The sequence below is a fragment of the Bos mutus genome, chromosome 11, assembly GCF_027580195.1.
Source record: "Bos mutus isolate GX-2022 chromosome 11, NWIPB_WYAK_1.1, whole genome shotgun sequence".
NCBI lineage: Eukaryota > Metazoa > Chordata > Mammalia > Artiodactyla > Bovidae > Bos > Bos mutus.
In genome coordinates, this window is record NC_091627.1 from 95,692,081 (window position 1) to 95,953,319 (window position 261,239).

At 44.7% G+C, this 261,239-nt stretch overlaps 4 protein-coding genes, 1 long non-coding RNA gene and 1 pseudogene across 9 annotated transcripts in view; 5 read left to right on the forward strand and 1 right to left on the reverse strand.

Annotated features, from left to right (window-relative positions):
• The window catches only part of STAMBP (STAM binding protein), a 24,121-nt gene extending 19,681 nt beyond the window's left edge, over window positions 1–4,440 (forward strand). For all 3 annotated transcript variants that reach the window (XM_005897637.3, XM_070379812.1, XM_070379813.1), the window contains exons 8-10: window positions 1,624–1,736; window positions 2,260–2,359; window positions 3,779–4,440. In XM_005897637.3, the coding sequence (XP_005897699.1) occupies window positions 1,624–1,736; window positions 2,260–2,359; window positions 3,779–3,835 (270 nt within the window). In that variant the 3' untranslated portion in view covers window positions 3,836–4,440. The remainder of the gene's footprint in view (window positions 1–1,623; window positions 1,737–2,259; window positions 2,360–3,778) is intronic.
• A 31,885-nt stretch (window positions 4,441–36,325) lies between these two features.
• On the forward strand, window positions 36,326–60,502 carry ACTG2 (actin gamma 2, smooth muscle). Its single transcript, XM_005897639.3, has 9 exons — window positions 36,326–36,481; window positions 45,810–45,979; window positions 46,377–46,505; window positions 52,863–52,973; window positions 53,228–53,312; window positions 54,980–55,141; window positions 55,905–56,096; window positions 57,741–57,922; window positions 60,274–60,502. The coding sequence occupies exons 2-9, from the start codon at window positions 45,854–45,856 to the stop codon at window positions 60,415–60,417; spliced, it is 1,131 nt and encodes a 376-aa protein (XP_005897701.1). The 5' UTR covers window positions 36,326–36,481; window positions 45,810–45,853; the 3' UTR covers window positions 60,418–60,502.
• Window positions 46,518–52,853, forward strand: LOC138989926 (complex I assembly factor TMEM126B, mitochondrial pseudogene; annotated as a pseudogene).
• Window positions 60,503–67,117: 6,615 nt separating the features above from the next.
• DGUOK (deoxyguanosine kinase) lies at window positions 67,118–101,346 on the forward strand. 3 transcript variants are annotated; one of them, XM_005897641.3, is made up of 7 exons: window positions 67,118–67,343; window positions 77,810–77,922; window positions 90,422–90,609; window positions 94,377–94,524; window positions 99,873–99,988; window positions 100,576–100,675; window positions 101,106–101,346. In XM_005897641.3, exons 1-7 carry the CDS (start codon window positions 67,202–67,204, stop codon window positions 101,130–101,132), a joined length of 834 nt encoding a protein of 277 aa, XP_005897703.1. In that variant the 5' UTR covers window positions 67,118–67,201; the 3' UTR covers window positions 101,133–101,346. The 3 variants fall into 3 exon arrangements, with proteins under 3 accessions (XP_005897703.1, XP_070235916.1, XP_070235917.1); XM_070379816.1 differs by lacking the exon at window positions 77,810–77,922 and adding an exon at window positions 72,369–72,404 and having other exon boundaries at window positions 67,220–67,343; XM_070379815.1 differs by lacking the exon at window positions 77,810–77,922 and having other exon boundaries at window positions 67,201–67,343.
• Window positions 101,347–112,756: 11,410 nt separating this feature from the next.
• On the reverse strand, window positions 112,757–118,787 carry LOC138990008 (uncharacterized). Its single transcript, XR_011466199.1, has 3 exons — window positions 118,690–118,787; window positions 116,767–116,873; window positions 112,757–115,430 (listed from the first exon to the last, which is right to left on the reverse strand). It is a non-coding gene; the product is annotated as an uncharacterized lncRNA (long non-coding RNA).
• Window positions 118,788–130,987: 12,200 nt separating this feature from the next.
• TET3 (tet methylcytosine dioxygenase 3) lies at window positions 130,988–241,590 on the forward strand. The gene is given in 13 exon segments (XM_070379817.1): window positions 130,988–131,192; window positions 131,988–132,714; window positions 148,111–148,167; window positions 183,621–185,742; window positions 209,617–209,707; window positions 216,863–216,956; window positions 223,910–223,961; window positions 223,964–224,117; window positions 225,274–225,424; window positions 227,902–227,991; window positions 228,500–228,637; window positions 232,956–233,292; window positions 233,838–241,590. Coding segments are annotated over 12 exon segments (5,376 nt in total). The 5' UTR covers window positions 130,988–131,192; window positions 131,988–132,411; the 3' UTR covers window positions 235,625–241,590.
• The last annotated feature ends 19,649 nt before the right edge of the window (window positions 241,591–261,239 follow it).

The window sequence follows — 261,239 nt, forward strand, 5'->3', positions numbered from 1 at the left end:
GCCCTGCTATATGTTTTTATGTCGTCTTTCTAGCTAACCCAACTTTAGATTGGAGACCTTCATCAACTTGTGTAGACCTTGTTTGTTCTCAGTTAAAATTGCAAGCTCTAACATGGGATGAAAGGTGTTGACACAGGCCACATGTTCCTAAAAGCCTATGGGATCGTATTCTTATTGGTAGAAACTGTTCCTCCCTTGTGGTCATCGAAGCCCTTTCCTGCCCCGTGCGGGCGTGTGTGTGGATTTGCTGTCAGCACTCAGCTAACTTGTTCCTGTGTTGTAGACTTCTTCCACAGTGAGCTGGTCACAGCGTTTTGTGCAGTCATGCTTCTCGGATGAGGCTACGCATAAGAATTATTTAATGAGCTTTAAAAAAATATTTTTTTCCTTCTCAGGATGGATATTTCCAGGGTGGGGTGCAGGAACTTGTGCTTTTGACAAGTTCCCTTGGGAGCTTCATTTTTGCACAACAGAGTTAAAAACACTGGTCAAGTGTGCATATTTATTTTCTGTGCTTTTAAGTCAGTAAAGATTGGTGTTCTTTTTGAGTCATATTTGGTCTTTCCTTTTTCCATCCTTATTATCTAACATCATACCCCCTCTGAGATAAGTCTTTATATAGTGTTCATTTGTATACAAAGACAGTGTTCAATAAAACATTAAATACCTGGGGAATTTCAGTGGTTAGGACTTGGCGCTTTCAGTGCCATGGCCCAGATTCCCTCCCTAGTTGAGGAACTAAAATCCCACAAGCCATGCAGCACAGCCAAAAAAACAAAATTAAAAAACTGAAAACAAGTGAGATAAACTGAATGAAATTTAAATGGTGCTTTAACTGATTGCTTTCAAATTTCGACATCGTGGTCTTTTTCTCAGATAAGACAGGGTCCTTGTGATTAACCACCCTCTGAAATCCCAGTCACCCTCTGCCTCTCATATCCTTGAATGATATGCTTTACCCACAGGACAGCTTTTGCCACTTTTGCCTATGGAGCCCCTGACTTGTGCCTGACTTTTAAACCCCTTTTTCAGGAAGAAGAATCATTCATCTGTGGCTTGTTAAGTCCTTGACGTCTACCAGGTTGAAGTATTGGGTAGCACATACCGTCTATTCCAGTATGGGTGACTTTCCATCGTGTCGAGAGAGCTTGTGAGGAGCCAGATAGATCTTGATGGTCAATTAGAAATTATGAGTCTGCACATACTCATGTTAAATTACATTTGTTTACAATGCAGGGAAGGAAGTTCATTCCTTATTAGGAACTTCAGGCATATTCCTCATGGCTGCTAATGACCTTAAACTTAAGGAGATCATGGCAAGTTATTGAGAATTATTTGGTTCTGCCTTCCTTCATGGGGGGGCTTCCCTGGTGGCTCAGATGGTAAGAATCTGCCTACAATGTGGGAGATCCACGTTCGATCCCTGGGTGAGGAAGATCCCTTGGATAAGGGCATGGCAACCCACTCCAGTATTCTTGCCTGGAGCATTCCATGGACAGAGGAGCCTGGCAGGCTGCAGTCCATGGGGTTGCAAAGAGTTGGACATGAGCAGCTAACATTTCACTTTCTTCATGGGCTGGGCTTGCCTGTGTATTCTCAGAGGCTTTTTTTCCCCCTTCTCAGACTCATCCCACGCAGACAGCCTTCCTCTCCAGTGTTGACCTACACACTCACTGCTCGTACCAGATGATGTTGCCAGAGTCGATAGCCATTGTTTGTTCCCCCAAATTCCAGGAGTAAGTACATAGGGTGTTCAGGGGAAAAGCCTCAGAGGAAATGTTCTACATTCTTAAGACCTTGTTCTCTATCTAACATATAGATTGTGATATTTGATTGGCTTTTCTAAAGGTCTTCCTTTTAAGTCCTTTAGCCTGATAAACCTACTCTGCTTGTTTATAAAAGTATCCAAGCAATAATGTAGGTGCTTTTATAAGAAAAGGATGTAAGAAATTTGAAGTGTTTGACTTGAAGCAGTAGGAATTTCAAGAGATTGATGTCAGATTAGAGAATTTCAGTACCCAACAGATTATCTCTGAAAATTAACTTTTTCATTTTAAACCCTGTTATTTACTATGAATTCTCCCAGTAAAACTGATGTGGTGGCAGTGATGAATCACTGTCTGATTCATTCACCAGAGAAGAGATCCGCGGGCCAGCAGACGTTTGAAGGTGTCTCAGAATGAGCTCTGCCCTGCCCAGTGTGTGTGTGATTGAGGGGACACCTTTGCTGGATTCTGGACCTGCTTTTTCTTATTTCAGAACTGGATTCTTTAGACTCACTGACCATGGCCTAGAGGAGATTTCTTCCTGTCGCCAGAAAGGATTTCATCCCCACAGCAAGGACCCACCCCTCTTCTGTGTATGTATCCCTGTGGAGGAAGCTGCAGCTATGCTTTAACCAGGGAGCACAGTCAGAGCTGATGCGACACAGTGTCCTTCACGGCCCACACAGAAGATCAGCCTTGTCACTACTTTTTCTAAATCTTCCTATAAAGACATGTGTGGGAAGCAGTGTGGAACAGGAAGGGGTTTGAGTCTTAGCTCCGCTACTTAAGGGTTGTGATCAAGTTATTTAACCTTCCTGGGCCTCAGCTTTCTCACCTATAAATGGAGATGATGATGATGATAATAATAATATATACTTTTACAGGTTGTTGACAGGATTAAATGAAAGTACCAAGTGCAGTAGCTTGCTTATTAAACATTAGGTTTTTTTCCTTCATCATCATCAGTTGCTAAGCATGCATTTCAATAAGAGATTTGAATTCAAAAGAAAAAAGCCATTTAAGATAGGTAAAGTATATTTAATTTTGGAATTTTGCTTTTAATTTGATTTTAGGTAATAGAGATTTTTATGACCTTCTTAGAAAGTTTTTCCCCCAAGTGGTAAATGTTGTGGGTTTTTGGTAAATTCACAGTGGTAAAAAGCTGTGGATAAAAAGCTATAGTTGCTGATAAGTATGTTGCAGTATTCTCCTCAAATCTAATGAGATAGTACTGCCTCACTCCATGCTGGCCATGGAGTATTATTATTTCTTTTGGGTTCACTGAAAAGAAACCAATGTGGAAAAGGGACTCCAGAGCCTTGTCACGTAAAAGAGACTAGGGATGTTTAGGAGAGAACTTCAGGGAGCATCTGAGAACTGACTGTGAGTGTTAGAAGAGCTGTTGTATAAAAAGGTCCCAGATATTTCATATGACTCCCAGAACCAAAACTTAAGACCCTGTGAAAGTGCCAGTTTTCAGCTGAGTACGAGAAAGGAATTTCTGACAGATTTGCTCACAAATAGGGAAGTCTGCCTTGGAATGTAATAAGTGGCTAGGTACCAGGATGTTGAAACAGAGACTGCACAATCCCCCAGAAAGGCCTAGGCTTTCAGTTAGGATGACCCCTTGCGCATGCGAAGAGGGAGTATTCCCCTTGTGAGAATAGGTGTACTTTATCATCTGGTTGACATAATGACCCAGCATACTGCAATTAATTCAGCAGTTATTTAAAATAAATGTATATTTTATAAATGACTCTAGAATACACATACATTTGAAGAATAAATGGAGATATATAGGTCCATATTGATTCAGACTACAGGCTATTGATTCTGGATTGGTAGAAATAATAATTCCCAGACCCCTTACCATAATTGCCACTTAAGTAACAGTCTGGCTGCCAGCCTGGGAACCACTAGCCAGAATGAGCATTTTAAGTATTTAAGCATTTAAAAGATGACTTTTCTGAATTTTCCAGGACTTCCCCTTTCTTTCTGTTTCGCTCTTGCAGAGCTGCAGCCACGTGACTGTTGTGGACAGAGCTGTGACCGTCACAGACCTTCGATGAGAGTTTGACTCAGACGCCTCCCAAGAATTGTAAAACCATATCAGTGTACTGTAGCCCCTTAATTTAAACTTTCCAGAAAGCTCTGGAAGCTTTTTAAAACAATAGGAAGTATCACCCAGGGGAGAACTGATTTTCTATTTCTGGTTTGAAAAGAAATAATCAAGTATGTTTTTTAGGCACATCTGGAAAATAGCATGGTCATGCTAAAGCAACTTTTCAGTGTGCCTGTAACTAAAAAATTAAGTTGAAAAACTGTGTAATGAAGACTCACATGTGCTTTGTTCAAGATTCACCAATTGTTAACATTTTTTCCCTGTCATGTATCTTTCTAATTTCTTTGCCAACTTGTTTATTGTTTACCTTTGGACTAATGAAGAGCATCTATGCAGAAGTTTGGAAGCCATTTAAAAAATCTTTGGGTTTTTCTGTGGTTTATGGCAAGATTAATGAAGCTTATTATAAGGCTGAAGGTCAGCTTGCTATGTCTGACCAGATGGTGAGGCTCAGTAACCCTAAAGAATGATTTTGTCAGAAATTATTGTTATTTAACAAATATTTCAGGATATTTTTTCTTCTACAATAAAATAACAATTAACTTATATATATATATGTTGTGTGTGTGTACGTGTGCTCTAGGACGATCTATTGGATCAAGCATTGTCTAGACAGACAATGCTTACTAAATGTTAACTAAAAGGTCTGGTTATTTGGGGAAAGGTGAGGGAAAAATAGAGCTTTGAGATGTGCCAACATTGCAGGTGTGCCCCAGTTCACGTTAAATTGTTCAGTCCTTTCATTCTGCCTCTTGCCATCTTCCAGAGGTGTGAAGTCATCTTTGTTCTTTTGGTGCTGTCTCAAGTAGGTCATCCATTCACTTCCTCCTTGTGCCCTGAAATCTTTCAGCTGAGGGTAATAGTGCCTTTATTTGGAGTACCAGGTTACACTCCAAATAAATGATTATATTCCCATGCTAACACACCCTACTGGCTTTATTGTGTTGGTTATTCCTTTCTGATTCAAGCAACATCTAGGGAGATGTTTGAAGCTGTAGCTGATTCTGTATTTTTCCTATGAGCTGAGCCTAATGTTCTAAGGTGTCCTAGAAATTAATGGTATTGTTTGTGTCCCCTCAGAGGGCAGAAGAATAAATACTTTGGATAGGAGAATGATTTCTTTTTGTATCAAAATTCTGTGTGGAAAAAAAAATTTACAACTGTATGAAGTTTTGTTTCATTTAAAAATTTTGTGTCCTGAATATATTCATTCTTTATTACTTAGGTTTGTGGCCCTTGAACTTTTCCCCTGAAAGAGACAAATGTCTATATTCATGTTCTCATAGGTTCTTAACTCCAAAGATACTGGAAGTTCCCTTTTCTGCAGTTTCAGGGTAGGTGGGAATGTGGGGCTAGGCGGGTCTGGGCAAGGGAGAGCATCTCTCTGGCCGGTGCCCTCCTTTCCCTGCTGCAGCCCCACAGGCAGCCTGGTCCGCCCTGTCCTTACAGCCCCACACTTGCCTGGCTCTGTATTTTCTAGGCAGTGCCCGCCTCCTTTGCATTCTCAAGGCTGCTGTTTAGTTTATGATCTTATTACCCCTTACTTGAACTATTTCAATAGACTTCTTACCAGATTGTTTTTACTGTTGCTTTTTTTATTTTTTGGTGCACTGTTTCTTTGTCACTGTGCACAGGCTTTCTCTAGTTGCTGCAGACGGGGGGCTGCTCTTCGCTGCGGTGTGCAGGCTTCTCACTGCGGTGGCTTCTCTTCCTGAGGAGCTCTAGGCACACGGGCTTCAGTGGTTCCAGCACGTGAACTCAGTAGTTGTGGCACACAGGCTAGTTGCTCCATGGCGTGTGGAATCTTCCTGGAGCAGGGATGGAACCTGTGTCCCCTGCACTGGCAAGGGGATTCTTGGCCCCTGTACCACCAGGAAGTCTTATTAGTGTTTCTTGACTCTAGTCTGTTCTGCCCAATACAGTCAGAAGAAGTTTCCCACATTACAGCCATCCTCATGTTTCCTCACTTACTCAAAAACCTACAGTAGCTTTCTGTTGCTTAACATCTAAATTTAGCCTTCATTCCAGACTTACCGTATGGTCACATAAAGCTCTTACCCTTGGCCACACACTAGTTACCTGGGAAGCTTTTTAAAAAGTACTGATACTCATGCTTCGCACCCGACCAATGAGATCCAGATCTCTGGAGTGAGACCTCAGACACTGTTTTTGTTTTTGTCTTTTAAGCTGATAGGATTCTCAAGTATAGCCAGGGTTGAAAACCACTGTACTAGTCATTTATACCTAAGAGTTTTGAGCTCTCATCAGTCTTTGTACATCATAGACATTCAATGAATATTCAGGGTTGATTTCCTTTAGGATTGACTGGTTTGATCTCCTTGCTGTCCAAGGTACTCTCAGGAGTCTTCTCCAACACCACAATTTGAAAGCATCAATTCTTTGGTGCTCAGACGACTTTATGGTCCAGTTCTCATATCTGTACGTGACTACTGGAAAAACCATAGCTTTGACTATACAGACCTTTGTTGGCAAAATGATGTCTCTTCTTTTTAATATTCTGTCTAGATTTGTCATAGGTTTTCTTCCAAGCAGCAAGCATACTTTCACATACTCCTAATTAAATACCAAACCAGAGAGGAAGAAAAAAGCCTCTTAATCCTTATAATGCTCTCTTGGGTACCAGGCACTTTATGTGGGAAGCATTCCCTAGTGTGGCTGGTGTCATGATGGATATGTGTTGCTTGAGAGGGGAGGGTTTCAACTTTCATTTGGCACCTCAGAATTTAAAATCATAATGCCTATCCCCTTTGATTGCTGTTCACTTCTGGGTTTCAGTTACCCCAGTGGAAGAAATGTTTTCATGTTGGGGAGAGTAGCTGCTCTGTGGCATATGGAATCCTCTTAGACTAGGGATCAAACCCATGTCCACTGTATTGGCAAGTGGATTCTCAACCACTGGACCACCAGGGTAGTCCCCAGGGCTCATTTCTTTTTGTGAGAAGCTTTGCTTGGGGCACTGAGAAAACCTGTTTGGAACACTGGAACATTATCCTTTTGGGAGGAAGTGCTAGACTAAACGTGATATTTTGATTCTAGGCCCAGATGTTCACTTACCAGCAAGTCACCTAACTTCCCGAACATCTTTAAAATCTCTAAAGTGGGATCAGTCTAATATACCTACCTCAAATGATAAAATGAACTCCATATGTAACTATGAGAGTTGTAAAGATGCTGTAAAGGCTTAACGTACTTACTATTTGTATCTCTGGAAGACTTAGAGTTGAGGTGCCCTTGCTTCTACCTGTGAGACCTCTACCTGCTTCAGCTTCCAGCTAGAGGACTCCTCAGACAGATTCACGTTGTTTGTCACTAACTGGGCTTCAGCTCCGATTATCTTTTCTGGTCTGCTCCGATGTTCTGAACTGAAAAAACTGAAAACCTCAAGAACCAGAAGAAATACTCCAAATTTCTACTCATTTTCCCTACGACTCAGAGCAGAGCCAGGACCTAAAAGATGGCACCATATCTTTTATCTCTTGTTTCCACCCCCACTCTTTTTTAAAGCTCATTTTTGACTGGAGGATAATTGCTTTGTTTTGTTGGTTTCTGCTGTACAACAAGATGCATCAGCTATAAGTATACATATGTCCCTCCCTCTTGAGCCGCCCTCCCACCTCCCCCACCACCCCATCCCTCTGGGTCGTCACAGAGCCCTGAGCTGAGCTCCCTGTCTTATACAGCAGCTTCCCGCTAACTCTGTTTCACACGTGGTATTGCATCTGTGTCAGTGTTACTGAGTGCATCTCCCCCTCTCCTTCCCCCACTATACCCACAAGTCCGTTGTCTGCATTTTTATTCCTGCTCTGTAAATAGATTCATCAGTACCATTTTTCTAGATTCCATACGTATGCATTAATATATGATACTTGTTTTTCTCTTTCTGACTTACTTGTGTAACAGGCTCTAGGTTCATCCACCTCCCTACAGCTGACTCAAATTCATTCCTTTTTATAGCTGAGTAATATTCCATGTGTGTGTATGTGTATATATACCACAACTCCTTTATCATTCCTCTGCTGATGGACCTTTAGGTTGCTTCCGTGTCCTGGCTATTGTAAACAGTGCTGCAGTGAACACTGGGGTACATGTGTCTTTGAATTATGGCCTCCTCAGGGTGTAAGCCCAGTAGTGGGATTGCTGGGTCATACGGCATTTTATTCCTAGTTTTTTAGGGACTCTCCGTACTGTTCTCCATAATGGCTCTATCAGTTTCTAGTCCCACCAACAGTGCAAGAGGGTTCCCTTTTCTCCACATCCTCTCCAGCATTTATCGTCAGTAGATTTTTTGATGATGGCCATTCTGACCAGTGTGAGTTACACTTCATTGTAGTTTTGATTTGCATTTATTTAATAATAAGCAGTGTTGAGTGTCTTTTCATGTGCTTGTTGGCCATCTGGATGTCTTCTTTGGAGAAATGTCTGTTTAGGTCTTCCACCCATTTTTTGATTTGGGTTGTTTGTTTTTCTGATATTGAGCTGCATGAGCTGCTTGTATATTTTGGAGATTAATCCTTTGTCATTGTTTCATTTGCAATTATTTTCTTCCATTCTGAGTGTTGTGTTTTCATCTTATAGTTTCCTTTGCTCTGCAAAAGCTTTTAAATTTAATCAGGTCCCATTTGTTTATTTTTGTTTTTATTTCCATTACTCTAGGATGTAGGTCAAAGAGGATCTTGTGATTTATTTCAAAGAGTGTTCTATGTTTTCTTCTAAGAGTTTTATAGTTTCTGGTCTTACAGTGTTACAAAGTGGTCTGATTTCATTCTTTTATATGTAGCTGTCTTGTTTTCCCAGAACCACTTATTGAAGAGATTGTCTTTTCTCCACTGCATATTCTTGCCTCCTTTGTCAAAGATAAGGTGCCCATAGGTGTGTGGGGTTTTCTCTGGGCTTTTTATCTTGTTCCACTGAGCTATATTTCTTTTTGTGCCGGTACCATACTGTCTTAATTACTGTGTGCTTTAGTTGCTCTGTTGTGTCCGACCCTTTGCTGCCCCATGGACTGTGGCCCACCAGGCTCCTCTGTCCATGGGATTTTCCAGGCAAGAATACTGGAGTGGGTAGCCATTTCCTTCTCCAGGGGATCTTCCTGACCCAGGAATTGAACCCAGGTCTCCTGCACTGCAGTTGGATTCTTTACCGATTGAGTCACCAGGGAAGCTCCCATCTTGATTACTATAGCTTTGTATTAATAGTGTAGCCTGAAGTCAGGAAGGTTGATTCCTCCAGCTCGGTTTTTCTTTTTCAAGATTACTTTGGCTATTTGGGGTCTTTTGTGTTTCCATACACATTGTAAAATTTTTTATTCTAGTTCTGTGAAAATACCATTGGTAATTTGATAGGATTTGCATTGAATCTGCTTTAGGTAGTGTTCACAATGTTGATTCTTCCAATCCAAGAACATAATGTATCTCTCCGCCTGTTTGTGTCATTATTTTCTTTCATCAGCGTCTTTTGGTTTTCTGCATATAGATCTTTGGTTTCTTTAGGTATGTTTATTCCTAGGTATTTTATTCTTTTTGTGGCAGTCATGAATGGGGTTATTTCCTTAATTTCCTTTTAAGATTTTTTTGTTGTTAGTGTATAGGAATGCAAGAGATTTCTGTGTATTAATTTTGTATCCTGCAATTTTACTGAATTCACTGATTAGATCTAGTGATTTTCTGGTGGCATCTTTAGGGTTTTCTGTTTATAAGATCATGTCATGTGCAGAGTTTTATTTTTCCTTCCACCCCACTTTTGTTTGAACCTCCTACTTTTGTTGTTCCAACTACTTCTTGAGGTGAAAGAATAGGAGGAGAACTTGGACCCTCTTCACAGATGTCTTTATTTCTTAGTCCAAGGTTGAGTTTTTGGTTAACCTTTGCCTACTTGGGGTCAGCAGTGGACCTTACGCTTCTAAGATACACGCAGTATCATTCATGGTGCCTGTCAGATCCAGCATCCAGCCCTGTCGCACTAAATAACCGTGGACTCTTGTCCTTGTTAATTAAACCTGCTTCCCTGAGGGTTTGATTCAAGTTCTGCCTTTTCCAGTGTCCACTCGAACTGGTAAATTCACTCTTAGGGCTTCCTTCTTTGAGCTCCAGTGGCACTTAAGCCTGTTATCCACAGTTTGGTACGTGATTTTTTTGCTATTTTGCAGTGTTTTTTCATTGTCTTTTGCGAGTCGAGTCGCTGAACTGTCATGTAAACTCATGTCGTGTTTGCTTTCTAACACTGTGTTGAGTCCTTGTAGCTCCTTCCTTTCTTTTGCTGAGCCCTTCCTTGAAATAGCAGCCTTGGTGTTGGACCACGTGCTAGAAAGCCAGCTGGACCTGTGCCCTGACTCCACCTGTGGGAAGCTGTGTTAAGGTCCTGACTCAGACGTGTATCCTGGGCCTGTCCTACCATCCCAGTGTCACCTCATGCCAAAGACCTGAACACAGGCACGAGCTGCCAGCAGCTGTGCTCTTCTTCCGGCTGCCAGGACGGCTGCTTGTGCTGCCCGAAAGCTGGACGGGGAAGATGTGCCCACACTGAAGGCTCAGAGGGGGATGTCAGAGAGGGAGGAGGAAACGAAGAGACTCTGGCGACAAGTAATTACTACCTTGTCTCAGAAACAAAGGAAAGCAACAGCTTAGAAAAGGGGGAGGTGAGTGGCACCAAAAGGCTCAGGGGAGGTTTTCAGGCTAATGACCAAGGGACCCAAGGTCCATGAGATCTGGCAGCTGGCAGAGGTCTTCCCTGACAACCCCATATAAATCACCTCCACTCCATTACACTATCTCCTTCTTTACTGTCTGCATAGCACTGTCATTAGCTAAAATCATCCTGTTTATTTTTAGCTTATGTATAGTATATGTTATATATAATAATAATGTATAATATATATAATTAATAATGTATAATATATATACTATACATATATAGTATACTCTGAAAACGGCAATTTTTGTTCACTCTTCTATTCTCAGCTCCCAGCACAGTGCTGGACACTTGATAAGATAGGAATACATGCACAGACTTACCCCAAATCACCCAACCAATAAATGGGAAAGCTTTGGTTTTTTCAGGGGCAGCACATTAAGTGTTCACACAGTTTGAATAATGACTTTAAAGATTATGCAATTTAAAAATTAACAGGTTAATCATAGAAGGTTACCTCTTAGAAGGTAAAAGAAGGAAAGCATATGAAAAAATAAAAACTGCATATATAGAGATCAAACCCAGGTCTCCCACAATGCAGGCGGATTCTTTACCAGCTGAGCCACAAGGGAAGCCCATGAGAAAGTCTTGTGTATAACTAAGCTTCTCACTGAATAATCTTTTCAGTGAAACAGATGGTTTTCTAGTAAAAAAAAATTATACATATGCATGAAACTAAAATTTATCTTAAGTGGAACTTAAAAGACCAATAGTCGATGAAGAAATGGGAAAACGTGTACAATATTATCTCCAGAGGCTTTTGTGGATGAGTTCTCTCAACCTTTCAAGTGAAGGATAATTCCCATGCCCTTTTTTAATTTGGTAAAATATCACAAAAGAGTAGCAATGTTTGTCCACTAAAAGATGTATATAATTCTCTCTTTTTAGTACAGGCAATAGCCAGTTGTGATTGGGGAAAAGATTCTTAATCACCTTAGAAACCAAAACATGAAATAACTTGGAACAAAATGAACAGGAGATGTTCAGTTTCTTTCTTTATTATAAAGAAAACTAAGCTGTACAGAGGGACATGAAGAAAATAAATGGAAAGACAAATATTCTATATTCTATGAGGGGAATATTTAATGCTTTAAGGATGTTAATTCTTTAATCCATAAAATTAAATGCAAGTCTACAAAAATTTTACTTTTCTAACTTGAAAGAATTACTCTAAAATTAATCTGGAATAAGGGAATAACCATTTTTTAATTGAAAGGTGAATGTTGGGGAAATTTTATTACTAGGCAATTCTTATTATAAACATAAGTTAAAATAATAGTGTACTGATGGAAGACTAGATTAAGAATAGCAAACTTTGTTGTTTAAAGAGAAAAGACAATGCTGTGCATGGCATGGACTGTGTCTTGATGGAATTGTGCTTTGGTATATGATGCTATTTGGCTTTTTCTGTGATGCTTTTTTTTTTTTTTTCCAAGGCAAAGTGAGGTGAAATGAGGTACAGAGGAGTAGGGAAGCTAACTACAGAGAATGACTGAGAAATATCTAAGAATAGTCTTACTTCCTTTAGTCTAGGTGATGTTTCCACTTCTTTCACCCACTAAAACCCATTACTTTTTTGTCCAACACAAGTAACATCCTATATTCTCACTCAGACCCAGGAAAAAACCAGAAATAACCCTTGGACCACTGTGGGAGTTCTTTTTTGGAGTTGCCAAAAGCCATAGAACTGCAAATGAGTGGTGTCAAACTTCCAAACCCACACTCAACCACAATGCAATACCACCTTCCTAAAATATACATAGATAAATGCATTCATTAAAACTATGAGAAAGAAATACACCAAAATATTAATAGTATTTTTCTGTAGGTGATAGAATTATGGCATAATCGCTCTCTTTTTTCCCCTCCATACTTTTTTGAATTCTCCAAATATTCTACAGAGAACATGCATTGTTTTTATAATTGGACAGAAAGAACAATGCCTACTATTTTCAGAAACCAAAGCTCCACTGCCCTTTCAATGTGGGAATCCAGCCAAGACCTTATTCTTGGACAGCACCAGTGAAAGGGCCTTAGGAATGCTCGTGGGCACAGCAGCAGAGGATGTCATATATGGAAACCTTCCATGAGGGTGACATCACCACTGGAACCTAGTCAAAATAAACCTTGCTGCAAGGGCTGGCAGACATCTGTGGATAAAACCTGGAGAGTGGAAAGCCCAAGAAAGAACAGACCTAAAGAAGACAACCTCTGGCTTTGGCCTGAAGAGCTCCTATGTATCTGTTTGGGCTTATTAGCAGATTTTCCTCTGCTCAGTTTCTAGGGAAGGATTACTTTTCCCCAACTCACCGTCCTCCAAAACAGAATTCCCACAGTGGCTCAAGGGTTATTTCTGTTTTTCTTCCTGGGCCTGAGTGAGAATATAGGATGTTACTTGTGTTGGACGAATAGTAATGGATTATTGATAGGTGAAAGAAGTGGAAATGTCACCTAAGGGAAGTAAGATTTTTCTTGGCTATTCCTCAGTCATTCTCTGTAGTTAACTTATCTACCCCCCTGTCTCCTCTTTTCATCTCCCTTTGCCTTAAAAAAAAGAAATCACATCAAAATACAATTGCATCAAGATACGGTTCATGCCATCTACAGCACTGATCCCTTTGCCACCCTGAATAGCTCTTAATATCCCTGCACACCATGCTTAAACATCTGTGTCTCGGACTTCTCTTATCCAGCTTAGTGTTCTATACCTTCCAATGGCCCGGGAGTTTTACATTGTTTTAATTGAACCATGGCAGACTCAGGATAAGTTTACACAAATCTTTCAGTTCCCAGTCCCAGTGTCACTCTGTAAGCACGAGGCTTCTGATACAGCCCTTGGAGCTTCAACACGGCCTTGGAAGAGACCGTATAATGACAGAGAATCCTGGGTTGGTTTGAATTCTTTTCACTGCACTGACAGAAAACTCAATTCAAACTTGTGTTCAGGCACAGCTGAATCCAGTGCCCATTGTTATCAAAGACTCATTTTGCTTTCTTCTCTTAGCTCTTATATACTCAGTATTTGTTGATTTAATTAGATTTTTCCAGTATGGGAACTCCATCAGCTATAGGTTTGTTCGTATTGTCTTGGTAAATCCAGCAAGAAAAAGAGAAGCTGTGGTCAACAATTCCAACAAGTCCTGGAATTGAGTCATAGGGTCATGACTTCATCCTTGAATCAATCACTGTGTCCAAGAGGATGGCATGCTCTGATTGGCCTGGCCTGGGTCATGTATCTATACCCCATCTGAACTAGGTGCATTGGGAATGGGGGAACATTCATTCTCCAAAGAAAAATCATGATGCCATTAAGGGAAGAGTGGATGCTGGCCAGGAAAAAGCTACAGCGTCTACACCGAGTGCCTAGAAGGAGAAGCTAGGGCACCATCACTATGATGACCCAAGGTGAGCAAGCTAATAGAATGCAAATGCAAACACCAAGCGTTCTTGGCTTCAGATAACAGCAGCTTGACTATGGGGTAGTAACCGTTTCACTCCCCAAAAGATGGGTCGTTTAATTTGTACTTACTGAGCATCTACTGTGTGCAGCGCCCTCTTAAAAATACGCAGAAAGTAAATGTTATACTCTGTCTTCAGGGAGAAAAATAATGGAGTACATTAAAGAAACCATGTTGCTGTGTCCATGGACACAGGACCCCAGGGTCCTCCGTCCACGGGATTTCCCAGGCAAGGATACTGGAGTGGGTTGCCATTTCCTGCTCCAGGAGATCTTCCCACTCAGGGACTGAAGCCACGTCTTCTCACTGGCAGGTGGGTTCTTTACTAATGAGCCACCTGGAAAGTTCTAAAGAAACTATACTCCCATGAAATAGATTTCTTCGTAATTGGTCAGTGTATACAGAAAGGGCACCAGTTCTTTGCCTGAGTATTGACAGACCCCAAATTAGGGAGAAATGAATGTTTTCGTCATTTATAGTCCACTTTTATAATTTAATTTATACTCTATGTAATTATTTTGTATTCTACTTTCCAGCAAATATTTACTACCAAGTGCCAAACCCCGTGCTAGACTCTGAACCTAGTAGAAAGGCTTTCCAGGATATGTAAAATACTACAAAGGGAAAGTAAATTGAAGGTAGAGGCAAAGGAATATAGAATACAAGCATACAAGAAAGTAGATACAGTAATACAGCAAAAAAGTAAAATGCTCACTTACATTCCCGTGGATAGGCCACGGGATGTGTGATGTCGTGAATAACAGAAACCTTTGTGTAATAAACCCAAACAGCACATAGAGGATCATTTTTATTCATATAAAAATGGCATCTCACTAAAGCACAATATGTTGTAAAAGTAATTCTACTGGAAAAATGGGGAATGGAGGCAAGGCAGTATATATAGTGCAGCTCAGATACCTAGTTGTCTTTTAATCTGGTTTAACCTAGGGATGTATTTTGTCATATTTGAAGGACATATTTTGTCATATTTGAAGATGGACTGCAGAGATTTTAAACAACTCCAAGTTTCTCTGGTGACATTTTAATAAATATTTAGTGACAGTGAACTTGGAATTGCAATACTTGGCAAGTATCTGGAATTTAGCTGCCATTCTTTATTGGTGGCTAAGTAAGATCTGAGACTCTGACTTTCAAAGGACTTTTGTTTTAACACAGCTCACCACGGTGGGGTAAGAGAGCTCTTGGCCCACTAAGTACATAGATTCCCACTTTACAGTCGAAAAGGGACTTGCAGTAGCCACAAAGAGGTTTGGGACAGCGAATTTGGGGAATCAAATTTTGAACAACGTGGTTGTCTCCTCATTTATGAACTTGGGAATAACATGGAATACCTTCCTAGGTAATAACTTTACGGTTAGAGATTTTGATCTGTAGCCCTTCTGTGTCCTTAACTAATAAAGACTGTTGTATATATAGACCATTCTTTGTCCAGGAAAAAAGCCATCTCACCGCAATAAAAAAGAATACCTCCTTTTCTTTTTTTATCACAAGGGGCTGTGCAACTAACTCATCTAAAGATAGTATCAGGTTTTTGTTTTTGTTTTTGAATGAGTGGAAAAGTACTGGTGTCAGAACTCAGCCTGGATCAGCCCTCAGGAAAGTTGTTCCCCCCACTCTGGCCCATGAAGTGCAGTAGCAGTGCCAAATCAATTTGTCCATGGCCCAGACTGAGGAAAGGTCAATGAAAGCTGCAGACAATTTCGTATTATTCTTGCCACTGTAGGGCAAGTGCTGTAGCAGTGACCTGTGGTGGCATTGTTGTCTGAAGACCATCTGCTCTTTATGTCAAATGCTGATCTGAGAATCCTGGAATTGCACAAATTGTTAATAAGGGGGCATAGAATTTAGGTAAAATGACCAATTTAAAAAAATAGACTTAATTTGAGTTAGGGGAAGCACAAGTTATCCTTATTTAAGGAAAATAAGCTAGAACTAAATCCAAAGAGTAAAATAATAAACAATAAGCACAATTCACAAAGATGGGGATTAGACCCCATCATTCAGAAGGAACATTAAAAATTCAAGAGGCAAAAAGTCCCCATGGATGCTTTACTTAGCTCAAGTGTTAAAATTGAGCAGTGACAGACATAACTGGGCTCTAGTCAGAGACTGACCTCAGATTTATGACAACGGGGGCTGTTGGCCACATGGTCAGAGAGCTGGAGGAAGTGAACTTCCTAGGTGTTATTCTGCATTTGGTCCCACGTAAACACACTTTCCAAGATAACCACTCGAAAACCTTTTCTAGAGTCTACCCTTATTGCCAGATTCCATACTCACCACAAGATAATAGATTTCCCCAGTTTTATTGAGATAGAATTAATGTACAGCCCTGTATAAGTTTAAGGTGTATAACATAATGATTTGACATATGTGCATGAAATGGTGACCACAATAGATTAAGTGAACATCCATCATCTCACATAACTACAGCATTAAAGGAAAAGAAAAAGGCAGCCAAAATAACTCACTTGGGAGAGTGTAAAGACTGAAGAAATGGAAAAACATTTTTTTTCCTTGTGATAAGAAGTCTTAGGAGTTACTTGGGAGAGGTGTTACTCTTAACAACTTTTATTTGTAACATAGAACAGTGTTAATTATCTTTCTCATGTTGTGCATGACTTCTGTAGTATTCATTTGTCTCATAACTGAGAGTCTGTACCTTTTGATCACCCTCATTCAAATCCCACCCTCCCCCACCTCTGGTAACCCTACATCTGCACTCTTTTTCTATGAGCTTGTCCCGTTGTTTACTTTTGAAGAATAATTGATCTCCAACACTATGTTAGTTCCTGGTGTACATCATAGTGATTTGATATTTCTATACATTTCAAAATGACCACCATGATAAATCTAGTTGTCATCTATCATTATACAAAGGTATTACATAGTATTGACTATATTTCCCACACTGTACATTTCGTACCTGTGACATTTATTTTGTAACTGAAAGTTTGTATCTCTTACTCTTTCTCAACCCATTTTTCTCCTCCCCTCCAAAGTAAAATATTTTTAAGACAGTGAAAAATGTATCCTAAACCTTAATTTTTATGAGGTCCTTCACTTTCATTTTTCACTTGCATGCATTGGAGAAGGAAATGGCAACCCACTCCAGTGTTCTTGCCTGGAGAATCCCAGGGACGGGGGAGCCTGGTGGGCTGCCGTCTGTGGGGTCGCACAGAATCGGACATGACTGAAGCGACTTAGCAGCAGCAAGTAGCCTCTTACTATTTTGGTTTTTCACAGTTGCTTCATTTGACTTAATAAAAGTTACTTTGACTACTCAGGAACATTTTGAAAATTAAGGCTGACTCTAAATTATGTGCATTATGTTGTTATCGGAGACCTCCCTTTCAGAACACTACTAGTTCTCAGCTAATACCAAATTGTAAATATGTATTTTTTCCTCTCAACACTAGGGGAGAGCGAAATGCTGAGGTTAAGAGCAGGCTTCAAAGCTAGACTGACCTGGGGTGGATTCCTGGCTTCCTCACTTGCTTATTATGTCACTTCAATAAGTGCCTTACAGCTTCAAAGTTCTCACCTCTAGAAAATACCATGTTTAGATAAGGGAATGCATACACAGGGCCTAGTACAATTTGTAAACCACAATCAATAAATGGCAGCTATCAATAACAGCAATAATAACAATAATAGTGTGGTCCACGGCCAGTAGTTTGCTCCAAATCATCCTTTGGGGGCTCTGCTCTTTCAGGGGAACATCCTTGCCTTCTTAGAGAGATGGGCAGAGGATCCTATTAGCCCAGGCTCAGTGGTGTCCCTATATGCTGAGGCCTATCCCAGGGAAACCACTGCCCCGATCACAAAATGAAATGGCCTGGCAGGTGTCTGTCATTTCAAAGCCACCCTTCTGAGTGGGCTCGCCTGAAGTGTTAGGTAGAGCTTTACTTTTAAAGAACCATCCAGCAAGGAGGCTACCAACTCTACTTTCAAAGCCCTCTAATCATCCTTTCCCCAACCCTCCCCTCTAGTTTCTCTTGTCTCCTAGGCTCAAAATAGTGACCTGGGGCACCATACCGCTAGGGCTTGCCTGGAAGGAGTGGGAGAGGGAACTGCCTAATAATGTAAGGGAAGGGACAGGGATCCCGGGGCACCTTCCAGTCCAGCCCCAAGGCTCAGGACCCCTAGAAAGCGGAGAGAGGGTGAGGTCTGTTTCTAGCTCCTCCAGACTTGGGGTCGTCCCTGAGAGCGGGCAGGAAACAGGCATGTGTCTTTTGCCCGTTAGTTGGCTGGTCGGTTTCAGAGTTCTTTCTTTGGCTCTCATGTCTCCATTTAGCACTGTCTTTCTCATAGTGATCGCATGTCGGGTTTTCAGCATGCTGTGTGCAAACCGCCGCCACCCCCCCGCCCCCACCAGCACCTAAACAACACCCTTCACCCAGATCTGGGGAATCTGGTCTAGTTCAAATGCTTTCACTTGCCCTTAGCCCAACTCTAGGGATACATTCACCAGGGGACCACCCAGTCTTTCTCTTGCTTAAATATTGGCAAGAAGGCTTAAGACCAACCACCTTCCCTGTGCCCATTGGACCTGTAAGAACATCCCAGATGGGGGTGTCCAGTCTTCTCCATAGAGTTCCCCACTGTCTGACCTGTCTCATCGCCTTCCTGCAAACCCCACTCAGGTGGACTCGGAGAAGATCAGTACAGCCTCTGCACCAGCAGACCCCCACGAGGAGAATTATTGTGGGCACTGGACCTTCTGGGGCTTCCTGATAGCTCAGTTGGTAAAGAATCCACCTGCAATGCAGGAGACCCCAGTTCAATTCCTGGGTTGGGAAGATCTGCTGGAGAAGAGAGAGGCTACCCACTCCAGTATTCTTGGGCTTCCCTGGTGGCTCAGCTGGTAAAGAATCCACTTGAATGTGGGAGACCTGGGTTCGATCCCTGGGTTGGGAAGATCCCCTGGAGAAGGGAAAGGCTACCCACTCCAGTATTCTGGCCTGGAGAATTCCATGGACTGTGTAGTCCATGGGGTCTCAAAGAGTCAGACACGACTGAGTGACTTTCACACTCACTGGACCTTCCAAATCGTCCTCTTGGAAACCCCCTTAGTTGACAGGGAATTACAAGCAGCCCTCCCCTCCCCACAGAGAAAGGAGAGAACGCCCCCTCCCCTAGCACTGCTCTCTCTCCAAGGCTGAGGGCTCCAACTGCGAAGACTCAAGTCTCTCTCTAGCTTTCTCACATAGGTGTCTGGGGGCTCCGAGTGGGGGCAGGGGTGCTGCTCCCAGAAAGCAGGGTGGTTGAGCTGCCTCTCAGTAAGCCCTGGGAGAGGAGTTGGGCTCTGGTTTTTGGCCATCTCCTGTAGCTTGTTGTTTGCAGATGGGGCCATAGCAACGATTCAGGGAAACAAAAAACATTCACTCAACATTCTGTACACAGATAAGAGTTAATCATGTTCAAATCCTCTAAATCCTTCCTGATCTTTTTGTCGCCTTGTTCTAACAGTTACTGAGACTTTCCTGTGTTAAAAGTCTTCCAACGTGATTGCAAATTTGTGTCTTTCCCCTTTTTGTTTGATTAAGTTTTGCCCTGTGTGTGTGTGTGTGAGGTCCACATAACTGTGGGATTGTTATAATTCCATAGAACTGAGGAATTCTCTGGTGGACTGACCCATTTTCATTATAAAATGTTTCTTTATCTTTAGGACTGCTCCTTGCCTTAAAAACCTACTTTGATATTAGTATAACATTCTTTTGATTAGTGCTTCTTACTTTCAATTTTACTGAATCCTTACATTTAAGGCATATCTCTTATAAGAAGGATTGATTATTGTTGATTTAACATCATCAGATATGCAGTCAAACAATTTTTATCTTTAAATAGGAATATTTATTCAGTTTGAATTTAACATAATTACTGATATGTCTGGGCATAAAGTTAGCACCTTACAATTTGTTTTCTATTTTTCCCACCTGTTTATCTTCCTTCTGGCTTTTCTTGATTTCTTTTGAATTAATGGAGTATGTTCTATTATTCTAGTTACCTTCTCTTCTTTTAGCTTATTAGTTATACATTATTTTTCTTTTAGAGATTACCCTAGATATTATAACATTCATCCTTAACTTATTAACATTTCATGTAAAATAGAATTTTCTCTTTCCAAGACAATGCAAGAAACTTAGAATACTTCGACTCCATTTATCCCCTCTTGACTTCAGTATTACTGTTGTTGTATAATTCCACATATATTTTAAAGCTCACAAGAAATTTTTACCTTTGCTTTGTATAATTAATATTCATGCAGATTTATGTAATACTAACCCTTTTCATTGTTCTTCATTCCTTCCTGAATTTATGTGGCTCCTACTGGGATAATTTTCCTTCTGCCTGAAGAATTCTCCTTAAGGCAATTATCACAGTGTTAGCATCTCTGGAAATGTCTTTATTTTTTGCCTTCATTTTCCGGAATATTTCACAGATTATATAATTATAAACTGCATCTATTCAGCATTTTAAAGATGTCATGCCATTGTGAAAAGTCAGCTATAAGTCTTTTTGCTGTTCTTTTGAAGGTATCACATTTCAACCCATTGCTTTTAAATTGTTCTCTTAATCTTAGATTCTCCCACCCACCCCTCTCCTGGCATATCCTGGTTCTACTATGATGTACCAAAGGAATGATGTTCTTTGTATTTATCCTACTTGGGATATAGAGTACTTCTTGAATCTGAAGCTTAATGTATTTCACCTGCTTGGGAAATTTCTTGGCCATTATTTTTCAAATATTCTTTTTCATCTCCTTCTTTCTCTCTTCTCCTTCAAGGATTACATTTACACATGTTAAACCTTTTCACCATATCCAAATTTCTCTCTTTTGTATTTTTCCTGCTTTTCAAGATACAGATCATCGGTGACCTGTTTCTGTTGTTTGCTTTTTCTCTTTCAGTCCTATTTCCTGGTATTTCTGATAATTTTTAAGTTGAATGCCAGATACTGTAGACAAATATTTGTACAGGCTTTTAAAAGTATTATCTTAAAAAAATAAATAAATAAAAGTATTATCTTCCTCTAGAGAGAATTTACTCTAAATTTTTGCAGATAATTAGAGATCACCTTATTCTAATCTGGAATTGAACTCATTTTAAGCTGGGTTCAGTCTTTGTAAGGCCTGGTCTATTTCTGGCTTGCCCTTATTCTCTAGAGCATAGTTTTTCTTGGGACTAGTATTAGTTAGGGTTGTCCAAAGAAACAGAATCAAAATTGAGAGAGAGAAAGAAAGAAAGAGAATGTGTGTGTCTGTATACATACAGCCAGCAGATTGCAGACCCAAAAAAGAATTGCAGCTTAACTCCAAAGATGGTCTGCTGGCAGAATTTCTTCTTTCAGGAAGATCAGTCTTTTTCTATTTAGGCCATCTGATTGGATGAGAACCACCCACATTGTGGAAGATATTCTGCATTATTCAAAGTCTACTGATGTAAATGATAATCTCATCTTTAAAAAATACCTTCACAGAAATACCTCAGTTAGTACTTGACCAAATATCTGGATACTGTGGCCTAGCCAAATTAACACAAAAAGTTAACCATCACAGGTCCCAGTGGAAAGCCGGAAATATTTCACAGTGCCCCTCCTCCTGAACAGTGTTTTTCTCCCTGGCCTAAGTCTGTCAAAAGTACTGATAAGCTTCCCATTCTCTTAGTTACTGCTCCTTATTCAACTTCTTGACCTCTGCTTAAACACTGAAAGACATCTCAAGAGAAAAATGGCATAGAATATCAAGTTCACCCAAATGAGTTTTCTCTCTCCAGAAACCTGGCCTCTTAAGTCCTATTTTGGGTGTTCTCTGGTGCCTTTGAACAGATGTTTTCATGTTTTATCCTGAAGGGAGGATCATTGAGATGCTGAGAAGACATTTTATTAAATCCCAAACTCCCAATTAATAACTCTTAATAAACCTTTGGTGGAACAATAATTCCATAATATGAAAAATAATGCATACTATATTGAAATATTTAACGGGAAAGTGCTAGACTACCGTCCTAATGACATATTGGGAACATGCTTCAATATTATTTGTGTAATTAACAGGATGCAGTTGCCTGGGTGCCACCTCAGATTAATGAATTAGAACCCTTGAGTGTTGTAGAGATGTTAAGAAAAATGAACTAGAGGCATTCTCATTAAAGACAAGGATGCCACTTGTAACAGCAAAACATTAAACATTGTTCTGTAAGTTCTAAATAGTATAATAAAAATAAGAAACTAAATAAAATATAGAAATATTGGTTGAAATAAATACTATTTTCAAATGATATGCTACCCACTAAATAAAAACCTTTCAAACTAATGAGATAGTTTAGCAAAATGACAAGATATGTGTGTATAATAATATTTATATTTGTACATAATAAAATGTATGTGTTTCCTGTATGTCAGTAATCAGGAAATATTGCAAAGATGCTAATATAATAGCAACAAAAAACATAAAAATCCTAACTTGAAAAACAAGACTGTGCAAAGTCTATATGATGAAAACCTTGAGATGTTATTAAGGAACACAAAGTTTTGAATAAATACATAATGATGTAAAGGTATCAGTGTTTTCTAAATTAATACATAGGGAATTCCCTTGCAGTTTGGTGGTTAGGGTTCCGTGCTTCCACTGCAGGGAGTATGGGTTCAGTCCCTGGTTGGGTAACTAAGATCCTGCATACCGCTCAATGAGGCCAAAAAAATCAATAAAAAAAAAATTTAAAAATAAATTAATATGTAAACTCAATGTAACCAATTAAGATTTCAACTTTTTCAGGGGATGTGGGGAGAGAATGTCAAAAAATGATTTTAAAGGTTTTCTGGAGAATAAATGATAAATAATAACCAAGAAAGGTTTGAAAGAAAATAACAAAGAAATATTTAATTAAGGAGATATTAGAACCTGGAGTTATATTTAAAATGCTGAGATACTGGTGCAGAAATTGGCAAATAAAGCAAGAGAGTAGACTCTATAAAAGTGTTTTAACTCATGGAGATGGTGTTGACTAGTTTATAAATGATGTTAACTTGTTAACAAATAATGCTGGGTAATAGCCTTGAAGGAACAGATAGGGGAGTTTGATTCTTCTCTCTTGTTTACATTAGAGTAGATTTTATCTGGATTAAATAAAGATTTCAATATAAATGACATAATTAAAGTGCCAGAATAAAACATAGGTGAATATTTATACAATTATGAGTAGAGGAATGAGCTTCCCAGGTGGTGCTGTGCTTATCTGCTCAGTCCTGTCAGATTCTTCATGACCCCATGGACTGTAGCCTGCCAGGCTCCTCTGTGCATGGGGATTCTCCAAGCAAAAATACAGGAGTGGGTAGCCATTCCCTTCTCCAGGGTGTTTTCATGACCCAGAGATTGAACACAGGTCTCCCGCATTGCAGGCAGATTCTTTACCGTCTAAGCCACCGGGAAGCCCAAGAACACTGGAGTGGGTAGCCTATCCCTTCTCCAGGGGATCTTCCCAATCTGGGAATCGAACTGGGTTCTCCTGCGCTGCAGGCAGATTCTTTACCAGCTGAGCTACCAGGGAAGCCCTAGTGGTAAAGAACCTGCCTGCCAATGCAGGAAACATAAGAGATGCAGATTCAGTCCCTGGGTCGGGAAGATCCCCTGGAGGAGGGCATGGCAACCCACTCCAGTGTTCTTGCCTGGAGATTCCCATGGACAGAGGAGCCTGGTGGTTTACGGCCCATGGGGTCACAAAGAGTCGGACACGATTGAAATGACTGAGGATGCACACAGGAGTAATTATTTCAAAACATGACCCAAGGGTACAAACTATGAAAGCTAAAGTTTTACTACATCAAAAGTTAAGGCTTTATCAGAGTAGTGTTGACCTTGGGAGGATTATCAACTGGGAGAGGTCACATGGAAACTTGATACAGGCAGTGATGATGTGGGTGTAAAAACTCATTAATGTGCATGCTCAGTTGTGTCCGACTCTTTGCCACCCCATGGACCGTAGCCCACCAGGCTTCTCTGTCCATGGGATTCTCCAGGCAAGAACACTGGAGTGGATTGCCATTTCCTTCTCCAGGGGATCTCCCCACTCCAGGAATTGAACTTGCCTCTCCTGTGTCTCCTGCACTGGCAGGTGGGTTCTTTATCACTAAGAACACCTGTAAGTAAAATTTCTTACAAAAAATTTTTTAAAAAGATACCATGAAAGCAATAAAAGAAGTGACAAGCTAGGAACGAATACTTGCAGTATTCATGACATACAAAATGGTAGTATCTTAAGTATATGAAGAATTATTATAAATCAGTAAGGAAAGTTTCGGCATCTAACAAAAATGCATCCAACAGGAAATTTACAGAAGAAGAAATACAAGTTGATAATAGACAAGAAGATATGTGTAACTCACTAGTAACCAAATAGATGCAAATTTAAACCCTGTACAGCACATTTCTCCCCTGTTAGATTGTGAAAACTAAAAGGTTTGATGCTCCACACTGAAGAAAGAGGTGACAGGCATCCATACTAAAAACAGCACTCACAGCAAAAATATTAAACCCACACAGGCTACACAGGGACACTCCCACATAAAGATAGCCCTTCGAGACCACAAGAGATAATCGTTTCTCCCAAACTCATGGAATAAGAGAAATATAAGCAAAATGAAGAAGCAGAGGAACCACTCCCATTTAAAAGAACAAGAGAATTCCCCCAAAAGAACAGACAATGAAGCAGACCTCTTCAGTTTAAAAGACACAGAATTCAAAAAGGAGATAATAAAAATACTGAAGGAATTAAGAAAAGCCGTTGATAAAAATGCAGATTACTGTAAAAAGAACTAAAAACTTTAAAGAGGAGCCAAGAAAAATTCATTTGCCAAGACAAAAGCTGAGCTAAAAAGCAATAAATAGCAGATTCAATAATGCAGGAGAATGAATAAGCGATCTGGAAGAACAGAAAAAAAGACAAATGAAAGTGGTATAAAAGTCCTATGGGATAATATAAAGCATGACAATCTATGCATAATAAGGATCCTAGAAGGAGAAAAGGGATCAAAATGTATGTGAAGAAATTATGACTGAAAACTTCCCAAACCTAAAGAAGGAAACAGATATCCAGGTATAAGAAGCACTGCTGCTGCTGCTGCTGCTAAGTCGTTTCAGTCGTGTCTGACTCTGTGCGACTCCATAGACGGCAGCCCACCAGGCTCCCCCATCCCTGGGATTCTCCAGGCAGGAACACTGGAGTGGGTTGTCATTTCCTTCTCCAATGCATGAAAGTGAAAAGTGAAGTCGCTCAGTCGTGTCTGACTCGTAGTGACCCCATGGACTGCAGCCCACCAGGCTCCTCCATCCATGGGATTTTCTAGGCAAGAGTACTGGACTGGCTTGTCATTGCCTTCTCCGATAAGAAGCACAAAGGATCTCAAACAAGATGAACCCATGCAGATCTACATCAAGACGTATTGTAGTTAAAATGGCGAAAGTTAAAGAGAGGATTCTAAAGGCAGCAAGAGAAAAACAAACAGTTAATTACGGGAACCCCCATAAGGCTCTCAGATGATTTCTCTTCAGAAATGTTGCAGACCAGAAGGGAAGCTAGATTTAAAGTCCTGAAAGGAATCTAGGATACTCTACCCAGCAAGATTGTCATTTATAATAGAAGAAGAGATAAAGAATTTCTAAGATAATCAAAAACTAAAAGAATACCACAATACTGCTGCTGCTGCTGCTAAGTCACTTCAGTCATGTCTGACTCTGTGTGACCCCTGAGATGGCAGCCCATCAAGCTCCCGTGTCCCTGGGATTCTCCAGGCAAGAACACTGGAGTGGGTTGCCATTTCCTTCTCCAATGCATGAAAGTGAAAAGTGAAAGTGAAGTCGCTCAGTCGTGCCCGACTCTTAGCGACCCCATGGACTGCAGCCTACCAGGCTCCTCCATCCATGGGATTTTCCAGGCAAGAGTACTGGAGTGGGGTGCCATTGCCTTCTCTGACCACAATACTAAACCTATCATAAAAGAAATATTGAAAGGTCTTCTCCAAATAGAAAAGAAACAAGAATCTAAAGAAAAGAGAAAATCACAGTTGGAAAGTAAATCACTTAAATAAGCCAGTGTACAGATTAAGAAAAATTTTTTTTAATTTGTGGAAGTGATGATAACCAAAATGAATAGCAGAAGGACAAACACGAAAATGTACAAGAGGACATCAAAATCATAGAATGTGGTGGACAAGAGTAAGAAAATGTAAATTTTGTATGTTTATGTATATATTTTAGAATGTGCTTGAGCCTACATGACTATCAGTCTAAAGGAAGTAGGTATAGTAATGGGTTAACATACTTGAAAAACAGGATAACCACAAATCAAAAACACACAATACATTCATAAAAACGAAAAAGAAGAAAACACAAGCATAATGCAAAAGAAAATCATCAAATCACAAAAGGAAAAAGAAAGGAACAAGAAGAAATATAAAATCAGCTAGTAAACTAGGTTTAAAATGGCAAAAGTACATATCTATCAATAATTACCTCTGGGACTTCTCTGATGGTCCAGTGGCTAAGAGTCTGTTCCCAATTCAGGGGACCCAGTTTCGATCCCTGGCCAGGGAAACAGATCCTACCTGCTGCAACTAAAGATACAATGTGCCATAACTAAAGTCTGGTGCAGCCAAATAAATAAAAATAAATTTTTAAAAATTACCTTAAATATCAAAGGACTAAATGCTCTAATTAAAAGACACAGAGTGGCAGATTTGATAAAAAAAAAAAAACAAAACCAAGAGCCTGCAATATGCTATCTACAAGAGACCCACTTTAGGGCAAAGGACACACATAGATTGAAAGTGAAAGGATGAAGAAAGATAATTCATGCAAGTGAAAATGACAAGGAAGCAGGGGTCACAATACTTAGACAAAATAGACTTTGAAACAAAGACCATAAAGAAAGCTTTTTAAAAAGAGAGCTCCAAACCAAGACCTAACAGGACTCAAGAATTCTAGTGAATTCAAGTATAATTCTAGAATGGTGAAGGAGGTTTCAGGCATAGTTCGATTATACCATCTCTTAAACTCATCCAGCTCTCCTTGCTGTAAAACCATGATTATCTGGCAACTTCTAATAGTCTGGATCAAGGGTTGGTGAACTGTGTCTTAAAGGGCCAGACGGTAAACATTCTAGGCTTGCAGGCCACTCGGTCTCTGTGGAAGCCAATCAGCATCTGTGGCACCACAGAACAGCCAGAGAAGCTGCATAAACACGGGAATGGCCACATTCCAAGAAGATGATATTTGCCAAAACAGGTGGCCAGCCTGAAGGCTGCCTTTTGTCAGCCTCTAATCTAGATGCAGAAGCATATTATCTTGGTTTTAAAGAAAATTTGAATTTACTAGCATTATTCTAGGCTTCTTAGTAGGTTTTACTTACTGCCAAGTATTAATAACATATGGAACAGAATATCAATCACTCAACTGCTAATATGGCCAGGGAACCAGTCAGTTTAGTGTGAGTCGACATAAATCAGTGTTCTGGATTTTGATCCTCACAGCACCTACAAGAGGCCCAAAGTGGGCAGCTGGTATACCTCCCTATCTATGAGATCCTATGGCTACAACTGAAGAATGAGCTCTAAGAACCCAAAAGTCACCATAATTGGGATCACTAAAAAAAAATAATAATAATAACAGAGTTTGGAATAAAAATTTAGGGAATGTCAGTCAGTGCAAAAACATCCTGACAATCAGGAAAATATGTGTGCTGACAAAAATTCAATAACATGTTTGGAGAAGAAAGATACCAAGTATTAGAAGTGGTAAACCAAATTCTGGTCCTAAAGAGGCCTTAATACTAGATCTAGAAACTAATGATTAAACTAAAAAAGGGCAAAACAAAATACGAGGGCATTACTATAACTGGCCACTTGGCTTACTGAAAGGTAAGTAAAGACTCCACCTGCCAATACAGGAAATGCAGGCTCGATACCTGGGTCAGGAAGATCCCCTGGAGAAAAAATGGCAACACGCTCCAATATTCTTGCCTGAGAAATCCCATGGACAGAAGAGCCTGGAGGGCTACAGTCCACAGGGTCCCAAAAGATTTGGACACGATTTAGTAACTAAAGAATGACAACAAACATGTAAGTTATGGATATCACAAGAGGATAACTGCAAGCTACCTCCAAAAATGCAATTAAGAATTAACACATTAAGTAGACCAGTCATCTGCAGAAATGATACAAACAGAAAAATGTTTGGTATCTGCTGCTGCTGCTGCTGCTGCTAAGTTGCTTCAGTCGTGTCCAACTCTGTGTGACCCCATAGACGGCAGCTTACCAGGCTTCCCCGTCCCTGGGATTCTCCAGGCAAGAGTACTGGAGTGGGTTGCCATTGCCTTCTCCGTTGGTATCAGTTTTAGGAATATCCCAAATCTATTCCAGGTGATCTAGATGATGAGTGGGACATAGTTCTTGATGAAACCAATGATAGAGCTTGATAAATAACCTGATGAGGTGAGAGCCCTGAAATGGTAAGAGCGCAGCTTTCATTTACTGATAGTTGCCACAGAACCCTTACTATACACCAGAAGCTTTACACACATGATTTCATTTAATCCTCACAATAGTCATATGAAGAAACTTTGTTTATGGATGAGAAAATTAGAGCTTGCCTAAAGTTAATAGTAGGGGACAGAGCTGTTATTCAAACCCAGACCAGGACTCCACAACTAATTGTATTTTTCAAGTGGATCATCTGTAGAACTCTATCCAAAACCAATACAATATTGTAAAGTAAAAAAATAAATAAAAAGAAATGTTCTAAGAGTAAATCAGTTGGGAAATTCTGAATGTTTACTGTACCTAGGACTTCTCTGAGCCTTTACTATAAATTTAAAAGCCAAGGAAGATAGCAACTTGATTGACTGGTCTTTCTAAACCATAACTTCACTTGTCCTTTCTCTTTCTAACTGTACGGAGTGAATAATTAACAGAAAATAATACTTCCAGGATGTGGACTAGATATTGTAGGGGTATGTAATTAGGGTGCTCAAAAATGCCTGGATTTGAGACTTTGCATTTAAAAATAAATGTTTACATGTAAAAACAAAATTAAAATAGAGCTTTTCAAAACGATTAAACTTAAAGAAATACGTTGGATAATAGCTACAGTATAGAATATGCTCTAAGAATAGGAGTAAAAGCTGTTTGGCTCCCCTTGGTTGTTTGACTCATAGAAGATCTGAGTTGTAAACAAGCAGAGGATGATGCAATTTCTGATATAATTAAAACTGGGTAAGCCACTGGAAAAAAAAAAGGTCTGATGCTCTCCAGTTAGGTTCTAAGAAAATATGCACTCTCATACCTAAGTGGGAGAATAAATTGCAGTTACTTTCAGGAGGTCTGACTTAGCAAAATGACTTTTAATTACAATGTGTATTCTATTTAACCAAGAAACTTCTCCTTTTGGAATAATCTAAGGAGATAATCCCATATGTATACAAACATAAGTAAAAGCATATGCATCACAGTATTATATATAATAGTGACAAAGTAGAAGCTAGTTGTTACAGGCAATCAGTAAAGGATTGATTTGATAAATACATTGAAATATATGCAGCCAATAAAACAGATGATGATGAAAGTCTATATTTATGGACACAGGAAAAAAAAAAAAGAAATTCCAAGACATTTTGTTAAGCAATTAAAAGTGGAACTTGTTTATTTCTTTCTTCATTTAGCAGATGTTTCTTGAGTGCCCACATGTGTCAGGCCCTCCTGTAGTCATGGGCGTTACAGAGGTGAGCAAAAAAGAAATAAAACTATTGCCTTCCTAGAGCTGACAGCCTAATGACAAATGAAAGATAATAAAAAGTGAAATAAATTATGTAGTATATAAAGCAGTGTGTACAGTACGATAAATGTGTATTTGTATTGAAAAATGTCTGTAAAGAGTTTGGTTCATAATGGTTATCTGTATGGTGGGGATTTTTATTTTTCATTTCATATATCTTTTTCTTGAAGTGTTTTTAATTCTTTTTAAATCAGAAGAAAACTAACAAATTTCTATTTTGACAAAAATAAAATGACAAAATTTTATTTTAAAGAGTGTATGAAATAATGATATTTGTTTCCTTCCTTCAAAGAAATTAAGAGATCAACAACTGTGAAACAGGAGACATTTTTGACATTAAAAAGAAGTGCTCACATGTAATCAGAACCACGGTAATGTGAGCAACAGGCTCTCTCTCATTCATTACTAGTGAGAATGCAAAATGGTACAGCCACTTTGGAAGGCCGTTTGAAATTTCTTACAAAACTAAACACACTCTCAACATGTGATCCAGCCGTCACACTCCTGGTATTTACTCAAATGAGCTGAAAACATATCCACACAAAAACCTGCTCAACGATGTTTATAAAGCAGCTTTATTCATAATTGACGAAACTTGGAAGCATCAAGATGTCTTTCAATAGGTGAATCGATAAACTGTGGTACATTCAGATAATGCAATATTATTCACTACTGAAAAATCAGCTATCAAACCATAAAAGGACATGAGGGAACCTTAAACGCATGTGACTAAGTGAACAAAGCCACTTAAAAGTGGCTTAAAATCTTAAAAGGTTACCTGCTGTACGACACAAACGAAATGACGTTTTGGAAAAGGCAAACTATGGAGACAATAAAAGGATTGGTGATTGCCAGGGGTTGGAGGGTGGGGAGGGATGAACAGGTGTAGCACAGAGGATTTTTAGGACAGTGATTCTGTCTTGTATGATACTGTGATGATGCATACACGATATTATATCTTTGTCAAAACTTAGAGAACACACAACACCTAAAGTGAACTCTAATATACACTATGGACTTCAGGTGTCAATGACATGTCATTGCAGGCTCACCAGTTCTAACACATGTACTAGTCTGATTGGGAATGTTGCTAGTGGGAAAAGCTATGCATGAGTAGGGATAGGGGATATATGGAAAATGTCTGTACTCTCTACTCAATTTTTCTATAAGCCTAAACTACTCTAAGAAATAGTCTATTTAATTTTAAAAAAACATACACACAGTGATATACCATTTTACATCCATCAGGATGACCACTATCAAAAAGTGTTGGTGATGAAGTGGAAAAATTAGAACTCTTGTGTACAGCTGGTGGGAATATAAAATGATGTAATTGCTGTGAAAAATAGTGTATTAGTTCCTGAAAAAATTAAAAATAGGAATATTATGTGGTCCAACAATTTCACTTCTGAGTATGCACCCAAAAGAATCAAAAGCAGGGTCTCAGAGAGGTGTTTGTACACTCATGTTTATAGCAGCAGTATTCACAGTAACCAAGAAGTGGAAAAAACTTATCTCCCAATGAAACAAAATGAAGTACACACACGCAATGGAACATTCAGTTCAGTTCAGTTCAGTCGCTCAGTCGTGTCCGACTCTTTGCGACCCCATGAATCGCAGCACGCCAGGCCTCCATGTCCATCACCATCTCCTGGAGTTCACTGAGACTCATGTCCAGTGATGCCATCCAGCCATCTCATCCTCTGTCGTCCCCTTCTCCTCCTGCCCCCAATCCCTCCCAGCATCAGAGTCTTTTCCAATGAGTCAACTCTTCGCATGAGGTGGCCAAAGTACTGGAGTTTCAGCTTCAGCATCATTCCTTCCAAAGAAATCCCAGGGCTGATCTCCTTCAGAATGGACTGGTTGGATCTCCTTGCAGTCCAAGGGACTCTCAAGAGTCTTCTCAACACCACAGTTCAAAAGCATCAATTCTTTGGCGCTCAGCCTTCTTCACAGTCCAACTCTCACATCCATACATGACCACAGGAAAAACCATAGCCTTGACTAGACAGACCTTTATTGGCAAAGTAATGTCTCTGCTTTTGAATATGCTATCTAGGTTGGTCATAACTTTCCTTCCAAGGAGTAAGCGTCTTTTAATTTCATGGCTGCAGTCACCATCTGCAGTGATTTTGGAGCCCAAAAAATAAAGTCTGACACTGTTTCCGCTGTTTACCCATCTATTTCCCATGAAGTGATGGGACTGGATGCCATGATCTTCGTTTTCTGAATGTTGAGCTTTAAGCCAACTTTTTCACTCTCCACTTTCACTTTCATCAAGAGGCTTTGTAGTTCCTCTTCACTTTCTGCCATAAGGGTGGTGTCTTCTGCATATTGAGGTTATTGATATTTCTCCCGGCAATCTTGATTCCAGCTTGTGTTTCTTCTAGTCCAGCGTTTCTCATGATGTACTCTGCATAGAAGTTAAATAAGCAGTGTGGATTACTCAGCCTTAAAAAGAAAGAACATTCTGATACATGCCACAACATGGACAAACCCTGAGGACATTGTGCTAAGTGAAATAAACTAGTCACAAAAAGACATATACTGTGTGATTCCACTCATCATATGAGGTACCCAGGGTTGTCAAATCTGGATAGAAAGTAGACTGGTGACTATCAGGGGAAGTCGGGAGTTGTTACTTAATGGATACAGAGTTTCAGTTCTGCAAGATGAAATTGTTCTGGAGATTGCACAACAAAGTGAACATAATAATAATGAAGTGAACACTTAAAATGGCTAATTTTATGTTATGTGTATTTTACCACAATTAAAATAAAAAATAAAAGATCTAAAAATATAATGAAACACAGATAGCAAAAAGGAAAGACTTTAGATTAAATTCCAATAAGGCAAATGCTACCAGATAAAGCCAAAAGATAAATAAATAAAAGTTAAACTGGTGGGAAAATAATTGCAGCTCTTGTAATAAACAAAAGGCTAATGGTATCACTATTGAAATATACCAAGGACTCTTAAAACTCAAGAAGATAAAGACAAACCATACAATAAAAAAATAGACAAAGATATGATCTTTCTCAGAGGAAGATTCCCCCCAAAAGATTAATAAACGGGTCTATTCTCATTGTTCACCAAGTAATTTAAAATTTTAATTTCAAAACAAGAAGATGCTAAGTCTGTCCTTTTGGATTAGGAAAAGTTTAAAAGATGGTTCATTGCCACATGGTTCTTTGGGGCACAAAGAGAGCAAGAGGAGCAGAGATGCTCAGTTGGCCAACTGTCCACCAAAAGAAACATCTTAAGATGAAGACACCTGTTTCCCTATTTTCCTTTTTAAAAAAAATTGAATGCATTACTTTTATAATTAGGGGGAAAACTTAGCCAATTCTAAGGTGGTGAGCCACATGAAAATTTGTATGTTTCCAAAGGTAATAAACAGATGTAATGGACAAAAAACCACTGATACTCAGTGTCTGAAACAGTGTGAAGGAAGTGGTCTCATATCTTATTGGCAAGAGTGTAAACTAGTACAACGTTTTTGGAAGACAATTTGGCCATATCTATCAATATTTTAAATGTTCCTTGCTTGATCAGACAATTCCACTGTAGGAAATGAACCTATATATAGATATACTTACACATGTATACAAAGGCACAATATATAAAGTTTTATAAACTGCAGCAATGTTTGCATAAGTGAAAAATTGAAAATGACTCAAGAACCTATGAATCAGAATATTGGTTAAAAATTTTACAGTATATCCCTACTATGGAAAACTATGTTAGGGTTTAAAAAAATCTATAAGCTGATTTGGACAGCCATCCAAGAGTATTATTAAGAAAACAGGGCAAGTTTCAGAACAGTTGCAAAAATGTATGTTATAACATAATCCCATTTTTATAAAGTCACATAAAAATAGAAGAAAAAATCTGGAAGAAGACTGAAAGAATGTACATCATACTGAAAGCATGTTAGAACCATCTCTGACTCAGGTCTGTACGAGATTGTTGGAGGCAATTGCCTTCTAAAACACACATTTTTGTGTTCTTTGAATTTTTTGCATTATTTTTGAAACCAAGGGAAAAAAAAGAAAGAAGTAGCTGTTTCAGGGTGAGAATCTTCATAATATAAAAAAAAAAAAAAACGACAACAACAACTGAGCACCTCTGACAGATGGCTTGGCCTCCTGCCTCCTCCACCCTTTCTCTCTGTCAAAGTCAAGGCAGACTCCAGCCTCTCTAAGTATTTCCGACAGGCTTCAATTTATTCAGATAGCCTTCTCTGAACTCTGGACTGTTTGGACCCGGACTCACAACCAATTCCCTTTGATTATAGATTCTTCATTGCTTATAAAATGATTGTGGCAACCAAGGTATGAACTTTCACCCAAGTCATAGTTCAGAATGATTAGAAGAGAATGAAGCCAACCCTGATACTGTGAAGAGAAAAAAACACCCCCATTATACCCCTGATCCACTCAGACGAGACTCACGCTCTGTTGCTGCCCAGGGAGGGAGACTAGTGGGGAGCGCTTGGCCTGGCACTGGCGCTGAGCTGTCCCGCCCAGTCGGAACTGGCAGCACTGTGTCTTTGCTGGACAGCTCCCACCCCATCTGCCGCCCTCGTGCCCCACCATCCACAACGAGGGCTTTTCCAGGGACTTGAAAGGGTCAGGGAATCTTCCTGGGGGCCTGGAATTTAGACCTGGCATTAAGCACTCAGGCCAGTGGTCAAAGATAAGTAAGTATACCTCATGATGGCTACAGTGTCCCTTCTATACAGGGGACAATCCGAGGTCTCCATGCAAAGCCTTCCCCAGTCTTTCCTCTGGGTCCTCTCAGCAGTGGCCACTCCTTACCCACACCTCTGCCTGCCTCAGTCCTTAATTAATGAGCGATACAGACCTATACTAGCCATTGTGCCAGGACCCCCAAAACCACTGGGACCTCCACGCAGTGTCTCCAAAATGGATGCAGTTGTGCATGGTCTGCTGCAAGCCCATGTTAGCTAAAAGCCAAAGGGCAATGGCGTCCACACCTGGGAAAACAATCCCCCAAAGGGCAATGGCGTCCACAGCCGGGAAAACAATCCCGTGTGCCCTCCTCCCCTGCTGCCCCTCACACAAGCCCCTAACTTTGGGGCTGAGTCCCCTGGGGGCCCAGGACAATGTAAGCAGGCATGCAACACACATTTCTTCTGGTGATGGGTAGGAACCCTGGACGTCTGGGTGGGAGGAAGAGGTTTGTGAAACACAGAGCCATAGCCCCAGTGTTTCTGATTTAGTCCTGTTGGGTGAAACCCGAGGGTCTGCATTTCTAACACGGCCCAGGTCATGCAGTTGCTGCCTTCCAGTCAGCCTGGGGACCACACTCGGGGAACTGCTGGGTTTTAAGGTGGGGCGGAGTCAGGAAGGCCAGTCAGGAGGCTGTGCCGGGCAGGACCAGAGCCTGAAGCAGGGTGGGGGCCCACGAGGGTGGCAGGGAAGAGGCAGAGCATTTCCGAGGGGAAGGGGCACCAGAAAGATGCCTGGGTGGATATGGGCATCAGGGAGGGCGAGGCAGTTACTAGCTTAAAGGACTGAGAGGAAGGACTCTGAAGTAGGGAGCCCATTGTCACAGCAACATCGACAGGAGGGGACAAGGATTCCGTTTTGGAGGGTCATCTGGGCAGGAACGTCCAACAGGCAGTCGGTTCTTTTAGTCTGGGTCAGGCATGAGGCGTTGGGACTGGGGAATATGGTGGGGAGAGTAATTGCCACAGAGCTCTAGCTGCTAGCTTGGAAATGAAGCGGCTACTCAGGAAGAGGACGTGAGAAGAGCAGGAAGCCCAGGACTGTGGACAGGTCTACGAGCTTGCGGGCCTTGTTAGGTGGAGCGGGTCTTGTTGGGTGTCCCTCCACAACAAGGCAGCTACCTTAGGCTGTGTTCCCAAGGTCCAGGGACTGGCAGAGGGAATCAGGAAAGGAGACAGAGGTTTCAGAAGAGGCTCATGCTGTTCTGGGCCCGCAGGTGACCCAGCCCAGGGGTTAGGAGAGTGTGTGAGAGGCCACAGGTCAGGAGAGTACACGGGATTGCTTTCCCAGTGTGGATGGCATTTCCCTCTGGTTTTTAGCTGACCTGGGCTTGCCCCAGACCAGGCACAATTGCATCCATTTTGGGGACACTGCCCTGGGGTGGCAGGCAGCAGGGCCTAAGTAGGGAGGTGCAGAGGGAGGCGGCCCACTGCCATTCTTGGTATGGTTCTCTCTCCAGGAGCAGAACTCCATCTGGCCTCACTCTGGGCAGCTTATAAGGCCTGGTGTGAGTTTTGTTTATGCAAGTGCAGCATAAAAGGAACAAATCCGCCAGCACCGAGGCTGCTGCCTCTGGAGTCCTTTTGCATACATTTTTTCAAATGATAATTCACTCTACCCAACCCCCTTCTCCACCCTCCCCACCCCCAAGGCCGATTTATTGAAAAAACCACCTTATATGGTAATATTGCTAACACACCGTCAGCTGGCCTTTTTAGGGACTCTGTTTAAAGAAGATCCGCCTCTGGGGTTTTATATTGCTCTGGTATTTATGCCAAAGACACACCAGCCCTCAGTCACTGGGAGAAGAACCTCTCCTACACTCGGTGAGTACTATACAGCTTCTGCTGTCTCTGTCTTTTTGGGGCCGCCTGGCCCCCTGGGTACAGGAGGCGCCTTCAGATTGGCCTGGCTTTGGTGACGCTGGCCTAGGTCACACGTCAAGGCCCTTGGTGTGCAGTGGCGCCTGCAAGCACACTGCTGCCTGCCAGGAGAAGGCATTTCTGGCCATGGGGCATCCTCGGGCAAGGGCAGCACAGCTCCCTGCCCTCTTAACCAGGTGCCGGGTGGGATATGTTACCTGCGCGCTCTCTCTTCTCACTGCTCACCAGGGCCAGTGCAGATCTATTCCGTGTCCTTTGTCATGGCTCAGGATGTCTGGGAGGCTGTTTAGGGGAGCAGATGCTTTTCAGAGAAATGACTTCCCAGGGCATTTAAATCCAAACCAGTCATAGCCCTTGTATCTGTGAGATGTCTTGTTGGGGATGGGTGAGTATTTTCTTCAGACCACCTCTTGTCTCTCTGACTTCTGCTTCATGCTTGGCTAAGAGTTTTCTCGGTCTTGAAGGCTCCAGGATGCAACAAATCAGGAGTAGGGTGGAGTAAGTGTCCCGGGGCATCATGTGACTTTAGGGCTGGAAGGAAGTGGAACCATCTATTAACAATTCATTCTGCGATGAAGACACTGAGACCTGGGGAAGTTAAGACCCTCACCCAGCTGTGAGACCACCACCAATGTCGTTGTCCTCCCCCAGTGACACACACACACAGACACGTGAGCATAAATAATTAAGAGGGAAATAGACCAAGGGGCTGTGTCCACTTTTGCGATCAAACTCTGCTAACATCTCTTTACAGCTGAGGCTGGCCGGTGTAGTGGTGCAGGCCTTGAAGATAGACCACCCAGCAATGGAAGTAATACTATATCTCCCTGGCAGTGCTGTTGTGAGGATTAAATGAAATAATATTTGTAGAAAGTTCCCAGCTCAACACTGTCAGGGCCTGGCCCTGAGTGCTCAGACCTTAAATATCACCTGGACAGTTTGCTGAAACAGACTGCCTTACCCCAGATTCTGACTCAGTAGACTGGGGTGGGAGCTGATAATTTCCACCCCTAATAAGCTCCCAGGTGAGGCTGAGGTGGCTGGTCTGGAACCGCCCTTTGCACAGGGAGGCTTTAAGCTCTTGCTTTTACCATTTGAATGGGTTTAGAGTTTGAGGTTAGCCCTTGGGCTGCATAGAGAGATTCCTATGACACAGATGGAGGGGAACTAGAAGAAATCTAATGAGCAGATATTATACGTCACACCTGGGAAACCAGGATGGGCAATATGACATCATGACCTTGAAGCTACATTTCTTTCCTCCTTCCCTTTGTTCATTCTGGCAACACTTCTTGCGCACTTGTTATGTAAGCAGGCATTGTCCCTGCTCCTTAGGACAGAGTAGGGGTTCTGCAATCACTAGGAGAGACAAATGAAAACCATGGAAAAGATAAATATATGAAAGAGGTAAAGCCCAGGAGTCTCTCACCCAGCCCAGAAGTTATCAGGGAAGGCTTCCTGGAAGAATGGGTACCTAACCTGGGTCCTAAAGTCGGGATAGTCCCAGGACAGAGGACAAGTGGTCTTTGGGACTGTTTAAGTGGCTCAGCTCCACTGAATATAGATTTCAAGGCAGGAAGCAGGGAGTTCTAAGGTCAGAGGAGAAGGCGGGGCCAGATTACTAGGGCTTTCTGCTGGTGCTGCTGCTGCTAAATCACTTCAGTCGTGTCCGACTCTGCGACCCCATAGACAAAAGCCCACCAGGCTCCCCTGTTCCTGGGATTCTCCAGGCAAGAACACTGGACTGGGTTGCCATTTCCTTCTCCAATGCGTGAAAGTGAAAAGTGAAAGTGAAGTTGCTCAGTGTGTCCGACTCTTAGAGATCCCATGGACTGCAGCCCACCAGGCTCCTCCATCCATGGGATTTCCCAGGCAAGAGTACTGGAGTGGGGTGCCATTGCCTTCTCCACTAAACTAAAGGACTGGGCAATGGGGCATCGCAGAATGGTAACAGCAAGAGGTCTGCCCCCTGAAAGGACTGCTCAGGCAGCTGTGAGGGGAGTGCGCTGGAACAGGGCAAGACTGCTACAGCAGTGCACTGCTCCCAGTTGGCGGTGGATCCAGACATAAAAGGCCTGAGGATTGGAGGGGAAGGAGCAGGGAGGACTGGGGAACTGGGCTCCATCCTGGGTGGGGGTACAAGTCTCTGAGGGGCCAATCCAACCAGAGGACATCGATGAGGATGGCAGTCTCAGAGATGGAGTTGCGGTGCCAGGGCCGTGGGGCTCAGGAGAGGGGTCAGGTCTAGATCTGAGCAGGGGAAGAGAGTGGCCAGGATAAAACAGAACAGCAAGTCCAAATGGCAGATTCCTGAGGACCAGTAGGGTTACGAGCAAGAAGCCATTTTTAATTTAATTAGAATTAACCAAGTCAAGGTACCCTGAAGTTAATAAGAGGTGCCGCTAGAATTTTCCACCGTAGGAGTGTTCCTCATGCAGTCATTGTATGGATGTATGCACTTGCAGATTATAATAGGCGGCTGCTTAGCTGTCAATTGAAGCCCTCACTCCAATCTATTTCCCCAACTATTACTTGAAATCTCACTATATTTGAGAGGCTTTCCTTTTAGGACTCAAACTTTTCACTGAAATGAAAATGCCTTTGGAAACTGGCATAAATTCAACCTTCCTTTCAATAATCATTGATTGGTGAAGCAGATCCTTCATCTCCTTCCAGTGTGGCAGACTTCATCCTGAGAGCAAGTTGTAATGGAGAAGATAAGAGAGATAACAAGAATTATTATTTTTTCAGTCCTTTACAATAGGGATTGGGAAACTTTTTCTGTAGAGAACAAAATAGTAAATATTTTAGGCTTTGTGAGTCTAAAGGTCTCTCTCACAATTACTCAACTCTGCCATTGTACTGGAGCAGCCACGGACAGTATGTAAATAAATGGATGTAGTTGTGTTCCAATAGAACTTTATTTATTATTTGATTTCATATAATTTTCTTGGGTATTAGAATCTTATTCTTTGACTTTTTTTCAACCATTAAAAAATATCAAAACCATTCTTAATTCAAGGGTGTCACAAAAACAGGTGTTGTAGTTTGTAGACTACAGGGTCAGGAGTTTACTGACTCTGATTTGCACTTTATAAAGCACTTCATTTCCATTATTTCATTTGATCCATTATCCCGGGAGATAGATGTCACCATTTCCATTTTACAGTTGAGGAAACTGAAGGCCAGAGAGGGAGCCGTGGAACTGAGCCATGAGAAGGGGCACCTGAAGGGAGGAGAGAAAAGAAAAGAGGGCGGGAGAGAACTCTGAAACCAAATCTTCAGAGTGAGGGTGGGGAGCGCTCACCCTGTTCTCGGATTTGCTTGGGGGTGGCCAGGGGTATGTGTGGGTGAGCAAATCCTTTGCACTCATTATGTCTTTGGGTTTTGGCCACTTTTTGGGGAGGAGCGGGGATTTGTGCTTCTAACTCTGTGAAATCCTCAATGAAGCCCAGATGTAGTATGTGCTGAAAGGGCCAGAACAGTGCACTTGGGTTTTCTGCGAGTGTAAAGGGATTGTGACCCAGGAAACCACAGTGACGTTGGCTCTGGTTCAGCTGACACGCTCAAGTCTAGCCACAAATTACCAGCAAGCGGCTGAGTGAGGTTTAGAATTTCCCCCAGCAGAGACCTTCCAGGAGAGGCTGGCTCCAGGGTCCAAGCCTTCCCCCAGAGGGCCCCCGCCGCCAGCTGCCCTCCCTCTGCCTTCACCTCCCTCGCTTCTCATTTGGTTCCAACTTCAAGAAAAAGCAGATCTGAATCCACCTCAAGTGCTGCAGAATGGCACGGCTGACAGCTTGAAGTCACTCTGTGGCTTGTCTCAGCTGCTGGGAAATCAAGTCCAACACGCTTTCTTCCTGTAAGTGCAGAACTTCAGGGGGAGACAATAGGGTTCACCAAAAAGCCAGACCGGCTTGAACTACAGGTCACACGAGAGAGGGGACCCCAGAGGGAGATAGTCACAGAGGGGCAGCTTTGCTTCTTGGCCACGTTTGGAGGTTGTTTTCTCCTCTAGGTGGACCACCTGCTAGAACAAGGAAACCCAGCGCTCTGTGCCCAGCTTGTGAAGAAGACTATCCCTTCGTGGTTCTTTTTTTTTTTTTTTTTAAACTTTACAATATTGTGTTAGTTTTGCCAAATATCAAAATGAATCTGCCACAGGTATACATGTGTTCCCCATCCTGAACCCTCCTCCCTCCTCCCTCCCCATACCATCCCTCTGGGTCGTCCCAGTGCACCAGCCCCAAGCATCCAGTATGGTACATCGAACCTGGACTGGCGACTCGTTTCATACATGATATTATACATGCTTCAATGCCATTCTCCCAAATCTTCCCACCCTCTCTCTCTGCAGATGAATGGATAAGAAAGCTGTGGTACATATACACAATGGAGTATTACTCAGCCATTAAAAAGAATACATTTGAATCAGTTCTAATGAGGTGGATGAAATTGGAGCCTATTATACAGAGTGAAGTAAGCCAGAAAGAAAAACACCAATACAGTATACTAACGCATATATATGGAATTTAGAAAGATGGTAACAATAATCCTGTGTACGAGACAGCAAAAGAGACACTGATGTATAGAACAGTCTTTTGGACCCTTCGTGGTTCTAAATCGTATGAGCGAGCTGCCTGGGACTGTGGGAACTGGGAGTTCAGCTCTCAGGGGCAGAGCAGACTGTCACGGCGGAGCCCAGGCAGGTGGAGGGATTGTCATCTGACATTTACTGAGCATCTACTTCGTGCTGCCCACCAGCACGGGGGCTGTCAACATAAATCTAGATCTTGTCATGGCACGGGAGGGGCTCAAAGGCTCCGAGAGAGAAAAGAACACTGACCCTTTTGTTTTAGGGCTTTTGCTGCCAGCAGTGCTAGAGAGACAGAGAGGCAGAAACAAAAACACCAAACATGGAGAAGTTGTGTGGGTGTCACTGAGCTGCTGGGGAAGGGGCAAGCCCAGGCTTTGGAGCCTCATGGGCTGTGGCCAGCCCTACCTCCCCCGGTGAGCAGCCTGAGAGCTATGTCCTTTCACTTTTCTGAGATTTGGTTTGCTTATCTGTAAGTTGGAACTAAGAATATTTTTACTCAGGGCTTCTGTGAGGATTAAATAGATAGTATGTGTGAAAGGCATTCAATTTTTAAAAATTAAAGATGTGTTTTTACCAAAAATCTAAACACAGAATATACTGTGTTTCACCTAACAAAACAGCCTGCACCTTTTCCATGGCAGTAAATATTCTGCTCTATTATGGGAAGGTTTCTGGCAACTAGTTTACAAGCATTTTATTTATTATTCAATAAACTTTTTGGCATTAAAGTTGGCCAAATCTTTGCACTCACCCAAGGATAAATGGGCTTCCCTGGTGGCTCAGCTGGTAAAGAGTCTGCCCGCAATTCAGGAGACCTGGGTTCAATCCCTGAGTTGGGAAGATCCCGTGGAGAAGGGAAAGGCTATCTACTTCAGAATTCTGGCCTGGAGAATCCCATGGACTGTATAGTAAACGGGATTGCAAAGAGTCAGACACAACTGAGCAACGTCCACTTTCACTGTCAAGGATAAATTGCTAGAAGTATATTTGTGAAAAGACATGTGCATTTTTAAAGACTTTTGATAAATATTTGTGAATTCTCCTTCAGAAAGGTAGTCCTGTTCGCCTCGTCAGCTGTGAACAGGAGCTCACCTTCCCACACCTCTGCGGGCAAGTGTAGTCCTAAGGAGCAGACACAGCTTTCAGGCTGGAGATGGGGTCAGCTTTTATCCTGGCTCCAGAACACTGCTGACTGTCCACAAGACCCCAGGTCCTTCTCACAGAGGCTGAACAAGAACTTTCACAGTTTGTTATTCAGACTCACCTTTACAATTTCATATTTATGCTGTTAAATTTAATCCTAGTGAATTTAACTTGTTTTTCTCTGCTTTTTGAGATCATCTTAGATTTTGATCCTTCCAGCCAACAGATGTGTTTTATCTGGACATATGATCAGCATGTACTCTACATTTTTGTCCAGTTCATATATAAAACATGAGAAAGGACCAGGAGTGGAGTTCTGAGGTATATCGTTGCCTCCAGGTTGACAGTGATCTATCAATGAACACCTTTCAGTGACAATAACTCAGATAGCTGTGAATATGCCTAATTGTTTTATTCTTCGGCCTACATGGCTTTATCAATAGTGATGTCACAGGAGAACTTGTCAGATGCCAAGATCAAATTAAGCTCAATTTCTCCCACGTTCTCCTTCATTTCCAGCCAGAGAGTCTTGGGAAAAAAAGGAGGCTATTTGTTGTTAGTAAACCCTAGTCAGTTATAAGAAATCACTTCTTCTTTAATAATGCTTTCTTTAATAGTGCCTTCTGGAAACCCACCTAATTTGGATATCAAGATTACCTGAGGTTTTAGACCACTGCCTTGTTTCCCTTTTTGAACACTGGAACTTTTGCCATCTCCATCTCCTGACATCTCTCCATTTCTCCATGGTTCCAATATGGTAGGTTAGGGAACTTCTCTGCAATCCAGAAACTGTTCAAACCAAAGGCAGCATTGTTTTGAACAACTAGGTACTTTTTCTTTAAATTTTTTAAAACCTTTTTATTTTATATTGGAGTATTGGCAATTAACAATGTTGTGATAGTTTCAGGTGGACAGCAAAAGGACTCAGCCATACATATACATGTATTCATTCTTCCCTAAACTCCCCTCTGATCCAGGCTGCCACATAGCATTGAACAGAGTTCCCTGTGCTACGCAGTAGGATGTTGTTGGTTATCTATTTGCAGTCTAGCAGTGTACACATGTAGATCTCAAACTCCCTATCTCTTCCCCATTGGCAACCATGGGCTCTGAGCAACCAGGCACTTCCCTTCAATCTCCATCACATCTCAGACCGTCTTGTCTTCTCACCAGTGTTTGTTCTATGCCACTGAGACTGGTGGGCCAAAAAGACTGAAAATGCAATGTTGATACAGAAGCTTGACAGGTGATGGGAGTCAGAGTAGTAAACAGGTTGGGAGAAGGGGGTTCCAGACCCTGCATCTAAAGGTCCAGAAGGGACAGGAGATGACACAGTTCGGAGGATGGAAAGAACCTCCACATAGCCTCAGTGAGAAGGCCAAGGAGGGGGTCCAGACAGGAGATGAGTCTGGGGACACAGGCAGGGGCCAGACCTTGCTGGACCTTGTGGGCTGAATGAGAAAGTTGGGACTTGCTCTCCATGGCCAAGGGCATCATGAGGGTCAGCAAGGACAAGCAGGGTTGGATTCTAGACGTCCCGGTGGCCTCTCCCCGGGTGTACACCCTGCTTTGAACATAACAGGAAGGGCTTCCTTTTAGCCCGAAAATTGTGTGAACAAGCTTTTGCTCAGTCTCTAGGTAGTCTTTGGCATTCACAGGCCTAGGGCTCTCCCTCTTTCCTCTGGTCATGGTCTTTGCTGTCCTCCTCCCACGTAAGGTCGTACGGGAACCGGGGTCCCAGGTGTCTGCGGCAGCTGTCTTCTTCCCTCCTGCTGCATGTTCTGAGCGAAGCTCGGTGGGCTCCGCAGCCACCTTCTCTTTCCACGCCTTGTGCCTCTCTTCTCTGGACCCCCATCCCCCTCAGCTGAGACTCTCTCCACCTTCCACCCGGGGCTTGCTGGCCAGATAGTGATCTGCACACCAGCTCCTAGACTGCTATTACTTCTCCTTTGTCACTCAAAAGAAAGAAAACCTGCAACATGTTAGAAAAATTAATTTCCTAGTCAGTTTGCAGCCATCCCAATTCAGGTATCAGCACTGGAGGCAGGACTTCTCTGTTTTTTTTTCCATCTGAAGTGACAGGGTCAGTGAGTCCCATCATGAATTCTCTTGCTTTCCTTGTCCTCCAGGGGCTTCTATCCTTAGGATTGTACATTTCACCTAGAACTGCTGCATCTTTTTTTCCTTGATGATATGTTATGACTGATTTTAATTATAGACTGTACATGGATACAGTCTCCTTGTTAAAAATTAAAACATTACAACACTTCTCCTCCCAGTCCCCTTCCCACCTCCAGGTAACTGCTATGATCAGCCTTAGTTTTTTTTCCCCAGAACTTTTTGCTATGTGTTCACATCCACAAAAAGAAAATTATAGAAAATGTGCAATATTTTTTGTGCTTTAAAAAAAACTCACAAATTTTTTATGCTGGGCCATCTATCCTGCAACTTGCTTTGTTCACTCAGCAGAATGGTTTAGAAACTTGTCCACATTAGTCCATGTCGATCTGCCTGTCCCTTCCCTTAACCTCAGTACAATATCCCACAAGGGACGTTTAGGCAGTGCCAGATTGTACATTGATGTGTTTTTCGGATTAAAGAGTGCCAGTGTTCCCACAACTTAGCCAACAGCTATGATAAAACTTCGAATCTTAACAATGAGATGGGTGAAAATGGTCTTACTTCATTTGCATTTCCTGATAACTAATGAGGCTGATCACCTTTTCAGGTAATTGTTGGGTATGTGCATTTCCTTTTCTGTCAGTTATCTACTTCATAGTTGTTTTTTTTTTTTCCTTTTGAGCTATTTACTTTTTTCTTATTGATTTATAAGAGTTCTGGTATATAGTAAATGATAATCCTTAATTATGTTTATTGCAAGTTTTTTCTATTTCTTTTCTAAACTTCAAGTCTGTAGAGAGTTTTTCCATTGGATTAACACTTTGTATCATTTCAGGCCTTTGAGAGGCAGGTGGATTTGTTTGTGAGGGCTGCCATAATAAAGTATCACAGACTGGCTTAGCAAGGGAAATTTTATTTTTTCACAGTTCTGGAGGTTAGCAGTCTGAGGGCAAGGTGTCAGCAGGGCTGGTTTCTCCTGAGGCCTCTCTCCTTTGCTTGTAGATGATTGTCTTCTTGCTATGTCTTTACATGGTCTTCCTCTGTGTGTCTCTGTTTCAATTTTCTCTTGTAAAGATACCCATTCTATTGAATTAGGCACATTTGGTACCAGTCATAATAGATCAATGACCTCATTTTACTCTTACTTATCTCTTTAAAGGCTTTATCCTCCAATACTGGTACATTCTGAGGCACTAGGGTTAGACTTCAACACAGAAATTGGGGGGTACACAGTTGAGCTCAAAACAGCAGGGTAGAGAGAGGGAAGAGGCCCAAATGCCAGAGTGCAGGGCCGGGTCCTTGCCTGTCCGTCTGGAAGTAGGCCCTAGTTGCCGACGGGGTCAGACCCCAAAGCCGAGAAGATCGTCTCCAGCATGATTTTGAGAAGTGGCCAACTACCTCTCTTCTCCCCAGTTCCCTAGCTGCTCCAGCCCCTGGTTCACTCGGCCACACTCACCATGTGTGAAGAAGAGACCACCGCGCTCGTGTGTGACAATGGCTCTGGCCTGTGCAAAGCTGGCTTCGCAGGAGATGACGCCCCCCGCGCCGTCTTTCCTTCCATTGTGGGTCGCCCTCGTCACCAGGTACGCTCATGTGGACCCAAGGCTTTGAGTTCCTGGGAAGAAGCACTGCATTGTGGCATCCACGGGGAGCCGTGTGTGTGTGTGTGTGTGTGTGTGTGTGTGTTTCAAGTAAAGTAAGAGGGAGCAGTGTATGGATGAGCCCTGTTCTCTCAGAAAAATGACATTGTTTTAGGACAGAGAAGGGAGACACGCCCACGAGAAATCATCCGTCTTCTCTCCCATCATTTCCCCATTCATCAGCATCTGCCTCACCCCACTTCCTTCAGCCTGGTTTCCAGTGGGGAAAAAGGACATTCTTCTTGTCTTTATCCTTCTTCAGAGACTCTCCAATGCCTGAATCCCTCCAAGTGGAACCCTCAGCCAATTCTGTTCTCCTTCCTTCTCTTTTGCATTGCAGGGTGTGATGGTGGGAATGGGCCAGAAAGACAGCTATGTGGGGGATGAAGCTCAGAGCAAGCGCGGGATCCTTACTCTCAAATACCCCATTGAACACGGCATCATCACTAACTGGGATGACATGGAGAAGGTATTTGTGGACCCCTCCTGTAATGTGCTCATTTTAATATCATCAAGACCTTCTGCCCTGTCAACTCTTCCTCTACGATGTTTCTCACATCTTTCTTTCCTTCCTGTCCACCCCCCTGGGCATTCCCCAGCCTAAGTTGCCAACATCTCTCACTGGATGATTCCAGTGGCTTCCTGACTGATTTCTCTGTCTCCTGTCTCAATCGCCTAATTCATTCTCTGCACTGTTGCAAAGCTTGTCTTTCTAACAGACCAAACCATGTCACTTGCCTCCTGGGACTCTTCAGTAGCTCCTCACTGACCAGCAGTAGGTTCCTAACTCCGTGTCTGGCATCTGAGGACCTGGTCCAGCCTAAGTCCGAGTTTTATCCTTTCCTGCAGCTTTCATCCCAGCCCAGTGCTTGTCCTTCTTTAAAATGCATGGTCCCCTCCAAAAAGGTGAATAACTTCTCCTCTTTATGTTCCCTGTCCTGCCTCAGATAGGTACATTGATGCTATACTATTATGATGCTTCTCTAGTGAAAAATTTAAGTAAGAATTGCTACTGGTTTCTAGAAGCTTTTTTTCATGTCAGAAAATGGAAGAAGGACTTCCCTGGTGGTCCAGTGGTTAGGACTCCACGCTTCCACCACAGGGGACGGGGCTTCCGTCCCTGGTCTGGGAACTAAGATCCTGCCTGCCATGTGGTGTGGCCAAAACAAAAAAAATCAAACTTTCACTAGATACCTAGGAAATACTAATATCAGGAACAAAACCACCTGTGAATGATAAATGAAAATAAAATATCCAGAAAAGGAAGATATGGGGGTAGTTTTTAAATAGTAGTTTGTGTTCAACAAAATCATGTGCAAAATGCTAATAGAACCTTTCTAATATTCTTTTTTAATTGAAGTATAGTTGGTGTACAATATTTCTAATATTCTTTTGATAAATCCCACTGACAGTTGTCTGAGAATTCTTGTTTCTGCAATGACTGTCTCTTGAAATGTAACAGAGGGCTTATTGAGCAGCTGCAGTCTTGCAGCTGGGAATAAAGAAAGCTGATTTGAAATCTGTGCTTCACATACACTTTTCTCTAAACCTTAAATTCAGTCACTCTGAATGAGAGATAAACAGATAACAAATGCAATTGCTTTTTGCTCCACTCTGTGAGGCAGTTAAAAGCACAGACACTGGTACCAGAAGCAGGGAGATTTGGGAGCAAAAACTTCCTCTAAACCTCAGCTTCCTTACTTGTGGAAATAAAAATACTTTCTTCACTAGGTTGCGCTGAAGGTTGAATTAGGCAAATAGTATAATCCCAAAGCATGGAACATACTTAATGCTCAATACATGGCACATATTACTTGTATATGTCTAATGATATCTAATTTAAAAACAACAGACAAAATTTTTATTCACAATAGTAATATGGACTCTTTAAAGAAATTCCTAAAAGTACATTACATACTTTAAAAGAAAAATTCAATAGGATAAAGCTGTCAAATTTTTTCAAGTTGATTTATAGGCTCATTAAAAGTAAAGTGAAAGTCGCTCAGTTATGTCTGACTCTTTGTAACCCCATGGAGTGTACAGTCCATGGAATTCTCCAGGCCAGAATACTGGAGTGGGTAGCCTTTCCCTTCTCCAGGGGATCTTCCCAACCCAAGGATCGAACCCAGGTCTCCCGCATTGCAGGTGGATTCTTTACCAGCTGAGCCACCAGGGAAGCCCAAGAATACTGGAGTGGGTAGCCTATCCCTTCTCCAGTGGATCTTCCCGACCCAGAAATTGAACTGGGGTGTCCAGCATTGCAGGTGGATTCTTTACCAACTGAGCTATCAGGGAAGCCCTCATTGCCATTCTAATAAAAATCTCACAATTGTATATATTTAAGGTATACAACTTGATAATTCGATAATGTATATACATTATGTATCAGTCACCATATTCAAGCTAATAACATATCTACTACCTCACAGTTTGTTTTTTTTCCTTGTAGTGAGAACACTTAATATTTATCCTCTTAGCAAATTTTAAGGACAGTATTGTTACCTCTAGTCACCATGCTAATATATTCTGTTAGATCTCCAGGTTTACTCATTCCACATACCTGACACTCTGTGTGCCTTGACCAAGAGCACCTCCCTTTCCCCTCCCCCCAGCTCCTGGTAACTCCATTTTTACTCTCTACTTCCTTGAGTTTGACTAAAAATAACACAAGCTTTAATTATGCAAGATAATCATAAAGTTTGGAGAAATAAATAAAATAAAATTTATGAGACTATTATGAATAAGGAAAACTGACAGAAGACTTGCTATATCTGAATATTAAGATATACAGTTATACAAATTAAAACAATCTGATGCCAGTACAAAGGTAAAAAAGAAATAGTAAATGTAACTTCTAAGACCAGAGGGGAAAAAAGGATTACTCAGTGAATTATTCTGTGATACCTGATTCATTATTTGGGGGGGCAGGGAATCTGTTTATGGCCCTTACCTCATACAATTTCATTAAAACACATCAGTTGAACACAAAAGTTAAATGTAAAAAAATTAATGAGAAAAATACAATATAGTAAGTATGAGTATCAAATTTCTGGTGAAATAAGTCATAGAAAGAATAACAAATGTGATTTCTTAAAAATCATAATTTCTAGTATGTGAAAAATAAAACCAAATTTAGAAGGCAAACAACAGATTGCAAAGAAATTTCACAACTAGTGTAATAGAGGATTAATATAAACAACTAATATAAATTGATAATTAAAAACACAAAGTCTCCACCAGACAAATAATCAAGGGGCATGACCAGGGAGTTGGCCAAATAGAAATGATTAAAAGTTGAAAATCTGAAAATTATTTGAAAAATTATTTAAAGTTTTATTTAAAAATTTAGAGTAAAACAGCTAGGTGTTATTTTTATCTGTCAAATTATTTCATATTTTAAGAGTGAGAACATTGAATGCAGATAAGGGTGAAATAGGCAATTTCTTATTCTGAAGTAAAGACAAAATTAGCCTCTTTGTGAGTAATAGAAATCAAAGCATTTTCCAGCAGTCACCAAGATGGCAGCACCCAGGCGTGAGGCTGGAGCTGACCCGAGGGCTTCAGGTGTGGTGCTGGTGGGAGCTGGGGAAGCATGCAAGGACCTCAAGATACCAACACATACACATGATCAGTCCAGTCCTTCTTTAGGAGATGCAAAGCTCAGAACACCAATGGTCACTGAAATCACAGAAAAAAATTTGAATACTTTAGAAAAGAAAAGACTTTTCTATATATGGAACAGTGACCTTTGGAACAACAGTTGCTTTCCCTGGAATATTGGGAAACCTCATTTTCAGGCATTGCTTCAAGGTTAAACATGATGCTTTGAAGACATATGCATCATTGACTCTACTCCCATTTTTGTCCACTACAGTTTCCTACAGGCTTCTTATAACAGATGCTTTGTATTTAGGTAATACAAGCCAGGAAAACTGTGTTCTGAGAAGTTCACTGATTGGCATGGCATGTGGTGTTTTATACCCCACTGCTTTGGCTTTTTATAAAAATGGATGTCTGGCAGTCAAGTTCCACTGCCACCAAAAGGAAGGGTTTTATTTTACTGGCTGCTGCCTTGTCAAACAGAGATAAAAGCAATGGTGATTCCTCTCATTTTCCAGACAGTCTTTGGGATAGTTCATGGTTTTCAGCATTATGCAATATTTGAAAGTACATTTGAGAAAACTGTGTGTGAAGATTAACCAAAGAATGAATGGATACTGAATCAGCTGAATGAACTTTTTTTATGATAAAAACTCAGGCACTGCTGAAAGAGTTGAAAGTAATTCTAGATGGACAATTTGTTGTTGTTGCTGCAGAATGCTTGCTTTGCGGTGCTGTGCTGGTCTCTGCCATACAGTAGATGCATTAGTCACAGTTGTATGTGCAGCCCCTCTTAGAACTTTTCTTTTTTGGAAAACATCCTGAATAGAAAAAAGAAAATGTAATAGGTACAAAGATAGTTTTCACACAATTATACAAAAAAATCAAGCTACCCTGAATAGCAATGTGATTAAATATATGATGGTGATGAGATATGATCAACTGTCATATAAGCATTAAAACAGTTTTTAATTCAATTTATTAAAAATAAATATTTACTATGAAAAAGAAAATTATTTACTTATATTAACTGAAAAGTGATAGGAAACAAAATTGAACACAGAAATGTAATCGTAGTAAGTAAGAAATAAATGAAAGCATATGAAGTGAATAAATGATAATAGTAATAAATTTGAAAATACATAAAGATGAAAGATTAGGGAGAGAAAAAAGCCAAAGTGTTAACTGTTTATTAGTAAGTGATGGAAATATGGGAAATTTGTATTCCTCTTAAAGAAATTTTCCTAATTTAAAAATTGTCAACATCTTTAACTTTTAAAGTACTTCATAACTTAAACTTCAAAGTACTTTATAAAAGCTTTTGAAAATGAAATAAAATGAAGTGCAGATGGTTGGACCCAACATCCAAAAAGATTCTGATTTATGGGCCTGGGATACAGCCTGGGAAGCTGCACCTATAGCAATTATCCCCATAACTGAGGCCACATTTGGGGAAACACTGACATCACCTTATTAAGCCTAACTGCGGTCTCTTCTGTCTCCTGTGACACCCCCACAGCCTGCGGCCTCTGCCTGCGCCATTTGCTCTGCCTCGGGTGCCCTTCTCAGTCTTTGGAGACCGTCCTTTGCCTTCAGGGCTCTCTCAGATCTCCTAGAAAATGAACTTCTCCTGCCTCTTCCTTCACTTGAATATGAATGTGTCTTTGCATTTTGTCTTTTTGACTGCTTTTCTCCGCTCTAGACTTGGAAACTAAGGTTACATTTAGCACCATCCTAGCTGCCGTCTCTGGGGTCACACAGAGTTGGACAGGACTGAGCAACTTAGTAGCAGCAGCAGCGCAAAACCGGAGGCCCATAAACATACCGGTGCAATGGACACAAGGGCTCTGTGCCCCACCTCTGGGGAAATCAAAGCCCTGTGTCCCTACCACTCTTTGCTGAATCCCTTTGAAATAAAGGCTCTTGTTTGCTGTCTGGATTACTCAGAGGGAACCGGACACAGTGGGAAGAAGTAACTTCCTCTAAAACTACCATGCAATGTTTTCAGAATCTAATATTGTGCCCTGTAACTATTAAATATTCAATATGTAGAAGTAAACTACCAGGCTTCCCCGGTGGCTCAGACAGTAAAGAATCCGCCTGCGGTGCAGGAGACCTCGGCTCAATCCCTGGTTTGGGAAGATTCCCTGGAGAAGGGCATGGCAACCCACTCCAGTGTTCTTGCCTGAAGAATCCCATGGACAGAGGAGCCTGGTGGGCTACAGTCCATGGGGTCACAAAGAGTCAGACACGACTGAGTGACTAAGCACAGCACACATACAGAAGTAAAAAAAAGAACTAGCTTCATCTAAAGCAGTGATTCTCAGCCAGGATAATTTTGCCTCCCAGGGGCATCTGGCAACTTCTGGAGACATTTGTGCTCCTCACAACTGGAGAGGTGCTACTGGCCTCCAGAGCGTGGAAGCCAAGGATGCTGCTAAACACCCCGTAATGCACAGGTCAGCCCCCACGATGAAGAATTATTGACCTAAAATGTCAAAGCGCTGAGGCTGAGAAACCCTGCTCTGAAGAACAGCCTGGTCAGTAATAGACAGTGAGAGTCCATGCATATCTGTCAGGCTTAAACAGGAGACAGTATACACTCAGCTGGGGTTCTGAATTAATTTAAGGAAGGACTACTTACAGAGGTGTGAGCAGGTTAGGGAACCAGAAAGAGAGGCAGAGACACCCGAGTACCAGCAGCAGGGAAAGCTCTTAGAGCTGGAAGGCTGAAGGGCAAGGGTGGCGAGGCTAGAGGTCAGTGAGAGCTAGAGCCTGAAGAGGGGCCACACAGCAGGAGCCCTGCTCAGGGAGACCTCAGCTTGGCCAGGAGGGCACCCTGCCCTCCTCCCGCCTCACACTCTGCAACCCCTTGCTGGTATCTTCGATCAGCCAAACACAGCCAGAAGCCAGAGAGCTGCAGTGCACCTGGTCCCTTGGGGTGCAGGGAAGACGAGGGAGAGGAGTGAAAAGGAGCCGTGGTCAGATGGAAATAATCAACACACTGAGTATGTTGGCCCTAGGTCTGAGTCTTGTCTGGGGCCCTGATGAGAAGGAATATACCCTTGAAAGAGTGATCAGAAATTCCCAGTGCTGACGGGCCTCCTCTCCAGATCCAGTCTATTCTGAGACCATCAAGCCATCCTCCCCCAGTACGGACATGCCAGTTGGAATTTCCCCGCCCACTGAGAGTCTGCTGGACTCATCTGACTTTTCTCCCAACCAGATCTGGCACCACTCCTTCTACAATGAGCTGCGGGTAGCCCCTGAGGAACACCCCACCCTGCTCACAGAGGCCCCTCTGAATCCCAAGGCCAACAGGGAGAAGATGACCCAGGTAAGAGGCCAGGAAGACCTGCGTACCAGCGCAGGAACACACATGGATGCTTGGCCAGATTCTTTTTCCCAACCATGCATCAATGCAAAAGAGTAGTTTTGAGGACCTGCTATGCGTGCAGTCCAAGCCAGAACCCATGGAAGGTTGGAGCGGGGTTAACAGGCACAGGTCCCCCCCTTAATAAAATTACCAACCATTCTGTGGGCCAAGAGAGCTGTGATTTCTAAGTCTTCCATTCTGCGTTGTTCTTTCAGATCATGTTTGAAACCTTCAACGTCCCCGCCATGTACGTCGCCATTCAAGCTGTGCTCTCCCTCTATGCTTCTGGCCGCACAACGGGTAAGTAGCCCTGGAATCTGTTCCCTTTTTGACTTGAGGGGAAGAAAGGGAAAGCTGGGCTCCTGGAGAGATTCCTGTTCAGAAGAATCAAAGGGACAGCCAAAGCCCAACGAAAACCTGGGTGAGGGATAACAGAGGGAAGCCCAGGTAGAATGTAGGTGCAAGTCCCCCAGTATAGCTGAAGAGAATCTACATGAGCAAATCATGACCACAAGGGCCATTTCCATCACAGGAGTTAGTCCGGGAGCTTGTGCACACTTTCCAACAGTACTGGAATGTTTCTGCTCACGAAGCAGCAATGGCAGAATCTGTGATGGTGGCTGTATAAGTATGAGGTGGCCTTGGCATAGAAAACTCAGGGAAAACAGAGGGAACTTCAAAATGAAGTGATTTTTAATAAGGGCTTGACAGCTTCCAGAAACATCTTTCAAACATTCATTCATGTATTCATTGATTTGTCCATTTATTCATCCATTCAAATATTCTCCAATACTTCATACCCTGTGCCAAACGCTGCAGGCCATGGGCACACACTGGGAAACAAGACAGATGAGCCAGTTTGCAGCTAACACAGTCTAGTGGAGGAGAGAAGAAATTAAAGGATAATTTCACTGCACGTGATGAGGACAGTGACGGGGGAATGCAGGTACACATGGTTTTGAATCCTGCACCTTGCGCTTGGTTTTATGCCGTGGACGTCATGTTCACATGCCACATGGTAGTCATTGTGTGTGAGGCTTCCATGATTGGTTGACTGATTTTGCCATTTCTCTAATGCAGAACCTTTAGGTTTGCCTCCAATTTTTGCTTATTATAAGTTATGCTGTGACCAACATCCTTGTATAAGAGTAAGCTACTGATCTCTGGATATTTATTTTGGATCTGCCCTTTACTGAGACATCTTATTAACGCTAATGGTTTCTCACTTAGTCCTCTTAGGTCTTTTAAGTATGGGCTACAGTCCATGGGATCTCAAAGAGTCAGACACAACTGAGCGATTAACATACACACCACTTTATCTGCAAATAATGATGATCCTCTTTCCTTTTGATAATAATACCTCTTATTTCTATTTCTCGTCATATTGCATTGGCTAGAACATCAAGGACAATATTAAATAATAATAATATAGTAACAATATTGTAATGTTTCCCCATCCATTATATGGCTGTTGGATCAAGAGGGATTTCTTATCATGCTGAGAAAACTTATATCCTTTCATAGTTTACTAAAAGTTTCATCAGTAGAGAATGTTCATTTTTTTCAAGCTGGTTTTTATAGTCCTTTGAGTGCTAACATTCTAATTGCATGAGCGTATATGTTAGTTTGATGCCTGAAGGATATGCAAATTATTCACTCTAACTTAAGGAATGCGCACCCTAGATGCCAGTTGACAAGCATGCATTTTTGTGAAAGTGTTTCAAGGGATATAAGAAGAGGAGACGTTTCATTTGCCTTCCAGAAGCCTACAGTTTCATTTGGGAAAATACACTGACATACACAAAATTGACGTACACAAAAAATATGATTGATAATTCTCATAGTGGGTGAATTTTCCAGCTGCTAAAGAAACATATGGTCGTTGAAGATCATTTGGTGACAGGTCCCAGAAAGAAACAGATGAAAAAAATACAGGGTTTCATAGGCCTTATCTCCTCCTTCCTTAGGCATCGTCCTGGATTCAGGGGATGGTGTCACCCACAATGTTCCTATCTACGAGGGCTATGCACTGCCTCATGCCATCATGCGCCTTGACCTGGCTGGCCGCGACCTCACGGACTACCTCATGAAGATCCTCACAGAGAGAGGCTATTCCTTTGTGACCACAGGTACGCATCCTCTTTCTGGACTTGACTTGGGCTCAGAACCAAATCTGATCTAGGACCAGAAACTCTCATGAGTAATGAGAAGTCAGTGGCCCTGTGTGCTCAAACTCTCTTAGGGTAGATAGGGAGGCCATGAGCTGGGGTTGGGGCCCTGGACCAGACCAGATAGTCAGGGGAGCCTTTTTCAAGGGACAAGTTTCCCAACCAAGACACCCTGGGGAGGGGTACGAGGCTTAGACCTACTTATTCTAAGAAATGCTTGTCTTCACCCTCCGTTAACTGTGCTTTCACAGCACACCCTCCCTCCCCAGGGTCCTGCTACCTCTGTCCACGTCCACAGGATCAGAGCTAGTTTTTATGGGGCTGGATGGTGGCAAGACTGGTGGTGCATTTCATTACCTCAAAGTGTTTATGGTTTGAGGACAAATGGAATAACTAAGGTCTGAATTTCTAAGGGGAAGTGGTCCCCAAGGCAGGAAGAATTTATAGGTAGGGGCTTTCCTAGATTCTGTACAATCCCAGCATATAAGCCTCCATCTAGATGGGAGATGTGTGCTGCAAGGCCCTCAGGAAGGCCTGCAGCTTTGTCAAGACAGAGTGATAAGAGCTAGATGAAAAGTACATGCAAAGTTTTGCTTGAGAATCAAGCAAATCTTGAGACTGAATCCAAAGGAGAAGGAAGAAGGAAGTTTTCATGGAGACCAAAATGGGACAACCAAACTAGCAGAGCCGAGTATCTACTCTCTCTCATTTCTACTCTTTCTAGCCGAGCGAGAAATTGTGCGAGACATCAAGGAAAAGCTGTGCTACGTGGCCCTGGACTTCGAGAATGAGATGGCCACGGCAGCCTCCTCTTCCTCCCTGGAGAAGAGCTACGAGCTGCCAGATGGGCAGGTCATCACCATTGGCAATGAGCGCTTCCGCTGCCCAGAGACCCTCTTCCAGCCCTCGTTCATTGGTGAGGCTCTGCCTTAGTTCCGGCCAATCACACACACTGTTTATTGTTTATACTTACCCAAAATTTTCCAGAAAGGGCTGAAAATACATGAACAATACAACTAGATAAAATCTAATTTTAAATAAAAGGATAAGGAAACCAAAATAAAGGAAAAATGGGATGGGAATATAACATGAAACTAAGAATGAGGTTAAAACACAAAACTCTTCTTGAATTCTCACCATTTAGATCACGGGGTCTGAAATCTATAGGAGTAGACAGAGTGGGTTTGGGGGTCAGACCTGGTTTTAAGTCTTGATTCTGGTCCTTCAAGTGCTATACCTTGGGCATGTTACCTTCTTCAAATCTCAGTTTTTTTATCTACAAAGTAGAAACCGTGATAGTACCTACTAGATAGGGGTTAAATAAGATAATGTTTAATATAAGGATAACTATCATCTTGAGAAGTATATAAGAGGAAGGCCTGTTAGCAAATGTTGGCATACAATGTAGTGGTAAATAGCAAACCAGATAAAGTGCTATAGGCCTAAGAAATCAGGCAAGGCTTCTCATCAAGCTGAATCTTTGAACAGAACCTTGAAGAATGAGCATCACCTTACGGTATCTGGGGATGGAAGGAGTGCAAAGTGGGGAATGGCATGCAAGGCAGAGGGAAAGCTTGTGAAAATTATGGAATATGTGCACGTCATATTCTATTTGGGACATCACAGGTGAAGTGTGTGTGTGTTTGTGTGTGTGTGTGTGTGCACGTGTGCATGCATTCACACACGGGAAATTGAAGACAGCTGCTGGGTCACACAAAGAGCGTGGGTGTTAATCATATCAGCAATTTCAAATCCCCTGGAAGTCTTTAAGCAGCAGAGTACAGAAGTCCGAATTTCACTTGAGGAAGATTCCTCTGTCTACAGTGTGGAATAATACCACATGGAAAAAGACTGGAGGTGGGGAAACTCGGGTATGTGGGCATGAGCTGTTTTGGCAGGCAGGGCCTTTTACTGTGGAAGATCTCGGTTGCAGACAAAGGTGGCTAGATGTCAACTAGCAGGCAAACACGATGTGATTAGAGTGGGATATTTTTTGGCTATAACTGACTATAACATGGAAGAACCTTGAAAACATTATGCTAAGTGAAGTGAGCCAGACATGAAAGAATATTGTATGGTTTCATTTATATGAAATGTCCAGAATAGGCACATCTATAGAGATTGAAAATAGATTAGTGATTGCCTAAGGCTGGGAAAGGGGAGAAGGGGGAAATGGAGAGTGTCTGCCAATGGGTATAGAGTTTATTTGGGGGGTGCTAAACATGTTCCAAAATTAGACTGTGGTGGTGGTTGTACAACTCTTAAACTATACACTTTAAAGGGGTGAGTATCATGGTACATGAATTATATCTCAATAAAGTTGTAAAAAAAGTGATACAACGGAAGCGTCCCTCTAGAAATATTCATCAGGCAGCAGCGTGAACGATCACTCAGAATAGGGGAAACTCAAGGCAGGGCAGTGACCAGTTAGAGGGTCTGATCTTACAGTCCAGTAGGGAGGTGACAGGCAAATCAGGGTAGCTGTCCCGATAGAAGGGTCACCTGAGGAGCTGTAGGTGTGGGGTGGTGGGTCCTGACCAGATACTGTGGTCTCTCCTAGGCATGGAGTCAGCTGGAATTCATGAAACAACCTACAATTCCATCATGAAGTGTGACATTGACATCCGCAAGGATTTATACGCCAACAATGTCCTCTCCGGGGGTACCACCATGTACCCTGGCATTGCCGACAGAATGCAGAAGGAGATCACAGCCCTGGCCCCCAGTACCATGAAGATCAAGGTGGGTGCTACCCTGGCTCCCCTCATCCTATTCTTTGTACAAAGACCTGTGTACTTGGGTACACAGGTCCAAGTCAGGCTGCCAGGCCTACAGCTTGGTGGTCACCTTTATCCTGGCCTGAGGCAGATTTCATCTTGTGGGGGGAGTATGTTCCTGGGACCCTGAATGGGATACACATTTATTCTGGGCTCTTAAGCACAATCTCATGGACACTGTATGAGAAGGAGGTAAAATGAATTTGGAATGGAGAGAATGTTGAAGGGGTTGAGAAGGAAATGAGGAGTTTAAAGAGGGAAAGAAAAGGAAGAGGCAGCACCTCACCATCTTTAAACTTTAAAAAGGACCTGGGAAACCTTTTTAAGGTGAAAGTTCCAGAGAGAGAATGTTGGCTGTAGGACAGGCTACAGGGACATGTCTCGATTCCTGGATAACCTCTGACCTGTGTCCCATCTCGGCTGCAGCCCTCCCACACTGCTTCGCACCTCATAGGCCTCCTCAGCACAGGAGCCCACCTGTCTTACCACCCCTCCCCAGCCTCTGGTCCCCAAGCAACCAGACAGACCTTTTCAGGATTTCTAGGAACTGTTTTGCTAGAGGGGTTAGAAAAAGGTAGGCGCCAAATAGCAATAACAAATAGGTTGAAAGTTAGAGTCTCATGATAAAGTTGGCCTCTGAGCTGAGGAAGTGTGTTCTATATGTTAGTATTCTAAGAACCTTTTTCACAAAGGCCTCCCTGCCCAGGGAAGCAGAATGGGCCATCAGAAAACAGATGAGCACCTCCAAGCTCTTCTCACCTGGAACCACTGAAGCAGTCATGTTTATTGAGGCCTGCCGTATGGTGGGCACTGTGCCAGGCCTTGGGCAGTGGTTTTTTTTTACTAAGACCATGTGTCAGGATACCAGACCTAGCCTCACCCCCAGATTCCTGTTCAACAGGTATGGGGTACTGCCATCACCTACACTGACAAACGGACACCAGTGATTTGATGCATATCCCAATTTATGAGCCAATGCCCTGAGTTTAATAACATGGCCAGCTGTTCAGGAGTTTAAGATCTGCTCATTAGACATGCGCAATGGGAGAACACCTTAAATAAGACCAGAGGAAGGGAAAGGGCACTGCAGGCAGGGGGAAGAGAGTGAGTAAAGGTGCCCAAGGGTGTGTGCATGTACAAACTCCCCAGCCAAATTGGACAGCAAAATGTGTGGGGGAGATGAGGCCAGCTCCAGAATATGGAAGAATAGAGTAGGGTGGAAATGGGGCTGAGATTTAGGGCCTCCAGCCCAAGACAGCCCAGAGTTTTCTCACTAGAGCTGCCCAGCAATAAAATCCTTTACCTTCTTAGTGGCTGTGCCCGTCCTTGAGGTGTATGTCAAAGGAGCCCCGGTGTGACTTTTGTCTGCGTGAAAAAGATAACTTCTAAAGACCCTACTTATTCTGTAATTCCTTGATCTGCAATTTAGGAAATATGTAGGGATATCCTTAGGAGACCAAAAAAAAAAATCTGTTTCACATCTGGCTTGTTCTAGCATTGGATTCTTAGTCCTTTCAGAAACAGGAGTTAGTTGAAGAGTCATAGTCCTTTTGAGTCCACTTTTAGATGAAGTTCAAAGTTGTCTGACATGGCAACGAAGTTCTAAAGGCCAAGCTCAGGAATCCCAGTGGCATGTATGAATTTGAGAACTTCTCAGATACAAGAGACTATTGAGTAGACTGGCTTATACTCCAGAAAGGAGGAATCCCAGCCCAAGCTGCCCATGCATCCAGGCAAGAAAAGAACAGCACTGCCCTTATAGATGTTTGTATTGGCTAGCTATTGCTGGGTAACAGCAACTGTGAAATGTCAGGTCACATAACAATAAGCATTTATTGTTCATGCATCTGCAGGTCAGCTGGGAGTCAGTTGTTTTGGGTCAAGTTTGGCTTGGCAGTTCTGCAGGTCTAGCCAACTCAGGTCAGGGGCGCATCTCTTACTGTGGGGCTCAGGTTAAAGGGCCAGTAGCTCTTTAAGGGAAGTTCTTCTCATGAAGATGACAGAGACACAAGAGACTGTGCCACTTGCATGACTGAAGCACATTTCTAGCCACTATGTCAAGTCTGCTGATATCCTATTGGCCAAAGCAGACAGGGCCCAGCCCATTCTTCTCATGGAGGGGCAGGGGAATGAAGTGGGAGGCAGGGTGACAATCTGAGCAATAGTCTGATCCACCACAAGGTTTCTCCTAGTTCCTTTCTGACCACAGGAGCTGTCCTTTCCCAGGGCAGTCTGGCAGTATGATGAGATGATTCCTGGACCACCTTCCCTATACCTTGGCAACTGACCATGATTCCCCACATTTGCTCTTTGCAGATTATTGCTCCCCCAGAGCGGAAGTACTCAGTCTGGATCGGAGGCTCCATCCTGGCCTCTCTCTCCACCTTCCAGCAGATGTGGATCAGCAAGCCAGAGTATGATGAGGCGGGGCCCTCCATTGTCCACAGAAAGTGCTTCTAAAGTCAGAACAGATTCTCTGGGGACCTCCTTGAGCGTGCTCTGTTAACAATCATGAATCATGAAACATTAAAACCTACAAGCCTGCCTTCTCTGTGTGAAGGTCTTTTATCTTCCTGGGCCATGTCTCACACATAGTGCTAAGGGCTTTTCACACCTTATTTCTAGTCCACACAATGACTCTATGAGGTAGGTGCTGCTGTTACATATCACAGATGAGGAAATTGAGCTCTGAGAAGTTACAAACTTGCTGAAGATCACACAGAACCAGGGTTAAAAATTCATGTGTATCTGATGCTAAAGCCTAGAGCTTCTTCTACCAACTTGTTTTCTTTTTCTTTGAACTTTAGTAAGAATGAGGACTAGATGACTCTTGGGGACAGGAGGGTTAAGAAACAAGAGCTTTCAGAGATATAAGTCCTTTTACTCAAGCGTGATAACACTAGACAATGTGAACAAAAAGAGAAACACAGCACTTATAGGATGTAACGTATGAGTGGTTGAAACACAATGCTATTTAAACTCAGGTGAAGGATGGTCATAGTGGGCTTAAGTCTCTATGAGGTCCTTTGTCATTGAGGATTAAGTTGTATTTTGCCCCAGAAACTAATCAAGAAAGGAGCAGCACCACAGGAAGAATATTTTCTCTTCCTGCACTTCTCTTCTCCCTCCCTCTTCCCCTTTTCTCTCTGTCTCAGATTATTTGCTACCCACTCCCTGCCCTTGGTCAAGTCTCCTATTTCACAAGTATTTACTTGACTTTTTTATTTATTTGAATTTTTGGCATCTACAATTCCTGGTTAAGGTTGAATGGGATTTATGTACCCTACAAAGATGATTCCTGCCCATCAAGGTCACAATGCCTAAAGAAGGAGACAGACACATGCATATAAAACAATGATTTGAGCAGAAACAGAAGCCTTCACAAAATACTATGGGAGAATAATGGATACTAACAGCTACCATTGATTGAATGCTTACAATATGCCAGGCACTGGATTAAGAGTGTTACATGGATTTTCTCATTTCATCCTTACCACAGCCCTATGAAACAGGTGCTAGTATCATTCTCATTTCATAGCTAGTTTACTAGTTAGCTAGATTGCCCAGCTAGTTATTGGCAGAACTAAGTCCTTACTTTTGCCAACGTGCCTTTTGCTCTTGCCACCTGGCCAGGTCCCATCCTTGATGCTCCTGAACAGAGCCCACCTGGTCTTTGCGGACACACCTATATGGAAACAGTGGAGTCCAGTTAAAGCATTACAGAACTCAAGGTCAGACATGCCTCCTCCACTATCCCCTCACTTGCCCTCTGGGGTTGTGGTAGAGAGGCATATTTTCAAAAACAAAATCCCTAGAGGATTTTTGTCTTCTAAAGGGTTTCCCAGAAGCAGACCCTGGAAGGAGGACTCACGTACAAGTGATTTATTAGAGAAGTGCTCTCGCTGGAAACCAGCGAGTGAGGAGAGAGGCAGGACAGAAGAGGGTGACTTCAGCCCGGTCTCCAGGGAGCCCTGGAGTATAAACCTTACTGCAGGCAAGGAGCCACGGCCATATATCAGTGATTGGTGATGGCACTTCTTAGCAGACAGAAAGTCCCAGACTTTCCTCCAGTAGGTTAAGAGCTGTCTTGCAAAGAAGAGCCACAGGCATGGGCTATTGGGAGAGAAAGCACAGGGAAGATGGATTATGATGCCCAGGCACACAGACCCTTCCCACTGTGGAGGGGCACAGAGGAGTCTCCACATGGGGCAAGAAGGGAAGGCTGACCAGTCCTTCTTCCTTTTCCCTGACCTGATCTTACCCCACTTCAATAAATGCTGTCCTAGACTTCTGCAGGGGAAGTTGAGTTATGTGCTGGTAGAAGAGAGAGCATGGATCGGTTACAGTGGTTTGAGGAGTGTGTAAATCCAACAGGAAGTCAACTAAATAGAAATAACATCCTAGGACCTGAGGGCCAAGCTGAAGGCGGCCATTACTTATTATGTAATTCCTATTGGTTGGTAACCGTGTTGCAGGCATTGCATTAAACGCTGCACATGGATTATCTTTCTTAACCCTCACCCCCAGCTGTCTGAATACAAGAGCCCACACACTTAACCGTTTCCTATATGCCTCCTTTTATGACTAGGTCTATCAGTGTTCATTCAGGCAAGCAGAGCCACCATGCCCATTATGGGGATAAGGGAGTTATTATAGGAATAAGACTGCACCAACATGGGACAAGCTGGGGAAGTGGAGGTCTGGAGGGAAATGTGGGGCAATCAGGGAGGAGTTGCTAGGCCTCAAAGACTAGCTGGCATCTATCTCTGGGCACACCAATGACAAAGGTCTCCTCAGAGTTGCTGAGGCTCCCATCCTGCTTTCTAAATCTCAAACCTGGTCCTCTTTTGATCAACTCAAACTCAAAGCCCTGTTCAGATCAGATCAGATCAGATCAGTCGCTCAGTCGTGTCCGACTCTTTGCGACCCCATGAATCGCAGCATGCCAGGCCTCCCTAGCCATCACCAACTCCTGGAGTTCACTAAGACTCATGTCCATTGACTCAGTGATGCCATCCAGCCATCTCATCCTCTGTCGTCCCCTTCTCCTCCTGCCCCCAATCCCTCCCAGCATCAGTGTCTTTTCCAATGAGTCAACACTTCGCATGAGGTGGCCAAAGTACTGGAGTTTCAGCTTTAGCATCATTCCTTCCAAAGAAATCCCAGGGCTGATCTCCTTCAGGATGGACTGGTTGGATCTCCTTGTAGTCCAAGGGACTCTCAAGAGTCTTCTCCAACACCACAGTTCAAAAGCATCAGTTCTTTGGCGCTCAGCCTTCTTCACAGTCCAACTCTCACATCCATACATGACCACAGGAAAAACCATAGCCTTGACTAGATGGACCTTTGTTGGCAAAGTAATGTCTCTGCTTTTGAATATGCTATCTAGGTTGGTCATAACTTTCCTTCCAAGGAGTAAGCGCAAGGGGGTTTTGGAAGCATACTTCCCAGTTTAACCAGACTGAGTTAGCATAATCCAGTATGTTAGAATATCTTTGATGTAGATAAGAATATAACTGACCAGACATCAAGCCGCAGAAGAAGGTCAGGGTCACCTTTTGTATGCTTATCTCCCCATTTTTAGTGGCTGCATGGCACATTGGTAGTACAGATCAGTTTACTTGTCACAGCAGCATTTACAAATATTTGAAAGTGGTAATTCCTTCAGAGCTCTAAGGACTAAACAGAGTGTCTAGTACATGGTAGATGCTGAGCCAATACTGGATAAAGGAATGGATGCTGAATGACTGCAGTCCTCCTGGGGCAACATCAGCTTTTACTCATAAACTTCAGCAGATGTCTGACAACCCCCAGGAGCAGGAAGTGACTTCATTCTTTCAAGCAAATGGGACATAATTCTGCGCACCAACTGCTTTCTGGCCAAAACCTGTTTACCACTTCCAGGAAGAACTGATCACCGTTTTTTCTCCCTTGCTCCTGACAATCCCTTTAATCACCCTTCTTCCTCATGCACCCTGGGGTGGGCCTCCAACACACCCATTTGTTGCTTGAGCCCTTACCTTTTGACCATAGCCGGGCCAATCAGAGTCTCTCTTTTGGAAATTTGGAATTAAGATCAAGAAAAGTGTTGAATTTTTCTACATGGTATAACATAACAAACAAGCATGAAGAAATACAGAGGAATAGAAGGATCATCAGTAATTGAGGGATGACTAACAGGCAAAAGACATTTTAGCTTCTTACTTTACAGTATACATCCCCCCAATTTAAAAGCTTTTGGAAGCAAGGAACAGAGTGAGAGGAAATATTCATAATGGATTCATATCCAGAATATACAAAGAACAATAAGTAAAAGAGAGATAGCCAATAGAAAATGGGCACAGGACTTGAACAGGTCCTTCACAACAGAGGCTACTGAAATGGCTGATAAACATACAAAAAAAATGTTCCATTTCATTAATCATCAGGAAAAGGCAGATTAAAACTGCAAGACACCATTATACAGCAGAATGAATAAAATGAAAAAAGCTGACAATACCAATTGTTGGCAAGAATGTGGAACTATAAGAGCGCTGACTCACTGATGGTAGCACTCTTGATTGGTATGATCAAACACCGTGAAACTGTATACCCTTTCGGAATATCTACTAAAGCTCAGCACACATATAACCTCTCATGCAGCAGTTCTAATTGTAGGCATATGCCCAAGACAAATGAGTTCTTAGCTTTACCAAAGACATACTCAAGAATATTCATAGCAATGCTATCTATTATAGCTTTAATCTAGAAACTTTCAAATGCCCATCAAGAGTAGAATGGATAAATTAAATTCAAGGTGGTATAATAACATAATGGAGCACCACACAACAACAAGAATAAATGAACTACAGCTATCTATATAACATACATAAATCTCACAGACATTATGTTGAATGAAAGAATGACTTACTATATGATTTCATTTACATAAAGAATGGGCAAAACTAATGTCTGCGGTTAAAAGTCAGCCTATTGGTTAACTTTGGGGGTAGTAACTGGCAGGCGAAATGAATTCTGGGGGTGGTGGTAATGCTTTATTTCTTGCTCTGATTCTGGGTAACAGGGTGTGCTTAGTTTGTGAACATTTCATAAAACTGTATACTTATAACACATGCTCTTTTCTTCACTACATATTCTGCCTCACTAAAAAGTTGTTTTAAATGACTCTTGAGGGAATTCTCTGGTGATCCAGTAGTTAAAACTCTGCACTTCCACTGTTGAGGTATGGGGCGAAGTGGGTTCAATCCCTGGTTGGGGAACTAAGATCTTACATGTACAAGGTGCAGCCAGACACCTTATTTTAAAAAATAAGTAAATAAATTAGTTAAATTATTTTTAGGAGCTCTAACTTTTAGGAACAGGTTAATTGCCTATCTGTACCTAAACCTCCCAGAAACTTTTGTAGTTAACCTTCACAGCTACCCTGAGGGCAAAGAGACAAACAAGGCCATAGGATGGTGAGAGCTTCTCAAACTTTTTTGGAGGAATATTTTCCCAAGTCGGAGTTTACATAGATAAAGAAACAGAAGTAATTTTTCTACGGAGAAGTGACTGTGGCAGAGGAAGTGGGGGAATGGGACAGATTGTAGCTGCTCCAATATCCTTTAGCACTCTACCCAGGTTATCCTAAATAAATTTAGAATCTATTTTTTAATGTGTGTGTGTATGTGTGTGTGCTCAATTTTGTCCAAGTCTTTGCAACTCCATGGACTATAGCCCACCAGGCTTCCCTGTTCATGGGATTTCCCAGGAAAAAAATACTGGAGTGGGTTGCCATCTCCTTCTCCAGGGATTGAACCTATATCTAAATATACGAATGTCACTTCAGCCATCCCATATAAACATCAATATAGGAAAAGGATCTTGTGCCTGCTTTGCAAATAGTTGTCCTGAGACTGGCAGGAAGGCAGCAGGGCACAATCATTAAAAGAATGGCACAGTTAACAAGAAGAACAGGAGATCACAAAAACAGGTTAGAACCTCCTAGGCCCAAGATGGCAGAAAATTTGACTTCCAGTAGATGAACCTCATTATATGCTCATTGTAATACATTAGCATCTAAATGACACCCACAGGCACCATGACAGTTTTGAGGCTGACCATAAATGGGCAAAAAGTGGGTGGTGCTCCAATTTCTGGAAATCCTTGCCCCTTCTCCAAGATGTTAGAATATTCCACCCACTCCCCAGCCCATAAAAACTAACCACCTCCACACCTCTGCTGCTCTTGCCTTCTGAGACAGCCCATACACTGTGGAGCGTATATCTTCCTAAATACACCTGTTTTCACTTTACTATGGCTAGCTCTTGAATTCTTCCTGCAAGAAGCCGAGGACTCTCACTTTGCAGCCTGTCCCAGGGATTCAGTCATGTCTCTGCTGTTTTTGACCCCATGGACTGTAGCCCACAGGGTCCCCTAGTCCATGGAATTTTCCAGGCAAGAATACTGGAGTGGGTTGCCATTTTCTACTCCAGGGGATCTTCCCCACCCAGGGATCGAAACCAGCTTTGTTAGTCTCCTGCAATGGCAGGTTGATTCTTTACCACTGCACCACTTGGGAAGCCCTCCACCCTCTTCACCCTTATGGACTTTTTGCTTACTAGTCAAATCAACCGATTGAACTTTATATTTATTCAAGAAGCGAAACAAGAGGTGGCGTGTAACTAACACACTAACTTGCTAATTTATTCAATAAGATTTCAGCATTGCGGTGGAAGTTATACGGAATATGAAGTTAACTTGTGTAAATCATCAGACTGCATCATTTTCCTACTTAAAACTGTCCAATTTCTTCCCACGTTAGAACAAAAGCCAAAAAACAAACGCTTGGGGGAAAAACTCGTTTAAAATTACAATTATTTTTATTTGTCTTTAGTTACGAAATTTATTCTAAAGTGAGACAAATATGCAAAGGTGATGAATTGTTGAGTTATGGCAGTTTTTAAATGCTGCTTTTCCAGTGAACACAAACAGACAAGCGAATAAAGCAGCAGCAACTCCAACTTTCATTAAACTCTCCAGTACCCAACACTAGAAGTCCTTTTTGCAACACTTTCCTACAAATATCGCGAGAACAGAGAGATTTCCCCCACCGCCCGCCCCCCGCCTCGGCCCCTCCCTTCGAGCCAGCTCAACACCACCTACTTCCCGCGTGACGTCAAAGGTGCGCCGGAGTGTCTCAACAGCAGTATCGGGGGCGGAAGTGCTCTCGACGGAAGTGATCGCTGCGTGAATCGTGGGTAGGATGACCGCTGGCCGGCTCTATCTAAGGTTGCTGCGCGCACCCTCGAAGTTCATGGTTCAGCGCTTACTCGAGGGTGTGCCCCCTTCCAGGGGTCTACACGCGGGGCGTGGTCCCCGAAGGCTCTCCGTCGAAGGCAACATTGGTAAGGGCCAGAAAGTAGGTGCCAGGCTTCGGCCTCCGCAGAGCAGGTCCCTGAGAGGCTAGGAAAGGAGTTGGGCCCAGAAGCCCTTCCTTTTCGATCTGTTGCGGCCAGGCTCCTTGTTCTGAGCTGCCAGACCTTTCCCCACTCAAGGTGCGCTCTGTGCCTTTGCCTCTTGGATTTTTCAGACGTCAGGCCTTCGTACTCTCCCACAGGGATACGTTTATTGAGGCATAAAAACCACGCAATCTGTTAATGGGACAAGAGCTATCTTGTTTTGGTAGATCAAAATGGAAGCGACAAAGAGAAGGGTGAAATTTCTTTGTTCTCCTAAGATGAGGTTGCTAGATTGAGGGGAGGAAAAAAGGATGTCCATTTAAAATAGCATTTCAGATAACAATATTTTAGTGTGTGTCCCATGCGGTATTTGGAACATACCCCCTCCCCCATCTAAAATTCAAATTTAACTGAGTGTCCTTATTTTATCTGGCAGCCCTACCCTAAGTTCATAAACTCCAGTCATTCAGATATCACTTTCACTATTTTTGCCATGTCTCTGCTGGTCCCACTATAGTTTCTTAACATTTTTCTTAGAACAGCTCACTTTTTAAACCTAAAAACGTGTTAAATTAAAAATAACTGTTGTAAGAGTGAATAGAAGTCCAGTACCTTAATAAAAATATTTCAAAATAAAGCAAAATATTCAATTAGTTACTGTTAGTTACTAATGTTGCTAAAGTCTGACTTGAGGCTTTTACCTGTAGGGTGCTGAGCCCTAAAAAAGGATTAGGAAGTTTTAAGTATTGAAGACTTTTAGCAGCAAACTGACAATTTCTCAATTTGTTCATTCAACAAATAGCCCTTTGAGCAACTTCCATATTTCAGCACTGCTGTTGGCCCTGAGGATACAGTAGTGAAGAGAACAAATAAAATCTCTGCTCTCATGGGACTCTAGTAGAGAGAGATACACAATTAACAAATAAATAGTATGTTAGATATTAAAAAGTGTGATGGAGGAAATACAGGATTGAGAAATTGAAGGAAGTTGCAATTTTAAGTTGAGTTGTCAAGACAGGCCTCACTGAGAAGGTGATAATTTGAGCAAAAGCCTGAAGAAGGTGAGGAAGTGAACCATGTGGGTAATGTGGAGAAGAATCTTCCAGGCAGAGGAAAGATCAAGTGCAGAGGCCCTGAGCTGGGAAATGTGTTCAGGGAACAAAAGTAAAGCTGCTGTGGCTGGAGTGGAGTGAGGCAAGGGGGCAGGTGAGGGAGATGAGGTCAGAGGGTAAGGGTGGCTAGATTGTATAGGCCTTGTAGTCCATTATGGAATTTTACTCTGACTGAGATGAGAAACTGTTGGAAGATTTGAGCAGTCAAGTGACTTGATTTGACTAAGATTATAAAAAGATCACTCTGGCTGATCTGTTGAAAATAGAAGGTGTCAGGAAGTTGCTGCAGTGATGAGTTATGGTGTGTAGGACCAGGATGTTAACAGTGGAGGTGGTGAGAAGTGATTCGATTCTAATTTCATTTAGGGTAGGGCACACAGGAATTGGTAACAGGAAATTGTGGAGTATAACATAAAAGGGGTCAGTGATGACTCGAATCATTCTGGCCTGAGCAACTTGAAAGATGGAGTTCCAATTCTCTTAGAGAAAAGTGGGAATAACAGCCTGGGGACAGAAGGGTGATTTCAAGTTTTTGGTTTTAGGCATGTTAGATTTTTATAAGCTTGTTAGATATCTAAGTAGGGCTGGATAGTCAGTTGGATATATGAGTCTAGAGTTGAGTCTCCCTGGATTGTAGTTATACATGTAGATGGTATTTAAAGCCAGGAGCCTATGTATGTTGATAGAAAGGACCATGTCCCGGGCATGCAAATGTTAAGAGAGATTGAGATGATAAGAAGAAACCAGCAAAAGAGACAAAGGAGGAATGACCACTGAGATGAGAGGAAAGCCAGAAACATGATATACTGGAAACTAAGTGAAGAAGGTGTTTGGGAAAGAAATGATCGACTGTATAATGTTGTTTGAATAATGGAACTCTTTGGTGAACTTGAACAATTTATAGGAGTGGGGGCATGAAAGTCTGATTGTAGAGGTTCAAGGAGAATGGGAGGTGAGGAATTGGAAACAGTGGGTTAAGACCACTGTTTGGAGTTTTCCTTGAAAGGGGAGATGTGGAGTAATAGCTGAAATAGGACAAGGGTTTGAGAGAGTTAGATTTTGTATTTTTTTTTTCTTTTCTTTTAGTAAGAGGAATTAGATCATATTTATAAGCTGGTAGAAAGGGAGAAAATTGGTGAAACAGGAGAGAGGATAGACTTGCCAGAGTGATTTTAGTAAGCAGGAAGGAATGGAATCTCTTGCCCAAGTTAAGAATGAGAGATTGGCTTTAGCTAGGAGCAGTTTATCCCTAATAAACAGGGAGAATGGCAACATAAATGATTACTGACCTAAGTAGGTGCAGTGGGAACCTGGGGAACATCTTCTGGTTGTGTCAGTTTCTCAGTAGAAGGAAGAAAGATCAGCTCAGTGTGAGGAGAGAGGAAAGACATGAAATAGTCTGGTTAGTGAGCAGGAGAAATGTAGAACTGCTGGGCAGCATTAAGGACCCATTTGGACTCAGCGGTCTTGAAATTTAAGTGAGACCAGTCACCACAGATGTGTGTTTTTCTCCAGCTAAATCAGAAACATTGAAGGGAATGAGAGGGGCTACCTGCCTCATGGTGTTTTTTTTAAAAAAGATTTTCTGTCCTATATTTTGGGAAACATGCCGCTAAAGGAAACTTTGTCCTCAGAGCCCAGAGAGGAACAGAGTACTTCACAAAATAAGTGGTTTGGACAGATGATCAAGTGAAATTTGAAGTGCCTATCCCAGTTTTCCTGCCTTTTGCTTTTCTTCTTATCCTTTCCAGATTTCTGGGCCACCTCCTTGCTTTTTCCTGCAGCCAAAGCTCAGTGTGTGCCTGCTGTGGAGGTAGACTCAGATGTGGTCCAGGCCTTCTCTTGTAAGGAACTCACAGCTAAGTGGGAGGAGCGGACTTCTAAGCATAGTTTCTATACCAAGTGATGAGTGCTATGTTCGGACATGGAGACTTGGAATCTCTGGGGTAGGAATTCCTCCCCCAGAGGAAAGAGTGTTCCAGGCACAGGAAGTAATATTTGCCAACACAGAGCCTCAGGAGACATGCAGTTTTAATATCAGGCTTGTGCTGGGAGTTTGAAGGGCCTGTGAGAGGATAGCAGAACAAGAATTTGGAAGGGTAGGATTTGCCAGACGCTGAACAGCGAGGAGTTTCTCACGTAGGCTATGGGAGGCTACTGAAGACTTAAAGCTAGTGTGTGCCATGGCCAGATTAATGTTTAAAAGGAAATGGACTAGAATGAAGGAATAAAAATAAAGCTTCATAAAGTGGGCATTTTGTATGTCTTATTTGCTGCAGTACCCATCATGCCTTGCATGCAGTTTGTTGAATGAATGTTGGTGTAGACAGACTAGGCTTTGTGGCCATTGTAGTTGGAGGGAGGGAAGATGCAGGCCTGAACAGAGAGAATGGTGGACATTATCAGACATCATGATGGTTTGAGAAAGATTTTGGAAGTGGTATTGACAGGACCTGGTGACCACTTGGAGGTGAGAGATAAGGAGCCTTAATTTAGACACTGACTGAAAACTGAGGATGGAAATGAAGGAAGAAGCAGTCTTGGGACGTAAGAGTGATGTTTGGAGGAAGTGCCTGAGACAAGAGATAGATGTTCTGAGGTAGATTAGAGTAAGTGCCTGAAGTGCATAGACAGATTGGAGCTGCAGTCCCAGACATGGAGGTTGTTGACTTGTCAGGGTAGTTGTTGAAGTCTTGGAAGTGAGTGCAGTTGCCCAAAGGAAGTGACTAATGCGAAGTGGACTGGGGGATCTTAATCTGGCTCTTTCTAGTTTTATCTCCTATTATATTATTCTCCATCACCCCCACACGGTGATGACTCTCCCCAGACAGAATTGGGCACTGCCTCCTCTGTGTGCTCACATAACATTTTGTACCCACAACTTCTGCAGCACTTGAGTTCTGTTGAGATTGTTGACACCCTCAGTACTTTTCCTGGATTAGCCACAGAGTGTCTTGTTCATCGTTGTGTCACCAGCATCTAACCCATGTGTGGCCTATTGTACTCATTCAGTGTTTGCTAGATGCTTGAATCCTGGGCTGTGATAGCCGTGTGCAAGTTAGTCATTGGTATCCACAGAGGAAACACAATAAACTGCTTGTATAATCAAACAGTTATCTTGTTCTCTAACCACAGGTGACATTCCCCCCCACCCCCAAAAGTCAGAGTATCCATTCAGGAAACCTGAACAGGGGAAGGTGAACCCCTGTCCCAGCTGGAGTTAGATAAGTTTAGAGGGACCTGTCTTGTTTTCTGCTCTAAATGTTGCTAATCTGACCCCGCAGGTACACACAGTAGCACGTAAGGAAATGGATCAGTGAAGCAGCAAGTAATGGCATCTAGCATGAGTTGTGAGCCATATGTTATGATTAAAAGTCAAAGCTTGGGATCTAGAATCCCTTAAAATCTAAAAAATAAAATACCTACCCTATCTTTTTTATATAAGTGTATCCATCACTAAAGTGTATTATCACCTTCCAAAGTCAGTTATTTTGTGTTTACAAACCTAAATTGAATAAAGGATTGCTGTAGGAACTTTTGTTAGTGAGTCATCTCAGACTAGTCTCATTTTTTTTTTCCCCCGTCTTGGTTTTCAAAGACCCAGCAGAGAAGAAACCTCTCTTTTGCCAGTTAGAGGCTTGTATGTAAAGCAGTGGAGAGCGTTCCTAATAACATTCCAGCATTCAAAATTAGTGATTTAACATTGCTAATGTCATCTTTTATTTTCATTAAATGTAAACATTTGGGCAAGATTCCTAGGGAAAAAAGGAATCTTTGTATATTGGATACAATGTTAGGAATAAATTGGATTCTCTGTTTCTGTGATTTACATCATTCTATCCATCCATCTCGTTCTTAGCACCTGGCCAGATACTCAGGATGCAAAGGAAATAAGGTTGGTCCCTGTCTTCAAAACGTGAGTTCCCAGTCTAGCTGGAGAGACTGATGAGTCAACAAATAATTACACTGTGATGCCCTTTAAAGCAGAACAGGCAGTAATTAACTCTGCCCAGGGATAAAGTGGAGCTGGAGAGAGTTCAAGGAGACCTCACTGAGAAGGAGACACTGAAAGGATGAATCAGCTGGTGGGCAGAGCTGGGGAGGGCATTCCGGACCAGCAAAGGTCTGTGCTGAGTGCAGAAGCTTAACTACACTTTGGAAGTTGTGAGGACTGTTTTTTTTTTCTCTTTTTTTAACAATGATGTTTTTTTTTCTTCTCATGAAAAGAAGAGAAAGTAATCAGGGCTGAAATATATCAAGTTTCTTTTAAGTCAGCTGATGATTTTTTTCCCAGAATGCTTTTATGCTCAGAGTCTCAATATAAGTTCCTTGAGGGCAGCATCTCAGCTTGCTTCATTTTAGTTATAGTACCCGCCGTTAGTGGCTACTCTGTAAACATCTGTTGGTTGAATGAATGAATATAGCATCAGATATAGTTCCTGAAATAAAGGCTTTAAATTTTCTTTGGAAGAATTTTTTTGCTTAAAGATAGGCAGTTTTATATTTACTGCTTTTGCTTGCTTCTTGGTAAAGGATTTTACATCTTGTTCAGAAGAAAATGCCTAGAGATCATGGTATATTTAAGAGGCTCCCATGAACTACAGCTGTAAGCGTTACATCAAGATACTATCTTAACTACTAGGTTTTAGTATAATGTAAATCCCATGGACAGAGGAGCCTGGTAGGCTGCAGTCCATGGGGTCGCTAGGAGTCAGACACGACTGAGCGACTTCACTTTTACTTTTCACTTGCATGCATTGGAGAAGGAAATGGCAACCCAGTCCAGTGTTCTTGCCTGGAGAATCCCAGGGACGGGGGAGCCTGGTGGGCTGCCATCTGTGGGGTCGCACAGAGTCGGACATGACTGAAGTGACTTAGCAGCAGCTGCAGCAGCTGTAACAGGCATTGTATTGCTAGTTTATAGAAAAACTTGTGGGAGGAAAAAAAAACATGATTTAGGAAAAGATGAATGTTAACAACAGAACTGTTTGATCCATCCTGTGGAATGACAATACTGGTGCTAATAAAAGTCAACTTGTTGATGTAATGTGCTCTAATCACAAAGTACCTCCCGCCCTTTCTCAAGTCACGGCACACATAATACAGTACAGTGATAGCCAAGGCCCTAAGGGAGCATTTAATGCTGCTTATGAGGCCTGAAACCTCCCAAGTTTCATGATATTAGACGTATACTGAAAAAGAACAATTAATTGTTTTAAGTCTGAGATAATGATATCAGAAGACGCTGGTGCTCAGTATAGAGACCAGACAAGGGGGAGGCATTTTTCAGCTGGCCCAGTGTTACTCTGAAGAAGAGAACGTCTGGACACAGATGTTCTGGTCACTAGGAGGAAACCAGTGTAGCAGTGGAGAACCAGACAGCACCATTCTTATGAAACCCCTGGGAATATTTTAAAACTTAAGTCTTAAAAAAATAAAACTTTTTAAGTTTCATTTCCTTTTAGGAAAAAGAAAAAAACTATTATGGTCAAGTATCATAACCCCCCAAAAAGTTATGTATTATAAATACATAATTTTGAATTATTTTTTAAAATAATTATTCTGTATTGGTGGGTGGTGCTTGGCACAGCTGAGCTCCATTGGAGTGCAGTTCTGTGGTCATTCTATGGTAAATTACCCAGGCTCTCCGAGCCCTACAGTGACATGGATGGCAAAGTTCCTAGGACCTTCCATCAGCATTCACTGTTATTCTTTGCTGAAAGTCTAGCTTCTCATTTTTAAAGTGGCTTTCCAAAATTTTTGGAATGGGGAGTGGTGTGCAAGTTGGGGGTGTTGCACTGGTGTGATTGTTCCAGTAATTGGGACTGTGTATTTCCCATTACATCTCGTTTATTGGCATTCCGGGTTTTGTGTGTTTAAATAGCACCAGTCGGTTTCTCAGAGTACTGACTGCCCTTGGATGAACTAATAGTGTCTGATCTCAGATGTGAAGTTGGCACACCCTACCCCTCAGGGCCCTTCCTTTCCATCTGCAATTGTTCCTTGGGTAGTTGTTTTTAACTTTAAAAAAATTTAATTCAAACAACCATTTTACCCCACCCATGTAAGAAATCAGTTACCTTCATCTTTTCATGTGAATTAAAATAGTTTTTCAGCCCATAGCCAGGAACCATGTTTTAGCTTTCATCAAAAACCTGCAATCTAAATATTGACCATCTCTGCAATATTTTGAACTAGGGACGATTCAGGGCTGGCAGATGTCTGATAATAGAAAATTCAACCAGCTTGTAGTTCCTGCAGCCCTGTTGGGCACTCCATGACAAGCCCAGAAGGTCTTCTTTGGTAGTCTGGGATGTGGTTTTGGAACCTATATTTTTTAAAAACCACCTCTGTTGATTGTGATCAGATTGTTCTGGATACAATCTGAAATGTAAGTCTACATCACAGTCACTTAGGGCATACTTGAAAAATGTGGATTCCTGGGGGTCCAACCTCAGAGATTCAGATCCTGTTAGGAAACCAAAATTGAGACCCATGAAAAATCAAACCAATTAAATGCTAAATGTATCAGAGGCAGTTAATAAATATTTGTTTGAGTCAACTGCCCAACATGGTAGGAATTTGGTGTGAGCTAGAGATGTCCTGAACTTTGTGGAAGAGGTGGGCCTTGGGCATGATGGGGAAGGGATTTAGACACAGGCCGAACAGAGCAGGGAAAGGCATTTATTCATGGAAGTGTGGGAGGGGCAGAGGCGCGCAGGAGCTCGGTGGACGTGGGATTGAGAGATGAGCATGACTGTACAAAATGCACAGATTTCTGTTGTGTGTTTTTCACCCCCTGTGTTCAGAGAGGAGTTGGAGCAGTGTATGATAAATGTCACATATTGGATGTGTGGGCTCTCCTGCTGAGACATCTCTTTACTCCCAGTCATCAACCATGAATGGCTGATAGAATCGATGGAAGGATGCCTCCCCTTTCCTTCTCTTAGTTCCATTTGGGTTCCTTCTAAGGGTGGAATTCACTTGAGAAAGATCATCTCTGATAGGGGAGATTGAGCTCCAAGTGCTCAATTGTTTTGGATGTTTTGGTTTTTAATAGATGTGGGTTTCGTAGGGAACTGAAATTAATAATGTATGTTTGATTCACTCGGCTGGGTCATTAGTCTTGGCTTTGGTTCCTGCCTTGGAGGAACCCCGTCTTCTACTTAGAGAAACAGAATTACAGTGGCAGTGATGGAGTCTTATCCACATCGCCAGGCCAAGCACAAGCATTGCCGGGCCAATCCAGCTTATAGGTGTGAGGTCCTGAAAGGCTGCACACAGGATGCGTATCTAAGCAGAATCCTGAAGACTGAGTAGTAGCTGGTCAGAGGAGGAGAGGAGGTTCCCCAGGAAGTGGGAAAGCACATGCGAAGGCACATTTGCAGCAGACCACACGGCCTGATTAAAGTTGCAAGGCGTTTGGTCCAGCGGGAGCTCTGGGTGTCTGAAGAGAAGCTAAGGCAGAACCGTCTATGCAGGGGCCAGGTTTTTATATGTCTTACAGGCCATGCTGGCCTTCCCTGGTGGCTCAGACAGTAAAGAATCTGCCCGCAATACAGGAGACCTGGGTTCGATCCTTGGATCAGAAAGATCCCCTGGAAAAGAAAGTGGCAACCCACTCCAACCTATTGCCTGGAGAATTCCATGGATAGAGAAGCTTGGTGGCCTGCAGTCCATGGGGTCATAGAGAGTCAGGCATGACTGAGAGACTTTCATCGTCACCACCACCGTCATACGCCATGCTAAAGGGTTTGAATTTTGTCATGAAGGGAGTAGGGACCTGTCAGAGGATTTTAGGCAGGGTTATTTTGTGTGGTGTGGCTGCTGCAGTATGAATAATGGATTGAAGAGGGCAAGGCCAGAGTTTGAGAGGCAAGAAATGAGAGCCTGGTCTTGAGTGGGAAATGGGAATAGAAGGACAGATGGTGAAGGCATGTTCAACATGTTAGAAGGCATGTTCAACAGCACTTGGCGGCCACTTGAGGTTTGGCAGAGGAGGAAGTTGTGACTGAGTGGATAGTGCTGTTGTGCCCTGAGATTGGGATATGGGAGGAAGCTCAGTTTGGTGGGGAAGATGGTGAGTTCATTTAGCAAATGTCAGTACTTCGAGGTGCTTGTGGGACATTCAAGTGGAAATGTCTGGAGGGCTCTTAGTCTGGAATTTAGGAAGATGTGGGCTAGATGTTGGTGTAAATGGGAAGAGGGAACTTAAATGTTGTGGTACTGGGTTAATTTCATCTCCAGAATATTTCTCATAGCAGTCACTACTTTCCACCTCCTCTGCTGTTGCCTTGGTTGAAGCTCCTGTTGTGTTCCAACCTAGCTGGTGGAGTGTCTTTTAAAAATGAGGTGGTAACTTGTTATTTTCCTGCTTAAAACTCTTCCTCAGTGGTTTCCCATTGCCCTTCTTCGCATGGTACAAGGCCCTGTGTGGCCTGGCCCGCCCTGCCTGCTGCCCTCTCCACGCTCACTTTTTGCCGTCCTTCTCCCTCTTTTGACCACACTGTCTCTGCAGTGCCTTCTTCACGGCCACAGATTCTCTTCTTTCCCCTTGTGCACTGTTTTTCTCTTTTCCTGACCTTTCCCCCCATCCTTGGCCTGGCTGCTCTCTCTCCCCTTACCCCACCCTTGACCTGACCAGTCCTCGTCTTTCAGGTCTCACCTCAGGTCACATTTTTCAGAGGAACCTTCCTTGATCTTTCGAGCTACATTAGAGTCAGCATGCATTTTTCTTTCCTAGCACTAACACAGTTTGTTGTTAGTTACTCATGTGTTTGCTTGGTGTCTGTCTCTCACACAAGCTCTGTGAGGGCAGAATCCGTACAAAAAATCTGTGTTTTGTTTACCGTGGTACCACCAGTGCCAGACGGTTCTGAGCACGTAATAGCACTCCCTGAGTATTGGTTAGATTTGTTGAATGAATGAGGGTCATTGTCTTCATTTTCTATAGAAAAACTTGCAATTTTATACTGTCACAGAATAACTGACTGTGATTCAAGGTTTATAACATATGTAGTTGATTTCGTCTACTTTTGAGAGTATTCCATTTTTAACTGTTATTAAATACTCTATTCCTCTGGGAGGTTGGGGCAATAAAATTACAAATCCAATCTGAGGGGTATTTTTCCTCCCTGTTACCTGCATTCATCATGGTGACTCTGGTTGGCATGGCATGACCTGTCATCTGTCTGACAGTGATGTGGCTGCTGAGTTGGGTGTTTGTGGAAGAGTTGAGTAGCAGCCTTCTCCTGTAACCTGATTTGGGAAGTGTCCCAATACATGCTGTTTGCATTGCAGCTGTGGGAAAATCCACCTTTGTGAAGTTACTCACGAAAACTTACCCAGAGTGGCACGTAGCTACAGAACCTGTAGCAACATGGCAGAATGTCCTGGCTGCTGGCTCCCAAAAAGTAAGTTTTCAGTTGTGGTGGGTAGTTGGCAGGCTTGGGTTCATAAACTAGTTGCAGTAATCTAATTTGCTCCGAGTAGGTGAAGTAGTCCATTTTGTGTCTCCTTTTTAAAATACCTTCATTTCAGAAAGCAGACCGTGTACATCAGGGAGGGATGACTTGTTTGAATGTGTTAAGTTTTGATTTTTGTAGTTTTGACATTTCTGTTTAAGTGATTGCCTCTGTTCTTTCCAGTTTCCCAAAGCATGGCCAGCCATCCTGTCATTGAAGATTAATTTTGTCATTCCTACCCTTAAGTATTTTATTGAAATTGACCATCAGGAATAGTAGTTAATTACAGTGATTTTAGCTTAGTTTTGAAGTCTTAGAAATTGAAAGGAATCTTAGAGAAGATCTTGTCACATTTTAAGTCAATGCAGAAATCATAGCTAACGTTTATAAAGTGCATACTATGTGCCAGGCACTGTCCTGTCCCAAACACTGTACATTTCACAGATGCCTTGTGGCTGAAGCCCTCCCGTCAGTATGTTGCTCTGCGAGAGGCCATGGGCTTGGTTTCTCACTAGCCACATCAGTGTGAGTAGGGAACAACCAACTGGACGTGACCCTCAGAAGCAACTGAGGGAGTGGCAGCATCTCCGCAGACTCCTGTAGTTCCAGGAGCAGTCACGAGTACCTCATTCTTGGTTTTAACAGCCTATTGTTAGAAAGTTCTTGTATGAGCCACTTTGCATACCTGTGACTCTGATTCATTGGTTCAAGTTCTGACTCTTAAGACTTTTAACTTTTCCACATGGCAACTCTTCATTCATTTCTAAGGCAATGATTTCTTGATTTTTTGCCCCGTTGAGTCTTCTCTTTGAAATCAAATACCATTTTCCTCCAGACTGTTTCTCATGCAGAAGTAACTTTGTGTAGGAGATGCACTCCTGTCTGTTGGTTTTCCACCTAGATTTTAGTAAGAGTAGCACTCAGAGCTGAACAGGACATCTTAGATATCGTCTACATGGTACAGAATACCACAGAACTGGTTCTCCGTGCCCTTTGCTTGTGCTTCCAACTTAGGATCGTGTTACCTTTTTTGGCAGACACTTATACTTACTGAGGATATTTGTTTTTTTTAAACTGTCTCCATCTATGTATGTACATGTGTGTGTGTATTTGTGAGATTAACTTTTCTATTTAGTAAATAAATTATCTTTTTCTGAGTATGCCACAGGGCACCTGCTTTGGGGATTTAAAAATATAACCACAGATTTGGTACTGTTTCCTTCAAGAAGGAAATAGTATTAATTCTTTTATTCTTAATTCTCCCCTGGAGTGTGATCTGGACTTGGTGACTTGCTTCTAATGAGTACAGTGTAGCAGGATTAATAGTGTGTGACTTTCTGTGGTAGGTGGTAAAAGACACCGTATCTTCCGTTCTGCTCTCTCTCAATCACTTTTGGCTCTGGGGCTGCCAGCTGCCCTGTGATGCAGCGTACCTGTCTGTGAAGGGGTCCACGCAGCAAGGAACTGGTCCTGCCAGGAGCCGTGTGACTGAGTCTTCTTGGAAGCAAATCCTTGAATCCCCAGTCAAGTCTTCAGATGACTGTAGCCTCAGCCAATATCCTGACTGAAATCTCATGGAAAACCCTGAGGCAGAACCACCTGGCTAAGCTGTGTCCTGAATTCCTTTCCCGTAGAAGTGGATTTAATGAATGTCTTTTTTTGTTTAAGCCACTAAATTTTGGCACAACTTAGATAATTACTACTCTGATAATCCCATTGTCTAGAAATAAAACAGTTAACATTTTTGTCCTTTTAAATTTTTTTAAAAGGACAAAATGTATATATTAACACACATATAAATGTATGAAACATACACACATTTCATCTTTTAAAAAATGTATTTATGGCTGTGCTGGGTCTTCGTGGCTGCGCAGGCTTTTTCTCTAGTTGCGGCACGCAGGGACTGCTCTCATTGCGCTGCTCGGGCTTCTCACTGGTGCCGTCTCTGGTTGCGGAGCATGGGCTCTAGGTGACCAGGCTTCATTGGTTGCAGTGTGCGTGCTAAGTAGTAGCTGGCGCATGGGCTTACTGCTCCAAGGCATGTGAGATCTTGCCGGACCAGGGATCCAACCAGTGTCCCCTGCCCTGGCAAGTGGATTCTTTACACTGAGCCACCAGGGATGCCCACGTTTCCTCTTTTAAAGTAAAAATTGTGACTGTCACTTGCACGTCCCTTGATACCCAAGGCCTTCTTCCTTTCCGTTAATGTCGTTTTAACGGTTGCTGTATGATGTTACACTGTATAATGTGGTGTACTATCATTTAGTCATCCAGCCTTATTTTGAATGTTTACTTTTCTAATTTCTGCTTATTATAAACTGTCACAATGATGAATATTTTTGTAGCATATCTTTTTTTCTTTTTAATGGCTTAATTTTGAGGGTAATCTAGAAGTGGTATTTGGATGTCCCCAAATTACATGTTTTGTTGAGACTTTTGTTACATTTTGTAAAATCTTCCTTCAGAAAAGTTTTACTATTTTTCTCATATTTTCAGCAACACAGGGTATTATTTTTTTATCCTTTCTGACTTGAGAGTGAAGAAAATGAATGGTATGTTATTTTATTTTACATTTATTTGATTATTAATTTGTAAGGCCTCCTCAGACAGCCATTTTGCTTTTTTGCATTTCTTTTTCTTGGGGATGGTCTTGATTCCTGTCTCCTGTACAATGTCATGAACCTCCGTCTATAGTTCATCAGGCACTCTGTCTATCAGATCTAGTCCCTTAAATCTAATTCTCACTTCTATTGTATGTCATAAGGGATTTGATTTAGGTCATACCTGAATGGTCTAGTGCTTTTCTCCACTTTCTTCGATTTCAGTCTGAATTTGGCAATAAGGTGTTCATGATCTGAGCCACAGTCAGCTTCTGGTCTTGTTTATGCTGACTGTATAGAGCTTCTCCATCTTTGGCTGCAAAGAATATAATCAATCTGATTTCGGTGTTGACCATCTGGTGATGTCCATGTGTAGAATCTTCTCTTGTGTTGTTGGAAGAGGGTGTTTGCTATGACCAGTGCATTTTCTTGGCAAAACTCTATTAGCCTTTGCCCTGCTTCAATCTGTATTCCAAGGCCAAATTTGCCTGTTACTCCAGGTGTTTCTTGACTTCCTACTTTTGCATTCTAGCCCCCTATGATGAAATGACATCTTTTTTGGGTGTTAGTTCTAGAAGGTCTTGTAGGTCTTCATAGAACCATTCAATTTCAGCTTCTTCAGCATTACTGGTTGGGGCATAGACTTGGGTTACTGTAATATTAAATGGATTGCCTTGGAAATGAACAGAGATCATTCTGTCGTTTTTGAGATTGCATACAAGTACTGCATTTCGGACTCTTTTGTTGACTATGACGGCTACTCTATTTCTTCTAAGGGATTCCTGCCCGCAGTTATAGATATAATGGTCATCTGAGTTAAATCCACCCATTCCAGTCCATCTTAGTTCGCTGATTCCTAGAATGTTGATGTTCACTCTTGGCATCTCCTGTTTGACCACTTCCAATTTGCCTTGATTCATGGACCTGACAGTCCAGGTTCCTATGCAATTTTGCTCTTTACAGCATCGGACCTTGCTTCTATCACCAGTCCCATCTACAACTGGGTGGTGTTTTTGCTTTGGCTGCATCCCTTCATCAGAAAACTAAGATCATGGCATCCGGTCCCATCACTTCATGGCAGATAGATGGAGAAACAGTGGAAACAGTGCTGACTTTATTTTTCTGGGCTCCAAATTCACTGCAGATGGTGATTGCAGCAATGAAATTAAAAAATGCTTACTCCTTGGAAGGAAATTTATGACCAGCCTAGACAGCATATTCAAAAGCAGAGACATTACTTTGCCAACAAAGGTCTGTCTAGTCAAGGCTATGGTTTTTCCAGTGGTCATGTATGGATGTGAGAGTTGGACTATAAAGAAAGCTGAGTGCCAAAGAATTGATGCTTTTGAACTGTTGTGTTGGAGAAGACTGTTGAGAGTCCCTTGGACTGCAAGGAGGTCCAGCCTGTCCATCCTAAAGGAGATCAGTCATGGGTGTTCATTGGAAGGACTGATGCTGAAGCTGAAACTCCAATACTTTGGCCACCTGATGTGAAGAGCTAACTCATTGGAAAAGACCCTGATGCTGGGAAAGATGGAAGGCGGGAGAAGGGGATGACAGAGGATGAGATGGTTGGATGGCATCACTGACTTGATGGACATGGGTTTGGGTAGACTCCGGGAGTTGGTGATGGACAGGGAGGCCTGGTGTGCTGTGGTTCATGGGGTCGCAAAGAGTTGTACATGACTGAGTGACTGAACTGAACTGACTCCTTGAAAAGAAAGTTATGACCATCCTAGATAGCATATTAAAAAGCAGAGACATCACTTTGTCAACAAAGGTCCGTCTAGTCAAGGCTATGGTTTTTCCAGTGGTCATGTATGGATGTGAGAGTTGGACTGTGAAGAAAGCTGAGCACTGAAGAATTGATGCTTTCGAACTGTGGTGTTGGAGAAGACTCTTGAGAGTCCCTTGGACTGCAAGGAGATCCAACCAGTCTATCCTAAAGGAGATCAGTCCTTGGTGTTCATTGGAAGGACTGATGCTGAAGCTGAAACTCCAATACTTTGGCCACCTGATGCGAAGAGCTGACTCATTGGAAAAGACCCTGATGCTGGGAAAGATGGGAAGGCGGGAGAAGGGGATGACAGAGGATGAGATGGTTGGATGGCATCACTGACTTGATGGACATGGGTTTGGGTAGACTCCCGGAGTTGGTGATGGACAGGGAGGCCTGGCGTGCTGTGGTTCACGGGGTTGCAAAGAGTCGTACATGACTGAGCGACTGAACTGAACTGAACTGATTACCAATTAATTGAACAACTTTTTAATCTTTATTGGCTATGTTTTAGTATTCTTTATGAACTGCTTGTTCAAACCTCTTGCCACTTTTTCCTCCTATTGAGATCTTCAGGTTTTTGTACTGGCTTCATAAGAACTCATTGTATTGTTAAATATCTTAACTCTTTGTCATATACTGTCGATTCTTTCCCCAGTGTTGTCATTTTTTCTTTGCCTTTCTGTATGGGATATTTCGCAATGTAATACTTGAAAGTTTTTATGTGGTCAGAGCTACATTTTCTTCGTAGTTACTGCCTTTGATGTGAAAGTCTAAAAAAACCTGTTACAAGCCCAAGGTGATAAAAACATGCACTTGTTTTTCTTTCTTTTGCTTTTAAGGTTTTACCCTTTATGTGACTTTAAAAGTTACAGGAGTCTTAATTTTCCCCCAATTGTTATCTGCATTTCCAGTAATAGTCATGTTGAGTGGTTATATATTTTGTGGTTATTGTGACTGGGAACTGTTTTTCCATCATCTTTTTCAAACTGGTTATTGCTGTTTTAAAGAAAAGCAGTTGATTGTTGTATATGTCTTGTGTGACTTAATTCTCTCTCTTCTCTCTTTTTTTTTTTTTTTTGCTTTATTTGCTTGAGGTTTTAGAAAATAATAGTTTTCTCTAAATTCTAATCACTTGTAAGGGCTTTCCAATATCCAAACCTCATTTCTGGTTTCTTTTGTTAGATAGAAGTTCCAGAATAATATTAAATAGTAGCAGTGATGGTAGTCACCCTTATCTTTTCTGTCTTTAGTGAAACTACCTCTAATGCATCATCATTAAGTTCTGTGCTTGTCATTCATTTCAATAGACTGTGTGGAGGAGGTACCCTTCTATTACTAAGATATTAACTGTTTTTATCAGTATCAGATGTTAAGTTTTCATCAAAAGCCTTTTTTAGCATCTAGTGAGATAACCATGGGATTTTTCTTTCCTTTGCTTTTTTCTCTTAGTGTTAGTCATAGATTTGATAATGATGTCATCCTCACATTCCTAGAATGAACCCTTTTGATCATGGTGTACTGTTGCATTAATTTGCTAATACGTTGTTTGGACTTTTGCATGTGTATTTATAAATTTAATTGGTATTACTATTTGGGTATACAGTTTTTGACAGGTTTTACCATCAAGGTTATGAAAATGAATTGAGCTTTGTATCATTTTTAGCATAGAAATTGTCTATTCCTTGAAGGTATGATAGAAATTAGTTTCAAAATTACATGGACTTGGTGTTGTTTGAGGGGAATATTGGACAACTCTTTCTTCCTCAATTATTATTCAGGGTTTTTAGTCACTTTTGATAATTTTTTTCCAAAGAATTGCCTTTTATTAAGATTTTCAAATTTAATAATGTAAAATTAGTACATGTCTTTTATGCTTTAAATTCTGTATTGAGAGTTATTTTATTGTTTGTCTGATGTTGCTTATCTGTGTGAATATTTTGAAAGGAAAAGACTTGGTAGATGATTATTCTTTTTTAAAAGGTGCAATTAATAGATTGTAATTTTTAATTCTGTTGGGGCTTGCATTCTAGTTCATTACTTTTTGCTTTTAAATTTATTTCTCAGAATTTTTGTATTTTGAAAAGTCTTTAATAAAGTTAATGATTAATTTGTGTATTTTCCCCTTTTTTCTGCCTTAATAATACTGTTGGCCAAAAAGGTTCACTAGGTTTTCTCCCACCTGTTTTTGGCCAACCCGATAAAAGCATTTGCAATGGGAAAGTTTCTTCGTAGAATAACTTATGGCCCTATCTTCTAGATTTTGACATATGAGACTGTAACTGAAATTTCTAAAAAATATGTAATTGTAGTTTTAACTTATTTTTTGCCTAAGAATTATTTTTAGTGTTTTACATATTCTGAGTAGATTTTGTATGTTTATTATTTTGTTAATCTAGTTTTATTTTGTTAAGATCAGTGTGGCTGATACAGTTTCTCATTGGGGAAACTTACTGAGGTTTTCTTCATGGCCTGTGTATGGTCAGTTTTCATAAGTTTGCCATGGACTTTTAAGAAGAGTATGTATTTCCGTAAATTCTGTGTAGTTTGATGTCACATATTTTATCCATTCTAAGATGCCATTGATTATGAGACTATCAATTTAGTGACACTCCTAAGGAATAATTAAAATGTCTGTTCTGTTTAGTAAGCATTGTACTATGTATCCCAGTTTCCGATATGTGAAAAAAATGGTTTAGAGTCTAATCCTCCAAGTTCTCTACAGGTTTTTTTTTTAATTAAATGCTAAGAGAAGTGTACTAAAGTTTTGTGCTTTTATTATGTTTTGCCCATTTCTCCTTGTATTTTTAAAAATATTTATTTACTTATTTTTAATTTTTACATAAAATAAATGGGTCTTTGTGGCTGTACACTGGCCTCCTCTAGCTGCGGCGAGCAGCGGGGAGGCCCCTGTCTCGCTCCAGTGCGTGGTCTTCCTCTTGTGGGGGCTTCGCTTGTGTCAAGCACAGGCTCTGGCACGCGGGCCTCAGTAGTTTCAGTGCACAGGCTCAGCAGCTGTGGCTCTGCAGCTCTGTAGCACAGGCTTAGTTGCTCTGAGGCATGCAGGGTCATCCTGGACCAGGGATTGAATCCATGTTTCCTGCATTGACAGGCAGATTCTTCACCACTGGATCACCAGGGAAGTCCCTAATGCCTTTTTTCTTAATACAGCTTTGCCACATCTGCTTTCTTTTTATTTGCACCTACTTGATGGATTTTTCTGCCCCTTTGTTTTCAACTAATATCTGTCATCTTGGTTTGGTGTTTCACTTATGAACAGGAGTTTTAGCTTTTACACATTTTGAGGGTCTGCTTCCCATTCCTGGGAATTTTTCTCTTTGATCATGATTATATTTAACTTCTTCCTGCCACCTTATTTTTGTGCTTTCATCTCCTTTTTTTTTTCTTTTTTCTGTATTTAAATATTTCTTTCATCTTTCTCCGCTTCATTCCTGTGGAAATTTTTACTATTTTTACTCTGCTAGTGGAAACATTTAAACTAAAAATATACATGTTAAATATATATATATATGTTTAAGATTCACAGATACAGAAAACAAACTTGTGGTTACCAAAGAGGAGAGGGAAGGGGGAGGAACAAATCAGGAATGTAGGATTAACAGATACAAACTACTACATACTAAATAGACAAAGCAACAAGAATATACAGCACAGGGAATTATAGCCATTTATGTTGTAATAAGCTATAGTGGAGTATAATCTGCAAAAATACGGAATCACTGTGTTGTACACCTGAAACTAATATAATATTGTACATCAACTATACTTCAATAAAAAATATATATATATTCATGTTTAAGCCTATTTATCGATATTAATGGCATCTCCATGAAAGAAAAAAATAAATTTTACTACTGTTTTATTACTTTCTTCTCTAGGCTCTACCACCCAAGCATAGAAATCTGTAATTTTATAGTTCTGGAATGTTTGTACATAGTGAAATTTCTCTGTCTCTTTCTCTCTTTTTTTCTGGCCAGGCTGGACAGCTTGTGAGATCTTAGTTTCCTAATTAGGGATTGAACTTGGACCCCAGCAGTAAAATCACCAAGTCCTAATCACTGGATAGCCAGGGAATTCCTGGAAATTTCTCTTTTAACTATAGAAATTGGCAGTAAACTTCTTAACCACATTAATAATAATTTATACTTAACTCTCTTCTGCTGGTCATTCACTGAACACTGTTTTCTTATTGCCACTTCCCATTTCTTGATTCTTTGATTCATTTTTCAATTGGTTGAAGTTTATTTTAGAGGAATTTTTTTTTTAGAATGTAGGTGGTATTAATATAGTCTCTGAGCGATTGCTTGTCTTAAAATGTCTTTAATTTCTGTTGTGTTGTTGCTCAGTTGCTTAGTCGTGTCTGACTCTTTGTGACCCCACAGACTGCAGCACACCAGGCCTCCCTGTCCTTCACCATACCTTGGAGCCTGCTCAGACTCATGTCCATTGAGTTGGTGATGCCGTCCAACCATCTCATCCTCTGTCAGCTCCTTCTCCTCCTGCTTTCTGTCTTTCCCAGCATCAGGGTCTTTTTCCATGAGTTGGCTCTTTGCACCAGGTGGCCAAAGTATTGGAGCTTCAGCTTCAGCATCAGTCCTTCCAGTGAATATTCAGGACTGATTTCCTTTAGGATGGACTGGTTGGATCTTCTTACAGACCAAGGGACTCTCAAGAGTCTTCTCCAACACCACAGTTCAAAAGCATCAATTCTTTGGTGCTCAGCCTTCTTTATAGTCCAACTCTCACATCCACACATGAATACTGGAAAAACCATAGCTTTGACTATAGGGACCTTTGTTGGCAGAATAATGTCTCTGCCTTTTAATATACTATCTAGGTTTCTGCTATAGGGAAGTGTTATGTGGTTCTGGTCCTTTTTTAAATGTAAGAAATTAATATTTCCCCCCTCCTTAGGTTTTTGTTTTGTTTTTATGAATTGAGATCTTGCTAGGATAGGTCTGGGTGTGTGTGTATGTGAGATAGAGAGAGAGAAAGAGAGAATATGAAAGCCACATATGTAAATCTGTATTAAATCCTTTCTGGTACTCAGCAAATTTCTCTGGTGGAAAGTCTCACGTCTTCAGAGATATTCTTTAATTTTTTTCTTTGGTTTTGGCTTCTTTTTCACCTGAACTAAAACCATAGTAAAAGTACCATGGTTTTAAAAGTTTATTTTTGTTCTAAAATACCTAGAGATATGTCATGTTTCTATTAGACAGTGATTCTCAGTGACTGAAATTTGATGAGAGGGAGACACAGACCTTATGAGTAGTGGTCTTCCTCCATTCATCTCTTTTTTTGGGGGGGTAGTGGCATTTCACCTCTCTGTATTGGGCTCATCACTTGAGAAAGAAAATTGTTCACTTTGGGTAGGTAGTTTTATCTAAAATATGGGTACTGCAAAGTTGCACATTATTTTAGCTCTTGTTTGAAAAGTTATTTGATACAAAATTGTATTAACTGCTGTGGGGTTGGAGAAGGTGACATTACATCTTGATGTATCTTTCCAGAAGAAAGAAAAAACAAAAAATACCCTCCCACTGTGTAACAGTGTATATTGGATCTCCTAAACTGTTTCTGTTTGTTTCTTAACTTTCTGCTTTTTTCTGTTAGTTTAGGAAAAATTTCTTGAGTTGATACTCTGTATGTGCTGTGTGCTGTGCTTAGTCACTCAGTCCTGTCCTACTCTGCTCAGTCGTGTCTGACTCTTTGCGACCCCATGGACTGTAGCCTGCTAGGCTCCTCTGTCCATGAATTCTCCAGGCAAGAACACTGGAGTGGGTTGCCATGCTCTCCTCCATCGGATCTTCCCAACCCGGTAATCGAACCCAGGTCTCCCACTTTGGAGGCAGATTCTGTACTAGTCTGAGCCAGGAGGAAAGCAGTGTTCTGTTTGATACTCACTAATGAGGTTTAGTGCAGTTTACAGTCTGCTGGTTACTATCTTCATTGGGAGTTTTGTTTTGGCAATTGCATTTTTTCCCTCTAAGAATGTTCTTTTCATACTGTTTCATTTGGAGCCTGGGTTCATTTCTTTTATTGGGGGGCATGCCATGCAGTCTGTGGGACCTTAGTTCCCCAACCAGGGATCGGAGCCTTGCCCCTGTAGTGGAAGTGCGGGGTCTTACCTCCAGGGAAGTCTCTGGCTCCTTTTTTTGATAACCTGTTCTTATCAGTGTGGCAGTCTCTTGAATCTCATTGAGCTTTTTCCATTTTCTCCTTTCTCTGGCAATAGCTCTGTCTCCTGAGAGGCTGCTTGTCCTGAGCACATTGATGAGTTCACTCCTTTTGAATTGCTGAGTATTTTTATTTCCACTGCTTGTCCCCTTTTTTGTTTTTATGTCTAAAGGGATATGTGCTTCATGTTCTGTAGTTGAGATAGGTTCTTTAGAAATAGTGTAGGCCTCTGTACAGTCAACCTGGTGCCTCTGCCAGCGCGGTGCCCCACTCCAGTCAGCTGGCTTCCCTGCCATCTCAGAACTGTGCCACGCACCATGGGCTCCCTACAGTCTCCAGTGACCCTGCCAGAGACCCCAGTACATCCAAATTTGTCCTCCTGCTTCAGCCTCCAGCTCTCAGCCAGGGGCCGTTTGTGAGGCTGGTGTGTGTGTGTGGGTTGGGACTGGAAGGAGGGAAGTTGTTTTGTGACTTGCTGTGCTCTGCCTGCATTGCTCCTGATGAAACCTTCCAAAGGGTAAGACCCTTCTTTGGAATCCAGGGTTGATATTCTGTGAAACCGGACCACTTGTGGTTGTCTAACCTCCCCTTCCCCCCCCCCCCCCACCAAGACTTTTGTCTCTATGTGAAATTCTTTCTTCTTAATCTCTATTTCCATCTATGGAGATTCCATGTACCATTTACTTACTTCCCAGCTTAATGCCACTCTTTTCCAGAAACTTCCCAGATTCTCTCCACCATATGTGAGCACCCCTTTGTTGTATGTTCTGCTTTCTAGTCTAGTTTTCCATATTTTTGTCACCCCCTTTCTGTTTGCATTATGAGCTCCTTAAATTTAGGAACCACGTCTTGCTCGCTTTTATATGGAGAAGTATTAAAATGAAGAAGTTAGTGGAAGCCAGCTTTGAGTCCCCATTCAACACTTAACCATGAAACCTTAGGCAAGTTCCGTCACCTTTCTGAGTGGATGTTCTCCTCAAGGAAATGGGCATAACAGGGGTACCTACCTCATGGTGCTGTTGTGAAGATCAAATGAGACAGCATAGCACAGTGAACATTGAGATAAATCTTAATTTTGTTTTCTGTACCCCTTACAGCACCTAGCTCACGTAGCACCTCATCCACACAGGCCTTCAGTTAATGGTGACTAAATGAACACAGATAAGAGTGCTTTGCGCAAAACTCACTTTAGCACTGAGTCAGTGGCAGAGCCCAGGAAAGAATCTAGGGTTCCTGAGTATCTTACACACGTTCCCGCCTGCACATGCTGAGTAAGTGGGTCTTCACGTGCCTTTCGTAAAGTGTCTAGAATCCAGGAGGAGGGATTTGTGTGTTTTTGTTTGTCCGTGTGTGTGTTTGTTTAACAACGTGTAGCTCTGCCATAAGAGAGACAGAACTCTTTGTTTTGTGGGTTGGGTTTTATAGTCAGTTCCTTTCTTGTCTAGGTTAGTTGTAGAAAGAAAGAACCACAAATGGAAGCCCCAGAGAGAGGCAGCACGGTGTTGCGGTAGAGGTAGTATGATTGCAAGTAGACTTTTAGGTGGTTGTGATTGTTAACTCCTCCTCCGGCACGCTCTGCAAACACATCTATCGGTGCACGTGCTAACTGTACGGTGGTTCTGCCTCCGCTCTTCTAGGTGTGTTGAGGCATGTCATCTCCCTCTATCAGGGTCTCACCTAATAAAGTAGGAAAGTCTCTCCCTTGGCTGTGTAGCTTTGACTGCACCAACGGTGAGGGATGCAGTATCTTTTTAGTGGGAGGAAACCTCTGTAATTGCTTCTCCCAGTGATTACAAGGTATGAGGTAGAAGGGTGGTGAACACTGAAGTAAATGCGTCCTAGGAAATTCTCCTCTTTTGTAATTTGCCTCTAGGCCGGCGCTGCCACCAGCCTTGGAAACTTGCTGGATATGATGTACCAGGAGCCAGCACGATGGTCCTACACCTTCCAGACATTTTCTTTCCTGAGCCGCCTGAAAGTACAGTTGGAGCCCTTCCCTGAGAAACTCTTAGAGGTTGGGAGGGCAGTACAGATCTTTGAGAGGTCTGTGTACAGCGACAGGTAAGGTCCCGAGCCTCTGCCGGCCACAGGCGCTGTGCTCAGCACCACAGGTTTTCTTTTCTTGGTCAGACCCTGAACTGCTCTTGTCATTGAATGTTATCCTTGAAAAAATTGTCTTCTTTTTAACAACAACACTATAGAGATTTGTTCAGACTTGCAATTTCAGTTACCACACATGTCAAGAAAGGAAACTGTTTTTCATAAACTAATACATCTAATTTCTCACACTGGCACTGATTGCCTTGTCGTCGTCTTTTCTGTCACAGAAGCAGGCTGGTGGCTACCTAGTAAAACCGTTACATGCACAAAGGCTCGGAAGAGACACTTAAGTAGCAGCGTATGTTTCAGCAAACCAGATGAATCAGTGGCTGGCTATCACCTTGAAGAAAAAAGCAGATGGAATTAAAATCTGTGTTCCTAAAATGATAGGAGAAATACATTTATCCTTGTTTTATTCTTCAAGAAAGGATTTCTTAGTAGAAGCACATCTGAAAAATTGACTTCTGTCTTGGATTTAACCATTTTTGACTCTGTCGTGTGAGAGGACTTATTATTGGCCAGAGTCTATAAGAGATATTCAGTCTCTCATAGGTCCAGGGAAGGGCATTATCCTATCTACCGATGGAGTGAGATGAGTCACTTTTCACGAAGGCTAGCAGCTAGCTTGGGAATTCAGCCCCTTGATTCTAAAGGAGCTAGTCCGTCTATACTCTGGAATTCCTGGTTCTGCCACAAGACCAGGCTGAGTCTTGTGTTTCAGCCATTTGGAGATGAAGTGAGGGTGCCTCGATCTGGACATCACTGAGGGTTTTTTATCCGAAGGAACCTGTGTCAGTGTGAGATGGTGGCCCAAAGCATGTTGAGCTCTGAAGCCCCTTTGAATTATCAGAATGGAAAAATTCACTTTTATTGTCCATTCACGTCTATTTTAAAATTTTTATTTATGTATTTTTGGCTGTGCTGGGTCTTCATTCTGCCCAGGCTCTCTCTAGTTGCAGAGAGTGGGGGCTACTCTTCACTGTGGTGCTCAGGGAGCAATGGCTTCTTTGGCTGGGGAGCACGGGCTTTAGGGCATGCAGGCTTCAGTAGCTGCAGCTCCCCAGCTCCAGAGCACAGGCTCAAGAGTTGTGGCGTATGGGCTTAGTTCCTGTGGAGCACGTGGGGTCTTCCTGGATCAGGGATTGAACCCATGTCTCTTGCAGGCAGATTCTTTACTGCTGAGCCACCAGAGAAGCCCTGTCCATTCGCTTCTCAAGATGCTAGATTGGTTACCTGTTTACTTCCAAATTACAAAAACTAGCGCTACTTCTTAGTCTTCCCATAAAGCCGCCTGGAGGGGGAAAAATAAGGGTATATTTGTAAATGTATTGTGATTTTTTTTTTAAGCATTACTTAAAAATCATTCAAGAAATGTAATACAAACCCTATAGGCTAGGCACTCCTTCTCTGTGGACCCCAAGAGAGAGCCTGTTCTTTATAAAAGCTAAATATGTGAATTGTAAATGGTTGAGCTATAGACTTTTGTTGTTTTTTCAACTGTTGGATACACTACTATTTATTTTCCTCTGCCTTCTCTCAAGCCTAGCCTCTTGAATTAGGAAGATGAATTACATATTGCTACCTTCCTGGAAACAAACTGGCCATTGGTCTTTTGATTTTCAGCCCTTTAGTGAGGTAGACATGTGAGAGACCCCCTTAAAAATAGAAATACTTTGTTTAGAAAGTACACGGACTTGAGAAGATCTGTTTAGAAGATCTCCAGACTTCTCTGGCGGTCCAGTGGTTGAGACTCTGTGTTTCTACTGTAGGGGGCATGGGTTTGATTCTTGATCAGGGGACTAAGATCCCTCATGTGGCGTGCCATGGTATAAAGGGAGACAGCTGATTGCACTGTAGGCAGCTACAACATCCCAGATGTTTTCTTCAGAGGGGACATTTTTGAGACAGAAAGGGTAACTGATTACACACTCTAACCCTGATGGTAATTTAGAGCCTCTCCACTCCTTTAAACATTTATTCATTTGGCTCAGCAAATGAACAGATTTGTTGAATGCCACCTGTGTTCAGGCACTGGGTCAGACCTGGGGCTGCAGCAGTAAGCAGGGCGGACCCAGTTCCTGCCCTCATGGTGACCTTAGTCTGGCAGGGACTGCACACCTGCCCAGGTGTGTTATACGTATTCCAAAGGAGGAACATCGCTTGTTTGGGAGGGTAGATGACAAGGAGGGGGAAATCTAAATCTTTTCTGTTTGAGTTGAAAGAAAACAATAGCATGTGGTTTTAGAGCAGGGACCCTGATGCCTTGGTGCTTAAGCTGGCCCTTTCCTGCAGCCCCTTCATTCAGGCTGCAGTGGCTCCCCAACCCGCCTCAGCATTGAGCACCACCATGGCCTTTACGTCCTCTCGCCCCTTCACTACCAGCTTTGGAGAAATAAAGAAGTGCTCATCCTCAGAAAAAGGCCAGGGCCTTTTATAAGACTAATTAACAGGTATTTACTTGCTCTTTATAAGATCTTCATTTCCATGTTACTTATGAAGAAGCTGAAAACATTGTTCAGATACTGAATTAGAAATTCACCTCTTTTCTATGTTGCCTTCAGCTAGGCTATAGGTAAGCCATTTCAGAGCTCCCAAATTAGTGCCTTCATAGCCTAACAGTGAAGTAGTTACAGTGACAGCTAAGGTACTGTTGGAAGCACCTTGTAAGTATTACAGTTCTCACAACTCCACGAATTAGGTTCAACTGTTATCTATGTACAGAGGAAGAAGCAGCCTGAGAGTTTGATGACTTGCCCCTGGTGACACAGCTAGTGAATTTTGAAGCCAGGTCAGACTCAGGAGTGTGACGCTCCAACCCCTTCTCTTATGCAGCACTCGCAGCCTTGTGGTGTATACCTCCCTGAGCCATTCATAGACAAGGCTTCCGAATTTCATTTTTCCAGAAGTAGCCAGTTGCTGAGTATTGCCTTAGAAACTGGAATTCACTGCTTAAGATGTAAACTGTGTTTTGTATCAAGATGCCTGAGGTTGGAAAGCAGAATTGCCCCTCCTGAAACGATGGTTTCTAGTTAGCTCCGACTTCCTATTTATCCGATGCTCCTTTAGTTATGGAAGTAAGCAAGGGGCAAAATGAGATTGATTTTTAGATTTAGCCTTCTCATATCTGGATTAGAAGCTCAGAAGCAGAGGAGGCTTGCTTTGGAGGAGAGTTTGTTTTCTTGGTGATACTGCAGTTAGTAGGAAATGCGTTTCCTGCTCCACAGGGGACATGACTTAAGTACAGTTCCTGCTCTACTTCTCGGCTAGACCAAAGGATGGCTCTGCAGCCTCAGAACCCTTGAGTCCTTAAAGTAAGTCATGGGTGCTTTATACTAGGTTGTTTTTTGTTTGGGGGCTTACTTACAGTAATAGTAAGGAAATCTTAAAAGTCTGAGTCTACATGCACCATTTGCACATGTTTTGACTGGTTTCCAGGAGAGAAAATTGTTAGCGACCAATGGTACTGTCTTTCAGTGGCCTTTTTCTTCCAGTGGATTAATCCACTCAGAGATTTTGGCCTCTAAAGTCTAAATGCTATTCTCAGTATTGAGCAAAAAGTGTAGGTGAAGAATTCAGACTTCTTAAAAATCAGTAAGGAACCAAAAAGGTTAAGTGGTTTGGACAGACGTGGAAGAAGTTGTTATTAATGTTTTTTGCTTCTTTCTTTTGCCTTTCATTCCATTTCCCATTCTCTTCCCCTCACCCATCCCACCTACATTTCCAACCAGGTATATCTTTGCAAAGACTCTTTTTGAAAATGGTTCCCTCAGTGACATTGAATGGCATATCTATCAGGACTGGCATTATTTTCTCCTGCAGGAGTTTGCCAGCCGGCTCAGATTACATGGCTTCATCTACCTTCAGGCTGCTCCCCAGGTAAGACAGAATTTAAAGCCTTAAACATTAGGGCCATATGAAACTTAAGAGGTGATGTTCTCTGAGCCTCTGATTTTCCAGTTGGAGAAAGTTGGTTGTGGGTATTACCTGGAGCATGGAGAGCAGTGGGTGAGCACCCTCCCATTCTAGCACAAGGACCCAGTTCCCTTAGGCTTTCTGCAGCAGGGGGCTAAAGGGTCCCTCTTGATGTAGTGCCCACCTGGAGAAGATTGGGCTTTATCACTGGGATCCACAGTTTCAACCCTCTGACCAGCTAACCTGTAGCCAGTTGCCTCAGCTTTTCCTTCCCTCTAACTGGGTCATCAGAGTCCATTGTGGTCTCTATGGTTTCCTGACTATCATGTTAGGAGGACGAAGAGGCTTTCCTCACCTCATCCTGGTACTCTCCTAATTCATTGTCTGCTTTTTTGAACCTGAAGGATGCCACTGGTAAGGCACGATGGACTGTGGGAGTTGCCTCCCATGACCTCCGACCTGGACCATGGGGGCAGCCCAGCACACAGTAGGGTGGTGATGTGGAGTCTCTGGAGATGGCAGGGGTCCTTGGCTCTGCCAACCGCGGGCAGGCCCTGGAAACCTTTCCCCTGGAGGGGTCCTTGTCTGTCCAATCCAGTGTCGCAGACACGTGATCCCTAAGGGCTCCTCTGGAGTGGGAGTCAAGCTGGGGGGCATTTTTGAGGGATGTGTTGCTCTCACCTTTTTAGACAGATACCTGACATACGGTCAAATGCCAGGTATAACGCATAGTCTTAGGAGGGAAAGTTCTCTTGAGGCTAGAGGCCAGGCTTTTAGGTATATGACCCAGTCTTGTGGAAGGAAGAAGCCTGAGAGCAGACTGGCCAGGGTCAGAAAATGGGTGGGAGCGCCCCCATGACACAGACTCGAGGAACCAGAGGGGAGAGGACCGGATGGAAGGGCCTGACCTCAGCAAGGGTGGCAGCAGGCAAGGGCCTTGGGTGTGAAGGGGACCAGGGATCGGGGCTCTTTATGTCGGGAGCTTCTGAAGATTGTGAGGAAATAAAGAGAGTCCACGAAAGTAAATAGAGTCTCAGGTTTAAGTGAAACTCAACTGGAGATGCAGTGAAGCCAGAGGGCTGAGAACCTTCTGTGAAAAGCACAGCTGAAGGTGGCAGCCTCGCACATTTATGACTTCTTGCAGTAGTTGTCATTTCCTGGGAGCAGGAATAGAAGAGACCAGTTATGAAGGTGACTGTCCGGTAGGGGCAGGGATTGGTGTCAGTGTTTAGGGGAGAAGGAGACCCCTGCCAAAAGGATGGTTTGAGGTAGCCGAATGTAGGGTTCAGGGTGAGAGGAAAGTCCTGGCCCCCAGGAAGGCTCATGGCCAGAGCCAAGGATGGATTAAGAGCATTGTGGACTTGAATTGAGTGAAGATTGTGGTTGGGTTTGAAGAGGTGATGGTTTCCAGTAGGAGTTCATGGGATGGAGAGTTGAAGGCAGCAGCAGGTTGGGCTGAGCTTTAAGAGAATTGAAAGCACTGCCACCTAACCTTTGCCTGGTTCCTGACCTAGCCTGCTGGGCCACTGGGACCCAGCAGGAGAGGAAGGAAGTCTTCCTCACGTCTTTGTGTACTTGGAATGACTGTGAGATGGGACAATGATGGTAACAATGGTGGTGGTGGCTGTAATTGTTACGGTGTGGCTGATAACATCTTTTTGGAGAGACGAATTGAGGTATTTCAGCTGGGGTGGAATAGGGGTTGAAGGATTAAGGATTACTGCAACTTGATGGTAGAAAAAAATTACTTACTCATTTTGGAATTGAATGGGGATTTTGGTGCTGTTTTGATGGCACCAGAACCGAGAATGTTGATATCCTTCCCCTGAAGTCATTCCTAACCTCTGCTGTGAGACCCAGAGGGACTGTGAGAGAGCAGAACAGAAGTGAAACATCTTTATGTAGAAAGCGGTGCAGAGTCCCGGCAGATGTTGGCTTAGAGCTCATGTGATGGGCTTGAGTAGGGCATTTTGCTCCTTCCTACCTACTCTTCACTAACCTGTAAAAAGCAAGCGAGCCAACAGTAAAAAAAGAAATCAGAAGAGAAACGGCTGGGCCTCAGTGCCCCAAACAATCAGCAAGAGAGAGTGCAGCTGGCCAGTGTACCTCCAAGAGCCAGGCCGTGTCTGCAGCCCGGACAGCGTGTGCTGCGAAGACCTGGGACAAGGGGCACCTGGGTGTGGGGCTTAGGAAGTGCAGTGGTCAGACCCACTAGCAGTCCCTGTCCAGTTGCTGCCTCTGACTGCAGGCAGTCCAAACAGCAGCTCTTCCAGGAGGGTCGGGTGGAGTGAAGCAGGCAGCTGCCGTCCCAGCCACGCTCTTTCCTGTTCACGTTCAGTGCGTCCTCCCCATGAGGACTGAGGTAAAGAGGAACCAGACTAAAGCACTGTTTGCACAAGGTTGTTTTTTTTTTTTTTTTTTTAAAAGAACTTGTAACCATATCAGTACAGCAAGAAGTACACCAAATGTTCAAAATAGAAGTTTACCTAGGCTTCTGGGAGGGAAGAAAAGTTTGCTCTCTTAAGTAAATTAATAGTGCAAAGGGAAATGTTAGCCTATTTTAACAGGAGAGACTTTAGCATCAGTGTTTGCCTGCCAGCAATGAATGAATAATTATAGCTTTTATAAAAAGAATTGCTCTGCCCTAGTGTATAATTGAAAACATAACGTCACATTCGGAAAATACGCATTTTCATTAATTCTGATAATATTTTTCTCTCAGGAAAATTAGGTAGCTTTGCTATGTTTAGAAATCCTGAAGCTACCTTGCTGGCAGGAATGAGAATTGGTCAGCCTCTAAGGAGGCAGTCTGGCAGTGTATACTAGCAGGATACATAGTTTTGCCCTATTAATCATGCTTCTTGGAATTTACTACATAAATATGCTCCCACATAGGCAAAATGGCTCATGTGCAGGGCAGCATTGTTTATAATAGCAAATTATTATAAACAACGCAAGTAGTCATCAGTAGAGGCCAGTTAAGTATATTATGCTCCATTGATGCACTGAAAAACTCTGAAGCCATGAAAAAGAACTGGAAGGTACTACACTGACATATAACAATCTTCAAAACATATTCTTAAGAAAAATAAGAACCAAATGTGTAATAGGAGATCTTTTATATGTTTTTTTAAGTGGAGGTAAGACTATATGTGTAAAGTCTTTCTGCAAGTAGACAATAGCCACTAACATCTGTCATCAGTGGGGTAGAGCACTGGGTCGTGGTTAGTCAGGGCTGTAAAGCTGTGTGATGGGGAGGCAAGGGAACGGCGGAGAGGTCTTGAAGCAGTCAGCAGTGAGGAAAAGATGTAGGGACAGAATGACAGAAAGAAAAAGAGAAGGTTCAGAGGGAAGGAAAGTAGAGATGGAAAAAGATGAAAGTAGGAGCAGACGGTCAACAGGGATAGACGGGGTCAGAAATGAAAACATTCAGTGAGTATGTGCGATAAATATGTATTGACCACCTGCCCTGCCAGACCCTGTGCTCAGCCCTGGACCAGACAGATTCTGGCCTGCTTTCAGAGTGGTGTTGAGTAAGCTGGTGCCAGTGATGAAGGGGGAGCCCCTGCCGCTTCCAGGAAGCGCCTCTGACTGCCCCAGCCCAGTTGCTGCCTTCCTTATCTGACTTCTGTACTTAAGATCCAAACCTCACAGTAGAGCACCTGATTTGCTGTTTTGCATATGTTCTTTTACTTGTTATCTAATTAGATTATAGACTCCCTAGGACAAGGACTTCATCTAACTTTAGAACAGTTCTTGATTCAAGGGAAAGAGATGAGAAGGGATAAGTGCTAAAAGTATTAGCATGTTAGACTGTTAACCTGTGTTAATCAACTTGAAAAGTTGGGCAGAAGATCATAAATGAAATTTGTTTATATGATTTTCTTTCCATAGAGAAAAGATGATACAAGAGGGAAACAGCACAGATTGCATCTTTGGGAATATTATACATTTTTGGGGGAATAAAAGTTTACATTTGGGAATAAAACTAAACTATTTGAAAGAGAGAAGTCCTAAATCAGTGAGTTAATCTACGTGTTTTTCTCAGGACAGATGACACTGAATAATGAAGTGTTTGCCATGCATAGAGAGAAAGGAAGGCAATTCAGGCAAAGCAGACATTCAGAGCAAAAGTTTTGAGATGCGAAAGAGCTTGGTCTGTACTGCAGACAGGAGGTGACATCCGGCTTCAGGGGAGGAAGGAGCTAAGGATGTCAAGAGTGGAGAGTTAGGAGGGGTGGCCAGACTCTGGGAATGGCCCTGTGTGACCAGTAAAGGAGAAGGTGACATTCCTTGAGTCATTGTGCTTCAGATTTCTAATCAGATGAAGACAGACTGGAATTACGCACGCTCTGGAAGGACTGAGGGACAGAGTGAATCTCAAGCCTCACTTTTTTATTTTTTGAACTTTGACGTATGCAGAATTTGCATTCTGCCCCAGAGTGAATGTGTGATATGACATGACTTCAAGTTACGTACCGTTTTGTAAATATGATGTTACTCATACTTCCTTGCACCTGTGACTGAAGGCGATAAGCACCCTGCAAGGAGAGTCATACCGTTGGAGTCAGCCCTCCGAATCCAGACGCGGAACCCCTGATGTGGAGAGCCCACTGCCATTTCACACACATAAGGGGCTCCAGCAACCTTGGAATTTCGTACCCACAGAGGGTCCTGGAACCAAACGCCCCTGCAACCCCCTCTGCACGTGCTGAGGGACAGCTGTATATTGCAATAGTCTGGAAGGGTGGACTGAGCAGGAAAAGTAGGAGAAAAGACAGCATTTGCCAGGAACTGATGGGCTCCCTTCCCTGAGTCTTCACAGTGACCCACGGGGTTGATGAGAGGAAATGGAAGCCCACAAAGCTTACCCCCCTGGTGCCTGGCTAAGATGGGAATTTAACCCTGGACTTTCTAACCTTAAGGCCTGTGCTCTTTCCATACACTTCACTGCCTCCAGGAGGCAGAGAGTCAGAAGGCTCTTGCTCCATAGTCCAGGTGAGAAATGCTGGGGACCTGACCAGGGCAGGGGTGAGAGAGAGGCAAGGAGAGAACCAGCTGGAGAGAGATGAAAGAGAATTCAGTGACTTCCTGGATGTGGCAGGGAGGAGGAAAAAAATAATAATTCCAGGTTCCTAGGGTAGATGATGGTTGCCATTAACCTGTGATTCACTAAGAAGACAAGGCAGCAGAAGGAATGTCACAACACTAGCGCCCAGGATAGACACAGCAAGGAGGCCTGAGAGCCCCCCAGCTTCTGTAACAGCCGAGATAACCCAGGAGCTCAGCAGAGCCTGGGGATTGTCTTTCAGGTTTGTTTAAAGAGACTACAGCGGAGGGCCCGGCAAGAGGAGAAAGAAGTTGAGTTGGCCTATCTGGAGCAGCTTCATGGTCAACACGAAGCCTGGCTTGTCCACAAGACAACCCCGTAAGTGGAGAAGAGAGCGGCAGTGGACAGGGGCCTGCCTTCCTGCAGCCAGGCATTAAAATACAGGAAGCTGAACACGCAGCCCCTTAAGCAGGTTCAGAATGTCCTGGAAGTGGTTGGGATTGTTAAGCGTTATCCCCAGCAGAAATTTAATACCGGATATAATCTATATATTTCAAGAAACTTTTTTATTAGATTGTTTCCCAGCTTTTTTATTTTTCGATATGCCCTTAGACTGAACTTGGTGATTGATGATGATAAAGTCATTGGCTCAGGGTAAAGGGCTGAAACATTGTCAGTGTGTACTAAGTTAATATTCCTGGTTTCAGCCTTTCCTCCCTTCAGGCTTGGTGTGCTGTCCATTTAAATTGTTTGGGGCTCCGACCTTCAGTATCAGTCTTCAGACTAAAGAGAAATTTCAATCTCGTCTTTCCAGCCAACTTTATTGAGTTCCTTTTTTAAACTGTTTACATAAAATTTCCCTAAGAAGCCCTGTGACCTTAGAGCTATTATGAATTATTAAGACTGGTGAGTATGTGAAGCTTACCATCTTTTTTCTGTTCCCTAAATATTCGTGCTTCTTACAGGCTCCACTCTGAGGCTCTGCTGAACATTCCAGTGCTCGTGTTGGATGTCAATGATGATTTTTCGGAAGAAGTAACCATACAAGGAGAGCTCATGAGGAGGGTGGGGAAGACCTTAACTCCTGCTTTTCTTTTTACACTCTTATCACTTCAAAACTTCACTATGGGTCCTATGCATTGCGCCTCAAATTGCATTTCACACTCCGAAGCCTGTAGGGCCTTGAATAAGTTATTAAGATAATCTCTATTCTCTAAAGTATTTGGGGCTAATAATTGTTAAATATTTGCCTTGTAAGATGTGCTTTCCAGCTGACTTCCTCGTCTGAGGTATTCTAGAACTAGGGAAATGAGACTTCTGGATTCTCTCCAGCTCTGCTACTTGATACCCTGGGCAGGTCTCATTTCCTTTCCATACCTGTGTTCTCTTCCTCACAAAAAACTCGAAGGCTTGGCTACACATGCATTATGGATGGACTGTTGTATAGTCTCCTGAAAATGTGAAATTTAACTTTTTGTTTTTCTCTTTCCCACAGGTAAACACCTTTGTAAAGAATCTATAACCAGTACTGGGATGTTCTAGCTGGGATCTGGGCTCTCTGACTTTCTAAAGCCAGAAAATACCAAGCCACCCACCTTTCTGTCCTCTGCTCCCACCTGCTTTTACCCCTAGAGTGCTCTGACACTCAGGGGTTAAGCTTCTATTATCTGTAGACCTAGCCCTAGTCTTCTTTTGTATCTCAAGGACTTCTTAAATAAAGTCTGTGCTTTTGTGGATTTTGTTAATCCATTTGTTCATTTATTTCAGCTTGTATCTACTGCTCTGAGCTCCCTCTAGACTAGCCATTTTCACTTGAAAAAAGTCCTGGCTTGCTTTTAAATCCTTCACCTGTCAGACTTCCCTGTATGTTCATTGGCTCCTTGTGACATGATAGGGCAGGAATTGCTTCAGAACCCTGACCAAGCTCTGCCTTAGGAATGAAGAAGGGGAATAAAATGACTCAGGAGTGGGTGGATGTGAAGTGAGCCCTCAGAGCCAGGAAATGGAGCTCAAACTCCAGGAAGCTTCTCTGTCTCTCCCCATCCAGCACTCTTGGTGTGGGCGATGGGGTCGGTACTTAGACCTTTGTCCCAAAGCTGAAGAACCTGGATGAAAGAAAAGGAGGGAAGGAGGGAGAGAATAAATCACAAGCTTAAAAGTTCAGCATATGACATTTAGGGCTTGGTCATCATGGCACTCTGGCCTCCTCCAAACACCTACCAAGTAAGTTTCAGGTTAACTTCATGGAGTGAATTTGTCTATGCTAGAAAGAAAATTTTTTGTGTGTGCTGCAGTTCAAGCTTCAAGGATAGTTTATTGTAAAGAGAGAAAAATACATGACTCTATAGAATTGAAGTGCTTCATTGAAAGAAGCCTACAGATCCACGATTCATCAGGATTGGAATTCCTGCACTGAGCCCTTAACAGCTGCACAGGCCCACCAGAAAATGAATGAGCTTGGGACCCAGAGTGTCCCAGAAGACAGAAATCTGTGTTTCCCCTGATACTTGGCAAAACGAATGTGAGATTGGTTTCTAATAGACGTGTGATGTTTTGAAATAGCACAGCATTTCTTTATTCTACTTAAAAAATTTTTACAGTTTTATTGAGGTAATTCACATACCATACGATTTACCCATTTAAAGTGTTCGATTCTGTAGTTTTTAGTGTAGTCATAGAGTTGTACAGCCATCACCACAATCGATTCCAGAATGTTTTCATCACCTCAAAAAAAAAAGCCATACCAATTGCAGTCACTCTGTATCTCCTGCTTTCCCACAATCCCCACCCACCTGTACCCTGCTCTGGGCAGTCAGCAGTCTACTTTATATTTCTACTGATTGGCCTCTTCTGGACATTTCATGTAAACAGAGTCACATAATATGTGGCCTTTTGTGACAGGCTTCTTTCATTTTCAAGGTTTTCAAGATTCATTCAAGTTGTAAAACATATCAGTACTTCATTCTTTATTATGGCTAAGTATTTTGTAAATATACATTTTATTTAACCATTTATCCATTGATGGACATGAGGGTTCCACATTTTGACTATTAGGAATAACGCTGCTATGAAAATTCATCTACAGGTTTTTGTGTGGACATATGTTATAATTTCTCTTGGGTATATACTGAGGAATGGAATTACTAGGTCAGATGATAACTCCACGTTTAACTTTTTGAGGAACTGCTAAACTTGCGAAATTCCATGTTACATTCCCTCCAGCAGTGTATGAGTGTTCCACTTTCTCCACATCATCGCCATCTATCATTTTGATTATAACCATCACACTAGTAAAGTAATGCTCAAAATTCTCCAAGCCAGGCTTCAGCAATATGTGAACCGTGAACTTCCTGATGTTCAAGCTGGTTTTAGAAAAGGAAGAGGAACCAGAGATCAAATTGCCAACATCCGCTGGATCATGGAAAAAGCAAGAGAGTTCCAGAAAAACATCTATTTCTGCTTTATTGACTATGCCAAAGCCTTTGACTGTGTGGATCACAATAAACTGGAAAATTCTGAAAGAGATGGGAATACCAGACCACCCGATCTGCCTCTTGAGAAACCTGTATGCAGGTCAGGAAGCAACAGTTAGAACTGGACATGAAACAACAGACTGGTTCCAAATAGGAAAAGGAGTACATCAAGGCTGTATATTGTCACCCCGCTTATTTAACTTATATGCAGAGTACATCATGAGAAACGCTGGACTGGAAGAAACACAAGCTGGAATCAAGATTGCCGGGAGAAATACCAATAACCTCAGATATGCAGATGACACCACCCTTATGGCAGAAAGTGAAGAGGAACTAAAAAGCCTCTTGATGAAAGTGAAAGTGGAGAGTGAAAAAGTTGGCTTAAAGCTCAACATTCAGAAAACAAAGATCATGGCATCCGGTCCCATCACTTCATAGCAAATAGATGGGGAAACAGTGTCAGACTTTATTTTTTTGGGCTCCCAAATCACTGCAGATGGTGACTGCAGCCATGAAATTAAAAGACACTTACTCCTTGGAAGGAAAGTTATGACCAACCTAGATAGCATATTCAAAAGCAGAGACATTACTTTGCCAACAAAGGTCCATCTAGTCAAGGCTATGGTTTTTCCTGTGGTCATGTATGGATGTGAGAGCTGGACTGTGCAGAAGGCTGAGCGCCGAAGAATTGATGCTTTTGAACTGTGGTGTTGGAGAAGACTCTTGAGAGTCCCTTGGACTGCAAGGAGATCCAACCAGTCCATTCTGAAGGAGATCAGCCCTGGGATTTCTTTGGAAGGAATGATGCTAAAGCTGAAATTCCAGTACTTTGGCCACCTCATGTGAAGAGTTGACTCATTGGAAAAGAGTCTGATGCTGGGAGGGACTGGGGGCAGGAGGAGAAGGGGACGACAGAGGATGGGATGGCTGGATGGCATCACTGACTCCATAGACATGAGTCTGAGTAAACTCTGGGAGTTGGTGATGGATAGGGAGGCCTGGTGTGCTGTGATTCGTGGGGTCGCAGAGTCGGACACGACTGAGCGACTGAACTGAATAGGAGTGAAGCTGTATCTCATTGGGGTCTTGATTTACATTGCACTAACGGCTAATGATGTTGAACGTAACTTTCATGTACTTACTGGTCATTTGTATATCTTTGGGAAAAACTGTCTATTCAAATCCATTTTTTCAATTGTGTTTTGTGGCTTTTTATTGTTGAGTTGTAAGAGTATATATTCTGGATACAAATCCTTATTACATAGATAATTTATTCGTATTTTTCCCATTCTGTGGGTTATATTTTCATTTTGATAGTGTCCTTTGAAGCATGAATGTTTTTAATCTTGATGAAGTCAAATTTATTTTTATCAACTTATTTTGGCATCATGTCTAAGAAGTTTTGAATAACCCAGGGTCACAAATATCTGCTGTGTTTTCTTCTAAGAGTTGTATAGTTTTAGCTCTTACATTAGGTCTGTGATCCATTTTGAGTTAATTTTTGTGTAGAGTGTAAGGAAGGGATTCAACATGGTTCTTTTGCATGCATATATACAGTTATTCCAACACTATTTGTAGAAAACATGACTCTTTTCTCCCATTGAATTGTCATGGCCAAAAAAAATAATAGTCTTGGCACCATGTTAGAAATCTGTCCCACTTGTTCATGTGTTTATTTGCCGCTTCGGGCTTTGGACAAGACCAGGGATGAATACAGGATATTAGGCGTGTTTGGAAAGTCAATGGTTTTGGTACTTGAGCTCTGAGGGGCTCAAATGTTTCATTCCTACTTAAGTTTCCCAGAGCCACTAATGTAGAAATCATCTGTAAACCCGGAGTAAGAGCACTCGGTCCCCACCCTTCATTCATTTATGCAGTCATCAACAAATATTTGAGTATCTCCCACATGCTAGAGACCAGGAGGGTAACAGTGAGCACAGCACAGGGCAGGCCTCATCCTCAGCTCACAGAAACTGTCAGCTAGTGGAGAGGCTGATAGTCACAGACCACACGTTGCAGGTGTGGTGACCGTTTCCAAAGATATCAGGTGTACTGTGGGGGCCATAACAGAAGGAGCCAACGTAGTCCGGGAGTCCCCTGCAAAAGTGACAGCTGCTCTGAAGAATGAAGTGTCTAGGCAGAGAAGAGTGTCCTGTGCCGAGGCTTTCGTGTGAGAGTGAGGCGTTAGACCCAGATGGACCAAACTTGATGAGGTTAAAGAGCTTATTTAAGGATGCTCTCCTCTCTACACTCTTTTGGTCAGAACAGTGTTTCTTTCCATTTGTAAACAAATACAGTGTTTCTTTCCATTTGTAAGCATTGCCTTTAGAATGTAAATATTCTGTGAGATAATCAAAGCTGTCAACAGTCTCACCTGAAACAATTTGTCATTTTCCAAATTGGTAGCTGAGCTGGTCTGGTGAGAGTATATATTTTAATTAGGAGTAGTTTGGAACTTTAAGAATGTGGGTAGGGGTAGGTCTGGGTGAAGTGTTTAAATATGGAGATTAGGTCTTCACTGGCAGGCCAGAATGGGTGGGCTGTTCTCAGTCTTGGATTAGATGGTCCCCCAGAGTCAAGTGAAGGCAATGGCACCCTACTCCAGTACTCTTGCCTGGAAAATCCCATGGATGGAGGAGCCTGGTGGGCTGCAGTCCATGGGATCACTATGAGTTGGACACGACTGAACGACTTCACTTTCACTTTTCACTTTGATGCATTGGAGAAGGACATGGCAACCCACTCCAGTGTTCTTGCCTGGAGAATCCCAGGGACAGGGAGCCTGGTGGGCTGCCCTCTATGGGGTCGCACAGAATTGGACACGACTGAAGCGACTTAGTAGCAGCAGCAGCAGAGTCAAGTAACTGGGATTAACACATAAAACAGCTACATTTCTTTCCAGCTTCAGTTCAGTTCAGTCACTTAGTCGTGTGTGACTCTGCAACCCCAATGGACTGCAGCATGCCAGGCTTCTTTGTCTATCACCAACTCCCAGAACTTACTCAAACTCATGTCCATTGAGTCGGTGATGCAATCCAACCATCTCATCCTCTGTCATCCCCTTCTTCCTGCCTTCTGTCTTTTCCAGCATCAGGGTCTTTTCAAATGAGTTAGCTCTTTGCATCAGGTAGCCAAAGTATTGGAGCTTTAGCTTCAACATCAGTCCTTCCAATGAATATTCAGGACTGAGTTCCTTTAGGATGGGCCGGCTGGATCTCCTTGCAGTCCAAGGGACTCTCAAAGACTTCTCCAACACCACAGTTCAAAAGCATCAGTTCTTTGGCGCTCAGCTTTCTTTATAGTCCAACTCTCACATCTATATATGACTACTGGAAAAACCATAGCCTTGACTAGATGGACCTTTGTTAGCAAAGTAATGTCTCTGCTTTTTATTTTATTTATTTTTATTTTATTTTTTCTGCTTTTTAATATGCTGTCTAGGTTGGTCATAACTTTCCTTCCAAGGAATAAGTGTCTTAATTTCATGGCTGCAGTCACCATCTGCAGTGATTTTGGAGCCCAGAAAAATAAAGTCTGCCACTGTTTCCACTGTTTCTCCATCTATTTGCCATGAAGTCATGGGACCAGATGCCATGATCTTAGTTTTCTGAATGTTGAGCTTTAAGCCCACTTTTTCACTCTCCACTTTCACTTTCATCAAGAGGCTCTTTAGTTCTTCACTTTCTGCCATAAGGATGGTGTCATCTGCATATCTGAGGTTATTGATATTTCTCCCAGCAATCTTGATTCCAGCTTGTGCTTCATCCAGCCCAGCATTTCACATGATGTACTCTGCATAGAAGTTAAATAAGCATGGTGACAATATACAGCCTTGACACTCCTTTTCCTATTTGGAACCAGTCTGTTGTTTCATGTCCAGTTCTAACTGTTGCTTCCTGACCTGCATACAGATTTCTCAAGAGGCAGGTCAGGTGGTCTGGTATTCCCATCTCTTTCAGAATTTTCCACAGTTTATTGTGATCCACACAGTCAAAGGCTTTGGCATAGTCAATAAAGCAGAAATAGATGTTTTTCTGGAACTCTTGCTTTTTCCATGATCCAGCGGATGTTGGCAATTTGATCTCTGGTTCCTCTGCTTTTTCTAAAACCAGCTTGAACTTCTGGAAGTTCACGGTTCATGTATTGTTGAGGCCTGGCTTGGAGAATTTTGAGCATTACTAGCGTGTGAGATGAGTGCAATTGTATGATAGTTTGAGCATTCTTTGGCATTGCCTTTCTTTAGGGTTGGGATGAAAACTGACCTTTTCCAGTCCTGTGGCCACTGCTGACTTTTCCAAATTTGCTGGCATATTGAGTGCAGCACTTTCACAGCATTATCTTTCAGAATTTGAAATAGCTCAACTGGAATTCCATCACCTCCACTAGCTTTGTTCATAGTGACGCTTCCTAAGGCCCACTTGACTTCACATTCCAGGATGTCTGGCTCTAGGTGAGTGATCACACCATTGTGATTATCTTGGTCATGAAGATCTTTTTTGTACAGTTTTTCTGTGTATTCTTGCCACCTCTTCTTAATATCTTCTGCTGCTGTTAGGTCCATACCATTTCTGTCCTTTATCGAGCCCATCTTTGCATGAAATGTTCCCTTGGTATCTCTAATTTTCTTGAAGAGATCTCTAGTCTTTCCCATTCTGTTGTTTTCCTCTATTTCTTTGCACTGTATCATTCAGTTCAGTTCAGTTCAGTCGCTCAGTCATGTCCAACTCTTTGTGACCCCACGAATCACAGCACGCCAGGCCTCCCTGTCCATCACAAACGCCTGGAGTTCACCCAGACTCACGTCCATTGAGTCAGTGATGCCATCCAGCCATCTCATCCTCTGTCATCCCCTTCTCCTCCTGCCCCCAATCCCTCCCAGCATCAGAGTCTTTTCCAATGAGTCAACTCTTCACATGAGGTGGCCAAAGTACTGGAGTTTCAGCTTCAGCATCATTCCTTCCAAAGAAATCCCAGGGCTGATCTCCTTCAGAATGGACTGGTTGGATCTCCTTGCAGTCCAAGGGACTCTCAAGAGTCTTCTCCAAACCACAGTTCAAAAGCATCAATTCTTCGGCGCTCAGCCTTCTGCACAGTCCAGCTCTCACATCCATACATGGCCACAGGAAAAACCATAGCCTTGACTAGACGGACCTTTGTTGGCAAAGTAATGTCTCTGCTTTTGAATATGCTATCTAGGTTGGTCATAACTTTCCTTCCCAAGGAGTAAGCGTCTTTTAATTTCATGGCTGCAGTCACCGTCTGCAGTGATTTTGGAGCCCAAAAAAATAAAGTCTGAGACTGTTTCCACTGTTTCCCCATCTATTTCCCATGATGATGGGACCAGATGCCATGATCTTTGTTTTCTGAATGTTGAGCTTTAAGCCAACTTTTTCACTCTCCACTTTCACTTTCATCAAGAGGCTTTTTAGTTCCTCTTCACTTTCTGCCATAAGGGTGGTGTCATCTGCATATCTGAGGTTATTGGTATTTCTCCCGGCAATCTTGATTCCAGCTTGTGTTTCTTCCAGTCCAGCGTTTCTCATGATGTACTCTGCATATAAGTTAAATAAACAGGGTGACAATATACAACCTTGACGTACTCCTTTTCCTATTTGGAACCAGTCTGTTGTTCCATGTCCAGTTCTAACTGTTGCTTCCTGACCTGCATACAGGTTTCTCAAGAGGCAGATCGAGTGGTCTGGTACTCCCATCTCTTTCAGAATTTTCCACAGTTTATTGTGATCCACACAGTCAATGGCTTTGGCATAGTCAATAAAGCAGAAATAGATGTTTTTCTGGAACTCTCTTGCTTTTTCCATGATCCAGCGGATGTTGGCAATTTGATCTCTGGTTCCTCTTCCTTTTCTAAAACCAGCTTGAACATCAGGAAGTTCACGGTTCACGTATTGCTGAAGCCTGGCTTGGAGAATTTTGAGCATTACTTTACTAGCGTGTGAGATGAGTGCAATTGTGCGGTAGTTGGAGCATTCTTTGGCATTGCCTTTCTTTAGGATTGGAATGAAAACACCTTTTCCAGTCTTGTGGCCACTGCTGAGTTTTCCAAATTTGCTGGCATATTGAGTGCAGCACTTTCACAGCATCATCTTTCAGGATTTGGCATAGCTCAACTGGAATTCCATCACCTCCACTAGCTTTGTTTGTAGTGATGCTTTCTAAGGCCCACTGGACTTCACATTCCAGAATGTCTGGCTCTAGGTCAGTGATCACACCATTGTGATTATCTGGGTCATGAAGATCTTTTTTGTACAGTTCTTCTGTGTATTCTTGCCACCTCTTCTTAATATCTTCTGCTGCTGTTAGGTCCATACCATTTCTGTCCTTTATCGAGCCCATCTTTGCATGAAGTGTTCCCTTGGTATCTCTAATTTTCTTGAAGAGATCTCTAGTCTTTCCCATTCTGTTGTTTTCCTCTATTTCTTTGCATTGATCGCTGAAGAAGGCTTTCTTATCTCTTCTTGCTGTTCTTTGGAACTGCATTCAGATGCTTATATTTTTCCTTTTCTCCTTTGCTTTTCGCTTACCATGTGGTAAAACCTGCTCTTCTGGAACCAGAATAATTACCATAATGGGTTTATAATGCGGGTTGAGGTGAAAGTCCTCAAACTCTCAGGCTTTTAACAGGAGGGAGAAAGTGATAGTTTCAGGTGAAAGTTGTTATATACAAATACAAGCATCACTGGGAATATGAAGCAAGAAAATAACACATAGTTTGAAAGACTGCTACTTAATCTTCTTCAGCTGTCACTTTAAAGAGTAGGCAGTTTCAGTCTCTGGGCCACTTTCTCCTTCCTGAGACTCTCTCCTTTTTGGTCTCTTCTGGCTCTTCCAGTGCTTGGTATTTCCCTTTCTGTCTCTTTGCTTCACCTTTTTTTTTCTAGTCTGAAATGCTGGTGTTGCCCCAGGCACCCTTGGCTCATCGCTCTGTCTGCTCAGTCTTCTGGGTGATCTTGCATTGGTTTCTATTGCTGCCATACCAAATTACCAGCAAGGTGATTTAAAGCAGTACAGATGATCATCTCACAGTTCTGAAGGTCAGAACTCTCACATGGGTCTCACTGGGTTAAAATAAGATTATCTGCATGGCTGCATTCCTTTCTGGAGCTTCTAGAGGAAAACTTGTTCCCTTACCTTTTTTGGTCTTCTAGAGGCTGCCCACGTCCCTTGGCTTGTGGCCCCTTCCTCATCAAGGCCAGCAGTGTTGCATCTCTGACTCTTCCACCATCTCATCTCTTTCTGACCACAACCAGGAAAGGTTCTTTGCTTTTAAGGGCCCACTTGATTACACTGGGCTCATCTGGATAGTCTAGAATACTCTGCCATCTCAAGGTCTTTAGCCTTAAATACATCTGCAGAGTCCTTTTTGCTAGTGAGGTAAGATTCACAGGTGCCAGGAATTAGGGTCTGTACATTGAGGGGAGGGGCATCATTCTGCCTTAGACCTCAAACACTGTCATAGTGCACACTACTAACATGGGGTGAGGACTTTTTAAAAACTTGGAAATGTTACGGAAAACGTGGATCATTTACAACAGAATAGTATAGAGAATTCCTGTATCGCAGTTGCTCATGACATAATCAGCCTCAGATCACTGGGAACAGACGTGTATTTTGGCAAAATCAGATTTATTAGCTCACTCAAATGAAGGAACCCACATACCAGGGAAACTATGGGGTGTCTCACCAAACAGACAAAGAGTTAACAGGATTTAGGGTAAGGATAGAATTTAGGTAAAATTTAAAAGAAGCCATGTTTTGATAGACTCAAAGCAAAGCAGGAGTCAACATCTGGTCTGAACTGCTTGCTAGACCCAGGTTCATTTCCTTAGGAAGTGCAAAGTTAAGCTAAACATGAAATGTTGTGTTCAGAAGCCCCTTATCTGAGGCTCTGAACCCGGGTTGCAAATCAAGACTGCTTCCCTGTGTCAAAGTGACTTAGATCCTCCTGGCAACAGAAGGGTGTTTCATTTTTAGTGATAAAATTTCAAACAGCAAAGTTTCTGATCTATCATTTTAGAGAACAAGGTTTCCCAGTGAATCAGAAAGCAGTAGTCACACAAAGGAGGGGGTGGTTATGACACTTTAGCTGCAGCGTGCCCTTGGGGGGAATATTGTTTCATGGTAACTTTGTAGCTAGCCTTACAGATGTCTGTCCTCCCAGCCTGATGAATGGCAGGGCAGCTTTTTTTCCCCTAGTATGAGCTAATTTTTACTTTTTCACCCACTTCAGTTATCTACTCATAGCCAATTGTGTTTCACTTATAGCCTACCCACCTAATTTTGACACAGGTTTTGAAGCAAATTACAGAAAGGAAGAGGACTTCTAAAGCTACAGCTATATTGACCTCTGGATATCATGACCTGGACATCCATCATAGTGTGTACAAGACAGTGTCTCATCCCCACCCACACGCTACACCCACCCCCAGCCTGAGCTAACAAAACCCACTTCTCCTGCTCCTCCATTCACCTAGTTGACTCACCAGACTCTGTGGAGTCATCTTTGCCCCTTCCAACTATCATCATGCCCTCCTTTTTCACCAAAGTCTACCTGTTCATCTCCAAAATAGTGCAGATCTTCTCTGCACTTTGGTTTGTTTCTCTAGTCACAGGTGTAGTGGATATTGTGGTTGACTCATTCACTCTACCTGCTCTGTCATGGTGCTTACATGGCTCCTTCCCTGCATGGGCATGCCAGGAGTGGCTGGAATGCCCACTCCCTGCCCAGACCCTGCCCATCACTACTACCAGTAATCATCTCTTGCCCAAGATACCGCAACTAAAGTGTGTGCATGCGTGCTCAGTCGCTCAGTCGTATCTGACCTATTGCGATCCCCTGGACTGTAACCCACCAGGCTCCTCTGTCCATGGGATTTCCCAGGCTAGAATACTGGAGTGGCTTGCCATTTCCTCCTCCAGGGGATTTTCCCAACCCAGGGATCAAACCCAGGTCTCCTGTTTCTCTTGTATTGGCAGGCGGATTCTTCACCTGGGAAGCCCTCCCCTCAACTAAACCATGTGTTAAAAAAGCAGTGGTTACTTGGAGCTTCCAGTTGGGTCTCGGGCCCCACCCCCAAACAGCCCTTCCTGTGCAGAAGTATTCCAGCTGCTGTGTTTTGATAACCTCATTTTCCACCACTCATTCCATACAAGACTAACATAAGTTCCACAATATGACCTGTGTTTCCCATATAATGCAATTCTCTCTCTCTCCCCCTCTCACTTTTTCCTCACTCTTTTTTTTTACTGGAAGACCTACTTATTCTGCCAGTCCCAAGTCTCTTCCTCTTCTCTCAATGAGGCTCTTCCCTCAGCCCTCACACAAGTAGCCAGGCTTTGTACCTTGGGCCCTCTGCTTATTAAACTATGTCAGACTATGTATCAGTTCAGTTCAGTTCAGTTCAGTCGCTCAGTTGTGTCCGACTCTTTGCGACCCCATGAATCGCAGCACACCAGGCCTCCCTATCCATCACAAACTCCCAGAGTTCACTCAGACTCACGTCCATCGAGTCAGTGATGCCATCCAGCCATCTCATCCTCTTTCGTCCCCTTCACCTCCTGCCCCCAATCCCTCCCAGCATCAGAGTCTTTTCCAATGAGTCAACTCTTCGCATGAGGTGGCCAAAGTACTGGAGTTTCAGCTTCAGCATCATTCCCTCCAAAGAAATCCCAGGGCTGATCTCCTTCAGAATGAACTGGTTGGATCTCCTTGCAGTCCAAGGGACTCTCAAGAGTCTTCTCAACACCACAGTTCAAAAGCATCAATTCTTCAGCGCTCAGCCTTCTGCACAGTCCAACTCTCACATCCATAAATGACCAGAGGAAAAACCATAGCCTTGACTAGATGGACCTTTGTTGGCAAAGTAATGTCTCTGCTTTTGAATATGCTATCTAGGTTGGTCATAACTTTCCTTCCCAAGGAGTAAGTGTCTTAATTTCATGGCTGCAGTCACCATCTGCAGTGATTTTGGAGCCCGAAAAAGTAAAGTCTGAGACTGTTTCCACTGTTTCCACATCTATTTCCCATAAAGTGGGGGGACCAGATGCCATGATCTTAGTTTTCTGAATGTTGAGCTTTAAGCCCACTTTTTCACTCTCCACTTTCACTTTCATCAAGAGGCTTTTTAGTTCCTCTTCACTTTCTGCCATAAGGGTGGTGTCATCTGCATATCTGAGGTTATTGAGATTTCTCCCGGCAATCTTGATTCCAGCTTGTATTTCTTCCAGTCCAGCGTTTTTCATGATGTACTCTGCATATAAGTTAAATAAGCAGGGTGACAATATACAGCCTTGACGTACTCCTTTTCCTATTTGGAACCAGTCTGTTGTTCCATGTCCAGTTCTAACTGTTGCTTCCTGACCTGCATACAGATTTCTCAAGAGGCAGGTCAGGTGGTCTGGTGTTCCCATCTCTTTCAGAATTTTCCACAGTTTATTGTGATCCACACAGTCAAAGGCTTTGGCGTAGTCAATAAAGCAGAAATAGATGTTTTTCTGGAGCTCTCTTGCTTTTTCCATGATCCAGCGGATGTTGGCAATTTGATCTCTGGTTCCTCTTCCTTTTCTAAAACCAGCTTGAACATCAGGACTATGTATCAGACCTGAATAAACTTCTCTCTCCCTCCTGGGCTTTGCCATTCTTGACGCAAAGCATCTTAGTCACTTAGCACAGAGCCTGGCATTACCTATTTATTGATATTTAGTGAGTGACTAATAGAGACTTGCTCAATAAATGAATGCTGTAGTTGGAGTCATGATCTGCTCTTTCTGAAGTCATTGGGTTTGTGAGCTCCATATCACAATCATCAATGTATGAATTGCTTTGCACATGTTAAGCAGTTTGAGGATATGCAAGAAAATTATGGGCTCTGCCCTACCCTCCTGTTGTCAAGGGAGCCAATTGATTACTGAATACCTATTGTGTGCCAGGCCCCCTACTGAACACTTTGTAAATGTTAATCAATCCTCTCAGTAATCTTATAAAAGAAGTTTAATATAACAGTTATTATCAGTGAGGAAACTGAAGCTCAGAGAGGTTCAGTAACTCACACATGGTCCCACAATAAGTGGTGGAGTCAAGACTTAAATCCTGGGCCATCCTGATCCTAGAGCCTGTTCTCTTTCCACAACACCAAACTGAATTGTAAGGGAGACAAGTCTAGACTTTCAGAAAAGAAGGCAAACATGCATTTCTTTGGCTACCTGTCTGGGTTACCAGCCAACTTTGGGTGCGTAGGCAGGAAGACCTTCTAGCTTGCAGCACTGCTAGGCAGAGGCTCCCAGGTGTCTCTCTCTCTCTCTCTCTTTTTTTTTTTTTTTAGTTTTCCAACCAGGGATCAAACATGGGCCCTCAGCAGTGAAAGCATGGTGTCCTAACTACTGGACTGCCAGAGAATTCCCAAGGAAGGACTTTTCTTTTTCTTGGCTCCCAAGTGTACCCTAAATATATCTTTGGCCCCCTGAACCCTGAACAGGCACAGAGATGCTTCCAATGGCCCAGGTTTCCTCTTCCTGGCAACTGCACTTTCAAGATGGTGAGCTCCTTCAGATGCTGGGCAGTGGGATGTATTTGGAAGTTTGAAGGTTCTGAAATGCCTTCCTATCTCACTTGACCATTCCTGTCAGATGGTTCTCCTAAAATGCCTTTAATAATGTTAATATTCTCCTTTAAAAAGGTTGGTGTCTAAATGCAGAATGGTATCCTGGAGAGGATTGTGGAATAGAAAAGAAAATTTTAGTGGAAAAGCTAGTGAAATACGAATTAAGTCTGGAGTTTGAACAATAGTAATGCACCAATGTCAGCTTCTTAGTTTTAACAAATGTACCATACACTATAAGATGTTAGCACTAGGGAGAACTGGGTAAGGGATATATGGAAACTCTCTACGGCATTTCTGAAACTTCTCTGTAAATCCAAAATTATTCCCAAGGAAAAGTTCATTTTTCAAAAATGTTGGTGCTCCTTACAAGATGATGACCAGGTTCCTTAACTGGGATTTTGAGGTCCTCCAACCTCATCTTCTCCTGCCTCTATGAAAGAACTCTCTGTGCCAGCTCAATGGTTTTACTCACTGTCCTCGGAACAAAGCCATGCTCTCCTGGTCCCCATGTTTGCCATAGCCCAACCCTCTGCTGGACTGATGACGGCCGAAGACTCCATCATGGACCTAAACTGCACTGAGGAGCAAGTTGCTGTGAACCTGAGGAAGCCCTAGGGCCCTTCACCTGCAAGGTCTCAGAGCTGTCACAGAAAGTTGTCAGGGACCTGACTCCGGTAGGCATCGTCGACTCCTAGAATCTAGGCCACGGGCGCTTGATATGCCAAGTACCTGCAAGGGAGGGTGGGAAAAACAGTATCTGAGTCTTCATCTTCCCTGCGGCAGGTGGGTTCTACCTTCAACCAAGGTGGGTAAGTCCCCAAACACAGGATGTTCTCAGACAGCAGCCCTTCACAAGGTGGCAGGTGTTTACAGGTGGGTTTTCTAGAGCCAGAGCTTCTCCTGGGGACTATCAGACTCGGGTGACACTTGGGAAACACCAGCTGAGTCTGGCCTGGAGTTTGTACCGTGCTGACTGTGCTCCTATATTTGATATGCTAGGCCAGGGTCAGGGGGACTTCAGCTCCTGAGGGTACCTGGGTTAAGTCTCTGAGAGAATGAAGGGCCCAAATTCATGTCTTTGGGAGCAACAGCGGGAAAGCAACCACCTGCTCTGAGGCAAGAAAGCACTAGGCTTCTGTGAGAAGATCCATTGTTCAGCGTTCTCCCATCATTCCTGCAGCCAGCGGGGGTGGGGGCGGGTGGGGGGGGCGGCGCGGCCAACTTCTCTCACTCATCCCCAACATCCAGCCAGTCATCTGGAGCTAACAACATCCCTCCTAGTATTTCTCATCAGCAAGTACCCTCTTCAGGAAGCCTCAGCTGAACCCCTTGCCCCGCAGCTGGGTCAGGGTCTGGCATTTTACTCCTGTTGACTGCCTTTTGCATATACCTTATTGTTGCACTTGCCACATAGCATTAAAATGATCTGTTTCCTTGTCTCTTTATAATAAACTCAGAGTGGGTCTTATTCCTCTTTGTCTCTCCAGTGCTTGTCACATAGGTATAAGTAGCTTCATAAATGTTAAACGAATGGAAAGAAGTAGGCTGGGCTTGAGAAGGGCCCCTTGGACTAAGCAATGAAATGTCTCCCACACCCTCATCCCTTTATGCTCCCAGCTACATGCTACAAACTTGCCAGGTCCCAAGCCAGCTCCCAGCTAGGTTCGAGCAGTTTATCCACGTCTGGACTAGATTATGTGACTGGGAGATCCTTAGAGTAAATGGCAGAAACAGAAGATGGGCAGGGAGTCCTTGGATTCTTCTGGCAGCACCCTTGCTCTAGGCGACCCTGGAGCCACTGGAGACCACGAGTACCCCTTGAGGAGGGAACTGCAGGAGAAAGCAGAGGCCCAGGCCCTGACTCAGTAAAACTGCAGCAGCAGCAGCTTTGGATTGCCCTCCTCAGACAAGAAAGAAATGCTAAGTGACTGTCAGTTTGGGACGTTATCACTGCGTACAGCTGTGACTCTGAACTTGTTGCAACATCCTCTCCTGCCTATTTGGAGCCCTGCTGCCAGGCAGTTGTGTCAGATGGTTTGCAGCTGGGGAGCCCAGGGAATGTTACCTGGTATTAGGGACCACTGCAGCCGACAGATGGTTTCTGGGAGAGATGAGGAGAGCAGGTAGGAAGAAACTGTGTCACCTTGGGCAAGTCATGACACCTTAGGCTTCCTGCATTGAAAACAAAGATAATCTTCAAGGTCCTCACAGTCTTAGGCTTAAAATATTTGCCCTGTGAATGAAGAAGTTGCATGGAATGGAAGGAAGGCGTGGGTTCAGGTGTCACGCAAGCCTGGGTTCCAATCTTGGCTGGGCCACAAGGACACAGTGCAACTCAGACACTTTCTTAACCTCTCTGAGCTTCTTTTCTCACCTCTGAAAGTGAGACTCTGCACCTACTTTGCAGAGACGTTCCAAAGATTAGAAATACCCGAGATAAGCTTCTGGGCACTGAGTAGCCACTCAAAAAATGGAGCCAGCATGTCTGTGGGTGGAGAGATGGGGAGAGCTGGAAGGTCCTTCACAGTCTGTTTCTGAGCTGAGCCTCAAAGGGTGAGGTGAGGGGTGTGATGGTAGCAGAACCTCAAAGATGTGTAGGCAGGTGGGCAGCTCAGAGCTAGGAGGGAAGTCACCTGATGCCATGGTGAGGAGTGGATATGATGCGATTCCAAATCTGGGTGAGACAACATGGCCCACCTGTGATGCAGAACAGACGGTAACAAGTGCTACTTCCAGCTCTGGGGGCTTCATGGGTCACGTGGCTTTCCAGCTGGGCATTAAATGATAATAGGATTTTCAGAGCAAAAGTTGTGATGAGAATGACTTTGGGCTAAACACCAATGGCAAAGGCAGGGAGCTAAGAGAGAATCCTGTGTCTAGGGGAGGGGAGGCCGTGAGGCTGGAGGAGGACAGCGGTGGATGACGAACTCTCTAAGGCTTTCAGGAGAGCGCTGCAAGAGGCCAAGACCCGACCAGCCGGCACCGCCCGGGTGCTCGCACCTGCTTCTCCCACCCCTCAGCACGGGCTGCCTCCGCAAGGCCCAAGCCAGGTGGCCGGGGTCTGGAAGGGGGCCCTGGCAAAGGGGCTGGTGCGAGACTCGTGTTCAGAAGGCGAAGGTCTGGGAGAGCAGGCGGGCATTCACTGCAGCTTCCTTCCCGCCTGGCGGCTGGCTGTGTTCCCTGAACTTGACCTCAGATGACCTGTGTATTCCCTTCTTGGAAACAGTTGCATTGCCAGGAGCGATCGAGCTCTGTCTGGCTTTCTTTTTCCTTCAGAGCAGGGACTTCGTCTCAGCGGAGTCTTTCGCTCTTTCGGCAGCACCCAGCTTTCCCTCCACTGCCCTGCCGGCAGGGTGCCTGCTGTTAGCAACCTGCTCTCCTTGCTTCCTGTCCTCCTTCATTGTTCTTAGGATTGATGGCTTTTAGAGTGTGAGATCACTGACGGATAAAGACCAAGGGGGGAGGTGTGAAGTCCCCTCCACCCCCCAGGCCACACAGCTAGTTACCCGCTGAGCAAAACCAACTCAGGAGTTCTGACTCACAGGCGATGCTCTCAGTCCTGGCTCTGAGCTGCTTAATTCTGTACGTCTCAAATTCATTAGTGCGTGGAGGTGTGGACCTCGGCTAATCTGCAAGTCTTCATTTGGATTCATGTCAGTGTCGTGAAATTCTTTTGTGAAAAGAATTTTGGGTATTGTCCTTATTGACAATACCACGTTTGTGTGTTTTGTGGATTGGGTTGGCATGAAAAATAATTCCAAAACTGCCTGGATTTGCCCAGTGTTGCTGATTAGTGTTGTCTTAGGAGACTAAATCCAGTATTAGCCCCAATAAGGGGAAGGAACTGCACCATTTTCTCCTTAGTCAAATGCGTAAGGTATACCCACAGCATACTTATCAAAAGAAAGGGACAGATTTCTAATCAGCATACAAGCTAGAAATTAATCCCAAACAGGCGGCTTTGTTCAAAAACCTTTCTCAGACTTACCTATTGAGTCAGTTTCTGGGTCCCAGTAGAGAACCAGGCTCTATTCACCACTCATAAGACTGTTGACTGCGCCATAGAGGGTGCTGGGAAATAACACTGAAGAGCAAGACAGACACACATTTACAAGTGACGGCTTCACTTAAAAAATAAACTGTCTTCACTCAAACTATTGTTCCTCTTTCTTCAAAAGCTGAATCTCCTTGTTTCCACAGTTGAGTGATCTCCCGTCTCCCAGTCGCTCTCTCTCGTCCACTGAAGTCTAGGCACTACTTGTCTTTCTTTTCAACCCTACTCTTATCATTTTTGTCCAAACAGCTCCCTACCTAACACCTCGGTTTCTCTAATCCACCGACCCCAATACGTTTTAAAAAGTTCTCTATAATGTTTTTCTTACCTTCATTCTCCCCTTGTCTGCCTTTGATCCCTTGATCCATCATTATGAAAAGCAGCTCTGTGTGTGCTCAGTCACTCAGTTGTGTCTGGCTCTGTGATCGTGTGGTATTTTTCAGGCAAGAATACTGAAATGGGTTGCCATTTCCTCCTTCAGGGGATCTTCCTGATCCAGGGATTGAACCCACATCTCCCGAGTCTCTTGCATTGCAGGTGGATTCTTTATCACTGTACCACCTGGGAAACTTATGAAAAGCAACTCTAGTTCTTTTATATTTACTTACCCTGCTGGGTATAACTCCAGACCTTCTCTAGGCCTACAGCCAACTAGCTGAACATGGAAACAGTGCCTTAAATTTATGACAACAACATAATACTCCAGGATACAAGCAGCCAAATCCAGAATGTAACATACTATAAGGAAAATGAGTTGATTTCATTAACAAAAGCTGCTGCTGCTGCTGCTAAGTTGCTTCAGTTGTGTCCAGACTCTGTGCGACCTCATAGACGGCAGCCCACCAGGCTCCTCTGTCCCTGGGATTCTCCAGGCAAGAACACTGGAGTGGGTTGCCATTTCCTTCTCCAATGTGTGAAAGTGAAAAGTGAAAGTGAAGTTGCTCAGTCGTGTCCGACTCTTCATGACCCAATGGACTGCAGCCTACCAAGCTCTTCCGTCCATGGGATTTTCCAGGCAAGAGTACTGGAGTGGGTCACCAGTGAACCTGCAAATTAAAAGAAATTTAAGAGTCATAAAAATAGTCTCACCTAGGCTTGAATACCTTCTTACTTGTCAGGTTTGGTTCTGAACGATATTTCTGGCTGCTTTCTAAAGTTAAACTTTTCTTTAAAGGACGGCGAATGAATTCACTGATTGAAAAATACTCAGAAAATAATGTATCTTAGACAAAACCAGTCTCAAAAGAGGAATTACTAAGACATTTAAGCAATAGCCACATAATCTCCCAAGGAGATGGTTTAGATGTTTTTTTTTTTGAGGTGACAGTCTGAGGTATTTGTGTAAAAGGTCCAGGCACATCTTCATGAGAACAAAATTTTAGCTTCCAGAGGCCAGCCACCTTTCAAAGCAAGATGACCAAATGGTCTGAACCAACTCAGATCTATTGTCTACTGTCCACAGCCCATGAGCCCTCAGGCTAGGACTGCCCCAGGCATCCACATTTGACAACACCTGCCTGTAGGATCTCTGAATCAAATCAAATTACAAGACTGATACAGCTTAGAAGAAAACCTGTCTATTTGCATGAGCTCCCGAGTTGCCAAGGATATTTCATTGATCAAAGATAATTGCTATCATCTGAGTTTTCAGGTTCTCACAAAGAGCATATTCTATATGCTTCCTATTTCACATAGCACTTTCTCATTTATTCCTTCCTTGAAGCCAGACTCCAAATACTGCATTAAATATTCCCATTTTACAGATAGACTAAGATGCAGTTAAATGACTCAGCTAACGCACACAGCTAGAGAGGCTACATGGGTCCTCCTGAGGAGGACCGGCAGCTCCTCCTCCACCAGACCACAGTGGCCTAACTCTTGAGGAAACTTGTGATGACTTATGCCAGTGCATCCCAGCCTGGCTGCACATTATACGCCCACCCAAGAGTGACTAGATATTGCCAAGGGCATAAAGCCCAGGACCTGGCTCAGCCCATCCCACGGGAATCTCTGGGAGTAGGGCCCAGGCAACGGCTTCCTTAAGTTCTCTAGGGCAACTCCGGTGTGAAAGTCAAAACCATTCTGTTAATTGTCATTATTTGCATCCTGCTCTCTCAACAACCTGCTTTCAGGCAGGTTCACTTGTCCTTTTACAGAAATAGTTTTCTATCAATATCTCTCAATTATAGGATTAATATCCATTTGTTGTAGAAATTTTAGAAGTATGAAAAACAAAAATCATCCAGAGACCCATTGTTAATATTTTTATGTATTCCTTTCCAATCTTTATGCATATTTACTTACAAATTCTTAATAGTTCAATATATACTGATTATTTTGTTTTGACTTCATATGGTAAATATTTTCCAATGTTCCCAAATATTTTTCAAAACACTATTTTAATATTAAGATATAAAAATTTTTTAAAGATATAGTCCACAATGTTAGTGGTGATTAATATTGGACTAATGCAGGTTCTTCTTCGATTTTTCTTTTGCTCATTTGTCTATTCTTATTTTTCTATAATTAACTTGTATTTAATTTTAATTTTTAAGTTAATGAAATTATAATAGCTGTATCATGTTATACTGTGTTTATATCTTATGAATTAATCATTCTGTAATGTTGGACATGTAGGTTGTTCCTAATTTTGTTGTTATAACTAAGCCTTCCATGAAGACTCTTGTACCTTGATTTTTGTACCCTACTTTTCTAGAAGTGGGATTATTGAGAGGGTGTAAATATTTTGAAGATTATTGATAAGCATGCTAAATTGTTTCCCAAAGGGCATGTGAGTTTATGATCCCATCAGTGGCATATCTTGGGCATGAAAACTGTTAACAATATTTACAAAATTGAGTACAGTTGACCTTTGAACAACACGGGGTTGGGGGGAGGTTAGGGCACTGGCACTCTGGTAAGAAGTCCAAAATCACAATACAGTGTAGTCAACCCTCTGTATCCTTGGTTCTGCATCCTCGGACTCAACCTACCACAGATGGCGCTATACTATAGTACTGTGTGCGCGCGCGCGTGTGTGTGCGCGCTCAGCTGCTCAGTCGTGTCCAACTCTTTGTGACCCCGTGGACTGTAACCCGCCAGGTCCCTCTATCCATGGGATTTTCTTGGCAAGAATACTGGTGTGGGTTGCTATTTCCTCCTCCAGGGGGGCTTCCTGACCCAGGGATTGAACCTGGGTCTTCTGTATCTCCTGCATTGCAAACAGATTCTTTACTGCTGAACCACTGCTGCTGCTGCTGCTGCTGCTAAGTCGCTTCAGTGTGTCCGACTCTGTGCGACCCCATAGATGGCAGCCCACCAGGCTCCCCCATCCCTGGGATTCTCCAGGCAAGAGCACTGGAGTGGGTTGCCATTTCCTTCTCCAATGCATGAAAGTGAAAAGTGAAAGTGAAGTCGCTCAGTCGGGAAGCCCAAAACTATAGTACTTACTACTGAAAAAAATATAGGTTAAGTGGACCTGCTTCATTCAAACCTCCTGTATTTTCAAGGGTCAAATGTATTTTCATTTTGTGATCTGTCAGTTTGCTATAATTAATGATGCTGGACTTTTTATATCTTTACCGGTCATTTGCATTTCTTCTTTTGTGAGTGTTGCCTTCTCCCCCTCCTTGTGGGTGTCTTTTTTATTATATATCAACACTATAACACTTTTTCTTTTCATTTGTTTTGTAAGTATTTTCCCTGACTTTATAATTTAACTTGGGTTGTTGACATGCAGAAGGATTCACTGATTTTATGCTTAGAAATACTTTTTGATTGCTTGATCAGGTAGATGGTTCTATTTTTCTGCTACAGGTCTCAATGAATAAATGCCTGCTTAAGTAAGAGCAGTTTTTCTGGTTAAGCAGGATTTTATTGGTCTAGACTAAGAAGCAGCCCAGGATTCCTTGGTGGCTCAGACAGTAAAGAATCTGCCTCCAATTCGGGAGACCTGGGTTCGATCCCTGGGTGGGGAAGATCCCCTGGAGAAGAGAATGGCTACCTACTCAATATTCTTGCCTGGAGAATTCCATGGACAGAGGAGCCTGGTGGGCTACAGTTCATGGGGATGACTGGCAACTAAGACTTTCACACAAGAAACAGTCCGTCTCCTACAGGAACCAGACTTGGAAGTATCAAAACTACTTTAATGGTATGCATTCCTTGAACCACCTCACCAACACATGTAAAAAATACATGTTGGTAGTTCCTACTTCGTAGGAAAAAACTTTTAAAAAGCAAACTAAGACTGCCCCACCCCAAAACTAACAAAAGCCCATTTCCACTCTGTATTAAAAAACAGGGTGGGTCTTAGGATAGAAACTGGGCCTCAGGTAGAAGCTTTCTTTCAGGCCAACCCCTATACCTCTACCCTGCCCGCTCCCCTGGTCCCATGCCTTGAGTATAGACTCCAATCCTGGGTAGAGTTGTTCTGGCATGTAGTATGTGGGGTATACATACACTAATAACTTATTTGTTGTTTCTGACTTTTGAATTTAACTGGATGCTCTGTATTTTTATTTGCTAAATCTGGCAACCCTAATCCTGAGGTTGGGGTTGATATTGGAGCCCAACTCCCAGGAGAGCCCACAGAAAACAGTAGATAAACCTGGCATCTCTGGCATACACATGAAGGAATTTACCTGCCTGTGTCCAAAGAGGGCTCTCACAGCCAAGAGGCACCAGAGATGTTCTCCAGAAACCCTACTCATTGACTTTTCTACAGACATCAGCATCTGCTTGTAAATCTGCGCTCTAAGCCAGGCTTCTGGAGTGGGGATGGGGGGAGTGTCCACACTTCCTGTCCTGAATTGTTCTTCCTCCTTTTTCCAGCAGCTCTGAGGCTCCTCTTGGGCGTAGTTCTAGGCAGGCCCTGTTGAGTGCCCACCACTGCCTCGCTCAGGTGCCCTTCACCTGCTGCATATCCCTGTTTGAATGGCCAATCTGTTTGTTCCCTGTGGCTTCTTTTGCCTTAATGTTCACTTTCTCTCTTACAGGCTTTTGAGTCACTATACATAATTTGATTGCTTTCCAAAGGCTGGATATTCAAATTCAAGTTTTATTGTGGTTTGAGACGGCTGAATATCATCAGGTGGATGTAGGTGATGACCTAGTCATGCCACCAGTAGGACAGTCCTAGAGATTGGCAAGAAGACTGAGACATAAGCTGATAACCCCCTGCCTGGTTTAGAAGATACATAGTGCAATGTTGGGAACACAGAAGAGCTCCCCAGGAACGAGGCTAGAGTGACCTGGAATGACTGGATCCGTTAGTGCAGGTGTTTCTAAGAATGCCTCGCCCAGCTTGAGGGACACCTGGGTCCTTTTTCTCTCTAACCTTCTTATCCCTAGTCCTTGCAGACTTCTATTAATAAGGTAGAGCTTCTCAATCTTTAGAGCACCTATGCATCGCAATGGCTGAGTGGGAAGAATGTGGTCTCTGGTTTTTTCTGAGGATTTGTCCCCCTGCATGGCACAGTTTGAATAAATGGGGCTTGACCCTCACCCATAAGAGGATTTGGGGAAGGGGTGTCTCAAGGACAAAAGGAGTTGATATCAAGTTCAGGTCTCAAATGGGACAAGTAGGCCCCTACTCAGCAGGAAGTGGGATGGGAGGAACATACAGAAATAGAAATAGTTAATGAGTCAAACTGGTGGAAGTTGAGCCAATCTTTTAGGGAGGCTCAGCTCCTTCTGTGAAACCTTTGCTCTTCTCTAATTGGATTCTCAGGATCTGTAGTTCAGGAATTTCATGATTTTTATACAACACATATATTCTGTGGCTTCCTCCCCGGTTTGAGGATTCAATGTTGACGTTTAACCAAGAGGTAGATCTAGGAGCTGGGTGCAGCCACTCTCCACTCCTGAACCTCGGCCCCTGTGTGCACTACTTCCAGGTCTCTCTATGGATTAGTCCCACAGGGGCCCCAAAATGGAACATGTCCTAGCTGACCTTATGTAGCAACCTGCTCCTCCTCTGGGCCCCTTGATGCTACTGTCTACCCTGCTACTCTTCCAGAAACTTCCTTGCCACCTTTCCTCCAATCAGTCCCTTCCTGTTATTTGATTCTCTAAATCTCTCCTATACATACTTCTCTTTACCCCACTCCCACTACCCTAAGGGAGACCATTGTTTTTTTGTCACCTGGGATCCTGCAAAGGCCTTCCAGCTCATTTCTCTGCCTCCGTTCCAAGACCCCAGACTGCAGCTGGCACTGGGCAAGATATGGTCCCTGTCCACTGCACTGTGGATGGGACAGACTGACTCATGATGTGATCGGTGGGCTCAATCTTGAAAGATCAAAGGCTTCCTGGAGTGCCACCTGAGTTTAGCCAGGAAGGATGAGGGGGAGTGAATGGCAAGAAGCAGGAAATGCTTCTGCTAAAGCTATGCTGTCTTAGTAGTTTTCTTTATGAGGCAGGCCCTTAATGACACATATACCCTGAATCTCTTCCTTTCCTGGATTCTTTTTCTATTTACACACTAATTTCTACTGAGTCTGCTCCACTGTCACTTACCTCTCCCACCATGCTTCCCTCAACTCAGGTTTCTTTCACCCTAGCCTAAATCTCTGAACATGTGTAGTGGGAGGAATGGCAAACCATTAGAGTGGAAATCTCAAATATATGTCCCTAAGAGGCAGAAACACTCTAGAAATGGGCAGCACTCATTGCATTAACACATACCTCAAAGGCACACACATCTATCTCACACGTACGCACACATGCTTTTCCCCATGTATTAGCTATTAGTGTTATTAACCAAGTATTTCTGCTTCTCCTTCCAGGCACATGAGAGCATTGCACCTATGGCATTCCCCCGCCCCTTGTGACTTGCTTTGGCCAATGAAATCAGAGCAAAAGTGATCTATGTTACTTCCAGGTAAATGCTTTAAAAGTTCACGCTCAATTTGCCCCACCCTCATTTCCTGCCTTCTGAGTTGAGGAGGCAGCATGTCTACTTGCAGCAGCCAGAGTCCCTAAGTGGCTATGGAAAACAGAGCTCCTGTTGATCTCCAGAAGATATATTTCATGATGGAGACATAAAACTGTGTCAGACCAGTGAGACCTGGGGATTGCTTGTTACTCTACCACAACCTAACTGATCCTGATCCTGTTGGGTATTCAGCATCTTGAGTCTCTGAGTCAATCAAAGTTCCCATTCTCCTGCCCAGTTCCCTTAGGTTGGAATATTTTTAGGTTATTTAATCTCTTTTCCATTATGAAGGGGACGCTTGCATGTTCCTTGTAAGAGTAGAACAAGGAGTCTATTTGACTGAACCTAAATTCAAAATGAACTCACAGAAATAGCTGTAAAACACAAAAGCAGGGTTTCCCTGGTGGCACAGTGGATAAGAGTTCGCCTGCCAATGCAGGGGACACGGGTTCAATTCTTGGTCTAGGAAGATTCCACATGCCGTGTGGCAGCTAAGCCCATGCACCACTGAGCCCATGCTCTAGAGCCTGTACTCTGCAACCAGAGAAGCCATGCAAAGAGAAGCCCGTGCACTGAAACCAAGAGTAGGCCCACAACTACAGAAAGCACGCACAAAGCAATGAAGACCCAGTGCAGCCGTTAATTGATTAAAAAACACGAAAGCATTTGCTGAGTTATTCAAAAGCATAGTCTAGATAGTCTACATATGTCACACTGACTAGTGCACGTCCAAAAGCAATCCACTAACAAACCTCCCTTTCACCAAGAGCAAAATGCCAGTTTCTTCCTCCGGAATAGCCCTAGCACTAGTAGGCTAATTTCAAAGGTCCCCCCGACTGTAGGCCTAATTCTGCCATTTAGTAGTGGATGACCTTGGAAAAATTACCTCTTTGAGGCCTAGTTCCTTTATCTGAAAATGGTTATAGTAACAACAGGCTTCTCTGGTAGCTCAGATAGTAAAGTATCTGCCTGCAATTTAGGAGACTAGGGTTCGATCCCTGGGTCGGGAAGATCCTCTGGTGAAAGGAATGGCTACCCACTCCAGTATTTTTGCCTGGAGAATTCCATGGACAGAGGAGCCTGGCGGGCTACAGTCTATAGGGTCGCAAAGGGTCAGATACAACTGAGTGACTAAAACACACACACACACACATAATAGCTATGTCATAGAAAGAGAAGGAAAGTTACATTTACACATTTGGTATACTCTTCAAACAGACTGAGAAAGGGTATGGAAAGGAAAAAGGAAAGGTCTATGCAAATATAAGTTGATAATGTTTTTAACCAACACATGACCAAAGAAGAAACATAAAATGAACTTCCCAATGCCTTCAGTCTTTAAAACCAAGCTAAAGTGTGGACACTGGAGTGTATTTACATTTCTGCAAAAGGTCCCATAATACAAAGCTCATTCTTCAAATAGGACAAATTGCTTATTACCTAAAAGGGAAGGAGTGCCGTCAAATGCCTCAGAGGAGGTCAGTCACACTCAATCATTTGCTGGTTGGGCAACCACCCAGCAGTGGCGCTTCCACGCAGTGCCTTCCGGAAGAACCGCGCGCGCACATCCAATTATACCTCTTGTGCCCTTTGCTCAGTGCTGAATTCAGTTCAGTTCATCAATGGAAGCCCTACTTATTCCCCAGCCCCACCTCTATCCCCCTCCAGCGAAACGCCCCCTGCCAATTATGTAGTGCCAGCAGTCCTTTAAGCTTTTGCCTCTCCAGACGGTATTTCCCTTTCTAACCCTCGGGCCAGCGGCGCAACCAGGTCCTGACCATATCTGAGCGATTGCCTAAAAGGTTCAGCCCTCGGCCCCTAGGGGTGGGGCCCGCCAAGCCGGTTTATAAATGGAGCCTCCTTGGGTCCGCCTCCTCTAAGCGCCTCCGGCGTGATCTTGGTCGGCGCCTAGGTGCTGAAGTAGCTTCTCGTACGCTTCTCAAAGTTGAGGGTGCAACACCGGAAGGGCTTGTTAAAACAGAGCGCTGCGCCCCACCCCCAGAGTTTCTGCCTGAGTAGGTTTAGGGTGGGGTCCAAGAGCTTGCATTTCTAACAAGTGCCCAGGTGTCGGTGATGCTGCGCATCAAGGACCGCACTTAGCTTCTAGGCTGCCTGGAGACGGAGAGGCTCGCTGGCAACCTCCACGCCGGTCCCAGCTGCTCTACTGCCCTGAGCGCTGGTCTAGTAGGAATAACCCATCAGCACAGGAGGCTGCAGCCCTGGGAAGGCAGGGCCTGAGGAATTTGGATTTTATCTTAGGGGCCCCTGAAGGGTTCCTGCAGGTAGGAAGGCAAGCAGGAATAAACCTCGGAAGCCTGTGGGTGCTCGGTGTTACCAAGATATTTCATTCATCAGATTCTCCTGACCTCCTTTCTGCACTGAACATATATTGATTGTCTAGGTTTAGGGTTACAACGGTGAAAAGACAGGGTCCCAACCTTCCAAGGGCTTATAGTAACTAGGAGGGAAATGTGCAAACGATTACAATACAGGTAAGATAACTGTTTCTAGGGAGGCAGCGTCAAACTTCTGGAGAGAGTGGGTGGGACTCGGAGCCTGAGGAGCCGGAAGCCGTTTCATGTAAGAACTGGCATTTATGCAGAGACTTGCAGAATGAATGGGAATTTGGCAGGTAGAAGGAGAAACTGGGAAGGGGTTAAAGTGGGAAGGGTTAGGCAGACGGAATGAGCGACAAGACTGCTCAAATAGAAGTTTCCAGAGGGAGACTGGGAGCTTGTCTGGTGGGCAGCCGGTTTCCCTCCCGCTTCTCTGGTTGCTCCTCTGTCTCCTTTCTTTGCTGGCCTCTTGTCAGCTGCTGTCCCTCACGAGCTGGTGTTTGCCAGGGCTCTGGCCTGGCTGCCTTTCCCTCTCACTCTCCATGTCCATTCCTCCAAACGTGAGGCCTCCTGAGCTGCTCCCTGTTGGGGCCCACATGTGTTTCCAGCCCAAGCCTAGCCTCCTCCGTGCCACACAGATGTCCCCGGTGCCTCCTGTACTCTATCTTGGTGAGTGGGGCCCTCATCCACCTTGTTACCTAAGCCAGAGGATTTTGTGAAATGCCTCTTCCATATATAGCTGGTGAAGAGTGAACTGGCACAGTGAATTGCTGGTGCCATTCACCAAGACAGAAAACAAGAGGAAAGATGCCAGGCTCAAATTTTGTCTACAGTTCACTAGCTGAGTGACTTTGAGCAAATTAATCTATTCCCTTACCTGTACAGTGGGTTTCAAGATAGGCCCTACCTCAGAAAGTTGTTATATGGGTTTAACAATAATTGTTATTTATTAAGCACTGTGTTAAGTATTTTATGTGGATTCCTTCAGAGTTGATGAGTCTGAGGTCACTCTGCTATTACGTGCCAGAGCCAGGTCTGGAACCCACAGTTCGCCCCCTTCTTCATTGTCACACTATCTGGAGATTGTCTATCAAATAGGGAAATACTTTCAATATAATGTTAAGTAAAAAGTGGACAACAAATTGCGTAACCAGTGTGAGTGCAGCCATCTTTTAAAAAAAGGAAATACTCTAAAGACAGAAAATGCTAGAAGGAAATATAGCAAACGGTTAAATGTTGTATTGAGGTTATTTTTGTCTTCTAGTTCTCTATTTCCTGTGTTTTCTTTAATATATATAATTTTTACTAAAAAAAAATTTAAAACATTAAACATTCATTACATTAAAAACAATTACAAGCCCACAAACTGTTCTGTTTGACTGGAAATTACACTCCACTGGTATCTCTTCTCAGTTCCAGTCTTAACTTCCCTGAACAGAAATTCTTTCCTACTCTCAAAGGCCGGAGTAGGAAGTAGGTATTGGAGCCATGTTCACACCCTCCCCACAGCTGACAACCTGGCCCCTCAAGGAGGCTGTCAAAATTAGGTCTGTGGGGAGGGAAGTTCCAGACAGAACGCGGGCTTCTCCTACCGCCTAGGGCTTTCTGGACAGCGCTGCTTGAGATCAATTACTTTTTTCTTCTTCTAAATAAGCGGCCGAATGCTCTTTTTCCAGTTCTGGCTGAGTCGTTAGCTTCAGCCCAGTGGTGACGCCTGCCAGGTACCTGGCTCGGTGAACACCGCCCAAACTGGTCAGGCTAGTCCTCCGTGGATGTTTCTGCCAGGACTTGCCTGTGTGTGTGTGTGTGTGTGTGTGTGTGTTGTGTTAGAGACCCACCCTTCTCCCCAGCAACCCAGGTAGGTGGAAGGTAGCTTCGGGGACCAGCCTGGCAGTGTGGCCAGATGGGTGGAGCTGAATTAATCTAACCTGGAATTTCAACTTGGCCTGAACAACAGGTGAGATGAAAAAAGCAGCAGAGAGAACGGGATGTTCGGCAACTTAGAAATACTCTTATGCCTTGCCCCTTGCCCCCTGGCTGGAAAACAGCCCAGGGTGACTTTTCAAAGTCTGCGCTGGGTTATAGGGCTCGACCCCTCGGAGGCTGTCCGAGCCCCTCCTGAACGCTGTCCTCCTCGGTTACCCTCCGCGACGTGCCCGTTCCCCCTCCTCTGGGAGGCAGGGCGGGGGTATCGGATTAGTCTTTGTTTTCGACGCGAAAGAGCCGAGAGCGGCGCAGGGGAGGCTCGCGATGGCAGAGCCCCGGGGTCCGCCTGGGTAGGGCGCTGGGCTGCGATCCCGGCGAAGGTTCCTGCCGGTTGGCCCTTGGCCTCTGTTCGCGGGGTATCCCCTCCTTGCCCGCTAGGCTGACTCGGTACGCAAACGCGCGATGTCCCCCATTGTCCTGCCTCGGAATGAGCGAGCGGCGGCCAGGAGAGGGGGGTCAGTGGGGCCCGGAGTTCAGGACTCCCAGGGGCACTGGGGCCGTCCCAGGCCGCTCGGCCCGCAGGGAGTGGCAGGAAGTGGGGACACCGAGGCCGGCTCGGCCGAGGGCCTAGGCTGGGAGCTCCGCGTGCCCCACCCCGCGCCGCCCGCCGCGCCCGCTCGGCTGCAGAAGCGCCGGAGGGCGGGGGCGGCCAACCCGAGGAGGGCGGCCGGGTCCCGGGAGGACCGACCGCGGGGGAGGGGAGGTACTGCAGGTGCAAAGGCGCGGCGTCCGGGCCGGGCCCTGCCCCCATCCACTTCAGGACCGCCCGCACCGTCCCCTCCCCCTCCACGGAACTCGCCCCCTCGCGCAGCCCCGAGCCCGGCGGAGGGGGCGGCGGCGGGGCCGGCGGGGCTCGGCGGGGCCGCACGTGCGCGCCCTCCCGGGCGGGGGAGTCCCCGGGCGAGCACGTGCCGCGGCGCGCGGGGGGCGGGGAGTCCCGCGGACGCCTTCATTGCTGCTGCTGCTGCCGCCGCGGCCGCCGCTGCCTCTTCCTTCCTCCTGCGCCGTCCCCTCATCGGCCCGGGCGGGGGGCTCCGTGCGCCGAGCTCGGTCCGGGCCAGGCGCTCCAGGAGGCGGGCGCCCCAGGCGGCGGCGGCGGCGGCCGCGACGGTGGTGGCGGCGGCGCGGGCCGGGAAACTTTGCCCCTTTGTGCGCTCCGCCCCGGAGGCGGCGGGCAGGTCGGTGCAGTCGGTGCCTTTCCGGCTCCGGAGTGGGGGAGGGGAGGCCGGGGGGGCCCGCAGGGGAGGGGACGGTCCGGGGGGGCCCCGCTACTTTGTTGCGGGAGACGAGGCGGGGGTGCTGCGGGTCATAGTGTAGCCGAGCCGGGCGGGGGCGGCGGGGCGGGGCGGGGGCTGCGGAGCCGCCGAAGCCGAGCGGCCGAGGCCCCAGAACAAAGGAGCCCGAGCGGCTGCGCGCGCGCGGCCGGGCCTGAGCCGGAGCGCGCCCCCCTCCCCGCGCCCCCTCGTTGGAGCGGGCCGCCCTCCAGGGTCCGGCCCGCAGGCTGGGCGGCCGGCGCGGGCTACCCCGGGCGCGCCCCACTCCAGGCCGCCTCTGCCCGGGACGCCTGGGCAGCCCCGCCGAGTGAAGCTCTCGGCAAACTTTATTTTGAAAGCTGTGCTCCCTTGGGGAAGGCCCAGCGACCTCCAGTGAGGGGCGTGTGGGAATTTTGGCAAAAGTCTCCCAAGCCTGTGGGGGTGGGGAAAAGGACAACTTTCTTAGACATCTCACCTTGACCGTCCCCTTAAATTCGCTGTCCAGGTTTCCTTAACACCCCGTCAGGCCCTCATCCTGCTCCATCAGGGAGAGGGTTGGCCAGTGTGCCCTGCCAGAGATTCTGGACAGAATTTCATGAGAGCAAGCCCGTTGTCTTCCCCCAACTTCTCTTTTCCCAGAAGCAGGAAGAGGTAACAGAAAGAGTGAAAGTTGTCCCCCAGCCCCGAGTGATGCGCTTCCCCTTTCTGTCTCTTTTCCAGGCTGCGCGCTGCCTTCTCCATCATTCTGACCCGGGAGAGGAAAAGCCGGAGGAGAACCTCCTCACCCTACCCTGCCCCCGTCACACACCCACCTGCCCACCTCATGCCTGGGTCCAGGGTGGGTGAGGGTGAAGAGCCCACCCAGCCAAGATGATCCCTTCTCTGGGGACTGCCGCTGATGTCCTCCCCCAGATCCCGGGCCCCAGCAGGTGGGAGAGTGGCCCCCAACTGAGTCCTGTCAGACTGCTGCAGAGGAGGTGAAGAGGGGTTGAGAAGAGGTGCCCGTCCCGCAGCCTGGAGCTACTTGCCTTCGCTCTGTAGATTTTGACTGCTTTAGGAAGAAGGACTTGTTGGTGGCCTTTGCAGGCAGGAAGCTGGACTGTGGCTCTGCCCCAGCACCTATGCCCCCACCTCTGGCAACGTCATGAGTCAGTTTCAGGTGCCCCTGGCAGTCCAGCCGGACCTGCCAGGCCTTTATGACTTCCCTCAGGGCCAGGTGATGGTAGCGGGCTACCAGGGGCCTGGGCTTCCAGTGGCCGGGACTGAACCCCAACTCCGAGGGGGTGGAGATGGGCGGAAGAAGCGGAAGCGGTGTGGTACTTGTGAGCCCTGCCGGCGGCTGGAAAACTGTGGGGCTTGCACCAGCTGTACCAACCGCCGCACACACCAAATCTGCAAACTGCGCAAGTGTGAGGTGCTGAAGAAAAAAGTGGGGCTTCTCAAGGAGGTAAGTTGGGTCTTGCTTGACAGCCTTGTTTCTTCCTTGAGGGTGCTGCATTTACAAGAGTCTTGCTGAAGACCGTTAAGCCATTCTCCCGTTTTGATCCTCCAGGTCCAACTTTCAGTGAGGGCTGTGAATAGGAGCATAGCTGTCTTTAGAAGCTGGTTCGGGCTAGTTTGCCGCGCTAACAATTGGTGGGAGGGTAACCAGGTTGCACAGGGCTTTGAGCTAGCACTCTCATCCCGGATGTTTGCATTTGACTTGGGACAGTGGTTTCCAGCTTTATCTTTAGAAGTTTTTTGTCTGGTTGAAGCCTCAGATATATTTCAAGGTCATGCTAATGCTTGGGTGATATGGGAGTGATGGTGTCAGGTAAGGGATGGAGGCTGATGGGTTTGGAAGGAAAAATTTGGAGTGATAGGGTAGTCTTACGCTGCCCTGATGGAGTGGGATGTTTTTTTCCCTAAATCTTTTTTTGGGTGCCATCCTTTTGGGGATGGTACCTAAAAATGTTTGGGAATTCAATGAGAAACCCATGGTTTGTGTTCCCACGCTAGACAGTACTTCTTGAGGTCAAGGACTTTTTATGCCTTGTGTTCTTAGGACCTGGCTCAGTTCCTTGGTGCGTCGGAAGCCCTCAGATGCTAATTGAATGAATGAATGAATGATGTGTGTTTGAGATGCTGTCAACCCCAGGAAGGAGTACTCCCTTAATTGGGAGTTGGGAGGGCAAGGGAGGGGAGGAGGAGTTGGAATGAGAACAGAGAGGGGAGAGGAGAGGCAGTGGCACTGCACTGTCCGTCTTTCCTTTGCATGCCGGTGGTGGGTTGCTGGCCGTGAGGCTGGTGGCAGCCGCCACAGCGGAGAGTTGGCAGAAGTAGGGACGAGTGAAGTGAAGCAGCTTGGGAGGAGAGCTGTAGCGGCCGAGGTCGCTTCAGGCAGCGGGACTCGCGCTGGACAGAGACCGAGGCCTGCGCTGTCCGTGGGGCTTCCCCGCTTTTGCCCCTGATTTGTCCAAGGGATCGGACGACTCAGGTTCCCTCTCTGAGTCTGTCTTCTCCCTGGGGACGTGGAGGGGCTGTGCTTCTTGGCCTTTGAAGCCCTTTCCAGCTGGGCTGGAAACCGCTGTGCTTCTGGGAGCCGGGGCACCTGTGGCTTCGATGGGCTGGCGCCTTGCACTTGGGATTTCCCTGACCGCTGAGTGTCGGAGCTGTGCCGCCAGTTTGGTGGGGCCGTGGTCTTGTGGCTGGGAAGAAAGATCCAAGTGTTTGGGTCAGGAAAGTGGCCGTTGCTGGGATGTTTCTGCCCCTTCTCTCCTTCTCTTGTCTGCTCCCTGTGGAAGCTGCATATCACGGCCCAGGGATAGCGGATGGGTGCCCTGTTTCCCCAGTCTAAGGTTAAAGCAGACATCTGGATCACATCTGCAGCTCCCCACCCCAGCCTGGGAGACTGTGTGCAGCCCCTTTATGTTGCTGCTGTTTACGGGGGAGTTGGTATCCTGCTGGCCCAGTGCCCTGTGGGTCGTTTCTGAAAGAGGGGTGGGGTGGGACCAGGGGTAGGCTTCACTCCTGGGCATGAGAGCTCTTATTTCGGTATAAGGAGGACATGCCCCGTCTACTTTGTAAGGCTTGGTTCCTTTGCTTGCTTCCTTCTAGGGTTTATCTCCTTCTTTGCTGCCTTCCTCTCACTTCATTCCTCTCAAACCCTGGGGGATGAGCTTTCTGGGCTGGATGTTCCTAGAATGCGTGGCTCTTGTGAACCGTGTTTAAGTTCTTCTTTTGGCATCAAGGAGGTGCACCTGAATGGAAGGGGCTGGGAGTCTAGCCAGGGGCCTGTCATCCTTGTGTGTAAGCTGCTGCCCTGGATTGCCAGTGGTCGCGGTTAAGAGAGGAGGAATCTGGCTTGGCTGAGGCTTAGAGTCAAGCCCCTGGATGTTTACGTCTCTGCGGACCTTGCCACGGCCGGCTGGCTCTCAAGGCCCACAGGATTGGGGAAAACGCAGCTGGTGTCCTGTGGTTCCCCCCAGACAGAGGGTCCACATGCTTATCTGTGGACCAGTGCGGCCCCATGACAAGTTCTCTGGGTTTCTGCAGAAACCATGGGAAGGGGACAATGGAGTGAGCTTTGTCTTGAAGCTAACTTTGTTTGACTTAAAGACCAGAACTTTGTTTTAGGGATAGGTACTTTCTACTTTTTTGATGATTGAAAATATACTTTCTTTTATGGAATGGAAGTGTTGATAGAAAGTAGATCTTTTTTTTATTTTTATCTAAAAAACAGTCTTGGCAAAATACAGAATAGTAACTAGTGTCTCTCACCATAATTTTTTTTTTAATTGGTCTGTGAAGGCTAAGAGCGTGGGAACCACTGTCCAGGCAATACTGCATTTGACAAATGTATCGCTGGCAAAGCTGACAGGCCCTCTAGGCTGTTCCTGAGTGAGAGCCCAGGGAACCAGCCCGGCATTTACAGCCCCTAGGGGACTGCTGGGACCTTCACCACCAGGTCTGAGCGGCCATGTAAAGGAGGGGACATGTCCCAGGATTTGGGAGATTGGGAAAGGAGGAAACCTATCCCTTGGGAACAGAACTTTAGATCTTAGCCCCTGCTCTTCAGGTGGGACAAGACAGAGCGTCCCAGGAGCCTCCTGGGGGTCAGGCCCTCTCCCTGCATCCATGCTTCTCAGTGTCTCCCCTTTGGGCATCCTTTCTGCATGTCCATCCTGTCTCCACCTCCTCCAGCTTCCTTTGGGACTTACACAGAGCTGTCTGCTGACAGCTGCTTTGTGTCATCATGTAAGAGGGGGAACCTTATCTTGATTTTCTTGTCTCCTTCCCTGCTCCTCACTTTTTTACCCAGTGTGGGTAGGTGGTGCTACAGAGCCCCTCTAGTCAGAGACATTCCATATTTTAACTCTAGAGGCGACTCCCAGGCCTGTTCCTGTCCACCACAGAGGTAAGTGACTACTCGCGCCTCTGGGTAACACGCCTGCAGGAGTTCATTTCTGCAGCTGTGGTCTTCCTTCCTAGTCCCAGGAAGGCTTTAGATCCTAGGCTGATGTCAGAGGCTGTTTGACATCCTCATCCTTTTTTACCTGAGTGGTGGCTTGTAGAAAAGTAGGCTCTGGTGAGTGTGGAGATGCAGAGCCCAAAGTAAGTGCTATGCTGCTTATTCTCTTGAGCATTGTTTTCTTTTTTTTTTCCCCCTCACATGTCAGATGGGGTAACCCTTCTTTGTGAGGACTAATTGAGATAAAATATGCAGAATGTCTAGTACATGGTAGGTAATCAGTGCATGGTGACAAAACATTCCTAGAACATCTAGAAGAGAATTAATCTTTATGCATAAAAATTATATATGTTAGTCTCTGAGCTGTAATTGTTTATTAAATGTTTATTTCAAGACATTCCAGCTTACTCATAGAACTGTGGGGCCAGGCAAGAGGAGGGAGGAGTTTGCCAGCCTCTTTCCTCGGGGAGGAGACTGGACATCCAGGAGCGAGGAGCTGGTGTGGCCCAGGGCCTGACCGAAAAACTGCCCATGGGTGAGGGAAGTGAAAGTTTGATAAAGAGGGTAGGAGAAAAACTCCTTGTAAAAAAAAACTTCCTGGAAGTATGTATACATGAGGTTAGAAGCATGAGTGAGAAATAGAAATATATATGGTGTGTCTAGCCCTCAGCCAGGTGGATTTCGTGGCTGAAACAAAGCTCTAGGCCCGTGTTGAGAAAAGATACTTTGGAATTTGGGATCTCTCAACAGTATCGGAACACCTGACCAATTCTTGCCTCACCTGCTCCTGGCTCTGTCTTCCTGAAGATGGGCTGTGGGTGGGGTGAGGTGGGGGATGCTATCAGGAGGGTAGCGGTTCCCACCAGCGAAGGGAGAATTGATTGGTAAAGTAGAAGTGATGAGGCTCTTTAGAGACAGGGAGCCCATCTCAGCATTTGTGAATCCAGGGAGACACCTGGGCAGGGAGTGATGTTGGCCGTAGACTTCAGAAAATTGTTTTTCAGATGTAAACAGTTTTAAACCCCATGGCTACAGACTCTAAAAGGGAAGTTAGCTGGAGGGATAGGATTGCTTTATACAAAGAAAATGCTGACTCAGCAGTCCCAAATGGGGCCCTAAGGAGGAAGGTGGTGGGGGCTAAGAGCTGGACCATCTGTGTGGCTGCTTGGGCAGCTGTCTGGTGAGTGCAGATGGTGAAAGATGATGCTTTTTACATGGAAAGGGGGTGCGAGTCAACGGTAGTCTGACCCTTTAAGAAGAATATTAGAGAGTCCAGTGGCCAGAATGTGCTGAGATGGTGGAAGATGCTCAAGACAATAATAGTCTTTTATATGTTCCCAGTACAACACAGAAGGAAAGGGTTTGGAGCAGAACTGGTGACAGAGAGAAGCCTTTGGAGCAGAACTGGTGACAAAGAGAAGCCCCTAGGTCCCTGTTGTGTCGGTATAAACTGTATAAACTGTTATAAACTGGGGAAAGGATAAACCATGGCATGTGTGGTTAGGGAGGGAGAGACAGCTACCCTACCTGAATCTGAGTTATCAGCTCCCTACTATACACCTTCAGGTATGCCCATGGAATGGCATCATTGTGGAATTACATGATGATTGGGAGAGAGCCGGAAGACCAGAGACAGGTAGAAAGTTCAGTTTTTCAAAGATATGCTGGAAATTGTAAACCAGTGTCAGTTTTTGACCATTCAAGAGCAGATTTCTAAATTAGTGATTTTTCATTTACGGCTGTGCTGGGTCTTTGTTGCTGTGCGGGCTCTTCTCTAGTGGTGGGCGGGGGCTGCTCTCCAGTCGCGGCGCATGGGCTTCTCACTGCAGTGGCTTTCTTTGTTGTGCAGCATGGGCTCCAGGGCCCGTGGGCTCAGTAGTTGTGTCGCATGGGCTTCGCTGCTCTGTGGCGTATGGAATCTTCCCAGATCAGGGATCAAACCCCTGTCCCCTGCATTGGCAGGCAGACTCTTAACCACTGGACCACCAGGGAAGTCCTAGACGAGCAGATTTTTTAAAAGGTGGTTCATGAGATTTAGAAAGACAAACGGTGGGCTCGGGGATCCCTGTGGTTCTCTACAAAGCAACTCAAGTCAAACCAGTGGGCCTGGATTTCTGCAAATAAATGATAGTGCTTCCTTCTAGCGTCATAGATCAGAGGGCCAGTTTTTTATCTAAAGTCATTCTGAAGAGGCGGAGAAAGCAACGGCAACCCACTCCAGTACTCTTGCCTGGAAAATCCCATGGACGGAGGAGCCTGGTAGGCGGCAGTCCATGGGGTCGCTAAGAGTCAGACACGACTGAGCAACTTCACTTTCACTTTTCACTTTCATGCATTGGAGAAGGAAATGGCAACCCACTCCAGTGTTCTTGCCTGGAGAATCCCAGGGACAGGGGAGCCTGGTGGGCTGCCGTCTATGGGGTTGCATGGAGTCAGACACGACTGAAGCGACTTAGCAGCAACAGCAGCATTCTGAAGCGGACATAGGTATAATTACCCTGTTCAGAATTTTACCAACCAGTATGGATCAGGGATTTTATGTTGGGATCACCTGGATCCCACTTCTAGGGATTCTGTCAGTAGTTTGGTTGTTCTGGGGAGGACTCCAATTGGGCTGGTGCTCCGCCAGGTATATCTAATGTGTATTTAGAGTGGAACTCCTCTGACTCAGATGAGAGCTGAGTTGATGGGCACTCACTAGGACTGCACGTTGCTCACCTGAGTCTTAGGGGACCTGAATGGATTACAACCATGTTTCCACCTTGCTGATCAGTAGACTGGCAGAATCAGCATCACCTGGGAGCTTGTTAGAAACGCAGACTCTCAGACCTTACATCAGACTTACTGAATGAGAGCCTGCACTTGAACCACATTCCCAGGTGATTTGTATGTCCTTGAGAGTTTGAGGAGCTGGTCTGTGGCACTTCTGTGAGTGGAGAAGGGGGTAAGGCGTGGAAAAGGGGACAGAAACAAGTCTTGATGAACACAGGTAAAGTACTCCCATTGCCAACAAGAGTAAGGAGGGTGACCCAACCTATTTTTTACCCTGTAGGCCAGGGAGACAAGAACATCTTGAGATTTACTCCATGTTTCTTCTTGTTTTTCTGGAGTCCATTTCAGTCTAGTCTTACGAGCTATCAGTAACCCTTTAAGAACTTGTGTGTGTGTGTCTATGAGTGTGTGTATGTGTGTATTCTGAGAACAGTTGGAAAAGGGCTCTCAGAAGATGTTTGCTGCTCAGCAGCCTGACTTGGGACATGGGAAGCCCATGAGGGAGTAGTAGCTCGTGGTAGCTGGGAATGGCAGGAGCACATCCATAGAACTCTGGGTTTCATGGAAGGGCCTGGAGGGTTAGGAGCAGAAGAGATGTGTGCCCTCTAGCTCGGATGTAGGTAGGAGCAGGTATGATCAGTGGGTAGGTGTATGGTCGCAGTAGTAGTGGTGATGCGATATTGAAGCTGAATGGTGAAACACGGGTAAAGGAGATTGGGGCAGTCTGGAAGAGTGGGATTCAGCAAAACTCAACAGAATTTAATCGGGGTAAATCCAAAGTCCTGCACGTATTTTTAAAAAAGAAAGAAATGTACAAGTAAGGATCCCTGGCTTCCCAGCAGGTAGGAAGAGCTGAAACTCTAAAAGGTGTGTTGAAAGCCTGTCTCTAGGAGCTCTGTCAAAGTGGTCACATGCAAGGCAACTGAAAAAGATGGTTGTTCAGCTTGGAAATGAATAAGTAGGGGAACTCAGGCTAAGATGAGTCCTATGTGGAAGAGGGAGTTAGTTCCTTTGTGTCGGGGAATGTGCAGAACTTTTATTCAGTTCAGTCGCTTAGTCGAGTCCGACTCTTTGCGACCCCATGAATCGCAGCACGCCAGGCCTCCCTGTCCATCACCAACTCCCGGAGTTCTCTCAGACTCACGTCCATTGAGTCGGTGATGCCATCCAGCCATCTCATCCTCTGTCGTCCCCTTCTCCTCCTGCCCCCAATCCCTCCTGGCGTTAGAGTCTTTTCCAATGACTCAACTCTGCGTGAGGTGGCCGAAGTATTGGAGTTTCAGCTTTAGCATCATTCCTTCCAAAGAACACCCAGGACTGATCTCCTTTAGAATGGACTGGTTGGATCTCCTTGCGGTCCAAGGGACTCTCAAGAGGCTTCTCCAACACCACAGTTCAAAAGCATCAATTCTTCGGTGCTCAGTTTTCTTCACAGACCAACTCTCACATCCATACATGACTACTGGAAAAACCATAGCCTTGACTAGAAGGACCTTTGTTGGCAAAGTAATGTCTCTGCTTTTGAATATGCTATCTAGGTTGGTCATAACTTTCCTTCCAAGGAGTAAGCGTCTTTTAATTTCATGGCCGCAATCACCATTTGCAGTGATTTTGGAGCCCAGAAAAATAAAGTCTGACACTGTTTCCACTGTTTTCCCATCTATTTGCCATGAAGTGATGGGACCAGATGCCATGATCTTAGTTTTCTGAATGTTGAGCTTTAAGCCAACTTTTTCACTCTCCTCTTTCACTTTCATCAAGAGGCTCTTTAGTTCTTCTTCACTTTCTGCCATAAGGGTGGTGTCATCTGCATATCTGAGGTTATTGATAATTCTGGCAATCTTGATTCCAGCTTGTGCTTCTTCCAGCCCAGTGTTTCTCATGGTGTACTCTGCATATAAGTTAAATAAGCAGGGTGACAATATTAGAGCATAGCAATTATAAGCAGGTAGACTGAGTGCATGTTTGAAAAAAAGAGTTGTCTAACGTTTATAGCTGTTCCAAAACTGAAGAACCAGTCTTGTTTGTGCCTGCATAGGTCTTTGTAGAGGCTGGGATGTTATGAAGACGTCCTCTATCAGGTGGGGGCTTCCTCATGTGGTGGTCTCTTGCTCCAACTATGTAAGGTGTAGCATATTCCTTAGACAACTACATTGCAGATAAAACCTTGTTCTTAGTCCATGAAGTTTTTGGTCGATCTCTAGACCTAATCTCAGAGTTGGGTGGGAATATGGTCTGTGAACTTTCTGAAAATTTCAGCCAAGTGTGTGAATGTGCAGGGGTGTTTTTTCTCAGGGGAGAGGGTTCATGGTTTTCAGCAAATTCTCAGGACTGTTTATGACACCCCAAATTTAAAAAGTATGCTCTACCTGCGCTGTCTGATAAGGATGCCATTAGTTATGTGTGGTTACAAAAATTAAATTTAATTAACATGAAATTCAGTAACTCAGTCACACTGGCTGCCTTTCAAGTGGCTTGTGTGTTAGATATATAAATATGTGTGTGTGTGTGTGTGTGTGTGTGTGTGTGTGTGTGTTTTATCTGTGTGGGTAATTCTACTGGACATGTAGTTTTCCTCCGTGGTCTCTAAACCCTCACTGAAGCCTGTTTCTGGGTTGGGGAAGTAGCTATCCTGGTTGGCTATTCTTGGGAGGATTTTTTGGGTTAGGATCCTTGTTCCCCTGCCAAGGTAAGTGGTGAGAGGGATAAGGAAGTTGGGTTAGGGTTCCTGTTCCCAGGGGCAGTGCTTTTTTGGGGGGTTCTAACCCAACGCAAAGCTTATTGCTTCTCATTGAAGGCTTGAGCCATGTTTAAATTATCTGCTATGGGGAAAAACAATAGGAATGAGGGGTGGCTCCCTATTCAAAGACACTTTCTGAAACTCCCTAGGGGGAGGTGACTCTCCCACCCTCACTCGTGCCCAGCAGCCCTGGTGAACCTTGTCTGAGTGTTCTTGCTCTGGCACGGACCCCACCCTGAGTCAGCAGCTGGCTCTCTGCCTTGGGCCTCTTGTTCTGGAGGAGGCAGTGTGGGGACTGGGTGAGCTGAAAGACCACTCTGGGGGGCGGGGGTCTCAGGAGTTGTCACTGATTCCCCTCCCCATCCCTTCTTTACAGCTCCCTTGTGGATTGAGGGCAGCATGCTCAGCAGGACAGAGGGTGTCGGAAAGGAACAGGACTCCTTTATCTGCCTTGAGCCCTGCCGCACTTTGGCTGGGAGAGTCCTTTAGGGTGGCGTTAGGCCTCAGCCTGAGTGTGTCTGTGCAGGGCGCAGCCTGCTGGCACACCTGGGGTGGACACACCCCCCCGTGGCCTTGTCTCCTGTCATTTGCCTAAGAGATCTGATAACCTGAGTTTTTATTAGTCATTGAGGGAGGGGAAAATAAAAGTCGGCACTCAGTGTGGGGTAACTGGCCAGGCCTTCGGTGATCTCTGGGGGGTTGCTCACTTGCTTTAGGGCGCTCGAGCTCTGTTCCTGAACTGCTGGTTCTGACCTGTACGCATTCCAACTCCATTGTGCCCACCTCCCCACAGCTGGCCAGGGCATCCGTGGACAGAATGGTGCGCCTCCCACTACTGGTACAGACCAATTCCTGATGCTCCAAATGAAAAGGGAGTTGTATGAGGTAGACTCATTTGGGCCCATTTATCAGAATGCATGTACCCGCTAGCCCCCTACCCCATTTAATTACTGCCAGAGGAATCCTCAGGAAGGGGTGTGGAGATGCTGAGTCAGAAATAAGTGACAATGTACCAAACCAGAGTCTGTTCCCTTCTGAGTCTTTCTTGTGGGAAGGACACTGAGTGGCTCTCTCTGGTCTCATTTTGTTTTTTTTTTTAATGTTTTTATTTTATTCTTTTGGCTGTGCTGCATGGCATGTGGGATCTTAGTTCCCAGACCAGGGGTGGAACCTGCACCCCTTTCATTGGAAGCACAGAGTCTTAACTGCTGGACTGCCGGGGGCGTCCCAGTCTTTTGATTGACTGCTCTGCTCTTTAAGGGTAGGCTCCGGGTGCCCTGGTTGATGCTGGGAATGATCCTGGAGCCCTAGAGGAGAGAGAGAATGGCATCTTCTCATGGGGAGGCTGTGTCCAGTCTGGACGGCTGACAGTGCAGGATGGGGTGGGGCGCTGAGAGCCAGTGAGAGGAGAGCTGGTGCTAGAGGGATACGGAGGAGAGGTACCTTCCTGGAGTGTCTCCTCGGTCCCTGGCCCTCCTGTGTCCCCTGTGCCGGGGGAGGGCACTGGAGTCACTTTAGTTTCTGGAGGCAGGATGTCACCCGCTTTGACTGGTAGACTGCAAGTTGCCTTCCCAGCCTCCTCCTGCATATCACAACTGGCTGTGTGGGGTGCTGCGCTGAGCCTGAGTTGGCGGTAAAGGGGAGGCAGCATTTACTCTGTCCTTAATGAGCTCACAGTCTGGGCAGGGAGACAAGCGTGGCAACAAATAATTACAGAGCAGTCTGGTAGGGCTACAAGGGAGGGATGCCTTAGGGGCAGAGACCAGTCTTAGTCACTGTTAGGCCAAGAGAGCCCATCATGGAAGGAAAGGGACCTGTTTTGAGAGTTTCAGCAGAGTGATATGTGAAGGATGAGGTGGGGCTTCCAGGAGGAGGGAGGCATCTCCCCTGAAGCTGAGTTGTACAGAGATGCTACTCAAATGCTCGAGACTGGTGGCAGGGGTGTGAAAGGACATAGACGGACCACAGGGCGCCAGCTGAGGGTGTTCATGAATCTTCAAGGTGGAAGATAAGACGTTTTGTGTTAATTACTCTTAGAAGGCTTCCCCTGGGGCTGTCCCCAGGTTTCTAAACCACTCACTATTCCTGTCTCACCTTCTCAATAACCAGTTAAGTTTCTGTTATTCTGTCATTCCAATTATTTGCTTGGGTCCTGGGACATTTGATGGCCCAAAACTGTTGAATATGGAGTGGGGAGACCCTGACGAAGTTCACAGAATATAAGATGTTCTTAGAAGCATTTAGCACGGCATGGGGGTTTGTGGGCAGAGCCACGACTGCTGCCTGCCAGCCTGGGGGGTCTGGGTGCGTCTGTTTGTTGGCATGGAAGTGTCCAGGTAGAGTCACTGGCTGGCTGTGTTTTCCCTCTGACATCACCGGGTGCCCGAGTTCAGTCTGGTTCTCCTGCATCTCCAGGGAGGAGCGCCTTTTCTTCCCTTGCTGCTGTTCTTCCACCTCCTCGGCTTTCTCCTCCCCACGATTGCCGTTGACACAGACTTCCGCTGCCAAAGCTAATTGTGAGGCCCGATCAGTGAATGAAGGCAAAGGCAGTTCCCATGACAACCGCAAAGAGTTTCAAATATAGGGGATGATGTGTGTGTGATGGGCTGCAATTACTTGGGTGGAAATTGATGCGTGGACACCAGTGACTTCAAACATAGGCTCTGAAGGTGGAGGGGGTGTTGGGTTTCTTTGGCAGGATCCTTTGTGCAGTGGAGAGGGAAGGGAAGGTCACAGACTTCCCCCACATTGGATTCCAAGTGCCTTCAGTGTATGGAATGCTGGGCAAAGAAAAAAAAAAAAAAACAGGGCTTTGAAGAGGCACGACTCTAGCCATTCTGGTTGGAGAGGCAGGATACACAGACAAATAGCAGTACCAAGTGTCAAATGAGAAACACTGGAAGTGTGGTCAGCTGGCAGAGGACTCGGGTAACCTGAGAAGGCTTCCTGGAGGAAGTGGGGCTTGAACTGAGCATTGAAGTAAAGCCCTGTGGGGAGTGACCTTGTTCAGGACACAGCCATGGCAAGGCAAGAGAAGTCGTCCATCTACCCCCTGCCAACTCTAGAAGAGGTAGGTTGATAAAATCATAGAGCTACACAGAACAGCACCACCTGTATTGCTGCCAGTGAGGGAGTGAAGAGGGCCCAACTCAGTCTCCTAATTTCTCCATCTGTAAAATGGGCGTTAATAATTCCTATGTCATTGGTTTGTTTTGAAGGGTAAATAAGATACGGTACATCATGCTTCAGTTATGGGGCTTGGCATGGGGTTGCTGCTTGGTTGATCCTCCTATAAAGCCCCCCAAATCTGTTTCTGGATGCATCCCCATTTCTTAGTCTTTATATATTTGTGTGGGTTCTGGCCTGTGAGGATCTGTATTTCTGAGGTTCTCTGTGTTGGGGTATTTAGTGGGTTTTGAGAATGAGTTAATCCATTCACCTCTTCTCTAGTGGAGAGAGCTGTGACTCCATTTCTCCTGCTGGGAGTGCAGTGGGGTCTACGGGTCATGATGGAAAGTGGGGAGAGACCTTCAGCCCCTATGAGGGGGGGTCCCAGTTACCTTTGGGTTGGTCACTGTGAAGCCCCAGATACAGAAAGAGGGGCCGATAGACAGTAGAGGGGATCAGGTGTGAAGTGTGGAGAGTGTCCCTGCTGGAGGCAGGGTGGTCCCGGGATGCGCCTCTGTGACTCCTCGGAGCCCTAGCATTCCAGGTGTTTCAGAACAGGGCAGGAGGCCAGCGTGGGATGGAGGTGGTTGCAGGTGCACTGCCTTAGGGGCCATGGGCTCTGCTAGTGTGTCTGCAGGCTGCCAGGGGGTGGGCTGGGACCTGCAGTTGGGGTGGGATTTAGTTAGCACGGGGTGGGGTGGTGGTTCGAGCAGAGAGTCAGGGTGGCTTGCAGCCTTGTGAGGAAAACGTGTGCTGGCTGAACAAGGCTGGGTCTTGGCTATAGTTCAGGTGGCAGGTCCTCTCCCAGGAGAGCAAGTGTTCCTCTGATCTCTGGGGACCTCAGAGAACAGACCGACCTGGAGAGTGGCTTCTGCATCTCAGTGCCCAGCCCCCTGCCCTTCCACCCTCCTTGTGTAGAAACTCAGCTCAGCACATTCCACCTCTGTGCAGAGCCTAGTGAGTGGGGAAGATAGGGCCCCTGCCCACGTGGGAGAGACGGCCGTGTAAATAAATAACTGTACTTGGTGTGACTGCTCTAGAAGAGGCCCGGGGAGGAGTGGGGTGAAGCTCATGGGGGCTAGATGAGCTGGGAAGGGAGCAGTGGGAGGTGACGTTTGGATTAAGCCTTGTACCGTATTTGCCAGGTGGGGGAGAGGCAGGGGAACCTAGGCAAGGAGCAGCATTGCCAAGTCTCTGAGGCATGAAAATATTACTATTCTCAGACCCATAGCTTAAAGGGAAGTAGTGTGGTTCAAGTGACCCCATCCTTCTTTGCATTTCCCTGAGGTAGGCTGGGAGGGAGGGCTTAAAGAACTGGAATGAGACATGCCTGGCTTGGAATTCTAGCTAACCACTCACCAGCTGTGTGTTGACGGGCAAGTAACTTAACATCTCTAAGCCCATTTCCCCATAAGGTCGTGTGTGGAGTAAGTCAAATGAGATGCTCCCACAGTGTGCTGGCACCGGGCCTGGTACGTAGCAGGGGCTTGATAAACTGTGGCAGCCGGAGCAGCAACAGTATTGATCGTTATTATCCAAGCAGTGTTAGTTGCTCTTATCCAGCAGCAGACTGTGTTTGCGGTGGGTGGGTGGGGCAGGGGTTTTGGGGACCAGGATAAAGGAGGGGACCTCGCTGGGCCTGGCCAAGGTCAGAGCTAAGGGGAGCAGAAGCACACGGCTCAGGACAGTGCCCCTTGGCCTGCTTCGTCACCCTCCTTCCTCCCTGCCCTAGGGAGGAGCCCAGGAGAGCTGCCCTCTGTCCCCAGAGGCGAGGCAGGTGTGGTCCCTGGCACCTCCTGGAGTCTCCTCGCCAGAGGCCAGCTTTGCTGTCTCTCCTAGGACAGCTTGTCCCATTCTGAGTGCCCCCTTGGAGCTTCAGGGACGGGCATAATTGGGCCGATGTGGTGGAGTTGGTAGCAGAGCACAGCACCGAACGCTCTCACACACCTAACTAGTCCTGCAAGCCACACCTGTGAGTCAGAAGTGGCACACCATGGCGCTCAGAAACGAAGCGTGGTGGTGGAGCACCTTCACTGTGGCAGGCGCTGTGAGGCATTTCTTCAGACTCCTCATAACTGTGTATGAGGTAGATGCTATGGCTCATGAGCAGTACTAATCTATAAAATAGAACTACAAATAGGCTGAGAGAGATAAGGTACCACCACCAAGGTCCTGCGGCTGGATAGCGGAGCCACGGAGCCAGGAGCTGACCCAGATGCATGAGTACCAGAGTCCATATGATGGTTCCCTTCCTAGAAGGTGGAAACTCTGGGGTGTTGGCTACAGGGAGGGCTTGGGGTGAAGCAGGATATCTCTTGGGTTGCCTAGGAACTGCAGGGCTTTCCTCTCCCCATTCTGTTCTCCTTCAGTCTCCTGGGCGTTGCAGCCTTCAAAGGCTCAGAGTCTGGGCTGCCTCCTCTCCTCCGCCTTTCCAGGGGATGGGGAGCCCTGAAGTCTGGGTGTGCCACCTCCCATGGCCTTTCTGAAAGAGGAGGAAACATTGCGAATGGTGGTGGAGGCAATGCTGTCTGGAGGGGGTGGCCTGTGTTCAAGCTGCAGGGATGAGCAATAGTAGGGTGAGGTGTAGGTGTTTGTGAGCAAAGGAGGGCAAGTCTGACTTGGTGAGGCTTTGAGCTACAGGCAGTGTTGGCTTCGAGAGGAAATCTGTTGATGGGAAGTGGGGAGGAGACGACTGCATAATGGTTGAGAGTCTGGTCTTTAGTGCGGGACAGCCTGGCTTGGAGTCCCAGAGCTGTTGCTTTCTAGCTGTGTCACCTTGGGTAAGTTACTTCACTTATCTGACCTTATTTCCTCATCTGTAAAACGGGGTAAAAGGTTCACACTTCAAGGCTTTTCTTTTCCTTGGAGGATTGCAGGGGCTGTTGCTTTTATCATAGTGCCTGGCACTGTCCTAGCTGCTGCTAGGATGAGGCAGTTTGCTGGTGTCCTAGGGCCAGAGAGCGGCCTGAAGGGGAATCCCGCCAGCGTCTGCTCGACCCCGAGCGCAGTCAGTCTTTGACCCTGGAGATGCAGAGGATGCCTCTGGGTATTACCTTCGGGTCCTCGACTCGGAAGGAGGCGGGGGTGCCCCGGGATCCCCAGCCTGCCGGGGAGCGGCGGCGGGCCTGGGCCGCAGCCAGCCCGGCTCCGCGGCACCCTTGGCGGTGCCCCCGCCTCCCGGCCGGGCAGGTCCAGCCCCCGGCGGCCCTGCCCCCGCCCGGCCGGCCGCGGGGATTGGCTGGCGAGCGCGCCGCCCCCTCCACACCAGCCTCGCCGGCGGCGGGGAGGGGAGCCAAGCCGGCAGCTGGCCGCCGCCGCCTCTGCAGTGCCTCCCTCCGTGCGCTCCGGCGGGGATAATGGGAGGCCCGCCGGCCGATGCACCAGAGGAGGCCGGCCGAGGTAGAGCGGGCAGGGCAGGGAGGGACGAGGCCAGACCGGACACAGGAGGAGGGGCCGAGCCCTCCTGGATCTTGGGAGGGTGGATAGGGGAGAAATGAAAACAAAAACACTCTTGAAGGCGAATGAGTCCATCCACCGCGCGTCTGGGTGGCAGCTGGAGGCAGGAAGATGGTCCCTGCTATCCTTTCTTTCCGAGGCCCCCCTGCCTTCCCTTCTCCCCCCTTCCCCCGCAGCGTGCTGGGAGTGCAGCAGAAGGACTTTGCTGCTTTCCTGGTGGTGGCCTGGCTTATCAGTCTCTCCGGCTTCTTTTGCAGGTGGAAATAAAGGCTGGTGAAGGAGCCGGGCCGTGGGGACAAGGAGCTGCTGTCAAGGTACCTGGTGTGTGTGGTGTGTGTGGTGTGTGTGTGTGTGTGTGGTAGAGGTGAAGTGTTTGACTGGATTGGATAAAAATAAAGGGTCTCCTCTGGTGATCCCTTAATCTCCCACTGTGTGTGTAGCAGCAGCTGAGGGGGAGGGGCGGCGGGGGTGTAGGCGGCCAATGAATTCTCAGGCCTGTGTGGGTTTTGTTTGGATTCTTTTTGCTTTCTCAGCTGGATGGTTTGGGTGCAGTTGGGATTGGGTTGGTTGAACTGTTTTTTTTTTTTTTTTTTTAAGACACACAACCCACTCCCCACCCTTGCCTCTGGAAATCTCTCGAGAATGTCCCTGGCACTGTTGGTTTGCATCCAATCTGCAGAAATCCCCGGGGTGGGGGTGGGGGGACGGTGGAGGGGGGGGGGGGGAGTTGCGCTCCTGAGTCTGAAGCTGATAGGGTGTCATTAGTCATGCTGCTGTCACCATGGAGATGGCTGGAGAGGAGAGGAGGTGGTGGGGGTGAGGATATTTTGGGTAGGGTGGGGGCTGATGCAACATCATGACTGGGAATCCTGCAGGCAGTGGGCTGCTGTTACTCTGTGCAGATGGGTGTCTGGGGGACTCGGAAGGGAATGTTACCAGGTGCGTGGGAAGTGGAGAAGGGGACACTGAGCTTCTCCATGTGGTTGTCTTCAGGCCAGGGCTGGGGTATTTGGGGCAGGGCAGAGTTTGTGGAATATAAGCCATTATGAGGAAACACAGATGTTCTTCCCTGGTTGGCAAAGGCCAGGATCAGTAGGTTTCCTTGGGCTTTGCCCTGTTTTCAGGGCTGGGGATCTGCTGTGAGTTTGGGATTACTCAGCAGTATCTTCTGCTGGCCCAGAGTGAAGAAAACAGAGCAAGAGGCAGCTCAGAGTGGCTGCCTCTCAGGTGGAGAGCAGAGAGAGGCTGGGGAAAGAGAGTAGGGACAGGTGGGAGGCAGGACAGGATGGGACTTCTCCTAGGAGAGTGGAACTCTTTCCTGCTCCTGCCTCAGCGCTGTCTTCCCCTTCAGCCCCTGGAGCCTGTGAGGAGCTGGGGGAATCTGGTTGCTTGGGTAGCAGGTGGGCAAGCTGCTCATGTCCCCAGATGCTCTTAGATTTTCCTCCTGGGAAATCCTCCTCTGACTTCCTGGGAAAACTGTGGGAAGCTCCCTGGAGGTGCTGAAAGTGCCACCCTCACTGCCTGGGTGGGACGCTGGCCGGGAGGGCCTCCGCTTTCCCAGGGGGTTTGGGGGTTCCTGGGTGAGGCTGTGGGATGGATCAGGAGCCAGGGTGGTTCCCTGGCCTCCTTCCAGAGGAACTTACAGCAAAGAAGTGCCTGAGGGAGGGCAAGAAATTTACTTCTGGGGGAAGGAGAAGAGCCAGGTGGCTTTGGCTGCCCTGGAGAGTTGGGCGAGCCTTGGTGAGGCTGCAAGTAGTGGGCGACTGCCTGGGACTAGACCGTGGCAGGCCCCTGAGGCAAGCAGAGGTGGCCGATACTGGCTTTGCTGTGGGTGGGGAGCAGAGAGCTGTGAGCTCACGCCGTGCCCTTTATCCAGAGCAGAACCCCCAGGTTCCACCTCCACTTGTGCCTCTGGCTGCCCACTGCTATAGACACCTGTGTGCTGTTGAGGGCTGTGGACACGGAGATTGTGCGCCTGCTCTGCCCCTCACTGTAGGGAAAGCAGGACAAGGGGATGAGGACAGATGGGCCCACGGAGCCGGCAGCTCCCTCCCTTCTCTGTGTCTTTGGCCTTGTCCGCCAGAGCTTCCCTTTCTGCTGAGAAGAGGGACTGCTGGCAGGTTTGTTTACTCCGGAAAGCACCCCCTCCTGCCTAGCGATGGCTTCTCTTCAGCTTTCTCCAAGTGTGTTCTCCATTCCTCCCTGCCTGCATTGTGCCGGCCCTGCCACCCTGCTGGGATCTCCCAGCCTATCTCAGTCCTTAGTGTTGTGGGCATGGAATAGGGCTGCCTGAGAAGGTAGAGAATGCTCTTCACCTGTGTCTTCTTCCTGCCCCCTTCTTGGCGTGGGGCCTGAATTGGTGGTGTTTTTAAAGCTCTGAGGTGTCTGTGCTTGTTTTTATTGTTGAGTTGTCTGTTGGAAAGTCCTAGCTTCCTCTTGGCCCAGCTTGGGCACTGCCAGCAAGCACTCGGATCTGAGCCCTCTGTTCCTGGTGCCACCTCCCCGCGGCCCCACATAGTTCTCTCACATAGTTTAGTGTGGTGTTCCACATACCCTCGGAGAGTGGTTTTGTGAGATCCTCTTCTGTCAGAAGGTGGTGCTTTAGGAAGATGTGTGTGGTGTGTGAACTCATTCAGAGCAGTCAAAAACTCTGGGACACAGGGCAAACGGGGTCTCCCGGTTTGGGGGTTTCCATGGGAGAGGCCCAGGATGGGTAAGCTCTCTGGGTGAAGAATATCCAGCAGCAGTGGGAATGTGCACATCTAGCAGGTGCCGAGTCCTGACAGGGTTTCAAAAATATCCATGATACAGGGTGTGTGTCGTGCCCAGCACAGGCATGAAGCTGAGCTTGATACGTGCAGCCTGTCACTTTGCTGTCTGGCGTGTTGCATGTCTACCTATGACATCCCAAGGAACATGCCATAGCACACACTGTTGTCACCTCCTGCCTCTTGGTAGCCTGGACAAGAGTGAGTGCCCAGAGCCGCAAGCACCAGGCTCTTGGGCTTCCCACGCTGCTCCCATGCTCTGCCCCATGGGAACCCTTGATTGGCTGAGGATGTGTGGAAACTATTTTGGGCCTGTGCCCAGGATCTCTGCCTTCTGTCTCTCCTTTGGACCACTGCTCCTTTTGTCAAGGATCTGTGATCCTCAACTTTCCACACACCGTGGGGAGCTCCTCCTAGTTCTTTCTTGCCTGCTCTTCCCGCTCTGAGGGTCCAGCGGGAACTCTTTTATCTCTGAGGTATTGTTTACAAGCGGTAGTGAAGTTGGGCAGATATGGAAGCAGGTGGGCATATCAAGCTAGACTAGGAAAGGAACCAACCAAGGGGATTTCAGAGCTGAGTTTGAGGATGGAAAGAGAGGGCTTCCCCGTGCATAATGAGTACAGTATTAGAGTCCCAGAGCTCAGATCCACCTCCTTTGTGACCCCAGCCATTTTTGAATGTTGTGGGAGAGGGGGGAAACTTTGCAGTACAGATGGGTGACTGAGTCCAAAGGAGAGCCTTTCTGCCCCTGGAGCTGCCTATAAGGCCACTGTGATGGCTCCTTAGCCCCCTGGCTGGGCTGGCTGCGGAGGGGCCTAGGTGCTTGGGCTCCCTTCAGCTGCAGATGGGCATTTCTGCTAGAAATGGTTATTGTGGTGTTGCCAAGTCCCCTCCCATGCCCCTGAGGCTGTAGCAAATGGTTTGGCTGGCTGGGGATGGGGGCAGGCAGTATAGGGAGGGGCCTTGTTTTGGCTTAGTTTTGGGGCCTCTTGTCTTTCCCATCCTGACCTCCTGGGTTTTTGGCCTCATTTTCTCTTGTCCTCGGGCATCTGGGAGTCAGCTGAGGACTCCCCTTGTTACAAGGCTGTCTGTAGCTTCTAGGGAGGAGGTAGCTTCCTTACAGATTAGTTGAGGAAGCCTTTGGGCAAATAGAGATGGGGGTGGCTGAGACAATTAAAATCTACAGATTATCATGCTATCCAGAACTGTGACCCTGTCCCCATTCACCTTATCTCTGTTTCTTTCTCCCTTTGTCTTTCTGCATTTACTGTTTACCGTGTTCTATGTGTAGCACTAGGTCCTGAAAAATAAGAGAAATCATTATGATGTGATATTCACAGTATCACTGGAAGCAGGAGACATTGACTAAATTGCCTAAAACTGTAACACTGAATGGGAAAACCAGCTCTGGCAGTTTTTTTCCCCTAATTCAGTGAACGCTTTTGATCTTTGTGTTTGGGGTTGTCCATTTGCAGGAGAGAGAGGAAGCCTGTCACCCCACACCAGCCCTAGCTCTTTACATCTGCTTTCATCACGGACTTAGTGGACCTCAGGGGACTTTGAAGGAACAATCAACATACCAACTGTGTTTTCACTAAGTTGGCGTTTCTGGGATCTGGCGATTACAGATTAGGGTGGTGGGGTCAAGAAATGGACCAGCTGGGACGATAGCTTAATTCTGAAAGGAAGGTGTTGGCTTTAGCTGCCTTGGGTTTAAGATTCAAGAAAAGCTAGAAGGAAATACTGTGCTGGGGCCCTTTACCTTGAACCCCAAATTGTCTTCTACTCATTCGAAGCAGTAAGCAGCCCTCACTGGTTTAGGAGCTCCCATGAGACCGCTGACTGGGAAGAGGAGGGTGAGAAGTGCAGCCACGCAGTTACTTTTCCTCTCTGATCCCACCTCTCCTGTTCTTGGGTTCTGTCCTTAGCCATTTGGCAGTCCCTGGACTTTAGTCTTCTCTGTAAAATGAAGGGGTTGTTCTCAAATGAATGGGTTTGAGGGTCAGTTTTCCTAATTTCCAAAATACTGCAGACCAAACAGCTCCTTCTGTATGTAGAGTTGGCAGCTCTCGCCATGCATAGCCCCTTCAGGGGTTCAGCACCATCCAGACCAATCTGTGAGCCATTGAACGAGGTGGTCTGGCAGATGCACTCAGGGATGGAGCAGGAAGTTCACCTCATGTGCTAGTTTCTAAAGGCTTCCTCTTGGTTCCTGTGTTTATGTTGTGATGAACTGGTGATAACATTTATGGGTCATTCCCTGAACAGCATTACTTTAGAACTTTGCTTCTGGAACAGCAGAGGGTCTTTGTTTTGACCCCTCTCTTCCATACTCTCCATCAGAGTCACTACTTGGAAGAATATAGATCTTGTCACCCCAGAATTCTCTTGGAGTACCTCAAAAGATTTCACTTGCATCATAGCCTCTGTAGATAAGGATGCCTCCTGTCTGTCCTTTTATCTCTGCAAGTCTCGGTTCTGATGGTAGATTGGCGGGACTCTGTGTGTGTGCATGCGTGCACGTACAGTTAAGGTTGAGGCCAGGCCCCTGTAGTTGCCAGAATACACTTGGGCCCTGCCGGACACTAAGGCTCTATTGCTCTGGCGGTGTACCTTGACTTCTGAGCTTCTTCCATTTGGTAGCTCTTGATCACATAGAGAGGTTCAGCCCCTTTCCTCTGAGGGCTGGTCACAACCTCCGCCCTGATTTCTCCTAAGGATGAGTCTCCTAATATTTCTGATAGTTTGAGTTCGGGAAGCTCCCTCCTACTTTATGTCACCCCCTTAGCCCCCCCACACTCTGCAAAGTTTTTTTTTTTCTTTTCTGCTTATGAGCTTTGATCTTTTCATTTAAGATGCTGAAGATTACAGAAAAAAGTTAAAATATTAATTGCCTTCTATGCCAGCTGCCTCATCCTGGAGGAGGGTGGGGGGAGGGTCTAAAGTATAATATTGTCATGCCACAGAAATATTCCTTAGGAGGCAGACATTCCAAGGACAGTGAGATTAGTTCAGTTCAGTTCAGTTGCTCAGTCGTGTCCGACTCTTTGTGACCCCATGAATCGCAGCACGCCAGGCCTCCCTATCCATCACCAACTCCCGGAGTTCACCCAGACTCACGTCCATTGAGTCAGTGATGCCATGCAGCCATCTCATCCTCTGTCATCCCCTTCTCCTGCCTCCAATCCCTCCCAGCATCAGAGTCTTTTCCAATGAGTCAACTCTTCGCATGAGGTGGCCAAAGTACTGGAGTTTCAGCTTCAGCATCATTCCCTCCAAAGAAATCCCAGGGCTGATCTCCTTCAGAATGGACTGGTTGGATCTCCTTGCAGTCCAAGGGATTCTCAAGAGTCTTCTCCAACACCACAGTTCAAAAGCATCAATTCTTTGGCGCTCAGCCTTCTTCACAGTCCAACTCTCACATCCATACATGACCACAGGAAAAACCATAGCCTTGACTAGACGGACCTTTGTTGGCAAAGTAATGTCTCTGCTTTTGAATGTGCTATCTAGGTTGGTCATAACTTTCCTTCCAAGGAGTAAGCGTCTTTTAATTTCATGGCTGCAGTCACCATCTGCAGTGATTTTGGAGCCCAAAAAAATAAAGTCTGAGACTGTTTCCACTGTTTCCCCATCTATTTCCCATGAAGTGATGGGACCGGATGCCATGATCTTTATTTTCTGAATGTTGAGCTTTAAGCCAACTTTTTCACTCTCCTCTTTCACTTTCATCAAGAGGCTCTTTAGTTCTTCTTCACTTTCTGCCATAAGGGTGGTGTCATCTGCATATCTGAGGTTATCGATATTTCTCCCGGCAATCTTGATTCCAGCTTGTGTTTCTTCCAGTCCAGCGTTTCTCATGATGTCCTCTGCATATAAGTTAAATAAGCAGGGTGACAATATACAGCCTTGACATACTCCTTTTCCTATTTGGAACCAGTCTGTTGTTCCACGTCCAGTTCTAACTGTTGCTTCCTGACCTGCATACAGATTTCTCAAGAGGCAGATCAGGCGGTCTGGTATTCCCATCTCTTTCAGAATTTTCCACAGTTTATTGTGATCCACACAGTCAAAGGCTCTGGCATAGTCAATAAAGCAGAAATAGATGTTTTCCTGGAACTCTCTTGCTTTTTCCATGATCCAGTGGATATTGGCAATTTGATCTCTGATTCCTCTGCCTTTTCTAAAACCAGCTTGAACAACTGGAAGTTCACGGTTCACGTATTGCTAAAGCCTGGCTTGGAGAATTTTGAGCATTACTTTACTAGTGTGTGAGATGAGTGCAATTGTGCGGTAGTTTGAGCATTCTTTGGCATTGCCTTTCTTTGGGATTGGAATGACAACTGACCTTTTCCAGTCCTGTGGCCTCTGCTGAGGTTTTCAAATTTGCTGGCATATTGAGTGCAGCACTTTCACAGCATCATCTTTCAGGATTTGAAATAGCTCCATTGGAATTCCATCACCTCCACTAGCTTTGTTCGTAGTGATGCTTTCTAAGACCCACTTGACTTCACATTCCAGGATGTCTGGCTCTAGGTCAGTGATCACACCATCGTGATTATCTGGGTCGTGAGGATCTATTTTGTACAGTTCTTCTGCGTATTCTTGCCAGCTCTTCTTAATATCTTCTGCTTCTGTTAGGTCCATACCATTTCTGTCCTTTATCGAGCCCATCTTTGCATGAAATGTCCCCTTGGTATCTCTAGTTTTCTTGAAGAGATCTCTAGTCTTTCCCATTCTAATGTTTTCCTCTATTTCTTTGCATTGATCACTGAGGAAGGCTTTCTTATCTCTTCTTGCTATAGGGCCTAAGCAAATCCTGGTTACCTCTACGACCTGGAACTCTTGTGCCCTTGGTGCTTAAGTAATTGGATTTCTCACTCCCACCTCCAAGCGTTTTCCATGTGTAATCCGAACCTCATGGACTTTGTAAGGGAAACAAAGACACTGAAAGGGTTTTCAGCTTGTCCCTGACAGTGAGCTGCTAAGCTCCCGGCCCACTTGACTGAGTTTTCCTGCTTTGCCTCTGCAGCATCCACACCACTCCCAGTGTCCTCTTCCCCGGGAGTCTGCTCTTTTAGCTTGCGGGTCTTGGTTCCCAGCCCTGCTAAACAGATGGAGTTTCTAGTAGGAGCTGTTTCCTGCCAGTCCACCTTCCCATGCACTAGGGGGAAGGTTCTACCTCTGATTACTGCTGGCCACTCTACAGAAGGCGTAAGAACCTGGGAGGTTAGTAACTCCAGACAGGCAGAAACCCTGAAAGGGATTCAGGCTGATCGCCTCATCTGAATCCCCAGACAGACTCCCTTTGCTGCACCTTCCCCCTGGGTTAACTCGTTTCTCTGTTGGCTTGAACAAGTTCAGGCTGGGTGAAGAGGACGCTGCCTGACTGTCCAGGCCCTGCTGGACCCAGAGAGGGGAGACTATGCCTTCCCAGTTGGGATCATTGTTGCTGTGCACCTGAACTCCAGTGGGGGAATACAGAAACGGATTTTCAGTGGTGTGCTGGAGGCTGTGCCTGAGAGATCCCCACCCTGTTTGCTGGCACTGCCCATGCCTTGCTTTTACCCCTCTGTGCTCTCCATCCTAACATGCTCTTCATGGTCTCAGCCCATCCTCACTCTCACCCTCGTCCTTTGAGCTTAGCCCTGGAGACTAACAGAGGGCCTCCGAGAACACTGCTTTTCAGAATATGGGAGAAGGCCTCCTTGTGTTGAAATTATCTAGGAGCTTGTAAAAATGCTCTTGGACTGCCAGGCCAAGAGAGCCATCTGTTGGAGCCCCACCTGTAGGTTCCTGTCACATAATTAGGTGGAGTGGATGCAGGACGGGTGGGAGCGGGGCCCTGGAGGTGCGTGATTGAGCCCCTTAGCACGTGTGTCTCACAGCATCCTCTTTTACTACCTACTGCTTGTCGCTGAGCCGGGTCCTACCTGATGACTGGGCTGTGCCCTGACCTCTGCCCTGTGGCCCTTTTCCCTGCTGTTATTTCTCCTCGGTTTCCTGTTTTCCAGCTGTGGGTTCCCAGTGGTGTCATTTGGACCCTGGGTAGTAGTTAGGGCTTAGTTCTGGGGTTGTGTGGTTGGAGCGGTGTATGTCTTGGGACAGTATTGACAAGTGGTCCCGAACAGTCTGAACACCCAGCTGGGAGCCAGAGCCCAGGATTCTGTGTCCAATCCCTGGGAAGCCCCTCCCTCTTACTTTCCAGAGGCTGCTTCCTTCATGTAGAGGGGCATCCCTCCTCACTGGAGCTCTGCTGAGGTCTAGGGAAGCTGGATATGGAAAAAGACCTGGGTGGGTCAGGGCACTTCAGCCCTGTATACTTGCTCCCCCTCCCACAGCCTCCACCAGGATGGGCAGGGGCCAGGCTTCAACTTGCCTCAGTGGCTGGGCCTTCTGGTCCAGCTTGTTTATTGCATATTAGAATCTCTTTGGAGCGTTTAAAAAAGAAATTAATGGTGTCTAGGCCTCAGCCCCTGAGAATCTGAAGTAACTGGTCTGGGGTGGAGCCCAGGCACCAGCATTTTTCAGAGCTCTCCAGGTGACTTAAATGTGTGCCCAGGCTTGAGAGCTGCGGCCCTCATTTGATTTGGCTTGCCCTGTGTCTCCTATATCCTTGGGTTGCCCTGAGCGACTGATCTGATCTGATCTGATCTGATTGATAATTTTAGTGAGACTATTTGCAGACTCTATTAAGACAGTGAGACGTGTCAGACAGAATACTGGGTGGAATGTTCCTTTCCATGAAACTGACCCATAAGTTCATATTAAAGCCAGAACTTTAGAAGGTAGTTCTGTAGCTGATGACAGAAACTAAGTGTTCTCCTCTCAGCTTTAAATTTGAAAAAACTTTTTATTGAAGTATAGCATACTCGAGAGCACATACTGTGTACAGCTGGTGAGTTTTTACAAAGTAAGTACAGCTGTGTGACCAGCGCCTGAACCGAGAAACGAGTACCCTCACCTCACTGCCATTGTTCAGTATTTCTGTGGTATTTGGGCAAAGCAGGTGAGGCTGTGCTTCGTACGAGAGTGTGTACCGGCTTTGGACAGGCTTCAGCTTGTCCTCTGCCAGGAGCACCTTTCCACGCCTGTGTGGGCGTTCCTGGAAGGGAGCGGGTTTTGTGGCGATAGGGTGCAGGGCAGAGGAGTCCTGCAAGCTCCTCCCTGATGTTCCTCTTTACTCTGTCTCCCTTTTAGTTCCTTTTCCACCTTGGCCTTTAGGCTTGCCAGTCCTCAATCTTGGCTAAATCCAATAGTCTATAACATTTTGGGGCTTTTATTCGCTTTTTTGATTATAGAGATGCTACATGTTCTTTGGAAACATTAGAAAATAGAAATAAATAGAAGGGAAGGAATTTGTCCATAATTCACAACCTGGTTAATCACTTTTAACTGGAGTATCCCTCTACCCTTGACTGTATGCACTCTAGACGCCTGTTCTGTGTCGTTCACAAAGAGAGTCATGCTGTGTTATAACCTGTTTCCCCTACATGATAACGTACTGCGGTTCACCTGTTGAGCAGTTACTGTGTGTGTGTGTCATGGGGTGAAGTTTTCATAGTTCTCTCTCTCTCGTAGTTCTCATTACAGCTCCCAGGCAGGTGGTAGCTCCACCTGTCAGATAAGAAAACTGAAGTTTGGAACAGTAGTATGACCAAGGGCCAGTGCTTCATAATGAGGTGGAACTGGAATCAAGGTCAGGGGTATTCCCCTCCGGCCCCAGGGATATATTTTCAACATGGTTTGAAGATAAAAGATATTTCTCCTTCACCTACTGATAAAGTGAATTATGTTAATACAGTTCTTAATACTGAGCTGTCTTTGATTCCTTGAATAGACCATAATTGGAAATGGGGAATTTTTTTAAACATGCTGTTTTGATTTATTAATGTGGGAGTTTGGGATCTATATTTGTGAATGAGATCGACCTATAATTTTCATTTTGTGTTTTCATTGTCAGATATTGGTATTAGAGTAATGATAACTTCATATAATGCAGTGTGAAACTTTTATTCTTTCTTTATGCTCTGAAACAGTTGAAACAGTCATTTTTTGGGAAAAAAAATCTGAAACTGCCTGAGCCTGGTGCCTTTTTGAAGGCTGGGTCTTTGCAGTGTCCAGAGTTCTTTCCCTCTGTGGCCGTTGGTGCATTTACTTTGTCTTTCCGTGAGATCTATTTTTCAGGTTTATTCCTAAGATGCGTATAGAGGGACTGCTTTTCAGTTTCCTCAGTAGCTGTGACTTTTTTCATTTTCTTAATTTCTGATGTTGCATATTCATCTTTTCTCTTCTCCTTCTCAGTTTTGCCAGTTTTCTGTATAAAAGAAGGTAGATCTGTCAGTTGCGCCTTCTGCTTTCTGAAGTGTTAATTTCTACTTTAGTCTTTATTAATTGTCTTTTTCTTAGGTTTATCTGGTAATATGCTTTTTCTAGATTCTCAGTTGGAGCCTTAAGACACTATTTTTTCTGTCTTTTTCTACTTTTTTCTTCTTTGATCACAAACACATTTAAAAATATGATGTTTTTCCTAAGTTGCACTGTGGCCTCATTCTCCAGGTTTTGCTGTTTTATGTCTGCTGGCGTTCTTGGGGAAGTGCTGATGGCTTACCCTTGTGGGAAAATAGCAAGTCCCAATGTAGCCTGACTACCTTCCTCCTAACATGGGCCTAGCAAAGAATCCCTGTATGTGGAAAATGGCAAGACCAGACAATGGAGCGTTTGCTTACCTGTCTCCAAACCCCTGGAAAGGGAACTAGTAATAGTTTATCAGCTTGTTAGACAGAACCTGTGGAAAACTTTGTTTTTAAACCTAATAAGCGGTATCAGTTTGGATTGCTAGGGCCAGAGCATATCCTAAACCCAAATGGAACTTTCAATAGTATTTAGAAAAACCTCACACATTAGTACCAGAGAAAATAAAGTTAGAAGCTGAGAGGAGCAAGAGAGAAATGTTTGACCCAGAGCTTATGGCCTAGCTGAGCTGGCTTAGGCTGCATCTTCAAGCCTTGCTCTTGCATCCGTCATGCACCTTTAGAAACTATGGCCCAGCTGGTGTCCCCGAGGCTGTGAAAAACGTCCTTGGATGGCGAGGACAGTGGAAGACAAGTGAAGCATCCACAGAGCTAGGAGAAACAGGGTGGGCATCTGTCTCTTGCAGTGGTCCACTGAAAATCCATTTCTGTGTGCCCCCTTAGAACTCAGGGTGCTTACAACAGTGGTGCCCGCTGGGACAGTAGATTCTCCGCTCTCTGAGACCAGCAGGGTGTGAGGCGAAGGCCTCTGTACCCAGCCTAAACTTGTTCAAGCCAGCAGAGACGGACTGGGCCCGGGGCTTACGCTAAGGGGAGACAGTGCAGTACCTTGGTCCATAGCGTTTCTCACCCTTTATCTTGACTCTCTAGAGAACAGTCAAGGCCAGGGGGAGGCTTTGGGCAGGGGACAGAGAAGGGATGAACTTCAAATTCAACCCAGAAACCAGTGGCAATATTACTACTTTTTGCTTTTTTTCCAAATGGAAAAGAAATTTTTGTACTTTAAAAATAATACATGCCCATTTAAAGAAATAAAATAATGTCAAAGTATATAAATCAGAAACTGAACATCCCTACATCTTTTCCATCTCAGTATAATCTCTATTTGCCATTGAAAATGAGTACATGACTCCAAAATGAGCACATGAACTTATTGCCTTTCCTGCAATAATGTGTTTGTACCATGCCTGTTTTGGGGGTAATGTTTTCTTTTTTAAATGAAAAATGATTTTAAAATCAAATGTTTAAGACAACGTTTTAAATAATGTTTATAATAAACATTATGTTTTGTTTTAAAATTTTTGTTAGAGTATAGTTGATTTAAAATGTGATGTTAATTTCTGATGAACAGCAAAGTGGATCAGTTATACATATGGGGTCATTTTTTATATGCTCATAAAATGCGGAGGCCATCTTTCCATGTTAGTACCCTCATCTTAACCTTTTAAATGGCTGTGGGATCTTTGATTTTATGGGTTTATTGTAATGAATTGTTTTCTTTTGGTGGACGTGTGTAGTTCCGTTTCTTGCGATTATAAATGATGTTAGTAGTTTACATATTTGTACATATATTTTGGGGTTATTTGTTCAAGTATTTGTTTAGGACAGTATCATATAAATGAAGTTTTAACTGACATCACCAAATTACCCTCCAACAGGTAATTTGATAATATGTATCAGATATACTCTCCTGCTAACACTGAATGAAAAATGATCAGTTTTTAATTTTTAGCAAATTGGTAAGTGAGAAAAGGATCTAACATATTAGTTTATTAGTGAACGTGAGAATGTTCTATTTATTTATTTATTTAGGTTGCAATGTATGGCTTATGGGATCTTAGTTCCCTGACTGGGATTTGAACCCAGGCCACTGCAATGAAAAGTACTGAGACCTAACCATTGGACTGCCAGGGAATTCCCGAGAATGTTTTAAGTGTTAACCACTTTGTATTTATTCTGTGAATTACCTGTTACATACAGTACCCACTTTTACTTTAGAATTTTTTTTTAATTAACTCATTTTTATTTATGTATTTACATGGCTGTACTGGGTCTTGGTTGTGGCATGTGGGATCTAATTCCCTGTTGGGAGCTCAGAGTCCTAGCCACTGGACCACCAGGGGAGTCCCTAGACTGTCTTTGTACTGATCCATCAGTATTAGCCTCTTATATTTTGAAAAACTGTTTGGCCTCTCAGGTTTCTTTCATTGTGTCTGTCAAATGGAATTTGATTTTTGTACAGTCGGAATTCATCAGTATTTTGGCATCCAAGTTTGTATAGTTTTGTTTTACATATTTAGATCTCTTTAAGCTGAGATTTATTTTTGTATATGGTATAAGATAGAGATTGAATTTTCCCCAATAGAAAGTCTGTTATCTCCAATCTGTTTATTAAATATTTATAGTTTTCCAAATGATTTGTAATTCTACCATAAGCACTTTATAAATACCCGTATATTCATGGGCAAACATTTTAGGGCCTCTCTTCCGATTCTGTGTCTATATTTCATTGTTTTAATTATTGCAGTTTTTATACAACGATTTGGTTTAAACAAAAACAGAAATTCATTTTTTTTCCAAATGTTTCTTTGGCTTTTCTTTTGCCAAATAATTTCCTTTTCCAAATAGGCTTATGAACAATTTGTCAAGCTCCGTGGAAAATGTTGGGATTTTTCATTTGGGAAAGCATGAAATTTATAGATGATATGGGGGAGAACGGACAGCTTTATATTGAGCCTTCCCATCCAGGAAATAGAAAGTGTATCTATTTATTGTAGTCTTTTTGTATGTCCGTCAAAGTTTTTTTAACATTTTCTTCAGATAGGTCTTACCTGTTTCTTATTAAGCTGCTGCTTTGGATACTGTAGCTTCTGCTGTTGTTGCCATTACACTTTCTAGCCTGTTACCACAGGTATATTGGAAATGCTCTGGTTGTTGTCAGCTGCTCTGTGATGGCCAGACATCCCCTCATTTCCTCACCTGCTGTGTGCACTGGCTGTACCAGTGCATTGATGCTTTAGTGCCTGGTATGAGTGGCTAGTGATGAGGTGCTCATCTCACTCAATTCTGTTCCCCAGTACCTGGCGCAGAGCCTGGCATGCAGTAAATCCTTTTAGTAAATGGTGTGAAATCAAATTGATGACAGAGACAATGAGCTTCACCTCCTCAAAGTGTGACAACCTAGGCCAACATGAGGAGCAGAATCTAAAGCCGGCCTGGAAGCTGTGAGGTGGATAGCAAGACATGGGGTACCTGCTCCGTCCCCACATAAAAAGAAGGTCATGGGCCATTTTCCCACAAGCTGATATCAGGGAGGAACCCTCTGAACCCACACCTCATAATTAACCGTTGACTGACAGCCCACTGCTCATTAATCCTCATTAGCACTAAATAATAGGGAGAGCTGCCTTCATGGTTCCCAGATACCTGAAGACAGCATAGAACAAACTTAACTGCTCACTGGGGGTGAGGATTCATCAAGGCTGAACACAGAGCTTGTAAGACCACTCACTGGTGATACTGGCTCTGCATCTGTGTGGCTGGTCTCCTTTCTCAAATGTGGTGTCTGTCTTCTGTTTCTCCAGAGTCTATGACACTCTCCTCCCCGTCCACCCGCAGGATTTCTAGATGAAGTTTATTCCTATCATTGTGCTGCTACTCCTTATCATGTTCTCATTTTAAGCTTTACTTATGATTGGCAAATGAAAGTCACCTTTTCTTGGTGGAGCTGTCCAGTGCAAGCCACTCTGCCTCGCTCGCCTGCCAGTCTTCCCATAACCACAGGTCCCTGATCGCTGCCTGGGAAGGCTGGACCCACCAGGGCCCATGAATGAGGGACCCCGCCATCCCTGGGGTATGGGTGCTACAGACCTAAAGACAGAGAGTCCCTGCTGCTTTTAAGCAGAAGTTGAGATTTCTCCCTCTTAGCAGAAAAAAGAAAGTGGGAGAGGGAATCAACTTGGCTCATGCATGTAAAAGAAATAGCAATTAGAGGTGGGCTCTGAGCCGCTTCCCAACCACTCTGTGCTGGCATGCATCTGGTTCAGTGTGTCACGGAGTTGCATTGACTGCAGCAGTGAATGGTTCTCATTCAGCCTGTGGTCTGTGCTCACCCTCCCCTTCGATGCTCAGGTGGCAGAGGAGATAAAAACCCTTTCTCTGGCTCTTCTTTCTGCTAGTTCATTTAAATCCCCCAGAAACAGTGGACCCCAGGGTACACCCATGAGGTTGAGAAGAAGTCAGGAGCACTGCTCTATACGCCTGCCCCAGTCGAGTCTTACTCCTACTCCCAGTGCCCTCCCAGGCAGGAGGAGGCTGCCATGGGCCCTACCTGGGCCATGCTGAGTCCTCAGGCTTCTTATGGCAGCCACGGCTGCATTTCTGCCAGCTCTGAAGGAGCTGCCCTCTCTGGGTCCTGAGCAGGAACTCTCTGACAGATGGGCCTCTGTGAACCCATGGAGTTGTTCCAAGTGCCTTCTCCCAGAGCAGAGTGCATTCTGGCAGTTCAGCTGCAAAGTGGGGCTGCTTAGGGCTTCAGCTCACCTGTTGGAGAAAGCCTTTTCCTAGCCCTGCCCCCATCTACTTGTCGCCCTCTTCCAGAAGTAGAGGCACAGACTGCCGACGGGTGGAGCTGGGTGTGCGCCTGGTGGGTGGAAAGAAATTGTTCTCTGCCAACCAGTTAAGACCCTCATTTCACCCAGGTTCTGAACTAGCTAGGACTTCCCATTTTCTACACTCACCCTCACTCCCATGAGGTTATTGGAGGGTGATACTCAAAGAGTAGTTTGAGGGCAACTGTGTGTGAATCCCCTCCATAGACACACAGGGTTGCTCTCTGTGGGTGGGACCTGGGAATCTGCATCAGAGGCCAGCTTCCTGCAGGCAATTCCTCTACCCACAGGAGTTTGAGAAACTGCTGGTCTTCGGAGTAATGTAAAAGGGGCTCTGTTTATTTGGGGCTCCCAATGCTTGATGAGGACTGAAAAGACATGCCTTTAAATGCTGTGATGGTTTGTGAAAAGGCCAAGTGTTATGCAAACACTTGTGAAAAACCAAGAAAGACTTAAGTGTAAAAGCTATTAAATTTCAGACAAGATCAAACTCTAGGGAGTAGTTAACTATTTTGTTGTTGATTATAAAGAGTGCTAATTCACTATAGAAAAATCAGAAAGTTCAGGTATGCAAATACAGAAAACATCTGTAATTTTACCACTCAGAACTCCTCCTGTTAATGTTGTTATAGCTTTTAAAATTTTACAGTCTTTATAAGTCATATTTTAAAAAATTTAAATGTCTTTAGTGATTTTTACCCGGATTATAAAAATAGTATGTTTACTATAATCTATTTTTAACTGGTATAAAATACTTTGATTAGCAAAATTTTTATTGCTGTATTTAGGTGTGATCTGCACTTCTTTGTGAATATATTTTGATTTGCTTTGCCTATTATTCTTGTGTGTGATTTTTCTTATGAACTCATAAGAGAACTTTATATGTTAATGGTATTAATGCTTCATTGTACCTTGGCAAATACTAGTTGTCTTAATTTTTTAATGTTTTTATTTTACTTTGCCATACCTTTTTTTTTACATGTTTATATAACTAAATCTAGTTCTAGTAGTTTAACAGTTGGTTTTTTGTTTTGTTTTGTTTTTTTCCTAAGAGGACAAGCACTGCTTTTGCATATTTTAAGAGAAATTTAAGATCAGACTGATAGAGACCATTCCTGTGCTTCTCATTTTTTCATGTCCATTCAGATCACCTGGACGTTTCTGTACAATACGTTCTCTAACTCAGCAGGTCTGGTGTGATGCCTGAGAGTCTGCATTTCTAACAAGCTCTCTGGAGATGCTACTGGATCATGCTTTATTTTGGCCCTGCTTTGAGTTTTACAGAATCTTAGTTCCTGACCAGGGATTGAACCTGAACCCTCGGCAGCGAAAGCACACCATCCTAACCACTGGACCACCAGGGAATTCCCTGGACCACACTTCAAGTGTGGTCAGAAGCTAGGGCCAGAAGTTTCCAAGCCTGGCTTATCACAGAGGTACTTAAGGAACATTTTAAGACACTGGGTTTTCTGGGCCTTCTCCTGGAGATGTCAGGCTGTGAGCATGTCTGGCTGGGTTACTTAGAGACAGTGCCTTGGCCCTTCTGAGCCCTTGGATTTCTTGTCTTTAAAAATAGAGAGGTAGTGCTTACCTCACAGGGATCTGGGATAATTAACGAATAAGAAAGATGATCATTTTTTATGACCTAGAAAAATAATGTAATAAACAACCAGTGGGCCTGGTGCCTTTTTTCAAGGGTAACTCTCTGACAGATTTCTACTTGTTTTGTGATTGCTGTGCTGTGCTGCTCAGTCGTGTCCAGCTCTTTGTGACCCCATGGACTGTAGCACGCCAGGCTCTTCTGTCCATGGGGATTCTCCAGGCAAGAATACTGGAGTGGGTTGCCGTGCCCTCTTCTAGAGGATCTTCCCAACCCAGGGATCAAACCCAGGTCTCCCGCACTGCAGACAGATTCTTTACTGACTGAACCACCAGGGAAGCCTGTTTCATGATTAGTGTTTTCAATATTTCCACTTCTTGAAAATCATCCTTTCGTCCATGTTTTCTAAGTTTTTAGTAAAGCAGTTCTTAATCACTGACTTTGGTTATATTCTTTTTACATTTCTAATGTAAATTTTTATGTTTTCTGTTAAAAATGATCAAGCTTGCCAGAAGTTTGCTTATTTTATTGGCCTTTTGGTTTACCATCTCTTAGATTCATTTATAGATACCACTACTTTTCTTTTGCTAATCAACTGTTTTTGTCATTATCTTTACCAGTTTCTCTTTCCTGCCTTTTATTTAGTGTTTATTTTCTAGCTTCTTGGATTGAAATCTTTGTTTTCCTTCTGACTTAACAAAGGTATTATAGAAGCATACATTTTTTTCTGTTAATAATTATTGTTTTCGTTGGTATAATTCACCTTAAAAAAAAAAAACAAACTCTAGCCGCTCTGTTTTTGTTCTGGGTCTTCATTGATGCGCAGCGGCTTTCTCTAGTTTGGGAAGCAGGGGGCTGTGATTCTGTGCTGGGCCGGGGCGGGGGAGGGGGGGCCCTGTGTGCTCTCTTGGTGCTTGTGTGGGTTGTACGTGTTGCTAAAGCTTCAGGCTAGCCCTTGGGGTGTGCTTTGTATGTGGGGAAGGAGAGGGTCTAGATGGTGGGGAGGGCAGTGGTCTACATTCTGAGACTCTCTCAATCTCCTGACAGCCAGCCCGAAACTGCCCAAGTATCCTCTTCTTTACTGGACTTCTGCCTGCAGTTCTCATCCAGTGCCCAGGGTGATGTCTGGGGCTCACTGTCCTTCAGCGGCTGGGAGAGCTTGGGCGCTGGTGGGGAGCAAGGACTTGAGTCAGACACCCTGAGTTCTAAAGCCCTTCTTCTGCTACCAAGGAGCCATACCTACCGTTTCCTGTTCCTTGTCTGTAAAACGTGGATAATGTTACCTTTTCACAGAAATTGGAAGAGTCTTAGAGATCTTCTAGTAACATAACTCTTTTAAAAAATATTTTGATTTTGGCGCAATTTCAGTAAAGTTGCAAGAATAGTACAAAGAATTCTCTTCACTCAGATGCCCAAATGTTAACATTTTGCTACATTTGCCATATTCCTTTTCTGTCTCTTTATAAGTTTTTGAAAGTAAGTAGCAAATGTGACACCCCTTTCTTCTAAATACTGAATGTGGATTTTCTAAAACCACATAAATAACCACAGAGCAATGATCAAAATCAGGAAATTAACAGACACAACACCAATACAGACTTAATCTACAGACCTTGTGAACACTAGTAACACTCATCTGTCCGACCTTATTCGAATTTTGCCAGTTGTCACCATTTATCTTGCAGGGGGAAGATAGCCCAGATCATGCATATTCATTGGTCAGGTTTTTTTAGTCTCTTTGTATCTGGAACAGATTCTCAGTTTTTCCTGACATTTTTTTAAAGCAAGTGAGAAATTTGAGGCCCAGATAGATAAAATGATTTGTCCAAGACTTAACAGCCAAGCCGTCTTAGAAGAGCTGGGGGCTGGGAGTCTGGTCCCTCTATTCACGGACTGTCCTGGTCACACGCACCGTCCAGCTCAGGTGAGCTCTTAACTCCTTTCTCATTTGCCAAGTCCCCGGGCAGAGAGGTGGGGCAGGGCCCAGTCCTCCAGGGACCGGCCTTCTTCTGCACTTCCCTTTGCCCCTCTGTCTGCAGTGCCTGCCCATAGCACCCCTGCCTCCCCTTCCCTAGGCGGTTTGGTGTTGGCCAGGGATCTTTGCCGGAGGTGGTGAAAGAGACTTTAAAACTGGTCCAGCCAGCATTACCTCAGGGCAAGTTAGTTACTTAACCTCCTATGCTTCAGTTTTCTCTTGTGTAAAATAAGGGGTTGTGAGGATGAAAAATGTAAACTCTTAGAACATACCTGGAAAGTACTGGTTGATCAAAAAGTTCTTTCGGGGTTTTTCCATAGTTACGGAGCAAATCCATAGAAAGTTATTTATACGTGTGTGTGTGTGTGTGTGTGTATGTATGTGTGTATATATGTGTGTGTGTATTTCTCCAGCCTCCGAGTCAAGTAGGAAAAAGTGAGTAATTCATACTAAAACATTCTGATAGCTGAAGCCAAATAAAAATATACTTCTAATTTTAAACAAACAGAAAAACTGGTTCAGCCACTGCCACTCCCTTTTGAGAAGAGGATTGAAGAGCAAGCATCTCAGCCTTGGGCAGGGTGTGGCTGTCAGCTGGGAATGTGGGATTAACCCCCCTTGGCAATGTTGTGGTAGTACCCAGACAGCCAGAAGTGGGAGCCCCGGATATGTCCCAAGGCTGGGGCAGAGCTAGCAGGCCACCTGCCCACCTGCCCCGGGTCCTTCTGTGGAGGTTCTGGAGTGGTCATTTGTGTGGAACAGAGAGTTGAGCGTAAGGTTATCTTGCAGTGGCAGCGCCCTCTGGTATAATGGGTATTAAAAACATGATTCATTTTTTCAACAAAGTTTAGCTTTTTAAGGCCATGCTTATTGCTTAATACATACTCTTTGTCTCACTTGTTAAAATTTTACTGAATCTCTTGCAAACTTCTCCCCTCCCCCCTTTAAGTAATAGGGACCTTTTGAACCATCCTACATTTCATGTCTGACTTATCTGTGACTGTGTTCAACTGGTCAGCAGGATTTACGTCCATGATTCTTGGTTTTGGGGACCTTGGTGTACACACTTTCAGAGTTCATGTCTTTCTTCCTCAACCCAGAACTCACGGCCACACACTCTTGCTCGCATCTCCTCTCAGAAGTTACAACCCTGCTCTCCTAAGGGGTCCATCCCTTCAATACTTGGCAGTGGAGTGGGAGATGGTCTCCCCGTCTTGATCACCACCACTTTCCCCGAGCTAAGGGCCATTGTATTATCACTTTCACGCGTAACCCAATGAGGAAATAGGAGGAGTGATAAACGCTTGTGTGAAGGAGTTACTAAGAAGAGTTTTTAAACGATATTCCTGTTGTTCCTCCATCCTTTCCTTCTACCTTTGGGCTGGTCAGCCCTCCCCTCCTGGAGCAAGTGTTCCGCTTTTTTAAAAACTTGTCGTTGTTTAGTCACTAAGTCGTGTCTGACTCTTTTGCGACTGCATGGACTATAGCCTGCCAGGCTCCTGTGTCCATGGGGTTTCCCAGGCAAGATTATTGGAGTGGGTTGCCATTTCTTTCTCCAGGTTCTTATGGAGATAGAAATGAGGATTTTCTCTAAAGGTTTTTTAAAATTAAATTTGAATTTATTGAGATGTACTTTATATAACATACAGTTTCTCCATTTAAAGTGTACAATCCAGTGGTTTTAGTATAATCACAGAGTTGTGCAACTGCCAGCACTATCTAAGAACATTTCTATCATCCCAAGGGCTTCCCTGCTGGCTCAGACAGTAAGAATTTGTCTGCAATGTAGGAGACCAGGTTCAATCCCTAGGTCAGGAAGATCCCCTGGATGAAGGGAATGGCTACCCACTCCAGTATTTTTCCTGGGAGAAACCCATGGACAGAGGAGCCTGGTGGGCTACGGTCCATGGGTTTACAAAGAGTCAGAGATGACTGAAGTGACTTAGCATGCATGCCTTTGATATTCTCAGTAATTACACAAAGGGCAGCTTCACTCAGAGATAAACTTACAGTTAGTATCAGTTCTTAATACCTTCATCACATACTCAAAGTCACAGAGTACATAACAGGTTTATGCTGCCACACACATTTTAGAGATAGTGGTACATGTCTGCTCTCAAGGAACTTACCTTTGAATGGGACCCAGGACAGATCCAACATCTATAAAGTCTGTCCGTGAGGCTGGGACTGCTCAGTCACTGCTGTATGCCCAGTGCCTAAAACTGACACTCAGATAGTAAATGCTCTGTATATATTTGTTGAAGGGATGGATGAATGAATACTTAATTATGTATATTGATACATGAAAGGTATGATTGTTAAAATGTGTTGATAGTATCCACAGGTGAAATTTCATAATTCTTTGGGGCTACTACAGCTATTTTCACTTAAAAAACTCTGAGTTTCCCTCTTTTATCATTTGTATGCATGGTTTTACATAGTTCATTCACTGTGATATTCACTTCCCACTTTACCCAGTATATTTCCCTGGTGTTCATAATTTATGGGTTTTAATGACTGTCTAATATTCCACTGAGTTATATCATAATTTACTAAACTGTTATCTTGAGTTTGCAGTTTTCACTAATACATAGAATATATTTTTTGAAGTTCATATTTATAAAGCTAAGTTCCTTGAAGCAGCATGGCAAGATGGAAAGTTCTTTATTGCCCTCGATACATTTATCTATCTATTTGCTTACCTGTTCATTTATTTCTGTCATTTATGTCAAGAGAGAAGACTGAAGTAGTGAATTAGAGAGCACACTAGCCTGGGAGCTGGGGGATGTGGGTTTGAGGCTTAGTGGATTGAACATGATTCTGAAGCTAGTGTGCTGGGGCAAAAGCAGAGGTGGGTTGTCGGGTCAAGGAGCCTCCTGCATTTGTCCCTGTGAGAGAGAAGTAAGGAGAGAATTGAAAGAAGGCAGATCTGGAATACTGTCAAGAGGAGCAGTTGACAGGACTGCAGTCTGACTGCATATGGAAACATCAAGAGGAGGACATCAAAAGTGACTGGACATCAAAGGTTTGAGCCAGGATCCCCAAGATAGTGACTCTTTACACAAATTGTAATAAAGGAATGTTCAGAGGAAGAGTTGCTGGAAAAGGGGAACAGGTGCTGAGTTAGGTTTTGAATGTGCTGGAGTTAAGTTGTACCGAGGTGGATACATGCGCTGGTTGGAGAGCAGGCCAGGAGCTTGAGGAACAGTCCAGGAGAAAGGATGCTTTAAGTTATTGGTGCAGGCTGAGCAGTGCAGCCTTGGGTATAGGTGAGGTTTCCAGGAGGGCAGGGAGCACCTCTGAGGAGGGAGTGAAGGAGGACCGGAATCCAGGAATGACACAAAAATCTAGGGAGGGAGGTATGGGGGTGGGCGTCTGCCACAGAGCGGTGGGAGGACTCCTGCTGACTTCCTCATCACCCCTAACCTCATGGAGGAGAACATGGATAACAAGGGGCTGAGGTTTCTGTTGCCCTTTTTTCCAACACTGAAGACGGAACTTTGAGATAAACATGTACAGGACCCCAGATTACTCCCCGGTTCCCTGCCTCCTGGCTTCTCTAAGTGTCAGTTTCCCCCTTTTCCATTTCCTAACCCACTGTGTGAAGTCTGTCTTACGACTGGCCTCCACCAGGCTCCTCTGCCAAAAGTTACTTTTCCTATAGGTTTTTGAGTGGTGGCTTAAGAATTCCTTTTTTGAATTAAAAAACAAAACGAAACACGGAAATCCTCTCAAGTCTTTGAGAAAGGAAAGGATGAGGGCAAACTCACTCAACAGGGGTTCAAGTAGGAGGCTGAAATCCATAGTTATTAGACTCCTCTGCAAATGTGGGCATGCATTCTCTGAAAGACTAGAACCCTGGTGCTTAGGAGGCCATGGGCATCCACTGTCATCCTGATGTTAGATTTGGGCTTTGCCACTCACCAATTTCGAGGCTTTGGAGCACGTGCCTCCATTGCTCATCTGCTAAAATGGGGGTTGGGTTGTTGGAAGACTTCAAAAGGTTGTGTTTAAACATGAAATAACTGTTACTGAGTAATTGTTATTGCTTAGTTGTGTCTGACTCTTTGCAGCCCCATAGACTTATAGCCCACCAGGCTCCTCTGTACATGGAATTCTCCAGGCAAGAATAATGGAGTGGGTAGCCATTCCCTTTTCCAGAGGATCGTCCCAACCCAGGGATGGAACCTGGGTGTCCCGCATTGCAGGTGGATTCTTCACCATCTCAGACACCAGGGAAAGTGCTCTTTTAATCCAGAGGTTAGCACCTAGCCCTCAGAACTATTATTAGCTGCTCTCTTACCGTCATTGTCCTCCAGTGCTGGACCTTTTGACACACTGGAACTGTCATTAGGTTTTGTGGGGTTTGGGACACTTTTAGGGAGAGTGCATGGGGCTATTAGTTAAGGATTGGCTCTCTGTCAATGGACTGTGATGTTGGCAAAGTTTCTCATTTCCTTCGCTTTTTAGACTTTGGGGGTAGGAGGTGGGTGGTGAGAACTGCATATGAGCAGCTGGGTGGGTGGAGCTGTGGCTTGCCTAGTCTGGCTGGGGACTCGTGGGGGCTTTTTTGGCTGTGGGACGTGCACTGCGTGGCTTGGGCCATGGCCCCGGCGGCTGTGGCGCTGTGTGCGGGGTGTGCGAGGGGTGTGTGTGTGTGTGTGTGTGTTTGTGTGTGTGTGTGGTGTCAGCGAAGGCGGCCTCTCTCGCTGTCAGGCTGAGGAGCCGCCTCTGCGTCCTGACCTGGTTCTCGTGCGCTGGCGGCCTCCGAGGCAGCTGTTGCTCCTTTCGCCAGGCCTCAGATGTGGTCGGCTCCATTTCCTCCCGCTGGCCTCGGCTGGCCGCCGCTTGAGGCAGGGGCTTCCGTCTGGAGAACCGGCAGAGCTGGCTCCATCCCGCCCCTGCCACGGCCGTTGTCATGGGGGAGGAGCGAGCTGCTGCGGGGTCAGCGTGGTAGGGCTGTACTGGGCACGGTGACTTACAGAGGATTTCTAATGGGTGGGGAATCTCAGGCTTGGCACCTTGCCTCAGCCAGACCCATTCTGCCTCCCAGAGGGCCGCTTGTGTGTGTGTGAGTGTGAGCGTGTGTGTGTAGCAACAGAAATAGCAAGAAGAAAACGCACCCACGAATCCCTCTCCCTGACTCCCCTCTAGTGCTTGTTGAGAGGTCTGCATAGTTTATGCAGAGTTTCAGGTGTGTTGTAGCCACTCTATTCTTAAGCTTTCCCCCTCAATAAAAATATAACACCTATAATAAATTCTGGAGCCTGTGAACCAGAGAATATACCCATCCTCTACTACCCAGCGATGAGCACTGTTTGCATTTCTGCAGATTTCCCTTTGCTGTTTTGTGTGTGCACAGATGTGCATTGTTAATAGAATTGGATTCTTAAATTAAGCAGTAATTCCAATCCTATTTTTTTTCCACTTCAAATAGTGTCAACACTTCCCCTGTCATAAAAACCCTCAGAAAGTGTCCATTTATAAGTATATTCTTCAGTTTCATTTTTTCATTGAAGACATTTCCCAGTGGTTTTATTAATAATGTGTTTTTATTCTTTATCACTTTAGGTAGGCATATCTGCTGATTAAATATTATATGTTAGTTTTTCTGATGTCTTATTTGAAACACCCTTAGTGTTTTGTATATGTTAAACATATAAAGCATAATAACAAACACATGTAAACTCCCTGCCTGCATTAAGAGCTGGGATGTTGCTAACCTCACTGAGACTATCTGGTATTCTCCCGACCCTCCCCCTCTTCACCTCCAGAGGCAACCACTACCTTGACTTTCGTGTTTATCATCCCCTTGCTTTTTAAAATAGTTTTGATTACATATATTTGTATTCTTAGACAATACATTGACATATCCTTTTTTTCTTTAAGCTTTTTAGAGTTGATAGACTATATATAATCTTTCGAGGCTTGCCTTTTTTTTTTTTTTTTTTTTTTTACCTTACTCAGTGTAGTCTCTGAGATTCATTCATGTTCCTGTGACTCATTCATTTGCACTGCTGTGTAATATTCCATTGTCCATTCTGTGGTTGGTGAGCCCTTAGACGATTACCATAATTACGAGTAATGCTGCTGTGAACGTTTGCGTACACATTTCCTGAGGCACGTGTGCAGTGTTTCTCTAGGAGTAGAGTATAGAATCATAGGGTACGTGCCTGTTTATTTAACATTAATAGATGGTACCACCGACCTTTCCAAAATAGTTGTTTTGCTCTCTAACAGTGGATCATAAGAAAAAAGTTCCTGCTAAACCTCACCAGCACTTGGTATCAAATTAAAATACCCTTTCCTGGTCCTCACTATGTACCTGGTACTGTTGTCAGTGTTCTTCGTATGTTAGTTTGTTTAATCCTCATGGCCACCCTGTGGAGTTAGGTACTGTTATTAATCCAGGCATAGGGAGGTCAACTTTTAACCTCAGGTAGACAGATTGAAGTGAAGTGAAGTGAAGTGAAAGTCGCTCAGTCGTGTCTGACTCTTTGTGACCCCGTGGACTGTACAGTCCATGGAATTCTCCAGGCCAGAATATACTGGAGTGGGTAGCTTTTCCCTTCTCCAGGGATATTCCCAACCCAGGAATCAAACTGGGGTCTCCTGCATCGCAGGTGAATTCTTTACCAACTGAGCTATCAGGGAAGCCCAGATTAAAAAATGAGAAACAGAGAGGTTAATTAATGTATTCAAGACCACACAACTAGTAAGCGGTGGGGGTAAGATTTTAACTAAACATTCTTGCTCTTAAATTCTTCAACATCCTCTTTGAGGAAGACGCGGTCGCGGCTGCAGCGGACTTGTGTGCCGCCCGCTCCTGCTCCTGACTCACCGCTGTTCGCTCTCGCCGAGGAACAAGTCGGTCAGGAAGCCACGCCGAAGTATATTTAAAAAAAAAAAAAATTCTTCAACATGGTTATAAAATTGACTCTCACAGCAGTCTTATATTTCTGTTTACTACTGAAGTTGAATATTTTTTACTTATGTTCATTCCCCATTCTCTTCATAAAAAGAAACATTTAAAAATCATTCCCTTATTGTTGGGTCACTTAAGTTATTTATAACTTTTTACTATTAATGCTTCAGGGAAAATCTTTGTAATTTTAAAATTTAAAACATATAATTTAAGAATTTCTTCTGTTGTTTTATTTATTTTGTTTGCATTTCCTTAATGTGAGTTTGCTAGTGCTCAGGCTGAGTCACTCAGTCATGTCCGACTCTGCGACCTCGTGGACTAGCCCACCAGGCTCCTCTTTTCATGGGATTCTCCAGGCAAGAATACTGGAGTGGGTTGCTATTTCCTCCTCCAGGGGATCTTCCTGACCTAGGGATTAAAGCTGAGTCTCCTGCATTTACAGGTAAATTCTTTACCATGGAACCAACTGGGAAACCCTTGAGTTTGTTGTTGTTGTTGTTATTCAGCCACTAAATTGTGTCCCATTCTTTGTGACCCCATGAACTGCAGCACCCCAGCCCTCCCAGACCCTCACCATTTCCCGAGTCTGCTCAAATTCTTGTCCATTGAATCAGTGATGCCATCCAACCATCTCGTCCTCTGTTGCCCCCTTCTCTTTCTGCCCTCAATCTTTACCAAAATCAGGGTCTTTTCCAGTGAGTCAGTTCTTCGCGTCTGGTGGCCAGAAAGTATGGGAGCTTCAGCTTTTTCATCAGTCCTTCTAATGAGTATTCAGGGTTGATTTCCTTTAGGATTAACTGGTTAGATCTTGCTGTCTAAGAGACTCTCAAGAGTCTTCTCCAACACCACAATTCGAAAGCATCAATTCTTCAGCACTCTGCCTTCTTTATGGTCCATCTCTCATATCCGTACGTGACTACAGGAAAGATCATAGCTTTGACTGTACGGACCTTTGTGAGCCGTAGGTTTGTCATAGCTTTCCTTCCAAAAAGCAATCATTTTCTAGTTTCATGGCTGCAGTCACCATCTGCAGTGGTTTTAGAGCCTGAGAAGAGAAAATCTGTCACTGCTTCTGCCTTTTCCTCTTCTATATAAGAGTTTAGGAGTTTTTAAAAATGTCTGTGCTCTTTTGGGTTGCTGTGTGGTACCGTGCCCTCATCTGTGCCGGTGAGCCTCTGCCTTCTAGGAGTTTATGATGATTGGAGGAGGTTAATGAGTGTGCAGTGGTGAGCATGATACTTGGCCTGTCATAAGAATATTCCATCATTATTACATAGAGACTTCTCCTAGTCACTCCTCTTGTTTTCCTTTCTTCCCCCAAACCACATTAATTACTATTCGATCAGGAGGCATGAATAATCAAGGTCCTGTGCTTCTGCCAGATACGATGACCTCAAGGGATCAGGCCTTGTTTCAGCTTCTTCCTGAGCATCACCCCAACCTTTGAGAGATTTGCTGTATCTGTTCATTTCGTAGTAGGAAAAAAGTTAGACTTTAAACTATATTATTGGTATGTACATAGTAACCACAAGAAACGGTACCTCCCAGCACCACACACAGGGACACTCATTTTTACACTGTCCAGTGAGTTTCTGGAAGTTAGGTATAACCCTCTGAGATTTGCTGTCTACATAGAGAACTTGGACGTGGAGCATGCAGTCAAGGGACTGGGTTAGCCAGTGTACCCACATACACACACCATTCACTCCTACAAAGAGAGGCAAATGTGTACGTCCTCTGAAAGGGTTTCCCTGAAAGTCTCTTTCCCTACTTATAAATTTGTGTCATCAATAGATCCCAGGAGGGGAGAATTCTCTAGAGAGGTGACCAGCCGATCAACTCTAGACAGAACATGTCATGAATGCAACCCCTGTGCTACTAGAGGGAGTGGGGCCGTCCATATGGGGAAGGAAAGAACTGGTTTTACATGGAGGTGGCTGCTGAACCCTAGGACTGGGGAAAAGGATGCAGCTAGAAAGCAGCTGTCGAATAGCTGCTGGAGGAGCAGAGGAGCTGAGTTGGTAGTGTAGGCAGCTGGGAAAGTGTGGGGTTAGGACTTGCTGGCCTTTGTGGAACCTGCCTACAGGCTTATCCATCCTGGCTCAAAACACCTTCTTGGACATGTTTCTGCCAACATGGTGTATAACTGCTGGACTACAGGACAGCCCCCAGGACTCTTGGCTCTTCTAATGTCTCCTTTCCCAGAAGCCCTGAGAAAGATAGCCAGTGAGGACTTTGGTCTCTCACAGTAATAGTTTTTTTCTTCCAGCCTTCCTTCCATTTCCCTTTAATGGAGGATTGCTGATCTGCTTTCATGTGTTGATATTCTGAGAGTTGGGAAAGACTTGGGAAACCTGATGCCATTTCCACACCTTTCATTGTGCCATGGATGAAAAGGGATGTCTGGGGGTGGTGTTGCATGTTTCTGCAGCCTTGCCTGGTATCTGGGGCGCTCTGGAGCCCCTGTGGTGGGGTTGGGGGTCAGTCTGTTGTTGGATGCTTGCAGATGTCTGAGGGGCCAGCTCTGGGAGGGAGCAAGGCGAAGGCTTTAGAGGAGGAGGGCTGTTGGGCCTTGGGAGTCCTGAGTAAGCAGGGCACAGGGCCGAATTCTGAGCGAGTTTCCTGGGCCCTGGAGGAAGACCTGGCGTCCTCTGCACGTGAGAGTGGCAACTGCAGGTGACGATGCTAATACATACACATCAGCCGTTCCTGAAGTAGGTGACGGGTTAGGTCTCTTGGCTCTGAGAAGGGCATTATTCTGCCTGTCTTTCAGTAACAACCCCCTGCTGCCCACCGCCTGGTGAGGGGAGCACATACCCCTGGCCTATCCAGACCAAGTGGGATGGGCCAGAGTTTTTCTAGTGAAAGCAGGGAAGAGACCTGGTTAGTCTGGGTATGTGGGTCCCCGTGAGGGCAGGGTTGTGTTCTGTGCCTGGAAGGTGGCTCTGAGAAGGGCAGTACCAAGACCTTCGGGGGGCCCTCCTTGGAAGCAGATGGAGAGGCGGGTCAGGCTGTTCAGGAGCCGATGGCTTTGGCAGCTTTTCGGACCTCTGTGTGCATGCACTGTGACAGGTGCCCTAACAGGGGAGGGTCCCAGAGTGCCCGGAGACCCCGCAGGCCGTCTCAGAGTCGAGGCTGAAGAGACTTATACCAGCCAGGTCCTGGGAGGAAGGAAGAAGCAGCTGACTATTTTGAACACATACTGAGTACTCTGTCAGATTCTGAAGCTATGGTGGAAGCTGTGTCCCCTTGGAGTTTTTATGGGGTAATCGGTCCCTGTCTCTTAGAAAAAGATCTGCACCAGGTGGCCATGTGTACGATCTGGCTCCGACCTGTGTTGGGCAGGACTGATTTTATCACGAGGGGCTGATTCTGTTCCTTGTCTCAGCCTTCCTCTAACCACTTGCTTCCATAATCACGCTTCGTTCCCATCTCTCTGCTGTTGTCTTAGTTCAGGCCCTCATCATCCCCGATCTGGACAGCAGCATGTCTCCTAACTGGCCTTTGGGTCACCAGCCTTCGACTCCGTCTGCAGTCAGTGCTCTGTGGGATCATCTGAGTGCCCCTCCTGAAATGTGAATCTGCTCCTGTGTGCCCGTGATGTGAGCCACACTATGTATGCCTCCCTGTGCCTCGCGCTCAGGATATGCCCAGCTGCTCGCCCGCCGGGCCTTCTCATGGCTCTGTGCCTTTGCACATGAGAGTCCCTCCATCTCCCTCCTTCCCCTCCTCAAAAACACCTGCCCATCTTCTGAGTCTCGTCCCAAAGGTCTCTTCAAGAGGAAACCTTTCTTGATAGACATGTCTACTTCCCAGAGAGAAGTGGCTCCCGTGCCCCAGGTCCCGGAGAAATGGTCCTCGTGGCGCCAGTGCACGAGGGCATTTGTTTGTTTGTGGGTCTGTCTCCTGCCTTTTGCTTATAAACTTCTTGATGCTCCTGAAATACGTAGTCCAGTCCGTTGTAGGGTAAGAAACCACCCCAGAATTAAGTGGCATGCAGCAGGAATCGTTTTATTAACATTATGATCATGGAGTCTTGGGCCTGGAAGTCAGGAAGGAAACAGCATGGGTAGGTAGCTGGTCTCTGCTCTTTGACGTTGGGGCCTCAGCTGGGAGGTCTCAAAAGCTGGAGGTAACTCGATACAGGGCTGGAATTCTCGCAGGGCTCCTTCACTCACTGACTTGGCACGTTGATGCCCACTCTTGGCTGGAACCTCAGCCAGAAAAGTCCAGAACACCTGCATGTGGCCTTTCCAGACAGGCTGCATTTCACAGCCCGGCAGCGGGTGCCAAGCGTGGGTGTCCCCGAGAACCAGAAAGAAGCTGTATTGTCTTTTATGATAGATTTGTAAAACATGACAGTGGCGCTCCCACCACTGTCAGAGACTCACCCCAATTCAAGGGGAGGGAACACAGACCCCACTTCTCCATGGGAGAGGTGCGTGTGGGTGGAGGGGTTGTGATGGCCATCTTTGGAGAATAAAGTCTGTCCCCCCCCCGCAGCACTGGGTGCGTACAGATGGCACACTTGAGTTCTGAAGGTTGAGCAAGGGTGAGGTGTGAGGAAGAGTCTTGAGGGAGGGGTGTGATCAATAGCAGACTGCAGAGTGGAGAAAAGATGGGGGGCAGCGGCGGGGACTAGGGAGCTACTCTCAAGTTGGACAATTAAAAAGTGTGCACACGCAAGACCCCAGCTAGGAGGGGAGGAAGGGAGAAGGAGGAGATAGAGTAGAGAGACATTCGTGTTTAGAATTGTGTGGACCTGGTGGCTGGCACATTGGAAGAACGTGGGTGATGTCTGGGTCGGGACCACTTGGGAGAATAGGAGTTGGGGACAGAGCTTTTGGAGGAGGGACACGGAGTTTGGTCCTTTTGAGAGAGGCTGCTCTCAGTGGGCCTGTAGCATGTTCCAGGGGCTGGAAGCAGCTGGAGGCCAAACTTTAAGGAGCATCCTCAGAGCAGTGCTTGCCACAGCCCAGAGAGGAATGAGAAATAAGGGAGAAAGTGTGGAGGGCTTTAGGGTTAGGGCATGTCTAGCTGGGACTTTGAAGGGACCTCCATCCTCCTCCTACATTGTCCTCTGTGTCTTGCTAGTAATCGTCAAGTAACAGCTCGGTTTCCTTTCCAGTACCCCCTGCTTGTTTGGGGGACAGGATTCAGTGCATTTTTTTATTGAAGTATCTCTCCGTGTTAAAACTTTTTCCTAAATTGAGCCGAAGTCTTCTTTCTCAAGCTTTCCCTGTTTTCTGATTCCACCTCTTAGGGCCACTCAAAACGAGTTAAAGTTTATTCCCAAATGGTAGGCCCTCAGATGTTTAAAGATCTTCTTGAGTTTCATCTTCTTCAGAACCAGAAGGGACCTGTTTCTCGAGTGGTGTTGAGCTGTGCTGCTTGCTCTTCCTCTGTGCCCCCTCACTGCGCAGGCACAGCTGGGCTGTTGCTGTCTGTGCTGTGGGTCCTGTTCCAGGCAGGTCCTATGTGTGTATCCACCTGCAGATAGGCTAGTGGACTGTGAAATCAACCTGCACGGAAGAGGGAGGGAGGGATTTGTGTATCTAGTAAGGGGAAATCCTGTTTTGTAAACTTGTCATATGTATACAAGAACCTAATGGATCACAGTGTAAAAGGTGTTTCTTACTGTCTGTTGTATCAATAGTGAAGAAGTTTGGAGAAACCTTGAGTGATAAGACCTTTTGAAGTTGCCAAATCACATCACATCGAGTATAGGGAATCAATAGACCTCTCCCCCTCCCGGTTACTAAGATGTTTTCACGTGCGCCACTGCCCTGTACTGCGGCCGTCTTTGACCTGCACGGGTGTGTTTCAGGACCTTGTTTACCTGTTAGATCTTTTTCTCTCCTGCCTGTTGACTGTTTGGCCCATTCCTGTCACTTGTCTATTTAATGAGTGTGCCTTCACTATCATTATTAATTAATATGTTGGCCAGGGCAGTTCTGAGGACAGAGCCCTGTGGCAGACCACGGAAGACCACCCCCCATCCCCGACTTGTACTCTGGGTATGGTTATTCAGTTGTTAGTGAGCCAGCCCATCCAGCCCATCATTTCCTGAAGCTGGCCCTCAAGAGGGATCACAGCCAACCTTGTGGAACTTGGATGTCTGCAGCCTGATTCACAAACCCAGGGCCCTGGCAAATAACACAAATGAATGAAGTGCTAATTAATTTGAGCAGTTAATAAATAATCCCTGACTCCTGGCCTTGGTTTAAAGGAGGCGATGTGAATAATGCGGCTGGTCGTAAGCTGGAGAAGTAGTCTGTGCTCAGTTGTAGACAGAGTTGCCAGACAGGAGTGTGGGCCTTCAAGAATATCTGAAATTTGATTTTTTTTTCCCCCAAACAAAAACCAAACAAAATAGATCTGTGGCAGATTTGACCTGCAGCCCTTGCGTTTGTGACCTGTGACCTCCTCACCTCCTGGTCCAGTGACCATGTAAAATAAGGCACTGATTACATGGGTGTAGATGGGCTGATGGCTGTCCTTGAACCTGACTCTTTGAGGTCCCTTCAGTTACCCACTCAGGACTCTGACCTGGACTGATCTCACCCAGTGTACTGAAAGTTGGGGATGACACTTGCAAGGCTCACCTGTTGGCACCTTCTCCTGATGGCAAGTTTCTTCTAGGATCACTGGCAGGTGTCAAGAGTGTGTCAGTGGGCTCCCTTGGCTGGGAAAACTGAAATTTAGAGGTTCTTAAAGTCTCCCACCTATCTTTGCTTCACTTTACTCTTATCTATATCTAGTCTTCTTTTTCTTTTCAGTCCAAAGAGTATTTTCCTTCCCTGGGAATTCATAGGCACGAGAGTGGGCCTAACTCTAACTTGTTCTTCTTCTTCACACACCCAGAGTAACTTATAAAAATCCTTTTAGTTGTTTTGACTATTTTGGAGAAGCCTCTGCTCATACAGCATTAGTCTTCCTGACACTGTTTCTGTAAATCCATGCTAATCTCTCATGTTTCTTCTTGGTTGTACATACTTCTTCTGTCTTTTATAGGTAAACATGGTAAAATTTGACCACTTCAAATTCTGTAGCCTTTGCAGCCACAGGAGTATAGGGTTTAAAGTAGGAAGGAGGGGAGAACTGGGTGTTCAGCCGCATTTCTAGAGGAAAGGTATTTGTTCCTAGTTCCTAGTTCTGAAAGACTGTCTTCATCAGGGAGAGGCTGATGTATCTCGTGGCCTGTGGGTGTGTATGGGGGACTAGGCAGGAGGCACGGAAGTTATTAAGATTTGGCTCTTGGCTTGAAGGAACTACCATCTAGTTGGGGGAGGCAGCTCCTTGTTGTGTGGTAAGTGCCAATAGAAGCATGTATAAGTTACTGTGGGAACCTCAGGAAGGGAGCACTGGTCAGTCTGCCAGCCAGGTCAAAGAGGTGACACCGAGCTGATGCTTGAAGAAGAAGCTAGAGACCTCACAGAGGCTGGGAATTAGAACTGCATGTGCAAAGCTCAGAAAAGCATATTAGAAAAGCATGAAGGTCCTTTGTGGCCAGAATCGGGCAAGTGACGAGAATGAGGTGGGAACCATTAGGCTGGGTCTCTGCTCACCTCCCAAACGCCAGTCTCAAGCCCAGCTTCCCACCTCTGCTTTGGAGCCCATGATGGCGCTGTTTTGACCATCTAAGGACTCATATCATTTAACATCTGCTCAATATACTTTATGTTCTACCTGAGGGACTAATTTGTTTAACTTTTTATTTTGATAGAATTTTAAAACTTACAGAAAAGATTAAAGAAGAGTACCTGGGACTCCCATATACCCAAATTGTTTACATTTTGTCTTATTTGCTTTATCGTTTTGTCTATGTGTGATATTTTAATATATGCATGTACTTTTTTTCTGAGCCATTTGAGATTAAATTGGAGATACCATTTGTCCCTAAATACTTCAGTGTGTATGTGTTCTAAGGACAAGGACATTCTTTTACACAATCATAGTATAACCATCATGTCAGGAACACAGAGATTGCTATGATATGTTCGTATCCACATTCATATTCAAATTTCATCCGTGGCCTCAGTCATGTACTTCATAGCTGTTTTTCCCCAGTCCGTGATCATGCATTTTGCTGGGAGAGGTGTTTGCTTTTCTTGTCTTTGAAACTTTTTGGAGAGAACAACCCAGATGCTTTCTAGCCTGCCGTGTGGTCTCGATTCATCTGATGTTTCTGCATGATTACGTTTAGGTTATATGTTCTGGTTGCGGGTCTGTGTGAGTCTTACATCCTTCTCCTCAGTGTAGTGTATCAAGAGGCACATGATGTTGGTTTGTCCCAGTATGGTGATGACTTTGATCATTTGGTAAAACTGGTGTCCGCTAGATTTCTAAGTTGCTATTGTAACTAAGTCATTTTTAGAGAGATGTTTTGCCAAGCCTTCATCTGCTATTCGTAGCCTCCACTGATGAGTGTCTATATCCTTTTCTAGCCTTTTCTATGTTTTATTCGCATTCTTCTGTAAGGAAGAGCTTTCCCTTCCAGTGGGATGAATTCATGCAGACTCACTTCTGCCTCTCTGCATTACCTTTGACTTGCTGGAGTGGAGCCCCAGCCCACTTCCTCTTGTGTTCTCCCCCTTCGGTGTCCTTCGGGTGGACATCAGCTGAATAATGCTGGTTCCTGGGATTGGGCAGAAGCTTAGATCTTCTTTCCAGCAAGAACTTGCTTTTCATTGGCATGAATGGCTCAGTGTGGGGCTAAACACAGGCTGTATGGGATGATCAGAGCTTCCTCAGGCCTGGGGCGGGGCTAGGAAGGTCGTCCTGTCTGCCACCTGCGCTCAGCCTGGGCTTGAGTAAGACAGTAAAAGGCCAAGAAAAGAACCATGGATTCCTTCCCACGAGAAGCCATGTTGGCCCCTTGTCCAGACTGAGTTTGTTAGTCAGAGGTGCTCGTCCCCTGCCCATCACACACACACTTTGCCCTGCTGGCGCATTGTTACATGGCTGCTTAGTTAGCTTTCTTCTCCTCCTGGCAGAAGGCAAAGGTTCTGGCGTCACTTTGGTCATCGTTGAAGACCTTTACATGTGTCCTCAACAGATGCTTGGTTTCCGGGGCCTTTCATTGGTGTGATCAGTATGAGACCCAGAAAGGATCTGAGCAGCATTCAGATGTCCACGTTAGGCTCTCTTAGAGATCCGCTTCTGGGGTGCAGCCTGCTGGGAGAGGAGGTGTGGGGCGACGCACTGAGGCTCAGGCTCTGTCAGAGACAGGGAGAGTGGGCAAGGAAAGCGGGGCTAGGTGTGCCTCTCACTGGTGTGGCACAGGACAGTGCTTTTCATGAATCGTGGCTCATCTTTTTCCCTCTTCTTCCTCCTCCCCTCTCTCTCTCTTCAGACAGGCTCAGAGCTCAGCCCAGTTGATGGACCTGTTCCAGGTCAGATGGACTCAGGGCCAGTGTACCATGGGGACTCACGGCAGCTAAGCGCCTCAGGGGCGCCAGTCAATGGTGCTAGAGAACCTGCTGGACCCAGTCTACTGGGCACCGGGAGTCCTTGGCAAGCAGACCAGAAGCCCGACTGGGACACGGCCCCAGGACCAGCTCACACCGCTCGCCTGGAAGATGCCCACGACCTGGTGGCCTTTTCGGCCGTGGCCGAGGCCGTGTCCTCTTATGGAGCCCTTAGCACCCGGCTCTATGAAACCTTCAACCGTGAGATGAGTCGTGAGGCTGGGGACAACAGCAGGGGACCCAGGCCAGGGCCCGAGAGCTGCTCCGCCAGCAGTGAAGACCTAGACACACTGCAGACGGCCCTGGCCCTCGCTCGGCATGGCATGAAACCACCCAACTGCAACTGCGATGGCCCAGAGTGCCCTGACTACCTCGAGTGGCTGGAGGGGAAGATCAAGTCTGTGGTCGTGGAGGGAGGGGAGGAGCGGCCTAGGCTCCCAGGGACTCTGCCTTCTGGTGATGCTGGCCTCCCGGCGCCAGTCACCGGGCCACTTCTCAACTCCGAGGTCCCCCAGATGCCTCCTCTGGAGGGCCTGCCCCTGTCCCAGAGCGCCCTGAGCATCGCCAAGGAGAAGAACATCAGCCTGCAGACTGCCATTGCCATTGAGGCCCTCACACAACTCTCCTCTGCCCTCCCCCAACCTTCTCACGCCACCTCCCAGGCTTCTTGCCCCCTTCCCGAGGCCTTGTCTCCTCCTGCCCCTTTCAGATCTCCCCAGTCCTACCTCGGGGCTCCCTCGTGGCCTGTGGTCCCTCCTGAAGAGCACCCATCCTTTGCTCCTGACGGCCCTGCCTTCCCTGCAGCAACTCCGAGAACAGAGTTTCCTGAAGCCTGGGGCACCGACACCCCACCGGCAACTCCCCAGAGCTCGTGGCCCATGCCTCGCCCAAGCCCTGACCCCATGGCTGAACTGGAGCAGTTGTTGGGCAGTGCCAGCGATTACATCCAGTCAGTATTCAAGCGGCCCGAGGCCCTGCCCACCAAGCCCAAGGTCAAGGTCGAGGTGCCCTCTTCCTCCCCGTCCCCTGTTCTCCAGAGGGAGGCGCCCACACCGTCCTCGGAGCCTGACACCCACCAGAAGGCCCAGACGGCCCTGCAGCAGCACCTCCACCATAAGCGCAGTCTCTTCCTGGAACAGGCCCACGACGCCTCCCGCCCGCCACCCTCAGAGCTTCCTGCTCCTGGCTGGTGGGCGCCACCCAGCTCACCTGCCCCTCGGCCTTCCGACAGACCACCCAAGGAGAAGAAGAAGAAGCCCCTGACACCAGCTGGAGGTCCCTTGGGAGCCGACAGAGCTGGCCCTGGGATCAAGCCCGGTGTCCGGAAGCCTGTTCACATCAAGAAGTCCAGGCCACGAGAAGCGCAGCCCCTCTTCCCGCCTCTGCGGCAGATCATCCTGGAAGGGCTGAGGCCCCCAGCCTCTGAGGATGTGCAGGCTCACCCACCTGCCCCCGTCCCCACCTCACAGGGCTCTGTTGTCCCCCTGCCCCCAGAACCTTCTCTTGCGCTATTTGCACCTAGTCCCTCCGGGGACAGCCTGCTGGCCCCTACTCAGGAAATGAGGTCTCCCAGCCCCGTGGCAGCCCTGCAGCCAGGCTCCACTGGCCCTCTTCCCCCTGCTGATGACAAGCTGGAAGAGCTCATCCGGCAGTTTGAGGCTGAATTTGGGGATAGCTTTGGGCTTCCTGGCCCCCCGTCTGTGCCCATTCAGGACCCTGAGAACCAGCCAACTTGTCTCCCAGCCCCCGAGAGCCCTTTTGCTACCCGCTCTCCTAAGCAAATCAAGATCGAATCTTCAGGGGCTGTGACTGTGCTCTCAACCACCTGCTTCCATTCAGAGGAGGGAGGCCAGGAGGCCACACCCACCAAGGCTGAGAACCCACTCACACCCACCCTCAGTGGCTTCCTGGAGTCACCTCTTAAGTACCTGGACACACCCACCAAGAGTCTGCTGGACACACCCGCCAAGAGAGCCCAGGCCGAGTTCCCCACCTGTGATTGTGTGGGTAAGTCCTTCAGGCTGTCAGGGATGAGGGGCAAGGGGATGAGGCCTGGTGGGCTTGGATTTCTAGGCTCCGACTTGGATTTGGGAAACATTTGCTGTGTGCTGGCCACCACACTGGGCCCTGCGGACACAGAAGTGAGCTCGCAGGCTAGTGGAGAAGATGTTGAAGGAAACTGATGGTGATGCTGTGTGGTATATCGTGTGTCAGTGGTGGTGCTTTGTCATACAGATTGAGGTGAGGGCATCGTGGAAGCCTTCCTGTGGGAGGCCGTCCTTGTGCTGAGGCCTGCAGGGCTGTCCAGTGGAAGGAAGATGTGCTGAGAAGAGGGACTAGCTTGGGCAACAGCTTGGTGGCCGTGACAAGGTAGGGCCTGTTTTGATGGCTCTTGGCCTGGAAAGCAAAAGGGGAGGAGTCTGTGTGGGGATGAATGAAAGGCGGCTTGAGAAGCAGGCAGGGACCAGGTCTTGCAGGCAGGGCCCAGGGAGCCACGCTTGGGAGTTTGGCTTGATCTTACTGATAATATGTAATGAGCTCCCGGGTTTTAAAGCACCAATCATCAGCTTGTGCTTCTGAAAGACTATTCCGGCTTGTGGGGAGGAAAGATGGGTGGGGGAGCCTGTAAGAAAGGTATTATTGTGAGCTGGGCCTGAACTGAAACAGTAGGTAGGGAGAGGCCGCAGAACTAGTGGCCTCTGAGGAGGGGGCTGTGGGGATGTGGACAGCTCAGGTCTCTGGCTCGGTGGGAGTGAGCACTGAGAATGCACGAAGAAGCGGCGAGTTCTGTTTGGACAGCCTGAGTTGAAGGGCAGAGAGACTGTAGATTGGGCCCTGAGTTATACATTTGGGTGTAGTTAATTTCAGATGATGGTTGAAGCCCTGGTGTGGATAAGAGCACTGAGGAATTGGGTCTGTTTCTGAGCCTTGCCTTCTGGAAGAGAAGCAGGGCACCGGGCCTCTGGAAGGCTGTTCTGGGGACTTCGCTGTCTCGAGGGAGGTCATGGATGCCTCAGGAAACTCCAGGTCCACTCTAGAAGGTGGATCTCTGCTACTTACTGAGCATTCGTAAAAGATGTGCATGTTTCAGATGTTGGCCAAAAAACGCATTGATGCTGATGATGAGCATGTTGAATTGTTGTGATTTTATGATACACTAATAGATCTTACGAGAAGCCTGTCTTCTCTGCTTGTTTAAATACACTACAATGTTTGGTCAGTTGTGTGATTTGTTGGCCTATTGTATCCCAGTTGATAAGGAGAAGCTGGGCTGCCCTGCCTGCTCCAGCTATCCCAGACTCCTGGGGTATAAGACAGTGAGTGGGGCTGGCAACAAAGAATCTCTTGGAGAACAAGGAAAAGTTGGCCTCAGTGCTTCCATCCAGGGGTGAACAGATGTGCAGCATCCTGCCAAAGGCTCACAAACGTGCTCTGAGATTGTGGTTTCCACTGAGGGCCCACCCTCTGCGTTATTGGGTCTAATAATGATGTGACTTTGAGGGCCCCTTATTTCCCAGCATTTGGGGGAGACTTGTTCTGATCATAGGACTTGGGGGGCCCCCTTTCGCTCTTCATGTTTGTAGATGTCTGGCCTGTCTTCCTTGTGTTTAGGGCTTCTTTTGCTGTTTCTCCTCCTCCATGGAAGGAAATAGTCTTATATAGGGCTGAGGACATAGTTGATCCATGATAAATATTTAATTGTGGAATTCAATGATACAAATATTGGGATGAAATACTATGTTTGGTCAAACTAATTTTTTTAAACTTGAATTTTAATCCCATCACTCCCGCATGCCTAAAATGAAGGGGATAGCAGTGCCCGGTCACCAGGGTTTATCTGAACATTAAATTAGTTAATACAGGTAAAGCACTTAGGACTGTGTCTAGCATATAAGAAGCACTGTAAGAGTGCTTAGCTATTATCAATCCTATCAAGTGCAAAAAAGCAAGAAAAGGATGTAAAAACATAAATATTATGAAGGAGAAAAGTGTTGGCTGTTACTTTGTTGATTAGTCAGTTATTGTTTACCTAACCCAGTCCTAGTGACCAATATGATAAAATGTAAGAGAAATGGTTTACCTTCTAAGGACATCGTGGTTTGCTTAAAGAGACAATGTAAACAATGAAATACCCGGTTGCCCAGTCAGCAGGTATGTGCCCAGTGCCTGTGCTGTTATATGGAAGTGGTTGCACTGCCATAGTGCTCTGAAACACCAGGCTTGGTTGTCATCATGGGGGCAGTGCTTTGCTTAGGAAGCTACTGTTCGGAGCTGGGTTTTGAAGACTGTAGTGAACATAGGTGGGGCAACGTGAGAAGGCAGCCACCCTCGCCCGAGGAATTCGTGAGCGTGGTTAAGCAGCACCCTCAGGGTGCTGCTGCATTTCTTAGGCCAGAGGAGCCCCCCAGTGGATAGGACAAGATTCAGCTTGGAGCTCCCGAGCGAAAGCAGGGGCAGTAGAGTCAGCGTCAGAGAAATCCAATGTGGTAGTGGTGGCAGCCTGTTGCCAGGCAGGGTTGGGGGGTGGCAGGGGCAGTGGGCAGGAGGTAAGGGGAGCACCAGCACTGGTTCTTTGTTGCTCCAGTTTGTATTTTATTTACATGCAATACAGATAAAATATTTGTATGCTGCTGCTGCTGCTGCTGCTAAGTCGCTTCAGTCGTGTCCAACTCTGTGCGACCCCATAGACGGCAGCCCACCAGGCTCCCCCATCCCTGGGATTCTCCAGGCAAGAACACTGGAGTGGGTTGCCATTTCCTTCTCCAGTGCATGAAACTGAAAAGTGAAAGTGAAGTCGCTCAGTCATGTCCAACTCTTAGGGACCCTGTGGACTGCAGCCCACCAGGCTCCTGCGTCCAAGGGATTTTCCAGGCAAGAGTACTGGAGTGGGGTGCCATCGCCTTCTCTATTTGTATGCTATCTAATGCTAAACAAACAATTAGAACCAAACCCACCTTGTGTTGTTAAATGTTAATTTGTGGGAAAATGCTAACAATGAAAACAGCAGATACAAAGAATATTTAAATGATCAGCTCACCTAGGGTTAAAACAAGAATAGAGGGGACTTCCCTGGAGATCCAGTGGCTAAAATTCCATGTTCCCAATGCAAGGGGCCTGGGTTCAATCCCTGGTCAGGGAACTAGATCCCATGTGCTGCTACTAAAGATCCTGCATGTCACAGCTAACACCCGCACAGCCAAATAAATAAATATTTTTTAAAAAATAGAGAAAAGTCTAGGAAGAAATACATCAACAGTGGGATTAAAATTCAAGTTTAAAAAAATCAGTTTGACCAAACATGATATCTCATCCCAATATCTGTATCATTGAATTCCACAATTAAAATATTTATTATGAATCAACTATGTCCTCAGCCCCATATAAGAATATTTCCTTCCCTGGAGGAGGAGAAACAGCAAATAAGGCCCTAAACACAAGGAAGACAGATCAGATATCTACAAACATGGAGAGAGAAAGGGAGGGGCCCCCAAGTCCTATGATCAGAACAAGTCTCCCCCAAATGCTGGGAAATAAGGGGCCCTCAAAGTCACTTCTGGTCAGACTGTGGGGGGCTTTTCTCTCATTATGTTTTCTGACTTTTCTGTAATGAAATATGTATTTTATAACCAAGAAATATTTTTGAAAATGCCTCCCCCTATAGACGTGGCCCAGAAGATGGATTGGTGAAGAGTGATAACCCTGTGGCAGGAGACCAGTTAGGAAGCTGTTGAGAATAACAATAAGAACTACAGCAGCAGCAATAAAGTAGTAGAGGAAAAGCTCGCTCTCTTCCAGGCACTGTGCCAAGCGCTGCTGTGCAGGCACTGCCTCATTTCATCCTCTATAACATCTGCATGAGACAGATACTATCAGTAGTTCCATCATAATGATGTGTTTTCGTTTCTTGATGTTTCCTGCTTTCTTGCAAAATCAGATTCAATGACTTTTCCAAGTCAAAGAGCTAGCACGGTGGAAGTAAGATTTGAACCTAGGCAGCTGGACCTCTGTGATTACTGTGATTAAAATTGTGTCACTGGGAAATAAGGCCAACTAAAATAGTGGTGTTGGAAATGGAGAGGGCCGAAGAAGGAAGGAGTCACTTGGAAACAGTTTCTGGAGGTGCTGAGGTTTTTGTTAAAGTCTGGACAGGTGGTTTGGCAGAATTCAGCTGGTGTGGCGAAATTTATCTCTGTGAACTGAAGCCTGGGACAAGGGTTAGGAATGAAGCTTGTTCACTCTGAAATTAATGTCAGGTGGGAACCATCTCATATTCCAGAAACTCAGCCTCTCAACAGTGGTATGTAGAAAGATGCAGATTGCAGGAAGCATTTTCTGTAGAAGTGCCAGTGAAATTTGGAGATGTCATTAAGCTCTCATAACAGACAATTTACGTATGGGAACAACTTTATAAAAACACGAAAAGGTCTTAGAGCATAGCAAAAGAAACCTAATGTTCAAGCTCAGTGGTGATTTTTGCTAAATAAGCATCTTTGGCCAATATGGGCACCACTAGGTAACCAGTAAGCCAAACACCAAGAGCACCACTTTGCACTTGTATGGAGATTACAGGTTTTCTGAAGGCATGGCTGGGATTCATCTCTACTTGTTTTCTGAATCTTGAAATATTGCATTTAAAGGTACCTGTTGGGGCTTCAAAAAAAATAAATTTAAAAGACCTGAAAGGAGATGCTTTACTCCAAAAGGTAGTATGATATCTACAGACTTGGGAAAACATGACCCAAATTGAAGTTCTGTATTGAAATACTGGGAGAAGAGAGTATTGATGCATTTGTAGTATTTGGGAGCACACACCGGAGACTCTTCTAACCACCACTTCACCTTCCTGTGACACTCCTGTCAGAGGCAGGATGGTGCACTGCAGTGACTGTTGGCTAGGCCCTTTATGTATTTTATCTGTTCTCAGAAATGGGGACCTTCCCAGGACAGGGAATGCGTCCAGATGATGTTTTTGTGGGGAAAGCATTCTTGGAGGTTATCTGCTCGTCGTTTTATAGATAAGGAGACAGGTCCTTGTCAGCTTCCACATCTGTCCTGCTGTCTGCAAGGAGCAGTCCACAGGTAGCTGGGGACATATAATGACAGTGAAAGCAGGAAGTTGAGACAGATGTTAGAGGTTGTTTTCATAGGAATGCTGTGTTTTGTTCAGTTGATCATCTTGCGCTAAAGTAATAGCCAAAGATCAATACAAGAAAAACATCTCCTTGGCTTCCCTGGTGGCTTAGTGGTAAAGAGTCCACTTGCTGATGCCTGAGATACAGGTTCGATCCCTGGTCTGGGGAGATCTTACATGCCCAGAGCAACTAAGCCTGTGTACCACAACTCAGGAGCCTGGGAACCCTAGAGCCCGTGCTCTGCAATGAGAGAAACCACCTCAATGACACGTCCGCGTGCCACAGCTGGAGAGCAGCCCCTGCTCGCAGCAACTAGAGAAAAGCCTGCAAGGCAGTGAAGACCCAGCACAGCCACAGATAAATAAATAAAAAGGAAAGCTTCTGCTTTGCCTGGAACATGGTAGAAGTTTGGATGAGGGGGGAATGTTGTCCAGCAGATGTGGCTGATCGCGGGGTGACTTCAGGTGAACCACAGTTTTGAATGGGAGACACAGAAACTTATCTCTGTCTACAGTGAAGTCTATTTCCTGTAAGTTTTTTGCTGCATCAGGTCTCAGCTGCGGCACAGGGGAATCTTCGTTGCTTCGTGTGGGAGCTTTCCTTGCGGCGCACAGACGCTAGAGCTGTGGCGCATGCGCTCATGCAGTGCGAGGTCTTAGTGGCTCTGCAGCTTGTGGCGTCTTAGCCCCCCGACCAGGGAGTGAGCTCGTGTCTCCTGTATTGCAAGGCAGATTCCCAACCATTGGACTACTAGGGAAGTCCGGATTTCCTATGGGTTTATGAGAATAGTTTCCTTCTTTGTATGAAGTTTGATAGGAAAAAGAACTTCCTCTCTTTTAAAGGTCTTCCCTGGTGGTTCAGATAGTAAAGAATCTGCCTGCAATGTGGGAAACCTGGGTTCAATCACTGGGTAAGGAAGATCCCCTGGAGAAGGAAATGGCAACCCCCTCCAGTATTCTTGCTTGGAGAATTCCATGGACAGAGGAGCCATGGGGTCTTTCACTTTTTGTTTTTTTTTTGGCAATAGAATATTTGTATACCAGTATATTGGAGAAGGCACTTGCGACCCACTCCAGTACTCTTGCCTGGAAAATCCCATGGACGGAGGAGCCTTATAGGCTGCAGAGTCGCTAAGAGTCACTAAGAATCGGACATGACTGAGCGACTTCACTTTCACTTTTCAGTTTCATGCATTGCAGAAGGAAATGGCAACCCACTCCAGTGTTCTTGCCTGGAGAATCCCAGGGATGGGGGAGCCTGGTGGGCTGCCGTCTATGGGGTCGCACAGAGTTGGACACGACTGATGTGACTTAGCAGCAGCAGCATACCAGTATATAGTGGGGGATCTGACTGTATGGTGGGTCGGAGGGACTCAGAAAGAACTTCTGGATGAAGTTTTGTCTTATCTGAGTTTTAAAGGATACGTAGAAGTTTAGTAGATTAATAGGGAGAAGGTAGAGTGTTCTGGGCAGAGGGACATAAAGATTATAGAGATGAAAAACCACATGAAGATATGGAGATGAGAAAGCATGGAGAAATACAAGTAGTTCTGGTATGACTGGTGTGTTAGGCGAAAGATTGGGTGTGGCTGGAGAGGAGAGTTTCAGGGGAAGAGGGGATGATACCAAAGGCAGAGAAACCAGTTTGCAAGCCCAGGCAAGAAATAATGTGTGCCTAAAGTAAGAATGGGACTTCCCTGGTGGCTCAGATGGTAAAGCATCTGCCTACAATGTGGGAGACCCAGGTTCGATCCCTGGGTTGGGAAGATCCTCTGGAGAAGGAAATGGCAATCCACTCCAGTACTCTTGCCTGGAAAATCCCACGGACGGTGGAGCATTGTAGGCTACAGTCCATAGGGTTGCAAATGACTGAGCGACTTCACTTTCACTTTCAAAGTAAGACTGACATTGAGTAGGAGGGAGGAAGAGAAGGGGTGGATAAAAGAAAGAATAAGGAGAATTAACTGGTTCAGTGACCTGTTGAATGTAGAAGTAAAGAAGCAGTCACAGATGACTCCTGAGGTTCCAGGTGGATGACTGGGTGATGGTGGAGCCGTTCACCAGGATCTGACGTGCTGGCAGGGAAGCAAGTTTGGGCATCTGCCTTTGAGATGTCTGTGCGACCAGCAGGGGTGCACTTGGTTGGATCTGTGAATTGGAAGTTCTTCAGCTTCCAGTGATGGTAGTTGAAGTCACAATTATAGACATTTCACCAGGCTGACTATGTAGCTCAAGAACGGAGGATACTAGCTTTCATGGCAGAGAATCTCACCCAGGAGGCCCTGAGGGAAGAGTGGAAGAGATGTGGGAGGTGTAGTTGAGGAGGGATAGGTTAGAACAGACCTAGTTTTGGAGAGCCAACAGCATCCCTGCTGCAGATGGGTCAGGATTTAACGCCAGGTTCTTCTTTGTCTTCCATGGTCTGTTGTTAAATGTGCACGCTCGTCTTCTCAGTCAGATCCCAGGTTCCTTAAGAACAGGAACTGGACGTTATGTTTCTAAAGCATCTAGACTGCTGCTGATTTTATGGTGGTGCTCCACATATTTTGTGGTCAACTTTTACCTCTATATTAAGTTCTACAAAGACATCAGATAGATTTGGGCATGATCTTAACCTTTCATCTTTATCATCAGTGAGTGTGCCCATCGTTATGGAAGCATTTCTGTCTGCTACCAGCAGGCCCAGTTTGCTGCTCACGGATTCACAGGCAGATGACCGAGGTTTTAGTTTTAGAAAGGTTCATCTGGCACACCTGATCCAGGATGGGGCCCAACCATCTGCCTGTGAGGATTTCTAATTACCAGGAGGCAACGTTCTAGCAGTTACTGGTTTTCATGCAAATGGAGTTAGTTCCATAAACTTAAGGTGTTTGGCTTTATGTCTACTAAAATTACATCAGGAAGCTGAAGCGTTACATAGGATTGCTTGGGAAAAGATGGGTACAATAAAACCTTTGTGTGACGTTGACACCTGTGCATTAGTTATCAACTGTCTGTCAGTGTTGTAAAGAAAAGAAATGCCTGTGCCTGTGTCTATACATGGCTATGAGGTTCCCCAGTGGAAAAGTGTGGGTGCCCTGATCTCTGTGTAGAGTTGGGTAGAGAAGGTAGAAGGTTCTTTTAGAATTTAAGGACTCTTCTGTTAGGTAGTACTGAGTAGTTTCTTGTGTTTAATCTCTCTTCCTGATAGCACAAAGGATACATGACAGTCTTTCCCCAGCCTTGTGCAAAAGTGGAGCAGAGCATATTTTTCTATTTTGAGAATAAAATTAAGTGCACAGGGGAAAAAAAAAAAAAAAAAGCACACCCAGAGCCACGTAACTAGCATATTCTTGAAAATTGGATTTTGCTCTCCTGAGCTCTACCCCAGAGCTTTCCATTGTGTATTTTAGGGAAAAAACATCATTTCTCTCACTGCTCAAAGCGAGACATAAGAGATTTTACTTTAAGAAGAGTTGAGCCATTTCCTTGCCCTGTCATTTTAACTGTATGAAGAAGGAAGAAATACTATGCTGGGCACTAAAAGGAAAAATGATGACTTAATAGCAAGGTAGTCAAATATTCCTTTTCTGAAATGTGGTGAAAGGAACCAAGACAAACAAAAATAGAAGAGAAGATTTTATCAACTGACATCTGAAAATGGCCCCAGTCTTAAACTATGAATTCCAAGGGCTATCTGCCAGCTGATAATCAATTTGAATTGAAATAATGATGACATGAGGTGTATACAACTCCCAGTGTCGGGGAAAAAAGAGTGGAGGGTTAGAAGGACTCCACAGCTTGGAAGGATGGGCTGGAGACCACCCATCTTGAAGGCGTGCACTTAGGAAGTTGGGAATGCAGATAGGCTCCATTTCCTAGTCTATTCCAGTTTCTGATGGATGGTTGGCTGGAGAGTTGAGGAACCATATCTTAGGAGCCAGCCTTGTAGCCCAGGGCTAGCAGCACCAAACAAAGGCCATTGTGCAGAGAAAAATATTTGCTGAACCACCTAACAGACCATAGGACTTTATCTTAACTTGATCAGAGTGACCAGTCCAGTCCTATATGAGAAAATAAACCAGAATCTTAGCATTAGACCAGAGCACGGCCCAAGCCTCCACCCCCAGACATACATACAGATTGAGAGGCATTGGCCCCAGTGAACAGAGCGCATAGAGGTGCAATTTCCCAGTTGCAGCTCTTCACAGCCAGATCCAGATCCTCCTGGGCTGCTGAACTGTTGAGCTAATAATTGAAACCTCTGCAACATCTAATTCTCCAAGCTTAGTTTCTCAGGGAAGAATTTGAGTTAGTATCCAGGTAAATACAGAAGAATAAGGAGATTCTACCCATTCTGCTTTTAGGCAAATGAGTCTAGACAGGTGACTTTCAACTGAGTGTGTTTTACCTCCTTTTTACCCCAGGGGACACCTGGCAATGTCTGAGGACAGGTTTGGTTATCACAACCAGTGTGGTTCTACTGGCCTCTAGCGGACAGAGGCCAGGGATGCTGTTAAACATGCTACAATGCACAGAACAGCCACCCCCACCTCCTGCCCCTCAATGAAGAATTATCTAGTAAAGTGTCAGTAGCGCCAAGGGTGAGAATGCCAGGAGGTAAACTTCCTCCATTGAATGACTAATTAATAAGTAAAAAATCCAATATGTAACCCATTCAGATTCTGTAGGGGGAAGTGGAAAGATTAAATATAATATTCAAATAAAGACTTATTTGAGGAAATAAGAGTTTGAAAACTGATTTATACCTTCAGGGAAGTTCATTGTGAAACCAGAAATGAAAGATGAGCTTCTAGATTAAAATTACAAGGAAGTCACAAGAGGAATGGATTAAACTGTGCAAGAAGCATGCCGTTTCACAAAGCACTTAGAATACACTGGAAGTGGCAAAAAGCAGAATCAGAGTTAAAAAGCAAATCAGTGAGGAAGAGGGACAGGCTTGAAAGATCACTCAAAGTGAGAGTAGAGAATAGAAATGAACAGAATCAGAGTGGAGATATGGGATACAGAAGAGAGACGGAAGGGATCTTCTACACAGACTAGTTCTGTCAGGAATATTGGGAACATTTGCTGCTGTTCCCAACGAAATCATGGAACAAATTGAACAAAGGCAGGAGTCAAAGATAAAATAGAAAATGTTTTTGAAATGAAAGAAAATAAATAAAAATCAACAAGTAATAATCTAGATGAGTTTCAAGGTGAATTTCAAGGATGATGGATTTCCTACTAATAAATTAACCAAAAATTAAGTTGGTTATACATACTTGGTTTTTAAAGATATACTTTTTAAATGACCCTGTAATCCCATTCATGGGCATGTATCCAGAGAAAAACATGATGCAAAAGGATACATGCACCCCAGTGTTCATTGCAGCACTGTTTACAACAGCAAAGACGTGGAGGCAAAGTAAGTGTCCATTGACAGAGGAATGGATAAAGATGTGGTACATATATACAGTGGAATATTACTCAGCCATTAAAAGGATGAAATGCCATTCACAAAAACATGGATGGACCTAAAGATTGCCATACTGAGTGAAGTAAGTCAGATAGAGAGGGAGAAATACCCCTTATATGTGGAATCTAAAAAGAAATAATGCAAATGAACTTACAAAAATAGAGACTCACAGACTTAGAGAATGAACTTATGGTTGTCAGGGTTGCGGGGGAGGGATAGTTAGGAAGTTGGAGATGGACATGTACACATTACTATTAATATATTTAAAGTGGATAACCAACAAGGATCTACTACATGGCATGTGGAACTCTGCTCAATGTTATGTGGCAGCCTGGATGGGAGGGGAGTTTGGGGGAGAAAACATTCTCTTAATTGAAACATATATAGGAAGATATATAAATCTTAAGCATACCTCAGAGATACTGCAGATTTGGTTCCAGACCACTGGAATAAAGTGAGTATCACATTAAAGTGAGTCCCATGGAATCTTTGGTTTCCCAGGGCATATAAAAGTTATGTTTGCACTATACTGTAGTCTGTTAGGGGTGTAGTAGCATTATATATATATATATATGAAATATACATACCTTAATTAAAAATATTGATAAAAATGCTAAACATCATCTGAGCCTTCAGTGAGTTGTAATCTTTTTGAAACAGTGGCATCAAAGATCACAGATTACCGTAACATATAAAATAATGAAAAAGTTTGACCTATTGTGAGAATTACCAAAATTCAAAGGGAAGCAAATACTGTTCGAAAAATTGCACTGATAGACTTGCTCATCTTAAGTTTGCAAGAAAGCTTCAGTTTGTTAAAAAAAAACAACAACAGTATCTGTGAAGCACAATAAAATGAGGAATGCCTATACAGCTTTACAAAAAGCATGCATTTGTGTAACCACATCAAGATCAAGAAACAGAACTTTATTATTTCCCTGGTGGAGCAGTGGATAATAATCTGCCTGCCAAGGCAGGGGACATAGATTCAGTTCCTTGTCCGGGGAGATTCCACATGTCACAGAGCAACTGAGCCCGTGAGCCACAACCGCTGAAGTCCACGTACCCTAGAGCCAGCAGGCTGCAATTGCTGAAGGCTGTGTGCCTAGAGCCTGTGCTCCAGGAGAAACCACTGCAGTGAGAAGGCTGCACACTGCAGCACAGAGTAGCCCCCACTCACGCAACTAGAGAAAGCTCGTGTGTAGCAACTAAGACCCAGTGCAGCCAAAAATATAAATATATTTTTTAAAGTGGAGTAATCTCAGCAAGGTTTTCTTTTTTTAAAATAATTTTGTTTATTTTGGGTTGTGCTGGGTCTTGGTTGCCGAACAAGGGCTTTTCTCTAGTTGCAGTGAGCGGGGCTACTCCCAGTTGCAACGGGCAGGCTTCTCATTTTGGTGGCTTCTCGTTGCAGAGCACGGGCTCTAGGGTGCTCAGGCTTCAGAAGTTGCTGCATTCGGGCTCAATAGTTGTCACTTGCGGGCTCCAGAGCACAGGCTCAGTAGCTGAGGTACACAGGCTTAGTTGCTCCGAGGCATGGGAGATCTTCCCGGATCAAGGATAGAACTCATATCTTCTGTATTGGCAGCCAGATTCTTTTTAAAAAAATACTGTTGAGGGCTTCCCTGGTGGCTCAGTAATAAAGAATCCGCCTGCCAGTGCAGGGAACACAGGTTCGATCCCAGGTCTGGGACGACCCCACATGCCTTGGAGCAGCTAAGCCTGTGCACCACACTACGGAGCCCGTGTGCGCTGCAACTTCTGAAACCCAAGTGTATAGAGCTTGTGCTGCACAAGAGAAGCCACCGCAATGAGAAGCCCACGCACCACGACGAAGAGTAGCCCCCGCTCGCAGCAACTAGAGAAAGCCCACGCAAAGCAGTGAAGACCCGGTGCAGCCAAAAATAAATAACAGTTTTTTTTTTTTAAAAGAAACAGAACTTTACCATCACATCAGAAACCTCTGTATACCCTTCCCTAGTCACTTAACAACCCATTCCAGTGTTCCTGCCTGGAGAATCCCAGGGACGGGGGAGCCTGGTGGGCTGCCGTCTATGGGGTCGCACAGAGTCGGACACGACTGAAGCGACTTAGCAGCAGCAGCAGCAGCAGTCACTTAACACCTGGCTCCCTAAATCAAACTTTGGCCTACAGACCAATTCTGGTTTACAGCTGTGAGCTAAAAACAGGTTTTTTAAAAAAATGTTTTTATATTGTTTTTTAAAATCAAAAGAAGAATAGTATTTCATGACTCACGAAAATTATATGATCAGATTTCAATGTCTGTGAAGTCTTAATGAAACACGGTCATGCTCATTTGCTATGTTCTTTCTGTGGCTGCTTTTGCACTGCTGCTAAGTCGCTTCAGTTGTGTCCGACTCTGAGCAGCCCCATAGACGGCAGCCCACCAGGCTCCTCCGACCCTGGAGGACCAGGGTTGGAGGCAAGATTCTCCAGGCAAGAATACTGGAGTGGGTTGCCATTTCCTTCTCCAGTGCATGCGTGCATGCTAAGTTGCTTCAGTCGTGTACGACTCTGTGCAACCCTATGGACAGCAGCCTACCAGGCTCCTCTGTCCACAGGATTCTCTAGGCAAGAACACTGGAGTGGGTTGCCATTTCCTTCTCCAGCTTTTGCACTACATTAGCAAAAATGAATAGTTGCTGTAGAGACTGCATGCCCTGCAAAAGCCTTGAATGTTTGCCGTCTGGCCCTTAACATAAAAAGTCTGCTGACTCCTGTCCTAAGGTAACTTACTCTTCTAACCACATTGATCAGTTTTGCCTGTTCTTAAACTTCATATGTATGTATGCTTTTATTTTCTGGCTTGCTTTGTTCAGTGTTTGTGAGGTTCATCTGTTTGTGTGTAGCAACAGCTCATTGCTATATAGTATTCCATTTTATGAATATACCACCATTAATCCATTAGATTGTTGATAGTCTTTTGGGTTGTTTCCAGTTGGGGGTTATTATGAGTCATGCTGCTATAAGACATTCTTATATACATCCCTTGGTACATGCATGTATACACTTATATGCTATTGTTGGGTGTATATCTAGGACTGAAATTGTATGTGTTCAGCTTTAGGAGGTACTGTCTGTTTTCCAAAGTGATTGTAGTAGTTTAAACTCCTACCAGTAGTACTTCACATCTAAACCAGCAAATGGTATCAATAGGCTTTCTGCCACTGTGGTAGGTGTTTACTCATATCTCGTTGTGCCTTTCATTTGCATTTCCCTCATGATTAATGTATGTCCTCTTTTGTAAAGTTCAAGCCATTTGCCCATTTCTCTGTAGTGTTTCTTTTTCTTATTGATCAGTAAGGGTTCTTTTTTCTGGATATGAGTTCTTTGTTGGATGTATGAATTCCATTTCTTGGGATATTGAAATTAAATGTTTGACTTAAGAATTCTGTGCCCAGTAAAGTTGCCATTCATGTGTAAAGGCTTCATAAAAACATTTCCAAACATGTTAGAACTCAAAATTTTTTGGAGGTGAATCAAATAAGTAGCAGATCAGGGAAGTGTGATCTGTGGTATGAAGGGGCTGGCAGTGAACACTGAACGTATTGTTTTTCTGAAACAAAAGGTGATGTCTTTATTTACGCAATATTTGAACTTTGTTTTATATTAAATATATCTTTTATAATAGAGGGGGGAAATATGTTCACAACGATACCAACAAAAAGCAGGAGGTAAACTGGAGGAAGACGTATGAGAAAGTGTGTAAGGGTGCTGACTTTTCTTTCCCAAAGTACTATTAGCGTTACTGAAAGCATACTGTAGACTGGTGGGGCAGGGGGAAGTAAAGGAAAACACAAAATCTATTTTAAAAGATAGGCAAGAAAACCAGGAAACATGGAAAACATAAAATGACAGACAGAAGACCATGCGTATGTTACAGTAATAAATAGAATCAACTCGCCTACTGGACTTGATTAATAGCATTAGACAACACCAAGAATACTAACAAACCTTATTTCACTATGGGGAAACAGAAGCATACATGTGTCACTGATTCAGAGCATATACTATATTCTATAGACTTTTACCCCAGCCTTGTGAAATCTTGTCACCTGTCTGGCACTGTAACTAAGTGAGAGCCCATTGCCACACAAAAGAGGCACATACATAATGGTATATATCCTTATGTATGTAAATATGTATGCAAACTAGAAGAATTAAATTCGAGAATATGTACTAGTTTTATGGGGCTTCCCAGGTGGCGCTAATGGAAAAGAACCCACCTACCAATGGAGGTGTGAGACGAGGGTTGATTCCTGGATCAGGAAGCTTCCCTGGAGGAGGACACAGCAACCAATTCTAGTATTCTTGGCTGGAGAATCCCTATGGACAGAGGAGCCTGGCAGGCTACAGTCCATGGGGTCACACGGAGTCAGACACGACTGAAGCGACTTAGCCCAGCACAGCACTAGTTTATAACTAAGCATATAACTGGCTCTAAGTCCAGTATCTTCCCACAGAATATCTTCTCCCTCATACAGGCATCTAATCAAAGGAGAGATCTCTATATATGTATAATATATTTTAATATATATGGATAATGTATTTTAATGTGTATTATATATTATAATATGTATGTATTATATGTTTTTAATATATGTATTTATATTTTTAATATATATACATAAAATCAGGAAAGAGATGTAATTAAAAGAAATAAGACTTCTGAAGGACTCCTTGGATGCCTTGTAAATTGCAAGGCGTCCGTATAGGAAAAGGGAGAGAGTTTTCCTTGTAGGAGAGGAAGAGAATGCCTTTGGTTTTGCTTGGCACTTGGAGCTGTGTCTGGCCTTTGTGTGTTAGCGGCCTTCCCAGAGGATCCGGACCATCTGATTTCCAGGTTAACTTGGTTTTGGAGCTTCATATCTTTTTCCCTAGCTGCTGGGATGGAGTTGTCAAGATTTTCCTCATGAAAATCTCGTTTCTCTACCTTTCATTATAGGTTTTGAGTTTTTCTGATTTGGGACGCCAAAAGCTACATTACATTCCAGTTCCAGCGTGAGAGCCTACAGTCAATCCCTTGCTTTGACTTTTCTCCAGACAGTAGAAACTGGACAAGAGCCGCAAAGTTCTGGCATATTCCTATGTTCTATTTTGTGTACAGCCTCTAGTATCCTAGTGCTCTAAAGAGCTTTCAGACCACTACTTCCAACACTCATATTCTTATATTCTCTCTTCCTACCCTTACCTTGGTCTCTTCCCTCCCCCACTCCATATATACATCCTTCTTTAATCCTCTCTGTCTTATGGATTTGGAGCAAGTAAGTTTTAATCCTTTCATTGAAAAGGATTAAAACATTTAAACATTGATAGGTTATGGACTGTGCCACGTACCTTCCATCTCACGTAATCCTCAACAATTCTAAAATATAGAAACGTTACTTTCACTGCCTAAAGCTCCTAAGTATTGTGTGACTTGGTCACAGTCATACAGTTTGTTTGGCAGAGCCTAGACAGCAGCTGTATATTGAGTTCATATTACACTCCAAATACTGCACTTGGCCCTTTATGTATTTTACAGAAGAAGGTGTGAGGATTAGAGAGGCTAGGAAGATAATTCATCACAGTTGCCCAGGTCTCTGTAAAATCTGTGTTCATTCTGCTGTGACATGGTAACAATAAAGATGTGATCCCTGCTTTGATATTTTTGTTGTATGCAAGATGCTCTGGGAGTCCAGAGGGAAAGAAGAAGTCTAAAAAGGCTTCACAGAAAAGGTGGCATTTAAACTAGGCCTTAAGACATGAGTTTTCCAAAGAAAGAAAGAAACGAAGGCACTGTTGCCACTGGGAAAAGGTGTTTCAAGACACAGGAGTATTGCATGGTTGTGTAAAAGGAGCTGCGCTGACCGCTGCAGGATGCAAGGCTGAGACGTATGTGGAGATGACTCCTTGGGAGCCTTGTGGACTGCGCTCTGGGATTTGGGTTCTGTCTTCTGTCTGGCACGGAGCTGGTCTGATCACATTTCTGTTTTGAGTCTAACTGGTATTGGGGTAGGATGGTCTTTGGAGGACTGAGACCAGTTAGGAGACCATGACACTAATTCAAAGTGGGATGAAGCATCTCCATGGGCAGAAACCGTAAGCAGCAGGCAGCTTCCATCAGTTAATTCCTCTATTGATGAACACACCACTGCCAGCCATTTGTTTGTTTGTTTTAAACCGGAAATACAACTGAACTCATTTTCACAAACCTAGTCTTATCCTTAGTGTGGGTAATGACATAAACACCTTTATGTGTGTGTATATACTGAGGTATGTGTGATTGTGTGTATACTAACTGTAACATATTACACACGCTATACTGAAATTTGCTTGTTTTCCCACTTAAAATATCTTGGAGGCCATTTTTTGGTCTGTAAATCTGGAGCTGCTTCTTCCTTTTGGTAGGTGCTTAGTATTTCATTATATGGCTGTGCTATAATGTACTTACTACACATAATGTATTCTGGACATTTAGGTTTCTGATATTTTGCTGTTACAAATAATGCAGTGAGTATTCTTTTATATACATATCACTTTGTACATATGTACATATATCTCAGTTCCTAGAAATAAATTCTTAGAATTTGACATTCTTTGAAATCACTGAGGCAAGCAGATTGGGCATTTGTAATTTTAATGTAGTGCTAAAGTACTTTCTGTACTTTCCCTGTGCCCTAACCAACACGAGGAGTTATCAGTCTTTGATGGTGACTCATCTGAAAGGGAAAACTGGTGGTTTATTGTACCTTTATATATGTTTGACCCATTTTCATTCCCTTTCAAAGAACCAGTTTTATCCATTTTTCTTTTCCTCCTGTATTATTGACCTTACTTCGCTGTAGGAGCACTTGATATGTTAAAGAAAGCAACCGTTTGTCTGGTGTGAGATCCAAGTATTTCTCCCCAGTGTGGTGTTTTATTTTTTGACTTGACTTTTGGTAGTTATTACTATAAATTTTTCTTTAGTTACATTTATCAGAGTTTGGGGAGTGTCTGTGTGTATTGGCTTCAGAATTTCATCTTAAAGAAGACCTTCCCATTTCCATGATTATATTTTTAAAACTCATCCATTTTTTTTTCTTCTAGAACTTGTGTAGTTTAATTTTTTGTATTTAAATCTTTCAACCGTTTGGAACGCATTTTGGGGTAAGGTATTCAGTATGGATCAGATTTTTCCCCAGTTCCAACACTATGCACTGAAAAATGCGTCTTTCCCCTATCTTCGTATATGTGGGTCTTATCTTACCAGCCAGACCATAAACTTTTTAAAGGCCCAATTAGTTATTGTTCTGTCTTGCTTTCCCCCTAAAACTGAGCGTAATGTTCTACATAGAATAGATGCAACGTTAATTTTTTACCTTTTAAAAGTTGTGAATTCCATATATTGGCAAGTACACAAAACATTTATGTACAGTTTAATGAACATTTATGAAATGAACACCCATGTAACCAGTGTCTAAATCAAGTAGTAGGCCATTTCCACTTCCCCAGAAATCCCCGGTCTGCCTTTCCCATTCACATTTCTCTCCCATCCCCCAGAGGCAACCGCTCTCTTGACTTGTGACAATGATTTCATAGTTTTTCTTTATATTAAGATTGAGCTATATGAAATCACCAGTTTTTTGTAGGTAAAAAAAAAATCACTGAATATCTAATTTAATTTAGACCTGTGGATCTCTGTTGGTTGAACCTGGTTTTGAATATTATTTAAATATAGTCTTACTGTATTATGTGCTGGGCGTCTTCCACCAGCTGTGGAGGTGGAGTACTCAGCCGTGTTGCTGCAGTTTGTCAGTTCTCACTGCAGGGTGTATGCTGTTACATGACTCTGCTGTGTTATATGACTCTGCTGTGTTTTCTGTGTCTGTTCCATTGTTGCTGGATTATGAGTTGTTTCCCGTTTTGACTACTGTGAATAACGTTGCTGTGAAAATCCTTGTACATGTTTTGATGCATGTGGCCAAGAACTCCTCTAGGACAAGCAAATTAGGGTCCCCTGCAGAGTGTGTTGTTTGTTTGTTTTATTTAAAAAAAAAACAAACATTTTTCCTTGGAGAAATTCTTTTCTGTTTTAAAGGACTTTTAACTTATTCATTGGACGTGCTGCCTCTTCACTGGTGCTCAGGCTTTTTTGTAGTTGTGGCAGGCGGGGGCTACTCTAATGTCAATGAGCAGGCATTGCCGTGGCTTCTCTTGTTGCAGAGCACCGGCTCAAGGGCGCACGGGCTTCAGCAGTTGCAGCTCCCGGGCTCTAGGGCACAGGCTTAATAGCTGTGGTGCACGGGCTTAGTTGTTCTGTGGCGTGTGGGATCTTCCTGGGTCAGGGACCAAACCTGTATCTCCTGAATTGGCAGGCGAATTCTTTACCACTGAGCCACCAGGGAAGCTCTGTTTTTAAAACTTTTTGTCACGAAATAATTTTACATTTATAGAAGAGTTGCACAGTTGATACAGAGTTCCTGTATGCCCTTTACCCAGTATACCCTAAATATAAATGTCTTACATAATTATGGTACATTTAAAACTAATACCTTAGTTGGTATAGTACTATTAACTATAGACTCTGGATTTTGTCAGTTTTCCGCGAATGTCCTTTTTCTGTTGTAGGAACCATTGCAGGATACCACATTGCGTTTAGCTGTATGTCTCCCTAGACATGACACAAAGTTACCAGCCGTAGTACAGTGCTTTACAGTATTTGTATAAAGTTCTTTTGTGTATTGCCTTACAGTATCCAGTCAATATAGCATTTTCTAGAGTTACTATTAGAGTTCTGTTTCTTTCTCTTAGAAAAATTCATATAAAACTTACCCATGTTGTTGTACGAATCAATTTTTTTAAATTGTGGTGAACTTCATATAACATAAAACTAAGCATTTTAAAGTGAGCAGTTCAGTGACATTTAGCAGCTTCACAGTGCTGTGAAATAACCACCTCTGTCTGATTCCAAAACACTTTCGTCACTCCAGAATAAAACCCTGTGCCTATTAAGTTGTAACTCTCCCTTCCTCCCTCCTCCCAGCCTCTGGCAACTATGATTCCGGCTTCTGTTTCTCTGGATTTACCTATTCTGGATATTTCATTTGAATGGAATCATGCAATATATGTGATATTTTGTGTCTTGACTTTTCCACTTAGCATAATATTTTTCAAGGTATCTCCACACTGTAGCTTGTATCAGTAATTTATTCCTTTCTTTTTTAAAAATTGTGTTAAAATATATTTAATATAAATTTTGCCATTTTAATCATTGTTTAGTGCACAGTTTAGTGTCATTAACTACATTCACAATATTATGCAATCATCACCACTATCTGTTTCTAAAACTGTCTCAACACTCTAAACAAACTCTGTACCCATTAAGCAATAACTCCTCATTCCTCACTCCTCCCAGCTGCTGGAAGCCTCTAATCTAACTTGTTCCTTTATGAATTTGCCTATTCTAGGTATTTCATATAAGTGGATCATACAATATTTGTCCTCCTGTGTTTGGCTTATTTCACATCAGGAAGCTTGTACAAGCCTCTTATCCTCATCCATCAGAGGGCAGAGAGAAGGAGTAAGAACAGAAAACTAACCAAAATGATCACATGGATCATAGCCTTGTGTAGCTCAATGAAACCATGAGCCATGCCGTGCAGGGCCACCCAGGATGTTCAGGTCATGATGGGGAGTTTTGAGAAAACATGGTCTACCATAGAAGAGAATGGCAAACTACTTCAGCATTCTTGCCTTGAGCACCCCATGAACAGTATGAAAAGGCAAAAGATATGACACTGAAAGATGAGTCCCCGCCCCCCAGATCGGTAGGTGTCCATATGCTATTAGAGAAGAGCAGATAAATAGCTCCAGAAAAAATGAAGAGTCTGAGTCAAAGCAGAAACAATGCCCAGTTGTGGATGTGTCTGGATGGTGAAAGTAAAATCCAATGCTGTAAAGAGTATTGTTGCATAGCAACCTGGAATATTAGGTCCATGAATCAAGGTAAATTGGTAGTGTTCAAACAGGAGATGGCAAGAGTGAACATTGACATTTTAGGAATCAGTGAACTAAAATGGACGGGGATGGATGAACTTAATTCAGATGACTGTGTATCTACTACTGTGGGCAAGAACCCCTTAGAAGAAATGGGGTAGCCCTCATAGTCAACAAGAGAGTCTGAAATGCAGCTCTTGGGTATAATCTCAAAAACTACCAAATGATCTCAATTCGTTTCCAAGGCAAACCATTCAACATCACAGTAATCCAAGTCTGTGCCCCAACCACCAATGCCAAAGAAGCTGAAGTTGAGCGGTTCTGTGAAGACCTGCAAGACCTTCTAGAACTAACACTAAAAAAGATGTCCTTTTCATTGTAGGGGATTGGAATGCAAAAGTAGGAAGTCAAGAGATACCTGGAATAATAGGCAAATTTGGCCTTGGAGTACAAAATGAAGAAGGGTAAAGGCTAACAGAATTTCACCAAGAGAACGCACTGGTCATAGCAGACACCCTCTTCTGGCAGCACAAGCGATGACTCTCTGCACATGGACTTCACCAAATGGTCAATACTAAAATCAGATTGATTATATTCTTTGCAGCGGAAGATAGAGAAGCTCTATACAGTCAGCAAAAATAAGACCAGGAGCTGAGTGTGGCTCAGATCATGAGCTCCTTATTGCAAAATTCAGACTTGAATTGAAGAACGTAGGGAAAACCACTCGGGCACTCAGGTATGACTTAAATCAAACCCCTTATGCTTATATAAGTGACAAATAGATTCAAGGGATTAGATCTGGTAGACAGAGTGCTTGAAGAATTATGGATGGAGGTTCATAACCTTGTACAAGAAATGGAGACCAAAACGATCCCCAAGAAAAGGAAATGCAAGAAGGCAAAATGGTTGTCTGAGGAGGCTTTACAAATAGCTAAGAAAAGAAAAGAAGTGAAAGGCCAAGGAAGGGAAAGATATACACAACTGAATGCAGAGAATAGCAAGGAGAGATAAACAAGCCTTCTTAAGTAAACAATGCAATGAAATAGAGAAAATAGAATGGGAAAGACTAGAGATCTCTTCAAGAAAATTAGAGGTAACAAGGGAATGTTTGATGCAAAGATGGGGACAGTAAAGGACAGAAGCAGTAAGTGCCTAACAGAAACAGGAGAGATTAAGAAGAGGTGGCAAGAATACACAGAAAAACTGTACAAAAAAGTCTTAATGACCTGGATAACCACGATGGTGTGGTCACTCACTTAGAACCAGACATCTTGGAGTGTGAAGTCAAGTGGGCCTTAGGAAGCATCACTACAAACAAAGCTAGTGAAGATGATGACATTTCAGCTGAGCTTTTTAAAATCTGAAAAGATGCTCTTAAAGTACTGCATTCAATATGTCAGCAAATTTGGAAAACTTGGCAGTGGCCACAGGGCTAGAAAAGATCCGTTTTCATTCCAATCCCAAAGAAGAGTAATGCCAAAGAATTTTCAGGCTACTGCACAATTGTGCTCATTTCACATGCTAGCAAGGTAACGCTCAAAATCCTTCAAGCTAGCCTTCAACAGTACGTGAACCGAGAACTTCCAGATGTACAAACTGGATTTAGAAAGGGCAGAGGAATCAATGATAAATTGCCAACATCTATTGGATCATAGAAAAAGCAAGAGAATTCCAGAAAAACATCTGCTTCATTGACTACACTAAAGCCTTTGACTGTGTGGATCACAACAAACTGGGAAATTCTTAAAGAGATCAGAATACCAGATCACATTACCTGCCTCCTGAGAAACCTGTATGCAGGCCAAGAAACAACAGTTAGAACCAGACATGAAACAACAGACTGGTTCAAAATTGGGAAAGGAGTACATCAAGGCTGTATATTGTCACCCTGCTTATTTAACTTCTATGCAGAGTACATCATGCAAAATGCCAGGCCGGATGAATCACAAGGTGGAATCAAGATTGCTTGGAGAAATATCAATAACCTCAGAAATGCACATGACACCAACCTAATGACAGAAAATGAAGAGGAACTAAGGAGCCTCTTGATGAAGGTGAAAGAGGAGAGTAAAAAGCTGGCTTAAAACTCAACATTCAAAAACTAGGACCATGGCATCCGGTTCCATTACTTCATGACAAATAGATGGGAAGAAAATGGAAATAGTGACAGACTTTATTTTCCTGGGCTCCAAAATCACTGCAGATGGTGACTGCAGCCATGAAATTAAAAGACACTTGCTCCTTAGAAGAAAAGCTATGACAAATCTAGATAGCACATTAAACAGCAGAAACACAACTTTGTTGACAAAGGTGTGTATAGTCAAAGCTGTGGCTTTTCCAGTAGTCATGTATGGATCTGAGTGTTGGACCGTAAAGAAGTCTAAGTGCCCATGAATTTATGCTTTCAAACTGTGGTGCTGGAGAAAACTGTTGAGAATCCTTTGGACTGCAAGGAGATCAAATCAATCAATCCTAAAGGAAATCAGTCCTGAATATTCACTGGAAGGACAGATGCTGAAGCTGCAATATTTTGGCCACCTGATGTGAATAGTCGACTCATTGGAAAAGACCTTGATGCTGGGAAAGACTGAGGGAAAGAGGAGAATAGGGTGACAGAGAATCAGATGATTGGATGGCAGTATCGACTCAATGGACAAGTTTGAGCAAACTCAGGGAGATGGTGAAGGATAGGAAAGCCTGGCGTGCTGCAGTGCATAGGGTCACAAAGATGGGACACGACTGAGCAACTGGACAAGAATAGCAAAATGTTTTCCAGGTTCATCTATGTTATAGCATGTATCAGAGTAAATGCTTTTTATGGTCAAATAATATTCCATCGTATGGATATATCACATTTTGTTCATCTGTGTTGATGGACGCATCTGCTGTTTTTACCTTTGGCTCTCGTGAATATGCTGCAATGAACACTGCATACAGGTGCTGTTGGAGTCCTTGTTTTCAGTTTGTTTGGGATCCGTACCTTAAAATGGAGTGCTTTGCTAACCTCTGGTTTAGATTATATATAGTGATAAACTAAATGCCAAAGTGGTTAGACTTCAGTCTTGATAGTATGTAGTTTTATGAGATTTTAAAATTCTTGCCAAGTTGGTCTGTGTATAATGGTGTTTCATTGTGATTTTAATTTGTAGTTCCTGATTTCTAATGAGTTTGAATGTATTTTCACATGTTTGTAAGCCGTTTGAATTTCCTGCTTTATAATGTGCCATTCATTTTCCTGTTGGTGGTTTGCCTTCCTAAATTTCTGTTGGTGAATTGATGTCTCCAAATGATGTTTACTCTGTTTCTGCAGAACAAATAGTGGAGAAAGATGAAGGCCCATATTATACTCATCTGGGATCTGGCCCCACAGTAGCCTCCATCCGGGAACTCATGGAGGAGCGGTGAGTGACGCACAGATGTCCAAGGAGAAATGGGCAAGTTGTGAATAGAATGTGCATTTTAAGCACCTCTCGTTTTCATTGCCTTGTCCTAGACAGCCTACAGAAAGGAATCCCTGATACCCAGACTGTGGAAAGTTGAATGTGGGATTTTCCCCCCCTAGTGGTCTGGGTTTCTTTCTGTCTAGGTCTGCCCTTCGTATATCCCTCTGTCCCCGCTTTCTCTCACTCTTCATTGACAGTTTTCCTTAAAGAAACGGGGTTGAGTGGCTGTCTGTCCTGTGGAGTCCCCAGGGCTGCGTTTTGCACTGCCTTTCCTGTGGTGGTGCTCAACAGGTTCTTCTGCCCTGTGTCCTGTAGGTTGGCAGTTAGACCTAAAGGCTTGACCAGAATCTGTTTCTTTCTTTGAAAGCTACTTCCTAGGTGATGTTTTGTACCACCACTAGGAGGAATGTATGTCTCATATTTGGCCAGTGGGCACCTGTTTAGATGATCTCCTGACTCATTTTGGCATGATCCTAGGAATTCTTGATTTCTTTTATTTTTATGGGGGAAAAGTTATTTAGAAAAGAGATTCCAGGTGCTGGGAGTGCTCATTTCTCTAGGCCATTTCAAGTAGAAAGAGCCAAGATATATGTGTAGGTTTTTTATTTTTGTTATTGTTTGGTGATTAAGTACATTTGAGTTTATGTACACTTACAAGTCAACACAAGACTGTAGGGCTTTTACTTAACAGCTCTGTTTTGCTTTTTCAATAGTGGCTGCTACTGCTAAGTCACTTTAGTCATGTCCGACTCTGTGCGATCCCATAGACGGCAGCCCACCAGGCTCCCCCGTCCCTGGGATTCTCCAGGCAAGAACACTGGAGTGGGTTGCCATTTCCTTCTCCGATGCAGGAAAGTGAAAAGTGAAAGTGAAGTTGCTCAGTCGTGTCCGACTCTTAGCGACCCCATGGACTACAGCCTACCAGGCTCCTCCATCCATGGGATTTTCCAGGCAAGAGTACTGGAGTGGGGTGCCATTGCCTTCTCCGTTTAACAGTGAAAGTAGTTTTATATAAATAGAAACTTTTAAATCCATGTGTGTCCACAGTAGATACTAAATACTATGAGTTCCAGAGTGTAGAGAGGTAGAATAGCTTGGTGATTGAGAACGCTGAGACCCTGGAGCTAGACTAAGGTCCAGGCCTGGCCCTTCCACTACTGCTGAGTTCTTTGGTAAGTTGCTTTACTTCTGTGTGACTCGGTTTTCTTATCTACAGAATAGAGATGATAAACGTATGTACACTGAAGGAGAATTAATTATGAGGATAAACGGAACTGATGTCTGGAAAGCATCTGGTGCTTACTAGTAAATATTACATACGAGGTATCTATATCATATCCACATGGACTATGGGTTTTTTATAACTAATGTTTATTAATATTTTAATAGTAAAGTCACAGATTATGTAGGACATAAACATGTTTGGTCATACATATACATACAGATGTGGAAGGCCAAGGGCTGAGTGGCTTAGAATTTCCAGAAATTTGGGGACCAGATTTTATCTGACCAGTGTAGCTAAACTGACAAATTAGCAGGAAACATGATTTTGAACTGCATAACTATAGTGATGTCCCTGAATGAATAAAAGGTAAGGTGGATGGAGGACAGTGATCTGCTGTAAACACTCTTAATTATCCTGTACCATCTGGAAACATTTATATTCATAGTAGCCCATCAGAAAAGCATTTGATTAAAGACCCGATCTTTAAATTCAAGCCTGATTGAAAGAGCACCTCTGAGTCCATGAAAATCATCAAAAAGTCTACAGATTACAAATGTTGGCAAGGATGTGGAGAAAAGGGAACACTTAAAGCAGTATGTGGGCTTCCCTGATAGCTCAGTTGGTAAAGAATCTGCCTGCAATACAGGAGACCCCAGTTCAGTTCCTGGGTTGGGAACATCTGCTGGAGAAGGGATAGGCTACCCACTCCATTATTCTTGGGCTTCCCTTGTGGCTCAGCTGGTAAAGAATCCGCCTGCAATGTGGGATACTTGGGTTCGATCCCTGGGTTAGGAAGATCCCCTGGAGTAGGGAAAGGCTACTTACTCCAGGATTCTGGCCCGGAGAAATCCATGGACTGTGTAGTATATGAAGTCACAAAGAGACGACACGACTGAGCGACTTTCACTTTCAAAACAGTATGTGGGATTGCTGAGAAAAACAGATATCATATTAACACAAACTATGTGCAATCTAGGAAAACAGTTCAGGTGAACCTGTGTGCAGGTCAGGAATAGAGATGCAGATGTCAGGAATGGACATATGGACAGGGCTTGTGGAGGAGATGGGAGAGGAGGGTTGGAGGAATTGGGAGAGTAGTGCTGACATATATATACACTACCATGTGTGAAATAGAGAGCTCATGAGAACCACCTCTGTAGCACAGGGAGCTCAGCTCCATGCTCTGTGATGACCTAGAGGGGTGGGATGTGGGGGTGGGGTGGGAGAGAGGTCCAAAAGGGAGGGGATGTATGTATACTTACAGCTGATTCACTTCATTGTACAGCAGAAACTAACACAACCTTGTAAGGCAATTATACTAAAAAAAACCCAATGTGTGTGGTTTTACACACACCCCTGCCTGTGCCCATGTGTATATGTGTTGCAGCTTTGAGGTTGGAGTGGGCATTATTTTGGCCAGCGATTTTTGTGAGGAATTTTGACACCATTGTTTACACGTTGAGGGCTGCAATGGAGTCAGATATACAAGTTTGATCTGAGATACTTTTTACATTTGTTCGTTTCTTGGTAACAATTTTATAAGATTTTTAGACACTTCTCTAAATAACTTTTAGTTATAGAAGAGTATGTTTTGAAATAAGGATTAAGAGATAATGGTACAGTTGAGATTTCTCCTTTCCTTTTTTCTCATTGCTTTAAAAATAACAGCCAAGTGTAGATTCTTCAGAAACTGATCCAAGGGAGGAATTCCTCTCAAGACCAGGAATACTTGTGTTTTTCCTCAGCAACTGGTTTATTTTTATCTTAAGGACCTTGTAAATCATGGAACAGATTGTGTTTCCATCTTTATGTTGGCTGTTAGTAAGCTGAGCACCAGATTTGTGTATCCTCATTAAGAGGAACGTAATTTCTCATCTTTGGCCCAGGGAAGTCTATGCAGGTTCACCCCTGAGTCTTCATTAGCTTCCTTGCTTTCTTATGCAATGAAATGTTCTAGACTCATCTCTTTAAAATATGCATAAGATCCCACTGTTTGCATTTTGCATACAAACGTCATGTCTGTCTGTTTCCCCCTTTACTCTGATTTCATCACCCGTTATTTTTATCACATAGACATCTTTTTAAGCTTCTTCTGCAACAAGGAGGGGAATGAATGATTGCTGAAACTCACCTCGATGGAAGTCTAGTTTGTGAATGATCCGAGCTATCTCTTTCTCTAGACTTCCCTCCCTACCCTTTCTCTGCAGGACCACTCTACAGCCAGGAGTTGGCCAAGACGAGGAGGGAAGAAAACTGAAATCCAGGGGATGTTGGTGCTTTTAGCTTATCTGGTAAAGACTTTGGAAGGAGGGGGAGGTTCAAAGCAAGTCATGAAATATTGTAAAATTTATTAATGGGCTCCATACCTCCAGGTACCCAAGTCCTTGTCATAGGTAACTGGAGTCAGGTGTTTAAACCCATATCTGAGAAAGGCCTGCTGCACAAGGCCACGTGTCCTCTAACTGGGAAGAGGATTCTCTGCAGCCTAGCAGTTCATTAAATGTTCTTTCTAGGAATGAAGCACCAACACCCTGCTAGCAAATCCTCTGGGTTTGGGGGGAACTGGTCTCATTAATGTGTGATGGAGGTAACCCCAAAAAAATCACAACTTTAGATGAGCGGTTATCAAACTTGAGCATGCTTCAGGTTTCCGGAGGACTTGTGAAAGCACAGATGGCTGGACCCCAGCCCAGAGTTTCTGAAACAGCAGGCCTGGGATGGGACTTGAGAGTCTGCATGCTGCTCCCAGCACCACCTTTGAGAATCACTGGCTAAGACGATCAAGTTACCCTTTAGAATAAAGTTTCAGCTTATCCTTGCAGACTTTAGGGTCTATGAGTTCACCTATATCCTAACCTCTTAATGATAGGCCAGAAACTAAGACATTTAAGAAAAAAAAAGTTAAATCCAGAGTTGTTGGTTGTCTTTAAACACAGAGACAGTTCTGGTTAAAAAAAAATTCTGCCTGATCAGACAGTGCTTGGCCCTTTTATTTGCTCTCAAATACAAAGTTCACTGCAAGAAGCATTTCTCATGAGGATAGGAGAGTGGGGAAGGTCTTGGTCAGAAAGCCCGAGTCTGTGTCCTCAGCTCACCATTCTGTGGGGAACGATATCCTGTGGGTTTCAGTGAGAGCGGTATGGTCGCCTTGGGTCATTCTTCCCACAGCGGCCCCAGGACACTCTGCGCGCATGGGCCACTTCCTGATAAATGCTTGTGGGGTTGAAAGTTTTCCAGGAGTCAGACAAGAAGAGCAGCACTATCTGGTCTTTTCCTCTTGAGCCAGACCACGCTATATAAACTCGCGGGGTCCTGTCTGCAAACACATTCTATAGCATAGCCTGAGAACTTTAATGTAGCAGTTATCAGCTTTTCACTTCATTCCCGAGATCTTGAGTGAAATAGAGAACATTGAACTTAGAGAAACCTTAGATCAGCATTTTCAAAAGTACTTGTTTTCTTTTCCAGTTACAAAAATAAAACACGTCTATAAAAGGCCATTTTAAAAAAGCTTATAGTGAATAAAGCTCTCTAGTAATTATCCTCTGAGAAGAAAACATTTTTTCAAGTTTGATTTTTTTGTAAGCATTTACAAAGATACACATATGTGAACAGAGAAATTTTGAACAAAATGGGATCAAGAATACTATACCCATGTTGGTGGATACTTTCTCCTCCACTTAATTTTTTTCATGTCAGTACTTATAATTCTGTTGAATCCTTTTTGATAGCTATATGGTTTTCCGTTACATGGACATTTATTTAATTATGTTTTATTTAGCCAGTCCTATACTAGATATTTGGGCTTCCCTGGTGGCTCAGTGGTAAAGAATCTGCCTGCCAACACAGGAGACGCAGGTTCGATCCCTGGGTCAGGAAGATCTCCTGGAGAAGGAAATGACAACACACTCCAGTATTCTTGCCTGGGAAATACTGGAGACAGAGGAGCCTGGCGGGCCACAATCCATGGGGTCACAAAAGAGTCGAACACAACTCAGCAACTAAACGACAACAATACTGGATATTTTCGTTGTTTCTAAATTTTCTTGTTGATGCAATAATATCTTGTTCCTAAATCTTGGTGTATTTGTACAAGTTATGTCAGAGATAGAGATTCCTAGAAGTGAAGTGGATAATTATATATAAGTATATGTATTTATATAAAGAATATGTAAAACAGTAGTAGTTACGATAATTATGATACAAATGCCTAGTAGTTATGATAACATTACCCTCTATTAAATAATATACTGAAATAATATGCCACGACCAAATTGGATTCATTACAGAACTATAACAATTGCTGGATTTAGACAGTCTGTTAAAATAACATACCTTGTTAATTGGCCAAAGGAGAAAAACCATTCTTCTCTGTCCTTAGTTGTTAAAAATGTATTTGATAAAATTGATCAATTCTTTTTTTAAAGTTTTTAAAAAATGTATGTATGGCTGTGTCGGGTCTTTGTTACTACATGTGGGCTTTCTCTAGTTGCGGTGACTGGGGGCTCCTCTCTAACTGCCATGCATGGGTTTCCCATTGCAGTGGCTTCTCTTGTTGCAGAGCATGGGCTTTAGGGCGCACGGACTTAGTTGCCACTCAGCACGTGAAGTCCTCCCGGAACAGGGATCAAACCCATGTCCCTGCATTGACAGGTGAATTCTTAACCATTGGACCACCAAAATTGATCAATTCTTGATTACAAATTCTTAGAACAGGAAACCCTTAATAGAGCTCTTCAAAATAAGGGAGTCTCTGTCTCTAGCCCAAAGTTAGCAAGCTGCATGCTCTGGGGTGAATAGTTGGAAACATTTCCAGGAAAGTCAGGAAATAAGCAAAGATGCCTGCAAGAGCTCTGGAAGCTCTAGCCAGTACAGACAGACAGGAGACTGAAGTAGAGCCATGGAAAGTGGAAATAAGAAGCTAGCAAATAACCGTTATTCTCAGATGATACAATATTGTATTAGAAGCTATTAAAAATAAGACAATTTAATAAGATGGATGTTTGCAGTGTTACTGGGCTCTTCCTTTGTGCCAGAAACTTTGACGTATTGGCCAGGAAGTTCATTCAGGTTTGCCAGCCCCTGTTCCCGAATGGACTTTTTGGCCAACCCAGTGCTTTAAGGCACTCCCAAGCCTAGGAGACAGGAACCATTTTTATGTCCATTTTACGGATGAGGAAACTGAGGCTTAGAGAAGTTCGGCCGTTTGGCCACAGTCTTGTAACAGAAGGGCTGCGTGGGCTCTCAGGCCGCAGCTCTCTGACCCCGTGGCTGCGCTGTAGCCAGCGTTGCCCCTGGGTAGATGTGTGCCCTTGAGCAGGTCAGTTCAGCTCCGAGGGCCACAGTTTCCTCACCTCTGAACGTGGCGAATCCCTGAGTGTGTGCACGTGTGTGTGGGCCAGGGCAGGAGTGTGTGCAGGAACCAGGCGTCTTTACTGTAAGTCCAAGGGGATCTCGGAGCCAGTTTCTACTGGGAGGCCACTGTTAAATGTCATTTGGGGATTGTTGAAAGAGAGTAATAAGGATTTCCCCATTTGTTTTCTTTTGTCTATTGAATTTTACTGACTTCATAAGTAGCTGAGACTGCTAACAGGGCTGGATACAAATGCCTATGCTGAGCCTTTGGTTTGAGTGCTCAGAGAGAATTATCAGAGACCTTGTGCCCTGGGGCAGGATGGAGCCAGGTGGGCCAGAGGCCCTGAGGTCTGTAAGTGGAGTTGTGTTCCCAGAGGCTCGAACACAGAATAAACGTTTAAATCTTTCTCTCCCTTCTCTGTTGCCCCCATAATAACTAGAAACCCAAGCGGAAAAACCCTGAGACTTGCCTTATTACCAGGACTCCTTTGGGATTCAGTTGTGCTAATGGTGGCTTCTGTCTTGCTCTCCAGGTACGGAGAGAAGGGGAAAGCCATCCGGATCGAGAAGGTCATCTACACGGGAAAGGAAGGGAAGAGCTCACGTGGCTGCCCCATCGCAAAGTGGGTACGTGTCAAAGCTCCACAGCCCAAACTGGACTGGGGAGTGGGGGGCAGACGTGTGCACTTTCCAGGGAGCTGTGAGCCAGCATCTGGTGCTGTTAGGGTCATCTTCCCCCAGCCTCAACTTTTGGTCCTGTCTTTGTTTAAATGCCAGCTCCTGATGTCCACGGCTAGCCTTGGAACTTCTCTAGTTGTTATGCTCAACTTGTACTGCCCTGTGGTTCAGGGCTGCAGGGGAAGGAGATGCGGAAGCTAGCTGGAGACATCATCTTGCTCAAGGCTGGGCCCCACCGTGACTCCTCTGCCCGCTCTGCGTGCCCTGGCGCTGGGTGCCCCTGTCTCTAGTCCATAAGAACTAAGCCTCTGAGCACAATCAGGACAGCATTGCATCTGCTTGACTTCTGAGCCAGTGTTTCCTGTAGGCAGCCTGCGTATCATGGCAGAGGGAGCACCAGTAACTCAGACCCCAGTTTCACCCAAAGTTTTCTGACCCGTCCTTCCAGCTCTCACAGAGCACTTTAGAACCACTATAGAACCCGTGCCCAGAGCAGCAACAAATTTATCAGGTAGCTGTTTGCTCACTGCTTGATAGGGAGAATATGCATGGAAAATAGGAGGCTCTGTCCCTGTATTCAAACTGCTTATGATGTAGAGACAGCAGGAAGTAAGATCGTGGAGACTTGAATAATCAAAGTTTAACATTGAGAGGCAGGCTTGGTGCTGTTGAGTTCAGGGCCAAGGGATGTGAGGGGCAGGAGGAGTTCAGGCTGGGTCTTCCAGAGAAGGTGGATATGCATGGGGCCATATTAAATGGGCGAGGAAAAGGTGGAAGCATTCCTGGTGAGGAGAGTCGTGTGGGCAAAGGGAGAAAGGCAGGGTGAACATACACTCAGCTCATTTCGAGTGAAGGATGGTAGTAACATGAGCTTTGTCAGACTCTGTTTTTATCTGGTCTATATGCCATCCCTTTGCACCTCTATGTTTAATGAAAATACTAGGTATCTAAACCTGAACTACCATGTATCTATTTGTAGCAATTTTCAGACAGTAGCACAGAATGATCTGGGAAAATCTGAAATACATAAGAGTATTCACGGGCATATAGAAGAATGTTTTCCCCACCCTTGTGAAAGATGGTCATTACAGTAGGAGGTTAATTACTTCTCTGGCTGATCAGGGTGGGGTGTTATCCCTCCCAGAGACCCCATCAGGGAAGTGGTCTCCTTCCCTTCCTCTTGCTGATTTATGTAGTTGTTGAGGAATTCCAGAGTATCCGGCAAGAAACTGAAGATCCCTGGGGCATTGGCAGACTTTTCAGCTTCAGAAACAGTTGCCACCTTAAAGAAAACAGTTGGCTCTGTGGACAGTGTTGAGGATAAGAATATGCATCTTAGTCCTCAGACACCCATGGTGAAAGTTTAGCTCTTGACCAGCGCTCATGTGTCTCTGCTGAGGGCTGGGGAGGAAGGCGCCCAGATGAAGTGTGAGATCCGTTTCTGGGGCCGTGAGAGGAAAGCAGAATGATGGCAGGAAGAACGTGGTCCTCAGAACTCTGGTCCCTCCAGGCTCTGCGGACAAACGCCCAGAGCTGGGCACAGGAACGCAGTGCTTTGTCTAGAAGTTGGAATAGCTTGTGGATATCACCAGGCCTGGTGGAGTGCCCATCACCAATGCCCATCTTCTTTCTTTTTGAAAGCAAAGCTCACATAGAAGGGAATACATAGGGACGGAGAGGTGAGGAAATTCCACACCTGATGAGTGAAAATAAAATGAGAGAGGAGGGAAATTTTGTTAATGAGAAGAGTGGTAGATCATAGAACTATTACAGTTGCAAGAAAATGGCAGTGCTGTGTTGTTTCTTGTTTTCTAACCAAATCCCATAGTGTGGTGACGTTCCCTTATTTTTTGCCTACACAGCCACCAAATACCCTGTGTATTACGGTTGTAGGGCTCATCTAGATTTCCACCTCCTTGGAAGCTGGAGAAGGGACAGAGGTTCCCTTTCTCTGCCCCCGTGTGGAAATGGCCCACAGACGCTAAGGACAGATTGTTCTTCGTGGCGGCACGGCCGTGGTCCGTCGCCCTGGGGGTGGCAGCGTCCAGCTCCCTGGGCTGGGCAGTGCCTCCCATGCTCTCCCCGCTGCCCCAGCCCAGGTCTAGGTCCTGGGTTTTCTTTCCAGCCAGGGTTCATGTCTGTGTTTGCAGCCATTACCTTCAGGTACAAGCAGTGTGCCCGGCAAGTTTTAGATTTAACCAGCTGGGATCTTGGGCAACAAAGCTGAGGTGCATCATGGATGCCCAGAAAATGTGGGTTCAGAGAATGATCTGAGAAAGTGGGGCCCCCAGAGAGCCTGCTGGTAATGTCAGATTTTAAGGTGGCCTGTACAAAGTGTGGAAGTCAGCAAGTGTGGAGATGACGGAGCAACGCAGGTAGGACTCCAAAGGCTCAGAATATATGAAGGCACACCAGACGCAAACGCTGCAGACACGATAAATGGGCTTTTGGTAGAAGAGCCATGGAGATGCTGCTCAGGCCAGCCTGTAATGGGAACAAGTCAGAAGGCAGATATTTGAAGGCACCGGCGGCATGGTGGAGCAGACTTAACTGGGGAAGCCCAGTGCTGGAGCTAGGACCGAGGATGAGTCACGGGGGAACAGACTGGGGTTTCTGCCCAGTGCTCTTTAGGCTCAGCGCTCAGGGAACCCCTGGCCCAAGTCCAGGTGATTTCTTTACGATCCTGTGATGGCGCGTGAGCCGTCTGTGTTGCTGTGCTCTGAGTGCTGGTAGGTTCACACCTTACATTGGCCTTTGACTTCTGCACTCTGTATTCCGTCCTGCTGGGTTCCTCCATAGAGTATGGGAGCTCCACTTGTTGCAGCTTTTTTGAGTGTATCCAAAGGCCTGTGAGGGTGTGGCCACAGGGCTGTCTGCTCGTGCCTCAGTACACTTATGTGGGGGTCGCACAGAGTCGGGCATGACTGAAGCGACTTAGCAGCAGCAGCAGCAGCAGGAACATTTAGGGCTTCCCAGGTGGCTCAGAGGTAAAGAATCTAGTGCAGTACAGGAGATGCAGGAGACCCAGGCTTGATCCCTGGGTTGGGAAGGTCCCCTGGAGGAGAAAACGGCACCCCAGTCTAGTATTCTTACCTGGAAAATCCCATGGACAGAGGAGCCTGGCGAGCCACGGTCCCTGGGGTCGCACAGAGTCAGACAGGACTGAGTACGCGTGCACAGGCAAGCGCAGACTGGAAACCCGAAGGGCACGGCCTCAGTCCAGCCGTGGCGGTGCAGGTGACTCTGTGAGCTCTAAGTGTGTGTCACACATGAGTGTAATTAGCCAGTGCTCTTCTGGGGCAAACCCTAGTACCTGCTGCATGTGCAGATGCCCATGGAGTGCCCGGCTCAGTCTGCAGAAAGCCAGCCATACAGGGATATGATGATTGGCATTTCATATATTTACTGATCCACAAAAACAATTTTATAAATAATGTTGCAGTCAGTGCTTCCACAAAGGGTGGAGGTGGTGGGCACCATTACTGCTATGGCTCAAAGCAGGAACTCTTGGCCCAGATACATTTTGTTTAGTATACAAGATGTCCTTTAAATTTTGAAGGAAATTCTGGTACATGCTGCCTTATGGATGAAACTTGAGGATGTCATACTAAGTGAAATTAAGCTGGTCACTGAAGTTCAAATGTTGTACAATTCCACTTACGTGAGGTACCTGGCATAGTCAAATTAATAGAGTCAGAAAGCAAAATGGTTGTGACCACGGGCTGGGCTCAGGGAGAATGGAGGGTTAGTGTTAATGGGTAGAGAATTTCTGTTTAGGAAAATTAAAAGTTCTGGAGATGAAAGAAATTCTGGTGATAGTTTATATAACAATGTCAGTGTGCTTAATGCTAATGAATTGTACACTTAAAATGCTAAATTTTATGTATATATTATATATATTTTTTCCCACCATTTAAAAAATGAATTTGGTGTTCATATCTTTAAAAGGAGAGATTTCATGTGAAAATCTGGATTTCTGTTTTCTTCTTCCCAAACTGGAAGGGGTAGGTACACTTGGCCGGAATTCTCACCAGGCAGTGACCCAGGGAGAGGGGTCTGGCTTCCCAGCTACCCTCAACTCCTTAGTTGCACCTCTGGCCTGCTCTCCTTACTGATATTGCCTGCCTGGTGGCTCCCTCAGCATCAGCCTACACTGATGTACTCATGACCAAGCCTGTCTCCAGCCCAGACACCTCCTGACCTCCAGACCCGTTCTGTTGGTTCTGCTCGGAATAGCCACTCCAGTGTTCCAAAGTGCCTCCACCTCGGGGTGCTCCCTGCTACCTAGCAGGAAACACTGCCCACACTCACCCACTTTTCTGCACCACAGAATGTCATTTAAGACTTGTGCCTGGCCCTCAGCTCCTATAGTGAGGTGGTCCCAAAGTCACCTTTCTCCTGAAGGTCTCTAGAGTCCGTGTCTTTCCTGTTCATTCCCCATTGTTCTAGCTCAGACTTTATCCGTTTTGCTCGTCTTATGTCAGTGGTCTCCCCATTTCACCCCTCTCCCAAACATCTGCTCCCCCTTCTAAAGCATGTAGCTATGAACGTAAGGGAGCCCCCTGCTTACTTTGTAGAGCCGTGTCTCAAGTCCTTGTCCCTCCACTCGCCACTCAGAGCCCTTCCCAGTCTTCCCCCTTCACAGGCCCCCACATCTTCTCTAGTCACAGAATTCCTTGGGATTTTTGGAGGGGAGATTCAGCCACCTCACCCCCCACTCCTGGACCCTTTGTGCTATGTGTGAGCCAGGACAGTGTTTAGGGCGAGGGTGAAGAGTGAGGTGAAAGCCTGGGTGACTGGACAGCTGGACCCTGAGGAGCAGAGCAGTACCCCATGGCCTATGCTTTTTTTTTGTTAGCAGTCTTTTTGAGATGTAATTCACATACCATAAAATTCACTCATTTAAAGTATACAATTCAGTGGTATTGCAAATTGTTAAAACATAGATAACATAAAATTTTCATTTTAATCATTTTAAATGTGCAATCCAGAGGCATCAGTTACATTCTCATTGTTATGCAACCCATCACCACTGTTTATTTCCAAAATTTTCTCATCATCCCATCCTGAAACTCTGGTTGTATTCTTAGGTATGCCTGGTCATATATGTTTAACTTTCCAAGGAACTACCAAAAACTGTTTTCCATAGCATCCAGGCCCTTGCTTTTTAACAAAAACCATGTAGATATGCACCATTTTCTCTGCAGATGTTTTAGGACAATGTAAAAATTTCTGAAATTATGGCTTATAATTTTATCTATAGATTTTATTCCTTTTGTTCAGTAGTTCAATTGTGTTTGACTCTTTGTGACCCCATGGACTGCAGCACACCAGGCTTCCCTGTCCTTCACTATCTCCCAGAATTTGCTCAAACTGATGTTCATTGAGTTGGTGATGCCATCCAACCGTCTCATCCTCTGTCGCCCTCTTCTCCTCCTGCCCTCAATCTTCCCCAGCATCAGGGTCTTTTCCAGTGAGTCAGCTCTTCACATCAGGTGATCAGAATATTGAAGTTTCAGCTTCAGCATCAGTCCTTCTGATGAATACTCAAGGTTGATTTTCTTTTAAAGTAGACTGGTTTAATCTCTTTGCTGTCCAAGGGACTCTCAAGAGTGGAACTTTCAAGCACCCCAGTTTGAAAGCATCATTTCTTTGGTGCTCAGCCTTCTTTATGATCCAACTCTCACATCCATACATGACTACTGGACAAACCCTAGCTTTGACTATACAGACCTTTGTTGGCAAAGTGATGTCTCTGCTTTTTAATAGGCTATCTGGGCTTGTCATAGCTTTTCTTCCAAGGAGCAAGCATCTTTTAATTTCATGGCTACAGTCACTGTCTGCAGTGCATTTGGAGCCCAAGAAAATAAAGTCTATCACTGTTTCCATTGTTTCCCCATCTATTTGCCATGAAGTGTTGGGACCAATGCCATGATCTTTGTTTTTTGAATGTTGAGTTTTAAGCCAGCTCTTTCACTCTCCTTTTTCACCTTCATCAAGAAGCTCTTTAGTTCCTCTTTGCTTTCTGCCATTAGGGTGGTATCATTTGCATATCTGAGGTTGTTGATATTTCTCCTGGCAATCTTGAATCCACCTTGTCATTCATCCAGCCTGGCATTTCACATGATGTATTCTGCATGTAAGTTAAATAAGCAGGGTGACAATACAGCCTTGATGTACTCTTTTCCCAGTTTTGAACCAGTCCATTGTCCCATGTCTGGTTCTAACTGATGCTTTTTAATCTGCATACAGATTTCTCAGAAGGCAGGTATTCCCATCTCTTTTAAGAATTTTCCACAGTTTGTTGTGATCCACACAGTCAAGGGCTTTAGTGTAGTCAATGAAGCAGAAGTAGATGTTTTTCTGGAATTGCCTTGCTTAATCCATTATCCAGTGGATGTTGGCAGTTTGATCTCTGGTTCCTCTGCCTTTTCTAAATCCAGCTTGTACATTTGGAAGGTCTTGGTTCACACACTGTTGAAGCCTATCTTGAAGGATTTTGAGCATTACCTTGCTAGCATGTGAAATGACCGCAGTTGTGCAGTAGTTTGAACATTCTTTGGCATTGCGCTTTTTTGAGGTTGGAATGAAAACTGACCTTTTCCAGTCCTGTGGTTACTGCTGAGTTTTATTTTTATTCCTAAGTCTATGTAAATCACCAATTACTTAGGTTTTATAGTAGTTATTTTTCATTTTGCAGTTTAATGTTTTTCTTTTCCGAATCACAATGATCCTTTAGCCTGTGTGGTTGCTGCCGCCAGGGTGTGACACCCCTGGGACCGTGCCCAGAAGAGCTGCAGCCTGGGTCTGTTGGGCAGAGGGGAGGGGGGCGTGGCATCCGCCGTGGCCGCGCCCAGCGCCGGAGCCTGTGGTTCCCAGCGCCCCGCCCCGCCTCCCCACAGGTGATCCGCAGGCACACGCTAGAAGAGAAGCTGCTCTGCCTGGTGCGGCACCGGCGGGCCACCACTGCCAGAATGCCGTGATCGTCATCCTCATCCTGGCCTGGGAGGGCATCCCCCGCAGCCTCGGAGACACCCTCTACCAGGAGCTCACCGACACCCTCCGGAAGTACGGGAACCCCACCAGCCGGAGATGCGGCCTCAACGATGAGTATGTGGATGGTCCCGGTGGCGGGGTGGGGCACGGGGTCAGGGCCCTGTGTTCCGCAGAGTTAGGACTGGGGTAGAAAAGTGCTCACCCACAGAGCTGGCCTGAGGTCTGACCCTGGCTGGGGAGGGTCTCCTGACTCAGCTTAGCTCTGCTTTCTGCCCGGAATTGACTCTGAGGCTCTAATAATGGTGACAAGCGTGGAAACGTGTGTGATGCCCGACTAATACAAGGCATCAGTGATAGTCATAAGACCTGTCTTTACAGGATCCTCCCCCCATTTTTTAAATTAAGGTATTTTTACTTAGAGTAAAATTCATCCTTTGAGGTATACAGTTTGAGGAATTTGACAGATGTTTATAGCCATGTATCCACCACAGTCAAGACATAGAAGAGCTCCTTCAGCCCCAGACTCCACCATGGGCCTCTATAGCCTGGGGCTCCCCAACATCCCTGGCAACCACATGCCTTGTTTCCTGTCTACGTAGGGTTGCCTTTATAAGAGTGGCACATGAAGGGAGCCCTGCAGCAGGTAGCCTCCCGAGTCTGGCTTCTTTTCCTGAGCAGTGTTTCTCAGTTTCGTCTATGGATCAGGAGCTCACTCCTTTTCACCACTGAGTAGTATTCCACCACGTGGATGCATCACAGTTTGTTTATTCATTCCCCAATTGAGGGGTATTAGGATTATTTCTGGATTTTATTAAGTGTTGAATGGTAATGTCAGTGTTAATTTCTTTAAAGGCCTGTCAGCACCTGGGCCTGCAGGAAGCAGGCATGTTCAAACTCTGTGGTTCACATTATTCCCCTCCTTGAGTGGTCTGTGTTGAAGCTGATCAAGATATTAAAGTCGTGGCAAAGTGTAAACCTGAGTGGGTTTTTGATTAGGTCCTTTCAGCCATCTCACACAACCCAGGTGCTTCTCCCAGCAGCAGGCTCTCAGACCTTCAGGCTCAGGGGTGGGAGCCCAACAGGCTACTCAGAACCGCTCCTCTACCCACAAGGGTAGAGACTTGGGAAAGGAGTTGAGGGCAGGGAATGATGTCATCCCAGTAGTGGGAGGCCAGCGGATGCCAGGCAACAGCCAGGCCGCCCCCTCAGGGAGGGGAAAATTCCAGAACAAAAAATGTGCTTACGATGCCTAATGTGTGATATGTTGCAGCCGGACCTGTGCTTGCCAAGGCAAAGACCCAAACACCTGTGGTGCCTCCTTCTCCTTCGGTTGTTCCTGGAGCATGTACTTCAATGGCTGCAAATATGCTCGGAGCAAGACTCCTCGCAAGTTCCGCCTCGCAGGGGACAACCCCAAAGAGGTGAGCAGAGCCCCATAGGGAGCCCAGGACCTTCCCACTCACCCTGTTCCACCTGCTGCCCTAACAGTCCAGATAGCACACAGGATTAGTCCACTGAGACTCAGATGTGCAGAAAATGGAACTTCCTTTTTTTGTTTTTCAAACTGACCTTATCTTGCAGTGAAATAAGTTATGTGATGTGATGTGGAAGGATATGACAAGTGAAAAATTAGACTTACCAGTTAACAGGTACCTCAGGCTCTTGCAGTTTAGAAAAGTCTCCTTAAGGTAAATGTTCAGATTACTCATTAGACTGTGGCCCTCTTAAGGGTTATCGCTTCCCTCCATTCTTTGCAAGATATCTTCCTGGGTGTGAAGTGTGGCAGGAAGAGGGGCCTCAGGCCACCTTTTGGCTGATGCTAGACTTCCCTCATCCTGCCTGGCTGCTGGGGACGCGTCTCTGTGCGGTTGTCCAGTTGTCCAGGTCTTTGCTCTCCCCTGCTGGGGGCCTGGTGTGGTCCTCGGGCACTGGACTGGCATCCACATGATGTTGCCTCTAGGCCTGAGGCCTCCTCCTGCCCTCCGGGGCTTTTCCTCAACCCAGTAACAACAGGATAAGGGTCTCAGGGTCTCCTCTGCAGGCTGAGCGTAGGCTGGGAGCCAGGAATGTCCAGCCAGGCTGCCTCCCCCTCTGCCACTTCCCCTCTGTTGCCTTGGTTGGGCAGGCCATCCCGAGGGGCTCTGCCCTTGAAGCCCAGAGGCAAAGACAGGCACAGGCTGCAGTGGGCTCCCCCCAGCCTCCCTCCCTCCTGCCTCTGCTACTGCAAGGAGGAGGGTACTGGATCTGGGCAGTACCTTGATCCCATTCTCTACCTTCCAACTCTCTCCAAGCTCCTTGTACCAGAAGGGCTTCCCCCTTTTCAGGGGGCAAGGACTCCTGGGGTACATTTTTTTTTCCTAAACCACATATAAATTTCTATGCTCAGACTTCCAAGCTTTGCTTTTCAGAAATAAAAGGAAGCGGCACATCCAAATTTAGAAGCTCTTTTTTCTTCTCTCAAAGCCAGCTTTTTTGACTGTTACATAACCTAGTCTGAGTCTAATCTGACGCTAGACTTTTATTTATGGCAGCACCCTGCCTCCCTCAGAAGCAGCAAATGCAGTTGCTTCAATGAATGAAGGAGTCTCAGTGCCGCCAGGAACTAGGAATTATCATGAATGAAAGCGATACATGGAAAACAAATGTTTTCTCTGTTCCATCAGCTACCATTTCCTGTGCACCTACTAAGTGCTGGGTACTCTGCCCAGAACCTCCCAAGTATCTCAGTTAATCTTATGACACCTGAGGCTCTAGGCACTATTACTGCTCCCTTTACGGTGAGGCAGATGGCTTGCCCGAGGCTGTGTGGCAGTGATGGTGAAGTCAGCATTTAACCCTGGCCTGTGTTTCCCCAGAGCTCACAGTCCTCACCCCCGTGCTGTGCTGGCTTCAGGCCCCCTGAGCTTGTGGAAGCATCTGGAAGGTAGCCAGGGAGGTGCAGTGAGGCTGGCTGGTAGCTCTGCCGCCCCACTGGACAGACAGCTGAGCCATTGGTCTCACCCTTCTATTTCTAATTCTGTGAGTTTGGTACTTTTTTCCTTCCCTCTTCCTCCTCGTTCTTCTCTGTAAACTCTTCATCCCGTGCTCAAGGCTGGCTCAGAGCCCCTGTAGCCCTACTTGGTACCCTCAGAGGGCTAGAGAAAGGCTGTGAATACCTTAAGCTCTCTGCTTGGGGGCTGCTTCATTGCGGTCAGCACTGTCTGGTGGAACTTTCTGTGATAATGGAAATGTTCTCTGTAGAGAACAGCCAGCCACAGGAACCACTTGTAGTCACTGAGCATTTGAAATGTGGCTAGTACAGTGGAGGGGCTGAATTTTTTATTTTGTTTAATTTTAATTATTGCGAACTAAACACCTGACATGAGGTGAGTCTTAAAGGATAGAACGTCGAGGCTGTCTGTGTACTTGGCTCATGACGGGCGCTGGGCCTGGCTGGCTGTGGGATTCCTAGCGCAGGCCTCAGCTGCCCCTCCCTGCCTCTGTTTGCCTGTCTGGACCACTGCAGGAAGGATCCACACTTGCTGCTCATGCTCGTACACGCCTGCCATCCCCCACCTCTGACTGAGGGTGTTGAGCGAGTGCTCAGTAAGAGCAGGAACCCATTCTAGGTGTTCTGAGCGGCACTGGGCTGGAGCCTGGCAGAGCAGGTGCTTGTAGCCAAGGTGACCAGACTCTCAGGAGTGTGCTCTGGCAGGCTTCAGCATCTCCAGCTTTAAATCAGACCTGGCCCCATACTCTTCCCGGAGGAAACACTGTTAAGATACCTGATGGCCCCTTACTTCTTACCTTGCCACCGGGAGCCCAGCAGAGGTTCTAGAATGGAGGTGGATTTCCAGGGTGCAGAGAGTTTACCAGGCGGAGCTGCTCTGGGGGTGTGTGACTATTCTTGTCTCCACAGGAAGAAGTGCTCCGGAAGAGTTTCCAGGACCTGGCCACCGAAGTTGCTCCCCTGTATAAGCGGCTGGCGCCCCAGGCCTATCAGAACCAGGTACTGGGTCTTGGGCTGTTCTCTGCCCACGTGGCACCCCCATCTCTGCCCAGCTCTCTGCTGTGTGGCAGTGGCAGAATGGGCTCCTGATGGGAAAAGCCCAGCCAGTGCTACAGCAGCGATGTAGGTCTTTGTTAAGACCTCTTGCTTATACCAGGCTCACCACACCCCCGGACTGTCTTTCCTCTATCCTTAGTCTTTATCTCTCTCCCCTTCATAATCCGCTACGTCCTCTGCTCTGGTTTCTACTGAGGAGGCTTGAGTTTCTCTCACCAGTCACCTCTGCACTCTGTAGGTGAGGCAAGGGGGACTTGAGATAACCCAGAAGGGAGTAACCCCTACAGGGGCTTCAGCCATAAAACCTCCCTCCTGCAGCCCATGTACAAGACAGTTTTGTTCCTTAACCTTTTCCCTCCTTCCTTCCCTCTGTGCCCCTGGCCTCCCCCATGCCAAGTCAGGGCCATTCATCTCAGGTCACTTGAGCAGCTCTCCTTGGCAATCTACACAGGTGACCAATGAGGAAATAGCGATTGATTGCCGTCTGGGGCTGAAGGAAGGGCGGCCCTTCTCAGGGGTCACAGCCTGCATGGACTTCTGTGCCCACGCCCACAAGGACCAGCATAACCTCTACAACGGGTGCACAGTGGTAAGAAAGCTTGTGAGCTGTCACAGCCCCACCTATGAGATGATCCTGGGAGGGGGCACACACCTGCTCTGTGCGGATAGGTGGGCTCAAGGCTGGGAGAGACCTGGCAGACTGCCTGCTTCTGCCAACTTCTTTGGGAAATGCAGGGACAGGGCTGGTTTGGGTGGAGGCTGCAGAATGCAGCCTCCTGGGTGCCCAGTGTGCCCCAGTTATCTAAAGTGTGGTTCCAGGTCTCGCTGAACACTTGGATTGAAGTCCAAACAGTCTCTTGATTCATTCACTGGGCAAATGTTTATTGTGCCCCAGGTACTGCTCTAGATGCTGGGCAATAAAATGGACAGTGTGCTGCCGGAGTATGTGATATAATGTGCAGGAGCAGTGAAGGCTGTGAGGAGAAGATACAGTAGGGTAAGGGATGAGATGACCACAGACGCTATTGTAGATGAAGTGGAGGGAGCCTTGTCTGGGAAGGGGCACCTGAGCAGAGACCTGGAGGTAAGGGACCGAATGCGTGGGGGTAGGGGTGGGGAGCTCCAGGAGCAGCACAGGCGAAGGCTCAGAGGAGTGAGATCAGAGGGGCAGGCAGGGCTGGGGTCGCAGGGGGAATGGGGGGCTGGGAGGGCTCTGGAGGGCTTTTCAGCTGGGAATGCTAAGATCTCACTTATAAAGTCAGAAGCAGTCTCTTGCTCCTGCAGATGGAGAATAAAGTATGTTGCAGTAGGGGTGGGTGGGGAGAACCAGAGCAAGCAGGCCAGGTAGAGGCCAGGACAGGTGTCCAGAGGTGACAGAGCTTGGGCAGGAGTGAGGGTGGGGTGGGGAGTAATTGGACAGGTTTGGGATGATTTTGAAGGCATAGCTGAGGGTGTTTGCTCATGGCCTGGACATGGGATGTGTGCATTGCTTGAGCAACTAGGCAAGTGTTAGTGATATTTACTGAGATGTAGAATATCAGGAGAAGACCAGTTTGGGGTGAAAATCAAAAATTCTGTTTTGACAGACACAGACTCACAGACTTAGAAAACAAACTTGTGGTTGCTGGGGAGTAAGGATGGGAGAAAGGAGTAGTCAGGGAGTTTGAGGTGGACAGGTACACACTGCTGTATTTAAAATGGGTAACCAACAAGGACCTACCATATAGGAGAGGAAACTTCACTCAACGTTACGGCAGCCAGGACGGGAAGGGAGCTTGGGGGAGAATGGGTACGTGTGTATGTATGGCTGAGTCCCTTTGCTGTCCACCTGAAACTATCACAGCATAGTTAATTGGCTGTACTCCAATATAAAACTAAAAAGTTTTTTTTTTAATTAAGAAAATTCTGTTTTGAGATGCCTGCTAGATGTCCAGGCGGAGATGTAGAGTAGGCTGGGGAAAAGAAGGGTCTAGAGAAATGAAGTTGAGACTGGAGAGCACTTAGTTCATAATTAGGGCCATGAGCCTGGATGCAGGTCCCAGAAGAGTGAGTGCAAGATGGAGAAGGGAGGAGGTTTGGGCTTGGGTGGGGGCACCCTGGAAGGAGTGATGTGGCTCTCTTCTCTGCTTTTTACCTAGGTCCTAGGAGACAGGGCCCCCAGGGGGCTGTGGAAGAGACATGGGCACTGGCATGTTCAACTAAAAAGGAACCCCTAGAATCAGTGTAGCTTCTCCCCACAGGATGAATGGCCCAGCCCTAGGATTTTACTTCCCTATCTTGTCCCCCTTTCCCATGCTCAAGGCCAAAAATCAAGATGAGGCAGGCTTGTCTACACTGCACCGTGAGGATTTTGTAGCTGAAATATAGAGAAGGAGTGAGCCCTTCAGGGTTAGGAAAGGAGCAGGGAAGGAGGACAGACCACTGGGAGATAGGAGCATAGTCAGGTTATCTGGATCCCAGAGCTTCGAGAATGAAGTGAAAAATAAGTTTTTTTCCAAAGTGAATAATGGGTTTTTTCCTACCTGAACAATTATTTATTATAAAAAAAATTTCATAATATGAGAAAGTATGAAGTAAACATTGCCTGGCGTCTCAGAGATAACTTGTGTTAGCATTGTGATGGCCGTCCATTCAGATACCTGAATGTGTGTGTGTGTGTGTGTGTGCTGTTCCATGACCTTGCTTCTCTGAACTCAGGAGCATGTGGTGGATAGCTTTCTGGGTCGGTGGATATCAGTTTACTTCAGCACGTTCTAAGGCTGTGTGTGTGGCTCTGTCACCGTTTACTAACCAGTCCCCTGCGGATGGACAGTACTTTCAGACTCCTTTCCATAAACCACAGGGAGGATGTCCTCAGTACAGTTTTGTGCAGTGGCCCCAGGATAAGGACACTTACAACTTACAGCCTTGGAGTGCTAATTTGCCAGCTTATTGGGCAGCAGTAGGGTTGGTCAGGAGGCAGAGAGGGGAGAGAATGGCTGACAGCTTTACTGGGGATTTCATAAAACGGAATGGGCAAGGCAAGATAAATAAGCTGAGTAAGTTTAGGGTGGATAGTTTGAATAATTCTTTAGGCTCTGGGCTTTAGAGGTGGTCTCTATGGGGCGATTTAAGACAGGGAGAGTATTTGGTGTGTGAGAGTTTGATAGAGGAGATGGTTGGGGTGCGATAGGTTGGTTTATGTATCAGAGTTGCATTGGCAGGGGTTTGATAAAGGAGATGGTTGGGGTGCGATAGGTTGGTTTATGTATCAGAGTTGCATTGGCGGGGCTTTGATAAAGGAGATGGTTGGGGTGGCATAGGTTGGTTTACGTACCAGAGTTGCATTGGCGGGAGTCATTTGCTGCTATAGGGATTAGCTGGGCTTCCCAGGTGGCACTAGTGGTAAAGAACCCACCTGCCGATGCAGGAGGCGTAAGAGATGCAGGTCAGTCCCTGGGTTGGGAAGACCCCTGGATGAGGGCATGGCAATCCACGCCAGGATTTTTGCCTGGAGAATCCAGCGGACAGAGGAGCCTGGCTACGTCCATAGGGTCGCAGAGAGTCGGACACAACTAAAGCAACTGAGCATGCAGTCTTAGGGAGGGTCAGTCCCTTCGAGATGAAGTCCCCAAATGTTAGAACATCAAGAATTCAGAAAATAAAATATAGTCAATACAAGAGTAAAAAGAGTAAACAAACAAACAAAATCAGACCTCCTCAGTAATCAGAGAAGCATATTCCAATGGCAAGATACATTTTGATACCAAGTGAAAAGTTTTAAATGGCAAAAATGTCAACAAAGTATAGGAAAATTGAAAGTTCTGCCGGTGTGAGTGAAGCACTGATGCTAAATCGTTTTGGAGCACAGTTTGGCAGTATGTGGCAGTTCTCCATAGTGTTTATCCCAGGGAACTAAGTATCTTAGAAAATTCAGTGAAAGAATAAAAGTATTACTTAGGAAAAAATGAGAAACAGGTTTAAATAGTCATGAGGGATTAGTTAAATAGGTTAACACATTGATATAGTGGAATAATATAGTGTGGCTCTTAAATCGTATTGGGGAAGAATATCTAACATGTAAGAAAATATACTGCGTAAGAAAAGGTTATTCTAAAACTGTATGCATAATATGGGCTTCTCTGGTGGCTCAGTCAGTCAAGAATCTGCCTGCAATGCAGGAGACTTGGGTTCGATCCCTGGGTTGGGAAGATCCCTGGAGGAGGGCATGGTAACCCATTCCAGTATTCTTGCCTGGAGAATCCCATGGACAGAGGAGCCTTGTGGGCTATAGTCCATGGCGTCACAAAAAGTCGGACACAACTGAGCGACTAAGCACACAGCACGTACATAGTATAAATGATCCTATTTAATTATTAAAAAGTGAGCATGTCTATGACCAAGTATATGTATGGGTTATTTCTAGTTGGTGGGATTATGGAGCTAATTTTCATGTCCTTTGTATTGCTGTAAATTTTCTACCACCGGCACGTACAATTTTCAGTTTTAAGAACAAAAGGAGATGAGTGTTGAGGGCAAGAAGGATGATGGTGGAAGGTCCGAGGTCTGGGTAATGACATGTCCTGGCAATGATGACATGGATGGCAGAGCACATCTCCCTGTCCTGACCTGGCCCCTTTCTGGCTGTTTGACCCAGAGCCAGTCATCTCATCCCCTCTCAGCCTTGTTAGGCAAAGTGAATGGATGTGCATTGAAAACTGTCAAGCAAACTCTAAATGTTGGTGATACTGTTACTGATACTGTTACTGTATAAACCAAGACAAGTGTGCTTTTTAGATAGTCTGAAAAGTGGTAACGGATAGCTGGGGTTGGGACTGTCTGGGGAAGGGGGCAGCCTTGTACGTGGGATGCTCAGCCCCTCCCTCTCAGTGTCGGGCTCCCCCAACCTGTCTCTTTGCTTGAGGCAGGTCTGCACCCTGACCAAGGAAGACAATCGCTGCGTGGGCAAGATCCCCGAGGACGAGCAGCTGCACGTGCTCCCCTTGTACAAGATGGCCAGCACAGACGAGTTCGGCAGTGAGGAGAACCAGAACGCCAAGGTGGGCAGCGGGGCCATCCAGGTGCTCACCGCCTTCCCCCGGGAGGTCCGGCGCCTGCCCGAGCCTGCCAAGTCCTGCCGCCAGCGGCAGCTTGAAGCCAGGAAGGCGGCAGCTGAGAAGAAGAAGGTTCAGAAGGAGAAGCTGAGCACTCCTGAGAAGATCAAGCAGGAGGCCCTGGAGCTGGCTGGCATCACCACTGACCCAGGTGTGTGGGGAGAGGGTGCCCAGCAGGGGTGGCATGGAGCCATCGGGTCGGGGGGCCCTTACCACCCCTCTTCCTGACTTGAGATAGAATTCCAGACAGAAAAGTACTGGAATCTCTCAGCCATCTGAACCGTCAGTTTTGTCAGTCAGCGACAGAGGACCCCAGACCCTATGGGAGGCACCTGGAAGCCAAGTACACGGAGGTCCCCCATCTTCCCAGAGCTGGGAAGTCCCCCAGCTCACCCGCTCCCCTCGCAGCGGGGCAGCAGGGTCTTCGGTGTGGGGCAGCCCTGATCTCTGCAGCAGCTGGCACAGGGGCGCTTCAGTGAGGACAGGTGGGGGTCTGCTTGGGTTGGGGGACCGAGAGCTCTGCCGGCCGCTCTCCCAGGGCTTCCTCGGGGCCAGGCCAAGCTGAGCTACGCCAGGAGCAAGCCCAGCCTCACGCATCTTGCCTGCCTGGCTGAGGAAACCTCTCAGGAGAAGAGGAAGCTTCTGTGGCGGTGGTTCTCTGTGCTCCTTCTCTGTCTCACCTCCTGTCTTCCTCAGGCCTTTCTCTGAAGGGTGGATTGTCCCAGCAAAGCCTGAAACCCTCCCTCAAGGTGGAGCCGCAGAGCCCCTTCAGCTCCTTCAAGTACAGCGGCAACACAGTGGTGGAGAGCTACTCGGTGCTGGGCAGCTGCCGGCCCTCCGACCCGTACAGCGTGAACAGCGTGTACTCCTACCACTCGCACTATGCACAGCCTGGCCTGGCCGCCGTCAACGGCTTCCACTCCAAGTACGCGCTTCCGGCGTTCAGCTACTATGGCTTTCCATCCAGTAACCCGGTCTTCCCCTCTCAATTCCTGGGTGCTGGTGCCTGGGGGCACGGTGGCGGCAGCAGCAGTTTTGAGAAGAAGCCAGACCTCCATGCTCTGCACAACAGCCTGAGCCCGGCCTACGGTGGTGCTGAGTTTGCCGAGCTGCCCGGTCAGGCTGTTCCCACAGACACCCACCACCCCGCTTCTCACCACCAGCAGCCTGCTTATCCAGGCCCCAAGGAGTATCTGCTTCCGAAGGCCCCCCAGATCCACCCAGTGTCCAGGGACCCCTCTCCCTTTGCACAGAGCTCCAACTGCTACAACAGATCCATCAAGCAAGAGCCAGTAGATCCACTGGTCCACACTGAATCTGTAACCAGAGAGCCTGGCAAGATGGGCAAAACACCTTTGCCTGAGGCATCTCAGAACGGGGGTCCCAGTCATCTATGGGGACAGTACTCAGGAGGCCCAAGCATGTCCCCCAAGAGGACTAACGGCGTGGGTGGCAGCTGGGGTGTGTTCCCTCCTGTGGAGAGCCCTGCCGTTATCCCTGATAAGCTCGGTTCTTTTGGGGGTTCCTGCCTGACCCCTTCCCACTTCCCCGATGGCCAGCATCAGTGGGGGTTGTTTCCTGGCGAGGGACAGCAGCCAGCCCCCCAGCCTGGAGGACGGCTGCGAGGCAAGCCGTGGAGCCCCTGCAAGTTTGGAAGCAACGCCTCGGCCTTGGCTGGGCCCGGCCTGACTGAGAAGCCGTGGGGGGTAGGGGCAGGGGATTTCAGCTCCGCCCTGAAAGGTGGTCCTGGATTCCAAGACAAGCTGTGGAGCCCCTTGAAAGGGGAGGAGGGGAGGATTCCAACCCCAGGGGCAAGCCAGCTGGACAAAGCCTGGCAGTCCTTCAGCATGCCCCTGGGCCCCAGTGAGAAGCTGTTTGGGGCCCTGAAGTCCGAGGAGAAGCTGTGGGATCCCTTCAGCCTGGAGGAGGGGACAGCAGAGGGGCCCCCGAACAAGGGGACAGTGAAGGAGGAGAAGGGCGCCGGTGGGGCGGAGGAGGAAGAGGAGCTGTGGTCGGACAGCGAACACAACTTCCTGGACGAGAACATCGGCGGCGTGGCCGTGGCCCCTGCCCACGGTTCCATCCTCATCGAGTGTGCCCGGCGGGAGCTGCACGCCACCACGCCCCTCAAGAAGCCCAACCGCTGCCATCCCACCCGCATCTCGCTGGTCTTCTACCAGCACAAGAACCTCAACCAGCCCAACCACGGGCTGGCGCTCTGGGAGGCCAAGATGAAGCAGCTGGCGGAGAGGGCGCGGGCACGACAGGAGGAGGCCGCTCGGCTGGGCCTGGGCCATCAGGAGGCCAAGCTCTATGGGAAGAAGCGCAAGTGGGGAGGCGCCGTGGTCCCTGAGTCCCAGCATAAGGAGAAGAAGGGGATGGTCCCCACCCGGCAGGCGCTGGCCATGCCCACGGACTCAGCGGTCACCGTGTCCTCCTATGCCTACACGAAGGTCACCGGCCCCTACAGCCGCTGGATCTAGGCGCCAGGGTGCCAGGGAGCCAGCGTACCTCAGCGTCGGGCCCGGCCCGAGCTGCCTCTGTGGTGCTTTCGCCCTCACACCTGGGGGCGGGTTGGGGGTGCAGAAGTCTTTTTATCTATATATACATATATAGATACGCATATATATGTATTTATGGTCCAAACCTCAGAACTGACCCGCCCCTCCTTTCCCCCCACCCCACTTCCCCAGCACTTTGAAGAAGAAACTACGGCTGTCGGGTGATTTTTTTCGTGATCTTAAATATTTATATCTCCACATTGGTTTTTTTTTTCTTCCCTTGTTTGGGGGGCTTTTATTTTCTCTTGTTTTTAAAACTCTATCCTTGTATATCACAATAATGGAAAGAAAGTTTATAGTGTCCTTTCACAAAGGAGTAGTTTTAAATTCCATTTAAAATGTGTATTTATTGGATTTTTTTTTAAGTGACAATTGTAATGGTAAAGGATCGGCAGGAAAGGCCAGAAGCACTCATTCCTGCCCAGTTGTGCTGGGCCCGGTGAGCCTGGCCCTCTTGGGAGATGACGAGGTTCTCTCAGCCGTCGGCCCCTCATGAGCCAAGTGCAGGCTGTAGCCACCCACTGTCCCCCTGACAGACACCCTTCCCTTCAGGGGAGGTAGCCCTCAGGACAGCCTCTGTCCTCTGCAGTAGGATGGGAGAATCTGTAGAGGAACACCTGGGGTCCCTTTTCCAGTCACCGGCTTGGAGTCGGGTATGGGGGGCAGGCGCACCCCAGGCCAGGCACCTGAGATGCTGGCATAGATTTCCCCCGAAACCAGGTTGGAAGTAGATAGCTTCAAGCTTGCTAGTCTCCACACTGAATCCTCTCTGTCCGTTAGCTATCAAGTCACGTGGTACCGTGGTCCCCTCGGCAGCACCTCTGGACGGAGCTGGAATCGAGAGGTTCTCAGGAGCCTTTTTCCACCAAGCTGACTAGCCAATGAATACTGGCTGAAGGAATTTGTCTTAGTGGCAGGTTTAAAAAAAAAAAAGCCTCCAAAGTCGATGCTGATACCGAAAAGGGCTACTGTATCTTTAAGAACAAGAAGTCGAACCCAAGCTGTGAAAAGCTGGCGCAGAGCCTGGTGCTGTAGTGCTGTGCTGGGACTTCTTGATCGGGCAGGCCGCACCCGCGGGAACTCCGCACAGCAGTGTGACAGCAGGAACGCATCTCCTTATCCCTGGATTTCACATTGGACAATGGTGCATGCCTCACACCTGAGCCCACCCCCTCCACGCTATCATTTGAGGAGTGGGCCTACACTTAACAATTTTTAAATGCAAGAGTCAAACATTTTCAGCAGGTAGCTATGATTTTCCTCCCTATTTGGTGCCATTTCTCTATTTGGTCATTTTCTCCTTTCCTTCTTCCCCTCTCCACCCACTTGAACATGCCCATTCTAAAATTCTGGTGCATTCGTTCAGTTCTTTGAAATGAGAATGTGGTGCTTAATTTTTTTGACATTTGTTAAGAGAGGTTGGGCCTGACAGGTAGGAAGCAACGTCCGTCAACAGCAAGTCAGACTTCTTGGAGTGTTTGTTCTTCCTGTGGTATTAGCAAAAACGATGTCCAGCTACCCATGTGGATGTATGTGGTGCGTGAGAGGCTTCATAAGGACACAGAGGGGAATATGGCCACACAGTGATTGACAGCCAAACCCTGAGCTAAACATCAGATATTTATTGAGCAGTTTTATTCATATGTGGGTCTTCATGAAATGAGTTTAACAATCAGATGACGATGCTGAAGGCAAGTTCCTGAGCTTCCAGGTGCCTTGTGAAAGAGCTGAGAATCGCCCCGCTGGCTGTGTACTGTAACTGTTCCAGAAGCACTGGCGGAGAGTCGCTGTGAGATATCCTAAGCATTTATGTGGTCTGGTTTTAATTGTAAATAGTGAAAAAAAATTTTTAAGCACTTTTGCCTAGATTTAAACAGCAACTTGAAAAAAGTATGTTTTAACATGTAATTGTGGGAGAAATTGTAAATAGTAGCTGAATATTTAACGTGCTTTGTCTAGCCTTCACTTTTACCATATTCTGTAAAGTTGCATTTATTTTACAGGACAAAAATGAAATATTATTGCTTTTGAAATAAATACCCAAGAGCTTATCAGGATTTCGAATTATTCAGAACTCAGATTTATAGGAAAACCTCTGACCTTCAGTTTGACAAGCTAAAGGAAGCAGAGTCTTTAATGAGCATGCTGATTTTCTAGTTTTGAGGAAAAGTTGGGTCCTTTAAATGCTATTTTGCTTAACGCATCAGTACTTTTATGCAGGTCTCATTTGACTCCGTGCTTAGGTAGATGCGGGGGTGCCTTGAAAACTTCGTTTTAAATTATCTTAAACAAGAAATACAATATTTTACAAAACATTTGGAGAATGTGACTGTCTGTATGACCCGGGGAAGCCCCAGGTTGGCTGTTGGTTTGGAAGGTCCTGAGTGTAACCCAGGTGATTCTGATACTCGGCATGTATGAATCTCCTTGATGTGTGTTCAATAGACTCTTCCCCTCATCACCCTTTGGTAGCAAAGCCATTAGATGAAAGGAGAAACCAATACAATCTAAAAGCATGTGATGTCTGTTCCCCCCAGCCCAAACAGCCTTTGGTTCATAATTTCTAGATTAGCAGATAGGCTGCTGAGAAGTGAGTCAAGAGGCAGTCTCCATTGGACGTCCCCATGCCCTCCAGAACGGTGTTTCAGAGATTAGGTGGTGCTGTTGCCATGCTCAAGCCCATGCTGATTTTTACACACTACATGTATAACCTACCTCAAATCTCAGTCATTAAATTAGCATGCTTTAGACGTATGTTTAAAAAGTAACTATGCACAGCTCTTTATCCCCTCCCCCTTGCTGCTGAAGGTTTCTTAAAAGAGAAAAATCGAATTTTTATTTTTTACTGGCACTATCATTTTTTAAGTCTGAAAGATGATTAACAGACATTTTTATCATGAGAAGAAAAATAAAGCCATTGCAACTAAAGAACCTAACAGCATGACCAAGTTTTAGGAATAATAGTATAGCAACAGAAATGATGGAGTCCTAGAGTCATCTCCCCCAGTGTGCCCTGTCCACAGATGCCATCCACATGCAGTGCAGACAGTTGGTTCTTCTTTTGTTTTCCCTGCCTTTTTTGCATGCAAGGAAAGTACTTGCAAAGTTTTGTGCTAAGAAGTTTTTAAAATTAAAAAAATCGCTTTGCGGCAGGTTCTCGCAAAATAACTGGTGCTAGCTCAAGAAACCGTTATCCAACCATCAGAAATCTTGACTGACGTGTCTCATGGCTTTTGAGGTTTCTTGTTGTTGTTTGGTGTGTGTTCTGGCAGGGCCTAGGTTTCCCACACTCTGGCTTCATGGGTACTGCTTTGCCGGCCCACTGAGATGACAGGTGCGCATGGAAAGAGGTCATACCCGCCCCTCTTGGCCCTTTCACCAGCCTCTTTTGGAAACAGTAGTTTGCAGAGCGAGGGACTTTAAAAGTGCTGAAGCAAGGAAAGAAGGAGCAGATCTTAATTGCTTTGTACCCGGCAGCAGTGGGTATGCGAGGATGGGTGACAGTGAGTAGATGGTAACCTGATTCCATTAAGAGAACCCAGCCAGGCTTCATGAAGTTGACCACCGCCAGATCCCACACCAGGGCAGTGCTGCGGAAAATTAAAATGATAGCCCCGACGTGCCTCAACCAATCTCTTTCCTTTTGTTACTGAAGTGTGTTTTATGGACTAGGAAGCATTTTTATGAATTGAAATAGTCTAAATAAAATGGTGCTATGGTGTTTTAATGTGACTGTCCCTGATCCTGTCCTGCTGAGGTGCTATCAAGGTTCTGAAACCACAACCAACCAAAAACAAGGTGGGCTCCAGTCTCTCTCGGCTTCTTCCCCTGCCCCCATTTTGGTGCTGTCTCCTTAGACTTCTGTTTACGTGCTAGAACCTGCTCTGAGCAGTTTTTCTGTTTTGTTTTATTCTCCCCTTGTTGGCCACACAGGAAGGCGAGTCTCGAAGGCAGCCAGCCCTCTTACTGGGGCGGGGAGTGGGCCTGCCTGGCTTGGAGGTGGCGGGCATGCTGGTTTCACATGTGTCCTCTTGGGTCTATCAAGAAAGGAAGCGTGAAGGGGTTTTGGGGGGTTCTTTGGAGGAAGGGGAGTCGGGTGCTTCTGCGTCTTCTATTGTGGCAGGCATTCTTGCTGTCCAGGGTGCTGACTAGATGTCTCTGAGAGTTCCAAAGGTGCTCTGCAGGCCAGGGTGGGCCGGATGGGCCTCCTTCCTCCCCAGCACTGGCCAGGACTGTGGCGGGCAGGGGGCTCATTCCTTTGCTCCTCACAGCCTTTGCCCCAGCATTGCTTCTGCCTCTCGCTGGTATCCCCTCGTGTTCAAACTAAAGGAAGGAGCTTTGCTCACTTGGTGCCACTGAGGCTGTTTTTAGTTGGTGCTATTCCAAATTTCTTCTTGGGTCCACAAAAGTTGATATTTTAAAAATTCAACAGGAAGCTCTGTTTTGTGTCATCCACTGTCACAATAATTTTTTTTTTTAAATACCTCAAAAACAGGACATCATGACAACTTTGGTAAAGTAGATTCCAGGAGGGTCTGATACATACAGGTTGTCCATTTGATGACCTACTTGACCTTGAAGAATCTGGGGTCGTTTTAGTTTTCATTCTTCAGTTAAAATGGCAGAATGCTTAAAGGAAGGACTGTGGTTGACTTTTATTTTGTTTCAAGTTTTGCTTTTGAATAAAATGTGAATTTCCTATGCCCATCTCATCGAGCTTTTTCAGTCATTGTTGCTGTCATTTGAAATGACTCCCTCACAACCTATCTTTATTGACCAGCTGCATCTGCTGTAGCCAACTTCAACATACCCTGGACCAACCTGAGTGTTTTTTGAGGTGCATACCCCCAGCATAGGTTATACAGTCCCGCACGCACTCACACGCACAGGGAGAGTTTTTCCATGTGCGAGGCCCCGTCCTGGCACTCCCAGCCCTTCCTTCCGCAGAGCTGCCAACAAGAGAAAAGCAATAGGCTTCTTCCCTGAGCAGAGATTGCAGCACAGAAATGCAAGGTCTACCGTCGCTTTTTGCCTAAGAATCAGTGAGAATTGGCCTACTTCCTCGTTTGCTCCTCTTCTGATATCAGGGATGATTTTTGTAGTGGTGTTGTTCGCTCTCTTTTCTCATTTTGACTACCTGTCATTCAGGGATAACTCATCATTGTCACATGAGGATTTTAAAAATTCTATTTGGCTCATTGAATATCCAAATTTTCTTGGTTCCAATAGTTTTTTTTTTTTTTTTTTGAGGGGAAAAAAGGAGGAGAAAAACAGGAGTGACGTAATTTCTTTTTCATCTATTCTAATTAAAGAAACAAGGGCAGGTCATATTGTGGCATATTAATGCATTGGACTTAATCTAGAACCCCTGTAGCTTTTTGATGTGTTTTATTTCTTCTCTCTTTGAATTCCTGTTTGGTTACTTGGCTTCCAATGGAGGTGAACTTAACAACCATACTTGAATATTCCGTCTTGACTTTGTAACTGTGGCTACTTGAAATGAAGTTTATCTGGGGTTGATGGATGAATGGTAGATTTTTGCAATGTCTCAAGGCAATAGGATGTGTATTATTAAACTGTAGATATTCTTAGTACAGTAAATTTATGCTGATAATTTTATTTTGTATAATTTTTACTTTTTTGTTAATATTTTTTCCTCCCACTTTATTGGTTTGCCTCCTGAGCTACCCTCCTTGCCCTCCCTTCTCCCCCAGTGTTTCAGCAGATTTAATTTAGGGTGCCTAGAAATTGCAAGTATGTATCCTTTTTTGATTTGTATTTTATTATAATTTACACAAACAACTGGGTTTGTGAACTGTATTACTCCTGGTATCTTTAAAATATTGTGGGTGTTTTAATAAATTTTATATTTATTTTTTGCACTCAAATTCTGTGTGGCTTCTTTTTCCCCACCTTGAATTGGGCCCAGATTGTGGTATTTAAGGTTCCCTATAATCCCACTGTGGTCCAACTCTCAGATCCATACATAACTACTGGAAAAACCACAGCTTGAAATCCCACTACAAGAGAATCACATATCACAAACATTTTCAGAGTACTTAAATATAACCATGTGCATGTATAACTTTTAAAATGGAGTAAAACAATAAGACTGTCCTCTTCATGGATCATAGCCTTATAGTAAAGAGACTTGTGTAACTCAGTGAAGCTGTGAACCATGACATGCAGGGCCACCCAAGACAGGTCACAGTGAAGAGTTCTGACAAACGTCGAGAAGGAAACGGCAACCCATTCCAGTATTCTTGCCTGGAGAACCCCATGTACAGTATGAAAAGGCAAAAAGATATGACACCAGAAAATGAGCTCCCCAGGTCTGGAGGTGTCCAGTATGCTACTGGGGAAGAGCAGAGGGCAGTTGGTAATAGCTCCAGAAAGAATGATGTGGCTGGGCCAAAGCAGGAACGGCACTCAGTGGTGAAAGTACAGTCCAGTGTCGTAAAGAACAATAAAGAACAATACTGCAAAACCTGGGATGTTAGGCCCATGAATCAAGGTAAATTGGCTGTGGTCAAGCAGGAGATGGCAAAAGTGAACATCGACATCTTAGGAATCAGTGAACTAAAATGGATGAGAATGGGAGAATTTAATTCATATGACCACTATACCTACTACTGTGGGAAAATCCCTTAGAAGAAATGGAATAGCCCTCGCAGTCAACAAGAGACTCCAAAATGTAATACTTGGGTGCAGTCTCAAAAACAGCAGAATGATCTTGGTTTGTTTGCAAGGCAAATCATTCAACATCACAGTAATCCAAGTCTATGCCACAATCACTGATGCTTAAGAAGCTGAGGTTGACTGCTTCTATGAAAACCTACAAGACCTTCTAGAATTAACACCAAAAAAATATGTCCTTTTCATTATAGGGGATAGGAATGCAAAAGTAAGAAGAGATACCTGAAATAACAGGTAAGTTTGGTCTTGGAGTACAAAATGAAGAAGGGCAAAGGCTAAGAGAGTTCTGTCAAGAAAATGTGCTGGTCACAGCAAACACCCTTTTCCAACAACCCAAGAGAAAGCTCCACACATGGACATCACCAGATGGTCAATACCAAAATTGGATTATGTTCTTTGCAGCCAAAGATGGAGAAGCTCTATATAGTCAGTAAAAACGAGGCTTGGAGCTAAGTGTGGCTCAGATCATGAGCTCCTTGTTGGAAAATTTAGGCTTAAAGTGAACAAAGTAAGCAAAATCACTAGGCCATTCAGGTATGACCTAAATCAAACCCCTTATGATTATATGGTGAAAGTGACAGATAGATTCAAGGGATTAGATCTGACAGAGTGCCTGAAGAACTGTGGATGGAGTTCATAGTTCTTGTACAGGAGACGGTGACCAGAACCATCTCCAAGAAAAAGAAATGTAAAAAGACTAAGTGGTTGTCTCAGGAGGCTTTATGAACAGCTGAGGAAAGAAGAGAAGTGAAAAGCCAGGGAGAAAGGAAAAGAAATAGCCAAGAGAACGCAAAGTTCCAGAGGATAACAAGGAGAGGTGCAAAGAAGTAGAGGAAAGCAATAGAATAGGAAAAACTAGAGATCTCTTCAAAAAATTGGAGGTATTAAGGAAACATTTCATGTGAGGATGGGTATTATAAAGGACAGAAATGGTAGGACCTAACAAACAGAAAAGATTAAGAATAGATGGCAAGAATACACAGAACTATACAGGAAAGGGCTTAATGACTCGGATATCCACCATGGTGTGGTGACTTACCTACAGCCAGACATCCTGGAATGTGAAATCAAGTGGGCCTGAGGAAGCATTACTACGAACAAAGCTAGTGGAGGTGATGGAATTCCAGCTGAGCTATTTAAAATCCTAAAAGATGATGCTGTTAAAGTGCTGCACTCAATATGTCAGCAAATTTGGAAAACTCAGCAGTGGCCACAGGACTAGAAAAGGTTAGTTTTCATTCCAATCCCAAGGAAGAGTAATGTCAAAGAATGTTCAAACTACCATAAAATTTATTTCATTTCACATGCTAGCAAGGTTATGCTCAAAATCCTTCAAGCTAGGCTTCAGCAGTAGTTGATTGACTAAGCTAAAGACTTTGACTGTGTGGATCACAACAAACTGTGGAAAATTCTTAGAAGGGAAATACCAGACCATCTTACTTGTTTCCTGAGAAATCTGTATGCAGGTAAGAAGCAACAGTTAGAACTGGACATGGAACAATGGACTGGTTCCAAACTGGGAAAGGAGTACCTCAAGGCTGTATATTGTCACCCTGCTTATTTAACTTACAGGCAGAGTACATCATGTGAAATGCTGGGTTGGATGAATCACGAGTTCGAATCAATATTGCTGGGAGAAATATAAATAGCCTCAGATGTGCAGATAATACCACTACAATGGCAGATGGTGAGAAGCAAATAAATAGCCTCTTGATGAGGGTGAAAGAGAATGAAAAAACCGGCTTTAAACTCAACATTCAAAAAACCAAGATCTTAGCATCTGGTCCTATCACTTCATGGCAAATAGATGGGAAAACAATGGAAACAGTGATAGACTTTATTTTCTTGGACTCCAGAATCACTGCAGACAGTGATTGCAATGGAACTTAAGATGCTTGCTCCTTGGAAGAAAAGCTATGATGAACCTAGACAGCATGTTAAAAAGCAGAGACATCATTTTGCTGACAAAGGTCTGTATAGTCAAAGCTATGGAATTTCCAGTAATCATGTACAAATGTGAGAGTTGGACCATAAAGAAGGTTGAGTACTGAAGAATTGATGCTTTGGAATTGTGGTTCTGGAGAAGACTCTTGAGAGCCTGTTAGACAGCAAGGAGACCAAACCAGTCAATCCTAAAGGAAATCAACCCTGAAGTTTCATTGGAAGGACTGTTGCTGAAGCTAAAACTCCAATACTTAGGCCACCTGATGGGAAGAGCCGACTCATTGGAAATGACCCTCATGCTGGGAAAGATTGAAGGCTAAAGGAGAAAGCGGTGACAGAGAATGAGATGGTTAGATAGCGTCACTGACTCAATGGACATGAATTTGAGCAAACTCCGGGAGATAGTGGAGAGCAGAGGAGCCTGGCATGCTGCAGTCCATGGGGCTGCAAAGAGTTGGACTAGACTTGGCAACTGAACTAAAACAATCGTAATCTTTTTCCACAACCTTATCACAAGTTCTGCTGATGCCCTTGTAGACTTCTTAACCTAAAAGAGCTGTTAGTCATTTTGTGTCTCCCAGTGTACTCTGAAAACAATAGGCACTCATTGTCCTGTAAGAAGAAATGAATGAATGCCCTTAGTGAGCGGGGGGATCAGCTAAAATACATTCAACACGTGGAACTCAGCCACATTCTCGCCAGAGACACAGGACACCACAGAAGACACAAGAGGACCACACGTGGGAGACACTATAGCACGCGTAATCAAAGCTCCATCAAAATCTAGATCCCTCCAATGCTATTCTGACTCCCACCTGCAGAAGCCTTGGCAGATACTAGCTCCTCCTCTTCCAAGAAGCCCAAACCCAGGCCCAGTTCCCCTTCCCTCCCCTTGAAACGTCATCCTCTATTTTGACTTTTTTCCTCACACGCACTGATTCCTACTCCTTGGGGCTGCTCCCCTCCCCTTGCCCTGACATTTTCTCTGGAATTGCATCCTTTGCTCTGCCTCTGGGACCTGCCTCTTCAACTATGCTCTTTCTGCAGCTCCTCCCTCACCGTGCTCTCAGGACCATCGGCCTGATCCTGCTCTGCCTTCAAGTCACCACTTTTCTCCCCACTTCCTATCACCACCACGTTTCTGCAGGTATAAACAACCTCCTGGTTTCAACATCCACACTACTCACTCACTGTATCCTTGTTCCTCCAGAAAGAGCTGTCTTCCAGGCCCATGATTCTGTCTTCACTGATCTCTCAAAACCCTCCATTCCTGGAATGTGTTAATACCACCGGTGACATCCCATTATCCCAGAAGCCTAAAGCCCCCTACTCTTCTCACGGCCCCTCATGTCCTTTAAGCATAGATGCCCAAGAGAACAGGTTCAAGCCTTGCTATGACTAGGCTTTCCCTCAGAGCCCTTGTTCAACCACCGGGCCTCAACTATGACCCTAATGCCAAAGTTGTATCTAGAAGCTCTGGATGGCTGTTTGGCAGGGCCAAAGGCATAACACATCTGAAACTGACCTCTTCATACTTCCCTCGTGGTCCACTGGTGAAGAGTCCACCTTCCAGGGCAGGGGACTCAGGTTCAATCCCTGGTAGGGGAACTAAGATCCCGCATGCCGCAGTGCCACAGGGCAACTGACCTGTGTGTGGCCACTAAACAACGCCCGTGTACTGCAACAAAGACCCAGCGCAGTCAAATGTTTTTTTAAATTGCTAATAATAATAAAATTAACCCCCCAAGGCTCTGTCATATTTTCCTCAGGCTGTTGATGGCCCTGTCATTCTATTGGTCACATCCTGACACCTGCCAAGGCTGGGTTTTACCTTAGTATCCTCAATCCTGCCTCCCCTTTCCATGATTATTAGCAGTCCACACTGTGCAGTTGCCCAGGCTGTACACTGACATAGACTGACATGTGGGCCTCGATCACTGGCATAGACTCCCCACGGCCAGGAGAGGACCACAGCAGGGCCTTCTAAAGCCAGGGGCCCAGGCAGGGGCCTCTAGTGACTTTCACAAGACCATCAGCTAGGAAGTGGCAGAACCCAGACTCAAACCAGGTATGTCTGATACAAAAGCCTGTGCAAATATACCCCTGCTTCTTCTGTACCTTAAGAGACATGTATCCAACGGATACATATTGTTCTCGCTGGCAGGTATCTACCCACAAGCTGAGCTTAAGTCGTGGCTGGCAGCCTGAGGGTCTACGAGCACAAGAGACATAGGACAAGATGACTCTGCAGGAAGACGAGCTTTTCAGAGCTTTTCAACAGGTATCAATATGTGAAAGTCTGCATTCTAGCCCCCATTTTATCTTTCCACTCACCTCACTGAAAACAATCTCCTTATCCAGATAATCTTCCTTAAACCAAAAGAGATGATACTATTTCCCAGTAACACTCCTCAATGGTCTCCACTTGACATAGCTCTCAGGGTAAGGTGCAACACCCTAACTCTGTCAGAAGGCCCTGCAGGACCTGGCCCCAGCTTACTCTTTGTCTGACGATCTCCTCAGTGGCCCCCCTCACTCTAGCCAAGTGGCTTCTCACACACGAAGGTGCTTTCAGGCTAATGGTAGGGCAAATAATACCACCATGAGCTCACTTCTGTCAAAATCCTTAAAATATGTACATAAACTATAAAACTACTCCAAATAAATTATCAATAAGAATAAAAAGATCAACAAGGTTTTACTCAAGAAAGTGAATAAAGTCGAGTTATCTGAAACCAAAGATAAACTTTTACTTCGCAGTCATGTCTAAGTCTTTGCAACTCCATGACTATGCAGTCCATGGAATTCTCTAGGCCAGAATACTGGATTGGGTTGCTGTTTCCTCCTCCAGGGGATCTTCCCAACCCAGGGAAGATCCCAATCCAGGCCTCCCAAATTGTGGGTGGATTCTTTACCAGCTGAGCTACCATGCAATTCTAAAGAATATCATTCAGTTCAGTTCAGTTCATTTCCTCAGTCGTGTCCGACTCTTTGCAACCACATGGACTGCAGCACTCCAGGCCTCCCTGTCCATCACCAACTCCTGGAGTTTATCCAAACTCATGTCCATTGAGTTGGTGCTGCCATCCAACCATTTCATCCTCTGTCATCCCCTTCTCCTCCCCACTTCAGTCTTTCCCAACATCAGGGTCTTTTCAAATGAGTCAGTTCTTTGCATCAAGTGGCCAAAGTATTGGAGTTTCAGCTTCAACATCAGTCCTTCCAATGAACACTCAGGACTTATCTCCTTTAGGATGGACTGACTGGCTGGATCTCCTTGCAATCCAAGGGACTCTCAAGAGTCTTCTCCAACACCACAGTTCAAAAGCATCAATTCTTTGGCACTCAGCTTTCTTTGTAGTCCAACTCTCACATCCATACATGACTACTGGAAAAACCTAGACAGACATTTGTTGACAAAGTAATGTCTCTGCTTTTTAATATGCTGTCTAGATTGGCCATACCTTTTCTTCCAAGGAGTAAGCGTCTTTTAATTTCATGGCTTCAGTTACCATCTGCAGTGATTTTCAGTTTAGTCACTCAGTCGTGTCCAGCTGTTTGCAACCCCATGAATCGCAGCATGCCAGGCCTCCCCATCCATCACCAACTCCCGGAGCCCACCCAAACCCATGTCCGAGTCATTGATGCCATCCAGCCATCTCATCCTCTGTTGTCCCCTTCTCCTCCTGCCTCCAATCCCTCCCAGCATCAGAGTTTTTTCCAATGAGTCAACTCTTCGCGTGAGATGGCCAAAGTACTGGAGTTTCAGCTTCAACATCAGTCCTTCCAATGAACCCCCAGGACTGATCTCCTTTAGGATAGACTGGCTGGATCTTCTTGCAGTCCAAGGGACTCTCAAGAGTCTTCTCCAACACCACAGTTCAAAAGCATCCATTCTTTGGCGCTCAGGTTTCTTCACAGTCCAATTCTCATGTCCATACATGACTACTGGAAAAACCATAGCCTTGACTAGATGGACCTTTGTTGGCAAAGTAATGTCTCTGCTTTTGAATATGCTATCTAGGTCGGTCATAACTTTCCTTCCAAGGAATAAGCGTCTTTTAATTTCATGGCTGCAGTCACCATCTGCAGTGATTTTGGAGCCCCCAAAAATAAAGTCTGACACTGTTTCCCCATCTATTTCCCATGAAGTGATGGGACCAGATGCCATGGTCTTAGTTTTCTGAATGTTGAGCTTTAAGCCAACTTTTCACTCTCCTCTTTCACTTTCATCAAGAGGCTTTTTAGCTCCTCTTCACTTTCTACCATAAGGGTGGTGTCATCTGCACATCTGAGGTTATTGATATTTCTCCTGGCAATCTTGATTCCAGCTTGTGATTCATCCAGCCCAGCGTTTCTCATGATGTACTCTCCATATAAGTTAAATAAGCAAAGGGACAATATACAGCCTTGACAAACTCCTTTTCCTATTTGGAACCAGTCTGTTGTTCCATGTCCAATTCTAACTGTTGCTTCCTGACCTGAATATAGGTTTCTCAAGAGGCAGGTCAGGTGGTCTGGTATTCCCATCTCTTTCAGAATTTTCCACAGTTTATTGTGACCCACACAGTCAAAGGCTTTGGCATAGTCAATAAAGCAGAAATAGATGTTTTTCTAAAACTCTTGCTTTTTCCATGTTCCAGCGGATGTTGGCAATTTGATCTCTGATTCCTCTGCCTTTTCTAAATCCAGCTTGAACATCTGACAGTTCACGGTTCACGTATTGCTGAAGTCTGGCTTGGAGAATTTTGAGCATTACTTTACTAGCGTGTGAGATGAGTGCAATTGTGCAGTAGTTTGAGCATTCTTTGGCATTGCCTTTCTTTGGGATTGGAATGAAAACTGACTTTTTCCAGTCCTGTGGCCACTGCTGAGTTTTCCAAATTTGCTGGCATATTAAGTGCAGCACTTTCACAGCATCATCTTTCAGGATTTGAAATAGCTCAACTGAAATTCCATCACCTCCACTAGCTTTGTTCGTAGTAATGCTTCCTAAGGCCCGCTTGACTTCACATTCCAGGATGTCTGGCTCTAGGTGAGTGATCACACCGTTGTGATTATCTGGGTCTTGAAGATATTTTTTGTACGGTTCTTCTGTGAACTCTTGTCACCTCTTCTTAATATCTTCTGCTTCTGTTAGGTCCCTACCATTTCTGTCCTTTGTTGAGCCCATCTTTGCATGAAATGTTCCCTTGGTATCTCTAATTTTCTTGAAGAGATCTCTAGTCTTTCCCATTCTATTGTTTTCCTCTATTTCTTTCCGCTGATTACTGAGGAAGGCTTTCTTATCTCTCCTTGCTATTCTTTGGAACTCTGCATTCAAATGGGTATATCTTTCCTTTTCTCCTTTTTTTTTCATTTCTCTTCTTTTCACAGCTATTTGTAAGGCCTCCTCAGACAGCCATTTTGCTTTTTTGCATTTCTTTTCCATGGGGATGATCTTGATCCCTGTCTCCTGTACAATGTCACAAACCTCCGTCTATAGTTCATCAAGCATTGTGTCTATCAGATCTAGTCCCTTAAATCTATTTCCCACTTCCACTGTATAATTGTAAGAGATTTGATTTAGGTCATACCTGAATGGTCTAGTGGTAAGGCAATAAACAAGGTAATATTATGGTATAACAAGGAAAAATTATTTAACATTTTGTTTTTAAATTAATAAATTTTATTTATAGTGAGGTTTTGTTGTTCTGTTGTTAAGTTGTGTCCAACTCTTTGCAACCTCATGGACTATAGCACACCTGGCTTCTCTGTCCTTCACCAACTCCTGGAGTCTACTCAAACTCACGTCCATTGAGTTGGTGATGCTATCCAAAACAGTCTCATCCTCTGTTGCCCCTTCTCCTGCCCTCAGTCTTTCCCTGCATCAGGGTCTTTTCCAATGAGTCAGCTGTTCACATTAGGTGGCCAAAGTATTGGAGCTTCAGCTTCAGCATCAGTCCTTCCAATGAATAATCAAAGTTGATTTACTTTAGAATTGACTAGTTTGATCTCCTTGCTATTCAAGGGACTTTCTTTCTTTCTGTTTTTTTTTTTTTTTATTTATTTATTTTTAAATTTTATTTTATTTAACTTTACAATATTGTATTGGTTTTGCCATATATCAAAATGAATCTGCCACAGGTATACATGTGTTCCCCATCCTGAACCCTCCTCCCTCCTCCCTCCCCATACCATCCCTCTGGGTCGTCCCAGTGCACCAGCCCCAAGCATCCAGTATTGTGCATTGAACCTGGACTGCTGACTCGTTTCATATATGATATTATACATATTTCAATGCCATTCTCCCAAATCATCCCACCCTCTCCCACAGAGTCCAAGAGACTGTTCTATACATCAGTGTCTCTTTTGCTGTCTCATATACAGGGTTATTGTTACCATCTTTCTAAATTCCATATATATGTGTTAGTATACTGTAGTGGTGATTTTCTTTCTGGCTTACTTCACTCTGTATAATAGGCTCCAGTTTCATCCACCTCATTAGAACTGACTCAAATGTATTCTTTTTAATGGCTGAGTAATACTCCATTGTGTATATGTACCACAGCTTTCTTATCCATTCATCTGCTGATGGACATCTAGGTTGCTTCAATGTCCTGACTATTATAAACAGTGCTGCAATGAACATTGGGGTACACGTGTCTCTTTCAATTCTGGTTTCCTCAGAGTGTATGCCCAGCAGAATCCAACAACACATTAAAAAGATCATACACCATGACCAAGTGGGCTTTATCCCAGGGATGCAAGGATTCTTCAATACCCGCAAATCCATCAATGTAATACACCGCGTTAACAAATTGAAAAATAAAAGCCATATGATTATCTCAATAGATGCAGAGAAAGCCTTTGACAAAATTCAACATCCATTTATGATAAAAACTCTCCAGAAAGCAGGAATAGAAGGAACATACCTCAACATAATAAAAGCTAATAAAACCCACAGCAAACATTATCCTCAATGGTGAAAAATTGAAAGCATTTCCTCTAAAGTCAGGAACAAGACAAGGGTGCCCACTTTCACCATTACTATTCAACATAGTTTTGGAAGTTTTGGCCACAGCAATCAGAGCAGAAAAAGAAATAAAAGGAATCCAAATTGGAAAAGAAGAAGTAAAACTCTCACTGTTTGCAGATGACATGATCCTCTACATAGAAAACCCTAAAGACTCCACCAGAAAATTACTAGAACTAATCAATGAATATAGTAAAGTTGCAGGATATAAAATCAACACACAGAAATCCCTTGCATTCCTATACACTAATAATGAGAAAATAGAAAGAGAAATTAAAGAAACAATTCCATTCACCATTGCAACAAAAAGAATAAAATACTTAGGAATATATCTACCTAAAGAAACTAAAGACCTATATATAGAATACTGTAAAACACTGGTGAAAGAAATCAAAGAGGACACTAATAGATGGAGAAATATACCATGTTCATGGATTGGAAGAATCAATATAGTGAAAATGTGTATACTGCCCAAAACAATTTATAGATTCAATGCAATCCCTATCAAGCTACCAACGGTATTCTTCACAGAGCTAGAACAAATAATTTCACAATTTGTATGGAAATACAAAAAACCTTGAATAGCCAAAGCTATCTTGAGAAAGAAGAATAGAACTGGAGGAATCAACCTGCCTGACTTCAGGCTCTACTACAAAGCCACAGTCATCAAGACAGTATGGTACTGGCACAAAGACAGAAATATAGATCAATGGAACAAAATAGAAAGCCCAGAGATAAATCCACACACATATGGACACCTTATCTTTGACAAAGGAGGCAAGAATATACAATGGATTAAAGACAATCTCTTTAACAAGTGGTGCTGGGAAAACTGGTCAACCACTTGTAAAAGAATGAAACTAGAGCACTTTCTAACACCATACACAAAAATAAACTCAAAATTGATTAAAGATCTAAACATAAGACCAGAAACTATAAAACTCCTAGAGGAGAAGATAGGCAAAACACTCTCCGACATACATCATAGCAGGATCCTTTATGACCCACCTCCCAGAATATTGGAAATAAAAGCAAAAATAAACAAATTGGACCTAATTAAACTTAAAAGCTTCTGCACAACAAAGGAAACTATAAGCAAGGTGAAAAGACAGCCTTCAGAATGGGAGAAAATAATAGCAAATGAAGCAATAGACAAACAACTGATCTAAAAAATATACAAGGAACTCCTGCAGCTCAGTTCCAGAAAAATAAATGACCCAATCAAAAAATGGGCCAAAGAACTAAATAGACATTTCTCCAAAGAAGACATACAGATGGCTAACAAACACATGAAAAGATGCTCAACATCACTCATTATCAGAGAAATGCAAATCAAAACCACTATGAGGTACCATTTCACGCCAGTCAGAATGGCTGCGATCCAAAAGTCTACAAGCAATAAATGCTGGAGAGGATGTGGAGAAAAGAGAACCCTCTTACACTGTTGGTGGGAATGCAAACTAGTACAGCCACTATGGAGAACAGTGTGGAGATTCCTTAAAAAACTGGAAGTAGAACTGCCTTATGATTCAAGGGACTTTCAAGAGTCTTCTCCAGCACCACAATTCAGAAACATCAGTTCTTTGGTACTCATCCTTCTTTATGGTCCAGCTCTCTCATCCGTACATGACTACTGGAAAAACCGTAGCATTCACTGTACAGACCTTTGTTGGCAAAGTGATGTCTCTGCTTTTTAATACGCTGTTTAGCTTTTTCTTCCAAGCATTTTTTAACTTCATGGCTGCAATCACCGTCCACAGTGATTTTGGAGCCCAAGAAAATAAAGTCTGTCACTGTTTCCATTCTCTCCCCATCTATTTGCCATGAAGTGATGGGACTGAATGCTATGATCTTAGTTTTTGAATGTTGAGTTTCAAACCAACTTCACTCTCCTCTTTCACCCTCATCAAGAGGCTCTTTAGTTCCTCTTCACTCTCTGCCATTAGAGTGGTATCATCTGCATATCTGATGTTGTTGATATTTCTCCTGGCAATCTTGATTTCAGCCTGTGCTTCATCCAGCCTGGCATTTCACGTGATTTACTCTGCATATAAGTTAAATAAGCAGGGTAACCATATACAGCCTTGATGTACTTCTTTCCCAATTTGAAACCAGTCCGTTGTTCCATGTCTGGTTCTAACTGTTGCTTCTTGACCCACAAACAGGTTTCTTGGAGATAGATAAGATGGTCTGGTATTCCCATCTCTTGAAGAATTTTCCAGTTTGTTGTGATCCGCACAGGCAAAGGCTTTAGCATTTTAGAGCAGTTTTAGGTTTACAGAAAAACTGAGTACTGAGTAGAGAGTTCCCATATACTCACCTCATCCCCTCCTATTTTCCCTCCTGTTAGCAGTTTGCATTAGTGTGGTACATTTGTTATGACAGATGAGTCAATACTGATATAAAAGTATGAACCAAAGTCTACAGTTTACATTAGGCATCACTCTTTGTCCTGTACACTCAAAGCGTTTTAACAAATGTGTGATGACATGTATGCACCGTTACAGCATCCTGCAGAATAGTTCCACTGCCCTAAAAATCCTCTCTGTGCCACCTGTTCATCCTTGTTTCCCCTCCAGGCCCTGCCAATCTCTTGTCTTTTTGCACTGGTGTGTGCACAGTTCTGCCTTTTCCAGAATGCCGTATTGCTGGAATCCCACCCACAGTGTGCAGCCTTTTCAGGTTTCAGGTTGGCTTCTCTGACTTACAGTGTGCATCTGAGGTTCCTCGTGTGTTTTTGTGGCTTGATAATTTCTTTCTTTTTATTGCTGGAATCGACACATTTTAATTGCATGAACGTGTATGTTGAAAAAGGGAGGGAAGAGAGTGGTTTCTGTGGATGTGAAGTGTTTGGTGTGGACAGAGCGCCAGGCCTGAGGAAGCTCGCGGCACTGAGGAGCAGAGCCAGGAGAGGGGCAGGAGCGTGTTAGCGAGAAGATGCGGTGTGGCGTCTGTGTACTGATGGCGTGCTCCTGGCGGCTGGGGAAGCCGTAAGAAGCACAGCGGAGAGACGCAAGTCAGAGGCAGCCTGGAGTCCCCAGGCGGGGTCTCTGTTTTCAGCGAGCGCTTGGGGAAGTCTTCCACGAGAAGCACACGTTGTTGGTCTAACAATTATAGTTACTCTTTTTAACAATAAAGCACCTTCAGATTAGCACATTTTAAAATTACTTACTCTTTGATAAACATTACACTCTACAGGCAAATTAGTACCAAATCAGCCCATGACATGCATGCTCAGCAGCATGCTTTTATTTATCTATTTTTAATTATTACTATTATTTGAGCTACAGTGGTTTTTCCCCTTGGCTTCTGTTTACTTAGCAGTTTAAAATTTTTTTATTTATTATTTTATCTTTTCTATTTCTACTTAGCAATTTTTAAGACCTTTTTTTTTTTTACCGTATAATGTACATCAAATAAACAGTTTTAACTGTTTACACATGTATATTTCAATGGCATTAATTACCTTCATGTTGTAGTTTAATCTCCACCATCCATCCTCAGAACTTTTTCATCATCCCAAACAAAAACTCCATGCCCACTAAACAATAACTCCTCATCTGCCTCCCTCCTACCTCCTAGCAACCACCTTTCTATTTTCCCCCTCTATGAATTTGACTACTTAGGTTCCTCTTACCAGTGGAATTATACAATAATTGTCCTTCTGTTTCTGGCTTCATTCACTTTGTAGTAATGTCTTAGAGATACATCCACGGAGTAGAATGTGTCAATATTTCACTCCTTTTTAAGGCCAAATAATATTCTATGGTATGTAGGGTCAGACGTGACTTACCGCAACAAATACGCATACCACGTTTCATTAATCACATACTTTTGTGAGTTCTGCATCTTTGGCTCTGGCTTTGAGATCCTTCATGCTGCTAACCAACCCCTCCCATCATACACCTCTTTAAACTATACATTTGAAATAAAATCCGCACAATAAAATGTGAGGATGAAGAAATAGACATATTTCAATCCTGTCATTTTGTGTGGTCACTTTGAAACGCCTTTGATGTTAGAACTTTTCAGTTGAAGACAAGTTGAACCCACTAGAATCAGTCCTGAAAAAAAATAGAGATATAATTGCAATTTCTGGAATTCATTGTGAAAAGACACTTTGATGAATCTCTGCCAAACTTGGTCATTTGTTCTCTTTCTACTGGAATTCTTTTTCCGTAAGCTGTGACTAAAGATTGACATATCTGTTTGTACTGTCAACTGAACATGAATATGCAAAGAAAATCTTTTTGACAAAATTTGCAGAAATTAAAGACATAAAAAAGAAATTGTAATGTTATTTTTTATTACCATGATAGACCAACATGTAGGTATAAATTTTCTCTCTTTATAAAAGGCATATATTACTATAATTTAAAAGTATTAATCCATTATTTCTCTTTTGTGCTGTAATTTTACTTTTTTTTTACATTTTCTTCCAAATATAAAAGACTTCTAAGTTTTATATGTACAAATGTATGTATATGTAGCAGATTAAATAATGTACATTTATTACTAAAAAGTAATATGCCACAATGACTGATGGTTGTGAAACTATGAATTACACAAAATCAATTGTTGATAATTTACAAATAACTATAAATTTAATGATAGTTAATACAAAGACTGAAAGACAGTGTTAATTGGATAACCTTAGAAAGAACCTATATTCTTTTTGAGCTGAAAGAATATTCTTAGTGAGCTTTGATCCAAACCTAAGAAGGAATATGATGAGAAAGAAACTGTTGAAAAAAAAATTAACTACTCATTTTATTTTAATCTGACTTCGAACAATAGTCTTTATAAAAAAAATACTTTAAAGAAAAAATTTATACTTTTATGATTTTAAAATAATGTGGGATTTCCCTGGTGGTTCAGTGGTTAAGAATCCACCTGTTAGTGGAGGTTCGATCCCTGGTCCAGGAAAAGTCCACATATCACAGGGCAACTAAGCCCATGCATCCCAACTACTGAGCCCGTGTGCTGTAACTACTGAAGCCTGTGTTCCAGAGCCTGTGCTCTGCAACAAGAGAAGTCGCTGCATTGAGAAGCCCATGCATCGTAACTAGAGAGCAGCCCCTCTACCTGCCACAACTAGAGAAAGCCTACACGAAGTAACAAAGATCCAGAGCAGCCATAAATGAAAATAAATAAATGAAATAATGTGAAGCATAAAAATGAGATTAAATCTTAATTCTAATCTTTATAGAATTGTTTGGTACTAACACTTGTAACTTTGGACATGCTAATCTTTAAGAACTAAATTAATTTTATTTAGTCACATTTAGGTCATGAGGCTTTCAAGAGAAAATACTACTTGGGAATTCTGTACATTACATCTGGATGAATTAAAACATCATCAATATACATTTCTACCTCAAAACATTGTGAGGAGAAGAAACTCCAAGATTATGTACCATTGTCTATGTTCAGTGAGCTTCAATCCAAACATAATAAAGAATATGATAAAAAGAGAAACTGTTGGGAAAAGTTCTCATTTGTTTTACTAAACTGACTTCTATACAATGGCCTTTATAAAAATACTTTAAATTGTTGTTTGTTGTTCAGTTGCTAAGACATGTCTGACTCTTTGCGACCCCATGAACTTCAGCATGCCAGGCTTTCACAATCTCCTGGAGTCTGCTCAGACTCATCTCCATTAAGTCAGTGATGCCATCCAACCATCTCATCCTCTGTCACTCTCTTCTCCTGCCCTCAATCTTTCCCAGCATCAAGATATTTTCCAAATGAATCAGCTCTTTGCATCAGGTGGCCAAGTATTGGAGCTTCAGCATCAATCCTTCCAATGAATATGCAGGATTGATTTCCTTTAGTGTTGACTAATTTGATCTCCTTGCAGTCCAAGGGACTCTCAAGAGTCTTCTCCAACACCACAGTTCAAAAGCATCAATTCTTCGGTGCTCAGCCTTCTTTATGGTCCAACTCTCACACCCATACATGACTACTAGAAAAACCACAGCTTTGACTATATAGAACTTTATCAGCAAAGTGATGTCTCTGCTTTTTAATATGCTATCTAGATTTGTCATAGCTTTTCTTCCAAGCCTTTTAATTTCATGGCTGCAGTCACCATCCATAGTGATTTTGGAGCCTAAGAAAATAAAGTCTGTTACTGTTTCTATTCTTTCCCCATCTATTTGCCATGAAGCGATGGAACTGGATGCTATGGTCTTAGTTTTTATTTTTTAATGTGTCCAGCCAGCTTTTTCACTCTCCTCTTTCACCCTCATCAAGAGGCTCTTTAGTTCCTTTTCACTCTCTGCCATTAGAGTGGTATCATCTGCATATGTTAGTTTGTTGATATTTCCTGAGCAATCTTGATTCCAGCCCAGCATTTTGCATGATGTACTCTGCATATAAATTAAATAAGCCAGGTGACAATATACAGCCTTTACATACTCCTTTCCCAATTTGGAACCAGTCTGTTGTTCCATGTCTATTTCTAACTGTTGCTTCTTGATTTGAATAGAGGTTTCTCAGGAGACAGGTAAGGTGGTCTGGTATTTCCATCTCTAAGAACTTTTCCACAGTTTGTTATGATCCACACAGCATAATCAATGAAGCAGAAGTAGACGTCTTTTTGGAATTTCCTGGATCAGCCCTATGATCCAGCGGATGTTGGCAATTTGATCTCTAGTTCTTCTGCTTTTACTAAATCCAACTTGTATATCTGGAAGTTCTTGATTTCACATACAGCTGAAGCCTAGCTTGAAGACTTTTGAGTATAACCTTGCTAAGCATGTAAAATGAATACACTTTTTCCGTAGTTTGAATATTCTTTGGCATTACCCTTCTTTGGGATTGGAATGAAAACTGACCTTTTCCAGTTCTGTGGCCACTGCTGAATTTTCTAAATTTGCTGGAATATTAAATGCAGCACTTAAACAGCATCATCTCTTAGGATTTGAAATAGCTCAGCTGGAATTCCATCACCTCTGCTAACTTAATTCATAGTAATGCATCCTAAGACATGCTTCACTTCACACTCCAGGATATCTGGCTCTAGGTGAGTGACCATACCATGGCGATTATCTGGTCAGTAAGACCTTCTTTGTATAGTTCTTCTGTGTATTCTTGCCACCTCTTCTAATATCTTCTACTTCGGTTAGGTCCTTGCCATTTCTGTCATATATATATATTTACCTATACATATTTTTTGATGAGCCATTTGAGAATTCATTGCAAACACCGGGACACTTTCCTCTAAGCCCTTCTGCCTATGTCTGCTAAGAATAAGGTTATTCTTCATAATGACATAATTATTGCCCTCAGAAAATTTAACATCAATATAATATTATCTAATATAAACATCATATATTAGGTGGTTGTCATAATGTCCCTTGTAACTATGATTCCCCCCCAACCCAGGAGCCAACCCAGAATTACACAGTACATTCCGTTGTAATGTTTCCTTCATCTCCTTGATTGCTGCCACATTTGCCCTATCCCTTTTTTCTTTTGTGATATTGTTATCTTTTAAGAGTTCAAGTCAGTTGCTTTGCAGAATGCCCTTTGATTTTGGTTTGTCTGTTTCTTTGTTATTAGATTCAAGCCAAGTCCATTTGACAGGAATCCTACCCAGACAATATGTCTTTTTCACTGCCTCCCAGGGGGAGGTACTCTTGTCCTATTAATGGGAATGTGACTTGTCATTGAGCTCAGGCAGTGTCCAGCAGAATTCTCCACTGCAGAGGTGCCTGAAAACTTTCCCCTTTGTAATACATCAGTAATTTGTGAGGAGGTGCTTTGAAACTGTATGAGTAACCGTTCCCCAACAATCTTGCACCCTGTGGTAGGGTTTTGTTTGTAGTGAAGGAAAATGCAGTGTTTATTCCAGGGCACCCACCCAATGGTTTTATTTCCCATTAATTCTTATGTGAATCAATCATTAACTCTAGTTGTTACAAAAATGGTAATTTTTCAATGGTATAATTCCTACATTTATTGATTAGCATTCTTTTATTCAAAAAAACGTTTTTCCTTCTTATTTTATATTTATATATTTAAATATTTATATATTAAATATTTATATTTATATTAGTACTGTGAACTCATAGATTATTTATAATTGCATATTTTTAAATCATTCATTTTTGATACAGAAGTTGTCTCACATTTAACCAGTGGCAGCCTCTCAAGCTCATGCCTGTGACCTTTGACACGTCCTCATGTTTTTCTTGTTTTCTGTCACACAACATGTTCCAGGCTTACCTCACACTTTCCCTGACCCAGTCCTGGAATCCAGAAAGCCCTGGCTCTTTTTAAATGGGAAATATTTAGAAATCAGAATCTGGGAGATATTCACGTCCAGTGCTGCTGGAGTATCGTTTCCCAGTGGACAGATTTAGAAGATACACGAACACATTAAAAAAATACATATATGGCATTCAAATGGATAACCCTAGTTTCACTCTAACACCTCTTTTCCTCTCATTTCTGTGTTCTCCGTCTGTATTGTAAAGTTCCTTCATCAGCCAAAGGCCACCAGAAGCCCACCTGTAGTGGAACAAAGTTACATTTATTGATTGACCTGTTGCGACAAGAGAAACCACTCAACTCGGGGAGCCGTGGAATGTCCCAGGGGGAGGGTGTCAGGAAGAATTTAGCAGGATTCGGGCTTGTGTTGGATTATTATGGAGAAAGGTTTGAAGGAGTGGGCTTTGCTCTGAATATGGCTGGTAAGGAGGCAAAACTAATTCTATGGGCAGGTATCCTAATTCTTATCTAGAAAGACAGAAGCATGGGAACAAGGCTGCCAATCACAGACTTAGGCCATTTTGTAGTTTACACAATATTCAAGGAATTCCCTGGTGGTCCAGCAGATAGAAGTCCACCTGCCAATGCAGGGGACACAGGTTCCAGCCCTGGTCCAGGAGGATTCCACATGCCGCCAAGTGACCAGGCCTTTGTGCCACAACTACTGAGCCTGTGCGCTGCAATTACTGAAGCCCACGGGCTTAGGCCCGTGTTCTGCAACAAGAGGAGCCACCGCAGTGAGAAGCCCCTGCAGTAGAACTAGAGGGTAGCCTCCACTCGCTGCAACTAGAGAAAGCCTGCATGCAGCAGCAAGACCCAACACAAACAAAAATATAAATAAATAATTGTTTTAAAAAGAACTAGAACAAAAAACAATATTCACGTTTTTTATTTATTTATTTTTTTGTCTGTGTTTGGACATGATTATAAGGTAAAGTGAAAGTGTAGTTGCTCAGTTGTGTATGACTCTGCAACCTCAGGGACTGTAGCCCACCAGGCTCCCCTGTCCAGGGAGTTCTTCAGGCAAGAATATTGGAGTGGGTTGCCTTGCACATCTCCAGGGGATCTTCCCAACCCAAGGGGATCAAACCTGGGTCTGCTGCATTCCAGGCAGATTCGTTACCATCTGAGCCACCGGGAAGCTGTGGACATGATTATAAGGTAACCCTGCTTTTTTTTGGGTCTATCACCATCGCAGAGTGACCTTCTCTGATGTTGCTGTTCTGTGAAGTTGTTTACTTTTAATTTAAATTGTTTACTTTATAATTTTTAATTATAATAATTTAATAAGTGTTTTAATAAACTCCACAGCTTAGCTCCTGGTGCCAGGGCCTAATTCTCTCTCGGTATCTTCCTTTTTCCACAGTGAAAACATTCACTCCCAACAATATCAATATATTTAGGTCATTTGTTCAATCCTACAATACACACAAAATGATTTCAGAATTGTTACACTCATACCACTGTCAACAACAAAAATATCAAGTAAAATTCAAGATTTCTTTGTAGATTTTTAAACTCTCAGAATATGTGCCATTAAGAGAACTGTGTTTATTGCTGTATTTAAAATGGATAACCAACAAGGGCCTACTGTACAGCACAGGG

Bases quoted from the DNA above. Each gene is read 5' to 3' on its own strand.
- ACTG2 (XM_005897639.3), top strand. From the start codon at position 45,854: ATGTGTGAAGAAGAGACCACCGCGCTCGTGTGTGACAATGGCTCTGGC. The intron at 45,980-46,376 runs GTACGCTCATGT...TTTGCATTGCAG, and splicing joins TGGGTCGCCCTCGTCACCAG to GGTGTGATGGTGGGAATGGG. The intron at 57,923-60,273 runs GTGGGTGCTACC...TGCTCTTTGCAG, and splicing joins CCAGTACCATGAAGATCAAG to ATTATTGCTCCCCCAGAGCG.
- DGUOK (XM_005897641.3), top strand. From the start codon at position 67,202: ATGACCGCTGGCCGGCTCTATCTAAGGTTGCTGCGCGCACCCTCGAAG. The intron at 94,525-99,872 runs GTAAGACAGAAT...ATTGTCTTTCAG, and splicing joins ACCTTCAGGCTGCTCCCCAG to GTTTGTTTAAAGAGACTACA. The intron at 99,989-100,575 runs GTAAGTGGAGAA...TGCTTCTTACAG, and splicing joins CTTGTCCACAAGACAACCCC to GCTCCACTCTGAGGCTCTGC.